Raw genomic sequence first — 288358 nt, forward strand, 5'->3', positions numbered from 1 at the left:
TTATAAGGTGCTTTCAACCATACTGTGCAAGAAGAAACAGACAATCAGAAATCAGTTAAATGCTTTGGCTGTGCAATACTAGTAAAGACTTGTCAATGTTAAAATTCTGTTTTACCTCGGTGTGTGGGATCAGCTATGTCAGTGACAATCTTCATACCAAGTGCATTTCTGGCAATCAGAGTCCAGTTTGTAATCTGCTGTTTTAGCTCAAGTGGGTCACATCGATTGAATTCACATTTTCTGACAAATACAAAACAAGCAGAATCAGTATCAGGATTGTATGAATTGTGAAATTCACACTGTACATTAAGACACAACACAATAATTACTTTTAAAACAACATTTAAAAACAACGAAAGTTGACCAAAGTGCTGTACATAGGAGTACTAAAGACAGAGAGGATAATAAGAATAAAAAAAAATAATAATAAATAAATAAAAAAAAGAAAACAAGACTAGCAAATTAATCAGCAAAAGGAATAAAAGGACCATTAATAATAATACTGATGAATGAGATGAATGATATGTTTGTCAGTCTTGTGGTTACCTTCCATTAAGTGTGTAGTTTGTTACTCTTGTACCGTACAGCTGGGTTTTTCGGCCAAGTTTCCAGTGACACTCCACAAAGCTGAGGTCCCGTGTGATACAAGTAAGATTCTGGTCATCTGGAGGATCTGTAACAGCAGGACAAATGAAACTGTTAAGGCCAGGACTCAAGCCACATAGTAATCTGATACAGTTAGGTCCATCAATATTTCGACATTGACACAATTCTAACATTTTGGCTCTATACACCAACACAATGGATTTGAAATGAAACAAACAAGATGTGCTTTAACTGCCGACTGTCAGCTTTAATTTGAGGGTATTTACATCCCATACAGGTAAACGCTGTAGATATTACAACAGTTTGCAAATGTGCTTCCCAATTTTTAAGGGTCCAAAAGTAATTTGACAATTGGCTTCTAAGCTGTTTCATGGCCAGGTGTGTGTTATTCCCTCTTTATACCAATGACAATGAGCAGATAAAAGGCCCAGAGCTTATTTCAAGTGTGCTTTTTGCATTTGGAATCTGTTACCGTCAACTCTCAAGATGAGATCCAAAGAGCTGTCAATATCAGTCAAGCAAGCCATCATTTGGCTGAAAAAACAAAACCAACCCATCAGAGAGATAGCAAAAACATTGGGCGTGGCCAAAACAACTGTTTGGAAAATTCTAAAAAAGAAAGAATGCACCAGTGAGCTCAGTAACACCAAAAGACCAAAGAATTATTTTCCTAGTGAAGAAAGCACTCTTCTCAGGAACACTTTCCGGGAGGTAGGTGTATGTGTGTCAAAGTAAAAAATCAAGAGAAGACTACACCAGAGTGAAAACAGAGGGTTCACCACAAGATGTAAAACATTGATGAGCCTTAAAAACAGAAAGGCCAGATTAGAGTTCTAAAAAAGCCTTCACAGTTATGGAACAACATCCTATGGACAGATGAGAACAAGATCAACTTGTACCAGAATGATGGGAAGAGAAGAGTTTGGAGAAGGAAAGAAAATGCCCCAAAAACAAGCAGGAACTAAAGACCGTTTCTGTAGAGGCCTGGCAGAGCACCACCAGGAATGAAACCCAGTGTCTGGTGATGTCTATGCGTTCCAGACTTCAGGCTGAAAAGGATTTGCAATCAAGTATTAAAAAGTGAAAGTTTGATTTATGATTATTATTCTGTCCAATTACTTTTGGACTCTAAACAAGTGGGAAGCACATATGCAAACTGTAGTCATTCCTACAGTGTTTACCTGATTTGGATGTAAATACCCTCAAATTAAAGCTGACAGTCTGCAGTTAAAGCACATTTTGTTAGTTTTATTTAAAATCCATTGTGTTGATGTATAGAGCCAAAAATGTTAGAATTGTGTTGATGTCCAAATATTTATGGACCTGACTGTACATGGAAATATACGCAAATTACATATATGACATTCAAGTTCATATTTGAATTTTACATATATAAAATAAATGTCATATATGCAATAAACATTTAGAAACAAATGGCCGCTTACATATATATTTTTTCCAAACCATTGGAATTACAAATATGTACATATATGTTCAAATGTGTTTGATATAATTCTATTAATTAACAATTATATATATGTATATATAATTTAAAATGGTTATTTTACATTTGAATAATATTTTACATTAATATTGTTTTTACTGTATTTTTAATCAAATAAATGCAGCCTTGGCAAGCATAAGTGACTTCTTTCAAAAAGGTTTAACACCAAAATGTTAAAATGCATTTAGTTTGCTTACTAACGTTAACTAATCAGGTAAACAATCCTGTTTTTATGGCAATTTGCACCTATTTTATGTTTTGATGAATTAGTGGACAACCAAGATCTCGTTTTGTCAATGAAAGTTATGTTTAGGGGTGGATATTCACTTTTTTTAAATGTAGGTTTTCATACAAATGATGTTTTCCTTGGATAAAGGGGCAGCTATGCAACATAATGATGTATAGTTTTGTTCATAATGCTATAAATGTAAATGGTAAGTTTTACTAAGGGCTTTCCTTCTTTTAATCTAATATACTTCAGGCGACTGGAATAGTGGCCATTTCCTGCATAATGCCATATTTGGGCAATATATCTAACATTCTATTCGACAGTTCACTTACAATAAGATTTATTTACACTTACAGCCAAAAAATACTGACGCGCCAGGAGATGATTTTTCATTTTTTACTTCACAGTCTACATCTGAAAAGTATTCAGAAGTTCTGGAAAAGGGATCTTTGTGGGACTCTGTGATGTAGGTCCTGTTGCTGATGCGGATGACAAATTTAGAGAAATTGTTCAGTGAAGCCTTTTCTGTTTTCAAGATGCAACAGAATGTGATGTTACTCCCGATCATGAAAACTTGATTTCGAGGATAGACTTGTGAAATCAAAGAATTTTGGTCTTGACCTGTTAATATATAAGTGAAACTCATGTTAAGTTCAGTGTGTTATTCTCTTTTGCATATTATGTGCATACGACCTTTGGCTACAAACCTGTGTATGTCAAATATGATGTCCATTCACTAATGCGATGCTGATCCCGGCGCCTAAGTCTGACCGAATGAGAAGTGCACTGCAACGGTATAGGTGAGGTCCATTTCCAGTGATAATGGCTGCTTTTGTCCGCCTTCACGTGTATATTTTCCTAAAACAGATATTTTACATTGAAAAACACTCTTGATTTTTATTTTCTTGCTAAAATTTTTTTTAAAACCCAACTTACAAGGTGAACGGTCCTCATCTGTTCAGTGTGAATGATCTCTATGTCATAGCTGACTTTTTCAAATTCATTATTTTCATCTGTCCATTCAACATTCAACACCCATGCTCCATCCTTAGATGTTTCAGTTTTTTCTTCAGATACGTTTAACTCCTTTATAGAAAGTGGGAGCCCTGTTGATAAAAAAGATCAAATTTATTTGAATTTGTCTGTCAAAACTCTTAACCCTTGTGTATTGTTCAAATGTACTACTCTTTCATTATGTTAATGGATGTTTACATTGCATCCGAAAAGTATTCATAGCGCTTCACTCTTTCCACATTTTTTTATGTTACAGCCTTATTCCAAAATGGATTAAATTAAATTATTTCCTCAAAATTCTACACACAATACCCCATAATGACAATTATGGCTTGGCACACCTGTCTTTGAGAATTTTTGCCTATTCCTCATTGCAGTACCTCTTAAGCTCTATCAGGTTGGATGGGAAGCGATGGTGTACAGCTATTTTCAGATCTCTCCAGAGATGTTTAATAGGATTTACGTCTGGGCTCTGGCTGGTCCCCTCAAGGACATTCACCGAGTTGTTGTGAAGCCACTCCATTAATATTTTGGCGGTGTGCTTTGGGTCATTGTCCTGAAGAAAGATGAACCGTTGCCCCAGTCTGAGGTCAAGAGCACTCTGAAGCAGGTTTTCATTTAGGATGTCTCTGTACATTGCTGTATTCATCTTTCCCTCTATCCTGAATAGTCTTCCAGTTCCTGCTGCTGAAAAATATCCCCACAGCATGATGCTGCCACCACCATGCTTCACTGTAGGGATGGTATTAGCCTGCTGATGAGCGGTGCCTGGTTTTCTTGGTTTCTTGGTTTCTTATGGTCTGAGAGTCCTTCAGATGCCTTTTGGCAAATTCCAGGCAGGGAGTGGCTTCTGTCTGGATACTCTACCATACAGGCTCCTCTCTCCATAGAAGAACGCTGGAGCTCAGACAGAGTGACCATCGGGTTATTGATCACCTCCCTGACTAAAGCCCTTCTCTCCCGATGACTCAGCTTAGATGGCCGGCCAGCTCTAGGAAGAGTGCTAGTGAATCCAAACATCTTCCACTTCCAGATGATATAGGCCACTGTGCTTTTGGAACTTTCAGAGCAGCAGAAATAAATGTGGAAAAAGTGAAGTTCTATCAATACTTTCCGGATAAACTGTATGCCCCCATTGACTTCCATCATAATGACATTTTTTGATTGCAGACACCACATATTTATGCATTCTTGATTGTTGGTGGTTTTTCCTATTGGTAAGAGGTAAAATTGGTAATTTTTACTGTTGATCATCAGTTACCACCATTAACCTTTAAGATGCCTGTGCAAAAGTGTTTCTGACTTTTATAGGGAGTTTTATGGATTTTTCTGTGCACAAAATTACACGTACTATGTTTACTTTGTTCTGAGAGCTGAGAGGCTTATTTTGATTTGATCAGACATATCAAGGTAATGGCGACACAGTGGCGCAGTAGTTAGCACTGTCGCCTCACAGCAAGAAGGTCGCTGGTTCGAGCCCCGGCTGGGTCAGTTGGCATTTCTGTGTGGAGTTTGCATGTTCTCCCTGCGTTTGCGTTGGTTTCCTCCAGGTGCTCCGGTTTCCCCCACAGTCCAAAACATGCCGTACAAGTGAATTGAATAAACTAAATTGGCCGTAGTGTAAGTCTCTGAATGAGTGTGTTGGATGTTTTCCAGTACTGGGTTGCAGCTGGAAGGGCATCCACTGTGTAGTGGATAGTGCAAACATATGCTGAATAATTTGGTGGTTCATTCCACTGTGGCAACCCCTGATGAATAAAGGGACTAAGCCGAAGGAAAATGAATTAATAAATATATCAAGGTATGTGCGCAGAGACCTCTCTCACACACGCACACACACACACACTACACTCCATATAAAAGCCAGAAACATTTTTTGCAATGCAACTGTTGATCAACATCAATCAACAACGCATGATTATATGGTGTCATGGCTTTGTATCACATTTTTTGTTGTTGTTATAATGGTAGTCAATGGGGGCCAAAACAGTCACCAACATAACGAAAGGGTAGTGAATTTGCCCAGAGTGTATTGTTGAGGTTCTTGAAAACACCTTTCCAAAATATGTGTAAAAATAATGGTTGTCACCAAAAATCACTTTATTTGCTGAAACACAGAGAAATTTGGGCCAAATTAAGACTCAAAATGATCACAGAGAGGATGAAAACATCCCCAAGAGCACACAAGGGTTAACTACTCAATTACTGTATTATTAAAAGTATAATTAACAATTAACTCCTATAATAGTATACAATATCCTATAATAATAATAATAATAATAATCAATTAACTCCTGTATTAATTGTGGTTCTTCTTATACCTTTTCCAAAGTCAAATTTAAGCACTTTTCAAGCACTTTCCAAGTGTATCTTTGATCTTTTACAGCACTTGCTGCATATGACATATGACATATTTACGTACATATACATATTTCATCACATATGTATATCAGATGCTATATATTACAGTATTCTATAGTACAGTATTCTAAGGAATTTTGATAGCATGCATGCCCAACATTTAATTACTGTCATTTACTCTCTTAAATGTGTCTTTCATGCATCTTTTATGCAGTATTTTTCATTTTTTTGCAAAAGAAAAAATATTATACATCATGTAATTATTATTAACTATGTAATAATTTTAATTAGTTAATTATTATTAAGCATTTACTAGCCTTAATTATGAAAGCAACACAAATTACATTTTCAAGCGGTTTCAAGCACTTTATCTAATATCTAAGCACTTTTCAAACCTTACATTACGTTTATTTTAATTTAATTAATTTTCAAGGATTTCCAGCACCCGTATGAGCCTTGAATAATTATATCAGTTTCCATTTGTCTGTTGAACACAAAAAAAGACATTGTGAAACCTTAAAAATCGTAAAAATAAATCCACTTTAGTGCTTAGCAGAAGAAAACAGCACAAACAGATTTGAAACAAACGTACAGTGAGTAAATGACGGAATCAACATTCGTGGTGATAATTTTTGGTTAAATGCATCCAAGACTCACCGTCCTGTTCTGCCAGCCCAATCAGAGACACAAGCAAAGCACAAAAAAGCCAGACCGACATGACAGAGTTCAGAAGCTTCTGCACCAGTAATGGCTCAGCCGTGTCTCCATTAGCAATTAAGCCTGCCAAAGAAAACAAATAATTTTAACAATCTTCTAATAATGAAGAAATTGAAGTAAGTGATCTTTCTTCCCCAAAGGATTTTAATTTACAAGAAACAAAGACAACAGAGTGGAAGGAGAGAGAAAGAGAGATGTAATGGAGTCATCAGGACAGGAACGATTTACCACAGACTTAAATCTGCATTCCCACGAGTATGTGCGTTTCCCAGCATGCTTTTTTCAAATCAAAACTAGACTGTTCTGCTGATTATTGTTATTAGAGAATTAACCTAAACTCATTTGTGATTCAGGCACAAATTGTATTCTTATTATTTGGCCCTTAAGAACAAAAAGTGTATCATGATAATGCAAATCATGCAATTGATATAACTCTATTTGAAAGTTTATCAGGGCATTAAGAAACACATTTGCTTGTTCAAACTACTTATTTAAAATGAGCTGAATCAACACGGGTGCGGGGTGCGCGCGAACTGAAGAGCGGGGGTGAAAGTGGGTGGGCTTTGGGTGGAAATCCGGGAGTTTTCCGGGAGACAGAACAATACGGGAGGTGGGCGGGAGATGGGTCTGAAATACGGAAGACTCCCCAGAAAAACGGGAGTGTTGGCAGCAAAGCATAAAAAAGACTAAAAGCATGTACTGTAATGTACGGGATGCGCATCATGTTTTTTAAAAGCGCGAAAGAGCGCAGGCTGTTGTGTGTGTGCGCGCTTAGCCTCGGAGACGAGCAGAGCACACACATCTAACGCCATCTTAATGCGAGCACTTTAATGGTCTAATACATGCACATTTGTGTCAGAGCGCGGTGTCTAGTGATTATTGATATTAACCCTCATTTGTGTAATAATCAAACAAGTTGAGAATCAAAAGACATGCGAAAGAGAAACCATATTAGAGCCGCACAAGTGACAGCGCCTGTTTTTATTATTAATCAAACAACAAGGACAAAATCACTCACTGCTCTTGACTGAAGGACTTTTGTAGCTAAAGTTTTTTTCTTACAGTGAAGATGCTTAAAGCACAGTTTGTTTCATATTTTTATTCTATTGTATTTATTTACCTTTACTTATTTACAGGTAGGAAAATAACTGCATATATACAGTTGAAGTCAGAATAATTATCCCTTGTGAATTATTAGTAACCCTTTTCCCCCAATTTCTGTTTAATAGAAAGATTTATTTTCAACCCATTATTAAACATAACAGATTGACAACTCACTTCTAATAACTGATTTCTATTATCTTCGCTATGATGACAGTACATTATATTTTACAAGATGTTTTACAAGATACTGGTATTCAGCTTAAAGTGACATTCAAAGGCTTAATTAGTGTAATTAGGCAAGTCATTGTTTAACAGTAGTTTCTTCTGCAGACAATCAAAAATATATATTGCTTAAGAGGGCTAATAATAATGAGCTATTAAAATAGGTTTCAAAATATTTAAACCTGCTTTTATTCTAGCCGAAATAAAACAAATAAGCCTTTCTCCAAAAGAAAAAATATTATAGGAAATACTGTGAAAAATTCCTCTGTTAAACATAATTTGGGAAAAATTTATAATAAAAAAAAATTCACAGGAGGGCGAATAATTTGACTTCAACTGATAATCGTTTTTAATAATCGTGATTACAATTATGACCAAAATAATTGTGATTATGATTTTTCCCATAATCGAGCAGCCCTAGCCTTACTCACTATTTGCTCACCCTCAAGTTGTTGCAAACTTGTTGGAGTTTCTCTTTTTTTTTTGAAGAAACAAAAAGAGTATATTTTGAAGAATGTTAGAAACCAGAAACCATTGACATCCATTATAGGAAAAAAACAATACAATGGAAGTCAATGGTTACCGGTTCAAACTCACCGGTTCAAACTCATAAATTCTTGGAACCAATTGAGGGTGAGTTAATAGTCACAATTTTTTTATTTTGGTGAAAACTATCCTTCAAAATTGGTAAAAAGGAGCCCAATATTTGCAAAGAATATATCTCTTCCACATTACTCAAATATTGTCTTATGTGTTCAACAGACAAAAGAAACAAGTCAAGGGTGAGTAAATGATGACAGAATTTTCAGTATTGTGTGAACTATTGCTTGAACACAAATATCTGTATCATGCAGTTGAGATGATCTGCTGATGTGTTAATCAACTGGGGATTTAAGTGACTTTTAATGTGGCTTGGTTGTAGGCTTGTGCCGGTATTCGGTAATGCGATAAATCACGGTAATGAATATGCACGATATTGTTATCGCGGGCACTTCAAAATACCGTGAAAAATAATAGATCCGAATTTATATTCTTAGAACGCGCCTTAGCTTATTTTCCATCAACTGCTTGAAAAAACACTTCGTATATGCTGCGCAGAACTGATGCGCACTCTGATGTAAACAATCCCCGCATGTAGAAGCACTGTGTCCACGCAGTGCGCGCCGCCACGGCCACCGCTTGCTAATCCTCACACGAAGAAGAAGCATGGCGGAAGGAGGAACGTTGCTGTCAATTTATCCCCCTTCAGAAAGGGTAAAGTCAGAGGTTTGGAAATATTTTGGGTTCCAAAAAAATGCAGAGGGATTGCTAATCGAAGACGGTTTCCCTTTGCACATTCACTTTGATACAATTCCTCAAGTTTACTTTTATATTGTGTATTGTTTTATTTATATTCATTTGTATTTAAATGTTTGAAGTACTTTTAGTTAATTAAAAAGTTATTAAAGTTACTAAGTTGACGAAACTGAAGTTTTTTGTGTTTTTTTACTTGTTTCTCTAGTAAAATTACAATATCGTGATAATACCGTATACCGTGATAAAAGCTCAATCAATTAATCGCAGCATGAAAATGTGATACCGGCACATGCCTACTTGGTTGTTGATGTCAGACGTATTTCAGAAATTGCTGATCAGCTACGATTTTCATGCACAACCCTCAGGGTTTACAGATGTGAATGTTAATGCCAGAGGCTAGAGGAGAATGGCTAAACTGGTTCAAGCTGATAGAAAGGCAGCAGAAGCTCATGTTGTTACAATCGAGGTCTGCAGAAGAACATCTCTAAACAACTGACACATCAAACCTTGATGCAGATGAGCTACAACCGCAGAGGAAAAGCACAGTGGGCAGCAGAAAACCAAATCAGACATGCTTTCCCGGTTTGATGAGCCTAAGTTTCTGCCATGAAATTCATGCATTGATCTGTCCTGCCTTGTATCAAATGTTAATGCCGGTGATGTAATGTGTAAGGGATATATTCTTTGCCAATTTTGGGTTCCTTGGTACCAATTTAAAGGATAGTTTTTACAGAAATTCAACTATAGTGACTATTAACTCACCCTTAAGTGGTTCCAAGAATTTATGAGTTTCTGTTAAACACAAAAGAAGATATTCTGAAGAAAGCTGAAAACATGTAACCACTGACTTCCATAGTAGGAAAAACAAATACTATGGAAGTCAAGGGTTTTCAGCTTTCTTCAAACTATCTTCTTTTCTCTATCTTCTGTTCAACAGAAAAAAAGAGAAAAGAGCAACTCAAACAGGTTTGGTATAAGTGAATGGAAAATAAATTAGAATTTTCATTTTTGGGCGAACTATCCCTTTAAAGGGGTGGTCCTCTACGATATCATATTTAAACTTTAGTTGATGTGTAATGTAGCTGTGTGAACATAAACAACATCTCTGAACGTAATACACTTAAAGTTCAGTGCAAAGGGAGACAACAGCTGCACCCCAAATCGCATACTTATGCACTATGCTACGCCATTTTGTAGTATAAATAGTGTAAGTAGTGCGTTCACACTGAAATAATAAGTGCAATTTGATTACCCGGATGATGCACTCATTCAGCAGGTAAAATGAAGTGTGTAATGATGGACACTTCACGCACTCAACGACCACAGGTTTGCTCACGTAGAGGAAGGGGTGGAGCTATCGGGCGCACATGTTGGATAACTTTATTTATTTTGGATGGTGAAAGCAAAATTTTCCTACGAGTGATTATAGCGCTTCCCGATGGTGAATGCGGTTATACTCATGGTAGGTATTATTTGATAGTTTGGTCATTTATTTCACTGATTTGGCAACCGTCAAACTTCATCAGGGAAACGGTTTGAATTTTTCGCCTAGTAAAAAAAACATTAGTGCTCCATTTGGGACGACACTACATACATATACTATGCTGTTGAGTGTGTAAGTGCAAAAGTACATAGTGCATAGTGTATAGTGTGCTATTTGAGACGCAGCTATTGGCTTTTACAGAGTTACAGTAGCTTAGTGAACCCTACGGTGGACGAAGTTTGGGGACTACAATAAAATACATCCGGGTTAATGATGTTATAAACCTTTCAGGTTATGCACACACACCCGCGCAATGAAGGGGTGTGGCCAGAGGCACTGTAATGTTATAACAGAGATGCTTGCTGGTGATGTGAAGCTGATCTGCGAATCACAGCACATTGTGTTAGCTAAAACAATCAGAGCCTCTTGAGGGCGGGTCTTTTGGAGGAACTAGGAAATATGACAGTCGTTTTCATGTTAGCTGAGTAGCTGTATATAATCAAAGTAAGATATATGTAAAAATAACGTTATTTTTTACAGATGAAGCACGAGCACTCATTGCTTTGCACCCAATAAACACAACGAAGCCTGGACCACCCCTTTAAACACTGTTTAGTGACAGCCTATCTGAGTTTTCTTGCCGACAATGTCCATCCCATAATGACCACAGGTACTCATTTTGTGATGGCTACTTTCCAAATGCAATGCGTCACGAAGCTCAGATCATCTTAAGTTGGCAGTGAGTTCACTGTACTCGTATTTCAATACAATAGAGCATCTTTTGTGATTTAGCAATTTATGACATGGATAGTGCAAATCTTGTGCAACTACATCATGTCAAACCACTTCTAAAGAATATTTCCAGATGAACCTTACGCATGAACAGCGCAGTTCTGGGAATACATGGGGTCAACCCAGATTCTAGACAAGTGTACCTAATAAAGTGACTATATTATTCCCTTAAATACGAGTTAAACTACATTTTTACGCTTATAACAGAAATATGTCCATTTCAGGTGCGTTGTTAATTGTCACAAAATAGAAGCCATTAAATGTAAAAACATTTCTATTATTATTATTATTATTCTTGCTTCATTATCAGTTACCATATTCGTTGCAAAACACCTGATTTTAATTGTTCGCGAGAGCGTTGATCTTGAGGTGTACAGAGAATTACTCGCATCCAATAGCCAAATCAGTCATACTTATTTAAATTATTAATTAAAAGTGCTTAAATACATACATATGGTTCTGATTCGTTAACTGACTATAGAAAGAATAGGCTACATCATAAAATAAGAAAACTTATGAGTCAAATAAAGAAAATCTCTCTCGTAAAATCCGTCATTAAACACATTCAAGTAACGTTAGTTAATTTTACTCGTTAACGAAAACTTTGTAAAGGTTTTGTGTCATTAAGAACTACAGAAAGCCTTTTCGTGAGCGGTTAAATGAGAATAAACACCCACCTCTTTGAAATGTCGACAGCCTTGTTGTATGTCGATGAATCCACTGTGGTTGACCTTCAATTATTTTCGCTCTCAGGTAAAAATATTAAACTTACATGAGCTAATTTTAGCGAGCTACAGGCAAACTCTCTTGGAGCAGATGTGTGAGAGCGTGTGAGGTGGGAGGAACTTAATGGAAACGTGTGGGAAGTTGCGAGTGCCACTGGGAATCAAGTACAACAAGTTTATTATCCTGTTATTAACAGCAGCACGTTAAACCCACTCGCGGCGTCTCGTCGGATGTTTTACGGGGTAAAAGTTCTCTCAAAGTACAATATTTTATATATTTGTTTTATTTTACGATTTAATCACATGACAACTTTCTTCTGTTAAAAAGTAATGTACAGTAGATTTAAATCTTGTAAACCCCCTTTGACATAATAACACTAGGTCGATGGCAATTGGATACATCTTTTCAACTAATACAACTTATGTATTCGGCAGCCTATACTTATTCTCATACTAGTATATAAGTCAGCCTATTTAAAACGGACTAAAACTTTACGAGCTTATAGGCACCTTTTTAAAACATAGCCTACCATTAGATGTTGGTTCTATAGTACCTAATAAATATGGTACTTAATTTTTAGATAAGATAGATAAGATTTTTATCTACATAGATACTACTTATTTTAATAGAGACTAGTAACTTTTATGTTGTTATAAGTTACTCCTCTTGGGATATTAACTCAGTTTGAGTAGCCTATTTTCAGTTGGGACTACTAGCAGCTATTTGCTTTTTATACATTATTATTTTTATTATACATCTATTATTCTACTTTTCCCATATACACTTGTAAATATAAAATAAATATATATTTATATTTTTAAATCAGATACTACTATTTGTTTATTAGATACTATTTAATTGGGCAAGTAAACACTAATTAATCTTCAGTTCCTACCTAGAAATGTATTAGATACTAATACTTAGTTTTAATATCTCATCAAAATCTTTTGTAATTATTACTAGTAACAATTATTTTCAAATTTACCCCCCTGGGTAAGAGTATCTAATAAACCAGCACAATTAGTACTAGTACATAACGAATAGCTGTACATTAAAAAAAATTAAGAAATAAGCTAATTAGCAAATATCTAATGAATATGTATTTAGTGCACAGATCAAACAGGTAGTAGCATAACAATGTGTACCATTACAGTTTATGGATAGAATGTTATATGGCTTACCATACTATCATATTCACCATATTCTTTTGTGTTTCATAGAAGAAAGTCAAACAAGTGGACGGTGAGTACATGATGACAGAATTTCATGTTGGGGATGAACTGTCCTTTTAAGATACTCATATTTAAGGGAAGTAAACACTACAATTGTAATAGTAATAAAAAATAAACAAGGACACAAGAGAGAGCATTGTGTATAATGGCAGGCTGTTCTGTGGAAAGCAGCAGAGGCCTTTCTGAGGAATTGTGTATATGCAAATTTGCAATTTAATGGTTTGTTAATGTTTGTTAACATTTTAGAATAAGAAATGAAGCAGGTAAGAGGTGAGTCAAGGAAAAGGTTTATTCTTTGTCACGGATGCATCCCTTTCATCAGATTCTCAATGCCCCCCAAAACACATTATATTATACAAGAAAGCTCATAATTAAGGAAACATTATAAGTATGTACAACAGCTTTAGACAATTTTTTTTCCTTCAGGAAAAATATAAATAACACTTCTTGCATCAGTCTCTGCAATTTCATTATTAAACGGTGCCTTAGATTTCATACAGTGCTCTGCAAAAACATGAGTGCACTTAAAAGAAAAGAAAAATTACTGAAAGGTGCGATTAGCTTTAGTTGAACAATGAACAAATGTACATTTAAAACATATGCATGATGAGGATGGAGAAAAAAAAACTTTTGAAAATACTTACAACTCTTTACTAATTATTACCAATTCAAAAAATGATCAAACACTGTGGAAAGTGACCCACAAAAGAGAAATCCTGGAATATTTTTCATCGTATATCCTGACAATAATAGGAACAATTCTGAAATTATCAAGGATTTATTTGTTGTTCAAAATACGTAAGTGGCTTAATTACTGTTCAATGTCCAGCCAGTTTAAACAGCATCGTCTCCATATGTACCACTCCATACAGCACTCGCACTTCTTTCATTTCTATCCATTATACACTGCAGATAGGGATCAGAATCCACACCCACTTAAATCTTTCTCAGAAGCTTTAAAGGAAATACTGTAGCAACTACTATCATGATTATTATTGCTGGCCTCATCAGATTCATTTGTTTCACAATACATTAAAAAAAAAAAAGGTTGTTGAACCCTGGTGCTTAATTCAAAAGCCAAGACAGGCAAAGGCAGATTTATTAGTTTCTAAAATAAATAAAACAAGAAAAAGGGCAAATTCATTAACCTAATAGGATTCAAATGAACACAAATAAGGCAAAATAGATTAAAGCTGCCTAAATAACATAAATGGTCCAGCCAAGAGAATGAATTGATCATCGTATCTTCAATAATACATCATTTGTGCGGAATTAACAGGCACGTTGCATAGAAATAATTGAAATATGAACATCAGACTTGTACTTAATGGGGATCTTAACTATATTTGTTCATGTTTTTAATGCAGTGCTAAACTACATTCATTAAAAACACTCTCTGCCATAAATATTGATGAATCACAGCAGTTTGTGAGTAAATTGGAGTAATTCTTGTCACTTTTTGATCAAAATTTGTACCTGTTTAAAAACTCATAACCACATTTAGGTTAAAAAGCATTGATATCCATCCAAAGTACAAAAGTAGGTTCCATAGTAAATATTGTAAAACATGTCAGGGTATCTTTTTAGTTTATTAATGCTTCAATTAATGCTAGATAGAGGTAACTTTCTGGAAGTAATATTTCAACATGTACTTCTGTGTATTGGTTATAATCTTCAATACTTGAAATGGAGAAGAGTAAAACTGCAAAAAAAAAATGTAATGCAGTAGTGAAATGCGCTTTACCTTCCTCTTTTGAGGTACACTGACTGACAAACCTAATAATAGACAGTTTAACCCTGGCTAAAATAACGCGGAAGGGACAATAAAAGAATAAATAGGTAAATAAATAAATAAATAGCTTGCAGATTTCAAATGTCAGTTTTTTTTCTCTTGGATCGCTCGTTTTAGAGGTCAGTTAACGAAGTTACACAATAACACGATAGAGTCATTACCTTATGATTGTGTAACAATACCATAAAGCACACGTACACACAGTTTCTAGGGGATGTGCTCAGCTTAGATTAGTATGCGTTTTAATGATTAGAGGAAGAAAAAAAAGCTTTTATGAGTCGGGTACAAAAGTGAAATGAAAAACTGGCAGTTGCTCGTTATTATTAGTTATTGATGATGATTGTCTTATATAGCGAATCACCCCCAGGACGTTTGCTCGGCCTGCTTGCGAAAGCCACTTCTTCATAATCTTAAAACAACCAGAATTAGTAGCAAACAAAAATCCAAAGTAAACAGCGGGAATGTTGTAGTGTTCAAGGATCCACTCGAAGCAAAAAGAAATCGTTTTCATTTTGTTTTTAACGTGCAATCGGGCGCATAGATCCTTTAAAGAAGGACTGAACGGAATTGAGGGAAGATAAATAAACTTCCTAGAGAGTCTTTTTCTGGTTTTTGAAATACAATTTTCACTGACTCGCAGTTGAAATATTGCGTTCTCCGCTTTCCGTTCGATGCTATATAGTTCATAACTGTCAGTCACAAGCGTTATTTGGTTACAAGATCCACTGTGGAGCATCTTCATTTGTTCAAAGTTTGTTCTCTTAACGTACCGGCTCTTTCTTTCAGTGGAAACGGCATCTCTCTCGCTCTCTTTCAGTCGACACATGTCTGTCCCATAGCCCTAGTCTCTTATTGCGTTTTCATTTTAAGTGCATGGTCAGGCCGAGGAAATGGATTGGCGAAGAGTCTTAATAACGTCTTGAGGATCATGGGTCTGATGGAAGATCTACTGTGGGAGACTTCTTGGGCATCGATAGAATGCTTTCGGCTTCCTCGTACATCTACAAAATACAGAAATATGCTTACAACATGTGAGGTGAGTACAGGGAAAAATGTTGAAAATCAATATTATGTCATTTTGATAGTTTCACAGAAATTACAATGTAAAGTCATGAAAGACAATATACAGTTAAAGTCACAATTGTTAGCCCCCCTGTGTATTTTTTCCCCCGGTTTCTGTTTAATGGAGAGAAGATTTTTTTCAACACATTTCTAAACATAATAGTTTTAATAACTCATGTCTAATAAGTAATTTATTTCATCTTTGCCATGATGACAGCACATAATATTTTACTAGATATTGTTCAAGACACGTCTATACAGCTTAAAGTGACATTTTAAAGCTTAACTGGGTTTATTAGGTTAACTAGGCAGGTTAGGGTAATTAGGCAACTTATTGTATAATGATGGTTTGTTCTGTAGACCAGTGTTTCCCAACCCTGTTCCTGGAGGCACACCAACAGTACATATTTTGGATGTCTCCCTTTTCTGACCTATTAACTTCAGGTGTTGGAGTCTCTTCTGATGTCATGATAAGTTGATTCAGGTGTGTTTGATTAGGGAGAGGTTGAAAATGTGTACTGTTGGTGTGCCTTCAGGAACAGGGTTGGGAAACACTGCTTTAGACTATCGAAAAAATATAGCTTAAAAGGGGCTAATAATTTTGACCTTTAAAATAGTTTTTAAAAATTAAAAACTGCTTTAATTCAAGCCAAAATAAAACAAACTTTCTCTAGAAGAAAAAATATTATCAGACATACTGTGAAAATTTTCTTGCTCTGTTAAACAACATTTTGGGAAATATAAAAAAAAAATTATAATATTTTAAAGGGGGGCTAATTTCTGACTTCAGCTTTATGCATTTCATAATTAATGAAATGTATGCAGTTTCAGCATTGATATTGCAATGTGTGTATCTGTAATATCGCAGAATATGCAATGTTGTGTTGGGATTATTGTTCAGTCACAGAGTTTAACCATAATAGAGTGAAAGTTTATCATATGCATGTGTTTTTAGGACCTGTATGTGTGTTAGCATTTCAAGAGAGTTTAAAGCATTCAGGTACAAGAAATTCTATTGTTTTGCAACTTTTATAAATATAAATTGTATTGAATTATTTATAATGAAGACTGTGTAGTGTTATTTTACATTTGATTATTCAATTTCCGTATCTGAATGCTGTTAGACTCCTCAGAAAACTGTTTATTTCACTTTATCTGTGCTCTATTGCATTTATGTGTGTGTAATTTGTTTATTATACTTCATGCATGATTCTCTCCCCTAAAGAATCCACCCAATCAATCTAAAACTATTGATTTATTTATAAATAAAGCTCCTTTAGGCATTTGGACAGATTGTATTCATATTTAAAATGTCAGACTTTTCCAGTATCATGCAGCACTAAAAGACTATTTATGATGCTAATAAGATATTTTTTACACAATGAGTATCTGGATGAGTTTTGGAGTGTCATTAGTTTCATTTTTAGAAAATCTTGGGGTTATGTGACAAATGTTTCATTTGTATTACCGGAATGAACTGAACATCTTGGAAGAGTTCCTGAATGAAGCGTCTTGAAGCCAGTCTGAACATGCAATGAGCCAGCAAGTATGAAACTTCAGAATAGAGGCAGATATCATCAAACGCATAGGGAAACTTTTCCTTAATGCTGCAAAAGCAAACAAATCAAAGTGTCAGAATGAAAAAATGAATAATATTTCAACTCTCAGGGATAGTTCACCAAAAAGCTAAAATTCTGTCATCATTTACTCACCCTCCACTTGTTCTAAACGTTCTAAGTTTCTTTTGATGAGCACAAAAAAAGACACTTTGAAGAATGTTTACAACTGATTTCAATATTATTGTGAACTATCCCTTTAAGATGTACTTCCATTTTCCCCCTTAAAAAAGAATACCACTCCACATTCCCAGGGGAAAATGACCAAATGGGTCAAACCAAAGTGATATTCAGTCAAATAAGGTCTCTGCTAAATTAAAGTTTCTTTAAACCATTATTTTAAAAATCAATAAACTGTAAAATTAAACTCATCGATGCTTACGTGAGGAGTCCGGTTTCGTTCCCTTTAGTGCCCACTGAGGAGCTCAGGTTGATGACCAGCCGAAGCACCTCCTTCCTCAGAAGAACCCGACAGGCCGGAGCATCTTCTGGAATGTTTTTCACCCCTGCCAGAAAGAAAATATGCACAGTCAAACAATTTACCTCAGCTTGTACCACAGGAAATGATTGAGGCCGTATTTGTACCCTGAAGGATTGCTCACCAAGGACAAGCTCCGTGCTGCGAGTGCTGCCACCAGAGCTCTGAGAGACGGCGTCGCTGCAGCCTGACACTCCAGAGTACTTAGACTGAGGCATCACTTCCAGGTTGTGTATGGACTGATTGCACCATTCAGAAAAAGTAGCATCAGGATAGTCTGAAATAAAGTTGTGAGATGTTAAGCTGAAGAAAGGATATGAATAGATGACCATGATTAAACTAAATTGTGGGATAAGCATCAGGAATACTCAGATTTTTTGGTCACCCTTTCCAACTGACAAGATTAACTCGCCAATTAAGACAAAATGCATCCCTGCAGTTTAAAAAAAAAAGTTTTTATAATCCTTCCTTACTATAGCAGGGCTAAATGGTCCGTAAAAATTTGTTTAACACACAAAAGCCTGCTTGCTTGCAGACACACTCACTACATATCCTAAAAATGCACTAAATTTAGTATAACATTTTTTGTAAATTACATTTTGTCATAAAACCTACCTGCATTTAAGTGGGCATAAAACATGAACACATGAAGATAGAATATCTTTTTTGAAAGCAGAGGGTTGTTTTTTTATTCTGACATATAATATGTTCATATATTTACAGGTGAAAACATTCTAAGGCCTGTCAAACTGGTAAAAATCATCAAAAATGCAGGCAGTGGCTGGCAACTTTTTTTTTATAAAAAACACAGGCAGGGAAAGAGTTAAAGTGATAGTTCATCCAAAAATGAATATTCTGTTAATAATTACCCACACTTGTTTCATTTAAAAAAACGCAGAGACATTTGTTCATCTTCAGAACACAAATTAAGCAATGGCTTAAATTTTAGATGAAATCCAAGAGTTCTCTGATCCTCTATATACAGCAATGGCCCTAACTTGTTAAAAGTCTAGAAAGGTACCAACAAATATAACCTTAACACTTCATGTGTCTTCAGTGGTTCAATTAGAATCTTATGAAGCTATGAGAATACTTTTAAGTGTGCATAAAACAAAAATAGCGGCTTAACTCAACAGCTTCTTCTTCAGTGTCAGTATATTGCGCACGTTCAGAAGAGCATTGTGCCCTGATGTATACCTGGATGCCCACATGTGACTTACTCTGTTTGAAATAAAGTGCAGCGCATCCAAGGTAACGTGTCAGCGCAAAACACAAAAAGAGCACATTGCTCTTGTGAACATCATTAAAAAAGTACCATTACAAAGTCCTTATTTTGTTTTATGTGTACACAAAGGTATTCAGATTGCTTGATAATACTCTGTCTGTTCTGAGGATGTTTTTTGGTCATTTTCTGGACCGTTGTCTATAGAGGATGAAAGAACACTACGATTTCATGAAAATATCTTAATTTTAATTCTGAAGATGGATGAAGATCTCTTGGGTTTGAAATGACATGAGGGTGTGTAATTAATAATATAATTAAATTAATAAAATCCAAGACACAATACGTGAACTGGGATAACTAATAATGATAACTATAGTTCCAAAGTTGATTGACTACAATAAGAATTCAAACATTTTTATTACTATAATTACTATATTTTATATACTTGTATAGAAGTTTTTAAAATTATATGTTTAAATATGATTAGTTTATTTACAAATACGATTTTAATTAAACATATGCTATTTGCAAACATTTTACCGTTGGATGACATTGAGTTCAGAATCCCACAGTTCAGAAAATAAACAACAAAACCTGGATCATACCTGTGCGGCTTTGCGTGGCAGAGTTTGAGTTGCAGCCAAGCACGTAGAGCCCTGCACAGTAAAGACAGTTCTCCTCAGTGTGCTCCTGCAGGCCGGTCTCCTCTGCACCCAACATCTGATGCTTCTCCATACGGCTCACTGCAATCAGCTCTGTGATACTAAGCTGAGAGCGCAGAACAGAGTGTCTGGACACTTCGCTTGATCCTGACAAAATAAGAGCATTCAGTCACTGAAAGAGTAGTGAGACACTATTGCTATTGGATTTGTGTGCAGAATAACAGGCCACTGAAACAATATTCTGTAACCATTTTTGTCTTTACCATCTGCCTCTCCCGTGAAGAACTTTGCAGCCCGGTCCTCTGATGGTGGACTTTTCCTCTTTTGGAAGTATGGTGTGTCCTTAATCTAGGTAGCAATCAAAGGAAGGTACATTTCAGATGCGACCCTCATTGTTTTTTCTATATATTGGTTTTCAGTGTAACCCAACGGGACACACGTTTTAATACTTTTTCTTTCAGTCCAGAAATTTTATAGTATTTCAATTGAACAATTTATTAATAAATGGACTTTCAATATTTAGATATTGAACTTTTTAAAATCAGACTTTTCATAAAAAAGATATATTATTTATTTTTAATTATTAAAAATTAATTATTTTATTTTTTTTGCCTTTATTATTTAGGACAGTAATGAGACAGGAAGCGAAGTGGGAGAGAGAGAGAGAGAGAGAGAGAGGGGTTAGGGTTGGGAAAAGTCCTCGAGCCGGGATTCGAACTTGGGACGCCCTGACATGCTACTGCACCACATGTCGGTGCGCTAATCACTAGACTATTGTGCCGACATAATTTATTTTAATGAGCTGAATTTTTCACCTATTTTAACTATTTCACTCGAATTTAGCCCTATTTTTCACCTACCAAAAAACAACTAACTTTTTAAAAAACAAAGAACATCCTGTGGATCACAAGATGCTAACCACTTTCACATATTTTGGGGATGTCCTAATATTAGAGGTTTTTGGAAAAGGATACATAGCATTTTACAAAATATCTAAAATACTCCAATTGATTTCAGCTATGAGGTACTTTTTGTTAGAAAGGAAAAAACAAATATGTATAGAGTCATCCTTGATTCAAGTGAAAAGGCCATTACTAGATGCTAGTATAAACCTAATCCACCACAAATGCTAGATTTGATTGATGTTTTGAATAATATATTCATTATGGAGAAAATTACATATAGTGTACATAACCAAAAAGATGCATTTGTTGACTTGTGGTTTAAATGGATTAATTACATTACTCCCATTCAACCTAATGTCTTTTTTCTATAGAATTCTAAGATTTATTTTATAAATAAAATATTGTTTTTTTCTATCTTCTGTATATAGTTTTGATAGGGATGATGTTAAATAAGGCATAAAATATGTTGTTCTGTCGCTGTCATTTATGTTTCCTCTTTGATCCCTGATTGAAAATTTTTAACTGGAAAAGCTGGAAAAGTGACAAATGTCCACTGATGCTGTGAATTATATCTCTCTGCAATAAAAACTTAAATTAAAAAAGAAATTTTATAAAAAACAGAACATCCAAATATGCACAAAAAAAAAAAATTCACAAACATTTGTTTGGTTTCTGCCACTATAGGGCCCTATATAAATCAATGGAGACTCTATACAGAAGAAATTAATTAAATAATTTCCTAAATTTTGCTTATTTGAATTTTTTTTTTGACATTTAAATATACTTATAGATTAAAAAAAAAATCTCCATTCCTCATTATGTCTATTGTGAGTTAACATGACCCCCATTAGATAGTATAAGATTCTAATGATATGATAACCTTGGATAAAAATATCACAGTTTCACAGTTTTGTGATTACTGCTCTAAAATATATTCTTTTTAAATGTCTGGGTAAAAAACAACAACTTTCATCATTCAATCATTGACTTCTGTTGTGTGCATTAGTTTCAAAAACACAGATTTCTTTACCATTCTAAACTGCATTTTTGAATATATTTTCTGCTGGAGATACTGTTGTCCTGCAAAATTAAAGGTACCTAAAAATACATAAAAACTAGATATATTTAAAAAAGTAAATAAAAATGTTACATATACCCTAGGGAGGGTATAGCAGAGAAATCTGGCGGTTTTAAAACTTTGACTTTTCCAGCGGTATACCTTGAAAACGGTTATCATCTCATACCTAGACCAAAGTCAATAATTGTTCGATTAATCATTATGATCAAATCACAAAAGTTAAAGAAGGGATTAGGGCTAAACAGTATTTTAGGGTTAAACGTCTTCTTGAAACAATTTAAGGCTTACTTTATATACATTTCGCAAGGCACTGGCTTGCATGGTTCGGGACTTGTGGAGCTGCGCATCGATAGATTTGCTCTTCAGTTTTTAGACTTTCAGCAGTGAAAATTAAACCACACTGAACTGAACAAACTGAAATTCAACTCAGAAAACTCAACTGACACAGTTTCAATCTACTATAATCTTCTATGTTAAGCTGCTTTGACACAATCTACTTTGTAAAAGCGCAATAGAAATAAAGATGAATTGAACTGAACATTTCAATACAAAATGTTAACAAGATCACAGAACTAATAGTAACCTGGAACATGCTGTTGATGTCCATTGGCAGAGCAAGGCCAATGTAATCATCAGAGCTGCCGTAAGTGACACTGGATACCATAGAGCGCACTGAGGAGGAGCGCTGTAGAGACGTCTGACTGATAGGGCTCAGAAGATCCTCTTTATCCAGGGATACAAAACTCAGAGCCTTGAGAAACCTGCACTCATATAAAAAGGAAAAGATCAGAGAGAATCGCCTGGAAGAAGCACAACAGGGGAAGAGAGGAAATGAATTCTGAAAGCTTTCTGTTGTTGTTTTTTTGGACATTTCTCGAATACTCAAGTTTTGATAAAAAATGATTGGTTGGTTGTTCAATGTAGGAACAAGCTGGTGAATTGTATTCTTATTTCAGAAAGTGAGCAGCTGTTTGTCATTTGCTGCATCATCATGCAAGTATTGCACTGTAGGTCAAAACCTCTACACACTTCTTGGATCAAATGTGGGAATCAACTAGCATGGGAATCTGCTGGACTCGGTTCAAATCAGCAAACTACTTGAAGACAGGACATACTGTAGGTTAGCAAGTCTTTTTTTTTAGAACTACATACAATCAATGAGGGATGAAGAAAATTGGCTTTGTCCTACTGTGGGGAGGACTGAGGAGTCATGGTTGAGGAGAATAGGGTTAAGGTATGGGCTGTGGGAGCACTAATGAGAAATGGAAAAAAGGGGCAAAACACGACGAAAAAGAAGCCAGGGTTTGCATTGTAAAAAAATGGACTGAAGTGGACGTTCAAAGTGAAAGAGGGGAACGTCAACCCTGGGGATGGTCCACGCACCGTGGCAGCAGACTTCTGCGATGGGGCCTGCTTGAACCTTGGCCCAGACATCTGAAGCGCTTTTTAGTACACCTGAGAGGGACCATCAGAAACAGACCACATTATTTCCAGAGGGGAGCAGTGTTTTAAGGGGGATTTTGGGGGGTCATTTCCTTATTATGGATGCTAACAACAACATTAATGGGGGATTTTAATGCTTGTTTCATGTCTTATTTACATATTTCAAGCATGAGTAACAATATGACCCTATCAAACTGGTATCTTTCAAAGCTGAATCACAAAAACAATATAAAAGTTAAAGGAATGACTCTAAAGTCTTCACTCCTACAGACTGTTAGACATTTTCATTGAGTCAGCAAATCTGGGTATCATTGGAGTGAGACGATAATGACTGTGGGTGAGTTTTGTGTAAAATAACTGGTGTAAAGTGTAAGATCTGATGCCAAAGAGACAGTAAAAGAAAGAAGATGCAATGACAGACAAATGAAAGAGTTTCACACCATCTGCAGGTCCATCTGCTTTACCTGCGCGGTGTGAGTCTGGAGTCCAGGCTGCCAGTTTTCATGGTGATGGCATCCGTGAAGAGAACATCTTTGGCAGGCGAAGCGAGCGCTTCACTATGAGAAAGGGAGGGGTGGATACGTTGCTGCTGCAGTCTTTTTAGGGTAGCATAGCCCAGTGCATCCCGAGGACTGGTGTACATGAAGCTACAGTCTGTCAGGCTCGAGATGGTTGTGACTGAAGGTGATTTAAGGGACTGTGCTCTGCGGGGCAGAGTATGAGAGGAACCTGGTGGCATCAGCAGAACTGAGTTTGATTTGGACAGAGTCAAGTGGTTGGACTGGGGTGTGAGAGAGTGAAGTGTTTTGACAGTTTGAGTGCTAATGACAGTATTGAGGCTAACACAATCTGTGTCGATGGTGGAAGAGTCCACACAACCTACAGTCTCTCTGGACGGACTGGAACTCATGGAGCTGATGCCACTGGTGGTCGTGTCTGTGTTGAAACTCTGGCTGCGGCTTTTAAACTGAGCCCCGCTGCCAGAGGTTGAGCCATCACCGGCAAGCCTTTCTCGACTGGTTTGTTCACGGTGGGCATCTCCAACCCCTGAGCTTCGTTCTGCAGCTCTGTTCAGACGTACCTCCTGCTCTCCAATACTAGACGTACTGTCCTGAGTGTCCATAGTCTTAGTGCCTACAAAAGAGGTTTCCAAACTAACGCTGGGGCTTTTTGGCAGATGTCCATCTGTAAACACAGGACTGAAGACATCTCCCTGACAAGAAGAGAAGATAGAGGGCTCTGTGACTGTGCGTACCCTCCGGAGGCCTCCCAGAGTGGGCTCGCCTTGAAGTTTACTGCTACTGCCAGTGCCTTTGGGGTCACTGGTACTGCGGAGTTTCTTTCCGGAGAGGGAGATCAGGAAGCGGTTCCGGACAAGTCGGCTGGAGGCCAATATGGTGAAGGGACTGCGGTCCTTTAGGAGTTTAGGTCGAAAGTACAGTGGCTGGTCTTCGGAAAGTTCAGAACTTTCCAACTTCTCATCATCCAGGATGTACATGCCTGAAAAAGAAGTAATTTGGGCAAACTTAACTAAATTAAACATACAGTGTGTGCACAAGTAACGTGTGGTTTAAGGTATGCGCCAAAGAAAAGCTTTGTTCCCAAGCCAAGCATTTTCCCAGTATTTTTGTGAGTCAGGCTGACCAGCTGTTCTTAATCATCTAAAGACAGCCTGAGGGCTGATGACTCATGGGTCTATCTAAGTGAAAGACACGACTAGCATACCTCTGTCTATACATGCAGGCCAAATCATTTCATAATGTAGGAAAGATACCTTTTCATTGTTGAGTCTGGCACATTAATATAGAACAGACACTTACTGTATTTGTTGACTCTTTTTTGTTTGGGAATTCGTTTAAGATATTTCTTAACCATCTGAACACTCCAAAATTCAAAATGATTATTTCACATCACTGGCAGTCAATATTGATCAGTGGCCAGTTGCATTAAAGTTGAACTAATTTGACCAACTAGCAGTGAGCCAATAGATAATATCTTACTTCTTGGAATAAATCTAGAGTGGCCAACTTTTTTGTAAATCACTACTGGCAGGTTTTAAAAGAAACAAAACGGCAACAAAATGTTTTTTAAAGTTTATTTTTACACTTATCCCAAGTTCAGACTGCATGATTTTAGCCCAGATTTTGACTCGCCAACAGGTTTTGAGAAATCACCAACAAATGCCTGAAATTACAGGCAAATCAGTGCTTGTTCACGCGAGTAACAATCACACAGTGTGAACTATCAAAGACACAACCTGAGAGAATCGCCGATGAGTCGCCGACACCCGTAAGATATTTGGCATGCTAAATATCTAGAGCTGTCAGCGATGCAAATCACGCCATGTGAAATGAGTTCTGATTGAAAATAACATCGGCGATCACCTACAGCCAATGTGAGAGCAGCATCCACTAGTGTGGGTTTATGCAGGTCAGCCTGAGGTTGAGGAAGAAGTTTAAAGTGCTTATTTTCAGTCTATTTGGACCCAACAAACGAAGGAAAAACTAGTGTAAATTTGGCAGGAGTACCCGAGTCTGTTTGATGTGTCATCTGAGCAATACCACAACCCGGTCAAAAAAGAAAAAAGTTTGAGAGAAATTGCTAATTCCCTTCAAAGGCCAGGTGAGCAAAATAAGTATATTTTCTACCCCACTAAAGGCTTCTTTCTCATTATGTAGTTTAATAATTAAATATAATTAAATAAATAATAGTTAAAGATAAACTATGTGACCACTCATTGTTTCCATGTCACTTCTCACATGTGTTTGGTTATGAAACGTAGTTTGTGGACCGAGAAAGTTGTCAGCGATGCTTCTATTGTAAAGTGATGTAGTGTGAAACCTCCTGTCACTGATCCATCCTACAGTGTGACCACAGCACCGACAGAATGCTAGCCCAGATAGTAATGCAGTGTGAAAATATATGTGACACGGCTACAATGAAAATAGTGCAGTATGAACTCGGCATATGGGTTATCCCAATCAGAATGCATGTTAAAGAAATTACTATGCCTATAATTCAGGAACCAGAATGAAAGTGAATACTTTGTTGAACAAATGATAGCAAAGCATTAGTAATGTTAAGTAGGTACCATATGTTTTATGCTATCGTTCTACACTGTTATGATTTACCAACATAGAAAATAAAAATGACACCATGTTAAAAAGACACATTTACAGCATTATACTATAGTCAGATTCTGATAGTGATAAGATAAACATGCTTGAAATGAACAGATATGGAGCCCATCAAACCATCAGTAGTTAAGAAGCATCTCCACCCTAAACCACAGTTCTGCACTATAGGCTGTTAGTCATGGATGAGTCTATGGGAGCAGCACTCACTTGGCTGAATGGAGTCACTCTCGCTGTTGTGTCTAGAGCTGGTGGATTCTGAGTTTAAGCTGAGGGTGCTGGGAGCTGACGATAGGTGAATGAGGGGTTGCTGCTGCTGCTGTTGCTGCTGCTGCTGTAGGTTATGGTGCTGCTCCACCTCATCAGGGACCACAGGCCAAAGCTGTCTGCGATTGTGCCTGACTGCATCCCAGCCATGAAGCTTGAGCACCTCACAACCCTGCTTGGTTTTAGTAATGAGTCCCAGAATATACAAACACGTCCTGAAAGGGGGGTAATGGGGAAAGATTGTGAGAGCAAGTAAAAATGGGGGGGGGGAACAATTCTCAGAGAGTATTTAAGTACGGGAATGCAAGATTGCCAAAGAGTTGCAGAGGAGGAGAGGTGACACAATTCACTGAGTCATGCAAACTGAGAAAAGAAATGGTGTTGCGGTTTCTGAGAAAGTAAGTTTGAAACCAGAAGTGTCCGGTAAGGTTCAATGGGAACTTTCGGTCCCCCCATGTCTATTCTGGGTGCAATTGCTTCACTGAATTGCATAATGACAAGTGGGAAACCAATGGATTTTGGTGCAAGTGCAAGTGTCCTTTTTGTTATTTCGTTTGAGAAAACCGGAACTACACATCCAGAGAACCTCTGCACTGTTAACGTTTTTTGAAAATAGGCTTATTTCACAAATCACCTAGAGTTAAAAGGTTTTACCATTTTTATCCATTCAGCCAACCTCCAGTAGGTGCAGTGATATTACACAGCACATGAAAAATAGTCCACAGCTAGGTAACTTAGGGCGTACTCACACTATGCCATCCGAACTGTGCCCATGCGTGTTTCCCGGTTCATTTGATAAGTGTGAGTGCTCCGAATCGGGCTTAGGTGTGGTTCAGTTGGCCGGCCCTGGCCCAGTTGGAAGAGATGCACCAGAGCGTGGTTCAGTTGGGCTTTGGCGCGGTACGCTTGTAGTGTGAGTGCAAAGTGCGCCCAAACCCAAAACTAAAGATGAGACGTTACTTTAAGAGACTGTTTCATAAAGATTTATTAATCACTCCTACTTTTTAAAGAACACAAACTGTCATAGTTTATTACTCAAACCCCTCACTGCATGCCAGCTGCAATCTCAGCAAACCTCCTAATACCCGAAGCATGAGGACTTTTATGATTATTTATGAGCGTCAAAAGTTGTGGATCTGTTTGGCAAATTATTTGACTGCGTATCACTGCATCCCAAACCACTAAAACGATATAAATAAAGCAACTGCCACTATACGGAGCAAAAGTGCTTCTCCTGTTAAACTAAACAGTTGCATCACCGATGACGTAAACGTGCTCAGGTTAGGATGGCAAATGCCAGTATGAGTGCAGGCCATTGGAGGAGAAGGGGGGGGGGGGGGGGCAATTGCACTTCGGCACGGTTTAAGGCAACTGTACCTAGTGTGAGCACGCCCTTACAATATGATCACCTGCTTGCCTAGGGAGTGCCAATTGCGCTGCGTAATATCATTACATTTTTGAGTGAGATGCTAATGGTCTAATCCAATTTAATGATGTGCTCCTGCCAGACCCAGACACTTTTGTATTAAAAAATTATAAAACCCAACTGTTATCGAGTACAGTTTTAATTAGGAATGCATGATATATCGGTGACCATATCATTATCAACTGATAAATGCTATTTTTATTGTTATCGTTATCGGTCTGATGTCAACATTAGGCCGATATCTTTAAGCCGATAGATTACGTAACTGTACAAAACTGCCTGCCTCGCACATGCGTGGGTTAAACTTGTTCAGACTTGTTTAGTGCACTATAACGGAGCTTTCCTCACATTATTTATTCCTTCAAAGTCTGTCCTTTCTTTGTGTGGTATTGCTGTGCGTTAATAACTCATTAAGTAACCATATTCCTTATCATTGTAGATATGTTTGATAGAGTGTCATTAGCTACGTTTCCATCTACCTATTTTTATGCGCATTATGGATTTGCACATAAAAAAAATAACAAAAAAAATAAAAATAAATAAACAAAGAAATTCGGTTGATGGGAACGCCAAGATGCACATACTTTTTAAAAGTGCAGATAAAAAAAACGTATGCGCATAACTGAGTAGGATAAACTTTGGAAACACTTACACCGAAGGTCATGTTATTTTTCATGTGATGATGAAAATGTGTGCGAATGGATAAATCAGCAGGCTGATTTGGTCATTCTAAAATGCCTTAATTGTTTTAGTATTAGTGTTATTATAGAATCAAGAGCATCTGTGCTCCGAGTCTCACACCTTGAAGTCATTTATTAAATGAAGAAAAGATTCATGCAGCTTCTCTTATCGCAGCAAATGATGTTTTTACTGTTGATATTTGCCGCCAGATAATCAGGAAGTGTCGATTTTGTTCGTTTTGACTCATTGGATGGAAACGCTGCTTTATTCGCACATCTTTTATGTGACAACCCAGTTTTGCGCATAAAGTTAATTAGCATTTTTGGATGGAGACATAGCTATTGTGTAATTTCAGTTTAAATCACCTCAGGAAGAATATTACATGTGTAAACATATTAGCAGCGATGCACACGTGCTAAACAACTGGTTGGGTTGTTTGTATTCTAATATGATAATTTGTTATTATCAACGTGTTGCTTGCCATGTGTGATGTGATTTAAGATTGTATTCAGTTTGATCTGTGTATTTATAATGATTATAATGAGCGCACGTGATGGCTATCAGCAGGCACACACATAGAAAGCCGACAGAGCCTTCACAGCAGCCCAAACAGCAGACGGGGAGATGAGTGCCAGTCTTTGAATCCAGCATAGAGGTTCTCACCCATTCGCCACATTCTGTCTTTATATTATGCTCTGTGTTTGTCATAAAGTTATCTGTGCTCAATGCTCAGATGTTGTATCAAAATCTGACTTCAGGACAAATCTGACTCTGATTCGCACAGTGCCTGCAGTAAAAGTTTCAAACTCACAGCGGTTTAACATAAAACCTTTTATCAATCCTTTTTCCCACAATTGACAGCAAGAATAAACATAGAAGCATTGTCTGACACCTACATGTGTTAAAAGAATCTAAAACGCCAAATGGGACGAATTCATGCCGCATTTCTAAAGTAACAATATCTGTATTTAGGTTTGCGCCTGTACGGTGGCTCTGAACTGTCAAAACACCACTCAAAACATTACATATTTTAACATTGTACATTACTGTAACACGTTTTATTCAAGAACATTTGAGCTGGTTTCAATCCTTAGCTCTTTCATTTTCATTTTATTTAAAATATATTTATTTTACTTGTTTGTTAATTAAATCCCATTTTGTTATTTAACCTGTCAAGCTGCATGTTAATCTGCTATGCAAAGAAAAGGAAATAATTGATTTTTGGCATGCAATCACCTTGAATTTTGAAATGATAGCTTTTTTCACATTGAGGAAGAGGCTACTCAGTTCATAAGATCAGTTCAACCTTTTTTTAAAAACAAAATCAGTTGTTTACTGTATAAAAATATAACATTTTGAAATATTTTGATTTATCGGTTATAATATATCGGCTATCAGCCTCCTAATCTTAAGAGTTATCGGTTATCAGCCAAAAAATCTATATCGGTGCATCCCTAGTTTTTATTTAATTTTTTAAAAGTGGAGAGTTGCTTTAAGAACCCACTGTGAAAATCTCCAAAGCCAATAGACTAACACACAGTTTTATCAATTTACTATTATTGGCCATATGTAGATTAGACTAAAACACAGTTTCATTAATTGACTCTTATTGGCCATATGTAGAGTAGTGCTGTAATAAAGAGTACATACCCCCTAATAGACAGAACTTCACAGTCATGGGCAAGAGCGACAATATCTGGAATTACATTCTCTTCCTGTAGGAGGTTCAGTCCCCAGTTAGACGTGCCAATGTTTCCCTTAAGGCAGACAGAGTGAGGAGTATAACATTACCACTGCTTTTGACAATTATTACTAAAAAGTCCAAAGGTTAAACAAGCTTCAACATGTCTTATTCTTTTGTAACAAATAACAAAAACCTCAACAAACACTACATCTCACCAGGGCCCAAAGAGCAGCTTTAAGCTGTTTGATGCCCTCCCATTTGTCCAGCAATGGGCAGCGCACTGTGTAACTCAGGTCTGAAACTACATTCTGGCAAAAAGAGAAAGAGACTCATTATATGAAAAAAATGCACTACGTCAGGACTTCAGTCTCCATCAGTGCCAGTCGAAAGTCAATAACACATACCTGAGCTTCCAACAAATGACAGCCTGTCTTATCATGTACCAGTTGTCCATACAAATGCACAGGAAGAAAAACATTTGGTCTCTGTAACCTGTAAGAAAATTATTAGAAAGATTTGTCTAAGGCTGAGGAGGTTTTGTATGGCTTCGTTCAAATCATAGACAACTAATAAAAAATCTTATATAGAAAAAAAGCTTCAGGGAAAACCGGAATACCTTTGGTTGCTCCGTCGCACATAGTTATCCCCATCCACTGGTTTACGATAAGTAGTAAGTGCTTCATTTAACTGTTCCTCTATGAGGTCCACATACTTAAGGTTGTATTCCTACAGGGAAACAACAGGCACAATTGGTTGACTGAATATGACCACATTAACTGTCATTCAAGTATATTATTAATGTATGGACAAATAATAAATGCATGAATGTGCGCATTATAACTTAATTATTTGTGCATAGCAATGTTAGGTGTAATTAGTTACAATGTTATTGTATTTAAAGTACTTTTCAGCTGAAAAAGAACAGTAAGGGCCAATATTATTGTCATGAATATTTTTGACCACTTTTTCAGTGCAACAAACTGTATTTCATTAAAGTGTCATTAAAGTGTCTCATTAAAAGTGACATTACTCTTGTCAAAAAAATGTAAGTGTTATTTACATCTGATATTTTTTAAATTTAGCTTGTATCACTGTAGTTAAGGTAAAAAAATATGAATAATTGTTATAAAATTCCTGACATAAGGGCTTCATTACAATAATATTAATCCTGTCACGTTGTCATAACATACAGTGTCATGCTTTTAACTGAGCATATGAGACTTAATGACAGTTGTTTTAAGCATGCATAATTCACAGTCTTATGAACACCCCTTCGAGTAAAGTGTTACCAAAATGACTTATTGAATAATTGATTTACATTCCAGACAAAGTAAATTGAATACACATTGAATGGTTAATGCAATTAGTACTTTCCCAAACACTTGGAATAGATACACTACCTTCTGCCACTTCTCCAGTTGTTTAGTGACATATCCTCTCTCATTTAGATAGGAGAACCCCTTGGGAATGGATAAAAACCTAGAAATGGATGCCACATCATCAGATTAAAAAGACAAGCAGTTTGTTTCATGTTTTACTTTTATACACTCCATTTAAAAAGTAAAATGTTATTTTATATGAAATGGCATAAAGCATGTGCAATTAAATGAAATCATGAAACCAATTAGTTAAAACAACAATAATATAATAGTTTTTTATAAGTGTAATTTTTAAGAACCCTAAAAAACAGATCCTTTTTAGGTCTTTTTCTGAATTATTATTCATTTAAAAAAGTACATGGGAATGTAAAAACATAATATATTACTGTCACACTTTGTGGAGAGTCATGTGACACTGAAAGCTGGAGCAATGGAAAGTTTCCAGAGGAATCACATATACTTGAATTACATCAAAACAGAAAGGAATTTCACTATATTACTTTATTTAGGACAACAAGACTGATCTCTTCATCAGATTGGCCATTATTTTAAATACTTCTCAGAAATGAGCTATTAATTTAGGCAGACACAAATTATATAGAGTATCTTGTGAGTTTTATATAGCAGTTAAACAGGAAATATTTAAGCTTTACCTTAACAGCAACAGCACACCTTTGTCTCCCAGGTGAGTTAGTGCTGGCTTCATGTGAATCAGAGCATGCAGATTTGCCTAAGATGTTGTGAACAGACAGAACATCAGTTATGACAATAGGCATGTATTCACAAGCCATCCTAAAGCTCAATCGTTGAAATTCTGGCACAGAGCTTGATCTTAAAACTGGTTGTTTACAGATCTCAATGAAAGATTCCTGGAACAAAATTACACTGGCACTGCACAGTTGAATCACAAACGGCTCCAATATCAACACACATTTTATTGCCTCAGATAAATAACATGACATTCTGCTAAGATAAATATCTCAATGTCAATGTAACATGGCCTTATAGACTCACCTTGTCCTCACAGGCCTCATCCAGTATGTCCAAAGCCTCCACCGAGACGGCCTTGCTGCGGTCGTGTAACTGAGTCACCAACAGTTCAATGCCCCAGTTGCTGAAAAACTCCACATTAGCTCGTAACAACACCCGCAGATGCTTGGTGGCGTACAACCTGCAGTTCTGTGCCAAAAAAAACATTCAAGACTTAAATTCCTGTTGCAGCTGCATTTGGGCAATGCTTTTACCAGCATGCTTTGCTAAGCATGGCTCAGTTACGGTAAACACGATTAAAGGGTTAAAGGTTAGCAGGTCTGTTTCTTACGTCAGTGGCAGCGGTAAGGATCTTTGAGAGGATGACCCGAGCTAAACCATCCCGGCTGTAGTCCAGTGTGGAGACCACCAGCTTCAGAAGATGGTCCTGGTTCTTAAGTGAGCACACGTTCAGGAGGCTGCAGAAACAACCAAGAGGTGTAGATACAAACATATTGTAGATTTTTTTAAGGTTTGCTATAAAATAGGGATGCGTGATCTTATCTGAATAAAACAATACAATTTTTGGTTATTAGTGAATGAGATTATTTAGATTATTGAAGAAAAAAAAAGTAGCCTGCACTGTAAAAAATAGCAGTGATTTCAACGGTAAAAAACTGTAAAACTGCTACAGTACAAATCTGTAACCTGGTTAACAGTATGTTTCCTTAATATATACGGTGAATAACCATAAATTGACATTCCCAGAATTCCCTGTATGGCACATCACTTTTAATGCTTTTTGTTGACATTACTATGGGTCTTTTTAGTTGTTTCCCCATCAGTTATGTACGTTAGAGATTTATGTTACATCTAATGTTGATAAACAATGTTTATTTCATGACTTTAATTTTATGCGTATTACCATACTGGTGTTTAGTAGCTGTGTGAATGACACTGAGCACCTTCTATATATTGATACACTTTTCTGCTTGTGGGAAAGTTGATTGTGATGAGGATTGGTTCATTATGTAACTTCCTCATCATCACCTGCATATGGCTGTGTTAACGTGTCTAACTGTGTAACAAAAGACGTGTAGATGTTGGTAATTCAAAATACAGACATATTACCTCTATAAATGAATAAAATACGGTAGTTTACCGTAAAAAAAAGAGAAATTACTTCTGCGGTTTGTTCTGTATTTTTAACGGTAAAGTACTGGCAACCAAAGCTGCCGTTTTTTACCGTAAATTTTACGCATTTATTTTTTACAGTGTGTCAATGTGGTGGTATAACATTTCAGATAATTTATATCCGTGTTATACTACTGGTTTTGAGTTTTTTGCTAGTTTACACCCTAATAAATGGTTGCCTATAGTATATCTGATTTATACAGTATAAATGAATACTATAATTGACCATTCGCAGGCAGTTTGATTGACAGGCAATCCAGCCAATCAAAAAATCCTGCTACTTTTTCTCACAAGCAGAACAGCCACAATAAGCAGCCATAGTAGAGTAACATAAAAAAAAAATTGTAAAAATGTGCTCGTAAAGGCCTTACAATGCAGACAGCAGGTACCCTGAAAGGCTGAATATATTTTTTTTACTGTGAATAAAATAGATATGGTTGTGTGGCCGTTTCTAATATATCAATTCGAGGTGTTGGTTAGGACAAAAACTTCCTTTAATATGGAAAATATTTCTTCTATCGTGTGCCGTTGCTTTTATTAATGGCGCGGATTAAATCAGCCTTTAGGCTCGAGACTCGCTTCTGTTGGTCATCTGGCAACCTGCGCTTGCATTTGTTATGATTACATTAATGTTTTGGAATGTAATACCTCGTTTAACCACTGGGCGTCAAACTTACATATTGCACCTTTAATGCAGATATTTTTATCTGAAATCAGTATGTAATTTGTACACATATTACTCCATATTTCTCAGGGCAGAGCACAAATTGATAGGGGAGGATCATGGTTGGTAATGAAAGATTGTCAGACACAGAGAAGGGGGCGGGGCTCTGTGAAGTGTCAATTAAACATACAATTCAAGGTTTTCAATGCAATTTTTTTTCCTGTTAGCCTTACAGACTTTTAATAAGGCTTCTGAGACACTACACCAACAGCAAGTACTAGCAGTGAAAGCACCCTGTATTGTCGCATTGTATTGCTTGAATATTTTACATATCATACATACTCATATACTTTTTTTTTAAACTTAGTCAGATACCGCCAGCATTTCTGACGACCCTCAGAATGTTTTCTGCTTGAAATACATTACCATATTATAAATAAATTTAAATATAAACAGCATTTGTTAATCATTATGTTTACACCATGTAAGATGTATATTAGCGGATTCAGTTGTTTTTAACTAGATTTGGAGAGCTGAACTCTGCAGTAAAAATACCCTCAGGAAACAGGACTGGATATTTATTAAGCTAGTCATGAACACAACATTTTTTTATATGTTAAAGGAGTTAACACACAATCACCAACCATTGGAAGACACCGCACTTCTCAAGCATCTTAACGCCCTGTGGATGAGCTGAGAGAGTGCCAAGGAAGAGGAAGTAGTGCTGGCTGAGGGTCGTGAGGAGGCCATTGCTCTGAAGACTACGGTCTGGTTTCAGCCCAGAGGAAGAGGACAACCACTGTACTATGTCCTTCACTAGGTCTTCCAGATAACCCTGGCCATCCTAAGGAGACAGATGTGAAAATTAAGTAACAAGTAAGGATTTTATTGTTATTCGAAAGGACCAAAACAAATTATAATTGTAACATCCAGTGAGAGACTGCTACATTCTTCTTATTCTTATGAGGTGCAATTTTTGGTGCATTTACTGTCACAAACTAGAGAGGACGGCGATTTCTTTCTCTTTCTTCAACACAATTCTAAATTAGTTTCAAGTATGCATGTACTTTACACTCCTGTCCAGCTGGTGGCACCAAAAAATGCACTTCAGAAAAAGAAGAAGAAAAAGAACATGGCAGTCTTTTGCTGGGAGTTACACAAAGCCGATAAATATTTAATTATTAATTATAAATATTTAAATATGGATACTTTTCTTACAAAAAACACATCAATTTGCTACAGGAGACCTTCATTCACCCTCAAAGCCATTTGAGACACTTTTTATAATGGATAGATATGCTTTATAGGACTTGCTTTAGAAAAAACATCTACCAATGTTGAAAAAAAACACCCTACACCCTACGACCACTGTAGAGCTGGAAAAGCCCAAGATAATTTTTAAATTAACTTTATGACTGAATTCAACTACAAGAAAGTCATACAGTATACACCTAAGATGCCTTGAGGGCCTTAAGTAAATCATGAACTACTTTTAATTTTTGAGTGAACTAACCCTTTAAATAATACATCATTTAGAAAAAAAACAAAACAAGACAAATTGGAAAGAACAAAGAAACACAGATATGGAACTATATAACAGTGATGGTAGGCCAAAAAGTAGCCTCAAGTTCTCTCTTTTCACCTCATCTGACTCCAGCAGGAACTCGATGAACTGACAGCCCACTACTGTTAACTGTCTGGCCTTGCTGTAGTCCAGCTCCAGACTGGCGTACAGCTTGCTGCTAGGCTTGTAGAAGAAGAGCAGCCTTCGCACAAATCTGAAAAGTGGAAGAAGTGGTGGAACTGTGGTGAATGGTGGACCAAATGAAAAGCATAAAATAGATCTCTAGAACAGGAAACCAAAATCTGCATACTTGTGCATCTGTTCCTCTTTGTTGTTCCGAAGGTTGACATTTGGCCACTGTGGCAGGAATAAAAATAACTCATTAAGAGAGACGCTACATTGAACAAATCCATTTGTACATTTGGGGAAATGCGAGTGATGCTTGATTGCCATGCATCAAAGCTTCAGAGACATAGAGTAGTCAACATTTGAAATGGATCAAAACCTTTCATCAATGTTGTCCTAAAAGTATTCTACAACACCTATTCTTGTCTTAGGACAATTTTAAAAAACTTTTTGCATCCACTTTTAATGTTGACTACCTCATCCGTCTGTTCAAAATATTGTTTTAAAGAAATTAATACTTGAAAACTTGATAAATTCAAGTAAAAACTTCAAATAAAAGCTGTCATTTTTTACAAATAATCCTAAGAAAAATGATCAGTTTCTACAAAATACTAGTAAATATTAAATAATATATTTTAATATAGTATTAAATGAAATAAATATTTTATTTCAGCATTCATCATTAAAAGAAAGGTTTCTTAAGCACCAAATGGGCATATTAGAACATTTTAAGACTGATGACAGTGAAGACTGGAGTATTAATGTTGAAAATTCATAGGAATACACAGGAATAAATTACATTAACAATATATTTAAATAGATATTGATATTTAATGAAACTATATTTCACAACTGTTATTAATTAAGTATTTGAGAAGTAAAATGCAGCCTCGTTGATCATAAATTTAAAAAAAAATTTAATGGGTAGTGTGTACACATTTAAATACTACTTTATATTAATATTCTAATAAATGTCAAAGACTATAGAATACACAAGACATGGCACTCGTATGGTTTTGAATGGGGAAAAGTGTAACGGTCAATATGGTGAATGAAGCCCCGTCTACTAGTACAGGAGCCAATCAGCGATCGATATAGATTGAAGATTCTCCAGGGGAGAAACTCAGACCAGACGTGTGCTTTTATGACAGTTTATGTGGTCAACAAACACACTAGAATCTCAGTGAATACTTGCTTCACAGACATAAGAAATATATCCACATAAAGCTTGAAATCTGTACTATAAAATGAACCCACTACACTTGAAAATAAACAATTTTTGGTTTTGTAATCTGTATGAGTCCGTCCTGTTCAATTTACATCACATGACAGCAGCAACTACTAAAACCCACACATACTTGTAAACACAGAGTCACTTTCATTTCTGGAGGAGATTCGCCATCAAGACCAAGTTGTGGATTACTGCAATAGAGCAGCGTTATTAGACAAAGCATTATCCAGAAGATGATAATGTGTACCACCATAAAGAGGTTGGTGTCGTGATCTCGTTCCTTTTGAGTGCGCGTGCATATTAGCTCGGGCAACCTGAAAAAAAATGCTGATTATGTTTGATTAAACGTTTAGAAACAAAACGTATGAGACGGTTGTTGTTTAATTTTATTGGTGACTCCAAATATATAATGTAATCATAGACTTGGCAAACAGTTTTGGAGAATTTCATGTTTCCTCATTTAGACAGAATGCTCGAGCATACTGCCCGAGAGGTGTTTCAAAGACGGCCGCCGAGTGAAATGACTTGCCTTAAAGGAACTTTGTTTATATGTATATAATAATTTTGATATGCAATGTTGAAAAATAGGAGTATGAGATCTATTCCATCAACAATGGCTACCTGTAAACTCAATACACTCTTTAAACGCCACAATTAAAATAAAAGAAAGACTCCTACCTTGAGTATGGTGCTGATCAGGACCCAGTTCCACTCCAAATTCTGTTTATGATTGAGAATCTGACTGTCTCTGAGGTTCATCATGAGGGCCTCCTCAGTGTCCTAAACAACACATCAATCATGCAGACCACGTTCAGAAATGAAATCCATCAATATCTTTCCTACAGTGAACAGCAACTACCTTAATGACAAAAATGTCTCTCTGAGGCCTGAGGTGTTGATCCCGACAATAATGAGCAGCCAGAGATTTGCGGACAATGTGGTCCAAGTAAAGACTATTGGGTTTAGGGCCTCGCTTCTTCTTCTCATGAAATCTCTTCAAGTAATTGACCGCAGCACTCGCCCGTCTACAAAACACAAAGCTCCATCAAAATAAATAATCGCCTCTCTCTGACTCTGTGTTATCTGTGCTGCTGGCTATGTAGGGCAAGATGGCTAACTTACAGTCTTTTCCCCTGAGGAATGTCAAAAGAAGCAGCCATGTTCATTAGAGTGGGCAGGCAGTGCAGGTGGTGACTATGGGAGTGAGGGAGAATGGTGTTGGCCTGAAAACAAAATAAAGGTAACTCAAGGTCATTTGGGATATACAGTACACTACACGAGTGTGCTGTATGAACAGTTGTCCTCGTTTTAGTACCGTACCATATGCAGGAGTTCTCCTAAGAGGATAGTTGCACGAACTGAAACACTATCTTCACTGCTAGTGATCACTTCAACCAGGCCCTAAAAAACAACAACAGCATCATCATCATTAGGGCGGCACAATATATCGTTTAAGCATCAATCATTATCACAATGTGTGTGTGTCCTTAATAGTCACATCGCAGGACATGCAATGTTAAGTTGAGATTATATGTGATCAACAATTGAGAATACATGAGATTGCAAAATATAACCATAACAGAGTCAAACTTTATCATTTGCATGTCTTAAAGGCATATCAGGAGAGTGTAAAGCAGAGATCCCCTAACTAGTGCCTAGTTGGCCCTTTGTATTCTTTTATTTGGCCTGCCAGAGGGAAAATGATTGGGATGGGTTGGGGAAAGCCTTTAACAGAGATTCTCATTTCTATTTTAATATAACCTTTTGTCTGTTTTTATTATTGAGCTACAAAAAAAAGCTCAATATTTTAATTAAATGTTGTAAATTAATCAGATTTTTTTTTAAATGTACATTATACTGTCACTTAACGAATAGGTGACAAAGCAGAAGACATCAGCGTGTAAAACAAGGCAAGGTTCAGCATGACTATTGTATTTAGATTTGGCATTAAACTCCATTGTTTGGATTTTTAAAATCTTTTTTATGGTATTATTGTAATAAGTTAGTTACAATATTATACATTTTCAAAAAATGTGATTAGATGCAAGTAATTTTTTCTACTCATTTACAAATATTATTAAATAAATTAGGAAATTATCCACGGCAACTTTAATGTAACTTGTTTGTGTACAGTTTGCTATATTTACTTTTGGCCCACAGCTCTTAATCAAGCTTGGATTTTGGCCCTTCATAAGAAAAGGTTTGAGCCCCCCTGGTGTAAAGCATTCAGGCACCATAACGTACAACATTTGTAACTTTAATGAAGAACACTTTTACGGAATTATTAATACAATGACTATACAGTGTTTTATACATTTCATTATTCAATTTATGTACCTGAATACTGTTTGACTCTCTGAAAATAAACATAAAGCACTGTTTATTTCACTTTTTTTCTCTGCGATACTGTAACTATTCTTGCTTGCAATTATTTTATTTTTATTCCTGACTCACCGTCAATCTAAACTGATGATTTTTTTACTCCCAAATAGAGCTAATCAAGCCATCTGATGAAATTGTATTCATATCGCAGAAATACAAAATATCACAATGTCAGATCAGAGTATATGCAGGAATCCTAAAGATAATTTCAATACCTTTTTAAAACTTTTTAAAGACTTTCTCAGAATATTTTAAGACCTCATCACCACTTCAATTCAAATCAGTATCAAACCTTTAACTTAAACAGTTGTAGATAAATAAATCAATGTAGCATAACCATGCAACAGAACTCAAATAAGCTCGGAAGAAAGATTCTTCTAATAGTTGAAAAATATATGTAAATAACCAAGAGCATGGATTGACTGTAAAGCACATTAATTTTTAGTAGCATTGCCAACAAAACTAAGATATAGATCGCTAGGATTTATCTTAGCCTGGTTGTTAGCCTGCTCTGGAGCAGGCTAGCTACAAAGAACAAATCTCCATGGTAACTTAATAATCTAATTTAACTTAAATTAAGGCAGCTTTCATGCAACAGCAAGTCAAGGCTAAATTCAACCAGGATAGCTTCAAAATGCCAGCTTAAGCCCTTATTTTACTTATGTGCAATACCCCTCTGGATGCTTATTTGAACACATTATCATATCTGAACACAATTTCAAAATAATATTTGTAATAATTACATAATTATTAATAATATAATGAATATTTGAAAAAAAAAAAAAAAAAATATATATATATATATATATATATATATATATATATATATATATATATATATATATATATATATATATATATATATATATATATATATATATATATATATATATATTGTAAGAGTTCTTATTCTGTCAACAATACAATTCTGATATGCCATGATTTAATAAAAGGTTCTGAATTATTTGGCATAATTTTTTATGGCACTCTTTTCCCAGAAAATTGTTAATGTTCAATGACTTCAATGTGACTTTTAAATAACTATTTAACAAGTGTATATTTACCTCTAAAAGACCACTATGGATGAAGGCAGAAAGCAGCAAAGCAAGATAGTTATCCATCAAATCAGGTCTGTATAGATTAAAAAAAACACACACACACACACACGTAAGACATTGAAGCTGCATGCATACAAGGCTGACCTTGATTTAAACTAACCCAGTTTGACAGTTAATTAAGCCCAGTAAATGCTCTTACCTGGACCGTGCCCTATGTGGAAGTATTATTTTTGCTTCTGACGCTACAAAGCCATCTGACAGTCTCCAGCTGTCCTGAAACCTACTAGGGTCTGGAAAGGGCATTATTAGAACATAATTCAGTCACTGTGAGTTGACTTCAAACGTGATTGATGTCTGAAATGAATATGTTAATCAGCGCAAGCAGACAGCGGTAACACTCACCCACACTGAGAAGAGCTTCAATAAAATCTTGTGTCACCACAGGAACAGGGAGCCTGAATATTTCATACATCACCTCCAGCAGTCCTCGCTGAGAAGAGAGATGAAGCAAAGATGAAGCATTTCATGATGACTGATAACAATAATAATAATGGATGTACATAATAATAAATCTAGATTTTATGAAATAGAATTTTTATAAAAATATAAATTTTTATTCAAAATTTTTACATCAGTATAATAATACTTACTACAAAATATAAGACATTTAATATGGTATTTAATTAAATAATAACAAAAAAGACAGAAAATCTTATTATTATTAAGATTATTCTTATTCTTATAACTATTGTTTACAAAATTAGCAAGTTTCTTTCAAAGTTCTCTTGCATTGAAATCAGCAAAATTCAATTCAGAAATGTAATTCTGCATGTAGAATTTAGATCTATTTATAAAGGTATATATACTGTAAACATTAATTATTCACAAAACAAATAATACATTAAAAACACAAATTAAGCGCAATACCACAACGCACGGCCCATTCATACTATAATTATCAAGATGGTTTTAAAAGTTGTTCTGAATTTAAGGATGCATTCGCACTTGCATTGTGATTCTTTTGGTTTGTTATTGTCACATCTGGTCATTCTAGTCCTGGTTCGTTTAAAGTTCAGGATTTCATTTTTAAGACGGAATATACAGATCTCGTTGTTTAGTCCTGTCTTTCTTAGGTCAGAGCTGCACTGGAAGAGAATTGAGACACAGCATTGTAGCAGTGTCAGTGGACTAGCTTTTCAAATGAACTACCCTAACAGAGCTATTGCATCAGAGTTCACTTCAATCGAAACAAACCTCCCAAGTTACACAACGCACTAAAAAAGTAGCTGAGTTTAGACCACAAAAAAAAAAAATACAATGACAGAGGAAAACAATCGTTGGAATCTCGTCAGGGCATTTTTTTTTCAGCTAATGATATTATATTCACAGCCGATCACAATCCATTTATGTCAGGGGTGCCCAAACATTTTCGTATGAAGGGCCAAACACTAAATATCATTGAGACCCATAAGCTGAAGGTAAATATACCAAACTTTATTACATTAAAGTTTCCAAATGTAATTTCCTAACTTATTTTATAATATTTTAAAAATAAATTGAAAACATTACTTTAAATCATATTAACTAACAGTGTGTGTATATATATATATATATATATATATATATATATATATATATATATATATATATATATATATATATAATATAACTTATTACAATAAAAACATAAACAATCACATTTATAGCACAGTGGGGTTCAATGCTCTATACATCAGTCAAGCAGAATCTGCCCATTGCCTTCATTTGTTCACTGATATCTCTGGATTTTCCTTTATCTGTGAGGTGACAATATGTACATTTAAAAAAAATCATGTATTTCATTTAATTGAAACATTTAATTGCATTACTTTTTTGTATAGCTTGGCAATAAAACAAACTAACATTAAATTAAAAATAACAGTCCCTAAACCAACCCTATCATTCTCCCTCTCTTCTCAGATGGGATGGTAGGCCAAATAAAAGGTTACTATGGGCCAACTTTGGCCCACGGGCCCTAGTTTGGGCATCTCTGATCTATGTTATGTTTCCTGTTCTTGGATCTAAAAACTTGAGAATTTAACAACGCAGGCTCATTGAAAATATCTGCCTGTGCATATATTTTTGTGGAAGGAAAAAATAGTTGCTCATTGTTGTTACGTTTTGTTGCACGTTTCAGATGAAAAATCCACTAGAGGGCGCTGTGTATATTTTTACGAATCTCAAGTTTGAGATACATGTCTTTCTTGTACACATCCATAAGAACGCAAGAGAAAAGCTCTTTACGAACATTTAGTTTTACCTTGATTTTATATTGCTTTAATCTCTTTTGTGGGGCCATGCTTCATCATATTCAAAGCCAATCGCTACCAAGTTCACCACAAATCTTGTCCAAATGGAGTCAGACTATTAAGGCAAACATATTTGATTATAAATCATTGACAATGTTAAGTTGTTTTCTGATATTTATTTAGAATCTTTTACTCATCAATAATGTAAATATCATTTGTGTAAAAAGGAACAAACATTTTATTTGCGTAGTGTCCATTTTACCCAGAAACTGCAGTCAAACTTATGTTGAAGTAGGCTGAATCATGTATTTCAATGAGCCTGTGTTGGCAATTACAGTAGCAGACAAGTTACATTAAACAGAGCATGACGCTAATATATTTATTACTATTGTTTCCGTTCTTCATTGTAAACATGCTTTTAAGTGATGTAACTCTTGAAATAAAAGAAAATGGATTTATGATTTGCATTCTAAGCATATAGAAAGCTTTCTAATTATATCGTTTGTCGTACCCTCACTTCCATATTTGGTATACACAGCAGACCAATGAGGGACTGGATTCCAGAGTTGCCTGACTTGCAGAGATTAATGATGCCTGTAGGTACAGAGGGAAGAAACAACAGGTTCAGCCTGAGCAATAAACAAACTGCTGCTGCAATGAGGTGCGCTCATGAGGAAATTCCATTTAAAAGATGCATGATGCATTAGAACACCTATTTCTGCATGAGCTGGCTCCTTTGGTAATCATTTTAGATGCATAATCGTAAAATATGCATTGTTACGCAATCAACCTTAATAAAATATTGATTGGAATCTTGACCAAATAAAGAAATTAAATACTGAGGCAATTACCTGACCAAGAGCGAAGGGATGCAACAATTGACATCTTACTGGCCAGAAATCGAGCCTCCCTGTCCTCTCTGTGAACAGAAACACCATAAGTCTACACATGCAGCCAATAAAAAGTTGCATGCTTGTCTTTCCGATGATTAATTCTACTATAAAAATCTCCAAAGCAACACTCACTTGAGCTGACCCTCTGCTGTGTCTGGATTGTGTCTGTAGTGGAAGTCTGTGTAAGGTGCCAGGATTTGCTGGAAAGGAAGTAAATGATTACTGAACTGTTTTACCATGTTTACATACATAAGCATACATAAATGTCACATAATAATAACAACAAAACATTAAATAAAAAAGAAAGACAAACTAACAAATCTAAATGAGCAAGAAAACAAAATATTGGGAGACCATGCAAAAGGCATAGCTTTGGATTTCAGAGACAATCACAAACTGCTCAAATCAATGTCAGTCTCCTGAGCATGTTGTATAATGTGGTCATGTCATTGGCCCAAGAACATTTCCTGCTCGTTATCAAACTATTTCATAACTGTAACAAGAGGCAATTCAATCAGAACTTAATGTTAAAACAGCTATCATAACATTATTTATTAATATGTGGCTCTGGTTAGATTCTTGGAAACTATAGAAAATAAAAATGTAAAACAGGAAATACGTTGGGACCAGTGTTTTTGTTTACGTCCCTCAAAATGGTCTATATTGTGTGTTTTGTTCCACAATTGCTCCAGACTCACTGGTTTGACTGCCACATTGTAATAGTCAACATTGCTTCACTCACCGTAAATATAGAGGTGTTATCAGAACACATACAAAAACAACACAACATTAAAATTCAATAAAAATTTGATAACCTTTCATGTGTGAGAATGTGTTGGTATGTATTTCTATATTGTTGAACTCAATATTCAAACTAATAAATGTTGGAAATGCAACCAGCTTACTCTCACATCATAGACTGGCTTTTACTGTACACAGACATACACACACAGACTTTGCTGCTGATAAATGTGAATTTGTCAAGCATTTTTAGAGATTTTGGGAATTCCCCAATAAAGGATATAGGACATGGTTTTGGAAGCCAAATAATGCTGCTGGAGGCAATGCAATTATGGTCGCTGAATAAAGAGCCTTTCTTGAATAGTAAGTGAAGGTAAATAACGATTTAAAATCAAAATAAAATCTAAAATAAAATCTTTTTTGATGACAATTCAACCCCCTGAATTATTAGTCCCCCTTGTTAACTCCCCCCCCCCCCCCCCCCCCCCTCCGATTTCTGTTTAACAGAGAGAAGATTTTTTTTAACACATTTCTAAACATAATAGTTTTAATAAAAAAATAGCTTAAAGGGGCTAATAATTTTGACCTTAAAATGTTTTTTTTTTAAACTGGTTTATTCTAGCCCAAATAAAACATTATCGAGAAGAAAAAATATTATCAGACATACTGTGAAAATCTCCTTGCTCTGTTAAACATCATTTGGGAAATATTTAAATAAGAAAAAACTAATTCAAAGGGGATTTCAACTGTATATATTACAAATGCGAAAAGACAAAATTCCAGGACTTCCCAACATAAGCAGAACCGAAAGAGATCATGGAAATTCTTCTCAACAGGTAAGCTAAACTCTTTCTGTTTCTGTAAATCATGCACCAATGTAAGTCCTTAGGTTCTACTCATGGTGAGTATAGTGGGGGTTGTTTGAAAATATGCTTTATTAAGTCTGTAGGGAACACATACTTCACTTTAAGGGGACCCATTATGGCCCTTTTCACAAGATAAAATAAGTAAATAAAGTCTCTGATATTCTTAGAGCGTGTATGTGAAGTTTTAGCTCAAAATGTCACACTCTTTAAAACAGCCCCTTTTAAGCTTTGATCCTAATTGTGCCATTTTGGTGACTGTCGCTCTAAATTCAAATGAGATTGTGCTCTTTTCAAAAAAGGGCGGAGCTACAAATGCCTGTGTGTCAGCATAGTGGCAGATACAAAAACAAGACTAACATACTAATGAGGGAGGCATCATCACTAATGGGCGGGGCTTTCCCCCTCTGATAACATGTACAGACAATATCAATCAAATAGTTTCTGCAGATTAACAGCAAAATAAGCTTCAAGGCACTCGAAAAAAAGCAAAAAAAAAAATATTTAAAATGCCTTTTTTAACATGGCTAATATAGCTGTTTATCTTTATGTTTCCTTACACAAATAGCACAGACACATAAATTACCCCTGAAGCACTTTTTGTTTGATTTTGGAGTTTCTGCAAATTGTTTTTATGATGCAATTAATATATTTTTACCATTAGAGGCTGGTTGTATTTACAGACTGTTGCCACACAAGTGTGTTTAAATTCCTTATAAAATGATTTTTGCATAATAGGTGCCTTTTAAAATAATGAAAAACAAAATAAGATGAAATATTTGTGATTGGATCATCATAGTTGAAGACAGATCCATACCTCTAACTCCACATCAGACCGAACGTATTGCCGAGTATGTGGGTGGTTGAGGAGGTGCAGGATGGTGGTCATCAGAGCCTCGTTGATACGACTGAGCTGACAGTCGATTACATTCTTCAGGATGGTGCTGAGTCCACCACGCTTCGCCACAATCTCAGGGTTCTCCAGTGCTGCGTGACAAATGCAAACATTCATGAGTTCAATATCTGCATTCATGAGCTAATAAATAACAGAACATTCTCTGATCTATGCGTGAACCTACCAAGTTCACAGATAATGGCGATGCAGGCACGAACCATACGGTCCCGCTCCTGTGGTCCATCGTTGCCCACTGCAATGAGGGAGTTTGCGACTGAGCTTGGGAAGAGCAGGGCGTTCACAATGATCATCTGGAAAATAAAGGCAAAAAATTTATGACACTTCCATCCATGATAGAAAAACAACACTGATCATTAAATTAATTAAAAGTGATTTATGCTTCGTTTTACAAGAACTTTACAAGCCTCAGGTCCCCTAAAGACAACATTTTTAAGTGAAAACATTCGTTTATTCATTTTCCTTTGGCTTGGTCCCTTTATTCATCAGGGGTCACCACAGCGGAATGAACCGCCAACTTATCCAGCATATGTTTTACACAGCGGATGCCCTTCCAGCTGCAACTGTACTGGGAAACATCAATACACATTCATTCGCACACATGCACTACGGCCAATTTAGTTTATTCAATTCACCTATATTAATTCACCTTCATTTACATTTAGTCATTTGGTAGATGCTTTTGTCCAAAGCAATTTACATTTAAGGAGACATTCAGCAGATCAACACGAAGAGCCAGTACAGAAGTGCTAATTATACAAAGGAACTGTTAGTGCTAAAAGAATTAAAAGCAATAGTAAGGGAGTGGTTATTTTTTTGAGAGGGAAGTGAAGTGTTTTTCTACAAGTGGTTTGTCAAACCCACTCACCTATGTGAAGCGCACTTAATAAATACATGTGTTTGTGTGTGTGGTGCAAATGTGCAAAAACTGGTGCAGTGTTAGTTAGATAAGAGTATGCTTTCTACAGGTGGTTTGTAAAGCCCACTCACCTGTGTTTCACAATCAGTTTTGGTTGTTGTGTGGTGGGGGGAAGTAGCGCACTGATTTCTGTGCGTCTGTCTCTTTAAATGCAAATGAGCTGCTATTCTCCACCTCTTTTCAGAAAAAAGCAGAGCCTTTACAGCTAGTGTTTCAAAGTCTCTCATTTTTTGTCACACTCATGTAGCAGCTCTTTATCATTGTTATCTACACTCATTTTAAATCCTGCTCACTTTAAATTTGTATTCTTTTTAATTTTGTTACTATTATTAATTTTGGATGGCCATTATTATTGGTCATTCGTTTGCTTAAAAGACATTCTTTAATAACGAAACAGAAAATTAAATAAAACAAAATAATTAAAATAAAATATCAAAATACATAGATAAAATTAATAATAATTGCATTGTATTCATTTGTTTAATAAACAGAACTACAGATGAAATCAGAATTATTAGCCCCCCTTTGAATTTTTTTCTTCTTTAAATATTTCCCAAATTATGTTTAACAGAGCAAGGAAATTTTCACAGTATGTCTGATAATATTTTTCCTTCTTGAGAAAATCTTATTTGTTTGATTTCTGCTAGAATAAAAGCAGTTTTTAATTTTTTTAAAAACCATTTTAAGGACAATATTATTAGCCCCTTTAAGCTATATTTTTTTCTATAGTCTACAGAACAAAGCACTGTTATACAATAAATTGCCAACTTACCCTAACCTGCCTAGTTAACCTAATTAACCTAGTTAAGCCTTTAAATGTCAATTTAAGCTGTATAGAAGTGTCTTGAAAAAATATCTAATAAAATATTATTTACTGTCTTCATGGTAAAGATTAATGAAGTCAGTTATTAGAAATGAGTTTTTAAAACTATTATGTTTAGAAATGTGTTGAAAAAAAATCTTCTCTCCGTTAAACAGAAATTGGGGGGAAAAATAAACAGGGGGGCTAAAAATTCTGACTTCTACTGTATACAATATAAGAAAATGTTTAATAATAATTAATAATAAACATTCTATTAAATATTCAGAATATTTAATAAAAATAAAATAAAACAGATTACTGAACCGAATTGAACTGAATCAAATCCCTTTTATCATCACATCATCATCAGCATGTGTGCTATGATGAGTGAAAAGCTTAGGTTCTGGCTCCAAACAGTGCAAAACACAACAACATACTCTAAAACAAAACAATATATTAGTAGTAGTAGTAAACTTTATTGTCCTTGGCAGGAAATATTTTATTTGCAGGAAATATTTGGATTGTTGGTGGATACATCTTCACCTTAACATTTTTTATAATTGATCAGTTTCAACTAATAGCAGGGCTTCACATCTCACCTTTCTCACCAGTCTGAGAGCCTGAGTGCGCTCCACCTCATTACTCTGCTGGATGTCAATGCACCTAGAGGTCAAAAGATCACATTATACAACATTACGCTAACCAGTCGACACAGCTAGTCAATGTAGTTTCTAAAATGATCCACAAAAACCAATCACATCTGTTCTACATGTATTCTTATTTATTCATTTTCCAATTCAATGATCTGACTTGTTGTGCATGTTCAGACAGGACAGAAAAGAAAAACCAAAGATACGTGCTACATGCTAATCCACCTAGTGGGATACAGAAAAAGTAGCACATCCTGCTCAAAACGCTTTAAAATAACCTTAACCAGACTTGACTAGCTCATCATATGAACAGTCCTTCTCTCACACACACACAGGATGAGATGCTAACAGGAGGCGATCCACAACTCAGCACACATTAGCATCAAGTCCAGCTTCTGATGGAAACGCTTAGCACTTATCCCACAATTTTAAGCGTGGACATGAATTTAATAGATGACCTTCATTTAGTTTAATGAAAACATGTGGTACTGACCTGGAAATCAGGTAATCCACCTGGAGACGCAGCACCTTCTGAAGGATATTACTGTCCCTGATGAGGTAGCGAAGAGAACGTAAGCCAGCCGCCCGAACCTCCTTAGCCTCATTGAGGAGAGCCAACCTGAGGCTGCCGAAATAACAACACACTGCCTTTAGAATCATTCTCATTATTATATATTTACTGAGAATTAATGGTTTTATGCATTTATTTATTTTTTTGGATCAGAAGTTCAGTTTTATTTAGATAAATAATTTCAAAAGTGCGTGATGAATTAATATTTTTTTAAATGAACAATAATGAAAACAAACCTAATGCTCTCTCATTACTCATCCACAGGAATATTTATTTATATTTTATTTATATTTAAGTTTATATTTATTATATAAAATATTATTTAGGCTCATATTTTTACACCACCATTCAAACATTTTTAAAACACAGCTATTGAATAAATGAACACACCACATGCAGAATTTCACTAAATTTATGATTCATAGTCATGTGTTTAAGGAAAATATGAATTTGGTTTATTTTATTAACTACTGATGAGACAAATTTCTAATGAAATATATTTATCCAATTCATTTGGCATAAAATACAAATGTGCCATGTTTTTAGGTATGTTTATAATAATTCTTCAACAACACAATTTTAAAGTTAAGAAATCAATATTAGGTGGAATGAACCTGATTTTCAATTAAAACTAATTATTATTTTTAGGGACAATAGGTCAAAAACCTTTTCTGGGGAGAAGATGCTAAATGACTATTTCTTTATTCAAATTTAGGAAAAATATCAGATATATCTGTGAAAAAAAAAAAAAAAAAAAAAAAAAAAAATATATATATATATATATATATATATATATATATATATATATATATATATATATATATATATATATATATATATATATATATATATATATATATATATATATAAAGCTGCATTTAATAAAGTAAAATAAACCATTTACTAAAACCCTATTACAATTTTAAACTATTTTCTACGTGAACAAAGCAGCTGATTGTTCAGCAGCCATTACAGGCTTCAGTGTCACATGATCCACCAGAGGTCAATCTAATATTCTCATTTGTTGCTCAATAAACATTATTAATATAAATTATTAACATCTTAATAATATTAGTGTTGAAAACAGTTAGCAATTAATATTACTGTCAAAACAGTGATGTACAGTTGAAATCAGAATTATTAGCCCCCCTGTTTAGTTTTTCCCCAATTTATGTTTAACGGAGAAAAGATTTTTTTCAACCCATTTCTAAATACAATAGTTTTAATAATTATTTTAAAAAGAAAAAAATTCAAAGAGGGGCTAATGATTCTGGCTTCAACTGTATACACAACTCCATAATCATTTAACACACCACTTTTGATCACTAGCCCAATAGAAGTATTAGTTAAAATATTTTTACTGACTCCAAACACAATACACAAGTTTACAAATCATAATAACAAAACACTGCTCATATTAGAGGGTTAGATTTGATTCAAACTTTTGGATTTGTAATATATTTCTTTGTCTCTGACTCACCAAATGATAATTTCTTCATAGGTAAAGCCGAACTTTTCCTCAGAGTGCCCGACATTGCAGAGCAGCTGTAATAGAGACATAACAAACACTTATTTAATTTACTTGGCTTCAAGAAGCAACATTGACAACTTTATTGGTACTCAGTGACATGTTGCTGAAACACTGCAGGCTAGCAAAAAAACACACTCATGCTTAAAGAATTTTCTTTTCCATCCGCAGGTGATTTACACAACTGAAAGCATGGTTGGCTTGATAAAACCTGTTGGACTCAGGTGCATTATCACATGTAGAAATCTGACAGTGGTGATAAATCATCAGCCGGATCATTGACAGCAATAGAGATATCCAGCAAAGGTTATTAAACATGTGGACCAAAAAAAAATAAAAAATACAACAGCTTTTGAGGTCAGAGACATCTGTAACAAGTCAACAAAAGGAGAAAAAAAAAAAACAGAAATAGAGCCAGTCACATGAAGTGAAGATCATTTTTAGATTTGCTATATTAGTACTTCGAGCAACACAATTTAAGTAGAATTAAGAATAATAATTGAATTGTTTAAACAACAGATCAGAATACTCCCACATGATTTTGAATAGACAGCTAAACTAAATTAAAGGTATTTCACAGACAAAAGTATTCAATTTATTTTATTAATTTAATTAGCACTTTCATTCAAAAATAATTCACTTAACTGATTTAAAAGGAAAAAACTGTTTGAATGATTCATTCTATGACGCATCCATCTTGCTTCATCATTAGGCAGTTACTTACAATATTAAAGACTCCACTTTTTTGGAAATAGGCTCATTTCACAAGTCCCTAGAGGCAAACAGTTGAGTTTTACTTTTATTTTTGAATTCATTCAGCTGATCTGAGAGTCTGGGATTAGCACTTTCAGCTTAGCTAAGCATAAATTATTAGAACCTTAGCATCTCACTGAAAAATATCAAAAAGTGTTGATAACTTTACCAATTAAAGCTTGACTGTTCTGTAGTTATCATTTACAAAGCTGAACATACTCTTTATTTTCTGTAGATCTTAGTACATGATGTATCTACAGAAGAATCATGCTTTAAAATAAAAACTCTTTGGTCATTATTTGAGTAAAATGCTAATTTTTTATCTCCCTTACACTGGCTGCCTGTCTCACTACAATCCAACCCCCTTTTTTAGATCTCAAAACTTAGGGCTTTGGTGGTACCCAGAATAACAAAGTCCACTAAAGGAGGTCGAGCCTTCTCATATATGGCTCCTACACGCTGGAATTGCCTTCCTGGTAATATTCAAGGCTCAGATGCACTCTCTCAGTTCAAAATGAGATTAAAGACCTATCTTTTTAGTAAGGCATACACACAATGCATCACATAACTGTAGGATGCATGGGTGTGCTCCATGCAGGTGAGTGGGCTTGATGTGCACCTTTTAAACTAAAAGTGCTTCTGCCAGACACAAAGATCGGCTGAATGGATTTAGAAATGGTAAAACTCTTGTTTAATTCTGGAAGAGCTGAAAAAATGAGCCTGCTTTAAAAAAAACAGTAACACTTACTTGTCATGATTTAACTAATACAATGTTTATTTGATTAGTCAGTTCAGTTTCATTTACTCAATTTGGATTGACACAGAACAAATAATTGCGTATATCTGCACAATAAACCTTTATCTCAGTACTTCTGTGGACAACATAGATGTCTGTAATGGAAATCATAATACTGTTTCTTCTTTACACGTCAACTGTTCTTACCAAGTCAAAAGATCTGAATATCCTTTGTGATATAGTCATAAGAGAATAATAAAAAAAAAAAAATCAATAAAACACTCCAGTTCTGCCTGGGTTTAATGTGCCTCTGTAAGGTCTGTCAGATCCTTTCATTTTAGGCCAGATCCTGTAAGTGAGGGGAAGAAAAGCCCTCAGGCCTTGACTGACGGAAGCCACAAAGAACTCTGTTTACTCCGTTTTACCAAACACGGGTAAGTATTCACATGCAAAGCTCCTGCATTGTAATAAACAGATGTATCAGATTAGACAGACTGCTGTGCATAAGAACTTTGTTCTTATATATAAAAAATCAGGAATCTTTGTCATTCATTTAAGCTAAGATAGTAAAATAAACTGTGAAATATTATAACGAAAAATCATACATCCAATTCATAAAAATCCTCAGATTTGCATGAAGCTGGTTAGAAGCAGAGACAACAGATTGTCAATGAGGCTAAGGGTGGACAACAAAGTATTGAGTTGCCATATTAAGCGTTGTCTGAATTATTTTTGATTGATTTTAATCCATTACATACATGTCAACTCAAAAAATGTGATAATGTCAGATAACTGACACAGTATGTAATGTAATATAATCTGACATTATCACATTTTTGAGTTGACATGTTTTATTACCATCTTTTAAACTGTAGCAAATAAACTGTAATAATCTGATAAATGTTGATGAAAAAATAAATAAAATAAATAATTATATACATAACAGTTCTGTATGGTTCTCAAATCTGATTGGCTGATAGCCCTGGGATATTCTGTAATATCAGCACTCCTTCAGCCTCTTCACCCTTGTGTATTACTCCGCCCATGTAGAGTGCCGAGCAGAGAACAAAACTGACTACTGTTTGACATACTTTACAGATTTTGGACAACATATTGTACATTTGAGGCAATTTAGTCGAGAAGGTAGTTGTTTAGATTGCAGCTATGCAGTTTATTTGTAGGGATAGTGCCTATATGAAAATATTTTTGCATGTCGGCGACCATCAATCTGTCATATTGAACAGAGCAAAAAAAATTGACGGTTGACATTCCGCCACAAGATGATGACAAAGGATGCATAATAAGACCTTAGCGGTAGAAAAACTCAGTGTTTTCTCAGTGTGAATTTCAATCTACAGCTGAACAAATCATTATAGAACAGGTAAGTGACATTCTCGATCTCTCTCTTTTGTATTGCTGTATTTAAACCAAAGTAATCTAGTAGTGTTTGCTTTGCTTTTTCATTGTTGTGATCTCCTGATTGCAACAGGAATACTGGGAAATCTCTGTAGACTGATGGCATTTCACGGTGTTCACACGTTTGTAAATTAGCAATGATTTCTGCTATTCTGACCACCTGCAGATGTAAATGTTGGAAGAAAGCAGTTCCTCGTACAAAAGGGTTTTTAAGATTTTCCAGATTTTATTTTCTTTTTTATATCCATGATTATGGTGTCAAACTGTTGCATAAATGAAAAATCACACTAGTAGCAGTGCAATATGGCTATATATCAGCACTGCTGGGGCACTAAGGCATTCCGGTCTGCGGCCTTGAGATAATGCATAATTACCGTATATCCCATTCAGCAACTGTTGACCAACTTTTGAGTTGACAAACCTTGATAAAGTTGTTAAGATGGCCGAGTTTGCGCATGTTGGAGACTCCTTGTTGTTTGGCCACATTCTGCAGGATCTCTCGCATGTTCTCAGAGGGCTCTGGAAGAAAACAGGAGAAGTCATCAAAAACACATTATGTTAGGTCTAGAACCACAAGATATTAGTGACCAGACCATTTCCACTGTTGGTGTGACAAAACCACAAGAACCAGAAATCAATTTTCAAGATTGAATAAATAAAGAGAACAGTTACATTAGAAAGCACACAAAGGCTATTTAGATTTAGTGCGTTTCCTAAACACGGTGTAACTTCCTGTCATCTCAGAAAATTGATGTCATAAATAACCACCCTCTGCTGAGTTTTATTGCAGCATGCATCAGGAACCAATGATAAATCTCTACCACACTGCAACAGTGTATCATCAAAGTTGACATCTCAACTTAACACACACACACACACACACTATGAAGTTACATTTTGGTTTTCAGAAATACATATACATTTTTTACACATATTTTTTTCTGAAATAGAGAGAGAGAGAGTTTTGAGGTTGTTTGTTTGTTTCGACTTTATTAATCCCAAATGGAAACTCACGTCACGGCAGGGCTCTCCATGCTATAAAATAAATTACATATATAAAAAGGCAATACTTTTAATAAAATTACATCCATACTGCACACATTAGTTTCAAACAATGAGTAGACTCTAGTCCATATCCACAGTATTAATGCTATTACAATTTAGCATAATTCATCTAATATGACTTTGGTTATACAATCTGATCACTGTTAGTAAAAATGTTTATTGTCATATCAGCTTCTCTGACTATCATGACAAAAAACAAAACAAAAAAAAAAAACAGATCAAGTTTACAACATTTTATAAACATCACTTTACTACTAATACATATGATAAAAATACATTAATAATAGCAATAATAATAATAACAATAATAATAAGAAGAAAAAAACACAAATTTTTAATTGTTACATTTTACTTTTGATAATTTTTTTTTACAATTTTGGAAGGATTTGCATTTAAAAATCCTTTTAAAGTCTCTCCAGATAAAAATCGTTGTCTGACAACATAAAAAATAGGGAATTTCCTATGTATATGTTTAACAGTTTGGATTTTGCTGCAATATTTTGCTCTGAAATAAGATACTAGGAGATATTCAGAGTAATGGATGACACTGTGGCGAACGGTTAGGTTACCACACCATAAACAGGAGAAATAATCAAATATTTATGAGCAATAAACTCACATTACTGCAGGAACACACAGTTCACACAGTTCGAATGACTATGAGGTTTTTAATAATTATTTGTCCGATATGTTGACAGAAGTTATTTGAATAACTTAAAGAGACATGTATATAAAATCACTTTTTAACGCTAATTTAATTGAATGTCTCATCTTCAACCCATATCAGAGTTTCTGCATGTTTTATAAAGTTAAATCAAGTAAAGAAAACGTAAAGAATAATCTGAAGGGAACAAAATGTCTTTACTTATTCTCTAAGTGTAAATTCATCATACAAACTGAGGTTATTTATTTGTAAAACTAGTAATCTCCTCCGGCATTTTCATTCATTCATTTTCTTCCTGCTTAGTTCCTTATTTATCAGAGGTCGCCACAGTGGAATGAACCACTAACTATTCTAGGCATGGGACGATAACCATTTTCAAGGTATACTGCGATTCAGAAAAGTCAAGGCTTTAATACCGCCAATATTTTCTGTAATATCGTCCCTAATGTAGGAGTAAGATTTTTTTTATTTACATTTTTTTTGTTTTTTAGGACAAGTCTCTCCAGCTGAAAAAATATCCAAAGCTGCCATTTTAAATTGTAAAGAAATCTGTGTTTTTGAAACAAATACAGACAGCAGAAGTCAATGATTCATTTGAATTATTTAGCCTGACATGTTTACTGCTCCAAAATATCATAAATCTTTCAAAAAATAGAATATATTGTTTTCAAAGAGGAAAACGTTTTTGTTTTTTACCCAGACATTTAAAACGAACATATTTTAGAGCAGTAATCACAATACCGTGATACCGTGAAACCGTGATATTTTTATCCAAGGTTATCATACCGTCAGAATCTGATACCGGCCCATGCCTAAACTAAGTTTTATGCAGCGGATACCATTCCAGCGGCAACCCAGTACTGGGAAACACCCATATACTCTCACACACAGACTCATACACTATGGCCAATATTCTTTACCCAATTCACCTACATGCCTTTAGACTGTGGGGGGAAACTGGAGCACCCGGAGGAAACCCATGCGAACACGAGGAGAACATGCAAACTCCACACAGAAATGCCAACTGGCCCAGCCAGGACTCGAAACAGTAACCTTCTTTTTGTAAGGCGACAGTGCTAACCTCTGAGCCACTGTGCCCATCACCATCTTATTAAAATAAAAAGCTAAAGGTTTGAATAACTTTGCTACAAAACACTAGAACGGGGGTGCCCAAACTATTTCTTATGAAGGGCCAAAAACCAAACTTGATTGAGGGCCGTGGGCCAAATGGAAATATTTCAAGCTGCACCTGCCTTTGCCTTGATTTGCTCACTAAGGACTTCAGAATTGTGCTTATCCGCTTAACAACAGTATGTTTAAAAAAAAAAAAAAAAAAAAAAAAAAAGGATTCATTTACAACATTTAATTCAATTAACTTTTTTGTAGATTAAAAATAAAACTAACAAATAAAAGCTTACGCTAAATTACAAATGACAATGTGTATTAAAAGCATTAACCCCAACCGTCCCTAAAATTCTCCCTCTCTTCTCAGATAGCATGACAGGCCAAATCAAAGGTTACACTTTTGCCCACGGACCCTAGTTTGGCCATCTCTGTTCTAGAATATGGTATTAGTTTTTTTATTGTATCTCCTGATCACACTGTAAAAAAGTTATGAGCTGTGCAACCTCAGTTATTTTGAGCTGCTTTCATCACGAGTGTCTAAACATTCTTAAAATTGGATAATAAAAACCTTTTTTAAGCTTCTAAAATAAATACATCTTTTGAAAAACAAAAACGCTGACTTATTTTTACAGAGCATGCAACGTTTGATGCAGTGACTTTATGAATACAAGCTTTGATTTAAGATATTATATGTCTTAAATTGCAGATTTAAAGCACATCTGTGAAAATGTCATGCTCAGATATTAATTTTTACACCAAATATTCATTTCCTCAATGTTTATTAGTCTCATATAAGTAAAGTAGTACAACAAATCGAACATTAGTATTTGTTATTGAGTAAAACCGGTCCACATAAAACACAGGCATTCAAAGACACTACAAACACAGCCCCCTGTGTGACTTATTTCCCCCAGCAGTCACACAGGATACATGCTCAGTCATCTGTACCAAACCGAAAACAAATCGCCAACTATTCCTCAGGCAGACTCGCTGTTACCCTCACACTAAGACTAAAAGCAGTTAAGCCTAAATGCAGGTAAACTGTCATTCAAAGTTCAAAGGAGTTTTTACTGCAAGTAAAATTGTATACTTTAATAAATACTTAATTCAGCAAAGATATAATGATATTCAATCTTTAAAAAAGGCTTTGATTTTAAATAAATGCTGTTCTTTTAGACTTCCTGTGGGCCAAGGACACTTACACTTCAACATTAATGAACAAAAGGATATTTGAGCACTAAAATAACATATTCGAATGATTCCTGAAGGATTGAGTGACAATGAAACCACTACAATGCATTCTACCAGTAATTCATTTTAAATCATAATGATATTTCACATATTGTACAGTATTTTAAATTAAATAAATGCAGCTCTGGGGAGTAAACAATCAAATTAATAGGCTGAAAATTTCTAAACAGTACCACACATCAGCAGGAATTCATAACGAAAAAACAAGCAGACAGCCTAGCGATGCTGGAAGCAAGCATTACCTGTTTAATTTAGCTCGACATGCAAACAAACAAACAAACATAAAACTAAATCAAGTTACATGGTCTAGCAACTTTAGCACTAACAACTCTAGAAGTGAGGGTTTCATCCAGAAAAGGAGGGCCACAGCAGAGGTCATGTGAGAAAAACAGCCTCAAGGTTAACCAATCAGCACAGACTGCATACAATGCACACAAGCCGGCAACAGCTAATGAGATCATTTCCATCTCATGCATCACGCAAGTTGTAATTCTCTTCAAAATAAATTCAAACAATTACTTCCTCTAAAATAATAATGTTTCAAATATAAACAATTACTTCCTCTAAAATACTGTTTCACTGTGTCCATTATAACTGAAACCAAACAACTGCACTTCCAAGAGCATAGTGAATAAAACTAAACAAAATAAAAGGCAATGTTATCAATGGTGTTATGAACTCTTGAATTCCTGCTGTTCATGTTAATTATTTTGCAAAGAGCCAACACTTCCTATTTGTCTTATTAGTAAATAAACTCATTAGTACACAATGGGTAAAAAAATCAATACACTATACACATTGAAGTCTGATTTCATCAGTTAAAATGTCGATTTTTCCTACTGAGTTTTACAGATAGAGACCAGAAGCCAGTGGTTTCCAACCTTTTTTCCAGAAAACTCTTTAACATTTAAAATCCCAAACAACCCCTCATGACAATATTTTTAATCAGTAGTCAGAGTTTTAAAAATTGCAACAATTGTGTAAAGATTAAAATTATAATAAATAATAATGCATGATTTCATGCACAATATGCTTATTTGTTTTATATATTTACTATATGATATTTAAAGCTTAGTATATAGTCTGAATGAAAATGTAAATAAAAATTTGCAAAACAAACCCTACACTACATGCTGTGCCTCTATGAGACTGCTGCTTTGTGGAATTTATGTTTGTTTGTTTTTTTTGCAGAATTTATGTTTTTTATTGTAGTTTCTTTTTAATTGCTGTAATTAAGCTATAAATAATTGAAGAGTTCAGATGCAAAAAAACTCTAAATGCTCTCTGAAATTTTTTCCTAAAATGAGATTTTTTATTAGCCTCCTATTTAAATTTAAAGGCAATGAAAAGAGCGTATTCGTCACTATAAAAGTAAAATTACTGAGCCTAAACACAGTACCCTAAGAAAAATGCTAATTCTAGAATATACAAAATGGCATTTAGAGGTTTTTGCATCTAAACTTATTATAACTGTAATGTCAAATCATCTGAAATTGACATTCGCTTTATTCCTACTTGTAGCCCTCATACTAGAGTGAGTTTGGCGACTCTTCATAAATCTTTGGTTTTAAGTGTCGATAACAGGGATGACTGCATACTTATTTGACAGACCAACAACTTGATATGCTGATGAATCTAATTGCTTAATGAAAAATAAACTGTTTGATCAGTCATAACAATGCAGAAATTATTTCTAAATCAATCAATTCACCAATTTGTCACAAATAAATGAACAGCTTAGAATAAGGCCTCTTAAATTAACACTTAATTAGTGCAACAACTAACAATAAGCACTGCATTATGACCCATATGTGTGTGTTGACTCGAAGACCAAACTGAGTTTTCAAGTATCAAAACTATAACATCATCAACATACTGATGTCATTATTTGAATACATTAGACTGTCCACTCTTTTATCTGAGAAATACAAAAACAAAATAAGAAAGCCCCTAAAATGTCACTGAAACAATAGTTTATATATAAATATTTATCATATCTAGAACAATAATCAATTGATGACATATTAAAATCCTCTATTATTGTGAATAAAATTTAAATAACAAATTTGAATATGGCCACTTATTCCTTAATTTCCATTTATTCACTTTAGTTCAGAAATATATCTGTTACAATGAATGATAATCTAACATTATTTCACATTTACTTTGACAATTTATTTTCATACATATGCATATACATATATCAACTTCTGTCAATTTAATTTGACACAAGCAAATGCCAAAAAGCGATACTTTAACACTACTACTAAGACAAATGTTCATTACTAGTTCTTGTTTGCTCAGGCTCATTACGGATACGACTATAATAATAAAATATGAATATTAAAAAAGGCTAAAGGGAACAATAACCAAGAACGTTTCTCTCTGTTACTTCATGTTCTCTAGTTAGTTAACATAAAGTGTTAGCAAATTACAGTAAAATTATTGCAAGTAATGAGTCAAGAGCTGACATATGACTACTAATAAATAAAACGCTACAATACAAAAGTAATTTCTGCATGTTGTCTTGCTGCAACACACTGTTGTTTTGGTCACTACACCCTTTGGACCCTACAGTCCTGCAAACCTAGACATGAATAACAGATGCACACACCATGCAATCGTAATACTCAAAAACAGCATCTCTTAAATCGAACACAATATGTTTTCCTCTCTATTTAGGCATTTTATAGTTATATAAAGGGCATATTATGTATATGGATACATGTCACGTCTGTTGTTGTGTAAGGTTGGGTCTCAAAACCGACTGAAGCAAGCGTTTTTGGGCACCATAGGCGGGTTTGGGAGGCATAATGCTAGCATTCCTAACAAACCCATGATGCCCAGAAATGTTGTCTAGGTAGGGAGTTCACTAGGTTCATCTGACTTACCTCTTGTGAGATCGAGCGGTACATTTTCCTCCCCACTGTCATTCCGACCTGTTTATGTGAGACAAAATAAGACATTGAGAAAATGACGCTTCGTGCACGTGTAGCTGAAAAAGGCTACATTATTTTATCCTGGCGGATGTGTTAAAAGACCGAGCAGAGTCATTTTAATCTCACCTCGCATCCGTATACTTCGGATAGGACGGCCTCGGATGCTGACCGCCATCTTTACCAGACACATTCACAACACCGGAAACCTCGAGAACTATCGCGAGAACTCGAGCAGAACAGACTGTTGTGTCTGAAGCTCTTCGTGGGTGTCTGACTGGAAACTGCAAATGAATAAATAAAATCGACACAACGTTCATACTGATAGGTAAAATGTATAAATAAATTAATTAATTGATTAAAAAGTGCAAACCTTTGCACATGTGCTAAAGCACTTGCGATGATCTGCATTTGATGTTTTTGAATTTATTTGTATTTTATATTTTGCTGGTGAGGTTTTTTCTTATAACATCAGGCACCATTAATATAAATGGTTATAATTATAATTATAATAATTATCTATTATTATTATTATTATTATTATTATTATTATTATTATTATTATTATTATTATGCTTAGAGCACATTGCAGATACTTCCAATAATGTAATGACAATGTAGCATGTGAAAAAAAGAAAAAGGGAAAGAAAAAATAATAATAAACCACACATTACTACAGCATCGCATGGGATTTTGTGCAGGCCTGTTGTGAGGCTGGGAAAAAGGGGTATTTTTTTCTTAAAAAGTTAACCTTTTTGCAGTTATACACCTTATTTTCTATTTAATTATGAGGTTTAGGTTAGATTTTAGGGACATTTTGCTGGATTAGCTTGTTGGATGGTCATCATAACCACGTTTTGATGTATCAAAACATTTCCTAAAGATTTAGAAAGAAGAAATATGAGAACAATACTTATTTTTCAAATACACATTTATTACATATATCATAAGAAAGAAAATAGGAATCTGTTAAAGTTTTGAATTAAAAACTGTAGCCTATTGTCATTTAAATGTGGCCAGTGCATTTAACTTTTCTCAGTCACTCTGAAGATTCCTTAGTGTTAAAACCTTTTTTAAGGGTTATTTTCACAATTTATTATGGCATAGCAGTCAAAATAGCACAAATGAGCTCATTTACGGGACAAATCCTGGACCTTTGTCAGTGAGGTGAGTCTTTCGATCCACCCAAACCACCCCTGTGAGGCGACAGCGCTACCCACTGTGCCACGTGCTGCCCCATGACAAATATCTGTTTTTTAATATAAGTACAATTATATTTAGCTATACTTTAAATAAATATACAGTGATAAATGGGTTCATTATTTCCTGGTTTTGTACAAAAAAATTGCAGACTGAACACCTTTTTTATTTTGGATTGTGTGCATTTTGAAGTTTGTAAAATGGATAATGGCCTTTTGAATGCACATTAAACTACTGAGGTCTGTGATATAAGCAAAAAACATTAACATTTTCTTCAAAATCAAGATTTTTAACATTCTGCATTACCATTTCTGTATCTTTAAAAAAAAAAAAATCTTATAGGACAGTGAACAAACCTACAGAAATACTATAAAGTACATAAAAATCCTGTAGGATTGTTACGTTTCTCCAGGATCCCTGCTCATAGACCCCAAGTCCTCAAAATCCAAAGATTCCTGCAGGATTTTTTGTAAGGGAATAGCTTTTATGTTTGTGCCATCAATCCGTTACTTCTTGTCTTATTTCTTTCTTTGAACGTGAGTAACATAAGACAGTCCAATGATGTCGTTTTGGACAAAGTTTAATACTTAAAACTAATAACTTAACTGAACTGTAATTACACAGTCAAAAACTGTTCTGCTTCCATCTTCATGACACAACTTCTTCTTTCTCGGAAGTGACATCAGCATATCTTCTATATTAAAAATGTAATTATTTTGTACAATATTTTCAAGTTTTGCTTTTCACATTATTATTTTTTTAACATAAATAAAAACAATTAACTTATGGCTCTTATATTTTCTATTTTTAATGTTTTGTACAAAATGGAAATAACTCTCAATTATCTGAATACTTAAATAAAGATTTTTATTTTAAAAAGGGCATTTATGAATGCAGTCGTCGAACTGATAAAATAATCAGATCATATGACGTGTAAACATACAATGTGTAAGACTCCCTCATCTCCAGTGGATGTCAGTGTTCACTCCTGTTATGTGACTGCAACGGTAAGAAGAAGAAGAGCTGTCACGTTGTTGCGGCGAAAACAAGCAGCAGTCCAACGTAGGTTGTTTTTTATGTACTGTAATTACTGTATCATATACTTTCATTATATACATTATGGGTATGTTAATAATACGTTAATATACTGTTAATACTCAATCAGAATAAGCAGAATGAAGCCAATAGTACAGTATTATGTTTTCGCAGCGTTTTAAACGTGTAATTATACATAGTATGTAAAGTAAACACTATTATCATTTTATCAGGGTCAGAAGTCAGATGTCATTCTCATATGTTGTCATTGTCATATGTCATTGTCTACAGAATAAGTGAGTGAAGGTGAAATGGGGCGCTCATCCAAAGACAAACGAGATATTTACTACAGACTTGCGAAGGAGGAAGGATGGAGGGCGAGAAGTGCCTTCAAACTCTTGCAGCTGGATGAGGAGTTCAAGCTGTTTAAAGGCAATCATAGGTTCAAAAGCTTGTGAAGTGCCTACATGGATAGTATCAAAGCAGGCTTTAATGTTGAAATGACTGTGTTGCAGGTGTTAGTCGTGCTGTGGATCTGTGTGCAGCACCTGGCAGCTGGAGTCAAGTCCTGAGCCGCAAACTACGGTCAGTTAAAGGGACAGTTCACCTAAAGATAAAAAGATTACTCACTGTTTAGTCACCTTCAAGTGGTTCCAACCTATTATTAGTTTCTTTATTCTGCTGAACACAAAATACATTTTGAAGAAAGTTGAAAACCGGTAACATTAACTATTGACATCCGTGAAAAGCAATGGAAGTCAATGTTTGCAGGTTCCACGCTTTCTTCAAAATATATTCATTTCTGTTTAAGAGATGAAGGAAATTCAACAGTTTTGAAACAAGTGAAGGGTGTGTAAATGGTCACTAAATTTTCAGTTTTGGCTCAACTATCCTGAATGCTGTATTTTGAAGTCTATTGAATTCTGAGTGAAATGTTGAGGACTTAACGTTATATGGCACATAATGTCTCTTCTGTCCTGTTTCAGTGGAAAAGACAAGAGTGAAGAGGTCAAGATTGTGGCAGTTGATCTGCAAGCCATGGCACCTTTACCAGGCGTCACACAAATTCAAGGAGATATTACCAAGGTGCAGTAAACAAGTCAAACAGTTAAAGCAAACATGAATATTTACATTTCCATTTGTAGAAAGTTGTTAAAGCATTTTAACATGTAATGTGAAAGAATAGCGTTATTCTGTACATATTTTTTTTAATTTTTCAAATGTTTTAATAATTTAAAAAATCATCAGTACAAGACACTCAAAATGTTAAAAAGCCTTTATTAACATGGATGTTAATTTGTCTTTATATAATAGCCATGTTTTCCATTTTTTTAAATAATAGCCATGTTAATAAAGTCTTTTTTTACCTGCTGTGGGTGCTTTGGACTGATGATTTTTTGTATATCTATATGAATCCCTTATCCAAAGAACAAAGATGCATTAATTACCCCTAAAGCACTTTTTCTTAAATTTTGGCTTTGGTAATTCATTTTGAGTCAAGAAAGTTGATATTCTACCTTAAGTATATGATTGTGCCTTAGATTTCTACAGCAGAGGAGATTATTCAACATTTTGAAGGAGAGTCCGCAGACTTGGTTGTGTGTGACGGTGCTCCTGATGGTGAGGAAAATAAACTTTTTTTTTAAATAGTTTTCAGACTATTTCAGATGATCCTGAATTGAATGTTTTTTTGTCTTTATAGTGACAGGGCTTCATGATGTAGATGAGTATATTCAGGCACAGCTCCTTTTGGCAGTATGTATTTCTATAAATTCCATTTCTTTAATATTATTATACTATTAATAATTTGGTAATACTTCAGAATTATGTCCTATTATTTCATGCATTACCTCACAATTATTAGCATTGATCAATACATTTGTGTTTATAATTTTTTTTTAAAATACAACTTTTTGGTATTGGTTTATTCCATGTCTAATCCATTAAATTATATAACCTGAATGAAATGTTTAATTTTATTAAAGTGTTAGAAATGCTGCGATTAACTTTAGCTAAGAACAATAAATGCTTTTTTTCCCCTGGACCTTATGTTAGATTTTATGTTTTAATAACAGGCTCTAAATATCACCACACATGTTCTCAAACCAGGCGGCAACTTTGTTGCAAAAGTAAGTAGTCTCATTATCTTTCAGACTCTTACCGTATTTAAGTTGTCAGTAAAAAACATCATGTTAGAAATGTCCCACATTACAAAGTACAAGTTGCTTTTTATCATCTGAAATGTGCTGCTACTAACATTCTATAGCAAAATGCAATTATTGTAAAGCATGCAAAATTTGCAAAGCAGAACATATTTGGTGTCATAGAGATGTATTTGTATAGCACTTTTCTCACATGCTAGTAGCTTTGCTTTAAATAAATTCCTTTATGCTTGGTGTTAATAGAAAATCTCCCTCCTAAATGGTTATTTAGAAATAATAACTGTTTAACATACTTTTGAAATGCTATGTTTTTATCAGATAATGATTTTTATGTATAGCTACAGGGTTCCCACACTTCTTTAAAGTAACGAATTTCTGACATTCAAGGCATTCAAGTGCTTGAAAACAAACATAGATCCTTGAAAGTGCTTGACTTAAATTTGAAATTAGTTTTTGTGTTATTTCAACAATTGTCATGCTCCTGTCAAAAACAGAATGAAAAATAACCTACAAATTCTTAATCTAAAAATCTTAAATTAAAATCTTGTACAAGAACTATTAAAAAAAAATGCACATTTTACAAATATTTCAGAAACCGCATATGAATATTAACAGTTTTGAATTTAACAACGTTTATTAAAGTTCTATGAACATGACTGTTTAAAAAATAAATTCTTCAAAATGGTAGAACTTTTATTAAAACAACTTTTAGAAATGTTATAGGTTTTAATCTTATCTTATGTATTATTTATTGTTGTTGATGTCATTTTATTGTTATAAGCCTGTTTCTTATAGAAAAGTGAGGTTTATAAAATCTTTGTAAATTTTGTTTGTTTTTTTGAAATAGCCAGGGAATCTAATATGCCAGTAAACTCAAAACTCTCTCTTATAGAGAATCCCTTTGGTTTTTTACATCCATTGTCTGATTATTGTAAGTTTGTTTTTAAGGAATTGTTTGAGGAGTAAGTGACCTAAAGTACATGTGCATACAGTAGTCAGCATTTGAAGTGGATCAAAAAAGTTTTCAAAAATTGTCCTATGACAAGAATAGGTGTTCATCAAAAGTTTTAGGACAACTTTGACTACTGTATATAGATTTAGTTTTATTTCGTGATACCAGTAACCTTTTCTTTTCCATGAAACATAATACTTTACTCTGAGCTGAACTCTCTTCTGAATAGATATTCAGGGGGAAAGATGTGACCCTGCTGTACTCGCAGCTCAAGATCTTCTTTAGCTTTGTGACCTGTGCCAAACCACCCAGCAGCCGTAACTCTAGCATTGGTGAGTCACATTCCAGAAAAAGATGAAGGTTGAGGTTATTTTAAGAATATTAAATAACTATTGTTTTGTTTTGTTTTTTCCCTCTGCCCATCTTCAGAGGCATTTGTGGTGTGTCAGAATTACTCTCCACCTGAGGGTTACGTTCCCAACATGTCTAACCCTTTACTGGATCACTCTTATGGTAACTTTCTTTAAAATTGGCCTTTCGAATTAGAGCCTGCACAGCTCATTGTTGAAAAAAGATTGCAATCACAATTCAAACACACACATGATCTTATTTCTAAACATATTTTAATAGAATGTCTATTTTTGAATGATATTAGAGAACGTTTTTACTCAGGAAATCTTTTAAGGGAAATGTTTAAAAAAAAGTGTCTTCTGAAGGAATTTTAGAATATTTATTATTAATCAAACGATAAAGATTGTACTGTATATGTGCGGTCTGTGTGGGTCCTAACTCCCCAGTATAGTGAAGAGGAGTGTGGTGTGTGGTCTGGCACAATATGGTTGCCGTCGCGTCATCCAGGTGGATGCTACACAATGGTGGTGGATGAGGAGATTCCCCCAATGTGTAAAGCGCTTTGAGTGTCTAGATAAGCACTATGTAAAATATTATTAAGGAATTATTATTATTGTTATTATTATTATTATTCAGTGCAAACATGTGATTATATATATATTATATATATCTTACAATGCAAATACAATCACAGCAGATATTTGGATCTGCATTGGGCTGCAGTTGACACTTATTGTTATGAAATCAGTTTTTAGTTATCCACAAAATAGTGGTATTTCTGTGTAACTTTCAAAACATTTACACAGAAATATTGAGATACAAGTTTACAGTTTGTAAAAGGACTATAGTAAATTAGGTTAGGTTACTTTATTTATTCCAAAAGGTAGATTTGGTTCTTATTTCATAAAAGTACCACACAAAAAACTCACATAGTGGCAACAACAAATGGACATAAAGACATAAAAACATAAACATACAAAACACTGTCTTCCAAAAGAACAAAACAATAAAGAATAAATAAATAATCTCTTAAAGTGCCCAGATCCACCCCCTCCCTAAATAAATAAGTGTTTAAAACAATCTATAAAATGTAAAACATACAAGTCACAGAAACACCTCTGCTTTAGTCTATGCCTTATTTAAATGTCTAATGACTGCTGGTATGAAACTTATTTTGTATCATTTAGTTCTAAAAACCTGCGACCAGAAGGAACTGTAAAGGATGAGCAGTGCCACTTAAAATTGAATTTGTAATTCTCTTTAGCTGTCTGGTGTACACAGCCTCAAAATCATGTTTGACATCAAACTACACTCACAACTATTACAATGTATTTGTCAGTTAATCATGTATTCAAGATATTTGTTGAAAAATCCAGGTGTTAAAAAATAAAAGTCCTTTTGGGCGACCCATTCAACTTATTTAAATATTCAAATTATTTGTGATTGACATTTCTGATTTCTGTGGAAAGTGATTCTTTAATTTATCAAAAAATGTGCAGCTCTATTTCAAAGTGTTGTGACATCCGGGCTTTATTTCTCTGTTAAAAATCAGTGTGTTTGCCAGCGTGTTTTTCCTTAAAGCACAATGCAATTTTTCCCCTCCAGATGTCGACTTTAACCAGTTGGAGGGACCAAACCGAATAATAGTCCCTTTCCTTGCTTGTGGAGATCTCAGTGGCTTTGATTCAGACAGAACATATCCTCTTCAGGTGAACATCAGCTTATCTTAAATCACACTTTATAGATTTTTTCTTCCTTTTAATTAACACAAAATATACTTTGAAGAATGTTGGAAACCTGGAGCCAATGTCTTCCATAGGATATATTTTCCTACTATCAGGGTTCCCATGGAATATCTGTAATATCATGGCAATTTAAAAGAACTGTTCTAGAAATTGAAACTCAGGGAGCTTCATGTATTAATGTAATGTATTATTGCAATGTATTTTAGTCCAAGTCATAGAATATCAGGGATGTTTGGAATTTATTTAAATGTATTTTTTATTGTAGCATTTTTTTTTATCACATGTTTTGCCCATTGTTGTGTTTAGGCTATTTTACACAGCAATTTTATTCCTTTCCCTTGTCAACCAGCAATCAAATGCAGTCACAATGCTATACGCATTAAAATACTGTTTGTGGCTGCTTTTTTGTCTGCTCAGAGCTCAACTAATACCTCCTGGATTTTGTTGGAAAGATGTCAGGTTATTGTGGATTAAAATGACTGATTTTGTAGTGCCTTGTTTCAAAAATTGCTGCTTTTTTGTGGCTGCTTTTTTCTCGGGATCTTTTGTGGTTTTTGTGGCTAAATGTGCATTGTGATGATGTCACAGGATATATATATATATATATATAAGTAGATCACACACCTACTGTAAGGAGAATCCGTGTATGTGATAACTTGAAGTATTTGTATAATATATATTTATAATATTATTAATATAATATACATTATAATGTAATGTTATAATGCTATTTAAAATAAAACAGTGAACAATGTCCTGACTGGCTAAAAGGAAATCTGTAGGCATTTAAAAAATTAGGTAACACTTTACAATAAGGTTGTATTAGTTAAAGTTAGTTAATGCATTAACTAACATGAACAAACCATGATCAATACATTTAATATAGGATGTGTTGATGTTAATGTTAATGGAAATTCAGTTGTTGATTGTTAGTTCATGTTAACTCATGGTGGATTAATGTTAACATGCAAGAAAATGGATTTAAAAAGACATTAGTAAATAATGAACTATGATTAATACATGCTGTATTTATGTTAAATGCTGTATTTATAAATACATTAACTAATAAAAACTTTTTGTAAAGTGTGACCAAAAATTGCCAGCTCCTCTAAATTTTGTGCTATTTGCTTGATTTTTCTGTTAAATTCAGCAATCATAGAATCACTAAATTCTGCAGGGAGAATTCTGCTCAACACAACATCTGCCTGTTTTTCTGTAGATTGTAGGTCATCGAATTGCAGCATTGTAGTCAGTGAAATTCTGGGAAACGTCAGGGAATTTGATGATTTGCTTAGTGGGAACCCTATAGAAGTAAATGGCTACCAGTTTCCAACATTCTTTAAAATATCTTTTTTTGTGTTCAACAGAAGAAAGTAGGTCAAACAGATTTGTAACAAGTGAATGCAGAGTAAATGATGACAGAATATACAGTTTTGAGAGAGCTATCACTTTAAGAGTGGTCTGATATGTATGCTTTGTTTCTTTTTCAGCTTGATTCTAGCAAAGAGTATCAGTATTTACCCCCAACCCAACCTCCGATTCGGCCTCCCTACCAGCAGGCCTGTCAGCTGCGCAAGAGTAACCTGTTAGCCAAAGAGGACTCGCCATCCGGTGTGCTGGACGAAGCCCTGACTGCTTTAGATCTCAACACGGAAGCAGACACAAACACAACTACACCAGGAACCTCAGATTAATGGATTTGTACAGCTTCTAGTTTTACTTTACACTATCAAGAATGTGTTTGTCACGGGAACATCTTTGTACTCTATTTACACCTACATTTTCATAGTATTAACAAACCCACAGAGATTTTACTCCTAGAAGATTTGTATTTTAGAGGTAAATAAGGTACAAAGGTTTCTATGTTCCTGTCTCCGTGTAAAGCTTTTATTTAATTTTTCATGCATTTTTGGATTGTAATTAATGTAACTTTTATGCATTTTATTCTTTCTGACTGTATTACATTTACCATTCACAGAACTGTTTCAGTAAGTCGCTGAAACTACCTGATGACTTTTAACTTCAGCTTTACATGGTAATAAAACGCTCAAATCTACTATCTGCAGTTTGTTGTTTGTATTCATAAATGCAATGCTTCAAATTAAAAATATGGAGCTATATGTAGAATTCATATTCATTGATATGTTATATGAATAGTCTTTATTATTTTTAGTAATTATAGTCTCATTATTAGTGACACCTGTGGTAATTTAGTGAACCACCAGAAACTTACTGCTCATGTGATACATTTACTCTTGATTTTCCTCTTGCTTGTTTCTGACTGGAGTTAATAAACAACACAAATATATGGATATGTTTCCACAAGCTCTGCAATTCACTGACATGTTGATGGATGAAGTCATGACCTATTTTAGTTATATGATTATAAAGTATCTTTAAGACTTGACTATATAAAGCTGTCTGTGGTTTTGGCATGACCAACAATCTCACTTCAAATCATAGCACTTGGTTTTTGTGGCTAATTCATTTGAATTCGTACAATTTATTACGATTTGCTTTTCCCCCAATAATGGTTGGGTTTAGGGGTGGGGTTGGGTGCCACGCCTTTTTAAAATCGTACGACTGAACAGGTCTGTAGGCAGCCTGGTGAAAGGGATGGTGTGCCTTTTTGCAGTTATCAGTCTCATTTTTTATTTGATTACAAGGTTTAAATACTGCATGTTTGTGACATAAGCACAAAATAAGCACTTAAATGAGCACAAAAGCTTGTCAGATAGTCATTGTAACTACAACTTTTTGATGTAATGTTACCAAAAGCATTTCCTAAAGATTTAGAATAAAGAAACATGAAAACAATACTTATTTTTAAAATACAAAATTTTAATCTGGTGAAGTTTTAAATTCATTAGGCAAATAACAAACTGGCCAGCACATTCAACTTTCCTAACTTTGGCATCACAAATTAGTGGTGTGACTTCAGAACTGGCTACGGGCCTGCTGAACTTGTACAAATTCATACAAACTAGCCACTAAGTAAAGTTTATTTGTAAACTAATTTCGAGAGGATCATGTGCTTATGATTTTCCACAGCCGGTCCCGCATTAGCTAATCATGATCCTCCAGTCATATGATTCTTAAGTCACTCTAAATAACCACAGTCGTCATTCCACAACTATCTTCATTTGGAAGTAACCCCCCTTCCTCCCCTTCTCCACCACCTTTTCACCTAGATTGGGCGGCACGGCGGCCCAGTGGTTAGCACTGTTGCCCCGCAGCAAGAACACTGCCTGCTTTGGTCTTCGCTGGGCCGGTTGGTGTTTCTGTGCAGAGTTTGTATGTGCTCCCCATGTCTGTGTGTGTTTCCCTTGGTTTTCTCCCACCGTTCAAAGATATGCGTCATATTTAAACAGATTAGGCCAAATGGGCACTATTGTCTAGCTCCCAGCATCAGTATTTTTTCTTCTCAAAGGAGTTCACCTTAACCACATCAGCAGAGGAGTTTTTTTAGATCTACCGGAGCTAAATCTCCCCTCTCGTTCTACAAATGGGAGGGAGCCCTTGGCCCGAGGATTCCTTGAGCTCATGTCTCCCTCCCAGGACAGCATGCCAAACAAGCTTATTGTAAATCATCAGCTATGTGAACTCTTGAAACACAAAAGGTAAAATAGTTATGTTTCATTGTGTGATCAGGCTGGCATGACAATAAAATTACAGTGTAGAATACACCTTTAAAAATTAACACTCCAAAAAGAAGTTTTTAGCAATTTTAAGCATAATTTAAACCATTTTAGGTTCTTGGAAGAACCTTTTTTTTCTTAATTTACACTGTTTAAAGCAATTAATTGACCTTACTTATAATTATACACATGTTAATTTATTTAATAATTTCAAAAAATAATTTGAAACTACACAATTCAGAAGGTTTTTTTTTTTTTTTTTGCATGGGACAACCTCATAGTTTTATGTTCAATCCAGTTAAGGTTCGTTTAGGTAACTTAATTTGTGTTGTGGCAACATGAAGGAATTGTGTGGAACCCAACATTTTTACAGTATGACCATAAAAAATTAAGGCAATTTAACAGTTCCAAGAGACAATGGGCTTACTTTTTTTTACAGAAAGGTCAACTTGTCTATTATAAGGCAATGGATTTACTCACTTGAAACTACTCAGTTTTTAGATAAAAAACCTTTTTAAGAACCTTTTGTGAAGTGGTATGGTTAAGGGATGTTAAAGATACGTCATGGAACCAGATATGCCAATAAAACATCTAGTAATAGTTATCTTGAACATTGTATAAGAGTTTTTCTTAATGTGTCATCAAATGGAAGTGAGGCGGAAGTGTCCAGAAACATCACATTCTTTATGTAATCTTTCTTATGGAAGTCAGGGAAGGTCTCAGTTTTGAGGTTTCATTACAAGCTGTCGACACATTGGCAATATGAAAAGTAATTCATTAAAATCCTTAAATATGGCCTTTTGAAATTAAAATATGTTCACTGAATTAATACAAAAGTCCCAGAATGGCTAAAAGCTTGATTTTGTTGCATGACAAGTTTGTGGTTTGAAATACCTTCTCAAGCCTACAAGTGAGAAGATCTGCCATCTGTTTCCTTTCATTCAGTTGCTCAATGGTCCATGTATAAACTGGACAGTTTCACAAGTGAAGTATCACCTTCTCAGTATAGCATAACATGACAGCAGTTTATATATTCCTTGCTTGAACAAGTCCTTTATAAATATGATCTAATATGGACACAGTAATTTAGAAATAGTTAAAATAAAGGTGTGAGATTGTCGTGGGTGATAAGCTGATGGAAAGAAGTCATGCAGAGACCTTTCAAAGCATTACGCAAGAAAAAAAAAAAAAGCTGTATGCAAAAATTTGCAGTCATCCATCCCGTTTGTGTGTGTATGTGTGTGTTTTGTAGACATACTGTAACCTCTAATGCCGTATGAGCTAGAACACATAAAACAATGATCCAGCTGTCGAATCTGTGTATATTCTGTAAGTACTGGATTTTAATGACATTTAAATTGAGCATTTATTTGACCAGCATCATGTTTTGGCTCACCCATAATGCTGAGTGTTTATTTTTCAGTGAGTCTTGCTGCTGAATTAGCAAAAGCAGGTATGTGACTGGCTGCTGCAACAGCCATTCTTATATTTAATGATTTTTTAAAAATTAATTGTTGGTTTTCATACCTAAATGATACATTTTATTAAGCTATTTAAAAATTGTTCAGGTGACATTGACTTCTCCTTCGACTCTCAAAAACCAATCGTAGAACTAAATTACTTTTGGTATTTTACTAAATTGTAATTTAGTAATAAATTATAAATAATGATGATAATAAAAATAAAAGTTATTATTGGTTTTTAATTCACCAAATGATGTTTGTTTCAAATGATGATTCTTGAGATTTGTCAGACATAAACTGTACAATATAAACTCAGAGTTCTGATATTTGTTTGTGGAAGTTGTGGAGTTTACGTCTCACAGATTTAACTTTTTTTTTCATCAAAACTAAGGCTTTAAGAAACTTTTCCAGCATAAATGAGTACAGCCTATAACACAATTCTCAGAAACACACACGGAAAAAATTATTCAAAGATGATTTCTTGGGATACAATTTTTTTTAGTTATGTGGTTGTAAACAAATAATTTGAGCTGAATTTAAACAAACAAATTAAGATGAACATCACTAAATTGAATTTGTTTAAATTCAACACATTTAAATCATTTGCAACAATTCTGCAGACATCCTTTTTTCAGTGCACCCATATTTCTTTTAAACTTATTCTCTGTATGGGACCATTGAGATATTTGTGCAAAATTGGTTTATCATTCAATAGGCAAGTGATATGCTTGTTTATACAACTACTCTTAAATGAGCTGAAACAACACAATTCTTGAGATTTTCTTAGGACAACTTAATTGTTTAATGTTCAATACACTTAAATTTGTAGGTTTGTAGGGTAACTTAATCTATTTGTGTTGGCACAACATAAAGAAATTGTGTGGAACACTGCATTTTTTACAGTGTATCCAAGTGAGGCAGACTTTTAACTGCACTGTAAAAAATACTGGGTTCCACACAATTGATTAAGTTAACCTAATTGTTTGTTTGTTTGTTTATTGCTAATCTAAGTGGATTGAACATAAAACAATTAAATTGTCCCCAAAAAAACTTAAGAATTGTGTTGGTTCAACTTATATTAAATAAGTAGTTTGAACAAGCAGTTTTTTGAGTGTATCGTAACAAAACAATTTAGGATTACTGTCCAAAAAAATGAGAACCATTGATGAATGTACCAGGAGAAAACAGAAATTTTACTCTGTAAAAATTTTTATTACAAAACATCATGACAACAAATGTTTAATGATACGATAATTTAAATCAATAAGGTAATCAGGTTTATAATCAGTCTTTTTTAGCTATTCAAAGTTTAACACCATATTTTAGTCAGTTTGACTGATTAAAGTTAAGTTTATGTGATTCGACTAAAAAAATAAAGACAGGAAAAAAATTTTTTTACAGTGTAATAAACATAATCAGGTCACACAAAATGTAATTTAATTATTTTATGGCAACAGCTCATTTGAATTAAGATGTATTTTTATCCTGAAGATATTAGGTGACCACACTCTCGTGTAATAAATATAACCTTCTAATAAAACACATTCATGAGAAATGGATGCAAATGTTAATTTCCAAAGAGGGTGTATACTGATATATACTGGACAAGCATTTCTTACAACATATAAAACCACAAATAGTTCAATCACTATTACTTTCTTTCTATGTGGGTATCAGTCAAAATACCCTGAATAGACTGCAATTAGACCAAAATGTGCCTGCGAGACTTGTGACGGGCTTGCAAGCATGAACATATATCCCCAATTCTTTCCGCTCTGCTGCCTGTTAGCTCACGGATTGATTTTAAATGACAAAATTTTGTTTATAAATCCTCAAATGGTCTGACGCCATCTTATTTATAAGATCTCCTACATATATATAATCCTAGGTCACTAAGTTCTTCTGATCATTTTTTTTTCTGTACTAAGGTCTCGGTGTAAGTGGGGATCAGGCTTTTGCTGTTATCACCCCAAAATACTGAACAAGCTTTCACCCTACATTAGACACTCTCCAACTTTATCTGTTTTTAAAAACCTTCTGAAACTGCATCTTTGTTCTTTAGCATTTGAGCCTTTTAAATGTTGAGGGGTTTGTCTTATGTTTTAATTAAATGTGCTGTAGGACTTGTTATTTTAATTATTGATTGTGTTCAGCACATTGGGCAACACTGTGTTGTAAAAAAATGTGCTGTATAAACTAACTGAGATTATGTGTTTATAAAAGTTTTCAATCTCTCATTCACCCAGATTTATCGGTGAGTGCTGGAGTGTTGACTCTCAGTGAATGGACGGATCTGACCTGCTGTAACCATAATCAGACTATATCACACTGCCTTTTCTTTGCTGATTCAGAAAACATTGGTCAACAAAACTCCTCTGGCAGCTGCTGTAAATTCACAGTCAGAGGAGAAAAATTGCAGGGAAAATCTGAGGAGTTCCAAACAACTGTTACCGTCCAGTGTACAAGCAAACCTGATAACAACACGAGCCAAAATGTCACCATCTCAGTGTGGAGAATATGTAAATGACATGTTAATCCACAATCAAACTTGTCAAGATATAGAGAACAGATTTATGAATGTTAACTTTCTTCTTTTGTTTTTGTTTTTAGTTCTTTCTGGCAAAAGATTTCTTGCCTATATAGTCATATCTGGGATTTTGATTCTGCTCTCTTTCCTCATTATCTTCATATGTATAATCTATATGACCAGAAATCAAGGTAAGAAACCTCAAATGACAAGTAGTTTAAATTGTTATGTATTTTTGGTCATATTTATGTCTATTGGTGATTTTAATCCAAATATTTTTTAGGTGTGGGTTTAAATGTGTTCGTAGGCACCAATCTGGCATTCATCTATACACTCTCAGAAATCACCCGCTTCTAATGCTATCACTAGATTGAATGGGCATTATCAGTGGTTATCAGCTGATAGATATGGGCCAGTAGGGGCCTTCTGCTCCCTCTGGTAGGCTCAGAATGCTGTTATCATCCATCCACATGGTTAATCAGCTATACTACAGAGAAAACTCCAGATCTGTTTTTGAATTACTGTGCTGGTTGGGTTTAGGGTTGGGGTAGGGGTAGGGGTAGACGTTAATAAAATACAGTTAATGGGAAATTCAATAAATAATAGAAATAATTCTGATCGTCACGGTGGCCTACCAGTAGGCGCAGAAGGCCCCTACTGGCCCATATCTATCAGCTGATAACCACTGATAACGCCCATTCAATCTAATGATAACATACGAAAGCTGTCACTGGGGTGGAACCTATTCAAAGGATATGCATTTATAACTAAGGATCCTTATTAATACTTTAAGGGTACATATTAGTACCTAAACTAAAAAAAAAAACATTTATTAAGGTACCAATATAGACCCTTTAGATTCAAATGTGTATCTTTTGAAAAATTACCACCTCAGTGACAGCTATTTTACCATTCATTTTTTTTTACCATTTTACCATTTTTTTAAAGCCTGATTTGTTCAATAAAATATTAGTTCATAATTATATTCATTTGTTTTTAGGGTATGGCCAACAACTATATTCAGCTAGGTTAGTGTGTGTTGTTATATATAAAATTCTGATTAAATATTTAGTAAACGGTGATTTGATAAATGTTATACATTGATTTTACAGAGCACAAGAAATGGACAACGGTAAGTGAGTTGTTTATCTGCAGAAATGCTTTTCAATTTTGTGCAAACATGATGACAATGATGATGGTGATGTAAATCCTTTATTTGTCACATACACTTTAACATGTAGTGAAATTGGACCCCTCGGGCCATACACAAACATCACACACTTCAGTGGAAAACAGGTCAGACGAGAAGTAGCTTTTAGAAAGAGGAAATAAGATATTTTAGTTAAGAGAGAGGTGAAAAAAAGCCCCTCTCAGACTATCCTTGAAGGGCAGCGTGAGATCAGGGGAAAAACAAGCCCCAGCAACAGGCATATAAACACACATAAACATAACATCGCAACAGGGGATGGGAACAGGGGATAGTCAGATATAAGTAACAGCCATCTGGTCCTGTCGCTAGAGAGCGCTGGTCACAGACCCGCCAACCCACACCGGGGTGATAAGCATACGAAGGCATGTGATACGGGGCTAGGTAGTGATTGTCTATATGTAGCTGTGTACATGTGTGTGTAAGCCTGTAGAGGCTCAACAGGTGTCCTTGGAACAGGAAGGAGGAATTTAGAGTGTCTTGTTATCTTGCTCTCCAGGAAAGATATTTTCTCACATAATTTTTCTTTCTTTTTAAACAACCAAGGTGCAAATTCTGGTTCCGCTGAAGGACAGGTAGGCCTATGGATGAATTATTCTAATTCCGTTATGTTGAAAAAAGAAAGAAAAATAAATGAGTTGTGGATTGATACAAAACCTTTACATGCTTTCCCACAGATAGTGGAAGATGAGATGTTGTATGCCACCGTAAATCATACAGGTGCAGGTGAAAACTCTGCTCCTGCAGTGAAGTTCGATTCAGAAACTGTCTACGCAACTGTGGTCATGGACTGAACAACCTGTAACACAGACTGATGTAAATAATCACCAAAACTAAATTAAACCTGTACCATGTTTGAGCAACCCTTCCTGATTAGATTAGTTGTTGCAAAGTTAGGCAATGCGAGAATTGAGAAATAAGTAGGAAACCTGCTAAACTTGAAGGCTTGAACTGTTTCAAAGGTGTATTGTACTGCACTTGTATTCTGATGCATTTTGAGAGAAACATTAATAAAAGACTCTATTGCATTGCAAACTAGACCAATTGTTATAACAACTCTTTTCTTTTAAGTAGCTTAATTAAGTCTATATAAACATTACTTACATTTTTTAGTGCAACCACTTTTCTCATTTTGTACATCACATACACATTTCCCACAGTTTTTGACCATTTTCCTGTAGGACTTCTCCAGGGAACATGTAATCCTGCAGGAAACATGCAGGACTCCTGCAGAATTACAGGAAAGTGTAAAAATTTTGTAGGATAAACTCAATTTTATTAAGGGCAGGGTTTCCATCCAATAAATTTGTTTAGCACTAACTTAAAAAAGAAACTATTTACACAATTAAATGCAATTGAGTTGGTCCAACATTGCTTTATCAAATAAAAGTTTAAATGCATTTGTATTTTTATTTAACTTTAACTCAAATGTCTGATAATATCATGGATGTCTATTATGTGTCGTACATTTCGAAGTCTCTTAGTTTTATTTGAAGTCATCCTAAATTAACTAAAAGAGGCATTTTAAGCATATTTCATGAGTTACTGTTTGATTGAGACTTATCTCAGAACTCTTTTTAGGACAGTTATTGCTCACTGAGCAAAGCAACAAACAGCATTTTTGCTAATTAAGCTGCCAACACCCAAAGCATGGGTGCTTCTGCAAGGTGGTAACCTCAAAACTCAAAGCATTACATGAAACTCTTAAAAAATCTAACTAAAGTGAAGAACTCTAACAAGTCTTTCTATTAAACACATAAGATTACTTTTATTGTAAACATTTCCCTTCTATTAATTCAATTCTACGCAAAGCATGCTGGGAACTACAAATCCCCTAATCAGGCAGTTGGACCATCACAATTTCTTCATGTGTCCCAACACAAAATGCTTAAGTTAACTTAATGGTTTACACGTTTAAGTGTACTGAACGCAAAACAAATAAACTGGCCAAAGAAATTACAAGAATTTTTGAGTGTATGTGGGAAACATGCAGGACTCCTACAGAAAACCTCAAGCAAGTTTTGTATACACACTGTAAAATATGATATGACCAATTAGTCCTGACAGCATATGTTTTTAGCCCATTGTAACTCATTAAACTAAGTTAATCATGTTCTTTCTTAATTTTATAAGTTACGCAAGCTGTTTTAAGTCAGTTTAACATAAATTAATTCAGCTTAAAAATGTAAGGCAACCGGGAGTTTTTACAGTGCAGAAATCCTAATAAACTATTATGTATACTAAACTGTTTAGTCTGCTGAAGGCATATTTAGGTCCTCCTTACATGAAAACACATTTTCAAAGCAATGTTGTCTCAGATTTAAATACCAACAAATAAATAAATAAATAAGGCATCAGAAAATGTAATTTATTAATTAATTTGCAGAGCTTAAATATAAAATGAGACAAGTGTAAAGAAAATTAACACTTTAAGAACATGGCCCATCATTCTGTAGAAAACAATAATAAGACAAAAAAGGAGACATTTTTGCCTTATCTGAAAGCAAATAAAAAAAGTACAAATATAATTACATGCATATATGTTCTAGAAGTTTCACTCACTTCACCACACTGTTGCAGTGTAACTTTATGTTGCCTGCTAAATATGTAGGCCTATAAAGTAGGCTACGTATAAATTCTGAAATATAAGGTAACCTACAGTAATTATAAGAACTGTAACTGATTAACCTTGCAGATTAGTTGATATGTGAAACAAAAATGTGTAAATTACAATTAAAATATAAAAAAATGAAACTTGAATGGGGAGGTGGGAGATAATTAACGCTTCCCGAAGGACGTCAAATCAATTAAGTTAGAGAAGGATTCAGCTCTTTAAATAGTGATAGTTAGCAATTATCTATATTTTAAAAAGTTAATACTTAGAATAATAGAGCACATAAATATACATTTGACCACCCCTGTAACGGGTCATACCATTGTGAATGCATAATCGCGCCAAACAGTCTACCTGCTGAAACCGAGAAATCGGCAGAACTACAGCACAATACTGTAAGTAATGCCAAAACACATTTCTTAAATCTTAAACGCATTGTTATATAGGCGTTTGTATCTAACTTGTAATATGGAAAATTGTCACCGTTTGTTTTTATCAAACATTGGTCGTCTCTGAGAATCGCACATCTGCTGAGCCAGTGCCAATAACGTTATATGTAACTCTACAGCCAACTCTGTTCAAAACACTGGAAAACATAAATAAGCTTGATTAAAATCAATTAAACATACATTTGGTTCAGTGAGGTATGTACACAAAAACATTACTGAAAAAGTTTGATTCCTGCAGGGTTTTTATGCACTCACTTTACGTTTGATGTGTCCTCCATATACACTGAAGATCAGGGGGGATCTTCAGTGTATATGGAGGACACATCAAACGTAAAGTGAGTGCATAAAAACCCTGCAGGAATATTACTTTTTAAGCAGACACAGTGAAATGTATACAAGCATGTGTGGAAATGTCCCCATGCCCTCATCGATACTATAGTAATATTTAAACAATCGTGTTGTATTGCTGGGAGTCCAATAGATGGCGATATCTGCTGTTGACAAATCGTGATTGAGCTTCACAGACAGACACAATGCATTTAGTTTAGCGTTTTTTCTCAGTCACTTTGGTGCATTTCTCACAACACTATTTACATTTGCACAACAGTTAATGCATTTCTCAAAACAATTAGACATTTGTGCACATCATAGTAGCAGTTTATCATTCCTTCCAACAAATTGCAAATGCTTTTGTCATGTCAGTCAAAATTAACAAAACTTGTGAATGCTGAATAGTCATTCAATATAAAACTAACAGTCCTCATTTCATTACTTGAGCCATTACATACAAAAATGTTGAACTAGTTGTCAAAATCTGTCAAGCAAACTTGATACATTTTATAACATACATTTTTAAAAACAAATTTTCCTGAAAATCTAAATTGAACAATTTCATGAATGATTTACAGACCAATGTATGTTGTAGGTTCAGTTCTAATATGTACTGCAATATTGTTTGCTATATTGCTACCCAAATGAACTTTCTGTTTGTTGTAAATAAGGGTGTATTTATTCTTTTGCACAATGCTGTGAATAAATTAGAATTGCAATAAGCAGTAAAAATGTGAAACATGCATATTCAGTGTCTTGTACTCAGATACCTCACTAACTGCAGTAAAGTCTAACTTTACTGTAGACTAGTTTTCAAATGGCTGTGCAAATAGTATATAGTGCTGACTTAAACATTTTCATTGCATTGGAACTTTATTGCATTATAACATGACAAAGCCATTTGACTATCTTGTTCATAAACAATGGTGTCAGGGCTTTCCATCTTGATGACTGACTTTTTCATTGACATCAATACTTGGTTTTGAGGATTGAGCTATCCATTTTGAGCAAGTGACACGCTTTTGCAGGTTATCAACTACGTTTTGCAATTTGTACAAATTGTTTTGAGAAATACATGAACTTTTGTGCAAATGTAAATAATGTTGTGAGAAATGCACCAAAGCCACTGAGAAAAACTGTAAATGGTATCATAAAGTAAATGAGTGAATTTGGTAAACGTGACCTGTATGATATAGGCTACTATATTTGGGACTTTATTATCACGCCATATAGTATCTTGAAAATGTATCAAAAATATAAATCATTACCTGAACACTGTAACAGATATCTATTTGTGAATTTTACTTTATAATCACAGAAACACAGCGGTTGTGTAAAACATTGCGCTGTTTATGCTTTAAAGCACTCAGTATTTTTATCGACCAAAAGATTTACACCTTAAGAAATTAATGCTCATGATGAAAAAATGTTTAATTTTTAACACTAAACAAATCAGTGGGTATCTATTTTACATAAATATTTGGGTCATCTCATGGAGGCAGCCATGTTACTCCATTTAGTACTATTAGATCATGAACCGCTTTTTTGTTTATTTTGTAGAATTAAGATAAGGCCAACTTCTAAATGTTATCAAATTCACTTATAAATGTGATTAAGTGCTGTTTTGAGCCCCCTCATCCGTTTGAATAGGCCTGGTGGATTGCAGGAAAGTAAACACACACTTGTAAGTTATGGTTTGTATATTTAAAGTGAAGTTTGAGACAGGTGGCATGGTGGCTAAGTGGTTATACTGTCGCCTCACAGCAAGAAGGTTGCTGGTTCGAGTCTTGTCTGGGTCAGTTGGCATTTCTGTGTGGAGTTTGTATTTTCTCCCCGTGTTCACGTGGGTCTCCTCAGGGTGCTCCGGTTTCTCCCACAGTCCAAAGACATGCAGTACAGGTGAATTGAATAAAACTAAATTGGTCGTGGTGTATGTGTGTGAATGAGTGTGTATGGATGTTTCCCAGTACTGGGTTGCAGCTGGAACGACATCCGCTGTGTAAAACATATGCTGGATAAGTTTGCGGTTCATTCCGCTGTGGCGACCCCTGATGAATAAAAGGACTAAGCCGAAGGAAAAGCAATGAATGAATTTGAGACAGCTGTGAACAGAGCTATGTGGTCATCAATGTACACTTTCATCCTTCAAAGCTGAATGCTGTTGTCTTTTGGGTTAAACACACATAAATACTAAGCACATATCAAACAATCTGTAATTACAGACAAAACGATAGTGAGCATGTACTCTAATAACTCACACCTATGTGGTGCAACATTACTAGTTTGATCCAATATAGTCACAGCAGTGTCATTTAGTTCAAATCTTTCTGAAGATCCGTTGTTGAATTGGGCCTTATTTGTAAACATATCCACTAGGGCTGCACAATATTAGAAAAATCCAGCATTGCGATATTTAATTTTTTTTGCGATATGAATACAATTTCACCAGATAACATGAATATCTCTATTTGGAAAGAATTTAAAATGCTAGATCAATTGGGATGATTCTGCAGTGGGAGTGCATCTTTCTAAAATCGAATAAACAATCTATAAACTTTTTGGGGTCCCCCAACACATTTTCGATGTGGTCTGTGCTATTTGCAGTGCATTTCTGTATTTGCATGTGTTGTGAGTATTTTCATGCATAACTATCTATTAATACAATCAAGAAAAAGATACAATTGATAAAGTGATTTTATCGTTTCCAGAGTCTAACAGTATTGAAGTACAGTAACTGAAGGATAAAAATAAAAATAATTCAATAAAATGAATCATTGTTAAAGTTACAAATGGTACAATTTATTATGCCTGGTTGCTTTTAAGGTCATAATACAATCAGCATCCAAAACAGATGCAAATGATGAATTATAATCTAGACTCAAAATTGCGTTCACTCACGATGTGACTATTGTGAATGATCACATTGCGATATCGATGCTGATATGATTTATTGTGCAGCCCTTATATCCATGGTAAAATAAACTATGAATTGGAACTGACCATGAATTTGAATAAATTTGACAGTTCCATAATGTGTCACTCTCATTATGCACAGTGTGCCTCTCTCATTATTTACAGCATGAATTGGTGGGTGGAGCTAAACATAAACGTAGCATTGATCTTCTTATGCAGAGGCAGGGTTTATATATATTTTTTATGTGTTAGTTCTTGTTTAGGCAGGTTGGCTTCCATATGGTCTATTTTTACTCCAATACGAAAGTTTTGATTTCTCAAATTTACAGGATGTTTTTATCGTGCAATGCTCTCTTATATGTCAAAATATCAATGTAATTTGGATTCTCAGTTCATGGCCCCTTTGAATGTAATGAATATATTCATAACTGTGATTTAGCAATGGAATTGGTTACAGAAAATTTTGGTTTTGTTCTCATTCTCACTTTGAGATGGCTGTTTATGTCAAAATTTGAGTTCCATATTGGAAGGCACTTTCATTCATTCATTTTCCTTCAGCTTAGTCCCTTTATTCATCAGGGGTCACCACTGCGGAATGAACCGCCAACTTATCCAGCTTATGTTTTACACAGCAAATGCCCTACCAGCTGCAACACTGTACTGGGAACCATCCATACACACTCATCCACACACATACACTACAGCCAATTTAGTGTACCCAATTCACCTTTAACGCATGTCTTTGGACTGTAACCAAAGCACTCGAAGGAAACCCACACGAACATGGGCAGAACATGCAAACACCACACACAAATGCCAACTGACCTAGCCGGGGCTCGAACCAGCGACCTTCTTGCTGTGAGGCGAGTGCTAACCAGTGCAGAGCTACCTTTAACGTTAGCATTCATTTTAATGTCTGTTGTGTTTTGAAATCTACCAGCTTTGCTAATGCACACAGTGTTCTAGATGTAGTCATTCATCAGCCGAGCTTGATCTGTAAATGTAATCTTACTAATCATTATAAAACCACAGGTGGCAAATCATGACACTGATGGCTTCACAAGAGGACACATGGTGCTAGTTCATCGACTATCTAGAGTTGTGACAGGAAATGCAAAATGTAAAGGGAAATGAAAAATGTAAGTCTAGATCTCATTTTTATAGAGCACCACAAACATTTATCACTGGGAAAACATTACAGTAGAAAATATTTATTGTTATTACATTCATGTTTAAATGTTGAATAGCATCTTACAAATCCTAATCATATACAGTATACATATACACCATATAATAGTTTTTTTCCAAATACAACATGTGATCTGTATTGGCAAAGTTTTCCACCTTCCAGAAGGTTGTCAGTGGATCATTTTGATTAAAGGATGGGAATCAAGCAGATGAAGGATAATGTACAGCGTAGTGTCATGACAAGCATAAATAAATATGACTGATCCATGTGAGGTCACATGACTCAGCCATCATTCTCAGAGGCAAATGCTTGCGCCTGCATTTCTCTTCAGATGGGTTCTGAATTGTAATGCACTTGAGCCTCTTTACATAACTGCTATTCCGCATTCCCCCATTTTACATGGTATTGTTGTGAAATAACAAAAATAAATAGCACATCGTATCCCACCTGTTCAGAAGTAAAACACAGTTTGTCATTACTGTACTGTATGTAACGTATTCCACTTTCGGATGTTTCAAGATTATTCCATTGGGTTTTGCTTGACATAAAGCGAAGTGGTTCGTTTGTCAAGCTAGAAAATGAGTAGCAATCTGTCTCTCTTTGTCATATACACTCCCTCGCATTGTCTTTCCCCCATGTGCAGGTTGAAATGGACTGGATTACTGCATAAACAACAATGCATGAGCCTTTTCTCATGGAAAACCAGTCTGGTGAGAGAGAGGGAGAAAGAAAGAGAGAGAGCGACCATGCAGTTTTTATGAGGTAAGCTGTTATAGCTCAAGCCTCTTTACAGGGGGAAACCTGACTACAGTTATAACCATGAATCCAACACAATGCATCATGCTGAAGTAAACTAGAAACCAGTTGCAGAATGAAATCTTCATTAAATGATCAAATAAAACATTTTGTGTGGAAAGAATGAATGAATGAATTTGTGTACAGATATATCCTACAGATCTGCACAAAGAAGACAACAGTAGTACTAACAGACGTGCCGTAAACAGTTGGCAGAGAAAATGGGAGTCTGTGAGTGAGAAAGAGAGAAGGAGGGAGAAAAATCGAGCTGCTGCAGTATCCCTACACTGCTGAGCCTTGGACTGCGTGACTGACTGGTGTGTGAGAGAGAGAGAGAGAGAGGGGAGGGGGGATGGGAAGAATCTGGCTTGGATGAGGAGCAAGCAGGCAGGCAGCATCATCATCTCTTTTGTGGCGCTGCTGAGGGAACTGGCTGCCTAGAGCCGTGCAGGGTGCTCACTCCTTGCAGGCGCTCGCAGCGCCACCGCCTCTCCCGCACTGGCCGCCGCAGGGACGGCGACAGCCTCCGTTACAGGCGCATCACTGCTTGTTGAAGCGGCACCATGGCGCAAGCCGCTAAGCAGATCCGCAAGAACAAGGACCTACAGGAGCTCGCTGCCCAAGAGCAGCGAGAGAAGGAGGAGGAGAAGATCAAGAAGAGGAACCGATCGAGAGACCGCAGACGCAAGGTAACAAAAAAATGCCTTCTGCTGTTTTCTCCTTTCCCATTTCTTCGCACTGAAGGGGATACGCACACACCTTCACACATTTCACTGACTCATTGTGTTAACAAGTCAGTTAGAGCTGGTTGTTCACAGATCAGGTTTGAGGAAGATGCTTGTCTGGTGGGGTGGGGGGGGTCATGACTGAGACGATTGGTTAAGTAGCCCCTTGGTCCTTGGGGAACATCCTGCTTGATGGATTTAGAACAACATTCATGATTGATGCTGCAGTAAAGCAAACCCGAATGCTTTATGTATTCAGGTAGCGTCCGCCACTGGTTCCATTGTTTGTCATCGGCATTTTACACCATCTCGCATATCGATGCCGTAAGCGTGAACTTTGGCAGAACGTGAGTGTAATGTCTGCACCTTCCTCTGCCGCCCATTCTCATTACAGCTGAAGTGCATTATGGGAGCTCTGCTGCGCTGAGCCCTCCGGCTGCCTGCTTACCTTTCCTCCTGCAAATGTGCATGGGATGATGTATGGTCGCGTGCATGCAGATTTTGGATTTACATGCACCCTGAGGTACACGTGACTCGGGCTGGTGAAGACAACAAGATCATCACAGTGCGGGGTGATGACTCCACTCCCTTCTGCTCACCAAGGCTCATAAAACCTGTCAGCTTAGCATTTATCAGCGTGCTCGCGTAACTACGTGATCGGGCAGAGATATGTGGCCAGCGGTGGTAGAATGTCAGTGTAGCTCCAATTAACAAACCGAGATGCTGACACAAACGCAGTGACACTGAGGACGAAAAAAAAAAAAAAAACGATACTGGAGTCTAAAGATCACTCTGAGGGCTGTCCTTGAGGGTTGGCGGTTTAATCTTCGGTGGGATGTCTGATGAAGCATTTGTCAGGGCTGTCAGTGACCCCATGAGATTACTCAGGGTCTGGGAAATTGAAGTTGGGACGTGTTTGAGGATACTGTTGCTTTTTTGATTTGATTAAAATAGTGTTATGCTGAGCAACCAGTCAGACACCATATGCAAGTCTTGAACTTCTTTCATGATTATGTGATTTCCTTCAAAAGGTCAAAATGCCAATTATTAATATTTGTTTCCTATAAAGCCTAACATTATCTGACTTTATAGGACAACTAATCCATGATGCATATGTTTGTATGAGCTTTATTGAAAGTTGTGCAGCTTGAGGCATAGACCAGTCTGTAACCTTTCACATGCGTTCATCCATTGGCACACAGAAGGATAAACATTGGCAGACAAGCAAATATCTTAGAGGAATAGTACATGATTTAACATTAGGTGCTTATTTTTTAGAAATGTTTAAATGAGGGCACACAATTAACAACAGACAAGAAGTAGAGAGCGAATAAATAAATAAATAAATAAATAAATAATTAAAGCAGACTTAGTGTACCCCAAAATAAAATTGTACTCACCTTCAAGTGGCTCCACAAAGCAGAATTTTGTAGAGTGTTAGTAGCTTGTAGTCATTGCACATATAAATTGTGGAATTTTTTTTTTACTTATTGGCAGATACCAATATGACCGCCGATTGGAACATCCCTATTGACAGATTGGAACCGACTTTGTTCTAGACATCAGTTTTTATTTTTTATTTTCAATGTTTATGTTGTTCTAAAATTGAGTGTGAATTTGCTGTTGATTGTTGGGAGATGAGGTTGAAATTGTTTAAATTATTTGAGAAACTTTGTGTACTTTAATTTAGCTTCAATATTACTTGTTTTTCTTTTATTTTGTTATTAAAAATTCTGGTTGTGAATGCCATGAAGTCAGGGTGAACTGACAGCAGTACGTTGAAAGAAAAAAGTGGGTCTGACACAATTTTTGACCACTTCATACATTTTTGTTGGAGGAATCTTGTTTTCGGAACAAATTTGGTTATACAGTTTATCATTTGTATCTTAACATTGAGTTTTAGTTGGTCAATTTTTAATAAAATAAGATAAAATATATGTGAAGACCTAATAAATGTGAGTGGAATGAAGCAGGATAGAAGCCCACTTCTGTGCTTCTACAACCAGATTAAAAGGCCACAACAAACCCAATTGGTTTGGGACTTGTGGAGCTTCGCATTGATGGATTTGCTCTTTAGTTTTTAGACTTTCAGCAGTGAAAATAAACCACACTGAACTGAAACAAACTGAACTTCAACTCTTAAAACTGGACTGACACTGTTTCAATTTACTAAAACTTTTATGTGAAGCTGCTTTGACACAATCTACATTGTAAAAGTGCTATAGAAATAAACATGAATTGAATTGAACAAACAGTTTCATATACTGAAAAACAGGCTTCTCCATGAGAAGCACTACCACATCTTTGTTTTTTTATTTGCCACAGACAGACTATTCATGTTCTCTCATGAAAAGATGTGGCGCGATTAGGTGGGTTTCTTGTCCGGCATATAACCCCCTTCGGTTCTTTAAAATCTCTCTGTGAGCTATTGTACCAGCTCTGTTACTCGACTCTCTAGTGTATTCATGTGGCTAGTGCTGTTGTTTTGGATGTTGTTCTCCTGTCTGACCACTGTGGAATGTGAAATGATTGGAGTGAAGAAACTGTCAAAGAGGAAGAGTTCCAGAAAAAGACTTTTATGTTTGCATACAGTAGTCACCATGGACCAATGGCAGCTCAAAGGTGTTTAGGAGACAAAATGAACTGCCCCATAAAGTTCGATTTGGTGAGCTGTTTTGAACTGCTGAAACATACTCAAAAATAACTGAGTTTTGCCCATATTTGGTTTTAAATTGTCATTTCTGTTTGTTTAATATTTTCTTTGAAGTATATTGGGGCCTTAAGATCTTTAACATACAGTACATTTACAAAGTAGATTGGATTTTTATTTCATGCCAACTTTCAAATGCATCATCACCAAGTGATTTTCAATATGGCTGAACAATTGCTATAATAAATTAAAAGTGCCACTTTGTGTCATTAAGGATTGCCAGCCGTTGCTCTATGTGGTGTCATTGTGCTTCTGAGAACATGTCAGATTTGCTGAGCTCTCAAAGTGTTTTGGACAGCCTGTAGCCTTGTGAGATCTCAGCTGTTGGTGGACAAACTGTCGTGTTGTGATTTTTACACATCCCTGAGGTAAAGTCCAGAGAAAAATTATGTCAAGTACCCAAAGTGTGAGACGCAGAGAATCTGACTGTATTCTCAATGGGATGAGAATTCTGAAACTTTACGCATTATCATAAAGCAGTATGTCACATGACCTAATTGCAGGTATGATTAATTCAGCCAGTGGCATTTATTTATCATCATATTTTGGTTTTATTTTGCATTTTAACTCTAATGTTGTGTAGAAATGTATAAAATGGCTTGAGAAAAGAAATGTATTTGTTGTGATGCTTAAACTTTAATGTCATCCATTGGTTTACTCTAAAAGTTAAAATTCTGGCATCATTAGCTATGTTTCTATCAAAAGATTCAAATTAGATTCATGTCTAAAACTGGAATCTCGCATTAAAACTTTTGCAAATAAAGCACCGTTTCTATCCAAAGAGTCAAAAAACTTCCTGAGAAACTGGTGACTTATATTAAAGAGGAAAAACGGAGAGAAACCGGAACACCCCTAGGAAACCCCAGGAACATGGGGAGAACATGCAAACTCCACACAGAAATGCCAACTGACCCAGCCGCGGCTCGAACCAGCGACCTTCTTGCTATGAGGCGAACGTGCAGTCGCCACCGTGCAGCCCCGTTCCAAATCCTTAAGACTAAAATTTGTTTTTGTAAAAAGTTATACTTAACAAAATCTGAGAGAATAAACGCTAAACTTTTCAAATAAACGATGGTACCTGAGGTAGCACTTCTGCGTTCAACACAGTATTAATTAGCCCACAGCACTTTTATGTCTCTGTGCTGATCTTGCTGTGTGTGTAAAATCGTACGCATCGCATTCATACAGCTCACACATGGCCTGGCCCAGATTCCCATACAGCAGAGAGCATACATTTTTCTCGTTACCTAATAAGAAAAGACAGGAGACTGTAAAGTCACACGTATCAGTTAGTACCTTCAGTCATGAGCTATATTTATTCCCTGCCTGAGTCGCTACCAATCTGTCCGTGATCCTGCCAACTTGAAGGGATGCGTTGCCCAGGATTCTGGAAGGTTCAGTTGTGATCAACTGTATGGGGAGATGCTTTTGTAATGTTGTGTTTGCGCCACTAGAGGCAGCAGACTAGAAGAGAGAAAAAGAGAGAGAGTTCACTGAGTGACAGGTGAATTATAGCAGCATAACTTCAGAGATCAGGGTTAACCCAAGTGCATTATAATTAAGTACCGTTTGTGGTCGTAATATGGTAAGACTACATTTACCTTTAAAACCGCACTGCTTAACTTTAATATATCTGTCAGTGATAAAGACTTGAATTATTTCTGGATTCCAGAATGTGAAATACTATGACAAACAGCTGTAAGTGAATGTTACCAGTATGTTATGTTAGCAAAACTGAGCTACGTTAGTTAAAACTAACTGACATTGACGAATATGTAAACAGCAGTTGTTCATATTAGATGGTTGTACAATAAATGATTTTTAAACACGACGCTACTCAAAAGGTCAAACCCCTATCTTGTTTCCTCTGCCCCCACATTAACATGCCTACTATGCAAACACAGGTGATGGCAATGACAAAGGCTGCCCACTGCTCCTTGTGTCTGTGTGGGTGTGTGTGGCTTTAGATAAAAGCATCTGCTAAATAAATAATTTGTAAAATGACAAAGTTCCATCTTAAAAACCAAAACACAAACGCTCTCCACATAATTTAATTATCCAGTTAACTAATATTTGACAAATACAACAAATAAAATAATAAAAGAGTTGAAGGCATCACTAAATGAAACCAAAAGAAACGTTTTTTTGGGATCTCACTTTTTGTACACAGTTTGGGAGCCAGTACTTGAAATGGGTGTCCGAAGATATTTAGATGATCCAGGCTTACACTACCTGACAAAAGTCTTATCGTCTAAGTTTTAGGAAGAACAAATAATAACTTGACTTCAAGTTGATCATTTGGTATCAGAAGTGGCTCATATGAAAGGCAAAAGCCTCTAGATTACGCTTATTTTACCAAAATACAATATGATCATGCCTTGATTTTTAATTATTTAATTAGGACAGTAAGGTCTGACTTTGCTGAGACCGAAGTCTTGTCACTTAACAGAAATAATGTACAGTATTGAATATAAAGTCATGGTGTAGTGAAAAAATTATTAATATTGTGTATGACTCCCATGAGCTTGGACGACTGCATCCACACATCTCTGCAATGACCCTTAACAAAGAAAGCGTTCTTGCAGGACTCCCAGAGTTCATCAAGATTCTTGGGATTCATCTTTAATGCCTTCTCCTTCATTTTACCCCAGACATGCTCAATAATGTTCATGTCTGGTGACTGGGCTGGCCAATTCTGGAGCACCTTGACCCTCTTTGCTTTCATGAATTTTGATGTGGAGGCTTAAGTATGAGAAGGAGCGCTATCCTGCTGAATAATTTGTCCTCATAGTTTGTAATGTAATAAGGAGCACAAATGTCTTGATACCTCAGGCTGTTGATGTTGCCATTCACTCTGCAGATCTCCCACACGCCCCCATACTGAATGTAACCCCAAACCATAATTTTTCCTTCACCAAACTTGACTGATTTCTGAGAGAATCTTGGGTTCATGTGAGTTCCGGTAGGTCTTCTGCAGTATTTATGATGATTGGTATGCAGTTCATTAGATGATTCATCGGAAAATCGACCTTCTGTCACTTTCCCAAATGACCAACTCGAAGTCAAGTCATTATTTGTTGCTTTTACAACTGGGTTGACAAGACTTTTGTTAGGTTGTGTATATGTTGTGAAACTGAATCCATTTATCATAGTTGAAATTCACATGGAAAATAAGAATAGGAATGAACAAATAATGAAAGCAGTTATTAAAACTAAAGGCTGTATAGTTCTGTGAAGCACAGCAAAAACTCATACTCATGCTCTGTTTTCAGGCCTTCTTTTCCAGTAGACATCTCTAGAACAAATTAAACACAAAAATGACAGTGAGAAAAAGACAAATAAGAAAGCTTGTAAACATGTGGATATATTTGCACTGCAGTTTATTGGCATCACATCAAATAGCAAAGGTAAATAAAAGTGTTCTAATTTGAATATGGAGTTTTTGAGATCTGGAAGCTGTGTAAGATCTTAGGCCATTTTCACAAAAACATTTGGGCTGCGTCTGAAGTTGCCCAAGTACTGCGTTTGAAGTTAAATGTACTACTCGTTAGAAAAGTATGATCTATACAGTGTAGCTGCGTCCGAAACTACCTACTACTCAGTAAGTACTGCGTTTGAATTGAAACGTACTACTCGGCCATTAGAAAAGTACGTTCTATAAGTATGATTGTGAGTAGTATGAATGGAACTCGGATGTACTACTTCTGTCATTTTGTCATGATCACGTGACCTACAACCATGAGTTGTGTCGCTTCACTCCCATTCATGAATTCTTTCGCGGGGCATCATGGGATAGTGTAGCATCCATCCGATGTGCACTTCAGAATCTCGCCGAAAGTAGTAGGTTATCTGGGTACTTCTCGCATACTGATTTAAGAATTCGATGAATTCGGACATACTACTTTGCTCGCATACTGTTTTTAGTGTACTATATAGTATGGAAGTAAGAGATTTCGGATGAGTAGTATGAATTGAACTCGGACGTACTACATCCACCATTTTGTCATCACGTGACATACCCGTGTCAATTGCGTCGCTTCACTCCCATTTATGAATTCTCTCACAGTGCATCATGGGATATCGTAGCGTCTATCAGATGCGCACTTCAGAATTTCACCGGAAGTAGTAGGTCATCCGGGTACTTTTCGCGTACTGTTTTTCGAATTCTATGAATTCGGACATACTACTCGGGTTGCATACTGTTTTTAAATGTGCTATATAGTATGGAAGGATGTGATTTCTGATGCAGCCTTGATCTTTCCACTAAGTTTTCCTAAATAGCAGTAAATGTTTGTTAGCTAAGAGTTTTCTCGCAATGCTGCCGAGACTAACTGTTACTAAGGAAAATGGAGAAGTTTTAAGTTAAGAGTAAGGGCGGGTTTCTCTGTTGCTATGGATGATGTCAGAATGATTACTAATTATACACACAGTGATTGGCTAATGAAGAGGGGAAGGAGTTTATATATGGAGTGGAGGAGAGATTCAAAAATGAAAGCCCCCGTCCTGACCCCATTATATATTTTGTTTATGCTCTATAGAGAAAATGTTCATTGTACTCTCATGTGATTAGTTACAGCCAAGGCACACAAATGGTTTATGGTCCTTGAAGCTTCTAGAATGTTTTTTTGCTGAAGGCATAATTGCCTTGAAATAGATCTGCTCAAAAATTAAATATTAAAGTCGGAGCTGAATAATTTTTTTCCTTCCCATTGAAAATGGTAGATTCACATTTTTCCTTATGACATCTAAAGTGCAAAATTGTTCAGTAATTAGGACTGTGAGATTGACTTTATTCATTTTTCATTTAATGAACTTTGAGAAAAAGTCTTTGTCTCAAACCTACAATTCCATTATGCATAAATGTGAAGCTTGATAGGATTTACTCAAAATATGACATCTTGTTAGCATCATTTGGATGTTTTAATTGATATTACTGTACAATGTGAGTAATACAGTGACTCCTCATGTTTTTTGACAGTATGGGCTGTTATGACTTAAAATAGGTGATATAAAAAGATGTCCATTTCTCAGTTTTGCTTGCCTGGATGCACATGGATTTAATAGTCAAAAGAATTGTAACAGTTATGTTTTTTGTTACATTAATCTGACACCTCTTTGTGTAATTAGATAAAGGAACATGTTTTGTCTTTGATATTCAAACATTTCTACTGGATCCAGATTTGATTGTGTTCATTACTGTCTCCTTTTACACAGCACGTATGAAGCGAGATCTATAATTACGCAAATGGGAACCTCTCAGCATTACTTCCTTTTGCAATTTGTTTTTACATGAGATGTGATGCCTTTTGGACTCAGTAACGCTCCTGTGGAAAACTACTTACTATTATTCTTGTGTTTGGTGTATGTCTTTATATACAGTACATTCACCTCTTTTATCATCATTTTTCATTTACTCATTCAAGGCTCAGAGTGTTATTTCTGAAACTCATTGACTGTGCTACATGGATCATACTGTAGATATTTAGTGTGCGTGCTACATTGACCAAAAATGACCTTCTGGCAAAATGCAACTCAATTTAGATGCATATTGAATATTGATGCATATTTAAAGAATTTAGGTACATCCTTCATTTGTTTGTCATTCATCCTACACATATTTTGCAGTAGATTTGATGTTCCATTGTTGGAGGAAACAGTTTTTTTTTCGTTTTTTTTGAGTTCATTCTTTGACAGTTTTTTTAAACCTGACTGACATTTTATCTGACCACAGGGTCAAGCAGCAGGCTCATGGCGAATATCCCCATGAGTTATTATATTATGAAGAATAAAAGTTAAATGGAGAGTGACTAATATGAATTACATGACCACCATTTGAACTGTAAAACACAAGAACACATTGTATTTCCACAGTGATTCTTATACTCACTACACTGTATAAAATTTGGTTTAGTTCAGACTTCTGTGCAGGGTCAGAAATGGACTTCTTCATCTCACTGTATTTATTCCCAAGGGCATTTTTCTGTTTAACTTTCATTAAGGCTTTAAGTCCATTTCTCCTACAGAAAACAACAATCTAGCAGCCCATGTTCCATGATCTGATTGTCATCATTATATCAACAGTTACGTTAGGCTAAAGGAGGAAAATAGTGTGCATACTAAATCTATTCAACATATACTCGGTTATGAATTCTATTTATTAAGTTGTTGTTTTTTTCAGTTGTCAAATACTTAAAAAAGTGACCGCTGAGTGTACAATTTCAGTCTCTTGAGAACATTTCGCAACAGTATCTGGTTATTTTTTATGTACACCTGTCCAACTGCAACGCAAATTTCTAATCGGCCAATCATATGGCAGCAACTCGATTCATTAAGGCATGTGGACTGCTGCAGTTCAATCCGAACATCAGAATGGGGAAGAAAGGTGATTTAAGTGACCTTAAATGTGGCATGGTTGTTGGTGCCAGACGGGCTGGTCTGAGTATTTCAGAAACTGCTGATCTATTGAGATTTTCACGCACAATCACCTCTAGGATTTACAGAGAATGGTCCGAAAAAGAGAAAATATCCAGTGAGCGGCAGTTCTGTGGACGCAAATGCCTTGTTGATGCCAGAGGTCAGAGGAGAATGGCCAGACTGAATTTAGATGATAGAAAGGCAACAGTAACTCAAATAACCACTTATTACAACCGAGAAATGCAGAAGAGCATCTCTGAATAAACAACACGTCAAACCTTAAGGCGGATGGGCTACAGCATCAGAAGACCACACCAGGTGCCACTCCTGTGAGCTAAGAACAGGAAACTGAGGCTACAATTCAGACAGGCTCACCAAAATTGAACAGTAGAAGATTGGAAAAATGTTGCTTGTTCTGATGAGTCTCGATTTCTGCTGCAACATTCGGATGGTAGGGTCAAAATTTGGCGTCAACAGCATGAAAGCATGGATCCATCCTGTCTTGTATCAACAGTTCAGGCTGGTGGTAGTGGTGTAATGGTGTAGAAGATATTTTCTTGGCACGCTTTGGACCAATAATTACCAACTGAGTCAATCAACGCCACAGCCTACTTGAGTATTGTTGCTGACCATGTCCATTTTTTTTTGACCACAGTGTACCCATTTTCTGATGGCTACTTCCAGCAGGATAACGCACCATGTCATAAAGCGTGAATCATCTCAGATTGATTTCTTGAACACAACAATGAGTTCAATGTACTCAAATGGCCTCCACAGTCACCAGATCTCAATCCAGTAAGGCACCTTTGGGATGTGTTGGAATGGGAGATTTGCATCATGGATGTGCAGCCAGCAAATCTGCAGCAACTGCGTGATGCTATCATGTCAATATGAACCAAAATCTCTGAGGAATATTTCCAGTATCTTGTTGAATCTATGGTACGAAGGGTGACTATAACCCGGGTGTCTAACAAAGGGTGTCTAATCCGGTACTAGTAAGGTGTACCTTAATGTTCACATTAATATTTACAATGTTCAGTGAAATCAATCTCTTACTTGAATCAAATCTGGACTTTGTTGTTTATGATGAGAAAATGTGCTACACTGTAAAAATTTCTGGGTTCCATACAATTCATTTGTGTTGTCCCTTGCAAATTTAAGTGGATTGAACATAAAACAATTAAGTTGTCCCAAAACAACTAAATTGATTCAGCTTATTTTAAATAATAGTTTTGATTCAGCTCATTTTAAATAAATAATAAAAATTTTGAGTGTAGTGCAAAGAATTGTGTTCTTACGTTTCATTTTGATTTGCAGCAAACATCCTTGTCTTGTTTAGACAGGTTTAACTGCTCATAGAACATTTTTTGCCACCTAATCTTGATTTTGTTGGGCATTTTTGCTATAAAACCTCCATTCATTTCCGACCTTGCTGCTTTGTTTTTTCTTATTTTCCCTAAATGATTTATGCTCCTTTTACTCTTACTGGTCCCAGTTCCAGTCGTAATGTGCAGAAATATCGACATTCCTTTCACAAGACAGAACAACGTCCATTAGACACAAAGTGCTTTGTCTCACACATTAGCCAAGGAGCCCATAAGCTACAATTACATGAGCTGATTAAATTGATGCAAGTTCTGGATATATGTGATGGCCGCTGGTCTATGTAATGCTCCACACATATGGTCCCCTATGGATGAAATAAATAACTTACCGACAATGTCCTTGCAGGGACGACGCAGTGGAAGAAAGATTTGTTCCTTACACATGCTGCTGGCTTATACATGCATGCAAACTCGGCATCTGGGCTTTGTAGCAGTGTTATCGACAGATGTAGGTGGAGCACTTCTTGTCTGTCTTGTGCTTGAAGATGAAACAACCTGCAAGCAGCCCTGTCACTCTGATCTTAACCTGTTTATCATGCTCAGTCTCAACAGCTGTGTGTCCTTCTTCCTCTTTATGCATGCACATTATTGCTTATTACATTATCTGAATGCTGCAAAAGGTGCAACAGATGATCTTAGGCTTTCATGAAAATTGTGTTGATAATGCCCACAATACGCATTTTCAGTTTAAATGGATAGTGGACAATTTTTGGATTTATTTACCGTTGAGTTGTTTCAAACCTGTTTGAATTTCTTTCATCTGTTGGATACAATACAAGTGAAGAGTTTAGATGCTAAAACCTCTAAGTGCCGTCTGAAATGTATGTGAAAAATGAGCATTTTTCTCATTCTTCTATGTTTATGTTGAGCTATTTTATTTTAAAGACCATGAAAAGAACTTATTTTTTGCCATAAAAGTGAACATTTCTGAACCTACACACAGGAGCCTGGTAAAAATGCTAATTTTAGAAGAACATTTCAGAGGCATTTAGAGGTTTTAGCATCTGAACTTTTCAGATATTTTGAGGAATGTAGGAAACTGGTGGCCATTGACTTCCATGATATTTTTTTTCTCCTATGGATGTTGATGGCTACCAGTTTATATATATATATATATATATAAAAGCGGCTAGAATAAAAGGATATTATATTCATTTACATTATGTCTTAGTGCAGTATGTATGTTGCATAGATTTAAACAACTTCATTTTCATTTTTTAGCTCTTGTAGCTCTTTGCATGTTATGTGTGTGTTTGACACAAGCCATTTTTTTAGCAACTCTAGTAAAGATTTAAATTAGCTTTTAATGCTATATAATTTATACATGTCACATTTAGATAGGCAAGGCAAATGTATTCGATAACAAATCATAGACACTGTTAAGTTGTTATTTGGTGTTGTGCTTTGTGACTTGAATGAAAGGACTTTGAATTTTTTATTTGTCATCGATACATCCCTGTAATTGTAATTAGTGTGAAAAGGAACAAAAGTTTAGCATTTAAATTTACTTACAACCTGCATTCAAGTTTATGTTGAAGTATTTTTTTTTTCTCAAAAAATATAGGATGGAACATGTATTTGCGTTGAGCCTGTGTTAACCAAAGATACTATACAAAAAGTAATTTAGGCCTTTCTTGTATTCAGAGTCATCCTCAAGTCTGTGAACTACTAAGTAGATGTAGTATGTCTTTTAATGTGCATCTAAATCAATGTAAAGTGCACACTTTAAGTACTATGCATCATAAGTGTGAGTAGTTGCCATTCTTAATGAATGCAGTAGTATGCATACTAGATGAAGTATGCATCCTTGATCAATATCTGTGAAAACATGCTCTGCTAAGCTCATCTACATGGATTTATTGATTGATACTCTACAAATTTAGTTTGAATTTAGCGTTCAGTAAGCTAAGCCTTATGGATGTATAATATTTACCCCATTCGCCTATAATTGTGACATCCTCAGAGGCCAGGCCCTAATCCAAACAAGTTAACAGTTTCTTTCTCATATTTCCCAGATTAATGTCATATGTCTTGCAGATTATACTAATCCATGTACGCCTGTCTAGATATGTTAGATACAGCTTGACCTTCCTTTTCTTTGCGCCCCAAATCTTGTCATAAACCGAACGACCTTCTTCTTTGTTGACGCACTCTTGTTCACAAAACAGCCAATTTCAGCAAAATTACAAGCCATGGATGTTCAAATGATGTACGTATGCAGTCGAGTTTCTGAGCCGGGATAGAAAGTAAACATAATATTTCCGCCAGCTATATTTGTGACCTCGAAGAGATACAATGGCTTAAATTCCCTCCATCCTCTCGCTGTTCCATTATCAAAGTCTCACGTGTGTGTATGTCGATATCTTGTGTGTGTGTGTGCAAGTGTTTGTGTAACTCCATTACCAAACTGAACATTCGTGCATGAGTGTGTACATATGAGACACACACAGAGAGAGAGAGAGAGATGCAGAGTAAAAAAAAGAAAAGAGGAAGAAGGCAATCACTAATGGAGGGAAAGTGAAGTTCAAGGAGTGATCTTTTTTTCCTTTCTTTCCATCCATGGTTTAAAATTGAATCAGCAATGAAGTATTTATATGAGCACGGTGTGGCTTTTCCAGTCCACTGCCTCTGTGGAGAGAGAGAGAGAGAGAGGGAAGATCTGTAATATTGCCAGCGCGAGTGCTGCTGTCTTCCAGATATGCCTGTGTGTTTATGGGCCGCAGAAATAATAACAAGAGCACAAGCTGACAGTAGTAGTTGATTACGAGCAATAAGCAGGTCTGGTGGGAGAGATGGAGAGCGCCGTCATGTGTTTCATGGGCATTGATGATAAATTCACCTTCACTGCTTGTAATGATGTCCTTTTTTCAGTGTGTTTGCTTCTGTCGGAATGTTATGAGCGCTTTGTTGGATATTGACTGCTGTTTTTGTATGTTTTACTGTTGTTATTATTACATATACTGTGAATTTTTTTTATACCAGCAATAATAGTGTACGTATGATGACCACGATTTACTATGTAGAAAAAAAACTACTCTTTGTATTCTTTGGTACATCTAACTGTATTTCAAATTGCATCTCAAATCCTATCTTGGCTGTTGATTACAGTATGATGAACCAAAAAAAGAAAACAGGGTCTACTTTGCTACTTGGCAAATCATGGTCATTCTACGTACACTATTATGGCTGGTATAAAAGGAACTCAAAGTATAGGAAATTTATAGGAATATAAAAAAATATAGGAAATTTATATTCATATGTAATAATAACAGTAAACGTACAAATAGAGCAGTCAATATCCAGCAAAAAAGATCTTATAACATTTGTTTTACCATGTAGCAAAGTAAACCCTGCATATTTTTTGGTTTGTCTTACTGTAATGTAAATTGTGTCTCTAAGTCTATCTTGACTGTTAATTACAGTACAACCAAGACTTGTTGAAAAAACATACCTCTATCAGTATTTTACAGTACATAAAATGTGCAGCAATTGTTCAGATGAAATGTAAAATATCACTTTTATCGCTTATTTTATTGCTTAAATTATTATTATGAGGCAGGTTATCAATAATGAAGACTTTCCACAGGTTTGTTGCAAGTTCTTATGCATGTACTTCAAGATACTTCTACCATAGTGCAGGATTTGTAAACACACATTTTAGCAGTAGCATTTATATTCAAATCTATAGTGTTTCCAATGAAGTAAACTTGCTCGGGAGCTGACCTGGTACAGCGGTATCAATAATACAAATTAAAGTTTCTGCAAGTGAGGACATCACTTTAAAATAACATCAAGCTTGACCTCATAAAATATGTCAAAAATGCTAATCGATTTGATGTCAAAACCTTGATGTCCTTTTGACATCCACACATAAACACCCGTTTTGACCACCAAAACAGCATCCCAAAAAGTATTATAGTAATATATGTGGATATATTTTCATCTGAAGGTTTTATTCCAAATGTACACTGGAGTTTGTATCCCTCCGATGCATGTACGCTATATCTTGATGTCAAAACAACATCAAATTGACATCTTGCAGGACTGTCCCGTAATAGATTTTTATGTGTTTTTTGATGCCAATGTCAGATGTCAATATGATGTTGTTGAGGTAGTTCATTCACATCAAATCAATCAGCATTTTTGCCATGTTTCTTGATGTTGTTTTCACATTGAGCTTCAAGCTGGGAAGGTTGATGTTACCTGAAACCATAATTGCATTGGACTTATTGTAATTATAGATAAATTGTTTGGGGTTTTTGTGAAAATGTACTGTCGCTGTATTGTTGCTGATAATACTAGTTTAGAGCAGTATTATTAATGGTCTTATATACGCTTATATACGCTTACTGTGAGTATGTCCACCATACTGATCTTCTGGAGGACATTGCTTTCTTGTTTGATAATGTACTATAAAATCTTGGTTGTTAATTTAGTCAGTGTTAAAATGCCTGCACCCATTGTTGAAGACAAGCAACCAAACACACCAAGAGAGAGAGAGAGATTTAAGAAAAGCGTTGAGAATTTTTTGGAGAAAGACAAAGAGAATGTCAGGCATAGAGAAAGAAGAACATTTTTAGAGGACAAAGGAAGTTGGGATTTAAAATGGAGTGTAGCCGCATTAGAGTGTAGCCAGCGGGTTCTGAAAGTAAAAATTCCATTTGTTTTCTCAATAATGGATTTTTAAGCATACGTCTTCAGAACTAGTATGAGCTCTGAGGTTGTTAAGCAATGGTATATGCTTGTATGAAAGCAGCTTATTTCAGCTTCATTCTTTAATAAATATTTACTTTATGTTAAAAGTATAGTTTTAGAATTGCTATTGGGGAACTAGAATAATTTTTTATCCACTAATCAGCAATATCATTGCTAAACATGAAAACAAGGACTGTCCTGAAAATCTAAACTCCCAGTTTTAATAAGGCATGACTGATGCAAATGAAAAGTTACAGTATACTATTGTTAACTGTTAAAGTATTGTTTCTTATATTCAACATATGATCATATAACATTGAAGACTTCTGTAAAAAAAAGTACAATTATGATAAAGCTACAGTTTTTACTCTTTTTATTGTTTATTACCAAATAAATACTGCCTTGTTGAGTTTAATCTTATCAACTCCACACTTTGAAGGAATGTGTAAACCTGTATACAGTTAGACTATGTAAGAAAATCAAATATTTAATTTTTTAAAATTTTGCTGTCCATGACTGTAAATCAATAAATTTATAATGTTCTATCATTTTTAGTGCATTTCATTTACAATTCCTTAATTCTAGTGTGCTGTAAAATATTACGTTATCAATAAGGGATGACAACAAATGTTTTTTTGTTACTTTAAGCTAATAAAATAAATTTCACAATAATTGTAGAAGAATTTACTTGATATTAGGTGTACTTTAATGATATTTAAAATAACTTGAAAGATGAATTAATCTTAAATGTTTAAAGCAGCATTTGTTTTTTACAGTGCGGAAGTTTGATACAATGTTCTTTGCAACTTCTTACACTTTTTTCTCATGTTTCCAATTAGTTGTAGCTGGAAATTAAATTCTCTGAATAATTGTTCATGCATGCTATAGGTGCCAGTGCTGCCTTAAAGTGAAATTTGATAAAAAAATAATCTAATGATCTGCTAATTTGTTACATCTGAAATGAAATCTTGCAGGTAAATGGTTAGTTCACTCAAGAATGAAAATTATGTTGTTAATTACTCAACCTAATGTCTTACCAAACCTCTGAAACTTTAGTTTGTTTTCAGAACACAAATTTAGACATTTAGGTGAAATCTGAGAGTTCCCTCATCCTCCATAGACAGCTAATGGTTAGGATTCTTAAAAGTCCAGAAAAGTACCTAAAAACAGCCTCAAAATAGTCCATGACCATATTCAATGATTCAATCTGAATATTATCAAGCTACGAGAATACTTTTGTGTGCACATAAAAAAATAACGACATAATTTAACAGTTTCTTCCCCTCAATGTCAGTAAATTGTGCTTGTTCATGAGCACTGTGCACTGATGTAGACCTCAAAAACGCGTGCACATCTTTGCGATACGTGAATGCGCACCCTATACTGAAACGGAAGAAAAGAAACTGAAACTAAAGTTATTTTTGTTTTATGTGCACACAAACGTTTGTGTGCAATTCTTTAGCTTGATCCTATTCAGATTGAACCACTGAAGACATATAGTCTGCTGAATCAGTTTTCTGGTAAGTTTCTGAACTTTAAATGAGTCAGCACCATTGCCGTCTATGCAGGATGAGGGAGCTCTCAGATTTCACCTAAAATATCTTCATTTGTGTTCCCATGGGGTTTGGAATGACACAAGAGTTAGTAATTAACAAAAGAATTTTTTTTGGTGAACTAACATTTTAATGTAAGTAATAAGTAAAACGGATAAATAACTTGGTGTACTTGTATCTGTGTTGTTGAACATTTTGTCTCCATTGTTTGCTTATGGAGTGGTAGATCTTTCTCTAATTGACCTTCTGGTGCATCTGCATGTCCCGCCTTGGTTTCTGTAGTTTCCTCCCTCCCATCAATCTCCTGACGCTGCATCTATTAGAGATTATTGATGTTCCCAGCTGACAGTATTATGCAGTGTGACTTACAGAGCTCATACTTTATGGAGCGTCTCATTTGCCCTGGCACTGGTGTCATTTGGCCCAGAGCTTCAGGCTCAAGGATGAAGCTCAGAGCTCCAGCACCAGACTGGCCCCTGTAGTGTGGTGTCAAGGCAAAAACACACACACACCCAAACACAGTTTTACGCACACATGGATGCACGCACATGCTTACACAATCCATCTTGGCCTCTCTGACTCAGCTGTTTCTGGCAGTACAGCGGGTACAGTGGGCCCTTGAGAAACAAATGCAAGGTGAATGTGACAAACAAGGCCCTCAGGTATTTCCACACTTCTCACAACAGTGATAAAATTTGTCAGGTTAGAGGAGGAAACACACAGAATGAACATAGGAATATGCAGAATCTGCTAAAATGATTTAGGATTGTGGTGTTAAGATGATTATTCTCTTTGGACGTGGAGCCGGTTGTCTAGTAGGCTGTCTGGCCTCTCTGGATGCTGCTGCAAAAAAAAAATCAAGTTTAATGATTTGATTACTTCATATGCAGGTAAGTGCATCATCTGTTATTAGTGACTGACTATAATTTAATGTGCTATAAAAATTTAATTTGTAATTTAATCGTTGAAATGCTTTAAAATTCTGCAACTAATGCATGTACAGTATATAAGACTTTCCTATGAAATTTTAATTTCATAGAACAGTCATATATAGATGCATTAGTTGCAGAATTTTAAAGCAGTTTAACGATTTAAATGCTTTTTATTGGAAATGATGTCGTTCAATGCGACTGCGCATGACTTACAGAGAGCTTACGACCTACTAGTTATAGTTTGCCCAAGAACATGTGGTGCAACTGAAGTGAGAACAGATTTAGTTACAAACTAGCTAGTAAAATCTAAAGTAACAGTTTAAAATCTAAAGCTAACAGTTTAGATTTTTTTATATCCTGGAATTAAGCTTTTATATCTTATAATCAAGACTTTTATGCTTTGTCCCCCAATTTAGACTTTTTTTCCATGTATCATAGCCACTTAATTTCTCAGAAGTTATCAAAATGTGTAATGCTTTATTTTTCATAATTATACATTGTCTAAAGTGCTCATTTAAACAATTTGGACTTTTTTTCTGCAATTTTATTTTTCATAATTGTGCGTTATCTCTGAATTACAATTTGATTTCTCAAAATCTCAGAACTGCAATTATATTTTTCCAAAATAATTACATTATATTTTATAATTCAATTTAATGCATGTTATTTCTTCATAACATTAAGACGAGCCTCAATATTAAGTAAGCTTCATTATAATAAGACTTTATTTCAAAACTGATTATCTCTTGACATTTTTTACCTTTTCATTCATTCATTCATTTTTCAGCTTAGTCCCTTTATTAATCCAGGGTCGCCAAAGCGAAATGAACCGCCAACTCATCCAGCACATGTTTTACGCAGTGGATGCCCTTCCAGCTGCAACCCATCTCTGGGAAACATCTATACACACTCACTCACACTCATACACTACGGACAATTTAGCCTACCCAATTCACCTGTACTGCATGTCTTTGGATGGTGGGGGAAACCGGAGCACCCTGAGGAAACCCACGCGAACGCAGGGAGAACATGCAAACTCCACACAGAAACGCCAACTGACCCAGCCGAGGCTCGAACCAGTGACCTTCTTGCTGTGTAGCGACAGCACTACGTACTGCGCCACCGTGTCACCCTCTTTACCTTTTGTGCTGAGGTAAAAACTACTTTTAATTAACAAAAAAGTTTTTTTTCAAATACATGATGTGTTTTAAATGCAAATCAGGGCTTGACCCTCCTTAAAGAACTATGGATCACAGATAATTATCTTCGTATATAATGGTTTGTGTCAAGTAGACTCACAAAAATCTACTGAGAGCAAAACCTACAACATGAAGCTTCAGTCTTTCTGGCAAAACATATCAACCAAGGAAGTCTTGCTGTTTAATCGGCTTTTAGGGGAAAATGACACTGTCCCAAAACACAACAACATATGCTCATGATCAACAAAAGGTGGCGTTTTGAACTCGAAGGAATTACACGTGCAACAAATTCCAAGTGTTCTTTAGAAATCATTCAAATTTCAGTGGATCATTTCAGCTTACGGTGTCTCGCTGAACTCTTATCTGCCATTGCTCTCATTCCTATGCAGCAGTGTGGCTGGCACAGTAAGCCTGGGGTGTTTGGCAGTTGTTTTGAGTCCTGTTGTAGGATAATGATTGTGTATATCTGGCTCAGGTCTCGTTCGGCATCGAGTCTCCCGGGGCTCTGTGCTGATGGCCTTTTCACTGAGCTCCCAGCTTTCAACGAGCCACTAATTCCCTCTGATTTTCTTTCATATTAAACTTCGGCTTTTATCTAATTTAGCCCTTGACCACGGTAGCCTGGGAGGAAGTCCTGATGAGAAGAGAGCGTAATGAAGGAGAAGGGAGTGACTCATGGCTGCGCTGGGGATATTGCACATAGTGTGTGTCTAGCTCAGATTATGAACATGTAATAATGCGACATGCTTTGATAGCTCAAAATAGTGTAGAACTGTCTTTATGGTGGTGTATACAAAAAGTTGGGTGATGCGGTGGCGCAGTGGGTAGTGCTCTCACCTCACAGCAAAAAGGTCACTGGTTCGAGCCTCGGCTGGGTCGGTTGCATTTTTGTGTGGAGTTTGCATGTTCTTTCCATGTTGGCGTGGGTTTCCTGCGGGTGCTCCGGTTTCCCCCACAAGTCCAAAGACATGCAGTACAGGTGAATTGGGTAAGCTAAATTGGCCATAGTGTATGTGTCTGAATAAGAATGTATGGGTGTTTCCCAGTGATGGGTTGCAGCTGGAAGGTCATCCGCTGCGTAAAACATATGTTGGAAAGTTGAACTTCACAATTTTTGTTTTCTAGTTGTATGCCCAAAACTAATTTCCCTCATAAAGGGACAAATAAATATGTAATTGTGTTTTAAACCAGATCAACTTTTTCTACAGTTGGTTTTGAGTTCATAAGAAGATCATTTAATATTCAATTGAAGGGGTAGTTCAAGATTTAAAATTCTTGATTTAGAAGTGTTCATTCAGATGTTAAAACACAATCTAAGAAAATTGGAAACTAAAAGTTTTTTTTGTGTTTTTTTTGTTGTTTTATATTTTATTTTATTTTATTTTATTTTTCATTTTATTTTCGGCTTAGTCCCTTTATAATTTGGGGTCGCCACAGTGGAATAAACTTATCCACCACATGTTTTATGCAGCGGATGCTCTTCCAGCTGCAACCCATTAGTGGGAAACACCCATACACTCTCGTTCGCACACATGAACAATTTTAGCTTACCCAATTCACCTATAGCGCATGTCTTTAGACTTGTGGGGGAAACCCACACCAACACGGGAGAACATGCAAACTGCACACAGAAAAGCCAACTGACCCAGCCGAGGCTCAAACCAGCGACCTTCTTGCTGTGAAGTGATCATGCTACCCTTTGCGCTACCGTGACGCCTTATATTATATTATATTATATTATATTATATTATATTATATTATATTTTATATACAACAATGATATTATAATATATAATATTATATATTATAACTATTACACAAAAAAATTATAAAAATATTTTTCATGGCTTCTTATTTAAAATTTCATTCATAATCTATTAAAAAAAAATCATATTCTATTAGTTACTTACATTTTACAAGTTAAATTTTGGGATTTCTAACTGCCTAATCTAGGAAATTCACAAAAAAAATCTACTAATTCTCAATGTATCTCAAGCATGATTTTGGAAGCATAAACCCATGACATGCCATTTAAACATACGATCATGATTGGGATTGCGAGTGTGGCATTTGTGCGTGTGAGTCTGACCCCTGACTGTAGTGACACGATCCCCTGCGAGCAGCTGCAGAGCCCCACTGCGGTTTTAGTGATGACCCGCTGGCATCAGCTCATAGACAGACAGTAGGCCATCCTGTGTTTCTTCACTAATCCTATCCTTTTATCTCTCACATAGTACCTTGCTCTATAGTAGAGAACTGCATAGTGTCTTGTAACAAAGATTTCTAGGGTCCTAAAAATTCTAACATTTCTAAATCAATATTTTATAGTCTTAAATTTGCTGAAGTATTGTGTTCTAGGTCTAAAAATAACTTTTAAAAAGTATTTTTTTAAGTGTTCTTATACTGCTATACCTTTAATACTCATTGAAACACTCCAACTTGAGAATGTTTTTTATTTATTCTGATTTGTTGTAGTTTTCTTGCTTGTTCAAACATTATTTACTGTATTACAACTATAAATGAGACCAACATTGTGAAATAGGTCTTACATTTTTATTTAAAATGGTTTTTAAAAGGTCTTAAGGGATTAGTTCACCCTAAGACATCTAAGACATTTGTTCATCTTTTACAGTGTTTTTAGATGTAATCCGAGAGATCACTGACCCTCCATCCTCAAGGATCCTGAGACCAAATCCAAGGAACAAAAAAACCCTTTTGGGCATCAGCAATGACGTTGTTCACCAATGTTCTCTCTTCAGCTGCGCCAGGTCCTAGTTCACATTTACTACTTACTGTTTATGTGTTGCTCTGCAAATGTCAACCCTGATGACCTAACAATGAAGAGAAAACAGTTGAACAAAGTCATTTTTACAAATTTTCTGGTGCACAAAATTGTTCTTGGAGCTTCATGATTACAGTTTTACCACTGAAGTCACAGGGAATGTTTTGACAATGTTCTTAGTTTTTTCTGGACTTTGAATGTCTCACAATTCTTGCTGTATATGGAGGGTTAGAGAGCTCTCAGATTCTAAAATATCTTAATTTGTGTTCTGAAGATGATCAAATGTCTCAGTGGATTGTAACAACATAATTAATTTTCATTTTAAGGTAAACCTACTTTTTAAAATTTTAAACCCTCTCTATCTGAATTAAATCATGACTTATATTTCTGCCTCATTGAATTTCTGACCCCTGGACATGGACTGTAGTGTTTTTTTTTAACTAAAGATAAAAAGTTTAATGTTAAATTACTAGACAACTATAAATAAGCCACACACACACACACACACACACTCTCTATCACTCATCCATCCAACTTCATCTAGTACTGCTAGTTTATTTTTGAAGGAACTAACAAGGCAATCATTTGTCAAGCAGAGCCTGAGAGGGCCATGCAATAAAAACACATGGACAGACTTGTCTGTGTACTTGCCTGCAGTCGTTCATCTCACACAGTATTACTGGTCTCTAGGATATTTTGTGTTTTTCACACTGCGTGGGATGCTGCTTGACCCGGTAAATGCTGTGTTTGGAGGCTGCTGTGCTGTTACACGGTTGTGTGGCATATAGAACTGAACATAGAGTGGGTTTTTTTAATTGCAATACTTTTTTTTTTTTTGGATTTGTAATGAAATTGGACTCTAGCTAACAGAATTTGTAGGTAAGAACTAAGAATTACAATGAACTGGTATACGAAGAGATTTGTACACTGCTGTTCAAATGTTTGAGACTAGTAAAAAAATTATTTGCATTTCAAGGCTGCATTTATTTGATCCAAAATTTATTTGATTTTGCAAAATTATTTTAGTTTATATAGTGTGATGATTTAAATGATATGAATGATAAAAAAGGTGGATGGATGAATGATTGATGTATGATAGACTGATTAATCAATTTAAAAAAATGGTAGAAAAATGGATGAATAAATGGATGAATGTACTGGACAAACAAATGGGTAGATAAATGGATGGATTGATGGATGTATAATATATAGTAGATGGATGGATGGACTGTATAATCAAATGAGTGGATAAGTGAATGAATTGTATGTATAATGAATGGATTGATGGATGATAGATAGATAGATAGATAGATAGATAGATAGATAGATAGATAGATAGATAGATAGATAGATAGATAGATAGATAGATAGATAGATTTCTGTCAGGTCTTCACACTCTTCTGATCTCTTTAAGTGTGTGTGGGTGGTGCGGCTCTTTGTAGCTGAGTAGAATGATCCAGTCCAGTGAATGTACTCTTTGTGTGTGGGGGTATGTGTAAGTGTAAAGTCTACATTTCTGCATTCTGTTGGGAAAGCAGTCATGCCGTGTGAGACATATGTCATACACTCACTCCACATGCCGACAGAGGGACTAGGAAGTGATGTAAGCCTCTTTCTGTATGTGTGCTTGTGTTGTGCGGGCTCCTGATAATAATGCATGGTTGCATTTATGAATTTTGTGACAGTTTATCTGAAACTATTAACTTGAATATTTAGATTATGTGTGTGTGTGTTTTGTGGTGCAATTTCTTGTGTGTGTGACATTTTAATAGAGCTCCTACAGTCCTGATTCATGACAAGGCACATTTAGGAGTCAGTCATTCAATGTCAGCACTGAGCAGGACAGTATCTACAAATTGTCCTCTTCTCCTAAGCGCCTATTCTGACTCAAACTCTCACAGCAGGAGAACTGGATACTGCTATTTCATGCACATTCTTGCTATAGGTCCTAATAGATCCTATATCCTAATTGGTTCCCTGTTTAAACAACAGACATTCAAACTTGTTTAGAGTAAATCTTGCTAGCTAGCTACTCCTTTATATACAGTGCATCCAGAAAGTATTCATAGCGCTTCACTTTTTCCACATTTTTTTGTTACAGCCTTATTCCAAAATGGATTAAATTTATTTATTTCCTCAGAATTCTACACACAGTACCCAATATTGACAATGTGAAAAAATATTTTTTTTAAATTGTTGCAAATTTATTAAAAATAAAAAGCTGAAAAATCAGATGTACATAAGTATTCACAGCCTTTGCTGTGAAGCTCTAAATTGAGCTCAGCTACATTCTGTTTCCACTGATCAATCTTGAGGTGTTTCAGCAGCTTCATTGAAGTTGACCTGTGGTAAATTCAGTTGATTGGACGTGATTTGAAAAGGCATACACCTGTCTATATAAGGCCTCAGGGTTGACAGTGCATGTTAAAGCACAAACCAAGCATAAAGATAAAGGAATTTTCTGTAGACCTCCGAAACAGGATTGTCTCGAGGCACAAGACTAGGGAAGGTTACAGAAAAATTCCAGGAATTTGCCGAAAGGCATCTGAAGGACTCTCAGACCATGAGAAAAAAATTCTCTGGTCTGATGAGACTAAAAATGAACTCTTTGGGGTGAATGCCAGGCGTTACGTTTGGAGAAAACCAGGCACTGCTTATCACCAGGCTAATACCATCCCTGGTGGTGGCAGCATCATGCTGTGGGGATGTTTTTTAGCAACAGGAACTGGAAGACTAGTCAGGATAGAGGGAAAGATGAATACAGCAATGTACAGAGACATCCTAAACGAAAACCTGCTTCAGAGTGCTCTTGACCTCAGACTGGGGCAACGGTTCATCTTCAAGCAGGACAATGACCCAAAGCACACCGCCAAAATATCAATGGAGTGGCTTCACAACAACTCTGTAAATGTCCTTGAGTGGCCCAGCCAGAGCCCAAACTTAAATCCTATTGAATATCTCTGGAGAGATCTGAAAATGGCTGTACACCATTGCTTCTCATCCAACCTGATAGAGATTGAGAGGTACTGCAAAGAGGAATGGGCAAAAATTCCCAAAGACAGGTGTGCCAAGCTTGTGACATCATATTCAAAAAGTCTTGAGGCTGTAGTTGCTGCTAAAGGTGCATCAACAAAGTATTGAGCAAAGGCTGTGAATACTTGCGTACATGTGATTTGTCAGGGTTTTTTTTTTATAAATTTCAAAAAATCTTTTTTTCACGTTGTCATTATGGCGTATTGACTGTAGAATTCTAAGGAAAAAACACTTTATGCATTCACTGTATATTTGTACTTAACATTTGTATACTTTTGTTTACACATTTTTATGTTTTTTTTAAATATATATCTCTATACACTAATAATATACACTAATGCATTGTGGTTGCTGGTTATTATATTTGCAGATAAACAAAATCAAGACATTCAATGTGTCAAGCATCATTTAATCCAATAATATTCTGCATTTATAGCAATTTTGCTTGGGTCACTTAAATATTGCTTGTACATGGCAATTTTCTACTCTTTCTCCTTCCTTTACAACTTCACAGCCTGTAGTTATGTAAATCTTTTATGATTTGCTAATCTTAGATCACAAGCACACGGTATTAATCTCTGGGCAGCCTGACACATAAACACTAGATCTGGTTTCTTGTTTCTCAAGAATAAAACAGAAAAAAAGTTGACTCAGGTTCACCAAAATTGAATAATAGAAGATTAGAAAATGGTTGATTGGTCTAACGCAGGGGTGTCCAAACTCGGTCCTGGAGGGCCGGTGTCCTGCAGATTTTAGCTCCAACTTGCCTCAACACACCTGCACGGATGTTTCTAGAAAGCCTAATAAGTGCTTGATTAGCTAGCCCAGGTGTGTCTGATTGGGGTTGGAGCTAAATTTTGCAGGACACCGGCCCTCCAGGACTGAGCGTGGACATGCCTGGTCTAACGAGTCTCGATTTCTGCTGCCACATTCAGATGGTACATAGAATTTGGTGTAAAATGCATGCATTAGTTTTGCCTTGTATCGTTGGTTCAGGCAGCCGGTGGTGGTCTAATGGAGTAGGTGATAATGTTTTTTACGCACATCAGGCACTTTACACCAGTGTTTCTCAACCATGTTCCTGGGGGACCACCAGTCTCCTTAACCAAAAACACCTGATTCAGATCATCAGCTCATTAGCAGAGACTGAAAGACCTGATATGGGTGTGACAGACAAAGAAGACAACCAAAATATGTAGTGTTGGTAGTCCTCCAAGAACGTGGTTGAGAAAAACTGCTTTACACCATGTCTACAACAACATGGAATGCAAAAAGGTTTCAGAGACAAGCAATTTGTCTGTCTGTTCCAGACGTGGCACGACAGAAACATTTAAATACCAGCAAATCAGTGGACGGGTTTATAATCTAATACATATTGAACTACTTTAACTATAGTGAAAGTACATGCTGAGTGACTGATGTTGTTGGAGTCAGTTCTAACGTTCACAACATTTCTAAACTGTGTATTTATTTTATTTTCGAGATCGGAGCTAAACTTTCTTTAAGTATGGCAATAGATGTCATGTAAAATATTATACACTCATACTGGTAACATTTAACAGTGACTGAATAAATCACATGGGTGACCTGAGATGATCATTGTCATGCTGTTGTTCAGCTGCGATGTTGCAGAAGTAGAAAATGTTGAATAATACCATTTTTATCCTGGTGGTTACAAATGGAAAAGAGACCTTTTATCATGTGCTGCAGCATCGCATTGTGTGTAGATGCACTCTCAGAAATGTCACTGAGGTGGTACCTTTTCAAAAGGCACACATTTGTACTTGAAGGGTCCATATTTGTACCTCAAAAGTATATATTAGTACCTACAAATTTTAAGTGGAACACTTTTGTACTTTTTAGGTACTAATATGTACCCATGACGGACCCTTTAGGTACAAATTTGTACCTTTTCAAAAGGTACCACCCCAGTGACAGCTTGCCTACCTTTATTTCTGAGAGTGTACTGGAGGTCACAGTGTTAGTGTTGAATATGCCATGAGTTTACTACTGTATACTAAAATAGATTCCATAGTCACTAGATCAGCTTTAGGATGTTGTTGAACAGGAGATTCATATCATGGATGTGCAGCCATCAGTTTTGCAGAAAGTATGTTGTGCTATCTTGTCAAAATGGCCCAAAATCTTATCTAAAGGATGCTGTAAAGTATAGTTCATTCATTTATTCATTTTCTTTTCGGCTTAGTCCCTTTATTAATCTGTGGTCGCCACAGAGGAATGAACCGCCAACTTATCCAGCATATGTTTTACACAGCGCATGCCCTTCCAGCTGCAACCCATCACTGGGAAACATCCATACACACTCATTAAAGTGGCCAATCAGTGTACTGTATGTTATCATGTTTTTGCAATGCAAGATCATTTAGTGGTAGGGGACCATAGATAGTCATCTGAAAAACAACACATGAAAGAAATACGCTATTAAACATTTTCAAATATGACAGTACAGTATGGTGACAATATATTTGCCAATGCAAGATCATTTATGAAGGCTGAATGTCATATGGGGATCACGGCTAGTAAGAAACAGAAGCCAGTTAAATTGTAAAACAATGTCAGACATGACAATATGGTGGATTTTTTTAATGGCAGAGCAATCTACAGATGCTTCACTCGTTTCTCTATTATTTATGTGCTGGTGTGCGCCACATCCCAATCCTCTCTCCATTCACACACACACACAGCCCATCCTCTGACGATAAACGTGAAACAAGGCCGCAGAAATGACTTGCAAGAAAGAAAGATAAAATTGACATTGCCTTGAGATGTTGCTGCCATTAGACTCTTGGAACGGCTCATATGCCCTCTGGATGTTTGTATTTTCATGAATTCATGTCACTCACAGACTCTCTGTGGTAAAATGGCCTTTTAGGGATAGAAAGGAGCTCCAGAGATTTGCAGAAAATAACAAAAAGGCAAATACATTGCATTGAAATGGTGAAAGAACTTGAAACTGAGCCTATCTGCATGCTGCTTTGAACAGGATGTGGTGCAGCCCAAACAATGAAATCCATTTTTGGTCACTCTTAAAGAAGTTTCATGAACCATTTATAATTAAAAGGAAAGACCTTGAGTTGTATTGTGTCTTTATTTGTACTGAATTGGCATGGAGAGAGTGATTATTATAATACTTGTATATTTAATAGGGGTGCACAATATCGTTTCAGCATCGATATCACAATGTGATCATTTGCAGTAGTCACATCGCAAGTATATGTAATGTTGAGTCTGGAGTCTTTTTTGAGCACTGTGATTATGTGAGGGTTTTAAAAGCATTCAGGCATAAGAATATGTACCATCTGTAACTAATACTAATAACTATTTATTTTGAATTGTTTATAAAACAAAGACTATGCGAAGACTGTTTCATTATTCAATTACTGCTGAAGATTTCGACTCTTCGGAAAAAATTAACTGTAAATAAACACAGTTTGTTTAATTAGCATGTTTTTCTTTATGAAATTTATCTATGCTTGTAGATTGTTTATTATATTTTAAGCACTCCCCTACAGAATCTGCCCAATCAATCTAACGTTTATTCAACTCATCTAGTGAAAATATATTCATGTCACGATATATATAGCAGAACAAAAAATATTGGCATGTGTAATTTTTCCAGTATCCTGCAGCCCTAATATTTAATGCGATTTAATATTTTAGATATTTATGCATATTAAGATGTTATATACAGTATATACGCTATATTGCTAAATGGTTTGGGACACAGATACATTGATTGGGTCTACAAAACTAAGTCTGTCTATGCTGCTGCAATATTTAGTCAAAAATACTTTCTAATTTGTCTTGTGAGTTGTGAATTGTAAGTGAAGATCTAAATTTACAGTTTCATCTTATTTTATTTTGGAAAGCTGTTTGGTGACAGTAGAATCACCCTACTATTTTTAAGATTGGGGTTCAAGTTTATTTTATGTTTTGTAAGATGTTTAGTGCTAACAGATATTTTTTTATTTGAATAAAATAGTAATATTTGAAGTTTTATTAGTTGTTAGATTGATATATTTATATATTGATATTTTGATTGATTTAAGCTCATGTGACACCAACTGTGGAGCATTCATATGTATTGATATGATTGAATTGTCGGTGGTTATGTTGGATATTTCATTAGACTTTCAGTATCGTATTATTATTAGTATTAAAGACATGCAGTTAAGACGACAACTAAATCTAATTACAGTATTTTAGTTACTATGCCATATTAGTGTTTGTACACAGTACATTACATTTTTATTAGTAATTAGACATTTTCCTTTTAATTAGTAATTTTCTTTTCACAATATGGCTGTATTGTTTTCTTTTCTTTTTCTACGTGTGAATTTAATTTAAATTATATTTGTTCTTTTAGTTTTATGTTTTTAGTTAACTGTAATAGCTTTTATTTACACTGGAACACTTGTTTTTTTATATAAATGTGGAAGAAGTCTGGCTGTTGTACTTTACCTGTATTTGTACTGTATATCATAATGCTAATGCATGATAAAAATGAGGTTATTACATTTATTACAGATGCTACTGTTTTGCTGGTGAATCTGTTCAGTCTGAGTGAATTTACATCTGCATGCCCATCTGGATCAAGATACTGTTACTGTCAAGCTGTCAAATCTTTTTCTAAGAGACAATGTTATTAATATTACTGGTGCTGGTGTCTTCATCTGTTGTATTACAAATATTAGTGTTGAGCCCAGTTTAATGAAAAAATAATAATTTCCTAGTGCATGATTTCATAACAATCACCACTTTATTCTGCATGTCCAGTATCCTGTAGTATGCATATGACAGTGGATCTTAGACGGTCACCCCAGCCCCGCCTCGTCTCTGCTGTCCTGGTCCCGGGGAGAGTGATTGGTCCTGTGGGAGGAGGCGGAGTCAGTGGCCATGTGCTGCCATAACTCCTCTCCTCTCTCTTTGTTTTCCTCTCCCTCTCATTCTCTCTGTTCATTTTCTTTCCTGCGCCAATATGCAAATTGAAAAACAAAACGCACACATTCAAGGAGATGACAAAAATTCAACCCAAGCTTATTGCAAATACGTTTTCAGGCTACATTTTTGCAAAATGCAAACACAATGCTTCCGGTATGTTTTGCTGCACATTTCAGATGATACATGTGCTAGATGGCACTGTCCATATTTTTGTGAATTTGAAATACATTTCACAGGGTGGATTTTGCTATATGTTTCATGTACACATACAAAAGACAATGTTTGTTGTACAGATCAGCTAGCGAACCTCTGACTTATTTATTTTTACAACAAGGAACAGTGTACAGTAATCAACATTCCCCTGGAACGTAAATGTAGCCAAATTAGCACAGAGGATAGCTTTCATTGCTGGTTCCGTTTGCCAGATGTTAAAGTCTTATACCAATAAATTGAAATTCAAACTTTAAACAATACTCACATGAATGACAAAAAACAACCACAACAACAATATCAAAAAACCTAGTGTTGTTTGCCCTAAACTCTTTCTGAAACTCAACCTATAGTGTTTTTACAGTAAAAGCAAAGACAAAATTACTCTATTTTAACGATCTAGGCGCAAAGTCTAAAGCACATGACGCAAAGCATTAACAGGGTGTCCGCGGTGTCTTAAAAAGTATTAAAAGTTGATAAATCAATTATGAGAAAATTAAGGCAATTAAAAAGTATTAAAAAGTCTTAATCACATTTTTACGAAGTCTTAAATTTTGTTCAAGTGTTGTCCGAAATGTTTGACTCCAAAACAGCATAAATATATTTATTTTCCTTCTGATGTTAACTATGGTGTGCTCAATATATACATAATTGGTTCGGGCCAGGGCGCGTCCAGCCAAGCTCCTTCTTCTGGGTGATGTCATGTAATTGCGACAAATGCTGGAAGGGGATTTGATGCTCTCCACATGTAGAGAAACCATAGATGAAACAGATAGCAAAATGGGAAAATGTACGTTGTATGTACGTACTCCTGGTTGGAGAAAGATGAGTTTAAACAGTGGCTGAAGCCTGTTGCTGAAAACAACCTCGTGATTTATTTTTTCAAGCTTTGTTTCTTCCAAGCTTATCTGAGTTCTGTTGTGTGTTTGTGCTCCATTCATTTATTTAACTACAACTGTTTATTAAGTTAATGTTTTGAGAAAACTGGGGAAAATATAAAAATTTTATAAAAAAATATACCTGATTAAGGATATGTCCAAATCCACTTTTGCCATTTTAAGGACGGAAAAATATTGTCTGCGCCCTGGTGCATGGTCTAACAGGGCTGTGCTTATTCTCTTAATGATTTATGGGTGTGTTTTGAGCATAACGTGCATTAAACCAATCAGAGTCTCATCTCCCATTCCCTTTAAGAGTCAGTTGCGTCACGCCGTGGTGCATTTGCTATTTACATGGCAGACTTTGTAAGTGGAAAAACTGAATACACTTTACTAGTGAGAAAACAGTTAAACAGATCATCTGCAGCACGAGGATTAAGAATGAACCTCCTCCATTCGGCCTCTTTACTTTCTTTTTACTTTACTTTTACTCGTTACTCCTTCCTTTCGTGGATAAGGAAACGCTGTTGTGCGCACTCCACTGAAGATATCCATTAGCCTATATATTTAATTTAGTTTAAGCACAAAGATTTGTTTCAAAACTATTTCTATATTCAGTTCTAATTTCCAGCAAAGAAATAAATAAACAATAATAGCGATGTGTGATCAAAAGATATCCAAACACGCGTCCTATTCTTATGCCCCATATAGTGATGCAGACGTCACCAAAACCTGACAGGCAGACAAATCTAAACTTGTTTTTATTAAAACAAATATAAATATGCATATCATAAATTATACTGCTAATATTAATATCATTATACAAATGCAAATTGTCATGAATAAACTGAAAAAAACCCCGAGATGAAGAAGGCATGGAGCCTGTGGTTTTTATATTTATGTAGAAAAGAGTTTTTGTAACATTTTAATCCTTTAATTTTTTTTTCATATTCATGTAAAGATATTTGTGTATTTCTGTACATCCTGCGTGTATTAACACACAACTAACACAAAATGCGCTGGACTTTAGACCTGCTTTCAGTTGGTCAGTGGCGCAATCTATTTCAGTTCCTCAAAAAAGCACCGTGCCAACAATGCGCCCTAACACACCTCCTTTTTAGACTGAAACACCCATGAGTCCACAAAGTGGAGCAAATGGATTTACTGTTTAAACAACGTGGTGCAAAACTTGAAAATTAGGGTTGCGCTGGTCTGAAAATAGCAACAAATCGCGCCAAACACGTCTTGCTCCTTATTGCACCAGGTGAATGTTAGGGCCCATAGTCTTACCATGATTTTAGATCGCTTTGATCTCTTTTGTGGAACCATGCTTCACTGAACTTAAACCCGAGCACTCTTCATCACAATACAACTTAGACACTGTTTAGGTGTTTTGTGGTATTTATTTTGTGTCTCATCAAAGAACTTATTCTCAACAAAAGTCACCATAGTTTTTGTCTAAACTCAGTCACTGGCGAATAAAATCTGCCTCTGAAGACGCCATCACTCTCCTGCTATCTCTCTTGTTTGTTTATTGTGACTGTTATGTCTATGGCTAGTTTGGACAATGCTCATTGGGGAGAATGAATGTGTGCTCACTCTATTGGTTAATAAGCCTATCACACAAAGAGGACAGTCATGAATTTGATTGGAGTGTAAATATGTTTATATATTTATATCGTTGTTTTTGCGATTAGCTAACCGAAATGTGTCAAAACGCAATTTTGATTCAATTTTGAATATTTGTTCAGCTCTAATGCAAAAACTACACCCTTTTCAGGTAAGCAGCAGCTAATTTGCATTAAAGGGGCACACACCAAAAAAAGAAAAAACAATAGAAGCTATTGTTATACAAAAATACAAAAAGCTTTATAGACACTGTGCAATCAAATACACATAATATCAGAACCATACGCACAATACCTAAACCAGAACTCGTATTGAGAGTTGAACAGAGATGGATGTCAGCACATGATGTAATTAGGAGATTCTGAGGCGCTCTACCCAGCGTGCTTTGCAGTCGGGCCTTCTGCAGTCTTCATGAATATTGAAGAGAAGGCGCTGCTCTGCACTGTGATGTGACTGAGGAGATCTGCAGGAGAGAAAGAGAGAGGGAAATGGAGATGCATGGAGAGGAAGTGCATGCGCTCAGAGTAGATGAAGACAGAAATGAACAGGAGGGAGGAGGAGTGAGCTATTGAGTGGAGGGTTGGGAGATGAACGCAGCTGCTTGATTTCGTATTTTGTATTATTTAATTGATGTTTACGTCTCTCTGTTGTGACTGGATTTGCTTGGCAGCCATAAATAGACAGTTATTATTTTTATCAAACGAGCATCCAAATGTCAACAAGCTAATGGCGAGACTGTAATGCTGCATTATTTTAATGTTGCTAATTCTACATTTAGAGTTCAATATATTTCCTGCAATTACCAAAGTAAGCCTACAAATAAGCAATATTACATTTCATATTTATTATTATTACAGTAAAGATTGTGTTGGATGTTAATGTCCTATAATGTTGGCACAATTGTGTAAATATAAGTGATCTATCTACTCTACAAAAAACAATGTTTGTTCAAACTACTTGTTTATAATGAGCTGATACATCACAATTATTGTTTTTTTGGGACAACTTATGTGTTTCATGTTCAATCCACATAAATTTGTAAATTTCTGTTAAGCGATTACAGATGTACTGAAATGTAATTGATTCTCTGTATACAGTATAAATGTCTATCTGCGATTTAGCAAATGCAAAGTTTCAAATCATATTTGTGATTAATCGAAGAAATTAATCCATTTCCATCCACTCATCCATCTATCCATCCATCTATCATTTATCTATCTGTCTATCTACCTATCTGCGATTAGCAAATGCAACATTTCAAATCGTGTTTGCGATAAGTTTCCATGCATCCATCCACTCATCCATCCATCCATCTATCCATCCATCTATCATTTATCTATCTGTCTATCTACCTATCTGCGTTTAGCAAATGCAACATTTCAAATCGTGTTAGTGATTTAGTCAAATAAATAAATTTCCATCCTTCTGTCCATCCATCTATCTATCTATCTCTCTATCTATCTATCTATCTATCTATCTATCTATCTATCTATCTATCTATCTATCTATCTATCTATCTATCTATCTATCTATCTATCTATCTATCTATCTATCTATCTATCTATCTATCTATCTATCTATCAGTAAATGCAACTTTTCAAATTGTGTTTGTAATTGATCAAAGAAATGAATCCATTTCCATCCATCCATCCATCCATCCATCCATCCACCCATCCATCCATTCCTCCATATGTCGGTCTGTCTATCTGTGATTAGCGAATGCAACATTTCAAATCGTGTTTGTGATTAATCAAAGAAATTAATCCATTTCCATCCATCTGTTCGTCCGTCCGTCTGTCTATCCATCTATCTATCTATCTATCTCTCTGTCTATCCATCCATCTATCTATCTATCTATCTATCTATCTATCTATCTATCTATCTATCTATCTATCTATCTATCTATCTATCTATCTATCTATCTATCTATCTATCTATCTATCTATCTATCTATCTATCTATCTATCTATCTATCTAATCTATCAGTAAATGCAACTTTTTTGTAATTAATCAAAGAAATGAATCCATTTCCATCCATCCATCCATCATCTATCTATCGACCTATCTACATATCTGCGATTAGCAAATGCAACGTTTCAAATCATGTTTGTGATTAATCGAAGAAATTAAGCAATTTCCATCCGTCCATCTATCTATCTATAATCGTGTTTCTGATTAATCAAAGAAATTAATCAATTTCCATACTTTCATCCACCCATCCAACCACCCATTCATCTATCCATCCATCCATCTATCCACCCATCCATTCATCCATCCATCCATCCATCCATCCATCCATCCATCCATCCATATATCCATCCATCCATCCATCCATCCATCCATATATATAACTTTAATAATCACAGGCCATAATGTGGACTTTTAAATCAAAATGATCAGGTAACTATCTTGCTATAATTTAGATGTGCTTTGCCTCCACTATAGATATGCAGATCATCTTTCTACATGAGCAATAGTGCAGTCATGACCTGCAGTGGAAATCTGTGTCTATCTTTCTCTCTCTGTGTTTTTTTTCTTCTTTTTTTTGTCAGTTAAGAAGAGACCAAGACTGGGTATAATCTACGATAAAGGCTGTTATGTTTCTAACGGATTGCAGACGTAGCAGCCTGACACACACATCAATATTTCAGTGGTTTCATTTTAGCACAAGGGTGAAAGAAAACAGGAAGTTGCTCATACTGATGCCAGTTATCATTAGCTTCTGTTTTATAAACCACATAAATGTGTTTAATTTCTGTACATTCTGTGTAAAAGAGTATAAACAGTACATAAATGTCCAATTCAATACATTCCTAATTTGCTTGGCTGACTGATTTATTTATTTATTTTTGAATATACAATATGCTTCACATTTACAGATTCTTCAATAATTAAGGAGTGAATTCACAGATGATTGTTGTGTTTTAAAGACTTGAAAGCAGCTCTTTATGCAGCAGTTAGACAAGATGCTGAGACAACACAAGAGTTCCAAGAAAACAAGCATGTACACAATTATGAAGACTGTCTGTCAGTGTTTGAACTCCCACTTAAGCGTATAGCCTTTAGTCTGTTTATTGATTTTTGCATTCTCTGGGTCATGGCCAGATCTGTTCGCATGCCAGTGTTTTCAGGGAAATCGCTGTATATGGAATGCAAGAAGCACAGATAGAAAGAAGTGATAAATCAGCAACATACCATTGTTTTTTTCTACAGACTATTGTTGAAAGCGCGATTGTCACAATACTGACATAGTGGAAGTCATTTGACCAAAATCATTTACATTTACATCGCTGGTTCGAGTCCAAATGTGAATTATAAACGAAATTGGCCTTTTGTCTATGTGTTTGAATGTGAGTGTTTCCCAGTATTGGGTTGCAGCTGGAAGGGCATCCGCTCCGTAAAAAACATATGCTGGATAAGTTGTCGGTTCATTCCACTGTGGCGACCTCTGATGAATAAAGGGACGAAGCCGAAGGAAAATGAACGGATGAAATTAATGATAATACTACAAAAATTGATGTGGCTTATGATGATGTACATTTGTTTTTGACTCATAACTGTCAAATGGTTTAAATTTTTTTGAAGAAAATCACAGAATTTATTTATTTTTTTTGTAATTTTTGTGCATGCTAGCCATAGTACACTTCCAATATTTTGAAAAGAGAGGCCAGAATATTTATTTTATATTGTATTTATTTTTAAAAATATTCATTTTTAATCTAATATTAATGCTAGATTTTATTTAATTTAATTTGATTATTGTTTTATTTTAGTTTTCTTAAGTTTTTTGTCTACATATATATTTATTTTATTTATATTAGAAATATTTATATTCATATTTCTTGTTGTTCATGTTTGTGTTCACAGAAGCAAATTATTCACCTTTAAATGACATGAGGGCATGCTGTAAAAAAAAAAGAAGTAAAATTTACAGTAAAAAAACTGGCAGCCATTGTTGCCAGAATTTTACCATAAAAATACGGTAGAATCCTTTCAAAATTCACAGTAACATTCTAGCAGCCACAGTTGTTGTTTTTTTACCATAGTTTGACAGTAAAATTATGGTAGAGACATTTCTACGTTTACAGTAAACTATTGTATTTCACAAATTTATACAAAGTTAATACACCAAAAGTGTACTGTAAGAAATACAGGGTTCCACACAAATTATTCCAAATTATTTGTTGTTCACAATTCATTGTTATCCCAAAACAAATTGATTTAGTTAACAAATTTAAGTAGATTAAACATAACACAATTAAGTTGTCCCAAAAGAATCTCAAGAATTGTGCTGTTTCAGCTAATTATAAATTGGTAGTTTGAACAAGCAGCGAAACTATTTTTGAATGTATTAACGTCTACGGTCGCCACAGCGGAATGAACCGCCAACTTATCCAGCATATGCTTTACACAGCGGATGCCCTTCCAGCCGCAACCCATCACTGGAAAACATTCATACACACTCACTCACACACATACTCCTACACTACGGTCAATTTTAGCATACCCAATACATCTGTACCACATGTCTTTGGACTTGTGGGGGAAACCGTATAAAAATAAAAATAAAAAACCTTAAAAATTACATGTCCATAAGTATTCACAGCCTTTGCCGTGAAGCTTTAAATTGAGTTCAGGTTTCCACTGATCATTTTTGGGATGTTTCAGCAGCTTAATTGACGTTCACCTGTGGTAAATTTAGTTAATTGGAAATGATTTGAAAAGGCATACACCTGTCTATATATGGTCCCAGGGTTGACAGTGCATGTTAAAGCACAAACCAGGCATGAAGACAAAGGAATTGTCTGTAGACCTCCAAGACAGGGTTGTCTCGAGGCACAAGCCTGGGGAAGGTTACAGAAAAATTTCTGCTGCTATGAAAGTTCCAAAGAGCACAGTGGCCTCCATGATCCGTAAGTGGAAGATGTTTGAAACCACCAGGACTCTTCCTAGAGCTGCCAGGTGTTACGTTTGGAGAAAACCAGGCAGTGAAGCATGGTGGTGGCAGCATCATCCTGTGGAGATGTTTTTCAGCATCAGGAACTGGAAGACAAGTCAGGATATAGGGAAAGATGAATGCAGCAATGTACAGAGACATCCTGAATGAAAACCTGTTTCAGAATGCTCTTGACCTCAGACTGGGGCGACGGGTTATCTTGCAGCAGGACAATGACCCAAAGCACACCGCCAAAATACCAAGTGGCAACAACAACTAGGTGAATGTCCTTGAGTGGCCCAGCCAGAGTAGTAGTAATACTAATATTTTACTGTTTAGTAGTACTATATATATATAAGTCTGAAATTTCATTCTTCATGGTCTTTAAAAGGTCTTTAAAATGGTCTTAAAGGTCTTAAAGCTTTATATTTGACTTTGTGAAACCAGCAAAAACCCTGTCAGTGTAATACACGACACTAAAGTAAAGCAAAAAACAATATTTATCAACATTAGATTCAAAATAAATAAAAAAGAAGAGCCATAGTAATGTCAACAATGAAAGTAAATCTCATGCAGGGAATTCTGGGAACGTCCATTTATGGTTATTCACCATATAGTAAAATAGCATGTTTCTACTGTAGCATTTTTACCCTTTTTTACAGTAAAATCATGACCATGTTTTGACAGTGCAAGTAAAAGATGACAAAATGTTCATCTATTTGTGAACTGCAAGATACGAACAGCTTTAAAAGCATGAGATGCCGTAATCCCAAGCATTTAATTAAAATATGCTTTTCTTGGTTCTGTTATGGACTTTATAGCACTGTCATGCCAGCTGATAATAATAGTGCGCAGTAATTATAGATCTTTATTTATAGATCCGCAGAACACTGTGACCTTCTAAGGATTGTTTTACTAGGCTTTGTGTTTCTGCTTCCTGTCATTGCATGGATCCAGTGGCTATACTGCACTGCCACTGTCTGACCATCCAATCCAAAAGAGATTGAACTCTAGCATTCTGTGTGTGTTGATTTCAGTGTGTGTGATTTCAGGCACATTTGCATGTGTGTGTGTTATAAATGGCTACTCTATTGCCACTATGTAGGTTTCTCTTTCTCTAGAAGTGGGTCTCAAAGCAAACCCTGGAGGGTTCATTACTGCGATTCATCATTCTTGGCCTACTGGTGTCGAGCTCCAAATGACGTCTTTGTCACTATTTTTAGTGAGCGTGTGAGAATGTAAAGGTGTGTGAGGAGCCAGACGGGTTGTAGAAAAGTGACCCTTTTCGATTCACCGGTTATATATCCCTCATAATTACACCCGTTAGAGGATGGTGATGTCATTACTTAACATCCTGAACTGCACGTTAATCTGTATCTGCGCTCATGATACATGAGGGATTATGCTAAATTAATTAATAGTCTGCTCTTGCACTTGACGTAGATGAGAAATGTGATGTTATGCTGACAGTTGCCGAGAGGAACTTAATTCCCCCGGTGTGCTCGATATACTCGCGTCTGGGTTTGAGTCATAAACAGTCTGGATTTCCCCTTCGGAGCTTTGAATGAGATCTAGTGCTTAATTGCTTTAAGTGATTACTGATATCTGAAAACGTCAGTACAGTACATTTCAGTGAACGTTAATGTTATCAGAGAGTTCTGTCAAGGTTTTCCCCTCAAAGTTACAGTATGGTCAATGGTTCCTCAGGTAATATTAATAGAATAAATGATTAATGTTATCTGGGGTTTTATAATGTTCTACATTATTTATCAGCTGTTCATTGAATGTTTTTTTCATGAAACATCTAGAGATGTCAGTTTTCACAAATGATGATGATAGATTGTTGAGTTATATCACGAAACTCTCCAGTATCTGTATTCACTTCAAAAACTCTTCAGTATCTGTATTTACTTTGGAAACTCTATCCACTTAGGAAATACTCCAGTATTTGTATTAACTTGGGAAACTCTCCAATATGTGTATCCACTTCGGGAACTTTGAAACAGTAGCAGCCACTGATCTATATAGATTATCTATTATATCTCAGTGGCTGCTACTGTTTCAATGTACAATACTGTTACTGTACCCTTTAAGATGAGTCATTTTACTCTGTGACCATCTTTGAAATGCCTCTCAGGCAGTATGCTCGTACATTCTGTTTGAATTTCACATTTGGAATAACCAATAAAATCAAACAACAACTGTCTCTTTAGTTTTGTTTTTAAACGTTTGATTCATGCAAAATCTGCAGACTCATAAACACAAGTCTGGTCTGGACCCCTGCCGCTGCTTAGATTGTGTGGCACTGAAGGCTACATTACTTATTGGAGTAACAGTTGTTTAATTAAAATATGTTTCCTGTCTTTTTAAACCCTGTACAAAATGCTCTTATGTGCTTGACCAGCTGTTTGGAGATAATGAATGAAATTGTCTGACTAATTCATAGATCAGCGTTTCATGAATTGTGCTAAAGTAATCGACACACTCAAATAATTTAACAAAATATAACAGACTATATACAACAGACTATAACAAGCTCTTTAAGCTCTAACTTCCGAACTAAACTTAACAGAGCCCACTTGTCATTTATTACTTTTAACTCCTTGCTTCTTTTACATATGTAATTATTATTATTATTAAATTATTTATATATTTATTTATACGACAAAATAAATACAAATAAGTCTAATAGTATATATAACATCTAATAATAATACCTAATAAGTCTAATTATATATATACTCACTGGACCTCTTTTTGCTTTCAGAACTGACTTAATCTTTCGTGGCAAAGATTTAACAAGGTACTGTAAATATTCCTGGAGATTTTGGTCCATATTGACATGATAACATCATGCAGTTGCTGCAGATTTGTCGGCTGCACATCCATGATGTGAATCCCTTGAGAACTGGAGACTGGAGGTCATTTGAGTACAGTAAACTCATTGTAATGTTCAAGAAACCTGAGATGATTCGCGCTTTATGACATGGAATGTTATCCTGCTGGAAGTAGCCTTCAGAAGATGGGTACACTGTGGTCACAAAGGGATGGACATGGTAAGCAACAATACTCAGACACGATGCTCAATTGGTAATAATGGACCCAAAGTGTGCCAAGAAAATATTCCCCACACAATTACACCACCTCCACCAGCCTAAACCGTCGATATAAGGCAGGATGCTTTCATGTTGTTGATGCCAAATTCTGACTCCACCATCCGAATGTTGCAGAAGAATTCTAGACTCATCTGACCAGACAATGTTTTTCCAATCTTCTATTGTCCAAATTTGGTGAGCCTGTGCGAATTGTAGCCTCAGTTTCCTGTTTTTAGCTGACAAGAGTGGCACCCGCTGTGGTCTTCTGCTGCTGCAGCCCATCCACCTCAAGGTTTGACTTGTTGTGCGTTTAGAGATGCTCTTCTGCATATCTCAGTTGTAACAAGTAGTTATTTGATTTACTGTTGCCTTTCTATAAGCTCGAACCAGTTTGGCCATTCTCCTCTGACCTCTGGCATTAAAACAAAGCATTTGCTCCCACAGAACCGCTTACTGTATATTTTCCCTTTTTCATTTTCTGTAAACCCTAGAGATGGTTGTGCATGAAAGTACAGTAGATCAACAGTTTCTGAAATACTCAGACCAACAACCATGCCATGTTCAAAGTCACATAAATCACCTTTCTTCCCCATTCTGATGCTTGGTTTGAACTGCAGCAGGCTGATTATAAATTTGTGTTAACAAGCAATTGGACAGATGTACCTATATATATATTCTGAATTTCAGAAAATGTTCTATAATTGTAATATGGTTAAAGATCAGTTTCAGGATTCAGGTATGCTTTAAATAAACAGCATTTATTTAATTAAAAAACTGGTAAAATTTAAAATCTTAAATTATATACGCAGTATAACTTTAGGGTAGGATTATGATTATTCCAGTGTGTTGCAGTAAAATACATATTATTTTGTCACATAAACTATGCTGTGCTGAAAGATAACCACCAGGTATAATATATTTCCTTTTTATTGGATATTCACTGCATGCAATAAATAGCAATATGTCACTCACATTATGTGGGTTTATGTGAATATAAATCCGGAACAATTTAGGTCACAGAATTTGTTTTGCTCTCCGCATCTTCATGTGCTGGGAGTCAGCGTGGTACCCGCATCAATAGATGCCACACTCGCAGGCTTCTGTGAATGTTGAAAATGATGTCATCGCTCTCCTAGCAACTGCTTAGCAACTAGTCTTGGAGAGCACCCAGAGCTGGAATCCCTTTAATGCGACTGGGTTTCTGCATTCACCCTCTCAAGATTGAAATAAAAATGTGACGTTGTTGTGTGATTCTCCCTCTTGTATTTAATTTGCAAATGTAATAGAGCTGTTTTGTTAGCTTACTTTTTGTTACATTTAAAATAACCGAAAGCATTTAAAGCGTTTGTTAACTGCGAAGTAAAGATTCAGTCATCGTTCACTCACCCCTCATGTCGATCCAAACCCATATTTGTTCATCTTCAAAATGCAGTCAAAGATATTTTGAATAAATTCCACATTGAAAATATATCATAAATTAAGTGGGTTAATTCAAGTCTTCTGAAGGAACGTGGTTGCTTTGGTGCTACTATTAAACACATCTACTACATTTGAAGAATATTTGAACTTCATATGAAATGTGTGAAATATATTACAACAAAATAGACTGAATGTAACTTGTAAGGACTTGTCAGCTTGGATTACGTGGCAGTAAGTTGACGATGACATACAGTAAACAGTTCACAGATTTCTGGAAAGGCCCTTTGTGAAGGGAGTCAGATGTTTACTTTTGTTTGGAACAAACCCACAAATAGTATGCCCTTCACAAAGTGCCCTTCATGGGTGAAATTGTAATTGCATTTTATTTTACAGTTTGCTTACTTGTTGCTGTGTACTTATACTGGGCTTTAAAAGGTACCGAAATTAGTTTTGAAATTGATATAAGTACATAATACAGTGGGTATTAGTGAAATAGAACAGTAAAATAAAATAAATGAGGACTCTGAAAGAAATTAGTTTAATTTATGTAAATTGTGTCAGTACATGTGAACAAACAGGTTCATTTTTACATGTTAATAAGTACATTTGTATTTCCACAAAAAACAATTAAAGTGTCAAGGAATCACAACGATACATTATTATCAGGATGCTTGCATCAATATACAATATTATTGCAATTTTAAACATATTACGACATTCTGCACCGACATCATATAATGTCCCCAAAGGAAAACATTGGCAGCATCTCTTTTAGCTAAGCAACAACATTTCTCAGTTTGTGGACTTCAGTTCATTTTGATTGGAATTGTCAAGCAAACAAATTGACCAACATTTTAATGGTGACCTGCTATAAATGTTGTATGCACATGTTGTATTCTGCAAAGCAGGCATCTTTATTTCACTGACTTTATTTCAACTGACTGCATGCTGAAGGTGACCCAGCTCACGAGAAAAAAACAAACAAACATCAAAATCCAACACCATCTAGTGCAGTGTTTCTCAACCATCTTTGTGAACCTGGAGGACCTCCAACAGAGGTCTCCTTTGTTTTTCACACCCATGTCAGGTCTTTAAGTCTCTGCTGATGATATGAATCAGGTGTGTTTGGTTAAGGAGAAATAATCTGCATCATATATTACCATACCATAATAGTACGCTAAAAACAGTATGCGAGCCATGTAGTATGTCCGAATTCATAGAATTTGAAAAACAGTATGTGAGAAGTACCCGAAGGGCTTACTAGATCCGGCAAAATTCTGAAGTGCGCATTGGATGGGCGCTATGCTATCCCATGATGCACCGCAAGAGAATTTGTGAATGGGAGTGAAGTGACGCAACTGAATGGTGAATGTAGAACATCCGTGTTCCATTCATACTGCTCACATTCGTGCTGTATAGAATGTACTTTTCTAACAGCCGAGTAGTACATTTAAATTCAAATGCAGTACTTACTGAGTAGTAGGCGATTTCGAACGCAGCCATGGAAAATGTGTCAACGTGGTTGAGAAACACTGATCTAGTGGACTGTTAGGAAAAAAATATTTAATATTAAATAAATCTGAATATTTCATTAAAACAACTGGTGATATATTGTGTATCGATTAAAAAAGTGTATCTATATAGTAGCCACAGATTGCAATACATACTTTATTGATATTTTCCCTCACCCCTAATATAAAGTGATCATGTCTCTTCAAAAAGTTGGAGTAAACTGCTTTATTGATTGATTCATCATCAGTCTATTAATTAATTCCATCGTCAATTCAATCATCAATCAGCCCATTCATCAAGCAATTAATCAATCATTCAATTTGATTAATTCATCTACCAATCCATTCATTAATTCATTCATCTATTCATTCAACACATGTGAATCACTCATAAAATATATACTGTATGAAACCCATTTGATCATAAAATCACTTTTTTTTAACATGAAAATGTCCCAAACCCACGTGTCATGTAGATTTGAAAGTAATTATTAAATGTTCGCACGTTTAAGATTTAAGGTAATAACATCGCCATGATGGTCAAAGAAATAGAAACATTTTTTTCACCCCAACACAATTTAATAGGGCATTATAAAGAACTTAATTTTTATATTTACTTAATTTTTACAGCCTAGGGCTATACTTATCACCATGTATTGTATCTTTTCTAAAACATACAGTATAGTGTAAAAGCATGTTGATTACTAACAAAACTGAAACAAACTAAATTATATTTTAATTGAAAACATCACATCACATAAGGTACAGTACAGATACAGAACCGTTCTATCTAGTATTGTGAAAAGGTAAAGCTGAAAATCTATGGTTAAGGTGCCATACAGTGGCCAAAAGCTGCTGCCGCACGTAGGTACCTCTGCGGCGGCGTTAAGAATGGCGGCAGAGGGAAAATTTTGAAGTGGTGACATCTGTAGCTGGACAGCGTGAAGTGGTTTTTTTGTAAAAATTAAATGTTTTGAAGCATCAAAACTCTCAGATATCTTTCAAAATATCTTCATTTGTGTTCCAAAGACGAACAAAGGTTCTCGAAATGACTCGAGGGTGAGTAAATGCTGACAACACTTTCATTTTGGTGTGAACCAACCCTAGAAGCAGATTGTGATCATTAGTCTTCAGGATGAAGTTCAACGCTAGTCATTTAATGGAGCAATTCACAATCTATTTGTTTCCACAGCCTTGACCATGCAAGATTTGGTGTTTTCACCTGCCCATGTGTGTTCATGTGTGTCTGATGTGTCTGTGTGTAATAACTGGCTCTGTCTTTGTGGTGTTGGTGTCTTCTAGGCTCATGTGGTTCAGCGCTGGCTTGTGCATCAGGACAGTAGTTTGAGTGCAGAGGGTTCGACGGAGACGCAAGGTGGAAAATGGCACTTTGATGGAAGAGTAAATATCTTAGTACTGCCTCTCAGTGCTTTACTTTCCTCTTTCCTGGACAATCGTATGTGTTGGTGTGGCTTCGTGAAAGTTTCTGTGTGTGGTACTCTTGTGGTTGTTGTGCAGCTCTAGTGAAAAGTTCCTGTGTTTGAATGTCGTGTTGTGGCTAATAACTTTAGTTAGCTCCGCTAGTTCCTGTAGTGTTTCCTCACCTTCCTCTTATTCTAAATGGCTCTTTTTGTGTCTTAAGTGTGCGATTTTGTATTCCTAATGTGAGATTCTGTGTTTTGTTTAGTGTGTGTGTTTGTTTGTATGTGTATCAGATGGTTTGGCGATAGACGCTTGCACAGGGATCAACCCCCTGCTGTGGCCACTGATTGCTGATATTTGTCAGAATGTCATTTACAGTATCAGCAGATGTACTACGGAGATTACAAAGGCATAATTGAGATTATATGAAACAATAAAAATGTATTAACAAATAAATAACAAATATAACCTTGAACAAATAAAATACAGAAAATACAAATAAAACACAAATAAAAATGAGAATACATAAAAAAGTACGCACATGCTCACCATTCAAAAGCAAATCAATTAATTTTAGTAAAGACATAACACATTCTCTGAATAATAGCTTTGATATCTCAATATTTGTCACCAGGAACTGAAAACTCTTTCACATTATCAAGCTTGAAGACGACAATGTCATGATCTGGGGTTTTGTGCCAATTTAATGCTGATGACAGTTTGGTGCCAAGTCCATAACAGGATCAACCAGCCTGTCCTTTTCAGTACTTCAAAGACAAGTCAATCCATCAGAAATATGCTTAAGCTGGACATTCATTTCTCAGGAAGATAATGACCCAAAACACAACTCAAAGTTGTTCAGGAACTGTCAAATAAGTAAAACGAATAACAACTCTGAGCGTCAACTTAACTTAAGACACCACACAATGTATCGAGTGACCAACTTGAAATATGTGAGGAACTATCACAGACATTGTCCAGCTCAAATATGTTAGCTGAATGGATAATATTGATTTTATTCAGTTTGAGTTTCTTCAAAAGAAAAGAAACAAATCTCTTCTAATAAAATGGTTCTGAGTGAGAGGTTCTTTGGTTTTATACTTTATTTATGTTTCCCTAAAGTACAGTAATATCCAATATGTCTGCAATATTGTTGAAAAATAACTTAATGAGATAGTTCCCCTAGAAATATTTTGAAGAAAGCTGGAAACCTGCAATCATTGACTTGCATAATATTTGTTTTTCCTACTATGGATGTCAATGGTTAGATGTGTTTAGCTTTCTTCAAAATATCTTATTTTTGTGAGCAACCAGAAAGGTTTGGAACTATTTCTGGGTTTCTTCAGTTAGTTCATTTTCATTTTTGCATGAACTATCCCTTGTAATTTTAATTTATTATTGATATATATTGATATATTATTAATATATTATTCATCATATTATCATGATGAAAATAATAAGTCCAATATAAAATCCAAACTAAAATATGCTGCTCAATATAAAATGGGCACACACCAATTAAAGCAGAAATGAAAATCAACAAATGAACATTTTTAAGGCTAAAGAAATCAAATGAGTTTCAAAGAGAATTTTGAAAAACAGATGTGGCCCTTCTGAGCAAACTATTTCACAACCGAGGTCCCACCACCTAAAAGGCTCAGTACCTTCCTGCGTTTCAATCTTAAGCAAGTGGTTGTCAATAAATTAGTATTTACTAGAGCTTAAACTTTTATCAGGGTTATTTGGACTGAGCAAATGAGGCATTTTGAAACAAGATTATGTAGACATTAAAACACACAAACAAAAAAGAATTTTAAAGTCAGTCCTGAAGTGTATTGGGAGCCAATGGAGGACTTGCAAAATTGAGGTGGTGTGGTCATATCTTTAACCATTTTTAGAAATTCAGCACCAGCATTTTGAATCAATTGAAGTGGAGATACCAAAGATTTGGGGATATCACAAATAAGGAATTCCAGTAATCAAAACACTAGTTATAAAAGCTGTCTCACAAGACTTTTAGCACACAAAAATATTTTTTAGAAAATAATATTGTCAATGAAGTTGAAAGAAACTACAGGCAATGACGACACCAAAATGACTTGTCTCAAGTTTTTGAGCTTGTTTATGGTTTGCTCTTGTTCATGGTCCATCTTATTGGACCCAGTTTAAAAAATATATACATTCATGTTTATTTATATTTTCATTAAAGACCCATAATTCCATAAGAATTCCCTAAATCAAACAAAACATATGGCTATAGGAAAAATGTGGATAAGTAACTTTGCAGCTACATGTCATCTATACCAGTTATTACTGTTTTAATTGAACCAACAGGCATTCTACTGACGATGATGTTAAGTATGTGTCAACATATCAGCAAATAACATGAAAGAAAAAACATCTGTTTAAGCCATAGTCTCCAATTCGATTCCTGGAGGACCGCAGCCCTCTCAGTTTTGCTCCAACCCTAATTAAACACAGCTGATCCATTAATCGTGTTCAAGACTACTGCGTCCGAAATGGCCTGCTACTCTAGTATGTACTACATTTGAATATGACTTTACTACACGACCATTGGAAAATATGTTCTATATTGACCTTTTTCTTGACGCAGGCGCAGCCATTGGAATCTTTTTTGGCTCTAGACTCCCGGTCTCATTCACTTCAATTGATTTCTGGATGTTAAAACAGCTTGTTATGCTGCTTCATGTTGCAAACTGATATTGTCTTATCATATTATTCTACTTTTTATGTAAACAGTCATGAACACACTTGTTTGTAGAGCAAGTAGTTAAATCGTTTTCTGTCGTTTATCCTAGTTATTTCTCTCATAGGCAACAGAATCTAAACTTCTAAAACAATCAGAAAAACGAGCGCACTTCCACATCGCCGAATAAGGTCAATAGTATGAATGTGAGTAGTATAAATGGAGCTCAAACGTTCTACATCCTCCATTTGTCATGATCACGTGACCTACTCGCGTCAGTTGCTTCACTCTCATTCATGAATTCTCTCACGTGGCATCATGGGATAATGTAGCGTCTATTGGATGCGTACTTCAGAATCTTGTCAGAAGTAGGTCATCTGAATACTTCTTGCCTACTGTTTTTCGAATACTACGCATTCAAACATACTACAAAGCTCGCATATTGTTTTTAAGGTATTGTATTTACCTTATTCTTACCATACAAGCAGGCACAGGCATTGGAATCTCTTTGGCTCGAGACTTCTGGTCTCATTCACTTCCATTGATTTTTATACGTTAAAAACGGCTTGTTATGCTGCTTGATGTTGAAAACTGATATTGTCTTCTCATATTATTCTACTTTTTATGTATATAGTCATGAACACACTTGTTTGTAGAGTGTGTAGTTTCACTGTTCTCTGTCGTTTATTATTCCTAGTCATTTCTCCCATAAGCAGCAGAATCTGAAGTTCTAAAACAATGGCAAAAACGAGCGCACTTCCGCCTTGTAGAATAAGTTCAATATTATGAATGGAGCTCGGGTGTACAACATCTTCGTCATGATCACGTAAACTACCGGCGTCAATTGCATCGCTTAATTTCCATTCATGAATTCTCTCATGTGGCATCATGGGAAAGTGTAGCATCTATCAGATGCGTACTTAATAATCTTGCTAGAAGTAGGTCATCCGGGTACTTCTCGCATACTGATTTTCAAATACTACGAATTCAGACATACTACACAGCTTGCATGCTGTTTTTAACCTATTATATCGACCTCATTCTTTCTGTACGAGCAGGCACAGCCATTGGAATCTTTGGCTCGAGACTTTCGATCTCATTCACTTCCATTGATTTTTGGACATTAAAAACAGCTTGTTATGCTGCTTCATGTAAAAACTGATGTCTTATCATATTATTCTAACATTTTTGTATATAGTCATGAACACACACATTGCTCAACAAGGTCAGTAGTATGAGTGGAGCTTGGACGGACTGCATCTGCCATCGTCATTATCACTTGACCTACCCATGCCATTTCGTCGCTTTACTTCCATTCATGAATTCTCTCTCATGGCATCGTGGGATAGTGTAGCATCCATCAGATACTATTATCGCTACTGTTTTTCGAATACTATGAATTCGGACATACTACTCGACGTACTACATAGTATGGAAGTATAGAGACTATTAAGCAGGTATGAGTTGGAGATGGTTGGAGCTAAACTCTGCAGAGCTGTGGCCCTCCAGTAATCGAGTTTGAGACCATTGGTGAAAGCATATTTGTGGTAGAGAATGTGTGAGCCTCTATTCTGCAGGTTGATTGAGAATAATGATCACTAACCAATGGCTTTTCAACAGGATTGTAGAAAAGAAATCGATTCGTGTCCCGAAATGAAATCAATTAAGATCCTCAAGTGATTGACCAATTGTTTTGAGTATGAGATGATGGCACACACGCGCAGACTGTTACTGCACAGTCATGATGACTGATGGATTTTTTTCAGTGCCGTCACCTGAAGACTGAACAAATGAGGGTGCAGAATGACTTCTTTCTCCTCATTCAGTATTCTGTCCTCATCTCCCTCTGAATGGGCGACTGGCTTGTCAGTCATCCCCACTGAATAGCACGGCAGAGAAAATCTGAAATTTGGAGACTGCAGAGAATCTGACAAATCAATTGAAGGACTCAATAGAACTGTGACCACATCAGAGCAAACTGCATTAGTCATCGCATGGAAAACCACAAAATATCACTGATGGATTTTTAGATAGAGCAGCAGAAATGGAAGTCGAAGGTGCAAATTGAACAGGGCGATGTAGAGTGGTATGTTTGAAATATTTCGAAAGAGAGAGAGAAAGACCAAAGCGAAGGTTGGGAACAGTAGGTATTGAGGCTGTTAGTTATTCCACTGAGAAAAGAACAGCCGAGATCAAGAGGAACGCTGTATGTAGATATGCAGACTGAGAGAGAGAGAGAAAGAGAGAGAGAGAGAAGAAACAGAGGCACGGATGATAGATGAAAGGACTAACTGAACATTATTGTATGTGCACTGCATAGTTTTCATGACACAAAAAGATTTGCCATTTTACCTGCTTTTGTTTTATGATATAAATAGAGCCCTGTTGTATCTGTTTTATTTCTCTTTTATGATTACGGGATTTTTTTTAAAATTCTTCTTTTGTACAATTTACATTTTAGTAGTTTCTTGACTATTTTAATTGTTCAACACTAAACATGAAAATCTAATTTATTTTAATAAATTTGCATTTTTTAGAGTTTAATAACTAGTACATTTTTAGTAACCCTGTGAAATCAATGTAACTTTTTGAGTGTTATTGTAGCTAAATGTAAAACATATTGAGCAATTATTATTTCAAAACAAAGCTGTTATTATTATTATTATTATTATTATTATTATTATTATTATTATTATTATTATTATTATTATTATTAGTAGTAGTAGTAGTAGTAGTAGTATTTAATTTTATTAATGTTTTACTGTACAAGAGCCAGGGATGGGCAAAAATACATTGAAATGTATTTTAAAATAACATACCAAATACCTCAGTTTGACATGAATCAAACTAAACTACAGCAGCCACAACAAGTATAAAAAATACTGTATTTGGTATTTTGAAAATACTACAAAATACTTGCACGAAGGAGAGTGACATTTCTTTGCAAACCTTCAATCAATAGGCATATTTGGTCAATCCTTTCACCATTAAACTGACTTTCTCATTTATTTTAGCAAACATTTTGTACAAATTCCATGCAGAAAGTCCTGTGTTGAAGATGATCTCCTTAATCACTGTAAAACACCATGAAATGCAGATAATAAGTAGGAATATAGTTCTATATCTCTTCATTGTGTTTCCATCCATTGCGTGGCCAGTGACACTGCAACAATCTCTTAACAGTCTTATATTTTAAAGAGTGATATTTGAAGAGGTTATTTTACTTTTTTGTTCAATAAATGTAGATTTTTTAAAATTGAAATCTTTAATATTAATGCAAAAACATGATTTCTGAAAACTACTCAAATCTCCAGTTTTAGTAATTTCCATACATCATGTTTTTGCAGTTGTACATGCAGTTGTTTAATGCACAACATAAAACATGATATCTCTAAAAAATGGAGTTATCTGAAACTTCTATTTAAGTTTCTATGTGTGATGGGTTGCAGCTGGAAGGGCGTCCGCTGTGTAAAACATATGCTGGATAAGTTGGCGGTTCATTCCACTGTGGCGACCCCAGAATATTAAAGGGACTTAGCCGAAAAGAAAATGAATGAATGAATGTACTGTATTGTGCCACTTTAACATCTTTCCTCTTCATTAACTATAAAGAGCATCTGCAGATCAGCTACTGGCATTTGAAACAGCCAATGAAGTATTGTAAGAATCGCCACTGTAGGATTTATTTTACTGTTGTTTGTTGTATTTTCTTCATATCTACATCAGCAATCCATCTAAAACTACTATTATTTGCACGGTATACGTTTTTCACAAGATTCTGTCAGTTCTTCTTTAACTGGAAGAGTCTCAGTTTACCCCCTTTAATAAACACCAGTACAGAATCTTTAGGTGTTTTATATTTCTAAACTTCCTCTGCATTTCCAACGGCAGCACTGAGACTGAGAATGATTATGTGTTGAAGGCTCCATAGTTCTTAACGACTGATATTTTATTTCTGGTCTTAGCATTGTGCAGTATGTTATTTTCAATGATTTTTGACCCAAATATACATCTGCCATTTGTCTGTTATTTTCTTTATATGTGTTGCATAATTTCCATCCATACTACTAGCACTGACCACATTCTTAATCAATTTTCTGTTCTTATCTTAAGCTTTGGCAAATATCTGAGAAAGCATCAATCTGAGGCTGCATTTTTATGATGTGATCATGTGAACTTTTTTAAGTATTTTACAAAATACAAGACACTAAAGTATTTTGATACAAAATATTAAGCCATTTTCATCATCCCTATCAAACACAAATTACAAAATACTATTTTGTATTTGAAATACGTATTTGAAATACATGTATTAAATCCCTGACAAGAGCTATAAAATTCTGTCACAACTTTAAAGTTAAAGCAAACATTATTGTGATAGCTGGCTGTGAAGATGCATTTTTTTTTTATTATGACATGACATGACATGACATGGCTTTTTTTGTTGTTGCCAAATGGATTCACAAAAATAATGACTGTTGTCTCAGGTTTCTGAAACACTTACTGTTTGCCATTGATTTTACAAAGAAATAGATCCACCTCCAAACTCACACCATTTGTTGAGCAAAAGCTCCTATGTTGAGCTAGTCGAGATGCTTATAAATACAGTTCAACCCCCAAAAAATAAATTCTGTCATCATGTACAGTAGACACACTCCACTTGTTCCAAAACTCCAAAATAAGAAGGTATTGTTGTAATATGGTATTGACCTCCATAGTAGAAAAAAATACTGTGAAAGTCAACTGCTACCAGTTATAACATTCTTCAAAATATTCTTCAATAATTTTGTGTTAAACAGAAAACAAGTAACTTAAATTTGAAACCACTTTTAAATATGTAAATAGTCAGAAAATGTTCCAATCCACAGCTCAAACTGGTTACTTTACTGAATAAGATACATGGAAAAAAAATGATAATTTACATGATGCATTTCTGCTCTAAAGCAAATGCTGATATGTATTAGGGGCAAACCCAGCCATGTAATTAACATTAAATTGGATGACTTCACATAGGGAAATTGCATATCTGAGGGGTTGCTGTTATTGTATGTGACCCTTGAACCAGCTCAAACCAGATACTTTTTTTTTCTGTGGACACGCACAGCGCAGAATGAATTTCTAATTAGAGCTGTAAGTCAGACTGTATCACTAATGTTTTATCATGCACTAAACATCCATAAAACCTTGCGCAAAAAGAAAGTGTTGTAATTTAACAGTCCATGTCCTTCAGATTTGGATTTATTTCCTTCTCTTCTCTCTCTTCCCCTCAGGCGGACGCAACGACCAGTTTCCTCCGTGCTGCACGCTCAGGTAATCTGGAAAAGGCTCTGGACCATATCAAGAATGGAATAGACATCAACATAGCCAATCAGGTGAGGAATAAAATCCATCCTTCTATCTCCAGCATCAAGTATGTGTGAGAAAGTGTTTAGTGTTAGTATTATTCTCATGATTTCATAAGATGACATTTATTAATATTACAGATATGACTGCAACAAATAATTCAAGTATTTCAGAAGTAATTTCTGTGATGGAACCTGTATAGAGTGGTGATGGTAAGGGTTTGGGAGTATAAACTCTATTTATTTCTCTTATTTTAACATTCCTAATTTATATTTAAACCTTTTACTGTCATTCCAATTTTGAACATAGATGTGAAAATGCAACTCGTCTTAAATATTTGTGATTAATGAATGCTTTGAAATACAGACCAACTCAGCTAAAGGGTTAAAGACCAATTGTAAATTTGTTGTCAATTAAAGGTATGCTTTTGTTAATTTCATATATTCATAATATTTCTATTTAAATAGTGGAATTTGCTGTGTAAAACTAAATTCAGAACCAAAAATTCTACCAGTATACAGTTGAAGGCAGAATTATTAGCCCCCCCTGAATTATTTGCCCCTATTTATTTTTTCCCCATTTTCTGTTTAACGGAGAGGAAGTTTTTTCAACACATTTCTAAACATAATAGTTTTAGTAACTCATTTCTAATAACTGATTTCTTTTGGCAAGTTGTTGTATAATCTATCGAAAAAAAAAATGTATAGGGGCTATATATATATATATATATATATATATATATATATATATATATATATATATATATAAATATATATATATAAATATATTAAAGGGGCTAATAATTTTGACCTTAAAATGGTTTTTAAAAATTAAAAACTGCTTTTATTCTAGCCGAAATAAAACCAATAAGACGTTCTCCAGAAGAAAAAATATTATCAGACATACTGTGAAAATATCCTTCTCTGTTAAATATCATTTGGGAAATATTTAAAAAAGGAAAAAAAATTCAAATGGGGCCAATAATTCTGACTTCAACTGTATATATAAATTATAAATAAATAAATAAATATATATATATATATATAAAACGTAACTTTAGTCATAATATAAATAATATATAATATATATTAGTAGTCAAAAGATATACACCACATTGTAAATAACAAGCATTAATAAACAATTCTGTCATTTTCATTGTTAATTTGTTTCAACTTAACATTATAATTTAAATATCTAAGTTTGCATATTTAATTTAAAGCAACAATCAGCTGGATATTGCTCAAAGCATTTGGTGATACTTGTATGCCACATTGTCCATGTTTACACACATTTAATTTCATAAGTGATATTATAATACATCTAATTAAAACTATTACAATTATTCATGACATGTAATTCGACCTTATTGTACAGTATTTCCAAGAACATCTTTTCAACATAAATGAGCTTTAAAACGTATTTACTCTACCACTATATGTGTTCAAGGCTTTTATTAAAACAGCACAGGCAAACAAACAGAGAGTCAAAGCAAAAATTGCCAAAAAAACAACAACATAAAATTAAGTCTGTCTGCCTATGGTCTCAAAATATTAAGTTTATATCTTTCAATACACTAAATAAATACATTTCCAGTAGATATAATAAGAAATTTTAAGTAAGTAGTTTTATTTGAATAGTTTGTTGTTAGATTTTATTATTAAATGTTAATTATTTATTTAATTTTGATTATTCAATTAGTATTACGTTGTAAAAGGCTGATGCATTTACATGTAATTTGTGGATGTGTGTAAACGTAACATTCTGTAGTGCATTGAGTCATTGCCCAGCAGGCACACAACGTCATAAGACGTTAATATTAGATTAGATTTAGGTTTTGACATCAGGTGACCAAAATTCAATGTCTAGCCAGTGTCTAAGGACAACATTATTTTGATGTCCAATAACATCAGCAAATGACGTTGATATTTGGTTGATTTTAGGTTGTGTTAGAAAGTGACCAAAATCCAACGTCGAGCCAACATCCTTAAACAACGTCCTATTGACGTCAAATACTGATGTTTATTTGTCAGGTATGACAACCAAAATCCAACATCTGTTAGACGTCATGGTGGAAACGTCCACACAACGTCAAGCTGTAACATCATTAGACATTGATATTTGGTTGCTTTTTAAGTTGGACATTGGACAGTGACGTCGACCTGATGTTGGGTTCTGACGTCAACCTGATTTTCATTTCCAAACAAAATGCAATGTCCCCACAACAATGAAGTACAACGTCAAAATGATGTCATGTTGACGTCGTGTGTCTGCTGGGTGTTTAAGGCCATTTTGGTCATCATACAGTAAACATCTGTCATTTTCTCATCAGTGACATGCATCTAAACAGTCTCTGGGTCATTGCGTGTAAAAATTTTGGACATCTTCTTGTACACTTTCAATGCTTCCAAACAGTTTGCTGCATTTATAAAACGTCCATGTCTTGAGGTAGTTTATTATGAGGCAATTTACCTTCTATGTGCGATTTTATTGGACAGGAATCACAGGACTGATTTTTCTACTTCCCATAGACAAGAAAAAAGTAGTGACTGCAGGTTGAAGGAAAGAAGTAGAGTAAAAGTACTGATACTGCAGTAAAAATGTACTCAAGGGAAAGTAAAAGCACACATTTTTAAAACTACTTAGTAAATAACAATTTCTGAGAAAGCTACTCAATTACAGTAGTTTGAGTATTTGTAATTTGTTACTTTACACCACTGCTTATAGCTAGCTGGATTGCTTCATGGCTTCATTAAAATACATCATAAAGAATGAATGGAAACAGTACTTCTGCAACTAATGTGGCTGAAAAAAAGTGGATGAGCACTAACTCATTGGGTTTACAGTATGTAGGAGGAAAAAACCTAGCAACCATCCAAAATATCCAAGCAACTCCATAGCAACGTGCTTAAAATAGATATCCATACATGTGTAGAACTATGAATGCAGATGCACAGTCAACTTGCTCCCTTACTGACCTTGGCAGTAGAGCTTATACAGTATATATCATCTATGCTAAGTGTCTCAAGGAAAACTTATGGATATATTTAGAAGAGTTTAGGCTGTGCTTAGATAGCTTTCTGTAGTGTTCATTACAATGACTTTAAGTTTAGAGATAAAATGTAATTTTGTTCAGCCAAAATATAAAATTCTGCCATCATTTACTCATGCACAACTTGTTCCAAATCTTTTTGAGTTTGTTTCTTATGTTGAACACACAAGACGTACTTAAGCAGATGAAAATCCCAGAAAAAAACCTAGATTGATGATTGATTTTTTTAGGCTATAGAAAAAAATCTTTTTCTAAACTTGTCTACTTAAAGGGCTTATAAGAGAGGTCTGGAGTCCACTCTGTGCCTTTTATTATTATATAAAAATATAACTAAATAGCTTAAATAATTAAATAACATGACATTTAATAATAGATTATGATGTAATTTTTACAACCGTCAGTCATAACCAGAGTTGGGTGTAACGCGTTCCACAGAAACGCATTACTGTATTTTAATTACATTTTTGTGGAACACAGTAATGTAACGAATTACATTTTAAATTTGTGTAATTTGATTACAGTTGACTACAGTTACTAAAGTCAATGTAATTGCGTTACTTAGATTACAAATATAGTTTTGAGAAGAAAAAATGCTTCTTTTAAATAACATTTTCTGCTGCAACGTCAGTTAATAAACATGCAATTTTAAATTGCTGGGGAACGTGAGTGTTACGAACCAATTTTTTCCAAAAATTTAATCCATCAAGGCAACGCAACATAAAGAGGACACATGAATCAAGTTTCGTCTAAACCAAAATTTATTAAATTTAGTACATTTATTACAACAAATCGATCAAACAAATCATGTGTCACAACTAAGCAAGAATGAATAAAGAATCAAAACGCACGTTCTCCAACAAATATCCAACACTAACCTAAGACTAACAACCCGACAAATAACAACACATAATAAAGTAAGACTTGAGGAAAAACGGCAGGAAATTAAAGTAAAAAAAATAATTAAAGCTTGATGGATGGCAGTGAAGTCTCCTCTCTCTGCTCAATGTTGGTCCATATTTATAGCCAACTTGCAAATAGTGCAACTCACCGCAGGTGCGCAAACAAACAGTGAGTGACGTCATGACACACACGCACAAGCAGGCAACAGCCGTAACACTGAGTTGAAATAGATGCTGAGGAGAGTGGTTGCTTTTTCAAGTGAAAATACAGACATTACTTTGATTTCATTGAGTGTAAAAACTAGAATATTGCTGTGAAATGCAGTCTAAAGAAATTTCCACTGCTATTAACTTGACTAGAAACTTGTTCAAGCACTTGAATAGAAAGCATTCTACAACAATACTCATCACTAAGGAGGACACCGGCACTCAAAAGCACAGCGACCAAACTCAGCCTAAACAGGCTAAACTGAATTTTTGTTCAGGATCGGGAGTGAAAGTATCTTCTGAAATTGAAAAGAAACGTAGCTGCTTATGGGGCCGTTCACATGGCGTTTCTTTTGCGCGTGCTCATGTTGGGAGCGTGTAACGAAACTTGAAATAATGTGTTACTTTATTGTCTAGAATTTAGAATAAATTATTTTTTGTTATTTTGTTGTATTTTGTATATGGTTTGATTTGTTGAATGAATTAAGTTGTTTGTCTATATAGCCTACTGGATATATATCGCGTGTAGTAATGAATGAAAAACAAAGCATGCCAAACATGGAACGCTAGGTGAAACACAGTAAAAAAGGCACAGATATACGGCTGCTTCACAGATTCCCTGTTCATGTGTTTTAGCTCCTGGTTTAAGGGAAAATAAGATGATTTGGTTTATTTGTTTAAGATTGATGTTTGATTGTTGATGTTGGCTTAGTGTTTTCATTTTCAAGATTCATTTGTGTTTGTTGTTTGTTTATTTTCGCTCTAGTTCTTACGGTGATTCAAGATAAAATGATGCGTAATAATTCTGTGGAGTGTGACCAATAAATGAATCGTGAACCATCAGTAAAAGACTTAATCATCTTTTAACCAGGAAGCTACAGAGCGCATATTGCGTGCACTCGCGTTTCCCAGGCGACCTCAGATGAAAACTGTGAGTCACGTGACAAGAACTGACCAATCAGCTTCATACTTTGGAATATACTGGAATTTGGAATATTTCGGTAGACTAATTTAACATAGCCTTGTGCTGACTTACAGCATGTATATTTTACAAAAATTCAAAACACTTATGATAATGTCAATAATTATTTTAAATACAATATTAGTTTGCATGATATCCATGCCACATTTTAACACATATCCACAGTCATAACTGATTTAAACATACATATTTTCAGAAAATCTCACCATAAATGTGGCACACCCAGATACAGCACAGAATCTCTTTTCTGGCTATGTGTATGGTAAAATGATGAAAAAAAGCACCAATTCGCTTCCATAGTATTTTTATTCCCACTGTGGATGCCAATAGCTTTTTTCCCAACTTACTTTAGAATGTCTTGTGTGTGTGTTTAACAGAAGAAAGGCAATCATCAGGGTGTTCGTGAGGTCTTAAAAAGTCTTAAAGGGCACCTGGGTTACCCCTTTTTTAAAGTCTTTTGTGTCTCCAGAATGTGTCTGTAAAGTTTCAGCTCAAAACACCCATCAGATTTTTTATTATACCTTTTATAAGTTTCTATTTTATACCTTTTTGCATGAGGTTGTGGTTTTGTTGTACTGCGCCTTTAAGGCTAGTCCTCCCCGCCCATCGTTTCTTCGTGCCTTTCTGCATGCCTTAATCTCCTCCCTCGGCTGATTCAGACAACAGACAGACATAAAGGAAGAAGATCTCACGTAGCGTTTGTGAGAAATATTACAGTAAGAACTCTACCAATCAGTATTTGATGCATTTGTTGTGGAGTTGCAATGATGAGTCACACACAATGTCGTTACAAAGTTCACGCGCACACACACACAGATACACACATACACATACAGACAGCGCGCGTTTAGCTTTGCACTCTTTTTGCAAGCAAATGTGACAGGATACAGGTTAATCTCCACTGCTGTATGGATATCTGTTATGTTAATGTACAAAATAAACCTGATTTAACTTCCACAAACTGGAATTGAAGCGTCTTCCTTTATAATTGTTCTGACACGTGGCTGTGGTGATGAAGTAAATCTGAAGTAAATCGCTGTAATTCATTACACACATGCACTCTTTTAAAACATTTTAAACTTGTAAAACTCACTCTTGATCACATTTGATGATGATTGATAATCCTAGCAAACTGAACAGACCTTTTATTCCCAGTTGCTTTGCGCACGTCCTGTCTTGTTGTTATGATTATACACATGACTACCGGGATATGTTAATACGCAGCTGTCAATCAATTCGGTGGATGGGGGGACTGCACTCCTATATCAAGTTGCGGTCGATCTGAAAACCGCTCCAATTTGTCCACTGTTTTTATGTTGTTAAATTGAAAAAAAAAAGGACTGGGTGTGTTTATATCACCCCAATATGACAGTCTATACACTATACCTACACACATGTCTGTCCAAACAGCTTGAAAAGTAGATTTTTCACCAAAGGTGCCTTTTAAATTGTCTTCAATTTCAAAAAAAAAAATTTAGGACTTAAAAAGTCTTAAATTCACCAAAATATCAGGTTGTAGGTCTGAAATCATTTTAAACAGGTCTTAATTTTCCTATGACTAGGTAAAGCTACCCTATTGGGCTGACAACCAATCACGAGTAATCCATCTCAAAATGATACATCTTTTTATTGTAAAGAGATACAATTTACAACAGCTGTTAAACATTTTACAGCAAATTCTCCAAATAAAGAGAATGAAAACTAAAGCAAGACATCCCTTTACATGATCTTCCATTAATGCAAATACTATTTATAAAAATAACCAGGCCATAAGAAAAAAATCCTTAATGTTTAGCCCTGTATAAGTCTAAAATTTCATTTATAATGTTCTTAAAAAGTCTTACATTTAACCTGAAGAAACCTGCAGAAACCCTGATCATAACATTTAGAACCATTGAATGTAAGTAAATAGTGAGACAGTTTTTGTTTTTGGGTGAATTATCCCTTTAAACAACACACCACACACATCTCAAATAACTCAGAATTCAAAGATAACAACTTCCGAAGCATCTTCTGTTTTGTGTGTTTCGCACATCAGACGTTCAGCCAGCGGTCTGTGAACTCACACCCGTGCCTTAAAAGCCCAGAGTCACTTTGAAGCCCATTAATAGTACTGCCTAAATTCAGAAATTGCTATTTAGAGCTATAAATCCATCATCTTGTAGATTAGCATCCGCATCTGTGCATGTATTTGTTTGTCTGTTCCTGTATGTTTTTGTGTCTATATTAACCCCCCAATGCTCCTGTGCTTGGACACTACAGCTGTGTTTACAGTGTCAATGCAGAGCTGTGTTCAATGCCCTAATCAGTAAATTGCCGTAATTAATCACGCCAGCACAGTCTTCCTCCTCTAACCCCCTCACCGGTCATGCTTTTGCACCCACTTGCATCATAACACACTCGGTGCTGCTGGCTTTAAATAGCATATTGTGGTATTTGCAGACACGCTATGTTTGGTTTCTCGGAGACGGGTTAGTGAATGGACCTGAGCGCTTGGCTGACTTCCCGCATTGAAAAGCTCTGAAAATGAACACCCACTCTATATACTCACAGCCACACACACACATTGACTACTACAGCAACCTTATAACATCATGCACTGACAGGATTCCATCAGGAGTCTGTCTCGGCCTGCGATCTGCAACCCAGACTGCATTTCCGTGCGTTTTTATAGTTACGTGTTTGGGTAAACTGAAGGTATACTTGCGCTGCGTGATGCTGATATCACAGCGTGAATGTCTCAGTGCTGTCGCAACACATTCTGTGAGGAGCTTAGACCGGTTTTGACAGTGAGACGGATTAAAGCCCTCGGCACGGATGCTTTGGGACTTGAAGATTCAAGAATCAGCAAAACCTCCGAGCATGTGCTTAATTTGCACCTTAGCTCAAAGGAAGTAATGGTTAATGAGATTTTTTTTTAGACAATTGATGGTCTCGTCCTTGTAATTTGTCTTTATTTTACAGGTGACTAACTAACGGCTGACAACAGCGCTACTGCTATTAAGTCTTTTCATGTGTTAACATCTAATGATGATATAGCTTATATCAATTAGATTTAATTGTTCTGTCTGCACAATAAATCAAAATAATCTCCCTGTTTTTTAAAGACATTTTTCATATAGTTGTTTCTGTGGAAAAGAAAGAAAATTAAGACATTGTTCATTGAAAATCAAATCTGCCAAATACATAAATGTGGTTAAACAGCAAAAATCAGTCCAAGGCACTTAAAAAATGTTGAAACAAATGTCAATTAAGGCTTTTTAATATTTTTTCCACATTTTTCGAGTGCCTTGGACTGATTTTTGCTGTTTATTCTGATAAATCCCTTACCCAAAGAGCACCGACACATTATTTAAACTCCCGCTGAGTTTGATTTTGGACATGAATATGTGTTTTTTTTTAAGCTTGAACACTTTAATTTTCTTAGTTTTTTAATGACCAGATTTTCCTCAAAATATATCTCTCATTAACTGAAAGTAATAAAGTAATGCCATTCTAGTTGATAAGACCTTTTCTTGGTATTAAAAGATAACAGAATTGGGTATTTTGGTGAGTTATCTCTTTATTATAGCAGTAACTTATCCTATATATAATATATAACAGTGCAGTTAAAAGAGTAATGATAAGAAATATTAATACAATTTAAAATAGCAGACTTTGAAAACTGTAATTGTCTGTCTTTATTGTCACATGATCCTTCACCAATAATTTTCAATAGTCTGATTTGGTGAAAATTTACGTATTATCTGTTAGTAATGCTTAATAACTTTGTGGAAACCATGATATATGTTTTTATTATATTTTTTCATAAACTTTTTATGAAATCAGCATAAGCCAACTGCAAATTAGATGTGTTATACACTTTATGTTGTGTATGTTGTATATAAACAGTAGAATTGGGTTCATTCTTTATGTATTTTAGAATTATATTATATATATACGCATACACATTAAATCTGTGGGAAACACTGTAATAAATGCATGTTGACCCAACACTAATTAAGTTAACATAATCATTTTTACAAATTTAAGTGGATTGAACATAAAACAGTTAAGTTGTTCCCTAAAAAAACCTAAGAATTGTGTTGTTTAAACTCATTTTAAAGAAGTAGTTTGAACAAGCATCAAAAGTCATTTTTTGAGTGCAAGTAAGGTCAAAAGTTTGATTAAACTACCTCAAAAAAGGGTGTCCGCAGGGTCTTAAAAAGTATTAAAATGTCTTAAATTTCAAAAACAACATTTTAGGACTTAAAATCTTAAATTCACGTAATTATGGTGTTGTAGGTCTTAAATACTTTTAAACAGGTCTTAATTTCCCTTTTTCCATGTAAAGCTACCCAATCGTTTATTAATTCACTTTTCTTCAACTTATCCAGCATATGTTTTACTCAGCGGATGCCCTTCCAGCTGCAACCCAGCAGGAACCACCCAGACACACTCAGACACACTACGGCCAATTTAGTTTATTCAATTAACCAGCACCCAGACGAAACCCACGCCAACATGGGGAGAACATGTAAAATCCACACAGAAATGCCAACTGGCCGAGTTGGCTACTGGCCGGGACTTGAACCAGTGACCTTCTTGCTGTGAGACGACTGTGCTAACCACTGAGTAACCGTGTCTCCCCAATCGTTTAACAACAGTAAAATTGATTAACTCTATATACCAATATGGTTTAATTACCTTCATTACATCCTTACAATAACATTTGTTTAAACATTCTCTATGTATTTATGTATAAATGTATGCTGTGGATGAATTTAGTTAATTATAGTTTTTAAATTTGTCTTTCTGTAAATATATGTACATAACAAGAGTTTGCTTTTTTGACACAAGTAAAATAAATTTCCACTGCCCATTACAAAAAATTCTTATTGTTTTGCCTTGTGAAAGTCTTAAATTTCAATTATAAAAAATGTGTAAACTAATAGGTTTCATTACTAACTACATTTTAATTTGTATTCTTTAACAAGTAGCCATTTTAATGACCCCACCATTGCTCATAAACATATTACAGTAGCATATTTTATTGTTTTCAATACTTTTATATCCACATCCATAGAATATTAATGCCAAGTGTGCACGTGTGGCTGTTTTCATCAGCGCCTCCTCGTTCTCCATCTTCATCTATGCCTTCATCTCCTCTGCACATGCTCAGTGCATCTGCAGCAGGAGCTCATTAGGCATGAGTGACACTGCAGTATGAAGGGGATTCCAGTCGGCCTGGCGGAGCAGAGCCCCCTTATGGCCAATTCAGGCTAAACTCCCAGATTTCCCTACAAAAGGCACACACTGTACCATGTGCATCAGCCTTTACCTTCCTGTCGGTTTCCTCCACTGCTCCATTTCCACACCCTGTTTAATGAGAGCTCCACAGATCTGTTGATGTCTCAGCGCTTCACTGGGTTATTTTTAGGCTACCCTCCTCTCAGTGAGTCATTTGACAGGTAGACACAGAGAGAGAGAGATAAAGAGATAGACTTGAGATGTGTCAGTGTGGGCTTTTCACGCTGAGTTTTTGAGCGCCTCATGTTTTCTCTTGTACTCGCAGAATGGGCTTAACGGGTTGCATTTGGCCTCCAAAGAAGGACATGTTAAGATGGTGCTGGAGCTGCTGCACAATGGCATTGACCTGGAGACTACGACAAAGGTACATGTGCTTCTTCAGTCAGTCAGTCAGGCTTTCTCCAGCATGATTAAAACTGATACCTTGTTGAAAAAATATTAATAACACACAGTTTCATGCTTTTAGTTCTTATAACTATAATGATCAAGCAACATCAACAAAAATAAAAGAAAAATTATTGGTAACACTTTATTTTGATGGTCCATTTTAATGTTAGTAGACTGTCTGCTTAATACCCCAACCTAAAACTCTACTTATAATCTAATGAGAAGTAGTTGGCAGGTAGTTGCAATGTAACTTAATTCAACAAACGGACCATCAAAATAAAGTGTGACCAAATTATTTCAAACATTTTTTTTCTTTATTATTTGTACACTTCTATTCTTTTTTCAGAAAGGGAATACCGCCCTTCATATTGCTGCTCTGGCCGGTCAAGAGAAAGTGGTTGCAGAACTGATCAATTATGGTGCCAACGTTAATGCCCAGTCTCAGGTTAGTCCAAGCCCTAAAACATAAATCAACAAAACTAGGAACATGTTAATGAAACGCTGAATTCATTTGGTCTTATTTTTGCGTTTTGCAGAAAGGTTTCAGTCCTCTTTACATGGCAGCACAGGAGAACCACTTGGAAGTGGTGAAATATCTACTTGAACATGGAGCCAATCAGAGCCTTCCAACTGAGGTGAGTGACAAAATAAACTCAAAACTCACAAACCATGATTTATAATGATCATGATAATGATTAAAATGTATTAACGTCAACATCAGATGTCCATTTTACACAAGTTAATAAGATTCTATAGGCTTTAATAAAAAAGTATATTTTACTTTGGCTACATTTCTTAATGGTAGGTTAAATAAGCAACCTCTTTTACTCTGTCAAAAACACCTCAGTTCACAGCCATTTATATAAGTGAGATCATTTATATAATTTATCATTGCTTGACATTGCAGCCCACCATTATCAATTTAAAATGTATTCAAACAAACATCTATACATATGAAAAGTGACATTGCTGTATTCAACAAATGCTCAGCTGCACAGTCTCTGTTCTGGTTAGTGTATAAACCACAACAAATCAAGTCAAGTCATCTTTATTTCTTAACATATACAAAGAAAAGAGAATAAAAATCTATAACAATATTTCAGATTGTGGAACATTCCTGCATATGAGGCAGGCAGGGGTGTAGTGGTAGAATGCTGCTTTAGTTTTAGTAAAACAAATAGTGATTCAGTTCAATTGAATAAAAATGTCACTCTTGAAGTTCAGTTTCATTCAGATCAGTTTAAAACAACACCACACTGAATAAACAGTTCTGCACGTGAGAGAAAGATGATCAGATTTTTAACACAAGTGAACTGAAGCTGGCTTTTCTTATCTGTAATCGACTAAAACAAACAAGTATTCTTTATTTAAAAATTATTTGCATCTTTCAGACAAATTGTAGGTATTGCTACCTGAAATTTTTATGTGAATCCAGTTTTGAATTGTTGTAAATCAGTCCGTGGAAAAATGTTTTGCTCGCTTAAACAAGTTTTTGCCCACTCTTTCTGGGATATTCCCTTCATATATAAAACTTATTCATTTCATAGTTGCCTCTTCTGAAACTGGGATTTGGTGTAAGGACACCTCTGACCACTGCATCTAAACAGAGATCATGCTGCATGCCAGGATCGCTTCATTGTTCAAATGCAGAAAAACGAAAGACATAATTGCTTTGCTATCTGCTTATAAAAGGAGATAAGAGGAATCCATAGTTTGTTCAGAGAGAAGCACAGGTAAAGAATTTGTTTGTTACTTCTAAACAAGCAGAAAATTGAAAACAGGTCAAAATATGGCACATTCTTTTGTCAGACAGATTATAACAAACTGGCTGCATTTTTTAACAATTTTTCTTTGCTGGCAGACACAACAACAGAAACCTAAGTAAACAAACAAAAAAAACAACCTACGAAAGTGAAAATTTGATCCAATGTCCCCTTTAAAGGAACTTGGCTAAGTCATTAATTATGTTAAAAGTGTAAATCTAAACATTTCAGCAACATTCTAAAGGATTCACATGAACTGTTCTAACAAGTCAAACTCAAACACTTAGCAGTCATCAAGGGCAGAAGGTTGATCAACAGAAGTGGCTAAAACTCTTCTCTTTGCACCGAACAACACTATTCCATTTAAACTAACTGTTCTCTCTTTTTTAACCTTTTTTTTTGAAGTTCCTCCTCTTGTTGAACATTATGCAATTTATTTTTGGTTTGACCAACATAGTAATGCCCACACATTCTATCCAGACGAATTACAATTCAAGCCAATTGATTCATGATCTTCTAGATTCTTTGTTTCATATACAGTTTTGATTGTAAATACTTATTTGAAACATAAAGTTAAAGATGTATCTTGAATATTATATATCTTAAATATCCCAGCAGACACACAACGTCATATGACACTGAGCTTTAGTTCTACTTTGGCTGTGATGTCAGGTGACCAAAATTTAACATTAATTTGCTGTCAGCTGACATCTAACACCGACGTTATCTGGCGTTGATATTTGGTTGGTTATAGGCTGTGGCAATAACTAACTAAACTCCAACATAATTTTAACAGCATGACATCCATACAGCATCAAAGTCTAACATCAGTAGACGTTTATTTTTGGTTGGTTTTATGTTGTGTAATTACCTAACTAAGATACAACGTCACTTTAATGTCATAATGTGATGTCCATACAATGTCAAAAGTGAACATCATTAGCCGTTGATCTTTGGTTGATTTTATGGTGTGTTGTGAACTAGCTAACATTCATCTTGACGTTGAAGTCTAACCTCAAACTGACGTTGGGTTCTGATATCAACCCTATTGTCATATACAACCAAAATTTAAAGTTAGTCTGATATTAGAGTCTAATGTCAATTTTACGTCTGTGTGACGTCTGGTGCCTGCTGGTTACATGTAAAAATTTGTACTGTAAATAACCAGGATATCACTTCTGTAATTTCCTTACACCTCTTTATCTCTCCCTCCAGGACGGCTTTACTCCTTTAGCAGTAGCTCTTCAACAGGGTCATGAAAACGTGGTGGCGCTCCTGATAAACTATGGCACCAAGGGAAAAGTGCGTCTGCCGGCTCTACATATCGCGGCGCGAAATGACGACACGCGCACCGCTGCCGTACTCCTCCAGAACGACCCAAACCCAGATGTCCTCAGCAAAGTATGTGTGCTTCTGCAAGATTACGCATCATGACTCACTAAGCTCAGTGCAACCGCTCTTGGCTTGTAATTGCAGTGATGAGTATGTGACAAGATAAACAGAACTGACTTTGTTTAGATATCCGTCAGCGTAGGTGTTTTTGTTTTGTACATATACTGAATCAATGAAATGCTACGCTCTATTCCGACAGACCGGATTTACCCCTCTCCACATCGCAGCTCATTATGAGAATCTCAGCGTCGCGCAGCTTTTGTTAAACAGAGGAGCCAATGTGAACTTCACACCCAAGGTCAGTCCGACTCTTATGTTAACTGCTGCCTTATAATAGATAGACTTCTTGGACAAATTCTTACTTTGTCTTTTTTTATTGAAGAATGGCATCACTCCATTACATATCGCTTCCAGGAGAGGGAATGTGATTATGGTGCGGCTGCTGTTGGACAGAGGAGCTCAGATTGATGCCAAGACGAAGGTAAGGTATCCATTTGTGATCTTCAAAATATTACCATAATCCAATAGTCTGCAGTTTGCAGTGATACACTGTTAAATATTTTGTCCCACTTTTAGTTAGATGTCTTATTATCTATACATAAAGAATGTAAATGTTGGTATTAGATATACAGTAAGAGCAGTTTATATAAAGTGGGTTAATATGTGTTTGTTAAATGAAATAATTGTGAAATAAAAGTCTCTAAAATGCCTTGGCTAGTAACTGAATTAAGTTTAAGTACTTAAATTACAAATAAATATGAAATAAAATAAAGAAATATGAATTAAAGTTAAATTAATCCAGTATATGTTAAAAGAAGTACTGTAATATGAATGATAAAATCAAAACAAAAGTACTTTAAAACTGAAAATATAAAAATATATGTGAATTCAAAATATTAATGATATCATTAATCTGTACTAAGATGCCTATATAGACCATTTTACATTTGACATATTCCCCGTTTTACATTTTTAATACTGAGAATCCAAAAAGAGCCACATATTGATAAATAAATAATGATAGCTTTTTTAACATTGCGTTATGTTTAAATTGCCTCTTGTTACAATCATCAAATAGTTTGACAACAACCAGGAAAGGTTCATGGGCCAATGACATCACCACATTGAAATGGGTCTTAAAAAAATATGTTGCAAAACATTGACTGTTACAGTCACCAGCCATCTAGCTACTGCGGATCGCTGGAGAACTAAAACTCACAGCATGCACTGCGCACACACACACACACACACCAGTTCCTAATCTCATCTGATTGCAAACACTCACAGCTGAAGCTGCTCAAGGACTCATTACACAGACTATTTATATATCACATTTGCTCACACATGTTGCTGAGTGTTTGTTGTTTGTTTGTTTGTTTGTTTTGTTAGTTAAAACGAACCAGTTACTTTTACGTAGCTTTTTCATTTCCTTGTCTTGCCGTGTTCTTTGATTCCTGTGTTGAATGTTATCTACTTCTAGCCTTGTTCCTAGTTTATCTTACCTTTCTCCCATTTTGACCATTTGCCTGTTCATTGACAACGACTTCTGGATTATCTGTATGAACTTGATTGCTCCTGTGTTGACCGTTGCCTGCCTCACCATTCCGTTGAATAAATCTGTATTTGGATTCGCTCCTCTGTGAAAACCTCCCTCAGTTACAGACAGTTTTTTTTACCATGATTTACAGAATTCACTCACTAACAACTAACAATAGTTCAACATATTATAACATCACCCATATTTTGTCATAATTTTCACAAAAGATATATAAAACATAAATAAGACAGTGATTCTATGTACGTATAAAAAAAGTAATTTTAGTCAATTTAATCTGATGCAGACACCAAAATTCGTACTTGACATCTTGGTATGTTTTTTTATGTATATTATTGTTATTATTAATAATAATTATCCTTTCGCTAAGCCCCACCCTCCTTAGTTACTGTTGCTACGCCTGTCAAGCTTTCGTGCCTGGCACATCTATTACAGTGTGTATGCTCTAGTGTCAGACATTCCCAGGGATATAATCAGTCATTTTTGGCAAACAGGTGAGATATCAGAGAAAGCCAGACAATAAAGGACTGCAGTATGCATTACTGGAGTATATTCACGACATAATAGCAACCGATTAGAAAATAATTTAATCAAAATTGAAGCTAGGTTAGCCTAGCCGCCTCATACGCTGACCATTCAACAGCTTAGTCCATGCACAACAGAAGAGGTGAAATTTTAAAATAATCTAATAATAACTAATTAAACCGTGATTTCTTGTTTTTAGCCAAAAAGCCTGATAGACTAATTGTTGTGCAATGAAATATAACGTTACTAATCGACGAGGAAACGCGCATGGACAGTCCTTCTACATAATTCATGAAAGAGCAGCCATAAAGGGGAAATTGATGGATTTATGCTGAATATTAGTGTCATTGACATGTAATAGTGTACAGTAGCTATAACTGTAAGTGTGTTTGTGTGCTCTTTATCCAGTTTCTATTCTAATTTGCAGTTAAGTGGAAGAAATAAATAAATTGAAATGCACATCAAAGTATAAATAGCAGAAGTGTACTGTCAGATTTTCCCTACCAGCAAAGATTAGTATATATATATATATATATATATATATTGTATATTGATCACAAGTGCTCAGTTTGTGATCATATTTCGGTTTTGTTCCGTTGATATGCCATTTCAAATACTCCTAGCTTGAAATGGATGGAAATATGACTGCTATTAGTATTACTGCTATGGTGAGGGCTTAAATGGAGCAGTGCTCCATAATATCGAGCAAAAAAAAAAGAAAAAGACAACTGGGAAACATAACCTGCTTTGTATTTTTTGTAGGAAACACAGTTTAGATCTTTTTACGGTGAGAGGTGTGTGAGTTATGGCCGTCGGTCTATCACTGAATGTGAATATCGATAGCAAAACCAACTTAACTCCACATTTTTAGCGCCCCTCACAGAGCTTGATCCAAGCTGGCATTTCTCCTCTTGGGTTTTAGGTTTTTAAAAGGGAAAAAATTCCACCACCCTGGTCAAACTTTAAGGATACTGGGTGTCAGATTTGCACAATTCGTATGCACAACGCTTAGGCCTGTTTCTCTCGCTCGAAGGCTTGACAGAGCCACTGCGCGTAGCTACGGTTGCTAAGCCAAGATTGGTGGGTGGCGGTTTTTGGGTGTGGCTTAGCGAAGGGTCAATTGGGCGACACAGTGGCTCAGTGGTTAGCACTGTTGCCTCACAGCAAGAAGGCCACTGGTTCGAGTCATGGCTGGGCCAGTTGGCGTTTCTGTGTGGAGTTTGCATGTTCTCCCCGTGTCCAAAAGACATGAAGTATAGGTGAATTGAATAAACTAAATTGGCTGCAATGCATGAGTGTGTGTGTGAGAATGTATTGGTGTTTCCCAATACTGGGTTGCAGCTGGAAGGGCATCTGCAGTGTAAAACATATGCTGGATAAGTTGGCGGTTTATTCCGCTGTGGCGACCCCTGATAAATAAAGGGACTAAGTCAAAGGAAAATGAATGTATGAATAATAATAAAAATGCATATTTGGTATTTATTGTATATATTTATTATAATAATGTATATTATGTATAATAATGTTTCACAGGTCGTATATGTAAATGAGAAAATAAAAACCAAAATGAGACTGATAAAACATTATAAAGTTAAATCTGGTATTTTTTAAAAAGTAAATTACAAAATAAAATCTAAATAGACTAGTTGGTTGGTTTAATGGCTAACTAACAACCATAATCCTATCTCACAGTGACATTATTTACTGTCTGACATATAAAAAAATCACATTGCTGAGACTGCTGAATCTGACTTATTTAAGTCTGGCTTGTGGAGAATGACCTAGTTTACTTCCTCTTGGGAAAAACAGGTATTTTCTCTTTGTGACAACTTGCTGTTTTAATGGTATGCTTTCATACATATGTAAAAAAAGACAGACAATGCTGCCCACATAGATATTTGGCTGATAAATTCGCCACACAGAGTATTTCCAGAAAAACATTTTTTTTTTTACATTATCTGTAGGATGAGCTGACGCCTCTGCATTGTGCGGCCCGTAACGGTCATGTTCGTGTGGTGGAGATCCTGCTTGACCAGGGAGCACCTCTTCAGGCCAAAACCAAGGTAAAGATCCACTGGTTAAATAGGATGTTAACAGTCACATTTTCCAGGTCCAAACGCTCTATCAGATGGCAAATGTTGGTATTAATTTATGCTCACAGTGTGTTAAATTACGTTGGAAAATCATAATTGTAATGTTTATATCCAAGCACAGATAGTGAAGACAGTGATTCATCTTTAATAAATGGTAATAATATTGGTGCCTGGAATACAGCAAAACTAAGAACTGCAGTGAATACCATGATTTTGTAAAATATTCACTTCAATGTGCTGAAAAATACTCAATTTGAATGGATTTCACTACTAATATCATTAAAAACATCACAAATCAATGAAGTTTAACCATTAAAACCAGTATATTTTAATGGTTTCAAGTGTGTTTCAAGACTTATTTCAAGATGATTTACTAGTATTTACATACCACGAATAGAAGGATCATTTTTTTTCAAGTTTACATTATAACCAACTTAATTTTCATAAAAACATTAGAACTCTCTATCTATAAGATATATTATGGTTTCTATTGTTTATATTAAAAATAATAAAAAATATAAGAGTTTTTCAATTGTCCATTTCAGCACGGATGACTAAAGAGTAATCATAAATGGCAATTGTACTGGAGTTTTCTCAATTGAAATGAGTAGAGGCTTGATCTGGGAAACAGTATTCCATAATTGACAACTGTATGGATGGACACTGTATTACTATGATTGCCTATCTTGGCATTATTGATCGCAGATCAATTTCTAATAATGTGTTCCCTCTTGTAGAACGGTCTCTCTCCCATCCACATGGCAGCGCAGGGCGATCACATGGATTGTGTGAGGCAGCTGCTGCAATACAATGCAGAGATCGATGACATCACTCTGGACCACCTTACCCCACTGCATGTTGCAGCACACTGTGGGCACCACCGCATGGTCAAGGTGCTTCTGGACAAGGGGGCAAAAGCTAATGCACGCGCTCTGGTGAGTGCATCTTTTCTTTTCCTTTTTTCTTGTTTATTATAGACAGTTGAAGTCAGAGTTATTAGCCCTTCTGAATTATTAGCCCCCCTATATATTTATTTCCCCAATTTCTGTTTAACAGAAAGATTTTTTGCAGCACATTTCTAAACATAATAGTTTTAATAACTCATTTCTAACAACTGATTTCTTTTATCTTTGCCATGATGACAGTAAATATTTTACTAGATATATTTCAAGAGACTAATACTCAACTTAAAGTGCAGTTTCAAGGCTTAACTTGGTTAATTAGGTTAATTAGGCAGGTTAGGGTAATTAGGCAAGTTATTGTATAATGATGGTTTGTTCTGTAGACCATCGGAAAAAAAATTGGCTTAAGGGGTAATACATTGACCTTAAAATGGTTTTTAAAAAAATTACTTTAATTCTAGCCAAGATAAAACAAATAAGACTTTCTCTAGAAGAAACAATATTTTAGGAAATACTGTGAAAAAATGCTTTTTTGCTCTGTTAAACATAATTTAGGAAATATTTGAAAAATAAAACAAAAATCACAGGAAGACTAATAATTTTAACTTCAGCTCTATAAATAAATAACTATTAACTATGATGTTTACCTCAACAAACGGATAATTTGCCATTTGTAATGTTGTTGTTACATTAAGAAGGGTTAAGGAATCTAAAATATAGTCATGCAGAATAAGGCTAGAAATATGAATTGTGAAAAGAAGCTAAATAGCGACAATTGGTCCCCCAAAACTAAAGTGTTACTATTAATTATTACCACTAGATGATGTAATGATGACTATAATGCCATCTGTAAAACAAGTAGATGTATGTGATGTTGATGTAATTAGGTTAGTAAAAAATGTTTGCAGCTGAACTCTATGTTGCTGTATAATATAGAAGTTGAATTTTTGCTCTCTTTCAGAATGGATTTACACCATTACACATTGCCTGCAAGAAGAACCACATGCGATCCATGGACCTTCTGTTGAAGCACTCGGCATCTCTAGAGGCTGTGACTGAGGTCAGATTACTCTCCGGCTGTCACTTTGATGGATAACCTCTATTCACATTGCACCAGCTACGCCTTTTGCTTGACCCTTGAAGAAAATAGAAAGCCCATGTATGAAGGAACAGTGACATCTTCAAGATTTTCGACATATTGGTGTTACTATTTTTTCTGTTCAAAACTCTTTGATTGTAGTCCTGAAATTTCTTCTAAAAACAATATATATAATAATATGAATTTAAGTAGTTGCTGCCTAAGGTATACTCAAGGTAGCAGTGTGTTGTCTTGATGTCCAAGAGATGCTGTTTCATTGACCTAATATAAAGATATATGTGTGAATATGCTCAGAAAACTGTAAACCAGGAGGAGTTAAGGCTGACAAGACTTTAAAACACATGCAGATATATTTTAGGTGTTATCAAAGGTGTTTTCTGGGTTGTTGCTAGATCATATACGGTTGCGGACAGAAGTTAACGAAAATATTTGTATTATTTATTACATTTCCCATTAACTTTTATTTATTTTATGTATTTTATTCATGTCTACCCCTACCCGAAAACCTAAACCCAACCGTCATAATAATGTAAAAACAGTAGTTGTACCGAGTATAATTTATGTTATTTATTAAATTCCCCAATAAAAGTTAATACATTTTTTAACGTCTACCTCAACCTCAGTGAACCGCCAACTTATCCAGTATATGTTTTACACAACGGATGCTCTTCCAGCTGCAACTCAGCACTGGGAACCACCCATACATTACACACATTCACACACATACACTACAGCCAATTTAGCTTATCCAATTCATCTACAGCACATATCTTTGGACTGTGGGGGAAACCAAAGCACCTGGAGCAAATCCACACCAACATGGGGAGAACGTGCAAACTCCACACAGAAACACCAACTGATCCAGCCAGGGTTTGAACCAGCGACCTTCTTGCTGTGAGGCGACAGTGCTAACCACTGAGCCACCGTGCTGCCATTATTGTCATACAGTATCACAAAAATGATGCTGTATTGATGTCCGTATCTGCAGCTGTATCCTATCTAGACTTTACTAGGTATCTGAAGCATGAACTGCAAAGGCTCCACCCTTTTCTAGAACAAGGTGGAAGGGAGGAGCAGCTCATTTGCGTTTATAGAGACGCACACAAAAAACATGTCTTTGCTTCTACCCTTAAAAGTGCATTTACAGTGTAACATTATAACATAATAAATATTTTGAGTTGAATCTGCACAGAAACATAATCTTGTAAAAAGATGTAACACAAGATGTAATCACAATAGGACCACTTTAATGCATTTATTTAGCATAGACACATTAAATTGATAATAAAAGAAAATCACTTGTCACGTCACATAAATGTCACATAATTCATTTTTTGTTTCACTTTTTATACTTTATATTCTTCAAAAAATGCTAAAGTGAAATGTGTCAAAGTTTCCACGAAATAGTTTGCAGTAACCATTTTCTAACATGAATAGTATTCTATAAAAAAAATTCTTGACAATATTGGAATTATTTCTGAAGAATCACATGTTAGTGTTGAAAATGACATGTTTGTACTGTATTAGACCATATATATATATATATATATATATATATATATATATATATATATATATATATATATATATATATATATATATATATATATATATATATATATATATATATATTTATATATATTTATATGCGTGTGTGTGTGTATACATATATGTATATGTTTTATTTGTTGACATCATATTTTTTATTATTATACTAAATACTGTCTATCAACACTAATATTAAATACCATACACGTATTCAGCAGTTCAGCTATGAGTGATAAAACAAACATTTTATTTGATATATTTATTTATTTTTTGTCTTTTTAGTCGGGTCTGACCCCCCTTCATGTAGCTGCGTTCATGGGTCATCTCAACATTGTGAAGAGTCTCCTTCAGAGAGGAGCTTCGCCCAACGCATCTAATGTGGTAAGAATCGTGTAATTTGTTCAGCACCTCAGAGATATCGAACACTCAAATCCCCGTGGCAGAGCTATTCTGCTCTACAAACGGTCTAACATCTTTAGCAGCGATTATGGCGGTGATCACAGTTTTCTTTTCAGAACTGACTGTGTTTAAATGTGCCGTTTTAGAAAGTGGAGACCCCCCTGCACATGGCTGCCAGAGCGGGGCATTGTGAAGTGGCTCAATTCCTGCTACAGAACAATGCACAGGTGGATGCCAAAGCCAAGGTACGCCAGACATGCAAGATGTTTTATCTTCATTTATGTGCTTTTGTTTGAAAATGATGATTCCTCTGTCTCTTGCTTTCCGTTCACAGGATGATCAGACCCCCTTGCACTGTGCCGCTCGAATGGGACATAAGGAGTTGGTGAAGCTGCTCATGGAACATAAGGCCAATCCAGATTCAGCCACCACGGCAGGCCACACTCCTTTGCACATCGCTGCCCGCGAGGGACATGCTCAAACCACACGCATTCTGCTTGACGGAAATGCACAACAAACCAAAATGACCAAGGTTCCTGCCTCTCAATTAACCTTCACTAAACCCTGCCTGAAAAAGAAGTTGTGTAGGCTTAGACCTAGATATGAACTAGACACTTATATTTTTTCTGCTATCAAAGTGAAACGGCATCTTAAACGAGGCAACGATGGATTTTGTCCATCGGGATTTGATTGGATGGTTGGATAACGGTCTTTTGCTATTGGTGTATCTTATGTTGGTGACAGGTTGTCCTGCTCTCATGTTGGTAAATACATCGTCATACAGGAGAAGCAGATGGATAAGATGTTATTTTGAGCTATTTTAAGGATTGTGAAGGCACTTTATGATGTTCTTTCTGTCTTTTGAAACGTGTTTTATAAAAGTAATGGACAATAAATAGTTTAAAAATGTACATTTTGTGAACTTTAAGTTAGCAACAAAGTTTGGCAGAGCTTGTTACACGGCTCTCTAAAACGGGGGTTCCCAAACTTTTAAGCCCACGGCCCCCAAAATAACACTGCTAATGACTCGCGACCCCCAATATAATCTGAGGTGGTTATAAATAAATTAATATTTTTTTCTTCTGTAGGTTAAAGATAAAATATGGTAATTCTAATAGTTTAATAAAATTGGTTTTATTTTTGGAAAGCACCAAGTACTTAAATTGAAAGCCCCCTCTCATGGTCCCATGACCCCCAAGGGGTCCCAACCCCCACATTGGGAACCACTGCTCTAGAATACTTGATTCTGATTGGTCAATCACACCATTCCAAAGATTTTATTCTCAGATAACAGCTGCTTAAACTAAAAATACAGGCTCATCCAGGTATTATGAATCATCTTGACAGTTAATGAGTATATTCATATGTATTTAATATATGCTTGTCTGTGATGCCACTATTCTTGACTATTTGGCAAACTTTACGTTTAGAGCTAGTAAATTATTACAGCTCAGATCAATGTTTTGTGTCCAATTGTTTACTTTTGTGGTAAGTAGCCTTGTAATAAGCAGAATAACGTACATCGAGGCGGTTGTTTTAGCAGAGTAAAGCCCTTCAGTCTTATACAATTGCTAATTAGCCTGTCTAGCTTTATTGTGTAAGAGCAATTGCCTATTATGTCTTACTTAACAATGGGCAATTCACACTATTTTGGTTTATAGGTAATAATTTAAAGTAACCCAGCAAGCATTTTTTGTTTTTAAAAGATGTCTAGTAGATGTCTAAACATCGTCATCTTGGCTAAAACAAGGCAAAATTTGAGCTCTCAGTGAAAATGTAATAGGATTTTTAAAAATAGGCTAAAACTAGACTAGTCATCATGAAATGAACAGAAATGACTGACCACACATATAAAGTCTGTCTAATCTGTCTATTTGACAGATGTCTATTAGATTTTCACTGACAGCCCAAGTTTAGACTTGTTTTAGCCAAGCTGTCTACATTTAGTTGTCTATTAGATGTCTAATAAACACAAAATTGTTTGCTGGGAACTCACTGAAAACAAATTGTGCAGTCAGTTATCTGAAATAGTATCTTCTATTAAAATATCCACTAATAATCTTCATATAAACTTGTTTCCTGCATTATCCTACAGAAAGGATTTACCCCTCTACATGTAGCATGTAAATATGGAAAAGTGGATGTGGCAGAGCTGCTTTTGGAAAGAGGGGCCAATCCCAATGCAGCCGGAAAGGTAATTAATCAAGACAAACCTCTGATATCTCAGTCCTCTTCTGCTAATATCAGCTGACTGAGGCCATGTGCCTCCTCTCTTACTTCTCAGAATGGTTTGACCCCTTTGCACGTGGCCGTCCATCACAACAACCTTGATGTAGTCAAGCTGCTGGTCAGCAAGGGTGGCTCTCCGCACAGCACGGCGAGAGTAAGATACATAAATACACCTTAATGTCTTGACTATTCTAAGCTGCTGATACCAGTCCATTTCACCCTATTAAAAGAAAATATATTGCTTTTACTTTTCTGATTTTTGACAGAACGGCTACACAGCCCTGCATATCGCAGCCAAGCAGAACCAACTAGAGGTGGCGAGCAGTTTGCTGCAGTATGGAGCTAATGCCAACTCAGAGTCACTACAGGGCATCACCCCGCTTCATTTGGCATCACAGGAGGGACAACCTGACATGGTGGCACTGCTCATCTCCAAACAGGCCAATGTTAACCTAGGCAACAAGGTGATGTGGTGTTTAGGTTTTGATTAATTGATATTCAGTAAATCAATGAACAAATGTGAAACGGCAAAGGAGTCATTTAATTTAGTTTAGTTTATTTATTTCTAAAGCACAATAAAACAACAGTTGTTGACCATTGTGCTGTACAGCCCTAAAAACAAAATATAAAAAAAAAACAGAGAGATAAAACAACAGATAAAACTACATAGAATACATCCTATGTTGAATACATCCAACATAGAATTTAATATCCTTCTGATATCATTTTTATTTATGCGTGTGTGTTTGTACAGAATGGGCTGACGCCTCTGCACCTGGTTGCTCAGGAAGGGCATGTGGGCATTGCAGACATGCTGGTGAAGCAGGGTGCTTCAGTCTATGCAGCCTCAAGGGTAAGACATTGCGTACAGAAACACACACACTCACTCTGCAGAGCCATCTGTAGAATGTCCTAGAATACAAACCTTAGAGCCTTGTGTAATGCAGCTTATGCCACTGCTAAATCAACAAAAAGAAGTATATAGTTTTATTCACAAATTCGGTTGGAGTACAATATTCATCACTGAGCATGAATTGCTATACAGTTGTTGTGTTGTGTTAAGTATTTTAGTTTGTTGTTGTGCAGTTTCTTAAATGTTTAGTTTGTTTAGGGTTGTTGCTACTCTAGTCTCTAGTCTTTTGGGTGTTGCTTGGGTATCTGGGGGATCAGTTACTGAGGCAAGTCAAAGAATCACCCCTAGATATTATTGATATTCTGATATTTAAAGGGATAGTTCACCCAAAAATGGGGTTGTGGCTGGAAGTGCATATGCTGCATAAAAGATGTGGCAGTGTAACTGTTCTAAAGAATTCATGGTCCTTGGTGATTCATATCGTGCAAGTCGATAGTCATCTGTTTTTGAGGTTAAATTTCAACGCTTAAAAACAAGTCTAAATCAATCCCTGCCTTTCCTGATGATACACTGAGGTATTATGAAGTGAAATGATCCTTCTGTGCAATATTTACAATATGATTAGTTTAATCCACAGCCTAATCAAATAGTTCTGGTTGCACTCAAAACTGTAGTGAATGCAAGCTTCCAGTAGCTTGATGACATCTGCCCTCTGATGTGAGGTGACAAGAGAGTGAGGATGCACATTTTTGCCAAAATGATTCTTACCTGTGATTGTCCATGATGCAGTAACTGCTGTAAATTACTCTCGCAGACATAACTCTATTCGAATAAATGTGAGTGGATGCTTATGCATACTTTATCAAGCGACTGGAAGCTTGCACACACTACACTTGTGTGTGCACTGAGAAATGTTTGCCCAAAAGACGTTAAGAAGTTTTGCTTCATAAGACCTCAGTGTATCATCAGGATCTGCTAGGACTTGTTTGCTTGTGTGTAATTTTAACCTCAAAAATGGACATTGACTTGAATTTTATGAACCACCAAGGACCACATATTCAGCTAAAAACCTTTTTAATGTTTTGCGGAAGAAAATAAGTCTACATCTTCAATGGCCTGAGAGTGAGTAAATGAACTGTAAATTTAAATTTCTGGGCGAATTATCACTTTAAACATGAAATTCCTCCTTTAGTGTATGGTGTAAAGTTTTAATTATAATTTATGTATGTGTCATTAACAGCAGGTGGAATTTATCTGAAAAAAATTCTAACTCTATCAGAATAGAAATGGTAATCCTTATATTGGTAAACACAGCTACTAAAGAGATTTTATGAACTGTATTGAAATTAATCTGTGACCTTTCACCTTTTCCTTCATTCTTCACCCCATAGAAATGGCACTGATCATCTGTATGCATTGGAAGTGCCTATTTCTTCATTCACTTCCTTTCTTTTATCATGTACACCCTTTTAAGCCTCTCACTTTGTCTCTCTTAGATGGGCTACACACCCTTACATGTTGGGTGCCATTACGGGAATATAAAGATGGTGAAGTTCTTACTCCAGCAGCAAGCACACGCAAACAGCAAGACTAGAGTAAGTGCTCTACTTCTGGATGCATCGTACGCAGGCCTTTTCAGTGTTGGTATGCACTTTTGCATTCTCATTCTCCCTCATCTCCCTTTTCCAGTTGGGATACACTCCTCTACATCAAGCAGCCCAGCAGGGGCACACAGACATCGTCACCCTGCTGTTGAAACATGGAGCTCTACCCAATGAGATCACCACTGTGAGCGGACCCTCTTACCTACACTTGAAATACAACTGTTTTTACTTGCAAATAAATGAATAAAACATTGTATGAACTGTTTGTTCTCTTAAACAGTCTTCCTTTAACACTGGCAATTTTTTTGCAGTAAATTTAGGCTATTATTTAAAGATTAGCATATTTAAAACTTTTACTGTTTTAGTATAATTTTTTTTATTTATTTATTTATTTATTTTATATATAATTAGATTTAGAATGCAATAAATACCAATTAGTTTAAAAGATTGAGCTACGTATGTTGTTAATTGTAGCCTTCAATTATAGTAATATGTAATCCTATCAAATTTAATGCATTAGCTTATATAATTTTTTTAATCCTTATGCATCCTGAAATTCCAATATAAACTGAGGAATTATGTTTCGAGTTATATGTATCTGTACAGAGTACTGAAAAGTCCTACTTAAGTAAAAGTACCATTACTTGCCTAAAAATATAGTGCAAGTAGAGTAAAAGTATCTGTTTTAAATATTACTTAAAGTATGAGTAAAAAACGTAGACCTTTTAAAAGATGTAAACCGCTGATATTTACATGTAATTTGTGGATGTGTGTAAATGTAACATTCTGTAGTGCATTTAGTCATTGCCCAGCAGGCACACAACATCATAAAACGTTAATATTAGATTAGATTTAGGTTGTGATTTCAGGTGACCAAACTTCAATGTCTAGCCAGCGTCTACGGACAATGGTATTTTGATGTCCAATAATGACATCAAATGACGTTGATATTTAGTTGATTTTAGGTTGTTTTAGAAAGTGACCAAAATCCAACGTCGAGCCAACATCTTAAACCAACGTCATATTGACGTCAAATACTGACGTTTATTCGTCAGGTATGACCACCAAAATGCAATGTCTGATAGACGTCATGGTGGAAACGTCCACACAACGTCAAGCTGTAACATCAGTCGATGTTGATATTTGGTTGCTCTTAGGTTGGACATTGGATATTAACGTTGTCTGCCTGACATTGGGTTCTGATGTCAACCTGATTTTCATTTCCAAACAAAATGCAGTGTCTCCACAACAATGAATGTTGACATCCTGTGTCTGCTGGGTGTTTAAGACCATTTTGGTCATCATACAGTAAACATCTGTTATTTTCTCATCAGTGACATGCATCTAAACAGGCTCTGGGTCATTTCGTGTAAAAATTTTGGACATCTTCTTGTACACTTTTAATGCTTCCAAACAGTTTGCTGCATTTATAAATCTTCCATGTCTTGAGGTAGTTCATTACGAGGCAATTTCCTTTCTATGTGCGATTTGATTGTACTGATTTTTCTAATCCCCATAGACAAGAAAAAATAAAGTAGTGACTGAAGGTTGAAGGAAAGTAGTAGAGTAAAAGTACTGACACTGCAGTAAACATGTACTCAAGGGAAGATAAAAGTACAATTACAATTTCTGAGAAAAGCTACTCGATTACAGTAGTTTGAGCATTTGTAATTTGTTACTTTACATCACTGGATACAGATGTGAGGTTTTTAACCTAACTATGTGTTCTCTGTGGCAGAATGGGACGTCACCTTTGGGTATCGCTAAGCGACTAGGCTACATCTCTGTCATTGATGTGCTCAAACTGGTGACTGAAGAATCCGTATCAATGGTGAGAGCCGTTTGCACCTCATGAAGTGTATCTGATCTGAATATGTGGCTTTTGTTCCATTGCCTTTCATCTCTGGTTAATCTCGATCTCATCTTTGAGTTGTAAATTTGCCATCTTGATTTGTTCATATGTTCCCTCTCTATCCCTCAGATCACCACAGAGAAGCATCGCATGAGTTTCCCAGAGACAGTGGATGAAATACTGGATGTATCTGAAGATGAAGGTGCGTACAGGCAGCTCACATTGGATTTAGCCTGAAGCATCATACTGCTGTAAATGCCACATTAAAGAATTGATTCTTAGCTGCACTGACAACTTCTTAGTGCCATGAGGTTGGTGCTAGACTCTATTAAAAACATGAGCCAGTAGGCTGATATGATGGTGGGTCATATCCTAAAAGTGACAGTTTGATGACAACTAGAAATTAGAGATGTTCTCACACTCATAGTGCTGTTTTGGCTACTTATTTGACAACACAATGTGTTTTACACATGTAGGACGATTTTTGTAAATTAAATCAAATTTCATCAGTTATAAATAGGGATGTCCTGATCAGGTTTTTTGCCCTCGAGTCCAAGTCCGAGTCATTTGAATTTAAGTATCTACCAATACCGAAACCTGATCTAATACATTTATAATACATAAAAAATAATAAAGAAGAGCGAAGAAACAGATCCAGGATGTTCCTTATGTTTTATTTAATTCACTTTATTTTAACGTTCAACAACTCTGTTAACAAACAGAGCACTTCTGTCAGGTAGCTTGACCAATCAAGTAAAAAATAACAAATTCCTCACGAGACTTTATTGCAACAGTAAATATAAAATAAATCTAAAATAAAAACAAATAGCACCTTAACTTAAAATACCTGGTAGGCAATCTCAGGTTTACATATCTCACAGTTTACTATGGCAAAGTTGTCGTCATCAACTTTATAATACCTCTAGAACGCAGACATACTTGCACTTTCCGCTTCAAGCTGCTTCTGTGTTCTACTTTTCTGGCATTTAACCAATAGCATCTCTGCAACAAAGTGATGTCATGCTGCACGCGTTGCTGTTTTTGTGTGAAGTCAAGAAAGAGATCTAACTCTGTGCTACTGCATAACGATTCTGATTGAGTCTGAAACCGTGTCATTGGGCCTGATTTCCAATCCTGTGATCGGATCTGGACATCCCTAGTTATAAACATTTTTTGAAAGCTGAATGACTTGATAAAAGGTACTGTAGATTCAAAAGAGAGAGAAAATTTGCTGTTAATTTACTCACCCTCGGGCAATCCAAGATTTAGGTGGCATTTTTTTCATTAGTACAGTAGTCAACAATTGAAATTAATCAAAAAGTTGAACAAAATGTCCTAAGACAAGTATGGTTGTTGTGTAATAGTTTTAGGCAATTTTCATAAGCTCGTTTGAGCCACTTTAAATGTTGACTACTGTAGATCAATAAAAAAGTCAACAGCTACTTTCATCCTGAGAGTCAACCCCTCACATATAAATGGCTCTCTAAAATACATTGAGTTCTTGTGAAGCAAAACAAACATTATTTACAGCATTATTACTGGACCTGCAATTTATAGTCAATTTATAGGCAAATAAGAAATCCAGTTTTTTTTGTGAAATGGTTCCATCGGACAGTTTCCAGTTTAAATAACTGGTTCAACAGTTTTTGTTTGCTTAACACAATTATTTTACTAAAACATCCAATAATAAAATTAAATGTTTTACATTTCTAAAATTCATTCATTCATTTTCTTTTTGGCTTAGTCCCTTTATTAATCTGGGGTCGCCACAGCGGAATGAACCGTCAACTTATCCAGCATTTGTTTTATGCAGCGGATGCCCTTCCAGCTGCAACCCATCACTGGGAAACACATACACACTTATTCACGCACACATACACTACGGACAAATTAGCCTGCCCAATTCACCTGTACCACATGTCTTTGGACTGTGGGGGAAACCGGAGCACCCGGAGGAAACCCACGTGAACGCAGGGAGAACATGCAAACTTCTTGCTGTGAGGCGACAGCACTACCTACTGCGCCACTGCGTCGCCCTCATTTCTAAAATACATTTTTAATTATTTCAATTCACCATTTCAATTCATCATTGTCCAAAAGAGAGTTTTGATTGAGAAGCTTGGATTGAGCCAAGAATGAATTGTTTTTAATTCCAACATCACTTTTGAAAATTTACCTGAGGGGATGGATTGCAGGTGATAATGTTGTAAATTGTTGTTAAAGTGTAAGTTTTTTAGACGGATCATTTTATTTCATAATAACTGAATTTAACCTCAGGAGTCATGGGTACTAATTATTGTTATAATTTTGACTCTTAGGTTCAGGTAGCCTTTGACTTACATTTTATAAATCATCAAGCACCACGTTTTTTGCAAAAATGTTTTGCAAAAACTGCAACAGATTTTCACACACAAAAAAGGCTGAATACATGCTGGGTTGGCACACAGGTTTCACTCTCCCTCCAGCCATAATCGCCGTTCAGTCTGAAGCGGCTTTCACAGTGGATGTGGAAAGCTCTGCACTAAGAAACCTATTCATTTCAATGGCTTGCACTGAGCAAGGGCAGCTTGTTGCTGCGCCAACCAAAGAGCAAGAGCAGAGGCGTTTACTAGCTCAAAAAAAGTTCAAAATAACTCAATATTGCTGTCTGTGTTTATACTGCTCATGTACACGTAAGCTTATCTATGCCTCAACTGAACATGCTCAGCAGAAATGCAAGTCCTGTACGACAGGACATTTCTATGTAGTATACTTGTTCTTGCTGCATGCAATAGCACTATTGTGCTGTCATGGCAACACTTAAAATGACATCTCTTGTTACTCGTTAATTTTACCGCCAAGAAATTTTGGTTATTGGCTTGTGTTTTTTTATTATTAGTTATTATTATTAGATTATTAAATTTAAACGAGTCTTACCATTCTTTTACAATTGTAACACTTTACAATAAGGTTCATTAGTTAATGCATTTACTAACATGAAGTAATCATGAACAACACTTGTACAGCATTTATTAATCATAATTGAACATTTACTAATGCATTATTAACATCCAAGTCCATGCTTGTTAACATTAGTTAATGCACCGTGAGTTAACATGAACTAACAATGAACGACTGTATTTTCATTAACTAACGTTAACTAACATGAACAAATACTGTAGTAAATGTATTGTTCATTGTTTGTTCATGTTAGTAAATGCATTAATTAACATTAACTAATGAACCTTATTGTAAAGTGTGACTACAATTATTTAATAAAATAATAATTATAATAATTATTTTTACAAAGCGTTTTAGGTTTCTGTTTTATGGACAGGCACATCCAGTATTTTTGGTTTTGGGTTTCGGCTCAAAATCACTACTAAAATTCGTCCTTAATTCCTTCAGTTCAACAGTTTTTTTTAATTGTTTTACTCCTGAAGCGTCTTTGGCTGTAGTCATGAATTATGTTTGTTTTTTTTATCTGAGAGATAATTGATTAATTTCCCTTCATTCAGGACTTAATTCAGGATTTAAAAAACGAACGCAAATTATTTTTTGTGATATTCTGAGCTTACTGTAAACTACGCTAGCATTTACAGGCTGAAATGTTCCTTCTTCCTCCCTGCTGTAGGAGTTGCTCAGCTAACATTAGGTAGGAGCGTCTCCGTCTCTCTGGTTTGGTTGTCCGGTTCTCAGTGGTTCGTGAAACGTGTGCCTCCATTTCAAGCGCTCTCATCTTGTCTCTGGCCCTCAAGTCTCTCTAACTGCTCTCTATTCTAACATGTGGCTTCATGTTATTACGACGTCGGCCCTTTCATCATTGTGTGGTCATGACGTTTGTTTTCCTTTATTTACAGTAACATGTGTCTGTTGATCCATCATTGACAGTACTGCATCCAAAATTACATAGCATTTTCAAAACACTGTTTGTGCCAGAGTGTTTCTTCAGCTATGAGCACTTTTGGCCTCATGGTTCAATTTGGCCTAATTCATTAACACAAGCAAAACAATCCAATAAATAAAAAATCCATCACATATTCTATTCTATTCTATTCTATTCTATTCTATTCTATTCTATTCTATTCTATTCTATTCTATTCTATTTTTTGTTCTGTTCTGTTCTATTCCTTTCTGTTCTGTTTTTATTGGGTTCTGTTTTGTTCTATTATATTCTGTTCTTTTCTTTTCTGTTCTGTTCTGTTCTGTTTTGCTCTGTTCTGTTCTTTTCTGTTCTGTTCTGTTCTGTTCTGTTCTGTTCTGTTCTGTTCTGTTCTGTTCTGTTCTGTTCTGGTCTGGTCTTTTCTGTTCTGTTCTGTTCTGGTCTTTTCTGTTCTGTTTTGTTCTGTTCTATTCTATTCCTTTCTGTTCTGTTTTTATTGAGTTCTGTTCTGTTTTGTTCTATTATATTCTGTTCTTTTCTGTTGTGTTCTGTTCTGTTCTATTCTATTATATTCTATTCTTTTCTGTTGTGTTCTGTTCTGTTCTGTTCTGTTCTGTTTTGTTTTATTTTGTTCTGTCCTGTTCTGTTTTGTTCTATTCTGTTCTTGTCTGTTCTATTCTGTTCTGTTTTTTTTTCTGTTCTGTTCTATTCTGTTATGTTCCGTTCTGTTTTGTTCTATTCTGGTCTGGTCTGGTCTGGTCTGGTCTGGTCTGTTCTGGTCTGGTCTGGTCTTTTCTGGTTTATTCTGTTCTGTTCTGTTCTGTTCTGTTCTGTTCTGTTCTGTTCTGTTCTGTTCTATTCTATTCTATTCTGGTCTGTTCTGTTCTGTTCTGGTCTTTTCTGGTCTATTCTATTCTATTCTATTCTATTCTATTCTATTCTATTCTATTCTATTCTATTCTATTCTATTCTATTCCGGTCTGTTCTGTTTTGATCTGTTCTGGTTTGTTTTATTCTGTTCTGTTTTATTCTGTTCTACTCTGTTCTGTTCTGTTTTGGTCTGTTCTATTTTATTCTGTTCTTTTTTGTTGTGTTATATTCTGTTTTGTTTTGTTCTATTCTGTTCTGTTTTTTTCTGGTCTATTCTGTTTTGTTCTATTCTATTCTATTTTATTCTATTCTATTCTATTCTATTATAAATTAATTAATATAATTAAATTATATGAAATCATATTAAACCATATTTTTTATGTTATTTAAAATAATATAAAATTATTTAAAGGTCTGATAGCATTTCTTCAAAATTTCATTCTTCAGAATTTTTTTCCAGAAAATTGCAATTGGTGTTGTCTTGATGTTGTGATTAAAATCAGGGTTATTTCAACAAATTTTGATTAAAGTTAAAACATTTGTATGGTTTTGTCTAAAAATACTACAACTGCCTGAAAACATGGCATCTTTTTGTTATTCATGCAAAAAATGTTAATCTTTATTCGAAATTCATATGAAATGTTATCAGTAGTTTACCGAATAAAATTTAAATTATTAATATTTTTTTGAAAATTATACATAAATGAACGCAAACATTTTTTAATTATCTATTTTATTATTCATATTTCGTTTACATTCTTACGGTCAGCTTAACATGCTGCAATTTAAGAAAACACGCAATTGCAAAGAACATCATGAAATTATCTTCATCCGTTTGTCAACAGACATGCTGCAAATCCCCAAAATGCATAGACTTTAAAAAACGAGCTGCATTTTCACACAACGCAAACAAATTAATAAAATATGCTGCATTTACTCACAACACTTTCAAAAACATCAGAACACAATGGAAATGTTTCAAAGGGACCCTAAAACGTGCCGTGACTATTGCTCAGTAAAGTTGTAGGTGATCTTTTACATTTTTTTGTTTGTTTATTTAAACATCAGGATTCCCTTGTCTTTTGTATTTTATTAGCCTAAATAACCATAACCTAAATAGCCGGGTCCGTCACGTTTTAGGGTCCTCTTAAAACATTTCCTTTTGTTCTGTGCTATTTGAAAGTATTTGAGGCATAGTTAAAATAATATAAAAGTATCTACTTTTTTTATTGAAACGCATCTATTTTATGAAACCAATCAACTGCTGGGACATAATAAGGCCTGTAGTTGAAGAAACACCCATAGATGAGTCTCTTTATCCAAACACTATGGGAGTCACACTGGGAGTGGATAATGTTGCTAATTGACTAATGATGATTATTTGACTCAGCAGAGGGCTCCAAAATGAACTGACTCAGTGGCTGTTTTACACGTCTCTGAACACCTGTGATTAAGGCCCTACAATAACACCAAACAATCTCTCCCATGCAGATTAAGTGTGATCTTCTTCATGTCCACTTCAGTAACCAATGTACCATGCAATCTTATCCAATATCTTGATTTCTTCATGTTTTCCATTGGCTATGTACATACTGTATGTGTGTATGTGTATGTGCTTGGACTCGGTGAATGAGTGAAGTGATTCTTGTGCTCGATTGGGAATGATGGTGGATTTGCGAATGCTGAAATAACTTTTAAGATTCTCTTCCATCCTGTTTTTTATTCCTGCCAGTCTCCCGTATCAGTGTGTGTGACATATATTTTGTGCTGTATGTAGGTGATGAACTCCTCGGGATGGACGGGGCTCGCTATTTGAAGCTGGATGACCTGAAAGACCAGGATGATGATTTTCTGTCGCCTAAGAAAACCCTGAGAGACTTTGAGAGCGGGATGGGCACCACGTAGGTCACAACTTTAGAGCACAATCAATTCAAAGCCTTTTGGCTAAGATGCTAGAACTAGAATTAACACTTTTTTCTCTCTTTAAAATAAAGTGATGAGTGAGATTATAACTATTTCCATCATTCTCTCTAGACCGTACTCACCTGCAATTCCTAGAATTCCATGCGTGTCACCTGAAACTGTCATGTTGGACCAGGTATTGTTGTTGTCTGTGTTATGTGCTCTAATAAGAAATGTTCCTTGCTGAAAAATATTGGTCTGGTGAATTTAGTTTCATTGCTTGGTTTCTGGCAGCAATTCTCAACAGTTTTGACAGCACCTACTGTTCACAACAACAATAAATATAATAATAATAATAATAATAATAATAATAATAATAATTCCTTATATTTATATAGCGCTTTTCTGGACACTCAAAGCACTTTACACAGTGGGGGGAATCTCCTCATCCACCACCAGTTTGCAGCATCCACCTGGATGAAGCGACGTCAGCCGTATTGTGCCAGACCACACACCACACACCAGCTGATTGGTGGAAAGTGATGAAGCCAATTATGATATGGGGATGGTTAGGAGGCCATGATGGACAGAGGCCAGTGGGCAAATTTGGCCAGGATTTGGCCCTGTTCTTTTTCGAAGGTCATCCTAGGATTTTTTAACGACCACAGAGAGTCAGGACCTCGGTTTAACGTCTCATCCGTAAGACGGCACTCACTGAGCAGTATATCAATATAATGGGGCGTTAGGACTCACACAGACCACAGGTTGAGCACCCCCTGCTGGTCTCATTATCAACACTTTTATTTTATTTTATTTTATTTTATATTATGCATTCCCTATAGGTGAATCGGATGAACTAAAATGGCCGTTGTGTCTAAATATATTGATAATTTTGCCTTAGCAAAAAATTTTGCCTTAGCCATGCATATTGCTAATTGGAAGTTTACACTAAGACATTTACAAGGTGCCTTTCTGGAACATGGTCTGAAAGGGATAGTTTACCCAAAAATAAAAATGTTTTTCTGGGTCTCTGGAATTGTTTTTATTAAATTAATTAATGTAGAGATTGAATTGAAAGATTGAATTAATATTAATTCAATGATCAATATATTCTAAGAAAATATATATTATTTTTTAAATGAAGTATTTGTTGTATTCACTTATTTATTTTTTTAAAATGGTAATTTGGCTATAATTAGTAGAAAAAATGTAACTTAATAGAAACTAATATATATTAAATAAATATAATAAAGTTTAAATAATGTATTTTAGACCCATTTATTGTGTTATTAACATTTTTTTATTGTTATTATTATTATTATTTTGTCTTGATATAGAAGTTTTAAATTGGCGATGGTTATATTTGGAGCTCTGCGGCACCTAAAAGATTAAAAACCCCTGATTATTTTATTACTTTTTATATTATTTTATCTTATTACTTTTTTATTGCCTTCATCAGATAGAATTGGAAGAGAAGAGAGAGAAAATGACATATAGAAGCATTGGCCACATCTCTGACCATTTGGATTTAAAGTTGATTGATTATTGTAATGCTTGTTTTGTATTTTTATTTTGTTTTTAAATGAATCTTGAGGCCCTTTTGAAAGTTTTGGCCCTAATGAGCCCAGGACCCCTGCTTAAGATCCACTGGTCAACCTTTTTAATTATTTAAAATGTAACTCAATAGAAACTTATATAATTAAACATATATAAAGAAAATATGTTAAAGTTTAAATAAAGTATTTTAGACCCATTATTTTAGACCCAAGTATTTTAGACCCATATTGTGTTATTATTATTATTTTTATTGTTGTTGTTGTTGTTTTGGCTTGATAAATTGTATCAATATATTTAGGGCTCTGTGGCACCTAAAAGATTAAAACCCCTTAATTATTTTATTACTTTTTATATTATTATTATTTTTATTACTATTTTTATTGCATTCTTGCCTTCATCAGATAGAAAGAGAAGAGATGAATGTTGAGAATGAGAGAGAGAGAAAATGTTGTATAGAATCTTTAAAATACAGTATCATAAGAGTATCTTTAGAAACGTATCTCTGACCAACTGGATTTAAAGTTGTTTGATTATTGTAATGCATGTTTTGTATTTTTCATTTTTTTTAATCAATCTTGAGGCCATTTTGAAAGTTTTCAGCTATAATGAACCCTAGACCCCTGCTTGAGATCCACTGGTCAAGCTTTTTAATGACTGCGCAAAAGTAAACGCCTGACCAGCTGCCATGACCTGAACAGAGTTGTCATCTCATGAAGCTCTCATTGTATCTCTGTTTGTGTGTGTGTCTTGCGTCTGTGTGATCTGTCACTCCTGCGTGTCTGCAGCACACACCTGTCCCTTTGCCAAAGGAGTATGACGAGGACTCTCTAATCCCCAGTAGTCCTGCCACAGAGACCTCAGACAACGTTAGCCCAGTGGCCAGCCCCATCCACACTGGGTCAGTGCACATGTTTCACCTGCAGCCTAACCAAATCCAATGAGCAGATTATTCATCGTCAATCAAAACACCTTAAAGTGACAGTAACCACACTAGGGATGCAAGCGATTTATCGATTACTGATTGACCTCATTGATGGTTGATTAAGCATGGACGTAACTAATGTGCATAGTTTTGAGGAGCATATGCAAAACTACAATAGATGTAAGGTGAAAATAAAGTGATTTATACATTCATTTATTAAAAACTTTGTGCTGCTATCCTTTAAGATATAAAACAAAGCATCAGTTTAGCATCCGGGTGGTTGCATTGTGCCAAATCCATTGTGGAGAGCATTTCCGGATGATTTATTATCTGAAATGGATTGGCATATAATTTGACTCAACTGGTACATTTAGCTCATGAACATGTAATATATTAATATTCAAGGGTGGACTTAGTGATTTGGGGGCCCTAAGCAATTCCATGGGTAGAGCCCAAGCATTAAAACTCGAAACATTCTCTTTCTCTATAGATATATGTTTTCTCTCTGTAGATTTTTTTTCTAAATAAACTGCATGTTAAAAATACATTTTAAGTGGAACCTTTATTTAAAAATTAACCCTTATCTAAAAATTAAATACAATAAATTCACAAATAATAAAAAGTTTACAGTTAAGCCATATCTGTGATTAAATTTAATATTTGCATGCAGTACGTAAGGAATGTTCCACTATGTGGCCCTGGTTTTGAAAAGAAGTAATAACATTAAAATCTTAATGGTTATAGACAGATTTTACAACGTATGATAGAAAATTTATAAATGAGATATGATTAATTTAGGCAATTCTTGGCATTGGTCAGGGCCCCCAAATTTCCTGGGGCTCTAAGTGGCTGCTTACTTTTTCTTATTGGTTAAGTCCGCCCCTGTTAATATTGTGGACTGAAGTAGGCTAATAGCTTTGTCCAAAAAAGGGTTTATTCCAAAAGTGAGTGGATATTTTAGTTGATGTTAATAATTGCATGTTTTTTAAAAAACAGTAAAAACCTTTCTTTTGGATTAGGATGTTTGCGTTGTGAGTGTTATTTGCACATGACACTGACGTAGACACATTTTGCTTTATATGGTTAATAAATAATGAATTACTTTAAATAATGAACGATCTTGGGAATTTATGGAAAGTTACATCCCTATTCCAGATGTTACAAACTTGCTAAAGGCTTCTCACTGCTTTTATCTTCATTGTATTTATCTGTTGGTCATAAATGCTTATTTTTATACCTGTCTTCACCATCATCAAGCATCTAGGAGAAAGTTCTTTTGAAGTTTACAAAAAAAAAATGTATACTTCAGAAGTCTGAATTTGCTCACCAGGTGCTTGTTTGACAGGTTTCTGGTCAGCTTCATGGTGGATGCGAGAGGCGGGTCAATGAGGGGCAGCAGACATAATGGTCTGCGTGTGATCATCCCACCGCGCACCTGCGCTGCCCCGACACGCATCACCTGCCGTCTGGTCAAACCACAGAAACTCACCACTCCTCCTCCTCTGGTGGAGGGAGAGGGACTTGCATCTCGTATTATCTCTCTAGGGCCTTCCAGCATGCAGTTTCTAGGGTAAGAATGCCGTTTGTGTGTTAAAGCTGCATGATTAATTAAAAGATCTCGATTTAAACACACAATTTCTAAAAAAACTTTGTAAAAGGCTTTGTTTAATAAACCTTGTATGATCATATTGGATGTTGTGTACTGTACAGTGACATACGTATATAGCATTGAATACAATATGTTTAAATTTCAATTTGATACCTACGTAGGAGGTATGTAACATAGGTAAGAGCAAAAATTCTTCCAAAAATTGTTTTATATGTCCATTTACAACCATAGGAAGTGGCTATATGATGAAATGCACTGATTTTGCCTTACTCAGAAGGGTCATGTATATAAATGAGTTCTGCACTGCTCAGCGTGGCTCATTTGAGTCACTGACACTCACACCGGGTGATTCTGAAACACACACAAACAAAATAATCATAAATCAGTCGGCAATTTTTTTGTTTGATTAGAAAACTTGTGAAATGACAGTCGATTCAACAGAGCTGCCGGATATCACGTTAGCTAGGTGCAAGTGAGCTCTGTAAGCAACATCGTTTGCTCCTATGTTATGTGTGTGAATGAACTATAGGCTACATTATAATTTTCCCCAACAAAAGGAACTGACATATATACACTTAGGGTTGACCAAAGACTCAAACTTTGTTTTATGAAGTTAATTGCTGTCCTCTCCAGAAAAAACACCATAAGAGCCAAACTCAATCTTTCTCGTATTAACCAGTCTTAACCATGATGACTGTGATGAGATGAGACGAGATGAGATGCCTGTTGAATTAACTCTACCTAAAAAGCTCTGGTTCGGCCTGCCTCATCTTTTAAAATAAAAGTCCAACATACATAGGAAATATAATAAGCTGTTAAAACTTTTTTGTTGTTGCATTTTTTGCATTGTTGTTATCTCACTAGGAAATGTTGTGGCCAATGCTGAGGAGGGTGTTCTGAGTGTTACATAACAGTCAGTGTAATGTTCTTTTTGTCAAGTGAAGTTTCATAAACTAATTTCGAGAGGAGCATGTGATGGGATTGACTACAGCTGATCCCTATCATTAATCACTAACTAGCCAATCGGATCATTCCAAATTAATATAAATACCCAGCCTAAACTTCATTCCTCATCTTCGTTTTGGAACCCCCCATCCCCCCACCCATTCATCCCTTCTCCCTCCTCCTCAATTCTAAGTTCGGGCGACACGGTGGCTCAGTGGCTAGCACTGTTACCCCACAGCAAGGGTCATTGGTTCAAACACTAGCTGAGCCAATCGACACTCTCTGTGCGGAGTTTGCATGTTCTCCCGGTGTTCGCGTGGGTTTTCCCCGTGTACTCCGGTTTCCTCTCACACAAAAAACATGCAACGAAAGTTAAAGTCACAAGCACCTACCACGTACAGTTAGCGGTCTATTCTTAGGAAGTTATCGAGAACTCTCGTATACCTCCTAATGCTTATTGAACAGGCGGGAGCCATGGGCTCATCTATCTCCAAGCTCAGGATTCTCTCCCAGGACAGCATGCCAAACCTGCTAAAATAGTCAAGCATTATCAAAGTGTGAACTCTTGAAATAAGTTTTATTGAGGACACAGATTTGAAAAGAAAAGGATTTTCTGTTTTACATATTTTGTCCACATATAACATAGTCAAAGCAAATAAAAATTAAAAAAGGAAAAACAATATGAAAATCATAATAATAAATAAAAAAAACACCCACAAAACAAGCAAACTTGTTACAAAGAAATAATGCATTATTCCACAAGGTGTTTTCAAGGTAACCGATAAAAGGATTCCAAATTTTGTTAAATTGTTCAAGTTTTCTTTTCAAATAGTATCTAATTCGCTCCAAATGTAACATTGAGGTAATTTCTCCAAGCCACAGTTTACATGTAGGGAAATTCTTTTTAGTGTTATGTTCTGAGTCAGATATTTTTCTGTAGTATTTTGTACAAACAAGATTTATAGAAGAAGAATTTAACAATGGTGTTTGGGGCATTTCCATGTAATGAGCTCTTATTATTCAACTATACCTAGGTATATACAGACACTATGCTATGGCATCTTTAAATGACTCAGTGTTACTAAACATTCAAATATGCACAGCAGTACTGGGATAGAAGTTTACTGTTTGGATATAAATGTTGATCTGTGGTAGTGATTAAAAAATAATAAATAAAACAGAGTAAAAAATATATACAAAATAGAAGATTTTTAAAACCCTTTTTTAATGTCTTTAAATGCCTTTGTATCCTTTCTATCATCTTTATTGTGTTTTAAGCATGTGTAATAAATTTGATGATGACTTTTTAGCTCGAATGAGCAGTTACTGGAAAAATCTGACAGGCTAAAATTTTTTAAATGTTTTCAGAAGTATCAGGATTACTTTAGATTCAGCCTGAGGAAGACAGAATGAAAGATGCCCTTTCTTCCTGCTAAGTAAATGTAATACAATATTAACTAGATTTTGACCTTTCAATCCTCCTCTTCAGGCCAGTGATAGTGGAGATCCCTCACTTTGCATCACTGAGCCGAGGCGATCGGGAACTGGTGGTTCTGCGAAGTGAGAACGGCTCGGTATGGAAAGAGCATCGGAATCGCTATGGCGATGACGTTCTGGAGACCATCCTCAATGGAATGGATGAAGGTACTGTACATCATGTGTTCTATTGAGAGGAACTTTTCATGAATCTTTTAGAGTTTTATTTTCTCTTCCAGTTATGCAGAAGGCTCAAGCAGACACAATGCATATTATTTTACATTGCTACTGTGCAATAATTATTCATGTAAAACTGACCTTTTGGTCTTGTTCTCTTTTGGTGCCTTCATCAGATCTGGAAAGTCAGGAAGAGCTGGAGAAGAAAAGAATCCGCCGCATCATCTCCACAGACTTCCCGCTCTACTTTGCTGTGGTGTCACGTGTCCGGCAAGAGAGCGATCTCATTGGTCCAGAGGGAGGTCAGCTGGCAAGTAAACTGGTGCCTCAGGTCCAGGCCATTTTCCCTGACACAGCGGTCACTAAGAGGGTCCGACTAGGCCTACAGGTGAGATTTTAAGAGGTTTTAGGATGTAGAAAGAAAATCAAATTTCATACATTTATTAATGTCATACAAAGTTTATGATTACGACTAGAAAAGTCATGTCCATTCACACTGTACCTAAACATAGCCCCTCTCAAAATATTATTGTGAATATATGTATAATAATAGCAACAACAACAATAATAATAATAATTATTATAATTATTAATATAATAATAATTGTTATTATTATTATTATTATTATTATTATTATTATTATTATTATTATTGATATATTATATATTCTTTTATTATTATCATTATAGTAATACTAATATATGTAAATCATTTTGTATAATAAAATTTGTCAAAATAACAATCAATAAGTGATTCATATTACTTGTATACTAATATTACTATGGCAGATCTAGGAATTTTCAAACGCGGGGGCCAAGGTGGGGCCACAGTTTACAGTGGGAAGGCAAGTTAATTAATTGGTGCTTACACTATATGTTTAGAACATATACTGCTTTTTGTCCTATTACAGTATATATTTATTTAATTGAGTTAATTTTACATCTGCAAATACCAGAGATATCCCACCAGCAAATAGCAGAGATATCAGAAAATCATAATTTTACCTGGAGCGTTTCTGTAAGAAACAAAATAATTGCCTCAACAAATATGGGAGACTGGGGAGAGTGTTGTAACATTGTATTAGTTAAAAATTGCCATCATTTACTCAGCCTTCATTTGTTTCATACATCTTAGACTTTCTTCTGTTGAACACAAAATAAAATATTTTAAAGAAAGCTAGAAATCTGTAACCATTGACTTCCATATTATTTGTTTTTCCTACTAAGTCAATGGTTACAGGTTTTCAACTTTCTTCAAAATATCTTCTTTTGTTTTCAACTGAAGAAAGAAACTTGATTAAATTGGGGTAATTTTTCATTTTGGGTGAAGTATCCCTTTAATTAAAAAATTGTCAGTTAGTCCACTTGTTCTTTAATAAAGTTTTTGCACAAACAGGATAGTGTGGATATTAGTTCGCAAAATTAAAATAAATTTAACTCTGTATTCTGGCTTAATCTCTGACTGTGACAAACATGTTCAAGTGTCAGGTTCAGTCCTAACCTGATGCACTGCTATCATGTGGTAAATGTCATGCATGATGCAGCTATTTAAAAAAAGCGGAGGTGGTGTTTGTCATAGAGATCAGATATCAGGTCACGTTAATCGAAGTTTTTTGGGTAAATGATGACCATCATTTTGACAGATTTGCCATCACAATTGTTTTGTAACCTTTTTATAGTGATAATTCTGAACAGAAAGTGTCTGTGTTGCAGGGTAAATGACAGCACAGAACCCGTCTTTGCTTTCACTATTTATTCGCCATGAAGTGCACCTTTACCATTGACATAACAGCTCAAAATGGTCATTTAAAGCAACAAAATTATGACAGCTATGAGCGGAATGACGGAAAACCTTGTAGCTCTGATCAACCAATGACATGTTTAGTTTATGACTAAATGATATGACCATCTGATATACCATATGACTATCAATTTTATTCCATTCTAAAACATTCTGCTTTAAAAGCAAACCATGACAAGCAACATTGTAACAATTTTAATCTCTGTTTCGGAAAAAGCCAGTCGATCTACAGGAGTGAAAGCCCTCTTCATACAAGAAAAACAGCTGAAATAGCAGGGATCACCGGTGTTCTACATGGATTAAAGCACATCTTTATGTCTGAGCTTTTATAATAATCAGCAGTGACTTGGAGGAGAGGGGCACAACATGGGCCAAACCAATTCAGAAGGGGGCTGGTCTCCCTGTGGTCCCACCCCTAGATTCGCCCCTGATATTACTTATAGAAGAATAAAATGAATGTATATAGTATAAATAACTGTAATAATTATTATTGTCAGTTTTAAAAATCTGTTTTAAGGTCAGTGCAAAAAATAAAGGAGACTTAAAGGAGATTTAAAAATAAAAAACTTGAATTAATCTCATTAATAACTGATAAATGAATCTTTTGTTTCTTCTCTTGTCATCACCCAGGCCCAGCCAATCCCCGATGAGCTGCTGACTCGGCAGTTAGGAAACCAGGCCACATTCAGTCCCGTTGTGACAGTAGAGCCTCGTCGGCGCAAATTCCACCGCCCAATCGGTCTGCGCATCCCATTACCTCCATCCTGGAGGGAGAGTCCACGCGATGCTGGAGAGGGGGACACCACCAGCCTCCGCCTCCTCTGCAGTGTTATTGGTACAGTCCAGCTCTCATCCATTTCAAAGCAAAGCATTGTCTGAAAATGATATCTGTGTTCTGGAGGATGGCAGTTTTTCCTGAACGCCAGTCTTTTTCAGCCTTTTTTTTTCTGCCAAGCGGCTTGGATAAGGGCTGAAACAGACTGGTGTCCTGCCTGGAGAGGGACACTGGGATAAAGATAGACTCAGCAAGTTCATTCCAGATGGTGTTGGTTGAAAAAAAAAAAAAGGATTTTAAAAAAAGCTGTAAACTTTCTGCAGGTGGCACTGCTCCTGCTCAGTGGGAAGACATCACTGGCACTACCAAGCTCATGTATTCCCACAACTGTGCCAACTTCACCACCAATGTGTCCGCAAGGTGAGAGACAAAAGCACACAAGGGCACCCGGGATGATTTTATTAAACAGTGGTATAAATTTACATTGTGTTTTAACACAAAACATGCTAATTTATTGATTTATTTCTCTTGTTTGTTAAGCAATTACAATCTGTTTTATACTGATTTGGTTAAACCTTTTTTTAGTTAATAAGTATTTTCTTTTCATTCACATTGCCTTTTATTTAATTTAATTAAATTATTTTTAGCATTGTAAAATATACTTGTGAAAGTTATGCATTATCTTTATTTTGTTATCTTTATTATGTTATGTTATTATACTGAATGTTGTTTTGTTGTTTATTTCCTATTTCGGTATATGTATCTTGTTACAATTGCAGCATTAATTCATTAAAGGTGCTGTATGTAAGTTTTTGACTTTTCTAAAGCATAAAAACACCATCATATGTTTGCAGATATTTAAGAAACATGCTAAGTGAACATTCTTGTTTATCTGAAAAACAATGCTGAAGTCAGGTATTCTGCTTTTAAAATGTGTTTTCCGTGCCAGATTGCTATTTTCTTTTTGGTCATTTTAACCTGCCCAATGCCACTTTAGCCAATTTTTATTTCACCCTGAATTTTATATTCAGGGTTGTCTTGCTGGAAAACCGTGTATTTCATTCACCTATTCAAAAAGGCTCTGAAAGCATGCGTCTGACCGAAATGCGACCTTCAGTGGACAGTAGCAGACTCCAAAATGAGACCCAAATTCAGAGTTACACATGAGGTTATTAATTAGCAAATGATATAAATATTACGAACGTAAACATTAGGTGAGCATGTTACATTGTAACCATGTGTCCTAACAACACGCTTTGTGGCGAGATACGCAGTGATAAGCGATTTGGCTGCACAAGACAAAACACAACAGAAATTTAAATACAGCCATTCAGAAGCACAGAATATGCCCTCACTCACGAAATGGTAACGTTTTTAATCTAATTAATACATATTAACCCTCTTTAACATTATTAAATGTACATGCTGAATCACTGATATGTGTTTAGTTTTAAAGTTCAATTTCAAACAGTTTATTTTATTTTTAAGATCTGAGGTATCTACTGTAAGTATATGGCAATAAATGTCATGTAAAATGGCATTCAAACTTACATTGTTAGCATTTAACACAGAATAAAACACATGAGGTGTACCTGAGGTGATCATTGTCATGTTTTCTGTTTTTTACCTGTGAGAAATAGAAGCCGTTTCAGTAACACTTTATTTTGATGGTCCATTTGAGTATTAGTTGGCTGTCTGCTTAATATCTGTTGATACTGCTCCTCTAACAGACATTTAACTGACTATAAGAAACTTTGCAAGTGCATGTCAACTTACACTAACCCTAACCCCAACCTAAAAGTCTACTTATAATCTAATGAGAATTAGTTGGCATGTAGATGCACTGTAACTTAAGTTCAACAAACGGACCGTCAAAATAAAGGGGGACTGCCGTTTCTAATATATCAATTCAAGGTGTTGGTTAGGACAAAAACTCCTTTAGATATGAAAAATATTCCTTCTATCGGGTGCCGTTGCTTTTATATAGAACGCGATTTAAATCACTTGCTCCTGTCCTCAATCTGGCAACCTGCGCTTGCTTTTGTTTTGATCCAGGAGTGCAATACCTTGTTCAACCATTGGGTGTCAAACTTACACACTGCACCTTTAAACAATATTGAATTTGCTATAGCATAGTCAGTGTGTGCAAGTAAACAATGCCATCAATGTCACAGTTGAATTTTGGTGAATTTGCCCCTCAGGTTCTTTGCAGCCCAAAGAACAGACTCAAGTGTATAATAATAGACATTAACAAGTTAACAATGTCTCTTGTGACCCTGTGTTTTCAGTGTCTTTTGTACATGCGTCTGTCCTCTTGTGTCGCCGCAGGTTCTGGCTGGCAGACTGTCCACGAACGGCGGAGGCCGTGACCTTCGCCAACCTGCTGTACCGTGAGCTGATGTCAGTTCCATACATGGCCAAATTTGTGGTATTTGCTAAGATGAACGATGCCAGAGAGGGCCGCCTGCGCTGTTACTGCATGACTGACGACAAAATAGACAAAACCCTTGAACTGCACGAGAACTTCTCTGAGGTTGCCCGCAGCAGAGACATTGAGGTTAGACATAAAATCTTCTTTATCTACAGTGGAGATCAAGAGACAAGTTATGAACGCCTGTTTCAGAAAAAAATGAATAAATTGTATTAAAAAAGCTTTAATGAATTTGAACTGAAGCTATACCCTACCTGTAGAACAGTGTTTTTCTGTCAGTAACCATTCTTTTTAAAGAGTTATCTGTGCTCACTCATTTTTAAGTGCCAATTTTTGATATCAATATTGTGCATGATCATTATCACGATATATTGAATATATCCATATTGAGGTCATATCCATTCTCCTCAACAAAAAACTATCATGTTTAAAAAAACTGATTACAATTAGAGAACAGCAATGATTTTACCGCAAAGAAAGTTTACAGCTAAAAGATTTTCAATCAGGTTTACATCAGGACTTTTGGCTGGCCATTTCATTATTTCAACATTTACAGCTTTAAGGAACTGCTTTTCCTGTTTTGCTATGTGTTGGGACTCATTGTCCTGCATGAAATTTGCTAAGTGATTGCATGAAGATTTCAAGAAAGAAATTGCATGTTGCTGATGGAGCTTTTGGTAGACATTCACATATATTCTGTTATATGGCTGTAAATAACGCATGGTTCCTGCTGCATAAAACAAAGCTGAAACCATGAATTTCACTTCTGCCATTTATTGACTTTTTTACACACTTTTTGTTCAGTTTTTCTCCAGTTTGAGGATAACCACAGTGTTTCCATTTGTCCCAAAGAAATTAAACTGTTTTTTATCACTAAAGTGTACTCCTTGTCCTCCTTTTGCCTTAATCCAACCTGTTGTTGAGTTGTCATATTATTATGACCACCATCTTGCAAATTCTGTGAAAATTGGGAAGATTGCCTGCTAGTTTAAAGGGGTTTATCATTTAATTAATCCTATATAATTAAGGAAAATGAATGAATGAATAAGATAACTTCAAATAGGACCTAGCAGTGACCTTAAATTTAATAAAATTGTAGGTTGTTCTCTAATTTTAATCTCCACTTATCATACGTTACTGTTTCATTGTTTGATTTCAGTGTTTGATGCCATGTAGTGATTTTTGATGACAGAGTATCTTTACTTTTGTTGTTGCGTTCTTATTCAACTCATTTTTTAACATTTACAAATGCCATAAATATTGAAATGCAGCTGTGTACCCATGAGTGTGTGTATAGACAGTAAAGTATACTCCTACGTTAATGCTGGTATCTCTGACTCATTCTGACTCACTGCTCTGCCTGTGTTTCTCCTTGTTTTTCCTCCCTCAGGTGATGGAGGGGATGCCGCTGCACTTGGAGTGTTCCGGAAACCTGGTGCCCGTCAGGAAAGCCACCCAGCAACCTCGTAGCTTCAGCTTCCAGGCCTTTAGAGACAACCGGCTGCCTGTCTCTGTAAAGGTCTGTTCACCTGTCATCCCCTTACCTCTTTCTGTCTGTCCTGAAGTGTGTCGTAGGAAAAATAGGCTGAGAAAATGCCGTCTACCCCTGTTTCAAAACATGTTTTTCTTCAGTCAGCCTACACATTCTTTGTGTGCCATTGAATGTGTGACATGACTGTGTGTGTGTGCGCGTGTGTGTGTTAGCATTGTTAACCACTTTGTCTGGTAAATTTGTTGATTTTATGTACTCCCTAATGTCTCCAGTAGGGCTGCACATGTAGTTGAAATGTAGCGGAACTAACAGTTTTAACCCAAAAATGACCAGTCTGTCAGATGAGGAAGAGCCGGAGTCAGAGATTCAATTAAAAAGAAAGTTTACTGAAGATAGTTTGTCGTTTCAGCAGCAGAAGCCAGCTTCAACACTCTAGCGTTTGTTGGCCGTAACAATTATACTCTCACATAACGTCATTAACGATGTCATACATATAGGTTTTTTAACATGATTGGTTAAAACATAGATAAGCTGCCTTTCCACTGCACACGACGTTTGGACACGACTGTCGGAACGCGCTCCCTTGTGGCAGTCGCACAGAATTTTCTGTTTTGTTGTGCACCATGGAGAAGCAGTTCTGGCAATATCTGAAATAAAGGAGTACAAAAGAAAGAGCCTTTATTCTCCGTGAGTTCAGCATGGTTAAATGAATGAGTACTAGAAACTCAGAGGCCACTAAAAATGTTAAGACAACATAAAATAACTAATATTTTTTATTACTCATTTATAAATAGAAATGTTTTTTTAGTATAGATTTTTTTTCTGATTCGAAAAATAACGAAAAAAACAAAAACATTACTATTCCCCATCTCGCGTGCATAGACCTGATTGGTCAACAATGAAATACATCACATCCGGTTGGCCGGTCGCATACATTCTAGTGGCAGTAGTATATTTCAACGTATCTGCAGCTCAATTCAGATCCGAATTTCCGCATACGGAGATGATCGGAACTCCAAACAGCGCCCGGACTACTCTCCATTGGAAATAAATGACTTCCGGCCTGTCGCTTGTCATTTGTTGTGTGCCGTGAAAAGGAGGCTTTAGACTCAGACAATTTCCATGTGTGTGTGTGTGTGTAATTCCAAACAAAATCTTCCAATGATTGACGACTCGGTGGCTCAGCGGTTATCACTGTCACTTCACAGCAACAAGGTTGCTGGTTCGAGTCCCGGCTGGGAGTCCCAGTTGATATTTCTGTGTGGAGTTTGCATGTTCTCCCTGTACTGGTGTGGGTTTTCCCCGGGTGCTCCGGTTTCCCCCACAGCCCAAAGACATGCGCTATAGGTGAATTCAATAAGCTAAATTGACCATAGTGTATGAGTGTAAATGAGTGTGTATGGATGTTTCCCAGTACTGGGTTGCAGCTGGAAGGGCATCCGCTGCGTAAAACATATGCTTAATAAGTTGGCAGTTCATTCTGCTGTGGTGACCCCACAAAATTTTTACCAAATTTTTTAGCAGTTTAATCTATTTTCTGTAAAGCCGCTTCTGACCATGACGTGACCACACTAAATGGTTATAAGAGACGTGTAAGGGATTATATGCTTTTATTTTTAGGAAAGGAGAAAGCTCTACTTAAGTATCGTGCTTAGAGGGAATATGTGCTTTATGCAGTGTTAAAGTTATGTAAAGCTTGAAGCATCCGAATCGGTACTCAGTATCGGCCGATAACCATGTTAAGGAATCGGTACTCAGTATCAGCTCCAAAAATCCTGATCAGAGCATCTGCTAATTATCATTTTTTCCAGTTAGTTTTTCAGAGTCTGTTATTAATATCATTTTTGTTTTAGTTTTTCATTTATTGTGAATTTTTAATTAGATTTCAGCTAATGAAAATATTTTTTGACCAATATTTTTAATCATTCTAAAAAATCTTTCTTTGGAATCACAGTATTAATGTCGTAATGGTGCAGCCCTCATCCCTAGTGTTTCTGATTCCCCCAGTCAGTGCTGTATGTCTGTCTTTCTGTGTGTGTCTCTGTCTGTCCTCTTGTCTCCTCCATCTCTTCATCTGTGGTCGTGGCTTTACTCTGTCAGACTCAGACGAGCTGCTGATCTGTGCTGTGGTGTAGTAACTGTTGTATTAGTGTCGTGCGCATGCCCTTAACTCTTTCACCTTCTAGCCTGCCCGCCCGCCTGTCCGTATGTCTGTCTCACTGTCTCTCTCTCTCTCACTGTCTGATCTCACAGACGGCCAGGTAAAAGTGAAGGTAAATCTCTCTCTCTGTCTCTCGCCTGCCTGTGGACTGCTTCCCTCCATCCCCTTACCTGCTCCCCTGTTTGAGTCTCAGCCGCCAGCTGCTCTGTCTAACACTCTTTTTTTGTTCTTTCTCTCTCTCTTCATTCATTTCCCCCTCTTTTGTTCTCCCGTTTCATCCGGTTCTCCTCTCCCCATCTGTTCCTCTGCCTCTCCATTTCCCCTGGCTCGTCAGGTGAGAGATGCTAATAAGGAAGCCAGTGGGTTCCTGTCCTTCCTACGCAAGTCCACTAAGTATGAGGACACGCAGCACGTCCTGTGCAACCTCAACATCACCATGCCTCCCTGCGTCAAGGTGACGAACATCACTCACACTTGTGCATCAACTCATAAAAACACTGTTTTTTCATGCACGCAACTTTTAGGGGATTTTGGCTTGGAGCATTTTGGCTTTTTTTCTGTCAAATTAAATACAATTTTTTATTTTTTTTGCATTTGTAAAAAAAGTTTCCTTAATCTGAGCGGTTCAAGACTTAATTATTTAGTTATGTATTATATAAAAGTTTACCACTTAAACACACCAAAAAAATTGGACTCGATTCAACAATATTAAGTGGTTAAAAAAATCTTAAATTTTTCTCTTTGCCCAAAAATGGGCACCCACAAGAAATGTAGGAGAAATATTCAAATTCAAAACATTTTTTAAATTTGTCCAAGAAAAATCCAATTCCGATCAATCATATACCTAAATGTTTAAGTCTATACAATATGCATCTCCATACAACACTCAGACACACACACAAATAGTGGCATTAAAATATTGTATTTTAGATATTTTATGACATCATAAGTAAACTAAAGTAACCACATTTTTAGGTTTTGGTTGGTCTGAACATACATCAGTGATATTTTTGCTGAATATTATCTGTAACATAACAAATAAGCACATTTGTACATCAAACTGAATAATTTGGCCAAGAAAAATCATTATTTTTTTAATAGTTTATTTTATCTGATTGGTTCAAGACTTGGCTACTTTTTATAAGTTTGCCACCTGAGCAAGCAAAAAAGAGGATTTGATTCAACAGTTTACTTTAAGTCTAACTCCATAATTTGTCCCATAGGAGATTAATGGGGAATACTAAAATTTAAAGCATTTAAAAAACTTTTAGATGTATATAAATAAAAAATATGGCATTTGTTTAAAAAACTGTTCACACTTGAGCCTAAAAGTGTCTATAAGAGAAAAATGAAGGGCTACAGGATACAGTAATGTATGCTTGAGGGTTCGGGGTGCATGTCCAACAATGCATTTTTTTGCACAACTGAAAATGCCAACAGTCTTCTAGAAATGCTCAGCTGTGAATGCTTCTCTGACTGTTAGAGCAAGTTAAAAATGCTGAGTGTTCAGCAACTTGCGTGAAACAGATGCATGGTGCCTCGCCACACTTTTAAAGGGCCATAACCACCCCCCCCCCCCCCTTCAGTTCATGTCTACCTCAGAATTTATTCAAAAAGTGCTTCATGATCAGCGTGGAACATTGAGGGAGGATTGTGTGTGGCCGGCAGAGCAGGGGAAAAAGAGGAGAGCGAACAACTGTTGTCAGTTGGTTCACAAAATAAGACACAAACTGTGAGGTTGTCACGGGTAAAACCCATGATTTTATAATTTACAAAGTTAAAATGCAAAGAAATAAACAGTATTTTAATGTCCTGCTACATTTGTTATTCGTAGTTTCTTATACACATTACCACAATTTGTTATATCATCATAAGGATAATCATGTTTATTTAAACACTATAAATGAGTAGGACTTCTCTCTGAATCCCCGGGTCTGAATGCAGACACAGTGGATAGCAGTGCAGCAGGTCTCTTGCTCTGTCTATTTCAACCATTAGCCCTGCCAGTAATCTAGAGATTTTAAACATGGACGAACACAGCAGCACGGATATAGGCGATGTGTCTGAACGAACAAACTCAACTAATAAAAGACAAGTTCCACTCTTCTGCAATTCTCGTACAGCTCTCCCAACAAAAATGCTTGCCGCAAGCACTGTATCAGCCTTGACAGCATCATGGGGAAAAACATGCAAAAAACCCTGTGGATCATGGAAACAAACACAAACAACTCCATGCGCGGATGTGGCCTCATCCAGCCATTGGGTCTCACAGCTTGGCAGGTCTGCCTTACCTTCGGAAAGCACATGCTCTAATGAATAATTAAGAAGCATGGTCTTCTCAAAAGATAAGATAACTCCACTATTAATAATAATAATAATTACTCTACTAGCAGATTCACGATACATCACCGATTTTGATCCTCCCCCAAAAATGAAAATCTTTCCCCAAAATTAAAGCTGACAGGTGCTAACGTTGTCTTAACTGAACACACATAAATCAGTTAAAAATGCTTTTTAAAAAGTACTCCAGGGTGTCTTAAACCTTCAAGTACATGAAAACTTCAATTCAATATCGCTGAAACAAATCTGCAGTTTTTTTGCTATTTGTGCACAAGATTTTGGGAATAAGAGGATTTCTGTGGAATAATTTAGAGAGTATGAGCTGAAAACTTATGAATAATAATAAATAAAAAACTATTTAACTTTTATCTAAGTTTTAAATTGTACATTTTATTAGCGACAACAATTTATTCTGATATAAACAGTTCTACAACAGTTCTCATGTACATCAAATAAAAAACTCAACATATTACTTTACAAAGTGTATTGTACACAAATAAACATAAAAAAATGTAAATATTCAATAACATGTAAGAATTATAATAGTTATAATATAGCTAAAATATATATTCACACAAAATGTTTAAATATATTTGTTTTAGACATATTTACACAAGTAAAAAGATGGAAAGTCAACAACAATTGTGTGGGTCTAATTATCGCTCATATCGAAATGTCACACCTTCAATCAATCTGATGTAACTCTACAAACGCTGCTAAACACTGCATGAAGAACAGAACGGCTTTAACTCTGTATTCATTAAATATTTGTTCTCTCCTAGGTGGTGGGTAGTGATGATCGGCGGAGGACGTTGACTCCTCTGGCCCTGAGGGAGAGGTACAGCGCCCTGAGTGAACCCGGCCTGGGTAAGACATAGCGGCATCATGCCAGCGATGGAGGAGCAGGGCGGCTTCTGAATGCTCTGCCCATTTCCTTGCTTCTGTTCCTCTCATGCATGGCTGTGACTGGTCATTGGATGCTGAGCACTGAAATTGCGCTCAGAGGGGCCACTACTAACGCAAACACACTTGAGAGATAAAACGGGCCCTTATGTTTACTGAGCGAATGAGCAGAAATGTTGCGCATGGTGCTGGTTTGATGCCAGCAGAAATACTCTTAGCATGGCAAGCTCCAGCTTTGAGAATGAGCTTTAAAAATGGAAGGACTGCTGAAAGACTGCTTGTTTTAGAGATGTTGGAAGGTTGTAGAAAGTGGCTGGGTGGTTTGCGAGGTGGCCAAAACATCTTGTATCTGTCTTCATTGTTTTTCGAAGCAGATGAAGCCAGCTAATGTTTGTAGAGTGCAGATTTTGGCCAGTTGTTGGTAAGTGATGAACAATGTTACAGTTTCAGTCACTGGATGTAACCAATCTTTATTCTGTTTTGGGGCATTTTATCATACAGCGGCTGTTATATGACCATTACACAGGTTTCATGTCCAGCTTTGAATGAAAATGCATCTGTTAGGTACCTGTTATTAAGATCTTTAATGAATAGGTTACTGAACATGTTCATTTTATTCACACATATCATCATCATATGAAGTCACATGAAGTCAGAATTACCCCCCCCCCAATTCCTGTTTAACAGAGAGAAGAATTTTTACATAATAGTTTTAATAACTCATGTCTAATAACTGATTTATTTTATCTTTTCCATGATGACTGTAAATAATATTTGACTAAATATTTTTCAAGACACTTCTATACAGCTTACAGTGACATTTAAAGGCTTAACTGGGTTAATTAGGTTAACTAGGCAGGTTAGGGTAATTAGGCAAGTTATTGTATAACGATGGTTTGTTCTGTAGGCTATCGAAAATAATATAGCTTAAAGGGGCTAATAATTTTGACCTTAAAAATGTTTTTTTTTTTTTAATGAAAAACTGCTTTTATTCTAGCTGAAATAAAACAAATAAGACTTTTCCCAGAAGACAAAATATTATCAGACATACTGGGAAATTGTCCTTGCTCTGTTAATCATAATTTGGGAAATATTTAAAAAGGAAAAACAAATTCAAGGGGGTTAAATAATTCTGATTTCAACTATATATGTGTGTGTGTGTGTGTGTGTGTGTGTGTGTGTGTGTGTGTGTGTGCGTGCGTGCGTGCGTGCGTGCGTGCGTGCGTGCGTGCGTGCGTGCGTGCGTGCGTGCGTGCGTGCGTGCGTGCGTGCGTGCGTGCGTGTGTGTGCGTGCGTGTGTGTGTGTGTGTATATATATATATTACCTGTAAAAAAACTACTAAATAAATAATTATAACATTTAAATTAATTAATTAATGAATTTTTGGATTTTTAAACATTATTAATGAATAAATATTTACATTTGAGACATTCAGTTTTTATTCAAGTTATTTATTCTCGACCTTTTCGCAATATTTTGTTTATAATAAATATTGTAAAATATAAATATAATTTTGAAATCTGTACATTTTTAAAATGTCACTAATGAACAAACATAAACAGGTAACATTTTTTAATCTATCAAAATTAAACCTGTATAAACATACATTTTCTCATTCAAAGAATTGAGTTTAATACAAACAAATTCAAGAATTGAATACTTCATTCAGCAAGGATATTTTAAATTGATTAAACATAGAAGTAAAAGATTTATAATGTATTATAGTTCTATTATATTATAATATAATCTATTTCAAGTTATTAATGTTATTTTGATCTGTCTAATAAGCATATTAGGATCATTTTTGAAGGATCATGCGACACTCAAATATAGCTGATGAAAAGTCTACTTTGAATCACAGGAATACATTGTATTTCTGAATACATAAAAATACAAACACTTTTATATTATATTGAACACTTTTATATTTTATATATTAATATAACACGTTTTATATTGTAATAATATTTCCAAATAATTTCGGATTTGATTTTATATCTTTATTAAATAAAACAGAACAAGATCAAATAAATCAGTTATTATAAATGAGTTATTAAAACTATTATGTTTATAAATGTGTTGAAAAAATCTCTCCGTTAAACAGAAATTGGAAAAAATAAACAATGGGCTAATAATTCAGGGGGTTTAATAAATCTGACTTCAACTGTATATCAGCCAACCACAAGTATAGTCATATTGTTACTATGATCTACACTGTATTAAATCTCTTGTTTTTGCTTTGTTTTTCAGTGAAAGCCACTATCATAAGCTGCTATTTTATAAAAGCATTTGATCATGTGGTAATGGTGTTGTCTTTGTCTGTGATTCAGCCGCTGTTAATGCTATGGAGAGAACCGAGCTGAAGATCACAGTAATAGCAGAGCAGCTGGGACTGAGCTGGACCGGTAAGAGCATCTCCTCTCGTATCTCTTTTCATTAACTCTCAGTGTTTCTCCACTGAATCTCGCCTGCTTTGGTTTGTAGAGCTGGCCAGGGAGCTGCAGTTCGGTGTGGATGACATTAACCGCATCCGTGTGGAGAATCCCAACTCTCTCCTGGACCAGAGTTCAGCTCTGCTCAACCTGTGGGTCGGCCGAGAGGGCAAGAAGGCCAAAAGTGAGCATCTACTGTATTATTCACACACTGCCTCTTTGTGGCTTTATCCTCCTCCTTATGGAACAACACAGAAGCACACTGTTTAATGGGAATGCGCATGATTTACAGTTCATTACTATATAATCCATATAGTTTGAAATTACTGATCAATCAACGGAGACCAGATAAAACACAGGTCAAACTAATCAGTCACTATAGTATAAAATAACTAGTGGATTAAAGGAAACTACTGTAGTAGGTTGGATGAAACAGAAACCAAGCAATGCAAGAACAAAATAGAAACAACATGTTGTATATTGTCATAAACCAAATGAAAACTGTTGAAAACAACAAATTAGTTTAACTCTGCTTTATGAGTCAGAGAGTTACAATATCAAATATAAATAATCAGTAAGACATCAATTGTTCCAATCAATCAGCAGAAAACAAAATTATTTCACATTTTCTTCCTCTCTGAATCAAAATTCTTGCATCAAAAACAATATTTAGTTCAAAAACACAAATAAAAAATCTATAATAATAATAATAATAATAATAATAATAATAATAATAATAATAATAAGATAAATAAAATAACATTATAAATAAATAAAACAAACACATATTGGGCTGTAACAGCAATACAGAAAAATATATAAAAATGCAAAAGGTACAGCAGTAAAAAATAAATGAATAAAACTAAATAAAATAAATTAAATTAAATAAAGAAAAAATATATACCCATAAAAACATACATATTTTCTCTGTTCTCTCCATTTATAACTAAGCCAGAGACAAGGGAAATAAGTCAGGTTTAGAGTTTTTTCTTCTTTCATTTAGTTAAATCAGTCAATCATTTTCTTTTTGGCTTAGTCCCTTTATTAATCAGGGGTCGCCACAGCGGAATGAACCGTCAACTTATCCAGCATATGTTTTACATAGCGGATGCCCTTCCAGCTGTAACCCATCACTGGGACATGCCCATACACTTTAATTCACACTCATACACCATGGCCAATTTAGCTTACCTAATTCACCTATAGCGCATGTCTTTAGACTTGTGGGGGAAACGTGGAGCACCCGGAGGAAACCCACACGGACATGGGATAACATGCAAACAAAAAATAGCGTGCAATCTGTATATCTAATTTGAATAGACTGCATCAAATCATGCATCCAATGTACATTTGAAAACAGCATTTTAGAATGAAATAATAAACAGAAAATGGAAATATAAAAACTAAAAAACTGCTATTGTTGTAGTTGGCAAAACAAACTGAAACAATATTTAGCAAAAATCAAGTGCATTCAAATGCAGAAACAAACAATAAATCATACATAAATAATATTAAGAGACACAACTTAGTAATCATTAGTAAATATAGAATTTTGAAATGCATTTGTAAATATTGACAACAATATTAATTATTTAATTGCTTTTTTAAGTATTTTTGATTGTAAATGCATTTTAATTCAACATTAATGTAGTTAACTCATTTAAATGGAACCTTACTGTGCAGTGGTACAACTTTAACTAGTCAGCTGAAACAGACTTAGAGACCATTCACATTAAACAAGTCTTTGTGTCAAGAAATTTAAAAAAGACATGGTTTTAAAAAAAGTGAGGTGCTGAAAAAGACACGAGACACAAGCATAAAAGCCTGTTCACACCAAGAACAAAATCTGTAAAGATCACAATAAAAGCATTGTTCTAAAAATTGTTCTGAATGTAAAACAACAGCTCAGTTCAGACAGCTATAACAATAAAGTTAGCAATATCGTCGTTGGTATTACTTTCAGAATGTTTTCCCAGCTAATAAATGATAAAACCAGCCAGTCAGAATCAATTGAAGTATACAAAAAAAAGGCTCGTGAAATTTAAAGCAACAGATGGAATTGTTTAAACCAATCTTTTCAAATATTATTTAAAGATAATGACTGTCTTGGAGACATATAGTTATGCAAATAACGATAAAGTACATGGTCCTTATGCAAGCCAGGCTGCCAAATTTAGGTATACAAATAAAAGTACCTCAGGTATCCCATGCTAGTTTTGGCATCTTTATGTTGCCTCCTTTGAAAATGCTGGGGAAAATAATGTGTGTTGTTTTTGTTAGCGATCAATAAATTGTAAACATTTTGATTAGATATATAGGCGGTTCATTCCCAGATTAATAAAGGCACTAAGCTGAAAAGAAAATGAATGAATGAATGATTAGATATAAATACTTATACAAGCAATTATACAAGCTGGAATTACCGGTCAGATTCATTAATATCAAACTGAGGAGGACATCTGCTGGACACAAAAGGGTAATGCCAAGTGAAAAGCATAATCTAAAAATAAACAGATTGTGATTATATGAATCTTAATGCTTATAGGAATCTTGCATTGTGTGAGCTGGCCTTAAGTCACACAATTCAGTGCATGTTTACTTTATTTATTTCCTTTATTTAGCCAGGAGATCACATTGAGACACTACTCTCTTCTTCCAGTGAGACCTGGTCAAGACGGCAGCAATCACAGAAAACAATACCACAAAATTACAAAATCACCATTCATGAGAAAGATCAAGTCATACAACTTTACATAGAAAAACTAGCTAAACTTCTAAGAGGTAGTGCATTGGAATGGAAAAATGCAAATTAATTCACCTGCCACTAAGGGAGGGTTTTTTAACACCGAAAACAGAAAGATTTTGATGTGTTTAGGCCATTTATTTATTTATTTATTTTAAACGATAAAGTGTTTTCATTATTAGTACTTCCTTATTGAGTAAACTAACAAAAAAAAAAAACGAAAATATATATTTGAATGCAAATTAATTTGAAAATGATTAAAATTGATCTCAGCATACACTGAATTATCTCATTAACTTAAACGTATGTTGCTCTGTCTCTGCATGCTGTTATAACCCTTCCTCTATCATTATGATGTGTTCAGTGGAGAGTCTTTATGGAGCGCTGAAGAACATCGACCGCTCAGATATCGTGAAGTGTCTGGAGGCGCAGGCTCCGCCGGTGCTACCGGAGACCCTGGAGGAAGGAGCTTGTAGACTGGTTGATCGAGACTCCACTCTGCTTTCTCCTAGTGTCATCAACGGTAAGAACTGACCACGGATAATCTGGACTTTATCAATGAGATGACGTTATCCATCTGGTAAACCAAGGCTGAAAATGTTTGAAGTGCATGGGTCGACCGCTGATTGCATACTACATTCGGTTTCCCAAAATCCATAGCATGAAATGTGATTTAAAAAGAATGTCAAAGTCGGGATTTCATGGGATTTTTTATTTCTTCTAGTTTTGTGATTTTACTCGCTGATGAATCAGGCATGCGATGACAATGCCACCATTTTCTGCCTTTTCCATTCATTATTAATAAACTAACAAGTAGAGAGTAGAGACAAACTGACTTCATGTTATGGTAGTGCTTGTGAAATATTACAAGAACATGACAATAATGAGATTCCAAATGTCTTCATTGCAGGTATTCTCATAGAAATTACATAACAATGTAAACATATGACAAAATACCATTATAAATGTGTTGAACAAAGTAGCATGCAGATATTTAAATGATTATACAGTTGAAGTTTATACAGTTGAAGATTATACAGTTGAAAAGAGATACAGTTGAAGAATTATTAGCCCCCCATTGATTTTTTTTTCTTTTTTAAATATTTCCCAAATAAAATTTTCACAGTATGTCTGATAATATGTTTTCTTCTTGAGAAAGTCTTATTTGTTTTATTTTGGCTAGAATAAAAGCAGCACCTCATTAACCTAGTTAAGCCTTTAAATGTCATTTTTAGCTGTATAGAAGTGTCTTGAAAAATATCTAGTCAAATATTATTTACTGTCATCATAGCAAAGATAAAATAAATCAGTTATAAGAAATGAGTAATTAAAACTATTATGTTTAGAAATGCGTTGAAAAAAATCTTCACTCCGTTAAACAGAAATTGGGGAAAAAAATACACTGGGGGCTAAAAATTCAGGGGGGTTAATAATTCTGATCGCAACTGTATATATATATATAATTTGGTAAAATGCGCATTAGCAATATGTGTAACAGTAATCATTACAATTTTTAATAAATTGATACATGTAATATTGACAATTGGCACATATAATTATATGTGTATATACAGTATGTATAGCATAATTAGGATTAGAATTAACTGCAAAGCTATTCAAATAGGGGTAAAATACATAGAAATATCTATAATCTATTAAATTAAATTGATGTAATATGTGATGTATTATTAATGTAATTCAATTAATGTCATATTTTACGTTTTTACATATATTTACATAAATATTCAGATATTTAAATTATAAATAATTTGGTAAAATGCAATGTTTGGAATTGATAAAAAATATTAAACTTTTTAAAATAATATTTATTTCATACCTTCAATATTCTCACATGATAAAAGTAACATGACAAATATGTAAATCTCTACAAATTACATTACATTCAAAAACATTGTATGCATATGCAATAGTAGCAGTAATTAGAGGAATAATAAAAAGATGGATTATATTATCCAATTTATTTTGAAGAAATTCGTTTTTATAGGGATTTAGGAGGCTTCAATTAACAAAAATATATATTAATATCATTATTTTTAAAGAGCAATTGGGAAAAAATGTAATTTGATAAATTTATTTGAATTATATTGCAACAGTTATGCTCCAGAAAACAAATCAAATGTGTTTAGCTTTTCTCGGGATGTGTTATGTACAATATGCCATAGAGGAACAGATAGGAGTATGGATGAGTACTTTAAAAAAAGAAGACAACAGGCCTCCATACTTGTGTCTGCGCCTCTCCCTCTCTCTTTTCCTCCTTCTCTCTTTCTCCAAACATGTCATCTGCAGCCCAGCCGCCCTCCTCTTCCTCCTCACAGCTCTCCTCTTCGACCTCTGACCTCATAATGACCTCCTCTGGGCCTCCTCTTTTTCTGTCATTCGACTTTTTCTTTCATTTTTGTTTTCTGGTTCCCATTTTGAGCGGGAGCTGTGCTGTGTCTGTATGCATGTGCATGTTGCTCGATGTGCTCTTATTTTGTAAATAAAAAATGTTTTTGTGAGGCTTCAATTAACAAGAGGCCTTTGCTTGTGTTTCTCTATACCAGATCTTGTGTATGCATGGCATGCTTTCAACGTTTGGGTTTTTTCCCTGTGTGTATTTGCACCGAGTGTCAGTTTGATTCCTGAATCTCTGTAGCTTCAGTAACTCTTCTCTTTTCGTCTCTGGTGAATATTATTAACATTGTTTGAGGCCCTGCTGATTTGTTGGCAGCAGTTTGCATAATGCTACTGAAAATGGATCTGTGACTGTTGTCATGTCGCAGAAGCGTTTTCTGAACGTTATGCGTCAACTGATGTTTTGCTGTTGGTTTTTTTCGAGCCTGCTTGTTTGTGTGTGTCACGCTTTGATTGCGTGACACCATTTTCAACCGCAGGACTCCGTGTTGTTGCAGATGTCATGGACTGTATTCACAAAAATGATAATCATTTAGCTATTAGTGCCCCCTAGTGGCTAAACACTCAATATTTTACAAATTACCATTAGTTTTATAACCTTTAACTGTTTAAAATTCTTTTTTTTTTTCTAAAAAGAACTTTTGACAGTATATAACAAAAAATATTCAACAGTAAAGGCAACATTTGCATATTATTACACATTAAAGAGATAGTTTACCCAAAAATTATGATTTATTACTCACTATTTACTCCCCCTCAGGTGGTTTCAAACTTTTTACGAGTTTCTTTCATCTATTAATCACAAGAGAAGATATTTTAAAGAAAGCCGAAAATCTGTAACCATTGACATCTAGATAGGAAAAACAAAGACTATGGAAGTCAATGGTTACAGGCTTCAAAATGTCTTCCCTTGTGTTTAACAGTAGAAAGAACCTCAAAAAGGTTTAAAACAAAAAAATACTGAGTAAATGATACGAGATTTGATTCATTTTTGGGTGAAATATCCTATTAAATGATTTCATGAAAAAAAAATGTAATGATGTGAACGCAGTCCTAACCTGTATGTGTGTGTGTGCTCTTGTGTGAGTATGTGAGTTATGAAATTTATAACCTCTCTATAAGTTTGTATAAAACAATCAGATCACACAGGACAGTCATAATTGTGTGCTGTTGTGTGTATTATGTTGTGTTGTAACGTGATTTGATGGTTTGCGTGTTGCAACATTTATTTGCACGTGTACATGGGTGTGTTTTTATGTGTGCGACTTCATATGTGGCTTTTGTACGTAACAGTCAGCAGTATTTATTTACACATTTGCCTCGTGTTGCGTTGCTTGTAGTAAAGTGAGAGTACATTTGTTGTGTGTCACGGTATCCGTCTGACTCACGTGTGTGTGTTTTCTCATTACTGGGGGCACAGTGAAGGTCTCCACTAAATCATCACTGGAAATCATCTCCATTCTTTTCTTCATTTCATTATCATTCCATTATAACAGCCGTACATCATCCATCCAACCATGAAACACCTTTGCATCCATCCACCTACATACACAGCGACAACATTTACTCATATGGTGGCATTTGTTTGATAAATTAAGCAAAACTTCTGACGAGCTTCTTTTTAGTTCTTCCCAGCAAACAATTTTGTGTTTAATAGACGTCTAATAGACATCTTAGCGTAGACAGCTTGGCTAAAACAAGTCTAAACTTGGGCTGTCAGTGAAAATCTAATAGACGTCTAATAGCCCAAAATTAAACTAGTCATCAAATAGACATATTAGACAGACCTTATATGTGTAGTCATTCATTTCTGTTTATTTGACGATTAGTCTAGTTTTGGCCTATTCTTAGACGTCTATTAGATTTTCACTGACAGCCCAAATATAACCTTGATTTAGCCAAGACGACTATGTTTAGATGTCTATTAGACATCTATTAGACATCTTTTAAAAACAAAAAAATGCTTCCTGGGTTGTTTGTGTCATTATTATTGTCCAAATTATTAAATACACACACTACAGTAAGCGTGAAAGGTATATTTTTATTGAATGTTGTTATAAATTGCATTATCGTGTTTTTTTGAATGTATTTGAATACTTTGTTTAAATGGTTACAATTCAGTTTAACAATTATCGAAGACATTCTTCACAATTTGTCTTTGCTTTACATTAAAGCATTTAACTTCTAAGCTGAGATTTGGTTGCTCTAAGCACATATTGTGTTGTTTATTAGTCAATTTTTCACTGTTTCCAAAAGCACAAACTAGCCCGGATTATATTTCTCATTATATTATAGATCCTTATGAGGCTTAGTAATCTGAATCAGAATTTTAAATATGTATTTTTTGCATTGTACTACAAGAGTGCTTAACGTTAAGTGTTTGACCTTGATAAACCTTTAGAATGTCTCTTTTAACACTGTTATTAATCATGCATACTTATACACCTGTCATGCAAAAACCTGTAGGTTACATACATGCAACTTCATGTTCATTTGAACAGTCCCAGGAATTTTTATTCTACCATACACATAAGAAAATGGCCATCGCTGCATTCTCATTAAGCTGGATGTACTGCTTGGTCACGTACATAATTTTCATACATATTTGAGAGAGATCGGACATGAGTCTATTTTGAACCCAAGTGTATTAGTTGTCTGTGTGTTGGGACGGCATATTAAAGAAATATTCTGGGTTTGGTGTAAACGTGTGTAGATGAACGGTTAAGCATACTTGAAATGAAAGTTTAGCAGCAAACCCAAGCTCTGCACTGTCAGCTGAAAGACATACAGATCTGTCTTAATCCAGCCAACAACCAGTGCACAGAACCAAGAATCAAGTTCGATAATAATTGATGGCCGAGATGCCAACTTCCATGACTGAACTATGAAGTTAGATTGTGTGTCTTGATTATAACCCATCACATCAAATTCAGTCATGTCACTGAATATTTGTCAAAGATGTGTGACACTTGTTTACTGTTTATGGATAGCATAGAAATAAATTAGAATACCATGAACTAAACCCTAGTTGTTGGATTTGAATTTTCTATAACTTCTTATAATATTTTTTTTCAATGTAAACTGTTAAAGAGTAAAATTCAGAAGGATCGTTTAATGGCAAGAATGTTAAAGATTAGCCCAGTGGTGTCCAAACCTGTTCTTGGAGGCCCTACCCTAGTTAAACATACCTAAACCAGCTAATCAAGATCTGCTGATACACAAGAATGGGAAGTCCAGATTTGTTCCTGAAGGGCCACTGTCCTGAAATGGTGAATGCACCATGTGGAAGGTACTATCTGTTGCTACTACTGTTCATTTGCAGAATTGAACCATTATTTTTTAAATGACTGATATTATGCTTTTGAAGTGTTAACCTGTACTGTATTGCTAGGCTTGTATCATTTGAAGCAATTCAGTATTAGAATGTTTTGGCAATATTTACTTCATTGCTTGAAGGGGAAATGTCAAGTAGTACAGTAGTCAACACTTGAACTTAAGTGGCAAAGAGCCTGTTAAACAGTCAGCAGTATATAAGATGGGAGAGCTAAGTCAGTGACAGTGACTGCAAATATGCATGTTAAGAATGTACAAATGTGTGAATTGTTATTTTTCTCAAAGCCCCATGTTGGAAAAACACCCAGAATATTTCTTTAAAAGTTACTTTGAAAGGATTGCTTGTTGTGAGTGAACCTAATCTACTGAATGACCTTTCTGTAGCCCTGTTACAATGCTAATGCTTTGCATTAAAGCACTTCTGTTCACTTATATATATCGACAGACATGACTGCACCCAGAGCACTGTGTTCTGCATGACCTTTTTGAGAGGGTCAAAACTCCCCATGTTACCCCCACTCCTTCTGTGTGGTGTTAGCGTTGCCTTTCTTGTCTGGCCATTCCTCAGGTTACGGGCTGGTGCAGGAGGAGCTGCTCTCCCCCGCTTCCATGCAGTATAGCCTGCCTTCTCCGCTGGGCGTCGAGCCCTATTGGCAGGAGGTATCGAGCCTGGAGTGTGCACCCATCGCCACCACTGAGGAGGACACCATGTTGGAGATGTCAGACGTGCAGGTATGGCCAGCGGGGGTCAGTCCGTCCCTTGTGACCGTCGAAGACTCCTCACTGGATGGTAGCAGTCGTGCAGATGACTCAGAAGGCAACACATTGAGCCTACCCTGCAGCAGTTTGGGGAGGCCTAGCAGCGGAGCCAGTGGGGCAAGTGGCTCCATTATGGAGCTGGAGGAGGAGGACGAGGAAGAGGAGATTGAGGAAGATGACATACAGCATGAGCCGGTGTCTGCAAGTGCAGAAAAAGCATGGGCCAGCGGTGCCGTCCCAAAGGCCAACTATAATGGGCAGGCTGGAGGTCAGAGGTCGGAGGGCAAGAGGACAGATGTGGCGGCGGGCAGCAGTATGACAAGTGTAGCTAGAGGAGGAGGAAAGGGTGGAAAAGGGGCAAGTTCAGAGGAAAAGTTTTCTGTTCTTACAGGGCAGCAGCTCTATGCTCAGTTGTGCGAGAGAACCGGACTGACCCGATCCCTAGAACACAATGGGGACAGGTATGAATCATGTTAGTATAGCATGTTATGCTGCAAGCCTTAAGGCTCGTTCACACCAAGAACGATAACTAGAGCGTAAACGCCATTTTGTCCACAAGAGTGCAACATTATATTCTAAACAAGTCTACGAATTGACCAAGCAAAATCAGCAACATTTTTTCCCTCATGCAAAATTCCCAATTGTGCAGACTATTGGAATCACTTGATTTCATTAATGAATTTTAGTTTTAAGCGATCAATGTGGCTGCTGCCTAAAGTTATTGTTCTATTTCTTAATGGTGTGAACGATCCTTTAGACAACAAGTGTTAACACTTTTTTTGTCTGTACCTACTCTCAGGCTCGGCAGCGGCGCCTTCCAGCCTTACTCGCAGGAGAAAGACTCCCTCCACAGCTGGTCTCAACCCAAACCCAGGCAAACCATGGAGACCATGATGTCATCATCCCCGGACCACAATCAGTCACGTGTAGCACAGGAGGCCCTTCTTACACCGGTATGTGATACAGGCCATTCGGAGGTCCTGCGGGGGCGTCTACTGGGCACTCAGCCCTTTGAGAAAGGGCTGGGATTCTCCCATCAGGAGGGGGAATTACGGGCATGGGACCAGGAAAGACGGAAGGCACAGGTGTGTCCCCTGAGCCTGTCCAGTCTGAACAAAGAGCATGTTTTGGGCACAATCTTGACTTGAGTTATTCAATAATGATAATTAATGCAGGTAATGTTCCCTCCTTGCAGAAGGATGATCCAGTAGATCTCAGCAGTGATCTTCTACAGGAAGAGCAGTTCACTGATGAGCATGGCAATGTTGTGACCAAGGTGGGTCATCTCTTTTCTCTCAGATTTATAATAGTGTTGTTGTTGTTGTTGTTATTGTTGTTGCTGAAGGCAATGATTCAGTCAATTTGACCCCATCCTTCTTTTCTCCAGTTGGGTGTGGATGTGAAAAAGGATGTCCAGACCGTGAAGCGTTCCAGTCTGCGGAGAGTAAAGCACTAAAATGAAACACAAACTGTCCTGAAGATACGGGACAGGTAAAAAGATTGATGTAATACTTAAACCCCAGTTTAGCTAAACTGAAGTGGCATTTCCACTTTGAAGGACCTATTTGTTGCATCTTCAGGGTCGAACATCCACTGCCAAATCATCCTTCACCTACGCACGACTGGGAAATCGGACAAGACACAGAGCGATGAGGGGAAAAAACCACATGCAGAGAAAGAAAAACACATCGCAGCCAAATCCAACAGTCAAGCAACCGCAGAGGGTTACCGGAAAACAACAAGGAGAAGGAGTTCTCTACCTGTAGTTTTTTAACATTTTAACAGAAGAAAAAAAAACGTATTACTAGCATAGGGCATGAACTTTTTGTACAAAATGTGAAGAAAAACACCAACAAAAAAAGCAACAAAAGTGCTTCCTGTCAACTGTAAACGCATGACTGACTGCTGGTGCATGACCTATGAGCTGTCATTATCTAAAAAACTGAAGGGGTACAAGGTAAAGGGCCGTTCCATGAGGGGAACCTTTTATCCTGACTCATTAAAAAAGAGGTCTCGGAAACAAAACAGCCCCAAAAAAAAGCAACAGTTCTTTATTTTGTTAAACAGATTGACATTACACAGCAGCATAGTGGATGCTAAGCCCGTCTCGTCATTTCCCACAGGCCCTTTATCCTGTTATTTAATGTGATATATGCACTCTGCTACGTGAATGTGCGTCGGTGTGTGTGCGTGTGTGTTGGTATCTAACGCATGTGTACTTGCTTCTGGCTTGGTACTGAGCTTTTTTTTTTCTGGATCGGTCATTTGGTATTCGCCATGGGAATGACAACAGGCCCCTGTGCTCTCCTGCTTGTGAGCGTCCGCGTGCATTTATTTCCACTTTGTGAAGCGTATCCGTGTTCCTTTGAACTGTCAGCCATTTTGCTTTTATATCTCTGGTTTTGAATTTAAAGGCCCCCCTCTGTTCAAATCCAAACTGATTTGTTTGTTGGAGGTTGCGTAGCTTTGTATGTACAACACCCAAAATGGAGGGCACATGCTTTATATGTCTGACAGTTCACGACTCTAACCTCCGACCTTCCAACCATTCATCCATCCACATTTGTAGCTCAGCTGCTCTACTAAAACCGCCATGTCGGACCGTTTTCCAGAGACAAATGTAGCATTGCATGCTGGTTAACACTGCTTTTCATGCTGTTCTCTTGGGCCCACACTGGGCCCAGACGTTTTTATTTATTATTTTATATTATCAATCAAGCTGTGCTGGTGAAAAAAACATGATTGTAGCGGTGACTTGTGGGGCTTGGGGACTATCTCTGAGTAACTGCCTTTGTAATGTTTGGGATTTCAGATGGAGTTATGCGTAGTAAGTATTTTGATGATGCTCTTCGTTTATTCTCTTTTTCTTTTTCGTTTAGATGTACAGTTAAAAAAGACAGATAAATACACAGACAGCACTGTGAAAGTCCACCTTAAAATTGACCCCTGAACTGTGAACTCACAACTGTCTGTCTTACTTTTTGGCTTCAAATGTCTCACTTTTACCAGTACCAACACATACCAACAAGGTAACTATGGAAAGCTTAAAGTACTTTTATTGCAATTTCATTCCCAATTAACATCCTTCGCATGCGTTTTTTTCCGCATTCGTTACCGTTTTTATTATCACTATGAAAGAGCCCAAACATACACAAAAACTCTTGAAGTATAGTCTACCAAAGCAATAATATCAAACGTGCTGCAACAGTTGGAATACTGCGTTGTTGTCGGTATGTGTGCGCGTGTTTTTCCGTCTACGAGCGCTTGTGTGTTCAGTATATACTGTATTAACCCGTCATTTTAGTAGCATTTGTAAGACGTATACGATTCAAGAGATATAACAGCATGCATGAGTATTTCACACCGTATGCAATTACATGATCTACATGCCAACTTGAGTTCACTGAACGGTAGCTGTTTCACTTTAATGGACAAGGTTTCTTTGAACGGCATAATGATATCAGGTACGGTGCTCAGCATTTAATCTCAGCACAGTAGCTTACATAATCATGAGCACACCGTGATATACTGGCTCACGCATTCGTGTAGTTTAAGTTGAGGGATGTCAATGAATGAATGACTCTGTGAATGACTGACTTTGTGAATAAATGAATAAACCTGTCCTCCAAATGAAAAAATATTTAAGGAATGCATGGACAATTGGACGAATGACAATGATTGTACTTTCGTATTTAAAAAAGAAACGTTTAATCAGAACCTAGTGTTTTTGTTTAGTCAATTAAATGGTGTGCTTTGTGAGACTGCACACGTCCCTTCTCACCAACACATTAAAACCCTCATTCTGCCTCACTGTATATTGTTTTTTACAGTTCACTCAGGTTTGGGTTGACGGATTATTTCTCTTCCATGATTCTAGTTAATGCATACTTAGCAGTCAATTCTGTGTCCATTCAAAGGAGTCTAAAGCCTAAAGTATACTTTTCTTTTTGTATGCGTACATTATTGTTTGAACACATATTAACGCACAGCTTATCAAGGGCCCATTCTTTAGTTTAGCCTTTAGAGGAATTCTCATGTGGTCTCCCGGTTGGGTCAAAGTATACTCCATAGTGTTTGCAATCACAAACACTTAACTTATGCACATTAGAAAAACCCAATCTTAAATGGCACACTTTATGTGCACTTGTGGTTTTGCAGACTTACAACAGCCACTTTGTTTGTGTCCATGAAGTCCTCAAGACCATAGATCCTCATTCATTATCTTAGCTTTTAGAAGAATGCATGTATACATGGTACATCCCCTTTGTGACCACTATGTATCTTGAATGTACACTTGTACCTAGACTAGGGGTGCCCAAACTCGGGCCTGGAGGGCTGGTGTCCTGCAGATTTTAGCTCCAACTTGCCTCAACACACCTCCACAGATGTTTCCAGAAAGCCTAGTAAGAGCTTGATTAGCTAGCCCGGGTTTGTCTGATAATGGATGGAACTAAACTTTGCAGGACACAGGCACCTCTGACCTAGACCATACTAAGATGCATTTCCTAACTTGTGCAAACACTGACCCATTGGGTCCATAAGTCTGTCCAGTTCATCATTTAACTTTTCAGAAGTGTGCTTGTTAGTCTTTTGTAGCCACCCTTGATGCGCATTACCGCCAAGGCCATATTTCTACACCACATTAAAAGCCGCATTATGTCCAAAGTAGTGTGTACTGAGAGGAAAACCACAAGGGTTCAATGTGCCCTTTGGGATATGGCATAAGTATACTCCATAGGATATTGTGCATGTTCACAGGTGCTCAAAACATGTGCTTTAGAAAGGCCTGGTCCCAAATGGCACTCTTTATGTGCTCTTGCACTCTTACAGACTTAGAAGACCATAGCGTTATTTTAACCTTCAGATAAGTTTACTTGTGAATTAGTGAACTTACAGTGGCTACCATGTGCATGTGTCCATTGAGTCCACAAGACCATAGGTTGTCGCCTTTGTGGCCACTATGCACCCTGAATGTATACTTTTACCTAGACAATACTAAGACCCAATCCCTAATGTGCACTTGTGCAAACACTGGTCTATTGGGTTCATAAGTCTGTCCTGTTCATCATTTTACCGTTCAGAAGTGTGCTTGTTAGTCCGTTGTGGCCACCCTTGATGTGCATTTCCACCAAGGCCATATTTCTACCCAACATTCAAAACAGCATTATGTCCAAAGTAGTGTGTACTGAGAGGAAAACCACAAGGGTTTAATGTGCCCTTTGGGATATGGCCTATAAGTATACTCCATAGAATATGAATGTTTACAGACACTCAAAACATGTGCTGTAGAAAGGCCTGATCCCAAGTACCATTTTTCGTGTGCACTTGCACTCTTTGAAGACCATAGCATTATGTTAACCTTCAGATAAATGATCAGATCCATGAGCACGTGTCCATTAAGTTCACAAGACCATAGGTTGTCACATTAGCAGTTTTAACTTTCAGAAGCATGCTTGCCTACACCTCCTTTGTGGACACTATGCACTCTCAATATACACTTTTACCAAAACCACAATGAGACACAATTCCAAATGGCATACCTGATGTGCAATTGCCCGCTAGCAAACTTAAAATGGCTGCCACATTGACACATTGGGTAAATCAAGGGTGTCCAAACTCTGTTCTGGAGGGTCGGTGTTCTGCACAGTTTAGTTCCAACTTGCTTTAACACACCTGCCTGGAAGTTTTTAGTACAGTGTTTCTCAACCACATTACTGGAGGACCACCATCTCTGCACATTTTCCATGTCTCCTTAACCAAACACACCTGATTCAGATCATCAGCTCATTAGCAGAGAGTAAAGCTGTGGTCACATTAGAGTTTGAGCTTGCGAAATCCTATCGTACAGCGCTGCGAAAAGGGGCGGGATTAAACAAGATTATTAGACATTTTAAAAAGCGAGCGATTGGTCCATATTTTATATTTCTGTAGAGAGGTCATGTTTTGATCCTCGATTGGTCTCACGCTATCAAGTGATGCGATTTCTCAGGTTAGAGTTCACCAAGCTTGAACTTTGCACTGCAGTAACCTGCAAAACTTGACGCATGACCTTGCGTTTCTGGTCAGATGCATTCACGTGCGTATGAATGGAAGTGTATGGGGAGAAAACTCCAGTGTGACCGCAGCTTAAAAGCCCTGTAATGCGTGTGAGACAAAGGAGACATCCAAAACATGTAGTGTTGGTGGTCCTCCAGGAACGTGATTAAGAAACACTGTTCTAGTACAACTTGAAAGAGCTTGATTAGCTGGTTCAGGTGTGTTTAATTGGGGTGGAACTAAATTAGCAGGACACCGGCGCTCCAGGACCGAGTATGGACACCCCTGGGTTAAGTACACAAAATGTCCCCTTGGAGCACACTTCTCCAAGTCTCTACATTAGGGGTGTCCCAACTCGATCCTGGAGGGCCGGTGTCCTGGAGTGTTTAGCTCCAACCCTAATCAAACACCTACACCAGCTACACAAGCTCTTATATACCAGAAGCTTCCTGGCAGGTGTGTTGAAGCAAGTTGGAGCTAAACTCAGAAGGACAGTGGCCCTCCAAGATCGAGTTTGGACACTTCCGCTTTACAGAGTAAACTTTAGCCCAACAATCAAAGTGGTTTATATCATGGAAGTTTGGACCTTGAGGGTTTAGAATGCAATTTGAGTTTGGGCCAAAGTATGCATCAATTGATCCTGTGTGTGTTCACAGTGACTCAATAAGTGCACTCTAGAAAGACCTAAATCGTTTACTTGCAGTGCCATTTGGGATCGGACCAAAGTATTCATCTTAATCCAGTGTCTGTTTTTTTTTTCTTTCAAAATGTTGCCTGATGAGATTTCCTTTGTTCTTCCTAAGAGTTGTGAATACCCTTTGTTTTCCTTACGAACGCATTCATCTACATGGGCATCTGTTTTTGCCATTTACATTATTTTTGTCCCCTCACCAGTTTTGACACCTTGTGGACAAACTAAGTAGTGCAAAAGCTATTCAAAGTGCATACATGAGCTGGGTGTACGTTGTTGCAAAAATACCACACATGAATTCTTTGCTGATGATGAAACTTGCCTCACTACACACTATTCATACTCTAGTGTACCTGTAAAAAGTGAAATATACTTTGGGCTTAAGGATCGTCAGGGGCGTTGGGAGGTGGGGTGGGGAAGTGACCTCAACATGAAGAACATAGATACATGTTCGATATATTATCGCTGCTGTAATTGTTGACTGAGACACAAAATTCCTGAAAACAAAGGGGGAAAGGAAGAGATTTTTTATTTGTGTTATTATTGTTTGGTTGAAGGAACGAAACGGTTTAACATTGCAATCATTATGTATTAAAAAAAGAGTTTATGTACAATGTTTAACTGTTGCAAAAATCTAGACTTCACCTATACTCCTTTAGAATGGATTAATGACAATATAAACGCAATATCATATTACTCTGTACTAAGGAATGCAACTGCGCACATGCACAGAAAAAAAAGATGTTTTTAATAAAGAATATATGTATAAATATATGACAAACTATATTTAATTAGAATGCTATGCACCCTTATTAGAGTTGTTATGGATGTACTTTAAGTATATTAGTTAGATTCCAGTAATACCAACATGCCCATGTCATGGGGAATGTAAAGGCTTTGTAGCTATTTCAACATGTTTTCATTTATTTTGTTTTTTTATTGTAACGGAAAAAAGGAAACACGGACATTGAATATGTATACAAGCCTTTTATTCAGATTCATTCTGATATGAAGATATGTATAGACCATTTACCCTGCACACCAGCTCAGACCATTTACAAAAGTTAATAAAGAAAGATGTGACATATTGTGACACTGTGTGCGTGTGTAAGAGAATGTGCGATATATGCATTTATAAATCTAGCATCGACTTCAGAGGGAATGAATGAGCATTACAGAATTGCTTTAAGATCATTTTGAGCTCCTACTACTGAATATTGACCACAGCTGAGACACCACTTGATGATTCTCAGTTTTTCTGTATTTCCAATTTACACTCACCGGCCACTTTAATAGGTACACCTTACTAGTACCGGGTTGGACCCCTTTTGCACCCACAGAACTGCTGCTTGTTGGATATTTTCTCTTTTTCAGACCATTCTCTGTAAATCCTAGAGATGATTGTGTGTGAAAATCCCAGTAGATCCACAGTTTCTGAAATACTCAGACCAGCTCTTCTGGCACCAACAACTATTCCATGTTCAAAGTCACTTAAATCACCTTTCTTCTTCATTTTGATGCTCAGTTTGAACTGTCTTGATCTTGTCTACTTGCCTAAATGCATTGAGTTGCTGCCTTGTGATTGACTGATTAAAAATTTGCGTTAACAAGCAGTTGGACAGGTGTACCTAATAAAGTGGCCGGTGAGTGTGTGTGCTGGAGTCAAATGTAATTTTTGTATTATTCTGTTAACTTATGACATTTCTTTCTAATTCAAAATAAAAATGTTGGCATTTAGAGCAATTATTTAGCAAAAGAATAACAAAAATGTGCCATGATTTTAGACATGATTATATTAATTTTTAGACACCACAATACAAATATTTGTTTGAATAACTATGATTACTAGTCACGACAATTGAAAAGCAATTGCTATTTTAGCCAACTTAGAAAAAAAACTATAAATAAATTAAAATTTTAAAGAATTATTATCGGATCTTTACAGAATAAAACAAATATTAACATTTTATTCAAAGCTTTACCTAATGAGTCCAGTTCGCCCAGAGAAACTGATAATTTTCAAATAGTATCTTAAATATTTTACAATTTTTATTAATATAATTACATTTTTATCCATTTTTATACGTTTTAGTAGAGGTCATATGCCATTTTTTATTATTAAATATATCTGTTATGCTTTATGATGAAACATTAAACAATTTGGGAGAGAAATAAAGGCAGACCAGTTTAAAAGAGAAAAAGAAAATGATACTGGGATAATATGTGATTCATTTTTAAATGACGAATCAGTGCAGCGGTAACAACTCGTGTAAACATCGGGAAAAAACTACATTTCCCATTGCAGTCTTGCAGTTCCGTTGCTTGCCGGAGGGGGCGCCGGTGGCCGAGGTCTCCGTTTTAAATAGCTCTTTCCTGCTCGTGTTTTGTTGAGTGCGTGGTGTGTGCATGAGGAGTGAGAGAGAAAACGTGGTCGCGGAGAAGCCTAGCATTTTTAGCTAGTTTGTGAGTGTGAATGAGTGAATGAAGTGCCATACAGGCTCAAATATTTAGTATTATTTATTTTTGTATGTAGTCACGTTTTCCACAAACGGACAAGGTAAACTATTCTACAAAAGTAACTTGATACTGAACCGCTGACAACAGAATACATTTACCTGCTGAAAATCTGAGCTGAATTGTTTTGTTTTTCTGCTTCAAGGTGCAAAGCCACTATTTGATCAAGGCAGCTGGTTGAGTTTGTGCTTGCAATAGTGTTGAAAATGTCCATGGGCAGCCAGAAGACCACCAGTCAGGCAATTCCGACCACCAGACGAGTCATACTCAACGATGCGGCCCATCTGCCTCATGATTACTCGACAACACCCGGGGGGACCCTTTTTAGCACGACTCCTGGAGGTAAATGTCAGGGGCTTGCTGATGAGTCGTTCGGGCGCATTCGCAGCTGTCGCAAGAGCGAGCGTTGTTTTTGTTTTGACCGCGACATAGCGATGCATCACAGAGCTCGTGCACCGCGAGCATTGTCTTTGTGTTTGACAGACTGCGGTGCGCGTGCTCTTGACGCTTCAGCCTTCTCGTATTGTTTGTATTTTTAACTGTGCTCGTCCACGGATAGTAAACGCTTGAACGTTGTCAATATGACCAGAAGATTTATTCATTGATTTATTGACTTGACGGCAGATAATGAAAGTCTCTAAACTGGGCTTGCAATTGCAGAAATTACAGTGTAAAATTATGAACGTAAACATTTATTGGTTAACATGGTACATTTAAATGTACATTCTCTTTGGGGAGGTTAGTAAAGGTTATGCTCTAAGATAATATATATTTTTGGCACTTATTGTTCCATGAAGGACCTTTTACTTTCCACAAAAATAGATTATGAAACATTTATACACATTAGGTTTAAGGACTGCTGACTGAAAGCTTCTCTTAAGAACTTAAAATGTGTATTTAGTGTCACCACTGTTTTGAAAGGTTTATTTAAGGGTGTGAAAGGGGCAGTTTAGCATTTAAAAAATGTAAACTATTGAATTATGACATTGAAATTTAGATTAATCCACGCATAACGGCCTTGATCGACCTTCAAGTAGATTTTTGGAAATTCTGGCATAGTGATTCAGTATTGTTTATGCCAAATTGTGCTGTATATTCTCTACTTTTTAGATGAAATGTTATGTTTGCACACATATGCACGTGTGTATAATATACACATGCATGTATGTGTGTTTATACAAATGTGTATGTATATATGAACACAGGGTATCCGCTGGGTCTTAAAAAGTCTTAAAATGTTTTAAATGGCAAAAACTAAATTTTAGGCCTTAAAAAGTGTTAAATTCACTGAAATAATGTGTTGTGTGTCTTAAATCATTTTAAACAGGTCTTCATTTTCCACTGTCCATGTAAAGCTACCCAGTCGAGCCGACATCCATCCAAACACCAACAATTCATCTTAATAAAATCAGGGAAAGAAAGCTAAAAACATTTACGCAGTTCTTCACTATAATAACAGAGCAATTTATCCCTTTACGTTATCTTCCATTCGAACAAAAACTATCTACAGAAGTAAGGGCGAGTAGACATAATATTTATGAATAGACATGAAACTTAAGGTTTTATAACAGAAATGCATTAGGTTGAATAGAAGTTATACTCAATTAATTTGGACCAAAAGCCAAGAAATAAATGTTTTTGATTTATTTTTTGATTGTAATTCCCTCCACAATAAATATACCTTAAACAATGTTCAACTTGTCATTTAAAAAAAGAAATATTATGTTGAAAATAGTGTATACAACTAGAGTTTTCTTGCTAAGAAATAATTACGTTTGTTTTGGCAAACAAAAATAAAATCTATTGGGCCAATCGGGCCATTAGAGATAGTCATTAGTGTTTAGTCGTGTATAAGTCTAAAATTTCATTCATAATGGTCTTAAACGGGTCTTATAAAGTCTTAATTTTGACTTCATTAAACCTGCAGAAACCCTGGGACAACATTTATGATTTCCAGTTATAAACTTGAGTGAAGGTTAATTTTTATTTGATTTTGTAAGCTACTGAGCACATTTTATTTTCAAATTTAACAAAAATATTAATGTAGAGCATTATTTGCATAAAATTATACAAAGTGGCATGTTTTATTTATCATAGTTGCTTGTGGATTTTCTCAGATGCAGGAGATAACTAATAGTCAACAAGAGGACGTGACGCTTCTCGAGGCATGTGACTGTTGGTTTCTCAATAGTCACTGCCACTTCTGCTTTTCTAGCTCACGAGGACGGCCGTTCTTATTATTGTAAACAGTGTTTCAATCACTCTTTGTCCTGATGGTCATTTAAACCATGATGATGTAACACTGCATAGATCGCAGGCAGCATTAGATGCACAATATTGCCGTTTTATTGGTTCTCATGTTTAGTGCTGTGTTTTACTGGTGTGCATGCCTCTGTGCATAAACGTCTGAGTTCTATCTGCAGGCTGCTTTTGGCATTGAAATCCTCTCGTTAGCTTTACCTCATAGAGTGAATTTAGTTCAAGGATGTTTGGTGTGTGTGAAGGTTCACTGGAGGTTCAACAGGGCTGATAGGAGCTGAGCTGATAATGTGTTCTTGTTCTCACTACTCTCACTATTTCAGTCTGTTGCCTTGTGTTTTTTTTTCTTAACACTGTTCTGATAAAGAAATGAAAAATATATATGAAAGAATATTTTGTCAAACATTGACACTTTAAAAAGCTCCATGCTTAATGATGCAATGCAGCCCTGTAATGGTGAAAAGCGCACAGTCATATGGACATGTTTAGACATGTTGGGATCAAACTCGTAACACTTAACATGGCACAGCCCGAACACACCTGGCTGGACTCAAAGTTTTCACAGGCTTGTCGGTCAGCTTAGCGTTTGTACCCTGATATAGGACCATTGTTTCTACTTTATAGGCACCCGGATCATCTATGACCGAAAGTTCCTGCTGGACTGTCGCAGCTCTCCATTGGCCCGCACACCGCCCTGCTGCCTGCCTGACATTCCTGGGGTGACCAGTCCTCCGTCAGTCACCGTGAACAATGACAAGGCCTACCCTAAACCCACTGTTAATAATAACAGCTTCAGCCCTGCGGTGGACAAGAGCACAGGTAATTGTCCATTATCACTTGTGCTAAAACTAAATCTTTTATAAAATATTTACAAAAATATTTTTTCATCTTGTATTAAATATGCACCAAGCAATATTTGAAGTACTATTTTACCACATGGAGTCATAAAACAGACTTGCAGCCATTCGGCAGTAATAAGCATGTCTAGAAAATATAATGGAGATATTAAAAAGGGCTTGTTGTGTTATGGGTGTGTTTTTTATTTATTTATTTTTTACTTTTGATGCGTCATTTGGCGAAAGTCATTGCTTGCCAAAATTCGCTTATTGCACCTTAAATGAACATTTAGTGATCTCATCAAGTTGTCAGCCAAGACGCATAACCATTTCCAACTGGTATTAACATGTACAAATGTTGAATGTCTTATGACCATTTGTGTTCAGATTTCATTTTTTAGCAAGTTCTACATCACAAGATTGCTCAGTTTAGTATATAAGTATTACTGAATGAAGGAACCCACGTTAGGTGGCTTATTACTATTATTAGGGCTAGAACAATAAATTGATGCATAACAAATCAAGACTTTTTTTTTTTTTTTGTATCAATTCAGATTTTTTTTAATGCATTTCGAATCTCCCTTGAATCAGAGCTTAGTATTTACCACCCAAATGATGCTGTATGCTGTCTGCCAGTCCTCACGCAAACCACTTGAACGTTAATTGAACATTAATAAAGTTAATCTTTCAATGAAAATGTTTGAGCGCATTTGAGCACTTACAGTACATGCCACAAGTGCTCTTCATACTCACAAAGGGTGTACTCACACTAGGCTATCCGAACCGTGCTCAGGCACATTTGACGACCCCCCCCCCCCCCCATTCCCAGGCACAGTTTAGTTCGCCAACCTGGTAGGAAGGAGTGTGCCAAAACACAGTTCGGTGGCTTTGGCTCTGTACACTTGTTGTGTGAGTGCAGCGTCGCTTTTAAGGGACTGTTTCATATGAATTTATAAATCATTCTTGCTTTTCAATGAACGCGAACTGTCAAACTTTATTAAAGATGCAAACCCCAAAATACAAAACAATATGACTACAGCAATATCTGTTGTATGGAGCGAGAGCACTTCACTAATTTTAAACTGAACAGTCGCATCATCGATGATGTAAGCATGCTCTGACTCGGAAGGCAAAAAATGCAATGTGAGTGTAGGCCAAGGGGGAGAGGGGAGGGGAATTACGCCTGGGCATGGTTCAAAACAAAGGTGCCTAGTGTGAGTACATCCTAATGGTGCTTTCAGACCAGACTCAAATGTAACGTCAAGCGTCAGAGATTTACATGTTAAGTCAATGCATAGACATCCTGAGAATGATGCGATTCGTGCAAATGAAGCAGTGCGAGTTGTATTTTGCGCGCCTAATGAGTGTATCACAGGTATTGCTCGAGTTGGAAAATCTGAAGTTCAGCGGGCATTCGCGCCGCCGTAACCAATCATGAGCTTGCTCTTGTAGGATCGTGATTATGACATAGTGCCTGATGTTTGTGTCCTGAGGGGAAATCCTCTTGTCAACACCGGACAACAGTTTATCAAACTGGGCTCGGCTTACTCTGAAGCACCACTGAAAGAATCTGCATTTATTGTGAAGCGAATTTGACGTGCAAATGAAGTGAGTAAACTCAAAATAATCACGCTCGAATAGCACGATTTGTTTGCGAGTGCCCCATCTGGTGTGAACACAGCACAAGTATGGACTATTAAAAATACTAGCCTAGAGCGCCATCTGCTGTTAAAAACTAAGCTCAGAATCGATTACAGAGAGAATCTCAATGCATTCCAAAAATGTATTCGTCCCTTTCCAGCCCAAAAAATCTCTATGATTGGTGGTGACCAGGTTTCTGAATGCATACAGCCTACATGGTCTAATTCAGTGGTGATGATCTCGCTTCTGATCATCTATAAAAAAATAATTAAATGGGGATGAAACTTTTTATATACTTCACATTAAAACAGCTAGTCTAGTCACTAGACTCTAGTCAGGAACAAGATAACTATTAGAGGGATTATTTTTGTGGACGCCAACAACGATTTTAGTCGAAATTATTTGTTTTAGTTTACCATTGTTGCATATGTAAGAATTAAGGTAAAATGTATAGGAATACCTTACTTTGCACTTTCTTAATGGCTCAGTGAAGGTTCTAACTTCGGTCAGTAGTCAGAGAGTAAGTGTTGTTTGAACTCATTTCTCCACTCGTCTACTATAAACGCATCTGATTGAATGCAGTTTCTGCCAACTTCAGAAGTGCTCAAAGGTGCTCAAAAGACCCCATTTACACCTGCGTGTAACATGATCCACTTATGATTGGATTGAAGAAAATACATCTTAATACCCAGGTGTAAATTGGGCCTAAATGTTGTGGTTGTTGAATCGTTAGACTAAAGTTTGGAAAAGATGTTTCCATATGTGTTTTTAGTTGAGTATCATACAGTGCATCTGGCTTTTATGACTTGTATACTAATGGGGTATAAAGCTTAATTCGGAAGCCCAAACAGAGCAGAAATATAGACTTTTATGTAGTTGTGAATGTTTATGTCTGAAATGTAAAAGATTTATTCTGAGATGATATTCAAGTGGTTTTATTTGTTTGCAGTGCAATTCAACACAGCGATGACTGAGATATGTAGATCTAAAGTTTTCTCAAAAACCTAATGTATTATGTGTTTGGTACTGATTTTTTTTTTTTTGTTATTTAATTTGCTGATAGTTACTAAAGTCCAGTAAATGTTTATCTTTAAATATTACTTGCTCTATAAGTTAATCATGCTTGTTTTTGACTTTAGACAAATCATTGCATGCATCACATTGCAATGATAATGTGTAATAAATTCAAAAGTGAACAAAATAAATCATAGCCATTTTGAGTCATTTGGCAATTATTTTAAAAAAATCTTTTCGTATCAGTTGACAAAGGACAGATTAAATCAGTTGTAGGTCATGAACAATGGGTTTGGCAGAGCAGTTTTGATCATGTTGATCATAAGACTAACGATATGATAACCTTGAATTAAAAAAAATCACATTGTGATTACTGCTCTAAAATATATTCTTTTTAAATGTCTGGGTAAAAAACAATAATCCCGCCCCCCCCCTTTTTTTTGGGGCCAAATCATTTAAATGAATCCTGGACTTCTGCTGTATTTGTTTGTTTTAAAAACGGCCACTTTGAATATCTTTTCTGCTGGAGATACTGTTTTCATAAAAAAGAGGAAAGTAAATAAAAAATCTTACACGTACCTTAGGAACGGTATAGCAGAAAATATTGCCGGTTTTAAAACCTTGACTTTTCCAAACTGCTGTATACCTTAAAAGGGGTTATCGTCCCATGCCTATTAGGCATTCTCTGTTCATCTTTAAAGGGTTAATATTCTCAACAAATATATCTTTTGTCTATGATTTTTAAGGGGAGGATGCCCAGTTTGAAATGGACATCTAACTACAGTAGAGGAACTGCTACACGAAGGAGACGACGACTGTAATGAATATTACTGTGATGATGAAAAAGATGATAACTGTTCACAGAGAGGATAAATGCACAGAAGACTTCTCCTTCCATGTCATCTATCTTTTTTTTTTTTTTTTTTTGGGTTATTGATTTACTGTTCAAATGATATTTTCCTTTCCTGTACTGATGCTGTCGCTCAAGACGCGCACAAAGCCATTTCTTTAGATTCTCGACATCAGCTAACACTGTTGTGCCTGAAAGAGCCACTATTTCAGATAGTGCATCCTGAGCACATCGATGCAGCTCTACTTCTGCCTAAGACATGGGGGACGTTTTCACAGGCCACCATGCCACACTGTTTGATACAGATTTGTTTGTGTAGTTTTTCAGAATGGTCAGTAGAGGGAGCAACGGTTCTTTTCTTAGTGGTTTTTCTCATCCAGAATCATGTGGGGGAAATCCAACTCCTGAAGATTTAACATGCCATGACACTGAATTTTGACCACTTTCCATTTGGTGTTGATACTTTTTGTAATGGTAAAATCTAATTTTTTTTGAATACTCGATTCACCTAAAGTGTCATTCAACAGAATGTAAAATGCCTTTTTTTTCGGCTGTGAAGTTCTCTAAACTGCCCTGTTATTCCTGAAGAGACATTTAAGCATTAAAAAAACATCAGAGAATTGACAAGTGTCTGTCCTATTCATTTGCAGCCTCTTGTTTTCAAACCAAAAACAGACGATACACAAAAATAAACATTATGAAAACATTTTATTACATTTGGTAATTTACATACTCTACTATTTACAGATTAGGCAAACATGCAAAGCTTTCAAAAATAGCATCAAGTAATCCAGGTGCCTCAGTGCAGGAAACCATAATAATTTCAAGTGGGAATACTGTAACTGACAGCAGTTTTTCTTAAATACATATTATTGGGGTCGAGGAGCATATCCAAAGTGCTAGAGTTGAGTTCCTTTGGGGTTTGGAGGATCAGTGGCAGCCGCATTCTGCAACAACCATGCCTTCATGATGTCTCATGACCATCTTGCCATTCTCATAGTAGAGCATGGAGAGTGGAGCCAGACGGGTGGGTACACAGGACAAGCATGGGACGCGATCTGGGTGGTGCAGCTTCAAAAGACTCTGCAAATGTGAAGACCACAAACATTAGAGCAAGTGTGGCAAGAGGAAAACGGAATAACCAAAGATTTGAGAGATTCTTACCTGCATGTATGCGTGGTTTGTTGGAGTGAAGGTCTCATCTACTGGTGTAGGACAACTGCCTTCACACCGATAAGCGTTGTAACGCTTTGGGTAAACAATCCAGTCACTCCAACCAATCTGATCGAAGTCTACCCACATATCCACCTTCTTACAGAGAGGTTTCTTCTCTCCACCTTCATGGGAAACACCAGGAACCATCCCTGCTGCTGCATCACGCACTCGATCATCAGTTCTGTGGTTCCTTCTGTGGCGCCGAGGCACAGGTTCACTTCCACCACCAGCCCGATCCAGAGCTACATACTTGGAGTGCTCGGCCGTCTGAATGAGAGTAGACGTCTTTGCCCGGTTCTGCTTGGAGTAAACCACCATCATCACTCTGTTCGCTGTAGGATGATGGACGCTCTTGTGTCCCTCAGCTGTTGACGGCATCTGTGTGGGTTCCTCAAATGGCACACGCTCACCCTGGTGCAACCAGTACTTGAGAAGCCCAGTGATGTTGAAGATCCTCCAAGAGGAGCGAGAGGTTGAGTTAACCGGGTTGGCGTTCAAGGTTCCCAGGTGGAGCCGTACTTCTTCGCAGGGGCTTCTCTCACACTCAGGTGTGGATGCGTGATAAATATCCACCTCCAACTCGGAGCTGAGATTTGGAAGCCGAATGCGAAGTTCAGACCGCTGGACATCATCGCTTGCTGATATGGAGGACATGTCAAATGTCACTGCGAATTTGTCACCAACCTGACGACAACCTGAATAAAAAATATTTGGAGAAACAAAGTTAGCGAGTGTTTAAAGGACAGACACGTAAACAGTCTAGTAAAGATAAGTGATGTGTGGTGCTTAATTATCTTTAAAGGATGTCTTCACACATGGCCACGTTCGGGACAAGCAATTAATAAAGTGGAACGTTCTTATTGTTTAAATGTGTATTGATGCCCAAGCCACTTTAAAACAGACGTCTTGAAGGTAATACACACACACGCTCACTAATAAGCATAATACATGACTTGGTTAATAGACCAGAACCAGCTAAACTACAAATAATGTTCACTAAGGGTCTCGTATCAAACCGAAAGAGATTTGTTTTTGAGATAATGACTGGCGGCGAGGTTTGTTTATTGGCTTATAACACGGTTACGTTTACCAAATAGTCTAGCTAAACAAATCTAGGCTACAACATGTGAACCTATTGGTTTAAACTTAAATTATTTCCTTAAATATTAATACATTTACTTATGAAGTACGCGAGATCTAATGGAATCATATATTTCACGATAAGAGGTAAAGTGAAGTAATTTGTTTACATCACTATGAGAAAAAAAAAACAATATATTCAAGCTATAATAAAAATTATGAAAATTTTATAATAAAAAAGCAATTATACTCACTTTTAGCGACAAGGCTCAAGACGGAGTCAGACTCATAAAGAGTTGGATTTTCATGGCTGAAGTGTTTTTCGTCTCCAGTCAGAAGTGTCCGGTAGAGGTGCATCATATACAGCGGATATCTGGTCAGATGTCGGCCGTGACCTGCCCGACCTCCGCCGTTTCTGCCAGCTGCTCGCATTTTATTCCTGAGGGTCTCTTGAAATCCAGGAAAATTTCCCGTGCAGCAGACCAGACCGACCGCGAGGGCTAGAACTGCGCCCAGGAGCCCGCAGGAAAACATGTCAAATCAAGGTAATAATCCACACGCAGTTATTAAAATAAAGTCTCAGAGCTCTTTCTCTTACACCGTCCTCTGGAAAGTGAATGTCATCAGTGCTGGCCGGCCATCTAAGTTCACTTATAGAAACTTGCAGTCTTTTGATGGTCTGTGAGGTCATTTTTGCTCTTTGAAGTGGCCCCTGTGATCCATAAAGGCATACATGTTGGTGGGTCGTCGTGTATCGAAACCAGCGCTCTTTTGTGCGTCAGGAGGTGTGAAAACACTAATTCTTCTCCTCGAGCGCTGTGTATTGGAGTTTCTTTTGTAAGTGTACCTAAACAATAATATTAGTGGACTACATTTGTTCATCAATGTCACTTTGATTAAACGGAGAAAAACACCCCTGAATGCTGGATTATTTCTTAGTTTGAATGAAAATAGAGGAAGTCAGTTTGTTTCTGGCTGTTCATTATATCTGGAGAATGTAAACGAGTTATAATTATGGCATTGGATATATCCAGGTTTGTAACAGTAAAATTTGTTTCGCCTCATTGTTTGCTTGATTTTACTGATTATAGCATGAATAAGTATTTTTGAAGATGTATGGGGAAATGAAGAGAACACGTGGCAGTTTATAGTTTCTTTCTATTAATAGTTAGGTTATATGTAAAAGGTAATCGATGACATTTCTTCCAAAATAAAAACAAAATGTTAGCACATAAAGACTTTTTTTGTTGTATAAAATAGTTTCTAGGTATATATATATATATATATATATATATATATATATATATATATATATATATATATATATATATATATATGTGTGTGTGTGTGTGTGTGTGTGTGTGTGTGTGTGTGTGTGTGTGTGTGAGAGAGTGTGTGTGTGTTTGTGTCTTTTAACTTCAGATTTATATTAGAAAATAATATTTTGTGGATTAAACCCTGACATTTCTGTGTGCAAGTTCTTAAATTTTATCTACCAGCTCATAGCAATGATATATAGGCTAGTTTATTAAATTATACCTGTGTTTTCAGACAAGCCTATTTTGTTTATATTCATCATTGGCCATTCTTAACTGATTTCTGACAAATGCAAAATGAAAAGCATTATGTGCAGACTAAAAATAATTCATTTGAACCTGCCTGAATAACCAAGTAACGTTCACCGTCATATTTTAGAAATGGTTTGCATTCTAGAATCATCAATTTTCTTACTTATAATAAACCAATTTTCTTTCTTTTTGTGGACTAGAGAAATTAAGTTGTAGAATTAGAGAAACATTTCAGTTCAAAATAAAGTGTAGGCCTAAGTCTATTTGTTTAACAGTAAGGAAGGTCATTTATATTTTTATTAAAACATGAATACTTTGTTGCATCTGTGTCATTAGCATTAGCCATGCATTTGTAAATATTCCAGTACAATAATCATCATTTTTTCAGAATCACTGTTCATTCAGTTGTCATAAAACATTCATTGTTGTCTTAGGACAAATTCCGATCCTTCAACATTTGAACAAAACAGTTATTAAACAGTTTATAAACAGATATATTTATTAAAATATAGAAATAGAAAGATAATTGATTTACATTCATGTGAAATATTGTAAAAATGTTTTTATTTTTAAATTCATTCATTCATTTTCTTTTCGGCTTAGTCCCTTTATTAATCAGGGGTGGCCACAGCAGAATGAACCGCCAACTTATCCAGCAGATGTTTTACGCAGCGGATGCTCTTCCAGCTGCAACCCATCTCTGGGAAACATCCATACACACTCATTCAATACACTACGGACAATTTAGCCTAGCCAATTAACCTGTACCACATGTCTTTGGACTGTGGGGGAAACCAGAGCACTCAGAGGAAACCCACGCAAACACAGGGAGAACATGCAAACTCCACACAGAAAGGCCAACTGACCCAGCTGAGGCTCGAAACAAAGACCTTCTTGCTGTGAGGCGACAGCACTACTTACTGCGCCACTGCATCACGTATTTTTAAATTACATATTCATAACAAGAATGATAATATACAATTTTTGCATTTAGGCATTATGGGTACTACATAATCCTCTTTATGTAAAACTTAGGTCTAGTCCAGGGGTGCCCAAACTTTTTCCTATGAAGGGCCAAAAACCAAACTTGATTGAGGCTAGTGGGCCGAAGGTAAATATACTTGCCATGGTTAATTTCCTAACTTATTTAATAATATTTAAAAATAACCAGAAAACATTGCTTTATATGAACTAATACAGCATAATTCTTTAACATTTAATAAAGAACTTATTACAGTAAATACAAAAACAATCTCAATTATGACAGAGTGGAGTTGCACTAGTTTTTACTTTAATTTGCTCACAGATGTCTTCTGCATAGTCCTCTATTTGTCGAGTGGCATCGTTTACATTTGTAAAAAATCTGATTTATTTACATTTAACTGAAACATTTGATTTCAGTTTGCTTTTTTGTAGCTCAGCAATAAAAAAGGTTACATTAAATTAGAGATGACAATCTCTGTTAAAGGTATTCGCCCTAACCCTCTCCATCCTCTCTTCTCAGATGGGATGGTGTGCGGGCCCTACATTGGGCATCTCTGGTCGTCCTTAAGCATTGTGAAGTTGACATCACTGTGTGTAAAGTCAGTTCGCATACAATGTCACGATTACACAGGATGCATATTTTACGCATTGAGTTGAGAAAGATCTCAAAATGTTTATAGCCTCAGAGATACCTTTCTTTCTTTCTTTCTTTCTTTCTTTCTTTCTTTCTTTCTTTCTTTCTTTCTTTCTTTCTTTCTTTTTCTTTCTGACTTTCTTTCTTTAAAACAATTCCTCCAATAGGGGGCGCTCCCTCCAAAGTTTTAGCTTTTTTGTACGCCAACTTGCTCATAAAATGATTAGCAAAATCGTAATCACAGTGATAAAACTCAGTAATTCTCTTTGCAGGCAGCTAAAAATATCTACAGTTCACCTTTGCTTCGCCCATTTCTCCTGACACTGTCCAAGCGATGTGCTGCTTATATGCCGCTAAGGTACCAAGCGCGCGCGCGCGCGCACACACACACACACACACACAATTATTTCTCGTCACAGAGCTGAAGCGGACCAGCTGTGAATGTCAGAGGCGATCTCTCACATTGTAACACTGATAAGCAAGACAGAAACTGGCACTGAGTCTTCGCCCACACACAGTTATCACATTAGCCAACATTTGATGCTAATACGTGTCGCATCTTATACCCAAACACCATTGTCATCTATCACTTTTTTCATCTATCTATCTATCTATCTATCTATCTATCTATCTATCTATCTATCTATCTATCTATCTATCTATCTATCTATCTATCCATCCATCCATCCATCCATCCATCCATCCATCCATCCATCCATCCATCCATCCATCCATCCATCCATCCATCCATCCATCCATCCATCCATCCATCCATCCATCCATCCATCCATCCATCCATCCATCCATCCATCCATCCATCCATCCATCACATATTGTCACGTAGGCCCATTTGAGCACGAAATAGTCCTATTAACAATTTTCTGAACAGAAAAAACAATAAAAGACAATATTTTTATTTGATAAATTGGAGGAATGCAAATCATGACGTCAATCATAACTGATATTATTATATTTTATTTACCAGCCCAATTCTATCTATCTATTACAACTTGTCATGTATTTGAGCATGAAATAGTCCTTCGATCAACAATTTTCTGAAAATAATAACGAATGACAATATTTTATTTAATATATACTGAAAGAATGCAAGTCTATCTATCTATCTATCTATCTATCTATCTATCTATCTATCTATCTATCTATCTATCTATCTATCTATCTATCTATCTATCTATCTATCTATCTATCTGTCTATCTGTCTGTCTGTCTGTCTGTCTGTCTGTCTGTCTGTCTCGTAGCTGCCCATCACTCCTTCTCTGCCTTTATTTGATACTGTAAAGATCACTGTGTTTGTTTGTTTTATGAATTGATTGCGTATGTCTAGTATGATATGGATGCTCCAGAAATAGGTGATGTTGATCTGCTGTGACAGTAATACCTTGCTTTGGGCAGAGAGCCTAATTAATCGACAGGACCCCTGATTGCTGTGAATTGGTTTGCAAAACACAAACCTTAGGCCTCTTCGGTACAGCGAGAGAAAACACACACACACACACACACGGCATGGAGAAGGAAAACAGAATCAAGCCTTTTGTGTGGCGCTGGAAGAAAAGTGCACACTTGCGTTGGGGATAGCAACAAAACAAAAAGGCCATGAAATATGAAAGGGCCGCCTTTGTGTCATTTGAATAATGGGGATAATTACCCTCTGTCCAGCGAAGCACCTGCATTTGAAATAAGCCTTTGATACCAACTTAAATCCAGCGAGATTGTGCTGTTTGATTAAGATTCAGGCTGGCGCTGTCTCTGCCTTTACAGCAGCTGAAGAGATCGCTCTGTCAACAGACTGACTGCACGGCTTTCAATGCACATGTGATGATAAATAGATATGCATCACCTACGCCGAGGTACTTATGCTTTGCTGCGAACAGACATTTTGGGCTGCTTTAATAAAAGCCGTTTCATTATCGAAAGAGCAGATAGTGTGGGTCTTTATTATTTTTATTTGCTAATTCCAGCCAGAGCAAAGCAGGCCGGACGTCTTGTGTGTGTCTACAGATTTCTGAGTAGAGGAGATAAACAGATAGTCTTTAAGCACCTACAAAGCTATCTCTTTTTAATTTGCTCGCACTGCCAGGAATCCATAGATGAATCAGAGTCTCTCATTAAACCGCAGTCCTGACATTGTTCGCTAGGAATGGCTGTTTTTTTTCTAGTGGTCTGATAGCAGAAATTGCAGAGACATTGTAACACTGAGGCAATGAAAATGCTCAGAATGTAGACATGTTTTTTTGTCCTCAGCATTGGAGGCTTTATTTTGATAGCGATCGTTGATTGTGGCTTGAATCTTGCACCACATCCAGTATGGAATCAAAATTATATGGAAAATGAAGTAAGTTTTTCCTTAAAACAAGCAAAATAATCTGCCAGTGGGGTAAGTTAAATAATCTTGTTTGAGGTTTGAAATAAGTTTATTTTACTTACCCCATACTGGTAGATTATTTAATTGAAGGAAAACCCCACTTAATTTAGACTTATTGGGCTCTATTTTTAATGATCTAGGTGCATAGTCTAAAGCACATGGCACAAAAGCGTTAAGGGCGTGTTTAAATCCACTTTCGCTATTTTAAGGATGGAAAAAAACGCGTTGCACCCCAGTCTAACAGGGTTGTGCTTATTCTCTTAATGAGTTATGTGTGTGTTTTGAGCATAGCATGCATTCAACCAATTAGAGTCTCATCTCACACTCTTTAAGAATCAGTTGAGTGGCGCTGTGATGCATTTGCTATTTACATGGCGGACTTTGTAAGGGGAAAAACTGAACACTTCACTCGCGAGAAAACAGTTAAACAATCCATTTGCGTCTTTACTTTCTATTTACTTTTACTCTACTTTACTCCTTTACTTTCATGGATAAGGAAAAGGTGATGTACGCACTCCAGTGAAGACATCCATTAGCCTACATAATTAATTTCGTTTGTTAAGCGCAAAGATTTGTTTCTAAACTATTTCTAAATTCAGTTCTAATTTCCAGCAAACTAATAAATGAACAGTAATAACAAAGTGTGGTCAAAAACGTGTGTTTGGTGCTATACCCCACATCCAAAACCCAACAGATGGACAAATCTAAACTCGTTTTTATTAAAACAAATATAAATATACGTATATAATAAATAATACTAATACTAATTATAACATTATACAAAAGCAAGTTGTCATGAATAAACAAAAAAAAAAAAGCCCCCCCGAGATGATAAAGGTATGGAGCCAGCGGTTTTTATATTTATGTAGAAAATAATCATTTTTGTAATATTTTAATCCTTTAATTTTTAACTTGATTACGATTAATTAATGATTATTTTATTTATTTATTTAATTTTTTTGTCCTCATAGTTCCCTGACTGTAAACATGCTCACATATTTCAAGTGAGAGATTTCTGAATGAAGGGTGCACTACTTGATTTTAATATAATTGAAGGAAACACACACTATCTACTATCTATGATGATTTATTGAACATCAACGTTAAACAAATTAAATTAAAGCACACGTTGCCTAAAATGAACAGTCACTTGTTTCTTAGAAAAAAATGAAAATTAATAACTTGCACCTGGAAACAAAATAACTTATTTTCTGTGTTTTTTATATTAAAAGTAGAAAATAATCAGTATCTCTTCTAAATCGCATAACTCTTGTATATCCTGTCCATGATATTTTAAACACTGCATTTAATTTTTTTTAATGTAGTGCATAATATGCCATTTCAAGACATCTCAGCGCAGCTTCCAATCATCGTCAATGTAGGGCAAAGTAAGGCCCAGGAATGGATCCAACTTGACTCAGATATGGCTGAAAAGTGACCTCAGAAGAACAAATCAGCCTGAGCCTTTAACAGAGCGAGCTCACGTGAAGTAATTGAAAAAATCTTCCTGAAAAAATGAGATCGATTATATGTTCTGAATGTTGATTTCAATTACTTTTCTATTAATCGTCCAGCCCTACTAAACTATACAGTATTTTGTACGTGTGTAGAAAATGCTTCTTGATTTATGAATTTTTTTAATTTTAGAAAAGACAAAAACTCTAAGAAAAGCATTATTGAGAGAGCATAGTAAATATTTAAAGGGATAGTTCACTCAATCATTTCTGGGAAACAGAAAGACATTAAAGGGTGTTGGAAAGTAGCAGCCAATTATTTCTGTAGTACACTGTAAAAAATCATATGACAAAAAGTCAAAACACCAAATGTTTTTTATGTTAAATCAGGTTTAATTACATTAAATCAGGTTTCAACTAAATATTTTTAGTTATACAAAGTTTAACAAGGTTTTTTACAGTGTATTTTTGTTTATTGATGTCAATGGATGCTGGTTTCCAACATTCATCAGAAATCTTGTTTTGTGTGCAACATGGTAGCTCAGTGGTTAGCACTGTTGCCTCACAGCAATAAGGTTGCTGGTTCAAGTCCCGGCTGGGTCAGTAGACATTTCTGTGTGAAGTTTGCATGTTCTCCCAGTGTTGGTGTTGGTTTTCTTCAGACTTATCAGTCATTCCGCTGTGACGACCCCTGATGAATAAAGGGACTAAGCCGAAGGAAAATGAATGAATGAATAAACAGTGTCAGCAGCTCATATGCGAGTTTGCACTGCTTTAGAAGATCTCAGTGCAACATCAGGAGCCACAGCTATTCATTTATTGTACCTATATATGTTTTCTTGACTTGAAAGTGCTTTCGTTTGCTGCAGACTTGCATTTTACAAACCACAGAAAGTCCCAGTTTCTGCTTTTGAAGACAAATGTCACCTGCATGTTAGAAAGCATAGGGGGTGAGTAAATATGGTGCATTTTTTTATTTTGTGTGAACTGTATAGGTTTTGGTGCAGTGGGTAGCACTGTCGCCTCACAGAAAGAAGGTCGCTGGTTGGAGCCTCAGGGTCAGTTGACATTTCTATGTGGAGTTTGCATGTTCTCCCCATGTTCACGTGGGTTTCCTCCGGGTGCTCCGGTTTCCCCCACAGTCCCAGGACATGCGCTGTAGGTGAATTGAATAAACTAAATTGGCTGTAAATTGGGTGTGGATGAGGGTGTATGGATGTTTCCCAGTACTGGGTTGCAGCTGGAAGGGCATCCGCTGTGTAAAATATATTAGCTAAATTGATCTGTAGTTTTTCTACTTTCACTCTGATGAGGGTCACAGATGATCCTATATTGGATGGCTGAGGTAATGCATATATATATATATATATATATATATATGCTTTCCTATTATGGTCAGAAATATATCTGTTGTCCTTTTCTATCATAGCCAGCCTTATGCCGCTCTCGGTTTGCCACGGTAAACATCAAGAATTTAAGGACAGCTGGAATTGACAGAAAGGGAACATTTGCCTCCGGCCAGGATAATGAGTGTTTTTTTATGTCTTTTTTTAGACATTTGGTCAAAATACTCACTTTGATAACCATTGATGTATTTCTCATAGGTTCACATCATTAATAAGTAATCATTAATAAGTAATTTATCAGGGAGACACGGTGGCTCAGTGGTTACTAGCACTGTTGTCTCACAGCAAGAAGGTCGCTAGTTCGAGTCCCAGTTGGGTCAGTTGGCATTTCTCTGTGGAGTTTGCAGGTTCAACTTCTCTCTTTGTTTGGGTTTCCTCCGGGTGCTCCGGTTTCCCCCACAGTCTAAAGACATGTGGTATAGGGGAATTGAATAAACTAAATTGGCCGTAATGTGTGTGCGTGTGTGAATGATTGTGTATGGGTGTTGGTTGCAGCTGGAAGGGCATCTGATGTTCAAAACATTTGCTGGATAAGTTGGCGGTTCATTTCAATGTGGCGACCCCTGATGAATAACGGGATGAAGCCAAAGGAAAAATGCATTAATTTAAATAAACATGTTATAGTTTTTTTTGTTTGTTTTTCTGAGAATACAATACAGCACAATACTTTATTGTCAGACTTGCATCTGAAATGTTTCTTGCAAAACAGCATGATAAATACTCCTTACAAAGAGAGAAAGACATACAAAAAACCCCAATTCATTTTACACAGGCCCTATTCAGCTCCAAGACAGCCTGATGTACAAACGACTTTTTCAATTTCACTTTATCAAAACTTGGGACTGTAAATTGAGGGTTAGACTTTATTGGTATAAATTCATGGTTCAACTCATGACGTGGGTTCGAAATGATGTTCCTTGCCACCCTTGTGAGGTTCTTGTAAAACAAACGGTCATATAATTTCTCAAGAGGCTTTGCTACTATCTTTGAACAGATTTTAATCTGTTTAGTATTCATTTAGAGAATACTCTCTTGGTTGGCAGAAAAAAATATTAAATGGAAACGTATTAGGAATATATTTTGGACATTATTTTAAATTCATATTTGATTTTTATTAGTTTTACTGTTTAACATTTTAAACGTTGAGCTAAGTGAGATTTTGAAAGTTTTTGATGCACTGAAAAGCATTTATATTATAAGATACTAATGGAATTGAATTGATCGTCTTCTCTTTTTTTAAAATAATTTCCTGTTTTAATTTGTCTGTATTGTCACATGATCCTTCAGAAAACATTTTGAAAAACCATCCACAATATTCATTCATTCATTTTCCTTCGGCTTAGTTCCTTTAGTCATCAGGGGTCACCACAGTGGAATGAACCGCCAACTTATCCAGCATATATTTTACACAGCGGATGCCAGTACTGCAACCCAGTACTGGGAAACACGCATATGTTTGGACTGTGGGGGAAACCGGAGCACCCGGAAAAAACCCCCGCTAACACTGGGAGAACATGCAAACTCTACATAGAAATGCCAACTGCTCCAGCCGGGGCTCGAACCAGCAAGACTCCTGCTGTGAGCCGATAGTGCTAACCACCGAGCCAACGTGTCACTCCCATCCACAATATATTGTCTATTTTTTTGTGAAAAATGATTAATAGAATATTCAAAACAATACAAACGACTTTACTATTAGTTTCAGTCCTTTCTGAATAAAACTGTTAAACAAAAGTGTGGATGTGTAAATGGTTCTCGAAAGATAAAAGTGTTTTATACCTTCAAGAGGATCATCCCTTTATTTGCAGATCTGGGAATCAGTTTGGAATCCCTTGTTATTTTCCCAATTGTCAACTCTCCTTAAAAGCTAATCTAAAGCTGACTATGATTTCATAACATTTCACTTTGAGTCACAGACAAGGAAAACCAATGTTAACAAAAGTTATGGATTTCGGCCACATCCCGCAGATGAAAGTGTGCCTTATTTTTAAGATCAAAGCCAATTGCTTTCATTTAAAAGGTGTACTTCTCCACAAATTGGAAGTCTTCTCTAGCCAACACGCCTATGATGTTTTAAATCAAAGATTTCCAGAACCCTCATGTCAAATCCAAACAAACGTCCTTAAGCCAGGACCTGTGCGCAAATTGAGGTTACCTTTCTGTACTCAAGAATGGTCTGAATGTTGGCCAGATAACAGTGTGTTTGTGATATGTGTGCCATAGAAGTGGGTGATAATGCTGGCCGGGCAAACATCAGCCTGCTGCCTTATCTCTGATTTTGCACTGTAGCTTTGGAGCCAAATAGTTCCCCTGGTGAATGTGGGACTAAATGAAGAAATAAACATTCTTTTGAGTGGAAGAGGCTTAGGAGAGATGAATTAGGCTTTCTTGGATAAACTGTCAGTCTGGTTTATCATGCTATAGAGAGCCGGATCTGTTTCTGCTTGTCAACAAATTTCACTCTGATTGGCGGTGACAGTCTTAAATTTAGAGTGAAATCCGACAAAGCCTCTTGTCCTCAAGTTATGGGGCAATGCTTACGTCAAATTCTGTAATGCAATGCGTTTGAAATGCCTGCTGCATGCGGAATGACAAGAATCACTCTCTTTTGAACAATCTGTTGGTTTCTCAGAGGTGTTTTACTCTTGTAATTTGCAGAGGAAACGGCTGTTTCAGAGCTCTCTTTGAACCTTTGGGTTTAGATGAATTACGGTGTGACTTTGCTGCAATACACAGGCAATTTTATTCTTCCAGGGAAAGGGTTTATTTTGTGTGCGATTGTTTCTTCTTCTTCTTCTTTATCTGTATATGACTATAGGACTGCTTTTTAAAGGGTTTTTTTAAGGATACACTTTGATGGCCTAGATTTTTTTGTTGACTATTAAGTATGTAAGTTTGCAACTATATGTCAACTGACTCTTATTAAGGTGTTAGTAACGTATTATGGTTGGGATTATTTGAGTAAGTTGACATACTTACAAACTATAATGTTTTTTGAAGAACCTTTAAAGTAAAATGTAGATATTAAGTAGATATTCTGCTAATGCTATAATAACTGCTAGTTAATATGTTGTTATGTAAGCAGAATCTCTTAACGTGACCATAAATATAAAGTTTTCCTGCTTGGGGCTTTGAAACCCTCGTACTTGAACAAATTTGGACACATTTTGAACCAACAGACATGAGAAAAATGTCAAAACAATACATAGTTTTTATTTTTATTTTTTTATTAAATAAAAAACACTGCATTTATGAAATGTGCTTCACACTAGTGAGTAGGCTTGACAAACCACCCGTAGAAACACTCTTCTCTCTTTATTAAATAACATCCCCTAACTCTAGCACTTTATTCTCTGAGCACTATCAGTTTCTTTGTATAATTAGCTTTTCTTCTGTGTTTTGCCTCTTCTTTTTTTTGGAAGGGGGGGGGGGGGGTTACCTTTATTAGATAGGACAGTAGAGAGTACTCACAGGAAAGCAGGACCGCAAGGCGGAATCGAACTCGGGTCGCCGCGAGCACTGGAGTGCATGTGTCAACACACCAACCACTACATCACTGGTGCTAACGCCTCTTCTTGTTGAATTGCTGAATGCTACGGAGACCTGGAAGGGACATGATGGTGGGGAAAAAAATTGGAGGAAGAAAAAAAATGGGTGAGAGAAAAAACAACTGAGTGATAGGAAGATATGTATTTTTTGAAGTTTTTGCGTTATCTTGCAAATATGTTTTGCGTTCCCTCGCAAAGTTGTTTTGTTTTTCCTTACAAAACTGTTGTTTGACAAACACTTCCTGTTTACTTTATACATGTCAACCCTCCAATTTTTGCCGGGTTTCTCCCGAATACTACCATTCTATCCCGCTATCATCCTATCATTTAGTATTTTGCCATATTTCTCCCACATTTTTAATCTTGAAAGCATGTTGAAATTAATATAAAAAAAACTCTGCATTCACTTTCAGTTCATTAAAGACAAAACAAAACGAGAAATTCATTTGCTGCTCTTCACTTGTTTGATAACAAAGAGGTGTCACTTGAAGTGTGTGTACAGAAGCTGATCTGGGATCAATTTATCATACGGAGCACATCCGTCAGTCAGCACGTATAATTGCATTCGCTGATTGAGAGGTTGCATATGAAGAGCTGTAATCGATGCACAGCTTTAATGAATAAGAAAGTGAATGAAGACATTTTTATATAAATTTCAACGTGCTTTCAAGATTAAAAATATGGGAAAATACTTAATGATAGGATGATAGCAGGATAGAATGGTAAAATACGAGAGAATTCTGGCAAAAACGGGAGGGTTGACATTTATGAAGGGAACAGGAATTGTTTGTGGAACAACAGTTTTGCGAGGGAACTAAAAAACTTAAATATATACATATTTTCATATCACAGTTTTTTTTCTTACACCCATTGTTTTCCTCACCCTCACGTCCCTTTCAGGTCTCCGTAGAATGCTGCCTCAATTGTAACTCCTTTGGAGAAAAGTCTCTGAGAAATGACTAAATGTAAGGGGAGTAAGGGAATGACACATTTTATAAAAATTACAGTTGTTTTTGATGATTTAAACATATAAAAGGCAGGTTTTATTTTTGGGTCATTTATGACCTGGATGTTTATTTTTAAGTCTGATACAGTCTTTGGACTGAATTTTGTTGATAAGCATGAATATTGATGAACAATTTAATTTATTCATTCAATTTCCTTCGGCTTAGACCCTTATTTAACAGAGGTTACCACAGCAGAATGAACTGTCAACTTTTCCAGCATATGTTTTACACAGCGGATGCCCCACCAGCCGCAACCCATTACTGGGGAACACCCATACTCTCCCACACTCATATGCTATGGCCAATTCACCTAAAGCGCATGTCTTTGGACTGTGGGGGAAACCGGAGCACTCAGAGGAAACCCACACAAACACGGGGAGAACATGCAAACTCCACACAGAAATGCCAACTGGCCCAGCCAGGACTCGAACTAGTGACGTTCTTGCTGTGAGGTGACAGTGCAAACCACTGAGCCACCATACCGCCCACCTGATGAACAGTTTAAGCATTAAAAATTGATGGCATTTAAAAATTCATCCAAGTAAAATGAATTTCTATTAGAAAGAAATATCAGAATTTAAACAGTCATGAGCTATAAATTCTTTCCAGTGGCATTAATACTGGTAATTCCTTATATGATTGATCAAGGGTGACGCGGTAGCGCAGTGGGTAGCACAATTGCCTCACAGCAAGAAGTCGCTGGTGCGAGCTGGCTGGGTCAGTTGGCATTTCTGTGTGGAGTTTGCATGTTTTCCCTGTGTTCACGTGGGTTTCCTCTGGGTGCTCCGGTTTCCCCCAAAAGTCCAAAGACATGCGCTATAGGTGAACTGGGTAAGCTAAAATTGACCGTAGTGTATGTGTGTGAATAAGTGTTTATGGATGTTTCCCAGAGATGGGTTGCAGCTGGAAGGGCATCCGCTGTGTAAAACATATGCTGGATAATTTGGCTGTGGCGACGCCAGATTAATAAACCGAAAAGAAAATGAATGAATTGATTTAAAAGAAACATACTTAAAAATTTTGATAAATAAAAATCTGTGTGACATTTGAGTAGATGTGTTCTGTACACTAGGGTAAAAATCAACACAATCTCACAGCAAATTGCAACTTTTTGATTTAGTGGCTAATTCATATGAATTTGTATGATCACATTTACAATTTGCTTATTCTCCAATGACGGATTGGATTTGATTGAAATGTTTTTATTGTGCCCGAGGGGCAAATTGTTTAACAGCAGTAGCTGACACACTCGAACAAACATAGAAATATCAGTAAACAATCAAATTTATCATGATCAAGTAACATATTAATATATTTGTACATAGAGTTTAAGTCAGAATTATTAGCCCCTTTTTGCAGTGGGTAGCACAATCGCCTCACAGCAAGAAGGTTGCTGGTTTGAGCCCTGGCTGGGTCAGCTGGCATTTCTGTGTGGAGTTTGCATGTTCTCCCTGTGTTTGCGTGGGTTTCCTCCAGGTGCTCCAGGTAAGCTAACTTGTGTGTAGTGATGTTCCCCGGTGATGGGTTGCAGCGGGAAGGGCATACGCTGTGTGAAACATGCTGGGTAGGTGAACAATTTTTGTAAGGATTGTGGGTCATCCTTTTAAAAATACGTTTGTACCAATTAGCCACTTTTCTGAAAATACATAACATTCAGATCAGGCTGGTAAAAGTATGTACGTATTTTTGTATGACTGTGATTTTTTAGAAACACATTCTAATGTGTTGAACAAAAAAATCTGTATTATACATATTATACTTAGTTTTTCGAAATACCACTTTTTCATCTTTCATTTCACCAAATACGGGTCAAAAATAATAATAATACCGAATTTTAAATGTGTTGCAGGGATTAAAAAGCCCCCTTTTGACTTCATGATTGCATATTGCAGTCCAGTAAAGTGTCTCGTTGATAAAGATCAAGAAAAAAGAGCATCCGTTTTCCTTTTCTGTTTTTTCCTATACAAAACAATTGCGATAACCCAAAAAACCCTCACTGAAACCAATGTATAATATGAATTTTCCGAGCCTGTGTGAAGTCATTTAGTTGGCATTCATTATGATGGTCAGTGATGACATCAATCAGCCGAGGGGCAAGGTAAGAGTCTCCTCAGCTGTCGGAAATGACAGGTCTTCTCCAGCTTTGATTGCAGTCATCTCATCCCACCACAATAACAGCTGCGCACTGCATTTGTCATTGAGAAAATGATCTCTGTTATCTGCCATGTCACAACTCTGGAGTCCAATCTCCACAATATAATCTGCACAGGGCATTGCTGCCATTGCAGAATTGGCCCAACGAAAGAAAGTTCATGCATGTTATGTACAGATGACGCATGTCCAGTGTCCCTTTGACCGAGGGGGGAGTTTTGTGTCTCCTTTGGCTCAGAAAATGACACCATTTTTTGGCAATCTGTGTGGACTTCCTTCTAGAATGACGGCAGTAGTGTGAGTCATGCAGTTGGAGATTTGGACAGGTAGAAAATGACAACATCTGTCACTTGTGAGAAGTTCGGTCAGGCTGAGGGACATGTAAAATGTTTAGTTATTCCTGACCCTGCTTTTATCATAAATTCTTAATAATAATAATTCCTTACATTTATATAGCGCTTTTCTGGACACTATTTTTACACATTTTTTGGGGAATCTCCTTGTCCACAACCAGTGTGCAGCATCCACCTAGATGATTGCGCCAGACCTCACACCACATACCAGCTGATTGGTGAAGAGGAGACAGAGTGATGAAGCCAATTATGATATGGGGAAGGTTAGGTGGCCATGATGGACAGAGGCCAGTGGGCAAATTTGCCCAGGATGGCGGGGTTAAACCCCAACTCTTTTTTGAAGGAGAGCCACAGACCTCGGTTTAACGTCTCATTCTAAAGATAGCGTTCACTGAGCAGTATAGAGTCCCCATCAGTATACTGGGGCATAAGGACCCACACAGACTGCAGGTTGAGTGCCCCCTGCTGGTCTCACTAACACCACTTCCAGCAGTAACCTAGCTTTTCCATGTGGTCTCCCATCCAGGTACTGACTGGGCACAGCTCTGCTTAGCTTCAGTGGGTGACAATGGGAGAGCTGCAGAAAGATAGCTGTCGACACATTGTTTCTTCCAATTAAAGAGACATATCTTGACTTTTTCTGTGTTTAAGTGCCATAATCAGGTCCCCAGTGTGACTATATACCCAGAAAACATGGCATAGGACAACCCGCAACATTGTTCAGCCTTTCTCTACACACATGGAAAAATGGCTGGTTGAATATTAACTAGGCAATATTTGATGGCGCTAGAACTTGTAGCATCAATGGAGCCATAATCAGTGTTAGAAGTAAGTCAATACAAGTAGCGCAAGTTACGTAATGATATTGCTTTTCTAAGTAATGAGTAAAGTAACGCATTACTTAAAAAAAAATAGTAAAAAACATTATTTATTTAGAAAACAAATTAAGTAAATTATTTGTTAACAATATTTGAGTTACTTTTTTAAAAATGTAATGAGATTTAGTTTTTATTTCATCTAATTAGCTTTGAAATAAGTTGTTGAATCAAAATGAATGTAGTCATGTTGAATCACTCACGCAATCAGAGAATTTGTTAATTTCTTTGAACACACTGAAGAAAAGGAAAAGGGGATTGTCTAAATGGACAACTGTAAGTGAAGGTGCAGTTTATATGGTGTGTTGTTAAATGCAGAGCTCCTCTATTAAAAACAGTAAAAAAAAACAACAACTTGCAGATTCTGAAAGCGATTACTTACCATAAAAGGTAACTAAGTAACACAACTAGTTACTTTTTTGTAACAATACTCAATATCGTAATGCATTACTTTTAAAAGTAACTTTCCCCAACGCTTGTCATAATGAAAACAGTCTCTAAATAAAAGATAGTAAATAGGATTTAGTATTTCCCACATCACCAGTTCCGGCATCACCGACCTTTTTTTTCACAAAACTTTCACATTCAGTTTAAATTTCTACAAAAATGAATCCATTAAGCATTCAGAAATGTCATCAAGATCGTTGGCGTACTCTGGTTTGAACATGTAAGGCTATTTATGCACTGCTGGTAATTTCTGACATTTTGGCCTTGTTGGATTTTCTTGTTTTGTTGTTTCTGGAATGTCAGAATAGCATCAAGCATAAGCAAAGAATAGCATGTAGCTCCACCCTTTTCTGGAAAGCCATTGCTCATTGAATATAAAGGCACACACAATATAAAATGTTTGCTTTTGTCTGAAATATAGGGGCAGATTTGACAATCCACAGTAAATGATCTTTGGGGTATTTTAGGCTGAACTTCACCGACACCAAATATTTATTTTTCATTTATTATTTCTTCCCTTGAAATCTCTTTTGCTTATAAAACATATATTTTTTCACTTCATATATTGTGCTGTTTTATATGGTCAAAGCTGTGTTGATTGGCTGAGAGGGGTTTGCTGTCTATTTTTCTCATTGGAGAAATTATTAAGGATCTGTTGATTTGGGCGTCAGGTGGATGAACGCCACAAACCACATCACTCAATGAGGCAGTGAGTGGATGTGACGTTCACCAGAGGCAAAGAGCAGAAGAGCAAATCAATATTCACTCATGTGAGTGCGGCAGCTCCTTACGACACTGATAACACACAACACATGGACACATGGGAGAGGTGGGGGACATTTGAAAAAGGAGCATTTTATGTGTTGATTTGAGTAATTATTATGGTACACTCTGAAATGCCATCATCATTTTTTTTTCTTCTAGAGAAACTCTTTTCTTTTTGTCTGGAATAAAAAGCAGTATTAAAAATTGTAAACAATTCAACAAGTCAATATTATTAGCTATTCCTTAAGAAATCTTTTTTGCTCAATTGGCTACAGAACAAACCACTGTTGTCCGATGACTTGTAACCTAACTTGCCTAGTTAACCTAACTAAACTTTAAAATTGCACTTTAAGCTGAGCAGCACTAGTAAAAGTATTATGTTGTTAAAAAAAAAAAGAAAAATCTGTTGAAAGAAATTTTACCTTGGGTAAAGATTACTTGAGAAATATTTAAAAAAGAATAACTACTAATTATGATGTCAAGTGAATGTCATATATATTATATATATTTCCCCAATTTCTGTTTAACAGAGAGAAGATTTTTTTCTACACATTTCTACACATAATAGTTTTAATAACTCATTTCTAATAACGGATTTATTTTATCTTTGCCATGATGACAGTAAATAAAATTTGACTAGATATTTTTCAAGACACTTCTATACAGCCTAAAGTGACATTTAAAGGCTTAACTGGGTTAATTAGGTTAACTAGGCAGGATAGGGTAATTAGGCAAGTTATTGTATAACGATAGTTTGTTCTGTAACTATTAAAAAAATTAGCTTAAAGGGGCTAATAATTTTGACCTTAAAATGGTTCCTAAAAAATTAAAAACTGCTATTATTCTAGCCAAAATAAAACAAAAGACTTTCTCAAGAAGAAAAAATATTATCAGACATACTGTGAAAATTTCCTTGCTCTGTTAAATATCATTTGGGAAATATTTTAAAAAGAAAAAAACTTCAAAGAGGGGCTAATATTTCTGACTTCAAGTCTATTTATATATATATATATATATATATATATATATATATATATATATATATATATATATATATATATATATATATATATATATATATATATATATATATATATATATATATATATATATATATATATGATGTTTAACAGAGCAAGGAAATTTTCACAGTATGTTTGATAATATTTTTTCTTCTGGAGAAAGTCTTATTTGTTTTATTTTGGCTAGAATAAAAGGAGTTTTTAATTATTTAAAAACCATTTTAGGGTCAAAATTATTAGCCCCTTTATATTTTATAGCTATAAGCTATTTTTTTTTCTCGATAGTTTACAGAACAGACCATCATTATACAATAACTTTCCTAATTACCTTAAACTGCCTAGTTAACCTAATTGACCTAGTTAAGCCTTTAAATGTCACTTTAAGCTGTATAGAAGTGTCTTGAAAAATATCTAGTCAAATATTACTGTCATCATGGCAAAGATAATATAAATCAGTTATTAGAAATGAGTTATTAAAACTATTATGTGTAGAAATGTGTTGAAAAAAAAATCTTCTCTATGTTAAACAGAAATTAGGGAAAAAAATAAACAGGAGGGCTAAAAATTCTGACTTCAACGGTATATACACACACCCACTGGCCACTTTATTAAGTTCACCTGTAACACAAATTTCTAATCAGCCAATCACTTGGTAGCAACTCAATGCATTTAGGCATTGAGACATGGTCAAGACGATCTTCTGCAGTTTAAACCGAGCATCAGAATGGGGAAGAAAGGTGATTTAAGGGGCCTCGAACGTGGCATGGCTGTTGTGTCAGACGGGCTGGTCTTAGTATTTCTGAAACTGCTGATCTGCTGGGATTTTCACACACAATCATCTCTAGGGTTTACGGAGAATGGTCCGAAAAAGAGAAAATATCCAGTGAGCAGCAGTTCTGTGGGCGCAAATGCCTTGTTGGTGCCAGAGGTCAGAGGAGAATGGCCAGACTGGTTCGAGCTGATTGAAAGGCAACAGTAACTCAAATAACTACTTGTTACAACCGAGGTCTGCCGAAGAGCATCTCTGAACACTTCGTACCTTGAGGCGGATGGGCTACAGCAGCAGAAGACCACACCAGGTGTCACTTCTGCCAACTAAGAATAGGAAACTGAGGCTACATGTTCGCGCAGGCTCACCAAAATTGGACAATAGAAGATTGGAAAAACTTTGTCTGGTCTGATGAGTCTCAATTTTGTCTGCAACATTCGGATGATAGCGGCAGAATTTGACATCAACAACATGAAAGCATGGATCCATTCTGCCTTGTAACAACTGTTTAGGCTTGTGGTGGTGGTGTAATGGTGTGCAGGATATTTTCTTGGCACACTTTGGGCCCATTAGTACCCATTGAGCATCGTTTTAAGCCACAGCCTACCTCAGCATTGTTGCTGACCATCCCTTTATGATCATGTTCTGATGGTTACATCCAGCAGGATAACACGCCATGTCATAAAACGTGAATCATCTCAGACTGGTTTCTTGAACATGACAATGAGTTCACTGTACTCAAATGGCCTCCACAGTCTCCAGAACTCAATCCAATAGAGCACCTATGGGATGTGGAGGAACAGGAGATTTGCATCATGGATGTGCAGCCAAAAAATCTACAGCAACATGATGCTATCATGTCAATATGGACCAAAATCTCTGAGGAATATTTCAAGAACCTTGTTGAATCTATTTCACGAAGCATTAAGGCAGTTCTGAAGGCAAAACAGGGTCCAACCCAGTACTAGTAAGGTGTACCTAATAAATTGACCGGTGTGTGTGTGTGTGTGTATATAATTATTTAAATATTATGGTTTTATTTTAGTTAACTATAAAAACCCTGTTTCAGCATGTTAATTAGAAAATGTTTCTTAAGTCAACATATGAGTTATGATGGACAATGTCACTGAAGACTGAAATAATGATGGTGAAAATCTGGTGTTGAATCGTAAGAAAAAAACTGTTTAAAATATATTAAAATAAGAAACTTAAAGTTATTTTAGTTTAAAATAATATTCAAAATATGACAAAAAAATTTAAATTCTGTCTCTTTCAAAAGCATAAAATAAGATTAAAAAGAATTCGAGCAATGGTGCAAATGGAAAATGTAATTATTGTAGTTAATAGGGGGAAATGTAAATGCTTCTTATTCTCAATATAATTTATATATATCAAAATCATAAGCAGGAAAACATTTTACAAACACAATATTTTTTAATGCGTTTTAGTCTTTTTAAAGCTGGATCAACGCAATATATTCATTTTCTAAACACAATGAACTGAGAGCGTTATATCCAAGAAAGACTCTTTGGAGTGGAAAGACGCCTGTGAATCCTGTCTGCTTTCAGCCTCATGGGGCTTTCTCAGTTTACGCTTGATCTGGCAAGACACTGATGATGCTGGTCAATCTCAGCATATCAAGCTGTGTGAGCCGGTGTATGGTCCCCTGTTCACTCCAAGCCCACTGACTGTAACACCTTAAAACAGTCCAATCCCCAAAGGAAAAGAACAATTACATGCTTTGTGAGTATCTTCATCCCAATGGCTTTACCGCTTTGTTGAGGTTGACTGGTATTAGCACCAACACAAAAGCTCTTCAGATCGAGAGCAGATTCAAAACATTTCCGGTTAATCAAGCTTGACTTTAGGTGATGCTGAAAGTATGGTTTGGTAAACAAAACTTTGACAGAATCCCGCCATCATGTGTGGATGTTTTTCATTGAAGCTGGCAGCTTGTTAGATTGAATGGTGCCATGATAAATTGGTTTTATTGTATCTCAGAATTGTGTTTTGGGCTGTTTATTTACATCATTTAGTGAGCTTTGGTTTAATGGCTGCCCTCTGTTTGTCTCTGATACTTTCAAACAGCAGCATCAGAGGAGTATTTTAAAGCTTGCGCATGAAAACTGAGTTCCATTACGTCTGTTCAAGGACAAGAAAGAAAGGTTTGTGCTGTCTGAGCTACAGTTTGTTTTCTGCAATGCAGACCTCAGATTCTGTAAATACTAAACAAAACATTCAATTTATTTTCTCTAAAGTGCTTGGGATTGCTGTTTTAAAGTCATATGGAAGGATGGCGATTAACAATATAAAAAGGATATTACAATTTTTTCTCATAATTTTGAGGGGGTTGGTTTTATTTGCAGATTTTGTTTCTAGCAAGGCAAATAATCAGGACATCCCTCATTTTTTGTGATTTTTATTGTTTTTTACACGGTCATATGGAAGAAGCCAGCCTGATCTCACGAGAAAACGTAAGTATTTTACGTTTTGTCAGTTTAGTGGCTAATTCGTACGTTTTTTAAAAGGAGGCGTGGCACCTAACCCCACCCCTAAACCCAACCGTCATTAGAGGATGAGCAAATCGTACTAAATTGTATGAATTAGATCGTACGAATTCGTACGAATTAGCCACTAAATCAAAAAGTTACGAATTGCCGTGAGATTGTGATGAAGAAGCACACATCTATGTTTATCATCACTTTCAAATGTCTCATGTTTTGACCATTGTTTACATGACAACATGTTTTGTAGGGGTGTAAAGAATCACAGATCTCACAGATCTTCAGATCACATAATGGTTTTTTAGTCATGGATCGGACCATTTTTCGGATCAGCCAAAAATAGGAGACAAATATAATTTGCTTTCCATTTATTACAAAAACAGCACTGCAAGACACTTTTGGTTTTTAACAAACAGAACTTAAAACCTGTAATTTTATTAAAATCAAGATGAAGAAATAATCAGTAGTGATTATCTGTATAATCAGTAATTCAGTAGTGTGAAAAATTCACTGTTATTACTGTTGCTGATAACGCTAAATGTAGAAATCTAACATAATCATTTGTACAACCCATAATTATGTTTAGTCTCATTTTCGATAATGATTCATTTATTCACTCCTAAAACTTCATGTTTCATTGCTAGATGTGTCATTTTTGAAGAATAATTCAGTGGCATATTTTTGATGGCTGGTCGTCACCACCTCTTGATTAAAAAATATAATTGCTTGTTAAATGCACATGATGGTGATTTTAATCTTTACAATAAACATCAGTGCTTTTATCTAAACTATAAAATATTTCAAACACAGATTTAAATGCTGCGAGTAGAAGGATTAATAAACATATGGAAATCACCATCATTTAGAATTTATGTTGCGTGGGTGTTGAGATCCCGAACTTTTAATGATCAATCGTGCAGCTTACACTGAATGCATTAATGCAGGATAAACAATAATGACAGAAAACACCTTTAATGAACCCACCATATCCCAAATAACCTACCACAACTACTTCCGTCATCATTATATTTTACAGGAAAGGCTAAATGCTTTCATACATGTGATTTGAATGATGTAGGAGGTGATCTATCTGTGATTGATACAAATTTAGGATTAATCTAATTGTAAAAAAAATTATTAATCCACAGGCCACGTGTGTTCTGAGCCATGGGTTGTGATCCCTACAAACCATGAACTATGATCCGTTACACTCCTGTTTTACACCCAATGTTTTGGGGGCATGAAAATGTAAACTTTTATAAACGATACTGTTAAAGCTTGTTTACACCAAGCATGATAACTCTAAATACAAATAAAGCCGTAAATATATTTGCATTTAAACTGATGAATTCTAAAAAATGATCTCACGAGGAAATGTAACTATTTCACATTTTGTCAGTTAATTCGTACAAATTTGTCCGAGTTCAGTCAAACGAAAATGTATGATTTTTAAAATTAGGTGTGGTACCCAACCCTGCCCCTAAACCCAACCATCATTTGAGGATGAGCAAATTGTACAAAACTGAGCAAATGAGATTGTATGAATTCATACGAATTAGCCATTAAATCAAAAAGTTACGAATTGCCATGAGATCATGTTGTAAATATCAGTTTATTTTTAGCTTATGCTTTTCATTCAGCATTGCTCCATGGAAACCAGCAGATGTCGTCAGTGTGACTCTAGCGCATCTGACCAGTGAATCTTTCTTAATTAATCTAATCAAACAAATTTAGCAACTAAGTGTAGTGGAATTACAAACAACAGATGATTTTCTGTAGCATTTTCAAAGAAAGCAACACAAAGACACTCAAGCTAGCACTGGATACTTGAAGTACATTTATTTTTATACATACATTTGCAAGTCTGGCTTGCATTATCTCCATGTATTTTATACATTTTATTCTTGTTTTCTATATAATCATTATCTTTAAATAATCTTTCAAAAGTTTTGAAAAGCTTATCACAATGTTGTCTGTAGCTTTAAATTGCACAAGCGCAGTGTCAAAAGTGTCCACAGTGTCAAAATTGCACTATGATGATGCCAGTGCTCTGGGGCATGTAAAATGTTCTTATGTCAGTTGCTCTCAACGTTTTTTCCGTGCCACATTCAATCCCATTATGCATTACATGGGCATTTACGCTCAACTTACATGTGAATGAACTAAAAATGCTGCCAATGTGCCAGTGGAAACATACCATAACTGTCAGTGTTTCATCGTTTATTGGGACACCACCCCCCCCCCCCCCACACCCGGTCCTTACTTTCATCCACGATACCAAAACCCCCCTGGTCTTCACTGTGTGAATCAGTCACTTTTATTCAGGTTAAGGGCGGCGTGATCATCATTTCCCTAGAGTGCCAGTTCAGCTTGCTCTGCAATATAATGCACATTTTTATAGCATTTACTCTACAAGTAAGCGTGAGTACTCGATCAACACAACAATGTCATGTTTTTTTTAAGTGACATCGCCATCTATTGGCCTGACCTGGATCACTGACCATTCTTAACGTTGCAGAGCAAAACTTAAAACAAATGTATATTTAAATGTTTTGCCCAAAATGATCATTTTTGTGTGTATGGAACAAGACTTGAGATATTTAATTGACTCCCTCATAGCCATAGTAATGTTTTGCTATTTTGCACAGTCCACTATTTGTGATCAAAGTGCTATCAAGAGCCTGGTGGTCATCGATTATGACTAAACTATCACTTGTACACTGCAAAAGATGATTAGTTACTTTACTTTTTAAAAACAAGTTAACCCATTGCCCTAAAAGCGATGAGCTTTTAACTTTTAGTAAAAATTTATTATTTTTACTAAAATTTATTAACTTTAAGAAAAAATTTAAGTTTAAGCTTAAAATAAGTAACCCTGTAACTTCAAACTGTTAAGTTGACTTCACTTATTTTTTATGTAGTTCTTTTACTTAATAATTTAAAGGCAACAGGTTTATTCACTTTCTTTAGGTAAAGGCAATGTGTTTTGTTTTGTCTGGAAGGCTGCTTCACAGAGGAAACACTTGAAGTGTTGCCATATCATCTTAATTTAAGCATTGGTAATTGAACATCTTTGGGTTTGATCCAGTCTTTGAATTTAAAAAGAAGGCAGCTGCAGGTCACAATATTTAAGTATTGTTCCTATTTTTTTGGGTTAAAGACTTAAGCTTGTTTTTTGTTTTGCTGATTGTTTTTTCTAGCAAACCTGGCAACTAATGGGCCAATTTTTTAGCTAACTAATGATGTGCCTCATTCCCTAGATTCTTACATGGCTCATACAGGAGAAACATGCATCTAATACATACTTAAATGCATCATTAAAAATAAGTTGTGTAGTTCAGTTTTATACACATCTTGCGAAAATATTTTGTAAATGTGCTTGTCACTTCCTGTATTTTTCTGAAATAAATCAATTATTGAATGCAGTTGTTATTCCAAACAATTACTGAACTAGATGTGTTCAGAACAGCACTAAACAGAAAGGTAAAACATCACTAATTTTATATGATTGATAAATTAAAAAAAAAACATATTGAGTGATTTTAAAATTCATAATTGATGGACTTTATCTTGTATAATAAAATTATGAAAGTTAATATAAAAACACATAAGATATTTCTGAGGAAATGGCTCTTTCAGATTTACTGTAGTTATTATAGCCTTTGAGCTTAATAGAAATCTAAAACAATACTACTGCCAAGTATAGCCTAATTAATGTGGGTGTTTATTGTTGCCAAGCAACTTGATTTATTACTATAGAGATTGCAGAGACAGGTGTGAATTTCTCTGTGTTTTACTGTGGCTGTAAATGTGCCGCATACCAGCACAATTTAGTTTGAATTATACCTTTTATATTAACTATTTAAAAATGATTCCGACATTATGTTTTTAGTCATTCATTACACCACAAAATGGAGGAAGGTAAATGGGTCCAAGACAAAAAGTGGTTTTTGAGCATCAGCAAATAAAAAGTAATATTATATACAGGAGACACCCACTAAAATATCAATCAGTGTAGCAATAGTTTGCTTTATTTATAGAAATCTTATCAGGCCTAATAAAAATATGAATCATTTGATGAATATTAAGAGACTCTATTTAAAGATCACATAGTGCAGCCGCACAATAATGATTATTAATTGTTATTTTAGGTTTTTATACTTCATCGCTGTACTTCAAATCCCTATTTTTTAAACACTCGATGAGAAGTATGTATGCAAATCATTTTTAAATATGTAAAAAAAGGTTATGGTCATTTATTATTTTATATTTGTAAAAAATACAGAAAGATTATGTTTAAAAAAATAAATCACTGCTGAAGGAACATTATTTAACCTGTTTCAATATTTTGTTTTATCCAGACATTAACAATACAACTTAATTTGCATGTAATATACTTTTATCATAGAGCTATGGGGAATTAAATTAAAGAAACTGAGTGAAAATGATCAGTTTCTCAGAATTTATGAATTCAAGAAAATGTTTATATTTGGGGTTTTTTATTATGTAAAGGTCTGATGGCATTTCTTCTGAATTAAAAAAAAGAGAAATTTTCAATTAGAGTTTTGTTTTTAATCGTTTCAGCATTGATATCATAATGTGCGCATCAGCAATAGTCATCGCAAAGACATGCAATGTTGAGTCTGAAATATAGTTGATTAGGAGTCAATGAACACATGTGATTTGTAGAGTTTGCATGTGTTTTTAAGGCCTTTGACTGACCATTTCAAGAGAAATTAGAACATCTGAGCACAAAAAAATTATGATGTTTGGAGTTGTAACAGATTTATTTTATATAAATATTTATACAGAATTTATATGATTTAGGGGCGTCACGGTGGCTCAGTGGGTAGCACAATCACCTCATAGCAAGAAGGTCGCTGGTTCAAGCCCCAGCTGGATCAGTTGGCATTTCTGAGTGGAGCTTGCAGGTTCACCTCATGTTCGCGTGGTTTTCCTCCAGGTGCTCTGGTTTTCGCCACATGCGTTATAGGTAAATTGAATAAGCTAAATTGGCCGTAGTGTATATGTGTGAATGCAAGAGTCTATGGGTGTTTCCCAGTGTTGGGTTGTGGCTGAAAGGGCATCTGCTGCATAAAACATGCTGGATAAGTTGGTGGTTCATTCCGCTGTGGCGACCCCAGATAAATAAAGGGACTAAGCTGAAAAGAAAATGAATGAATGATGCGATTTATGCAACAAAAAAGTTTCTAGTCCAAATATGTACAATTCGAAGCAAAAACAAGATTATTTTACTTACCACATTGTCAGATAATTTAGCTTGTTTTAAGGAAAAAACTATTAATTTCTTCTTAATGTAAAAACAAAACAATGTGTTTACTTAAGAATCTAAGAAATATCTAGGAATTTTTAGTAGTGCTGTCAAAATTAGTGTGTTAACGCATGCGATTAATTTGAAATATTTAACGCGTGAAAAAATGAACACAATCAACCCAGTTGCAGGTGGGGTCCTGTTGTGGTTGACGTGTGTTTAACGTGCAAAGAAATATGGATAAGACCAAGGAGAAGGAAAGTTTCAGTATAGAAGGAAAGTTTCAGTATAGAACAATTAATTTCGCATCACCAGGCTCTCCAGCATTTCCTCCAGAGTTTCATCTGATTTCGTATGTTTCATTTTTAATCTTTCGACTTTTGTTTTAATTGAATTTGAAACCAAATGCCGAATGGAAAGAAAAACCTCCGCATTTCGTGACTCGGTGGTCATTTAAGGTAATCAAAAATCGCTGTTTACATTGTAGACTCTTAATAAGAGTATTATTTTAATCATATTAAAATCGGAGTATTGGTGTCCATGTAAATGTACTCAGTGAAAGTGCCAGATGATGTCGCAAGCTGTCAAAGACAGCGCAATCCTCTGCCTTTAAGATAATTCCATTCGCCCTCAAATGTTTCATTAAGGTTGACGTGTTTCCCCCATAAACGCAACATTTGTAAAGCGTCTGCTTCCCGTTGTTGAGTCAGAATTCTTGTGAAATATAGCCATACTTTAGAACGATTAGTTTAAGCAAATTTGATGAACGGGATCATGCGTGTTGAGGAATCTGAAGGTATCCCTCTCTCACTGGCAGCGCTGTCCTGCATGCGTTGTGTGTCTGTGTGTGTCTGTGTGTGTGCGCGCATTTCCTAGCAACAAGAACAAACGCCTAAGCATCGCCGACTTCGCTGTCCGTATTCCTCAAAGTTGTTAAATGTTTAGAGATGGTGTGACCAAAGTCCCTGTAAGTCTTGGGTGTGACACCTGTGGGTGCCTTTGATGTACCCCTTGATGCTTCTTACATTCTTGTCGTAGCACCAGTGGCAACAAAATTAGGCACTGAAATTCATATGCTGATTCAGTGATTCTGCTTGTGAGAGACTGTTCTCACTCTCAGCTCACATCATTCAAAAGAAAAGAGCCGCATTGTCCCCCGATAATGTCAACAGACTAGACTTAGCAACTGGCTGAATGTAAAGGAGGACTAAGCAAAATAGTTTCTACTTTATAATTAATGTTCTCAACTCACAGCAATACAACTTTTCAATGAGTGCAATTGTTTGTATTCAATACTTTATTGTTATTATAATTTTGCAATTTTCATATTTGCAATCCCTGTATTTTGGCATTTTCTTGCAGTCACTTAGAATCCAACATGGAAATCATTTTTTCCTTATTGGCATTGATTGTTTTGAAAATCAAATGGCACTTACATGCCTGTGTTTTTATTTCTGTAATAAATATGGCTGTCAAGCCAGGATCTTGATGGTTTATTGTGGGTATGTTGTTTACATGAAGAAATCTGTGTTACAAGTTAAACAAAAATTCGAACAAACATTTATATTTTGAATTTAAATAGTTTTTTTGTGTTGCGTTTACGCTAATTTTACATTTGAATAGTCAAAATGACAAGTTTCAATCGCGATTAATTGCAAAAAAGTGCGATTAATTAGTTACAATTTTTAATCGATTGACAGCACTAATTTTTAGATATTTGGACTAGAAACAGGACAAAACTAAGAAAGAAAATATTTTTTTTACATTGGGATTATTCCATTTTTGTACCCAAGTACTGTTAGACTCACCATAAAACCGCCAAATAGTGCTATTCAAACCATCTTTTTACATCGCAATTTTTGTCACAGAAAAATAAAATATCGCAATATCGGATTTTTCCAATATCGTCCAGCCGTAGATGGGAATAATGACACGAAAATGGCAGCTATTTTGATATTTTATGCAAAAAAAATAAATTATTCTAAATTTGACAGAAATAATTGGTAATTTACAGAATAAAACAAAAATTACATTTTATATATCGTAATTCCAGAGAAATCTTAATTCTTACTAATATTTTATCCATATCAGCATTTTTAACTATCATTTAATGTGGACACAACAATGAAGCTTCTTTTTTTACAATATAAATAAATTACAATTCACAAAAATATCAATTGCAGTTAATTCCACAATGAAATGACCCCCTAATTCCATTACTCTCTTGATATTCATTTGGCAGCTCTGTTGTTAAAGATGATTCTGGATTAAATCAGAGACAACACCACAAGTAAATACTTCACAATGAAAATATCAAGTGTGAGTGAAACCCAACTGCGTTGTGTCTTCTGTCAGCGGATATCAGACACACACTTTCTTCAGGGCCATTGAACAGGCTGATAGAAGCTTTCTAAAGCTCTTGAAATTGATTCGGTGATGAGCAGTTACCCTGTTAGACAGTCCATTTACATTTTTTCACTGTTTCTTTTAGGGCCAATTAGGAGGGTTGCAAATTAGCTGCATAATAATAAGCCAATCAAGAAGAATCATCATTTGCTTAATGGGTGGAAGGATTTTAGGTTTGCACTTCTTTTCCACCTTGTCGTCTAATTGCCAGTAAAAAAAAGACAAACATGGAGTATGAGAAATATGTGCAGGGTAGAAACACATGTGTCAGATACGCTTTGGCAGATTGACCTATACAGATGCCGACTGCTTTAATAATTTCATAATTGTTTTCCACTTGCTCGTCATTACAGTGTGCTTTTTTGCTGAAGCAAGGCTTGGGGTTGTGTGTGGTGGGCCGGTGAAATGTCAAACTGTCACGCTGATTAACAAAATGCAGAAAGTGATTTGTGTTCTTGCGTATATCTGTTGTTCTTCCAGCTGTAATTGGTGTGAGCTTTTTTTGGTGTTAGTAATTGGCGTGTGCCTTTTAGCAGGTCAAACATTCCTGTTATCTCCTATGAAAAACTGTTATAAAATGTGATTTAATTGACTGTTTGCCCTTTTTATCTTCCACAAGTATGCGATAAAGGCAAGACATTGCAGGCAAGAAAATACATTTCTATGCAATTTCTTAAAGTGTGTTTTTTCAGTCTAACGTAAAGTGAATGTTCAGGTTTCACCTTATTTGCTTGATTGTAATCAAAATTGTGTTCTACCCCCGGCTATTCACTGCATTTTTTAATTAAAGTGTGATAAAAATAAATTCCCAAAATCTCCTTTACAACTTTTGAAGTTTATATAAAATATAAAAAATATAATATATATTTATATATATATATATATATATATATATATATATATATATATATATATATATATATATATATATATATATATATATATATATATATATATATATATATACAGTTGAAGTCAGAAATATTAGCCCCCCTTTGAATTTTATTTTCTTTTTTAATATTTCCCAAATGATGTTTAACAGAGCAAGGAAATTTATACAGTATGTCTGATAATAATTTTTTCTTCTGGAGAAAGTCTTATTTGTTTGATTTCGGCTAGAATAAAAGCAGTTTTAAATTTTTAAATCCATTTTAAGGTCAAAATTATTAGCCTCTTTAAGCTAATTTTTTTTCGATAGTCTACAGAACAAACCATCGCTATACAATAACTTGCCTACCCTAACCTGCCTAGTTAACCTAATTAACCTAGTTAAGCCTTTAAATGTCACTTTAAGCTGTATAGACGTGTCTAGTTAAAATATGTAGTAAAATATTATTTACTGTCATCATGGCAAAGATAAAACAAATCAGTTATTAGAAATGAGTTATTAAAACTATTATGTTTAGAAATGTGTTGAAAAACTCTTCTCTCCATTAAACAGAAATTGGGGAAAAAATAAACAGGGGGGCTAATAATTCAGGGGGGCTAATAATTTTGACTTCAACTGTATATTTATGAGCAATATCACACGAGTAGCAGTGCGATATGGCTGTATATCGGCACTGGTGGGAGGCATGTGTTCGCTCGAGGCTGCAGGCCGAGTGCCTTAGTGTCGCACCTGCCAATATACAACGATATACAACCACTGCTACGAGTGTGATATTGCGTTTATACAACCGTTTGACAGCATAATCGTGTGTATAAAAAGAAAATCAAACACGGAGATTCTTAAAACCCTTTTGTATGAGGAACTACTTTTTTCTGCCATTCATTCACATCTGCAGCTGATGTCAGAACAGCAGAAACCGTTGCCAGTTCACCAACGTCACTTTAGATCTAGTGTTTGCATGATTCTCTAGCGTAATGTCTAAAGTGATGAGAAAACAGGTTATTTTTGCTGAACAGCATGAAATGCCATCAATCTACAGAGATCCCAGTATTTCTCTGTAGCAATTATGATACCACAATAATTAACCCCGAAAAACCAAAGCAAAGCAAAGCAAATACTACCAGTTTCTATGATATAAATACAACACTACAAAATACAAAAGAGAGAGATCGACTCAGAATGTCACTTACCTGATTTATAATGATTTGTTCAGCTGCAGTTTGAAACTTATGCTGAGAAAATGCTGTTTTTCTCCCATAAGGACTTATAATGCGGTCTCAGTCGTCATCTTGTGGTGGAACGTCAACTGTCACTTTCTTTGGTCTGTTCAGACAGGCTGGTGCACTAAATCTGATGTTCCAAAATTATAAATATTTAAAATAAGCACTATCCTTATAAATAAACTGCAGAGTTGCAATCTAAACAACTACATTCTTGCCTTTAAAAGCCTCAAAAGTACATTATGTTGCCCCAAAACAGCAGCAATATTATATATATATATTATATATATATGTATATATATATATATATATAAAGAGAAGTTAATCTAATGTATGCCACAGTCAAAACACCATGCAGTCCAAGACCTATTACTCACCCATTACCTGCATGGGAGACCACATGGGGAAAATAGGTTCCTGTTGGAAGTGGTGTTAGTAATGCCCCAGTAAAGTGAAGAGAACACTATACTGTTAGTGAGTGCTGTCTTTTGGATGAGACCTTAAAACGAGGTCCTAACTCTCTGTGGTCATTAAAAATCTCATGGCACTTCTCTTAAAAGAGTATGGGTGTCCTGGCCAAAGTCCCTCCATTGGCCTTTACAGATTATGGCCTCCCAATCATCCAAATCCACTGAATTGGCTGTATCACTGTCTCTCTACTCTATCTATAGCTGGTGTGTGGTGAGTGCATATGTCCTTTGGCTGCCATTGCGTCATCCAAATGGATGTTGCACACTAGTGGTGGTGTGGAGACACCCTCCCTCATGATTGTGAAGCGCATGATTGTGATGCGCTATATAAATACACATTACATTAAGGTTCAGATTTTTGTGCTAGAAATGTTTGCAGATTAGTGCATGAAATAATGCATCATTTGCACATTTAAACATGATGCTCTAGAAATTGTAATGCAAATAAAGTTTGTAATTCTTCCTAATCTAATCAATAAACTGGTGAAGTTTGGTGATAACCATTGTTTCTTTTTTACCATATTCACATGCAGTGTTTTGCCTTTCATAGAGTTTAGCCAAAAATTAAAATGACCTTTTGGATTCAAGCCTTTATGAGTTCTGTCTTCTGTTGAACACAAAAGAAGATATTTTGAAGAATGTGGGTTGCTGGATCCCACGACTTTGAAAATCTTGTTTTTGGAAGTCAATAAGTCCTATCAACCAGCATTTTCCGACGTATCTTTATTATGTTGAGCAGAAGAAAGAAACTTAAATAGGTTTTGAACAAGTGAAGGGTGAGTAAATGATGATAGAATTTTCATTTTTTTGGTCAACTACTGTATAACTATATCCGTAACTATGCGTTAATAATTGTTATATTATTGAGGTATTATCTGATTTTTTTTATCTGTCTCTTTCTGCTGACTGAAATATGGTCAACTGAACCCTCCAAGGGCGTTTGTAGTGTGACCTCGGGGCATAAGTTTTGAATATGGAAATTGCTTTCCCTTTTAGACCCTGATTAAATGGCCTTGCACACAGCATTCTGTGCCTATTAAGTATTTAATGTCCGTTTAATGAATGCTCTTATTAAATACCTCTGATGAGTTCTGAAACCTCATAATGAATTTGACATGGTGGCCATGAGCTTCTGAGGAAATTAGCCGTTTGCTGATCATGGTCTGTTACATGTCCAGCTGTGCTTTGAGGAACTGACCTGCAATCGAGTTACATAATGCAGTGGATTATGGAGGCATTTGTTAAAAGATTTACAATGAAAGGCGTTTGCTTTCATTGCTTTGCATTTTGCTGTGTTCCTATATTTATTTTTGTAAGTACTCAAATCTAATGAAAAATATCCAATGAATTATTGTCAGTTAAGGAAATAACTAATTTCTAATAATAACTGAATCTTTTATATTTGCCATGATGAAAGTACATAATATTTTACTAGATTTTTTTCAACATGCTAATATTCAGCTTAAGGTGCAATTAAAAGGCTTAACTAGGTTAATTAGGCAAGTTAGGGTAATTAGGCAAGTAATTTTATAATGATGGTTTGTTCTGTAGACAATTGGGGGAAAATGTTTAAGGGGGCTGATAATTTTGACCTCAAAATGGTTTTTAAAAAACTTAAATAAGGCTTTTATTCTTGCCGAAATAAAACAAATAAGAAAAAATATTATAGGAAACACTGTGAAAAATGTCTTGCTCTGTAAACATCATTTGGGAAATATTTGAAAAGTGATGTTTATTTATAAACTAATTTCGAGAGGATCACATGCTTATGATTGACCACAGCTAGTCACATATTAGCTATCATATTATTTACCAATCAAATGAATTCAAACGCAGTCGCCGCCAGTGGCGTTGTGGTTAGTGCGTCAACACATGCAGTCCGGTGCTCACGGCGACCCGAGTTCGATTCCCACCTTGCGGTCCAATGCCGATCCTTCCCCTCTCTCTGCTCCCAATGCTTTCCTGTTAATACTCTCTACTGTCCTATACATTAAAAGTGAAAATCCCAGAAAAACAATAAAAAATCTAAATAAATCCAAACACACATAAATAACCATGCAGATTTCCTTACCTTAGACATCTTCGCCCCCATACACCCCTATTCCTCCCCCTCTTTCCTAGACTAATCCAGGACAGGGCGGCACAGCAGCTCAGTGGCTGGTGCTGTTGCCTCACAGCAAGAAGGTCGCTGGTTTGAGTCCCGGCTGGGCCAGTAGGCATTTCTGAGCGAAGTTTACATGTTCTCCCTGTGCTTGCATGGGTTTCCCCCGGGAACTCCAGTTTCCTCCCACAGTCCAAAGACATGCAGTATATTAACTGAATAAACCAAATTGGCACATTATATGAATGTTTCAGTACTAGGCATTCACTGCATAACCATATGCTGGTATAGTTGGTGGTTCATTCCACCATGGCAACCCCTAATCATCAAGGAATAAGCTGAGCAAACGAATACGCCACTGAATAGATATTTACCTTCTACTCAGAGAGGATGAAGTGACGTCTAAACTGGCTGCAAAAATATGTATACACATCATAGTCACCACAAGAAATAGTTCATCGAAAGTCATATGCCCTATTTAAATAATCTACACATATTTATTCTTGTAATTATCATCATTTTCAGAAATATTATGCTTTTTTGTCTTTTATTTATCCTTTACTGTATATTTTATTATTTGGTGATGTTTATATATTACATTTCTTATATATATCTAAAATGCCTTGGCAAAACTGTACAAAATGTCATGCCAATAAAGTAACTTCAACTTGAACTTGAGATAAATCTCACATCCTCACTCCTCCCTTGTTGGCAGAATAGTGTGACCTGCTTTATGGCACATTTTACTCTGCATGAGAGGACTTAATCCCCATTCTCTCTGCCATTCTCTACACTCTCTATCAATTTGTAACCTTTTGATTTAGTCGCTAATTTGTAAGAATTAGAATGATCTCACAATTTATTTATGATCTCAAAATTATCCATAATCAAATGGTGGTATCACTTGTGCCATATCCAGTATTCATTCTTCAGAGGAAGATAATGAATCGTCAGAGCCCATCCTCAATCCTAAAGTCATCCTTCCAATCCAAAAGACCCAGAACAAGAGCCATGCTGGTAACCATAAGAATCCTCCAATTCTCTGCTATATATTCAGGAGTCAACACACACAACTCATAATAATAATAAAAATAATAATAATAATAATAATAATAATAATAATAATAATAATAATAATAATAATAATAATAATAATAATAGTAGTAGTAGTAGTAGTAATTCCAATTCCTTACATATTTACATAATTTTCCTGGACATTCAAAGTGCTTTACACATTTTGGGGGGATCTCTTCATCCACCACCAGTGTGCAGCATCCACCTGGATGGCACGATGGCAGCCATATTACGCCAGACCAACCACCAGCTGGTGGAGAGGAGAGGAGTGATGAAGCCAATAATGATATGGGGATGTTAGGAGGCCATGGTGGACAGAGGCCAGATTTGGCCAGGTTGCCGGGGTTAAACCACTACTCTTTTTCGAATGACATTCTGTGATTTTTAACAACAAATTTAGAAATTTTGGGATTTCTTAGAGTCAGGACCTCGCGTTAACATCTCACCTGAAAGACGACGTTCACTGAGCAGTATAGAATCCCCATCAAAATACTGAGGCCTTAGGACCCACTCAGACTGAAAGTTGAGCACCCCCTGCTGGTCTCACTAACGCCACTGGCAGCAACCTAGCTTTCCCATGTGGTCTCCCATCCAGGTACTGACCAGGCGCAGCCCTGCTTAGCTTCTGTTAACAGCTATGTGAGAGTTGCCAACTATCTCTATACGCTTCTGTTGTTACCTCCCACTCCGGGGCCAGTCAAACCCTCTCACTCCTACGAGATCATTTCTGGTGGCCCAAGACTATTTTCCCTGCCGCTTCAGACATTTGAACCCCACTGTACATGTAATTTATGATTATAGTGTTGCAGTAAACTCAGCATCTGTTTTGTAGTTGCGATTATAAATTGCATGCATACAATTTGATTCCATTTATGATTAGTTTGGTGGTCAGAAATCATGTCTCTGCTCAATTCTCAATGGCAAAAGTTGAGATTTCTCTTTTTTCCCATCCATCTCCCTCTCTCTCACTCTCTCTCTCTCTCTCTCTCTCACACACACACACACACACATGCAGCACTTCTATTTGACTTACAAAGGACATAATGACAGGGAGCAAGTCCTTTTGTCACTGATGAGATAAATATTTATGAGCCGGCGATGGAGGCGATTGAAGCGACTTTCTTTGGGCCGAGGGGCTTCATTAAACGCCAGGGCAAATCAGTGAGGTCATGCGGCCGAGTGAGATCCACGTCTGCGACTCACGGCGTGGGCTGGCTCAAGTGCCCATCAGTGGGCTGCTGTGTCCACATGTAAAAAAAAACATCTCCACATGCTGCTGTCTTCATTTCAAAGAGAGCTGATTGCCTCCAAATATTTCAAATTGCACTTCCCTCTTTCCCTCTTCAGCATTAAGAGTCCCTTCAGGCCCATCGCAGCATCTTTTCTCTTAGTCTTCACTGGCAAATCCACATTTGGAGGCCTCAAGAACCAATGATGAATTGCACCAAATGAACACATCTGGTGGGTCGTTGCAATGTTTGTTAAATGACTTTTGGTGGGCCGAGTCAAGGAAATAATCATGAAATATATATTGAAAATGAACATTTAAGTTTATATGTTTTATTTATTGAAGTAACATTTAATCAACTATAAATGAGATTGGTTTTGTTGCTTATTTACTATTTTAAAGTTTTAACAGCTTCCAAAGTATTTTATTTTTTAATTTTAATTGATTTTATTTTATTTTTAAAAACAAGACACACATGATTCGTGTATTAATAAATACAGTGTGGGAAATAAGTATTGAACACCACCATTTTTCTCAGAAAACATATTTCTAAAGGTTTCGTTGACTTGAAATTTTCCCAGACAGCAGCTGAAATCTCTCAGTAGTTCCTTAGCAACCCTATGCCCTTTTTCATTGTAAATTAAAATTAGCTGCTTCAGTCCAACATCTACATTACCAAGATGATGAAGATGAAACTAGAGTGGTCATTTCAGCAAGACTATGATCCAAAAGACAACCAAGGAAACTCTGAAATGCTTTCAGAGAAAGAAAATAAAGCTGCAGAATGGCCCAGCCAATCACCTGACTCAAATCCAATAGAAAATACCAAATAAAACTCAGATTTGATAGACGAGACAAACAGTACATCAAGATTTTTACACTCTGTTAAAGTCTGTGAAAGACTCACTGCTGAGCAATTCATGTGACTCCATTATCCATATGAGAGGCGTCTTTAACTTGCCATCACCAAAATACATCGCCTTTTATATAAAGTATTAAATATGTTATTTTTATTACTCATTACTCAATTTTTTTGTTTGTTTTATTTTTATGTTTGTATTGTTTGGGTTTTTACCAAAATCTGATTCAATTCCATGTTAACAGCTCCTTTAGAAATATTATTTCCTGGTAAAAAAAAATAAACATGACGTTTTCCCTGCTGTAGCATATTAAATAAATACATTGACATGGAGCTCTTTGAAAGTTTCATAAATTGAAAATAAGTTTCAGAATACAGGCAAAAATGCTTTGTAAGCTTAAATTTTTTAATGATAAGAACTCCATATTTCTAGTCTTTCATTCATTCATTTTCTTTTCGGCTTAGTCCCTTTATTAATCCGGGGTCTCCACAGGAGAATGAACCGCCAACTTATCCAGCACACATTTTATGCAACGGATGCCCTTCCAGCCGCAACCCATCTCTGGGAAACATCCATACACACTCATTCACACTCATACACTACGGACAATTCACCTATACCACATGTCTTTGGGGGAAACCGGGGCACCCGGAAACCCACACGAACGCAGGGAGAACATGCAAACTTCACACAGAAACCAACTGACCCAGCCGAGGCTCGAACCAGTGACCTTCTTGCTGTGAAGCGACAGCACTACCAACTACGCCACTGCGTCACCTATTTCTAGTCAACTAAACATAGTTTAGGTTTAACTAAATGTTTGTCCAACTTAAAATGCTATGTTGATTAAACATGTGCACTAGTCTATACAACAAATTAACCATTGAGTGAACCCAAAAATGTCCTGAATCTGGTTGCTTTAAAATGTTTCATTTTTACACTGTAGAAACCATTTCTTATGGTGGCCGAGAGAGCTTAGATGCAATTTAAGAAAGCACAGGCAATTACAAAAAAAGCAAGTTAAGAAAAATGGCCAGCACGGTGGCTTAGTGGTTATAGCGCTGTTGCCTAACAGTAAGAAGGTCGCTGGTTAGAGCCCCAGCTGAGCCAGTTGGAATTTCTGTGTGGAGTTTGCATGTTCTCCCTGTGTTCATGTGGGTTTCCTCCAGGTGCTCCGGTTTCCCCCAGAGCAAAATGAATGAATAAATGAATATTAGACTCAATAACCGTAACCTAAACAGCCTGGTCCATCATGTTTTTAGGTCCTCTTGAAACATTTTCATTGTGTTCTGTGTTATTTGCATATGTTGTGACAAAATTCAGAGCATATTCTTAATTTGTTTGCGTTGTAAGTGTGTTTGCATTGTAAAGATGTGTTTGCGGTGTAAAATTTGCAACATGTATGCTGTCCAACCGGTTAAGATCTTTTCTTAATTTCATACATTCATTTTTCTTTAGCTTAGTCCCTTTATTCATCAGGGGTCGCCACAATGAACCACCAACTATTCCAGCATATGTTTTACACAGCAGATGCCTTTCCAGCTGCAGCCCAGCACTGAGAAACACCCATATACACTCACATTGTCGCGTATGTATTTGGACTGTGGGGGAAACTGGAGCAGCCGGAGGAAACCCACACGAACATGGAGAGAGCATGCAAACTCCACACAGAAATGCCAACTGGTCCAGCTCAGACTCAAACCAGCGAACTTCTTGCTGTGAGGTGACAGCACTAACCACTGAACCACCATACCACCTACAAAGAGCCATATTTTAAGTTAAAATTGGTCATCAATTTGTTAATATAGATAAATATTTAATGTAAAAGTGGTGCAAACGGTTGCCTTCTTATAGTTTTACAAACGCCCCATTTTGACAAGATGTGCTGATTTGGCCATTTAGTTTCTCTGCAAAAGTTTTCCGGTGTTTTCCTTCAGTTTCTCTCCGAGTTTTACTTGGTGAAGGTTGTGAAGGGTGAGAGAAGGTATAGGCATTCATTCACCCAGCTGCTGCTACTGCTGCTGCCGATGGGTTAGCCTGTGTCCAGAGGTGATATCCGGATGACCTTGTCCTGTCCATCTCTGTGTGTTAAGATGATCTGACAGATAAATCCCATGAGCCTCTGGACATGAGCTGCTTCACAGCACTCGCTCCCTGACAACAGTCTGTCTGTCTTCTCCTTATATGCCATCCTGCTCAGTTCAGCTATTAAAAATGCATGAGGAGAGCTGTTTGTATGTGTATGAAGTGACAACTCAATAGTGCTGATCATGACTTTTTTATGCTTTAGACACGCACACTCACACTTGTGCTGCTGGTAATGGATTGGTGATGTCCAGCAACTGTTAAAAACTTTGTGATGGGTGTGAGTTTTGTGCTGACATCATTAGTCATCACCTGAAATGTCTGGTTTTTGCTCGGAAACAAATAATGGGAAAGTTCATTTGAGTGTGTGTGTGTGTGTGTGTGTGTGTGTGTGTATCTACACATAAAAGTAAAGATCATCCCACTAAAGATTCTTTATAGAGGGAAAGAAGTTCTGCAGATAAATAAAATGTTCTTCACACTGGTCAGGCCCCTGTGTTTTCATCATGTGACCTTCCCCATGTGCTCCTTTGTACTGTTTCCCGCCATTTTATTATGTTGATCAGTTTCACCTGTGCTCATCCCCTGTGTGTGATTAGAGTCATCATGTCCTGTTTATTTATAGTCCTGTGTGTTGTTTAGTCTTTGTCTGGTATTATTAGTGATGTCTGTCTACACTCAATGTCGTTCCTAAGTCTCCAGTATTTCCCTATATCCTTCATGTGAGTGTTTATAAATAAATACGTGTTTGATAACTCCTGTGATCCTTTGCCTTCCTAAGAGAGTCCAGACATGACAACACAATAAAAAAAAGTTATTTAAATGGCACCTATTATAAAAAATCTTTATTAAGCAGTTTGTACAGAACTGTGTGTATGTTTAGTGTGTCCACAGTCATGTTGGGGTGATGTAGAGACAATATGTTTAGTTTTTTTTTTCGACGGTAAAATAGGATCCAAATCCCTTCTGTTTTAAGGCCCACTGCAATGTGATTATAGGAGTGCGGTTTCCTAGCCCATGGAATTGATTGACAGTATTAACATGTCTACATGTCTCTGTAGTAATGTCTATAATCATATCAACAAGACAGGACATGTGCAAAGCAACTGATATTAAAATATCTGTTCAGCTCTCTGTGATCATCAAATGTGATCAAGAATGAGTTTTTTTTTTTTTTTTACAGATTTTACTTCATCACCACAGCCAGAACAGTTATAAAAGAAGTTATAAAAGTTATAAAAGAAGACGCTTCAATCCTGGTTTGTGGACATTAAATCAGGTTTATTTTGTACATTATCACAACGGATATCCATACAGCAGTGGATCCTGTTAACGTATATCCTGTCACATTTGCCATGCAAAATCAGAGCAACTTTGTGTGTGCGTGAACGACATTGTGTGTGACTCATCGTTTCAAATCCTCAACAAATACTTCAAACAATCATTGGGAAAGTTCTTACTGTAGTATTTCTCACAAAAGTTAGGTGAGATCAGCTTCATGTCCGTCACTGTGCTGTTTATCTGAAGCAGCCAAGGCAGAATTTGAGGCACACTCTGACAGGCACGTGGGAACTGTGGGTGGTAGGACTGTGCGATTAATCGAATCGCAATCAACGTTGTGATTAGCTAATATATTCACTATATATATACTAATGTGTGTATATATATATAGCTAATATATTAGCTATATATACACACATTTATGTGTGCTACATATGAAATGTATATAGATTATATAATTTCCCCTACCCAGAGCAAATGCGTGACTGCCGTCTGTGTGACAGCCAATTAAGTGAGCACACTTTCGTTCTGGTCAATTAGAATTGCGCAACCGAACTACATGTGGAAAACCCACAATAAAACAAACAAACAGGAAAGCGTGGACGACTGGAATGATGGTGTCTGCCGCTTCAGAAGCATTAATAGATGAATTACTATCAAAGAAAAACAGTAATATGGGAATATTTTGCTTTCAAAGTCACAGACATCAAACAAAACCAGGTAATTTGTAAGAACTGTTGCAGAGTTGTTGCCGCAGCACAAGGAAATACAACAACCAGCACCTAAAAAAGCACCACAGGTGGCAACATGAGTGTCTTGCTAAAATGTCAATTAAAATAACTCAAATAGTAGCTAGCAACAGCTAAGAACAATTTCAAAGTTTGCACCAGGTGATAACAACTAACATAACTCACTACTGTTTGCCCTAGAGAAAAAATTATGTTTAATTTCTGAATATTTTTAAACAAATTTGAATAAAAGTTAATATATTTTTAGTTCCTTTTTTAACTAACACTCATTTTAGCAGTATTTTAGCAGTAAGAAGCTACGATACAGAATATTGAGCTGAAGCTTGACTACAAAATAAAATCGCAAATTTCTATATCTGTTAAAAAAAAAATCTATATTAAATGAGATATTTTCCCCAAATTGCACAGCCCTAGTGGGCGGAGAGAATTAGCATTAAAGGCGCAGGCCACAAAAACAGCTTCATTGTGTTCAGAGCAGAAAATAAAATATTCTGAAAGGTATAATAAATATCTGATGGGTGTTTTGAGCTGAAGGGGTAAAATAGGTGCCTTTTAAAAAAAGTTCACTGTAAGGTTCTTTCTTTTTGGCATCATCATGAAATCCCCCTAAAAAGTTTTCCTGGCACCTTTATTTTTAAGAGAGTATCTAATCTGCAAAGGTGTGATTTTCCTTCTAGGATTTTGTGATAAAATGGACATGGATTTTTGAAGAAGGGTAGAGAGGTTTAAAACAGAGACATGATGTGCGTCAGTCAGAGTGAAGAGTCTGCCAGCCATCAGCTCAAGCACCAATCACGGGCTGCCATTCACAGCATCCCCAAATCTTCAATGTTCGGGCATCACATGCCTCTCTGAAAAGGACAGTGAGTCCAAAGTGAGTTTGATGCCATCAGTGAAAGTACTTTTCTTGCTGTTCGTTGGTGACTATACATTGGGACAAATATACAGCTATGGAAAAATACTGGAATGGCTCTTTGGTTAGCACTGTCGCCTCACAGCAAGAAGGTCACTGGTTTGAGTCCCGGCTGGACCAGTTGGCATTTATGTGTGTTCACATGCGTTTCCTCTGGTTTCCCCTACAATCCAAAGACATGTATAGAATATAAGTGAATTGGGTAAACTAATGTGTCTATGAATGTGTGTTTGCGTGTGAATGAGTGTATAGGTATTTCTCAGCACTGAAGATTCATGAGTAGTGTACTCTCAATGCTGGGTTGCAACTGGAAGGTACATCTGCTGCATATACCAGATTAATTAGCAGTTTATTTCACTGTAACGACACCTGACGAATCAGGAACTAAGCAAAAGGAAAGTAAGTGAGTGAAATATGCCGTATTGTACTGTTATTTCAACAAAGCTTCTAATGTCCATTTTTTATCTTGCTTTCTGTTTCACCATACTCCCTGTCAGTATCACTGGAAACTTTTCATTCCATAAGTTATTTACTGTAAAAACAGTTTCTTTAGATTGCATATCTGACCATTGCTAGATGATGTGACTGACACCTCAATCAACTTAAATTACCTCAAATGATTCTCTATTTATACCTGTCTCAAAATTACAGGAATTGTTTATCCAAAAATCAAAAATTCTGTTATTAAATCCTCTCCTTCATGCTGTTCCAAACCCCTGAGACCTTCATTTATCCTTGGAACACAAACTAAATATTTTGGATGAAATCCAAGAGGTCTCTGACCCTGCTAAGACATCAAAAGTCCTAAAAGATACCAAAACATCCAGTGCTTTTGTGAATGCACACTCTGAACTGACACTGAAGAGAAACATTTTTTGGATACATTTTTTGTTTTTTTGTGATGGAGAAACTAAGCTTTTCAAAGCTTCGAAACAATACAACCAATTGCTTTGCAAAATTCAGTATTTTAAGGTCTGCAAAACATCACATACTAGAAACACCAGTTGGTCAACACTGTCTAAATGCAGCAAAAACTCAGACAAAACATGGATCAAAATGGGCATTTTCAAACACACTGCAAATGTTAAATTAAAACTATAATCTGTCAAATGCACTTAGCTTATCATCTAATATCATTAAATATTAGGTGACTGCACAATATGTAATTTTAGCAATATTCAATGATTCCATTGTTTGGTTCATTATGGGCACTGCTTAACAGGATATTTTTCTTTTTAATTTGACAAATGTCTAATTGGGTGCGATCTAAATGAACCTGCATGATACATGTAGATATTATGGTATCACACAGATCGCTCTCAGTAGAGAACCATTGTTTCCTGAAATCACATGACTTGGCCAATTATAAACTCTGAATCACTGAATGTTTCAAAACTTCATGAAGCTGTACTTCAAAATAAAAAATAAAAAATGTCTTTGGTACCTTTCTGGACTTGTTGTCTATGGAAGTTCAGAGAGCTTTCAGATTTCATCCAAAATATCTTCATTTGTGTTATGAAGATGAACGGGGTTTGGTCTCAGGAGTTTGGAAAGTCTTAGGGGTTTGGAAAGATATGAGGGTGAGTAATTAAAAACATTTTTCATTTTAGGTTGAATTATGGCTTTAATTGTTACTATATGTATGTATATTAGTAAATTTGGAGACTGGTTGTTTATAGAACATAAATTAACAATTCACATTAAAAAAAAGAGTATAGTTGTATAATGTGAAAAATAATATTACAGTTTAATGTTTTATTTAAATAGTTTTATTCTCAAGTTTAAAGTAGCTTTAAAATCAGATCGTTTTAGTTTACCGTGAAGCTCTGAAACACAAATTCTATTCAGTTTGCCTCTTTTTGTTTGTCCATTTATTTTAAAGATTAGATTCTGTGACAAGGGTCATCCTCTCTACCGCAATTTAGACTAACAACTCATTTCACTGAGCAAAGCGATTATTTCTGCAAACATTGTTTGTAAAATGTAGTTATTTGAGATGCCAACTTGAACCAGTCTGGGCATTCTTATCTAACCTCTGGTATTAACAAAGCATTTTTGCCACTCGCTAAAGAACTGCCACTGACTGGATTCTTTCTCTTATTCTGACCATTGTCTGTTAATCCAAAGGATGGTTGTGTGTGAAAATCCCAGTAGATCAGCAATTTCGAAAATAGAGCCAAAAACCATTACACAATCTAACTCCCTCAAAGTTGCCATGAAATCAAAATGTAGTTTTCTTACTTGTTATAAACAATATATCTGTTGTAATCGCTAGCAATGTACCCCTCACGGATCGCTGGAGAACACTCTATCATTCACCAAGACAACATATCCCATTGTGCCCTACAGTCATACACCCGTTTCAGTTCACCTCCTAATTACACCCACACAGCTGAAGCTCCTCATCACTGATTACATGGACTATATATACACCACTCACACACTGTAGTGTTTATGTTTTCATTCCCTTGCCTTGCCATGTTTTTGACCCTTTGTTTGTTTACACAGTTTAGGATTGTTTGCTGTCTGCCTTGACCTTTTGCCTGTTACATCATTTGATCTTTGGATTATCCAGGTGTAACTGTTTCCTCCTGAACTGAACTTTGCATGCCTGACTATTCTAATAAAGCTGCATTTGGATCCGACCCCTGTCATCAACCCCATCATTACGGTATCTGTGCACTTCATTATTTTTTGCCCTCATAAACTTTAATCAAAAATCAGAACCTTCCAACCCACCTTCAAAACATCTTTTCTTCACGTCTGGTCACATGGTCTACCTTTAGGGCAAGACTTCTGGAGAGTGTCTTGTTTCAATGCCAATGATCTAATAACTTCCCAAAAGGATGAAATCATGCACTGCTCTACATTTATTTCTCTTTTCAGGACTGTTTCAATCACATCTATACGATATCCTAACTTCAGTTTCATGGCGACTTTAAATCCCATTTCTTACTCATTCTGATGTTTGGTTTGAACATCCTCATGTCCTATTGACCACGTAAATGCGACTAAATGCATTGAGTTGCTGCCATGCGAATGGCTGATTAAAAATGTTTTTTAATAAGTGGTTGGACAGCTGTAGCTGATAAAGTGTCCACTGAGTGTATATAGATAAAGTCTTACAGCACCTAACTCTGATAACCCACAGTGCCCTCTGAGAGCTGTTGCACCTTTTTTTCTCCATTATTGCTGAGTTCATACTGACCCACCTGTCCATGGGGAACACACATGAGTGACTGTGAGCTTGCTTTAATCTGTGTGTGCCTGGGGAGGCTGCAGGTGGCTGAGACCACAGTGGAGTCGATGCCAACAGTACACTAAACCACTCCAGCACTCACACATCTTCATCTCAGCTGCTTTTTTCAATACAGCTGCAGATTTCACAGAGAACCGCACAAGTCTTATGCTTAATTATTTGATTTTCTGTATGGTCTGTGCCTACACATTACTGTACACACAAGAAAAAACGGTATATTGATGTTCATCAAAGATGTTATTCAGCAAGACATGAAAAGAAAAATGGTTGATGGCTAATTACAATATTATTGATTAATCTGTCGTTTTCAGTGTGTTTTTTTTTCCATTTTTGATTTCTTGTTTTATTCTTTTGACTACAAGTTGAATCCTACTGTGAAAGAAAACGGTTCTGAGAAAGAATTTGCACCAAGGCTACATTTATTTGATTGAATAGTTTAAATGAGCAATATCACAAGAGTAGTGGTGAGATATGGCTGCTGTGAGTCAGCCATAGATTTCAAAATCTATGTAAAATCAATAAACCAGCAGAGTTCTGTCTGTATTACTGTAACTCATCTGGGAATTCACCATAACCCCATAAAAGCAAAAGCAGCTTAGATCGAACTCAGCTTAGATCAATCTCATCCTAACACAGCTTTGGTTTGAATGTCCACTGAGGAACAAAAATATCTGGCTTTCCATCATCCTGTGTTAATGCGCAGTTTTTTTAAATATCGCATGAGAAACGGGGGATAAAAACGACAAGTTTCTAAATCCCTTAATTCACAAAATGTGTTTACGCTAATTTGAGGTGGTTTTGGACTTGTGCAAAAAAGGGTTTATGTGAATAATGAGAAATGCATTTGCTGAATAAACTCAGATGTAGTGATCATCATTATACCTACTCCATTATGCTTGCCTTGTTTACTGTTGATTGCTACTGTAGGTTACCAATACTACAGTTAGCCACTCTAGTGATCTTTTTTAATTTACGATCTTTAAAAGGTTCACTTTGTCTTGTGATGAATATCTGGCTGATTTCTCATGACAATGCTGGTTTAGCACCCACTTTGAATGTTATCACTTGATTGAATTGGCGTTATCAGGGATTATTAGATGATAGATATGGGCCAGTAGGGGCCTTCTGCGCCTACTGGTAGGCTCAGAAAGCTGTTATCATCCATCCACATGGTTAATCAGGTATAGAGAAGACTCTAGATCCAGATCTGTTTTTACATTACTGTGGCGATTGGGTTTAGGGTTGGGGTAGGGGTAGACGTTAATAAAATACAATAAATAGGAAATTTTATAAATAATAAATAAATAATAAAAATAAATAATTGTCGTTAACTTCCGGCCACAGCCATATGTCATCTATAGCTGATTGACCATGTGGATAGATGATAACAGCCTTCTGAGCCTACCAGTAGGCACAGAAAGCCCCTGCTGGCCCATATCTATTAGCTGATAACTACTGATAACGTCCATTCAATCGAGTGATAACATTCGAATCGGATGGGTTTAGCTCCCAGTCAATATAATAGGCTTTGGGTCCTATTGTACACCCGTCGCAGTAAAGTGCAAGACGTGCATGGTGTGATTTGTTTGTTTAAATAGCAAATCCATCCATCCATCCATTTTCTTGCTAGTGAAGCATTCAGTTTTTCCCACTTACAAAGTCTGTCATGTACTGTAAATGGCAAATGCGCCATGCAAGACGCTACTGACTTTTAAAGGGAATGGGAGTTGAGACTTTGTTTGATTTAATGCATATTATGCTCAAAACACACCCATAACTCATTAAGAGAATAAGCACAACCCTGTTAGACCAAAAAAACGATTTTTACATCCTTAAAATAGCAAAGGTGGATTTGGACTTTTGGACACATTTGTGCCATGAGCTTCAGACTTTGCACCTAGATTGTTAAAATAGAGCCCTTTATGACAGATTCAGCAACTGCCTAAAGGCAGAAAAATGCAGTGTCAATTGTCAATAATCCCTACAAACAAAGATTGTTTTACAGTACAGCACACTTTTTAAATAGCTTTATAATTTATTGAGCAATGATAAATAATGATATAAACCAGACTTTCTCAACCACATTCCTGGAGGAACCACCAACACTGGATTTTTTGGATGTCTCCTTTCTCTGTCACACCTTTTACAGATGGTGGTCATCCAGGAATGTGGTTGAGAAACATTGATATTAACAACTATGTAACAATGCTAAGCAAATTAGTCAAATTAACAATGAGCATTTGAAAAGCTATGTATTAATTTATAGACCGTTACAAGACTAAAATTGTACATAGTCAAATTCATTTGCATTGTAACAAATAACAGAGGATTAAGACCAGAATAGCTGTTAGATATAGCCAATATGAATTCAATTTCATTTTTTAACCATTAATAGAGACCTAAATTAGATTCCAGAATAAGTGTCTGTGGTAAGGACGCTTTCGCCATGGAATGCAAGCAATTATTTGGCCACTAAAACCCTGGATCACCAAAATCAGATTAACACTTTCAAATAGATTGCTATCATAAGTAAACTACCAACCCAGGCTCATTCTGAAAACGTACCTCTACATACATATATGGAGAGTGTCAAATGCATCCCAGGAGCCACGTTTTTTGCAGTTTTTGTTTTCGTGAATCCACCAGAGGCTGCTGTTTATGCTTTTTCAGATCTTAAGTTTCTCTCACGAGTGCCATTCACTCCTGCTGTTCTCGCGTAAATCCACCAGAAGCCGCTGTCGACTTACTGAATGACAGATTGACTGACCGATTGACTGACCCACCCTCCTCCTTCTCTAAACCCAACCAACAGTTTTCAAAAGCAGTCCAGAAAAAGAAAAGCCCTCGCCTGGCTTTTCCACGTTTTTAGATTTTACCACACTCTCACCCTGTTATTTACTTGTTTATTTAATTTTTTTGGATTCTGTTTTTGCCTTACCGGCTTTCTGGAACCGTTCTTCACCGGACTCGAACCCCGTCATTGTGGTCAGCTCCTCTCTGCATCTCAAGTCCGCCGACGTACATGGCGAGCTAACTGGACAAACTGTAACAGTGGGAAAGCCGTTCATACTAGGGTAAGCGGCAGTAAAAGGAATGGCGTCAAACCGCCCCGTATCATTCATTTTAAAAACAAATTGCAGCCACACAATTCTTCTGGCTACATAATTCGTGATCTCCAGAAAAGTATATAGGGCTACGTTTTAGAATGAGCCTATGTTGTAAACTACACATTTGATGTCTGCAGTATTTGTCAAACTCTAGTGAGATTAGTCCTTTAAGGTATTTTTAAATATGGTTTCATTTTTACATGCTCAACATAAGTTGATTTGGTGCTCAGAATTTTTAATCTTATTTTAAGATTGTTACAGTTGTAAGATTTCTTATTACAGTGTCGCAAACTTGCAAAGCAAGATTTTATAGTTTATTTGATTTATGTACTTTTTTAAATACTGCTTGCTACTTTTCACCATTAGTAGCCTCTATATGTGATATGGATCATGTATGTAGCCTTTGCACAAATTTAAAGAGTCGCTATTATGGGTTTTTGAGTTTTGGGTCTTCAGAGTGGTTTTTAATGAATAGTCTTGGTAACGAATATTTACTGGTGTTGGCACGATGTCAATTTGTTGCACACGCAGACCTGGTAAAATTGAACCCCCACGCTGTGCTCTGAAGTATGAGGGGAAGTTAGTGTTATTTTCCCTACCCAAAGATGAAGCTGTGAAGAGTCAGTGGTTGAAGTTTATTTTTGCAAAAATACCTGAGCATTATAGCCCCAGCCTTGTGCTGTGTTCCTGTCATTTTTCTGACGAGTGCTTCAGCTATCTACACACTTACAACAGGGGATTTGTAAGCCCAAATCTGCCATTTGTTAAAGGAAGGATCAGAAAAGACTATTGATGTATGGGACTTTGTCAGAGCTTGACAGGAACTTTACAGTACACAGTTCATGGATCAGTTTCTTCCTCTGTTTCACAAGTGTAAGTAACCTAAGTGGTTGCCTCCGTGTTTTCTCTAGCTTGCAAATTATGTATTTAATTGTGTTTTGTTACTTGTAATCGCTCCACGTGGCTTGTACTGTATTTGGTTATCTCTTTATATTCTCATACTGCGTCTAAAACCACGTTGAAAACACAACGCGTGGCGCTTTGTTGACGGATTTAAATGTGTTTGTGAGCTCGCGATTCACTGCCATTTGTCGTTGCTATCGCCACCATCAGCTGTTCCTACACACATTACTGAATGTGTGTCATGGTTAAGAATAGAGCAATATGCTGGTGTTAAACTGCATTGCTTTAATGCACTCCTGCACTGGGCTCACACATATACTCTGCACTCTGACTACTTCAAAATTGTTGATAAGCCGTGGTGGGCATTTCTCTCTGTCCCACGCTGAATGCAGTTGACCAATTGCAATAGACTGGGTCATCGGACCAATTAACGCAGATTACCATCACGCTAAGGAGGGTTTGGGAACAAATGAATCGCTGAACGAATCATATGGGAGTCGTTCGGATAATTAGATAAAAATAAATGCATATTATAAGACAATGAAAGGGTTTTTTTGACCTTGCATGCATATCAGCCTGTAGTTGGAGATCCCAACACCAAAATATGACCTTTTTAATGCATAATAGGGGCTCTTTAAAACTAAGGATATTTATGTTTTTTACTCAAGTTGCTAAGCTGATAACAGTATTTGTAATAATAACATATTGAACATTTTACACTGTGTGTTATAAATAGTTGTAAATGTTTTATCTGAGACTTTTGGATCTCACTTTATTTGCTGAATGAATATTATATTTAAATTATTCAACTTTAAAATTATTAGTTAAAGTCATAAAAAGTAAATATCACTATAAAAGGTGTCAACAATTTGTTTGTCATATTAGGCTGGCTTTTTTTAAGGCCATTCTTTCATTTGAGTTCCTCAGAGATACCGACCAACATCCTTTGCCAGTTTCCTGTAACCATAGAGATAGTGAGTTCAGCCAATCCCCAGGCAGGACCGTGTGGAATGTTTTCCTGAACTCTCTATGAATTTCCTTTCATGACAAACACTCTGCTGCCTTTTTTCTTTTGCAGCACAGCTCTGTCATTACACTCATTGGGAATACTTCTATGGAACAATGTTGTGAAAAGTAAGTTTTTAATTTCATAAGGTTTTATTTTTTTAACAAATAATTAAGGTAAATAGGTTAATCGTTTTAGCACAGAAATCACTCACGGGGCTTTACTCTTAAAAATTAAAGTTCTCTCGCTGATACTATAAAATAACCACTTTTAGTTTGCCAAAGAACCTTTAAGTGAATGTTTTTTTTTTCTTAGTTTGAAGAATATATTAATAATATAGAGAACATTTTTATACTATAAAGAATCTTCAGTGGAATGAAAAGGCTGCTTGGATGTTAAAGGTTATAGAACCATCAATGCCATTAAAGAACATTTTACTGTGAAGACCGTACAATCCATTAGTTAATGTTAATTCGTGTATTTACTTACATGAACAAACACTGAACAATACATTTATCACAATGTGTCATTCCTAGTTCAGTTAACTCACAGTGCATTATTTGATGTAACAAGCTAAACTTTACATTTTAATAATGCATTAATGGTAACACTTTAGTTTAGGTCACAATTCATGCTATTTACAACTGATATTAACTGATATTAACTGATATTAACTGTTTGTTAGTAGTTTGATAAAGTATGATCTAATCATCCCTAATCCTACCCCAAAACTAAACCCGAGTTCTACCTTACAGCTATTTAGTAAGCTAGTAGCGTTAGTTAATGGTTTGTTAATACCATGAGTTGTGACCTAAACTAAAGTGTTACCACATTAATAAATGTTGAACTATGATTAATAAATGCTGTGCAAATATCGCACATTGTTTGTAAATACATGAACTAACATTATCTAATAACAATTTATTATAAACTGTGACCCAGAACCTTTATATTAAAAAATGTTTTCCTGTTGATTAATTACAATGCTTCAAGATAATTGTGAGTTGAAATGTTATGTTATGGATGTTTAGTGTGTTTATGAAAGTGGTACTCAAATGGAGATTTCTGGGTCATAATTATTATAAACTGTATATGTATAGATTTTTTAAATCACAAACAAAATTTATTGTAATTAAAATCTATAAATGAATAATAATGAAGCGTAATAAAACAGTTTTCCATTTTTAATAGTCTAAAGATGGCAAATAATGGAGGGAAAATGACATTGTTCTTGCTTTGCCTCATGAAATTAAAATTGACTTTTAACTCTTTTCATGCTCTTTTCAAAGTGAACAATTAATCTGTGGAAGTTAATTGACTGAAATTCAGTTTGCCTCATAAATCTTTAATTATATAAGCTAAAAGCTCTGTTCTTGAATGAAATTCCTTTTTTAATGTATTGTGTACATCTTTTTTAATTCTCCCTTTAAAAGAGTTATCTATGTTAAGCCTGCAGGCTTTCATGAAGGTAAAAATGCTGCTTTTTAAGTTTGGCTACAAGCTACTTGTGCTTGGAATACCCTCACCATGATGTACATACCAAAATCTTACATATGTGTGACCCTGGACCACTTATGTCTTATTTTGCATAGATATATTTTTGGGAACAGCCAAAATACGTTGCAAAATTATTCATTTGTCTTTTATGCCAAAAATACTAAGATCATGTTCCTTGAAGATTTTTCTTTTATAAATTATATATCAAACCTCAGTTTTTGATTAGTATTATGCATTCCTAAGCACTTCATTTAGACAATTTTAAATGTGATTTTCCCAGTATTGAATTTTTTTCAAATTCAGATTCCAAATTGTCAGATATTTGTACTTCGCCCAATTATTGTCCAACCCTAATAAACCATATATCATCAGAAATCTTAATTATTCAGCTTTAGCTTGATGTATAAATGACAATGTCTACAAATTGATACCTATGACCAGTGCTTCATTTATAAGTGAATAATTTCTGGAACAAAACCAGGAAATAAAAGTTACCGTAACCGATGTCTGCCACTCAATTTCAGTTTACCCGGAACATGACATTACAAAACAGTTATAGCAGAAAAAATGCATCAAATTTCTGAATGGTTTTTTGTAATATAACATTATGCGTCAACCATGCATAAAAAAACAAACAAACATGTAGCTACAAACATAAATCGTATGAAACATCACTATTCAGTTTACTAACACCACTGAAATTCAGTTCACTTCACTATTAAGTGCAAGTGAAAATGACAGTTACCTCTTCCATCATGTTTTGTTGGCTGACTAGAGATTGCTTTGCTTCTGTCTCCCGCTATCCTGATCCAGGGGCGCAGTTTCATCTTCTCGAGATCTTGTTTGATCAGGCTCACTATAAGATTTACTTGTGGTTTTAAAGTAATATTTGCTTGAGTGCTTCTTTGGGATTTTGAAAATACAGTATTAAATAGGTAGACCACTATGCCATTATTTATTTTTGAAACAATAATTACCAACCAATGAGAGTGATTGTAAATGTAAGAAGTGTTTTTTAAGTGTGTGCGAGCGCACAAAATCCACACAGCTTTGTTAACTGTTTTTCACTCAGATTCATTCACATTCACATTCTCTCTCTCTTTCTCTCACACACACACACACACACACACACACACACACACACACACACACACATGCAGGTATTCACCACGCAATAGTTAATGAAGGATCAATTAAAATAAATCCCGGAACGCAAAACACTAGTATCTGACATTTCCTGGAACGGGATCGGCAAGATCCGACTCAGATTAAGCACTGCCTATGACTGGTTTTGTGGTCCATGGTCACATATCCTATTACACAAGCTATGCAAACCTTAGATAACAGAATGATTACATTACGCTTTAAAGTCTGTCGCTCTACAGTAATTCTCATAGAAACAGCTCAACTGACATCAATATTGCCTCGGCCTCAGCAGCTCACTGGTCTGCAAGGCTCACCGAAGCCTTTGATTAAATTCTATATTAGACCCCAGATCTCCACAGGATGGTCAGCGCACTAGACTGATCTCAGCAGGTTAACCACTTATGTATTTCAGTCAATCATACAAAGACTCATTCTGTTCCAATGCTGTTTTAATTGAGCTCCAGGAGTCGCTGCCAGGGCCTGATCGGATTCCTTCAATCGCCGCCTTCTCCAGAACAGATGTTCAGCAACGGATGACTGCATTAGCCTCTGCCGAGACACTTTTAGGTGGAGAAACGTACATCTGGAGATGCCCACCGAAAGTACAAACAGAAACCTGAGTGTTTTGGCAGACGTTCCTCCAAGGAAGAATCAATCAAGTGTTGGCTGTTGGACTTCAGCTCTGCCTCGTGTTTGTTGGGACTTTCAGCTCAGTTTGGCCGTGCCGTTTATAGTCTTGGCTGGGATTTTAATCTTGGTTTTACTGTATTGGGTGCTTATTCTGCGCCACAGACTCCGCGTCGCTCAGGCTGGAAATGCTCTAGAATATTTCGGTTTCTATCGCATGGCTCAGTATGATCTAAAACAGCCCAATTTGGCTGTTGTGATGACTTCTCCTCCCTCTCCACCTTCACCACCTCCTCCTCCTCCTCCACCTGTTTTTCATGTCACTCCACCTCCACCACCATTGTTATATGTGACGCCTCCCCTCATCCACACCACACCACCCAGTCCTCATCCATCATGTGGAACTGCTTCTGATGCTGAGGTTTACTCGCGGATTGGAGTCCTGCGACCCTCCAGACCCTGCAGTGTGAGTCAGACGCAGGTGATCCTGTTTGAACACTCGGCTTTTTGATGCTTTCAAGTACAACTACAGCTGATTTCTTTACAGCTGGCTGCTTATTTTGAGGCTGTTTTGTTGAACAATGTAAAAAAAAAAGATATAGATACATATTTTTGGACTATGTCTTCAAGACATCTAGAATGATTACTGTAAAGACAACTAGACCCCTGCTAAAAAAAATCTAAGCATGTGCTGGTTTGATCATATTTTATGTTGGTTTTTGCTAGTGCTTTGCTAGCCATACTGTTCGTGACTGAAACTTGAATTCAAAAGTGTTCCAAATTCAGGCCCGTAGCCAGCCAGGTGAAACGGGGTTTAGTTTTTGCTCAAAAAGTGGACCTTTTTGGAGTTACACGGCTCATATTTAATTATTTATTTATTATTTAAATAGATTTTAAGCACTGTTATTATCTGGATTAGCTTGTCGGATGGTCATCATAACCACACTTTTTGATGTACCAAAATATTTCCTAAAGATTTAGAATAAAGAAAAATTTATTTTTTAAAATACAAATTTATTACATCATATATCAAATAAAATGAATCTATTTTAAATTAAAAACAAGCCTATTGTCATTTATTAGGCAAATTATAAATAAACTGGGGTGCGTTTCCGAAAACCATCGTTAGCCAACTAAGTAATTTCCCAAATCCATCGTTCCAACGAACATTCGCAAACTTCTATACTTGCAACTACATCTCTAGAGCTGTATTTAGAAGCATAGTTCATGACTGTGTTCTATTCCCAGTTATCTCCCCATATGCCCTATTCATTTAGAACATTCTGACATTTAAACTTGGAATGATTTTTTTAAAGCATTAAAGTCATCTCTCTTGGGTGTAATTAGCTTTCAAAGTATTTTTACAGTTCAGTTTTAGCGATCTGCATGTTTTCAATTGCGCTCCCTACACACTGACATTGATGTCATTTTGAACACAACCGTGGCCCATGACGAAAGCTATAGGTGACCTATTATTCAAAAGCGGAATTTATGTTACAGCTCCAAAGCTTGTGAAAACAAAAAACATAGCATACGTTAATGCTTTTAATTTATAGTAGGTTATTTATTAAGTATCTGTACTTTATATGACATGGGCCTGTTGGTTAGAACATTTCTGCAGTGGTTTGCATGTGTCAAATTGTAAAATTAGACTTAAAAAATAATTAAATAAACAATATCCTACTTATAATAATAAAAATCATCATCATCATCATCATTCATATTTATATATATTATTATTAAAGTATGTTTTTTCATTTCCTAATAAATAATAAATATTAAATTTCATTTCTTAATAAATAGCCTCATTATTTATTTAAATGATTCATATATGATATTAGAATATGTGTTAGCTTTTGTAAGTGATTTTATGTTTCAATTATGTTCTCAATAATATTTGTAAAGGAAATATAGGTCCTATATGTGCCATTTACATATATTTAAATTATTATGGAAAACAAGTACCTGTTTTTACCAAAACTAATATTTTAAATGCATGTGTGCATGTAAAACAAAATAATTTGCTCAAAGAAATGATGGGGTTCTTCTCCAAAGTAGTTTTTAACACCCTGTTTAGAGCATCATTATGGGCGTTTTACGTTATAATTAACGTGATTCAATTGATGGATCTGTGACAGAGAAACTACAGGTTATGGGAAACACTCCACACTGCATCGTTCTTTTCCCAAACGATGCATCATACTATGATAGTTCAGCCTCGAGTTACGTCGTTGTTTGGAAACGCACCCCTGACCAGCACATTCAACTTTATTCAGTCAGAATTTGGCCATTTGAAATAAATAAATAAATAAAATAATGTAGAGCTGTTAATGTTCTAGCCTCTCTTGTTAAAAAGAAACATTTGAAAATTCATGCATAATAACAACAATAGCCAAAATAGTATTCAAATTCATTTTAATATTATCCACTTTTGGTGTTTCACCCCTTTTCATTGGTAATTGTTTTGTGTCATGAATAAGGTCCAAGATTTTGTAATAAAAGTTACTTGTAAAATGTTTACTTTATTATATAAAAACAATACAATAGTAAAAGGTTATGTCACTTACATCAGATTGTTTGTTTACTTGCACAGCTGGATGTTAGACTCATGAAAATAACTGTTTGCATTGGTCAAAACTGATTAGCTGAAGTCAACACAGAATTTGGCTTGGTCTTAAAGTCTTTTCGATGGGATATCTGTATATTTCACTTGTTACAATGACATAGCAGTTATAATAGGACAATGACCTTTGTCAGTGAGGAACCCACACATAATTTGACACGTTTTCAATTTTTTTATATGTGCTTTTTAATATTTGGATCTGAGACTGCAATACCTTTGGTGGAAAATTGATCTCAAACATGACCAGCAAAGAACAAAGCTCTAAGAATCTGGAAGAACCAGCTCATGACCAGCAAAGAACCAGCTTAAACCAGCATCCAAACCTACATTACCAGCATGTGCAGTTTTCTTTCAGTGTATTAGCATTCACACCAGTGTTGGCTAGATCAGTTTCTCAACCACATTCATGGAGGACCACCAGCTCTGCACATCGTCCATGTCTCTTCAACCAAACACACCTGATTCAGATCATCAGCTCATTAGCAGAGACTGAAAGACTTGTAATGGGTGTGACAGACAAAGGAGATATGCAGTGCTTGTGGTCCTCTGGGAACATGGTTGAGAAACACTGGGCTAGATTATCTCACTACAGCTATAGAAAAAAAAAAAAAAAAAGACAACATGAAACCAATTTGAAATCTCAATGGCTATTTTGAAGCAGTACAATCAAGTGTTACAATTATTTATTCATTTTCTTTTCGGCTTAGTCCCTTTATTAATCTGGGGTCGCCACAGCGGAATGAACTGCCAACTTATCCAGCATTTGTATTATGCAGTGGATGCCCTGCCAGCTGCAACCCATCACTGGGAAACACATGCACACTTATTCACACACATACACTAAGAACAATTTAGCCTATCCAATTCACCTGTACCACATGTCTTTGGATTGTGGGGGAATCCGGAGCACCCGAAGGAAACACACGCAAATGCAGGGAGAACATGCAAACTCCACACAGAAACACCAACTGACCCAGCTGAGGATCGAACCAGTGACCTTCTTGCTGTGAGGCGACAGCACTACCTACTGCACCACTGTGTCACCCCTCAATCACGTGATAGTTCACCCCAAATATTTAATATTGTTGTGCATTTATTTATGCTGATAAGGTGTTATATTGTCCTCAATGTTTTTTTTTTCTGAAATCTTGTTTTTTCTGATATCATTAAATGTCAAAAACACATATGCAGACAAACTAAAATGAATGCTCATGACATCCAGATGACACATTCTGATGTCTTATAAATGATCTGTGCAAGAAACTAAAAGTTATTTACAATATTAACTGAAATATTAGAGTATGTTCATAATACATTTAAATGTTGGTGCAAACTCCCTTTTTTCCTGTCGTTTTCTAAATATGTTACATGGAAAATCTTTCAAGTGTTGTCTGTTTTTGGAAAACTAACAGGAAAGGGGGTTTATTTTGAAACAACATATTCCTCTTTTTCCTGAATCTGCATTGTAATTTCCTTTAAAGGGTGGGATTTCCTGAGGAGACTTTCCATTGCTTTGTTCCTCTCTGCCTCTTATAGCATTCTTTCTCTCTCACTAAGTAAATATCAAATAATAAGTATAAAAATAATGTTTTAATATCCATGTTGGTTTTTAATACACTTTAAAATGTCATTTATTTCTGAGATGGCAAATCAGTCATTACTTCAGAGTGAATAAACCTTCAGTAATCATTCTAATATGCTGATTTGATGCTGTACAGGTTGTGCTGCTTAATATTTATTATAGAAAGCTGACTTAATCGGGATTTTCATGAGTCTTTGATGAAAAGAAAGTTTTTAAAAGAACAGCTTTTGAAACTGAAGTCTTTTATACATTTCTTCACTGTCTTCTTTGATCAGTTTCATAATAAATCTCTGACGCCACACTTTTCTGAATATATTATTGAATCTGTTACTGTGTTGTCAGTGAAAACGTGAGTCTCTGTGTAAATTACAGCACACCACAGCTCTGCTCATGTGTTGTTCATATACAAATGTGGCCACAAAGTAGATTTGAATAATTGATGATTCTCGACCACTTCCCTTTGCTGATAATGTATAATTTCGCATTGTTTAATAGCTGAGAGGAATATCGTGGAGCAAAATTTCTCAAGCTTTTTATGATTTACAAAACAACAACTTGTTTTACTCAGTGCAGATTAAATCATGATAGATTAGTGATATCGAAATGATTGATTGTATGTTAAAAACTACTATTACTACAGTTGTTCAGTCCTGATTAATTAGTTTGCTGTAAGATTTGGTCAAATTTAAAAGCTTCTCCCTGTGTAACTGTGGTAGTCCATGCTGTGAGTTTGATGGAAGATGTTGTGTTTGTTTATAGCTTAAAACGATTCTCTAATTTTTAGTATTCATTTTTATAGTCTCCGATTTGCCTGTTTGTCAGAAATAAGGCCATGTAGTTTTACACTACCTGACAAAAGTCTCGTCGCCTATCCAAGTTTTAGGAACAACAAATAATAACTTGTCTTCTAGTTGATCATTTGGTATCAGAAGTGGCTTCTATACAAAGGCTTCTATATTACGCTTATTTTACCAACATAAAATATGATCATGCCTTGATTTTTAATTATTTAATTAGGACAGTAAGGTCTGACTTTGCTTAGACAAAAGTCTGGCCCCTAACAGAAATAATGTACATTATAGAATATAAAGTCATGGTGCAGTGACATGGGGGTCCATCTATTAGTCCTATGACTGAACTAACTGCATGGGTAAAGGTTAAATGCATGTAAGCCTTTTTAGCACATGTGAAAATAAATATTTTTATTTGTCAAAGTTAATTTTAATTTGTTTCCAACTTCAAATTTAATCTGACTCCAATTTATAATAATTTAAATATAGATTCACATCCAATTCAAGCTGATCAGCTTATGGTTTGTGATTTGGTCTAATTTAGATTGAGTAACCTAATAAATCCTTATTTTTAGTTAATGGTTCATCGTTTACCCGTCGATTAGAGTCAGTATGCTCACAGACACATCCTCGCCACTTCTGATTCTTAGATAGAGGATATAACTGTAAACTATTTTCGTTTAAGTAATATTAGGCTGCCCCATGCTTGCTCATATATAAAGAAAGTTTGATTTAGCCACTAGGTCATATCATAGTCAGTCATTGTCAGAAATCAACAGGTCTCTAATGCTGTGCCTATGCTCCATCCCTTGAGCCTGAATGTATGACTAATCCTGGTCGTAGGCTGCGGAAACATCAGCCTAAGCAATCTAATAGATTTAAATGATTTCAGGAGATATTAAAGTTAAACACGAATTTTGCTAAACGGGTTTAATTTAAATTTCCAATTTGCATGATTAAACAAAATAAGCCAAATCAGGTTGTACAACATCAATTACCCAAAGATTCATTTAAGAGTTAGAGATTAATACCTCACTGTGTAGAAGTATGTTGCAGCATATAAGTCCTGATGCAGAGCTCAGAGACTCAAACACTGCAACGGGGTATCCTGGCTACAGAATCCCATCGACATTTCTGCACCTTTCCCCTAAATACTCAAATCAACACAAATTCAAGACAATAAAAGCTTCTCCAAGACCCTTGTCTGGTCATAAGTTGATGTGAAGACCATTTCCCTGGAGTGGAGCATCTGGCAAAGATCTTATCAGTCAAAACCAGATATAAGTTAAATTGTAAAATATTGCAGTGAAACAGGACCACTTTACCAATCACACAGAGACATTTAAAATGACACCAAACAGGAATATAGACCCAGAAGATACATCATATCAAAAACTTAGACATTCTGTGTGGAGCTCTGGTGGAGAAGGTAAAGTCCAGGGCAAAGAGGGGGGCTCAGGATGCATGATTGAGACAACCTGAACAACTGGTTTCCTAGCTGATCTTCTTCTCAGCCTAGAACGTTTATTGTTTTAGTGCCAGACAATTATCATGATCGTGTCTCGTGTGGAATTCCATAACAGTTCTCTGGGGTTTACAGTTTCTCTCAGTGGCTTTGGTGCATTTCTCACAACACTATTTACATTTGCACAAAAGTTCATGCATTTCTCAAAACAATTAGTACAAATTGCAAAACGTAGTTCATAACCTGCAAAAGCGTGTCACTTGCTCAAAATGCAGAGATCATTCCTCAAAACCAAGTATCAATGAAAGTGTCAGTGTCATCAAGATGGAAAGCCCTGACACCAAGGTTTATGAACAAGATAGTCAAATGGCTTTGTCATGTTTTCATCATGACAGTTTTACTCTGTACATTTTTTTCAGATTTTGGTGACACTTCCTGAAAATGCTCAAGACAGCACTATATTTGCACAGCCATTTGAAAACTACATTAAAGTTATCACTGCATTTAGTGAGGTATTTGAGTACAAGACACTGAACATGTATGTTTCACATTTTTACTGCATTTTGGTCTTTGCAATTCTAATTTATTCACAGCATTGTGCAAAAGAATAAATACACCCTTATTTACAACAAACATAAACTTCCTTTGGGTTGAGCTGTGCACAACTGTAAACAAAATTGCAGTACATATTAGAACTGAACCAACATACATAAGTCTGTAAATCATTCATGAAATTGTTCATTTTAGAAGACATTTTCAGGGAAAAAAAAGATTTTAACAAATGTAATCAAATTTGCTTGACAGATTTTGACAACATTTTTCTATGTAATGACTCAACTAAAGAAATGAGGACTATTAGTTTTATATGGACTGACTATTCAGCATTCACAAGTTTAGTTAATTCTGACTGACATGACATAAGCAAATGATAATGTTATAAAGCAGCAGAGAGTTGTATGAAAGTAATTAATGAATGTCCAAAAGCACTCGCAATTTGTTGTAAGGAATGAGAAACTGCTACTATGATGTGCACAAATGACTAATTGTTTTGAGAAATGCATTAACTGTTGTGCAAATGTAAATAGTGTTGTGAGAATGCACCAAAGTGACTGAGAAAAACTGTATATTATGGAGACACCTAGCATCCTTACATTGGAACAATAATGAATATTGTGTATGACTCCCATGAGCATGGAGGACTGCATCCATACATCTCTGCAATGACTCAAATAACTTATTAATAAAGTCATCTGGAATGACAAAGAAAGCGTTGTTGCAGGACTCCCAGAGTTCTTTGGATTCATCTTCAGTGCCTCCTCGTTCATCTTACCCCAGACATGCTCAATAATGTTCATGTCTGGTGACTGGGCTGGCCAATCCTGAAGCACCTTGACCTTCTTTGTCTTCAGGAACTTTAATGTGGAGGCTGAAGTATGTGACGGAGCGCAATCCTGCTGAAGAATATAATATACCATATAATTACCATGGTAATCTTGTTTTCTTGTGGTTATCTTCATATATATATGAGCATTGTGTAAATAGACAGCACAGGAAAACAACTTTGCGGAGTGATCTGTTAGAAGTTACTATGTTTGCAACTTCTGAAATGACTACCGCAGATGACATCTTGAATGGCGTATGAGCTAGCGAAGGCTTAATGATGTGTGGGTGCTTTGGTGTCCCATTTCTTAGGGGAATATTTTCATCCCTACCCATTCACACTCTATTTCAAAGGACAATGGCAAGCTGTAGGCATAGTGGGATAAAACAGAAATGGAACTGGGTCTTAGTCTTGGATGCTTCCGACTATAAACGACATACAACTACAAACCACTGAATGCATTGTACTCATTTCATCTGTCAAAAAATAAATAAATTCTACTCTGACTAAGTCTACTGTGGCTCATACGCATGAGACAAGGCTTTGGTTCAGCATCATCTGCACTTTCTTTCTCTTTCATTTCCTGCCTGCTCTCAGCTGCCTCTTTCATTAAAAATGGCAAAAGCCCAAAACTAAAATAACAAAGAGCAATAAATCGCAATTTTCATGAATACAGCCTGGCAGGAAAAAAGGCTGTTGTTTTCCATAGCATGGGGACACTTTTCTTTTACCTCAGTGGTGATTTTGAATGAAGTGGTTTGGAAATATTACCTTTCATATGTGCTTTAACTGAAGCTGGAATAGCGGCACCTGCCACCTCTGGGAGAGCTTTCGTTGACACATACTCAAGCTTTGATTGTGAACAGCAGACCTACTGTGTGTGTTTGTTGGTTTATTCGAAGTCTGTTTGACAATTGTTGGCACTGTGCACAAGAAGTTTTTTTTTTGTTTGTTTTTGTTTGTTGTTGTTGTTGAAAGGGTGAGCTGTGGTCTTGAGTTTAAACCTTTGTATCTTGCCCGCTGTGAAGAGACGACCTCTGGAGAATCAGTGTTCAGCTGTCTGGATTATATCAGACTATCCAGAATCTCTTCTTTTGACGGTGCATCTGCCTCTGATTACTCTTAGTAGAAACATTGAGAAATGCTGCATTGTCTGCATCATTACTGCAGTCTTCAGTGTCACATGATCCCCCACAAATCATTTAATGTTATTATTTGTAATATTAAAAAAGTATTTTGTATTTAAATTCTGAAATCTGGCAGCATAGTAAGAAAGCTTTAATATGAAACTTCAGGTATGGTTTTCGAAAGATCCACCCTCATACTGACAAAGTCGGTTCCTATATAAGCTCATTTGTCCGATTTTTGACAGTATGCAATCATAAATTGTGAAAATAACTGATAGAAGAAAGCTTTAAGACCAATGTAATAATGAATTATTATTTAAATGGATAAATTCTGACTGAGAAAATGAGCTGGCCAGTTTGTTATTTCTCTGTAGGCTATAGTTTTTCATTTAAAACAAGTTTTAACAGATTACTTAGGGGGGGTTAAATGATGAATGATAATAAATTAGAATTTTAAAAAATAAGTATATTTCTTTTTGTAATTTTTTTTATTTTAAACTCTAATCTCGTTTCATTATTTATAAAACTGTAACAACATACATATTGCACATTTGTAAATAAACACAAATTTTTGGAAACATAAAATAGTATGCTAAGTACTTTGACAAAAATAACAATATTACTGTTTATTTTATTGTCATAAACTTTTTGTAACCTTTAGCAATCTTTAATCTTTAATCTTGAGCTCATCTTAATTTAAAGACTTTATCCAAAGTGTAGAATTCAGAAAAAATGCTAACACTAGACATATTCTGGATTCATTGATCATATTGAGTTATTGATCTATTCAGTATATTCATTGGATACCAAGTTTTGGTCTTTAGTTTTCTAATAAAACTGTAGCCTTTCCAGGGTTTTTGTAATCAGGAATTTTTTGTTTGTCCATCAAGAACATTTAAGTCAATTTTTTCGTTCAACTTTTATGAGTTTCTTTCTTCTGTTGAACACAAAAAAAGATATTTTGAAGAAAGCTGAAACACTGAAAAAAATCTTTCGAGCAGTACTTTATTCAATTAAAAATGGATCTTTTTTGTTAATTATTATTTATTATGTTTAATTTTTCAAGTAATATATTTTAAGTTCAAAAAACATAGTTAAATATAAATGAAGCTCAACTTCAAAGAGCTCAACTAAGAAATATTTTGACCAATGTAAAATTTTAAGGTTATTCACACAGGCCAGTACATGCATATTAAACAGAAACGCAATATGCTTTGTACTTTCATGGACTTATAAAAAATATTAAGGCAAATGATGTATTTTCCATTGACTCAAGTGATCAAATTTAGATGTGAAACCATTACCCGAATTATTTTAAATTGGATGAATGAACATTTAATTGAAATTTTTGTTTTGATCAAAGCTATATCTTTTTGTTCATTCATTCATTCATTTACAGCTTAGTTCCTTTATTTATCTGGGGTCGCCACAGCGGAATGAACTGCCAACTTATCCAGCATATGTTTTACGCAGCGTATGCCCTTCCAGCTGCAACCCATCACTGCAACCCATCACATTCATGCACACCCATACACTACGGACAATTTAGTCTACCCAATTCACTTGTACCGCGTGTCTTTAGACTTGTGGGGGAAACGGGAGCACCAGGAGGACACCCACGCAAACACAGGGAAAACATGCAAACTTCACACAGAGATGCCTACTGACCCAGCCGAGGATTGAACCAGCAACCTTCTTGCTGTGAGGCGAACGTGCTACACACTGCGCCACCGTGACGCCCTTTATCTTTTTGTTTAGAACAAAAATACAAAGAAAAAAGGTACATTAATTGACTTTCTTCAACAAGACAATATTCTTTGTACCAGGTTATATTAATTTATTCTCATGGAGATTGAAAATATAAGGCAAATTGTTTATTTTTCATTGGGTCAAGTGATAAAATTTAGATGTAAACCATTGCCCTAATTTTTTTTTTTTAATTGGATGAATGAAAGTTTTTTTTACAGTGGAACCTGTAACCATTGACCTCCATAATAGGAAAACCAACACTATGGAAGTCAATGGTTACAAGTTACCAGCATTCTTCATAATATCTTCTTTTGTATTCAACAGAAGAAAGGAGCTCAAATTGTTTGAAACAAGTTAAGGGTGAACAATTGATGACAGTATTTTCATTTTTGGGTGGTAAAAAATGCAACAATTTTGTCATTTGGTCCCAACACAAATTAATTAGGTTACTGTAACTTAAATGTTTTTACAAATTTAA

At 35.8% G+C, this 288358-nt stretch overlaps 8 protein-coding genes across 17 annotated transcripts in view; 5 read left to right on the plus strand and 3 right to left on the minus strand.

The window, feature by feature from the left end:
- The window catches only part of lifrb (LIF receptor subunit alpha b), a 22964-nt gene extending 10782 nt beyond the window's left edge, over positions 1-12182 (minus strand). The window contains exons 1-8 of one of the 2 annotated variants that reach the window (XM_056446337.1): positions 12006-12182; positions 6372-6494; positions 3276-3445; positions 3047-3197; positions 2694-2960; positions 547-673; positions 116-240; positions 1-22 (exon numbers count right to left, since the gene is read on the minus strand). The exon at positions 1-22 is cut by the window's left edge and continues 115 nt beyond it. In XM_056446337.1, coding sequence (XP_056302312.1) covers positions 1-22; positions 116-240; positions 547-673; positions 2694-2960; positions 3047-3197; positions 3276-3445; positions 6372-6432 — 923 coding nt within the window. In that variant the 5' untranslated portion in view covers positions 6433-6494; positions 12006-12182. Of the gene's footprint in view, positions 23-115; positions 241-546; positions 674-2687; positions 2961-3046; positions 3198-3275; positions 3446-6371; positions 6495-12005 lie in introns of both variants that reach the window. The other variant, XM_056446336.1, reaches the window with a different exon arrangement.
- A 1379-nt stretch (positions 12183-13561) lies between these two features.
- rictorb (RPTOR independent companion of MTOR, complex 2b) lies at positions 13562-61613 on the minus strand. The gene is made up of 38 exons (XM_056445819.1): positions 61550-61613; positions 61376-61423; positions 54801-54898; positions 51427-51491; positions 49869-50000; positions 49325-49388; positions 47171-47297; positions 46909-47078; positions 44620-44687; positions 44446-44513; positions 44106-44188; positions 41709-41796; positions 41506-41596; positions 41313-41379; positions 39187-39267; positions 38989-39089; positions 38726-38891; positions 38545-38646; positions 36820-36866; positions 36588-36723; positions 35590-35789; positions 33440-33566; positions 33133-33297; positions 32772-32848; positions 32140-32218; positions 31356-31465; positions 31144-31231; positions 30955-31047; positions 30706-30812; positions 26892-27163; positions 24012-25047; positions 22688-22865; positions 20385-20469; positions 20065-20268; positions 18359-18511; positions 18139-18262; positions 17609-17747; positions 13562-16079 (listed from the first exon to the last, which is right to left on the minus strand). The coding sequence occupies exons 1-38, from the start codon at positions 61611-61613 to the stop codon at positions 16005-16007; spliced, it is 5178 nt and encodes a 1725-aa protein (XP_056301794.1). The 3' UTR covers positions 13562-16004.
- A 2004-nt stretch (positions 61614-63617) lies between these two features.
- On the plus strand, positions 63618-70921 carry ftsj1 (FtsJ RNA 2'-O-methyltransferase 1). Of its 4 annotated transcripts, none has more exons than XM_056446248.1 (11): positions 63618-63682; positions 63947-64087; positions 64171-64240; positions 64642-64741; positions 65197-65275; positions 65358-65410; positions 65731-65784; positions 66999-67101; positions 67199-67282; positions 68726-68829; positions 70356-70921. In XM_056446248.1, the coding sequence occupies exons 2-11, from the start codon at positions 63967-63969 to the stop codon at positions 70557-70559; spliced, it is 972 nt and encodes a 323-aa protein (XP_056302223.1). In that variant the 5' UTR covers positions 63618-63682; positions 63947-63966; the 3' UTR covers positions 70560-70921. The 4 variants fall into 4 exon arrangements, with proteins under 4 accessions (XP_056302223.1, XP_056302222.1, XP_056302224.1 ...); XM_056446247.1 differs by having other exon boundaries at positions 63669-63686; XM_056446249.1 differs by lacking the exon at positions 67199-67282 and having other exon boundaries at positions 63669-63686.
- A 2835-nt stretch (positions 70922-73756) lies between these two features.
- On the plus strand, positions 73757-78711 carry LOC130214959 (uncharacterized). The gene is made up of 8 exons (XM_056446840.1): positions 73757-73832; positions 73927-73956; positions 76213-76485; positions 76577-76684; positions 77494-77521; positions 77606-77625; positions 78247-78275; positions 78378-78711. The coding sequence occupies exons 1-8, from the start codon at positions 73802-73804 to the stop codon at positions 78492-78494; spliced, it is 636 nt and encodes a 211-aa protein (XP_056302815.1). The 5' UTR covers positions 73757-73801; the 3' UTR covers positions 78495-78711.
- Positions 78712-86388: 7677 nt separating this feature from the next.
- ank1b (ankyrin 1, erythrocytic b) lies at positions 86389-212883 on the plus strand. 5 transcript variants are annotated; one of them, XM_056446352.1, is made up of 43 exons: positions 86389-86679; positions 139458-139559; positions 150222-150320; positions 150690-150788; positions 150880-150978; positions 153322-153507; positions 153698-153796; positions 153881-153979; positions 157543-157641; positions 158409-158606; positions 159535-159633; positions 161503-161601; positions 161766-161864; positions 161954-162151; positions 163715-163813; positions 163904-164002; positions 164115-164312; positions 164603-164701; positions 166198-166296; positions 166391-166489; positions 168044-168136; positions 168287-168359; positions 171771-171791; positions 174667-174790; positions 174924-174987; positions 177134-177246; positions 178616-178840; positions 181314-181468; positions 181654-181865; positions 183909-184113; positions 184377-184473; positions 186382-186610; positions 187875-188003; positions 190472-190591; positions 193260-193344; positions 195712-195786; positions 195866-195997; positions 198921-199079; positions 204873-205524; positions 205863-206148; positions 206259-206339; positions 206451-206554; positions 206644-206773. In XM_056446352.1, the coding sequence occupies exons 1-42, from the start codon at positions 86554-86556 to the stop codon at positions 206517-206519; spliced, it is 5793 nt and encodes a 1930-aa protein (XP_056302327.1). In that variant the 5' UTR covers positions 86389-86553; the 3' UTR covers positions 206520-206554; positions 206644-206773. The 5 variants fall into 5 exon arrangements, with proteins under 5 accessions (XP_056302327.1, XP_056302329.1, XP_056302330.1 ...); XM_056446354.1 differs by having other exon boundaries at positions 205863-206016; XM_056446355.1 differs by having other exon boundaries at positions 205455-205524.
- Positions 212884-214163: 1280 nt separating this feature from the next.
- Positions 214164-221524, plus strand: eif4ebp1 (eukaryotic translation initiation factor 4E binding protein 1). The gene is made up of 4 exons (XM_056446357.1): positions 214164-214347; positions 214450-214646; positions 217188-217382; positions 220801-221524. The coding sequence occupies exons 2-4, from the start codon at positions 214511-214513 to the stop codon at positions 220830-220832; spliced, it is 363 nt and encodes a 120-aa protein (XP_056302332.1). The 5' UTR covers positions 214164-214347; positions 214450-214510; the 3' UTR covers positions 220833-221524.
- A 310-nt stretch (positions 221525-221834) lies between these two features.
- On the minus strand, positions 221835-223733 carry ndr1 (nodal-related 1). The gene is made up of 3 exons (XM_056447059.1): positions 223454-223733; positions 222069-222814; positions 221835-221987 (listed from the first exon to the last, which is right to left on the minus strand). The coding sequence occupies exons 1-3, from the start codon at positions 223731-223733 to the stop codon at positions 221835-221837; spliced, it is 1179 nt and encodes a 392-aa protein (XP_056303034.1).
- A 50216-nt stretch (positions 223734-273949) lies between these two features.
- Positions 273950-278473, plus strand: LOC130214701 (uncharacterized). Of its 2 annotated transcripts, none has more exons than XM_056446505.1 (2): positions 273950-274020; positions 276994-278473. In XM_056446505.1, the coding sequence occupies exon 2, from the start codon at positions 277125-277127 to the stop codon at positions 277671-277673; it is 549 nt and encodes a 182-aa protein (XP_056302480.1). In that variant the 5' UTR covers positions 273950-274020; positions 276994-277124; the 3' UTR covers positions 277674-278473. The 2 variants fall into 2 exon arrangements, with proteins under 2 accessions (XP_056302480.1, XP_056302481.1); XM_056446506.1 differs by having other exon boundaries at positions 277000-278473.
- The last annotated feature ends 9885 nt before the right edge of the window (positions 278474-288358 follow it).

The sequence above is a fragment of the Danio aesculapii genome, chromosome 21 (genome assembly GCF_903798145.1).
Source record: "Danio aesculapii chromosome 21, fDanAes4.1, whole genome shotgun sequence".
In the NCBI taxonomy this organism is placed as follows: Eukaryota; Metazoa; Chordata; class Actinopteri; order Cypriniformes; family Danionidae; genus Danio; species Danio aesculapii.

Coding starts and splice junctions, on each gene's coding strand:
- ank1b (XM_056446356.1), top strand. CDS start 86,554: ATGGCGCAAGCCGCTAAGCAGATCCGCAAGAACAAGGACCTACAGGAG. Junction 150,789..150,879: donor ACGTTAATGCCCAGTCTCAG/GTTAGTCCAAGC, acceptor TGCGTTTTGCAG/AAAGGTTTCAGTCCTCTTTA. Junction 168,360..171,770: donor GGATGTATCTGAAGATGAAG/GTGCGTACAGGC, acceptor TCCCTGCTGTAG/GAGTTGCTCAGCTAACATTA.
- LOC130214959 (XM_056446840.1), top strand. CDS start 73,802: ATGATCCAGCTGTCGAATCTGTGTATATTCT. Junction 73,833..73,926: donor GTCGAATCTGTGTATATTCT/GTAAGTACTGGA, acceptor TTTATTTTTCAG/TGAGTCTTGCTGCTGAATTA. Junction 78,276..78,377: donor CTGGTTCCGCTGAAGGACAG/GTAGGCCTATGG, acceptor GCTTTCCCACAG/ATAGTGGAAGATGAGATGTT.
- rictorb (XM_056445819.1), bottom strand. CDS start 61,613: ATGTGTCTGGTAAAGATGGCGGTCAGCATCCGAGGCCGTCCTATCCGA. Junction 44,189..44,445: donor ATCCCTTCGCTCTTGGTCAG/GTAATTGCCTCA, acceptor CTGTACCTACAG/GCATCATTAATCTCTGCAAG. Junction 35,790..36,587: donor TCCTGCTGGAGTCAGATGAG/GTGAAAAGAGAG, acceptor CTGTCTCCTTAG/GATGGCCAGGGTTATCTGGA.
- LOC130214701 (XM_056446505.1), top strand. CDS start 277,125: ATGCCCACCGAAAGTACAAACAGAAACCTGAGTGTTTTGGCAGACGTT.
- eif4ebp1 (XM_056446357.1), top strand. CDS start 214,511: ATGTCCATGGGCAGCCAGAAGACCACCAGTCAGGCAATTCCGACCACC. Junction 214,647..217,187: donor TTTTAGCACGACTCCTGGAG/GTAAATGTCAGG, acceptor TCTACTTTATAG/GCACCCGGATCATCTATGAC. Junction 217,383..220,800: donor TGCGGTGGACAAGAGCACAG/GTAATTGTCCAT, acceptor ATGATTTTTAAG/GGGAGGATGCCCAGTTTGAA.
- ndr1 (XM_056447059.1), bottom strand. CDS start 223,733: ATGTTTTCCTGCGGGCTCCTGGGCGCAGTTCTAGCCCTCGCGGTCGGT. Junction 222,815..223,453: donor CTTGAGCCTTGTCGCTAAAA/GTGAGTATAATT, acceptor TTTTTTATTCAG/GTTGTCGTCAGGTTGGTGAC. Junction 221,988..222,068: donor CAAACCACGCATACATGCAG/GTAAGAATCTCT, acceptor TCACATTTGCAG/AGTCTTTTGAAGCTGCACCA.
- ftsj1 (XM_056446248.1), top strand. CDS start 63,967: ATGGGGCGCTCATCCAAAGACAAACGAGATATTTACTACAGACTTGCG. Junction 64,088..64,170: donor GGAGTTCAAGCTGTTTAAAG/GCAATCATAGGT, acceptor ACTGTGTTGCAG/GTGTTAGTCGTGCTGTGGAT. Junction 65,785..66,998: donor GCGGCAACTTTGTTGCAAAA/GTAAGTAGTCTC, acceptor TCTTCTGAATAG/ATATTCAGGGGGAAAGATGT.